Source organism: Salminus brasiliensis, chromosome 14, assembly GCF_030463535.1.
Source record: "Salminus brasiliensis chromosome 14, fSalBra1.hap2, whole genome shotgun sequence".
NCBI classification, from domain to species: Eukaryota; Metazoa; Chordata; class Actinopteri; order Characiformes; family Bryconidae; genus Salminus; species Salminus brasiliensis.
The window spans coordinates 31,566,545-31,827,365 of record NC_132891.1 but is presented as its reverse complement, the minus strand read 5'-3'; the positions used below and the strand labels follow the sequence as shown (position 1 = coordinate 31,827,365).

Sequence of the window (260,821 nt, the reverse complement as noted above, 5' to 3'; positions counted from 1 at the left end):
GTGATACTGAGTCTTGTAGGAGCCTCAAGTAATGCAAAAAAAGAAAAAGATTTAAGGGTATTGGTAGATTCATTTCTGTGTATCTGGTCCAACAGGGCCAACAGCATCGTTGCGTCAAGTATCTTGTGTGAATCTTTGTAGAAAGCCGTAAACGTATTACTGTACCGGCCCAAAGATTGAACCTTGAGGCACCCCCCAAGTTACTGGTAGCAGCTCTGATTTAGTATGTCCCATTGCTGCACACTAGTAGCATAATCTACAGCTAGTAGATTATGCTCAAAACCAGTAGGTTGTAGTTTTCCTAATGATTCTAAAGTTTCAACCAAGCTTGACAGTTTCAGGATTTGAGGAATCCTGCTTGATACATTTGTGTAATGTGTTCTAGGATGATTGGGTCCCATTGATCCTCCCCTTTACTTTTCCTAGAGTAAATGGTTGATGCTTTTTGAGAATATAAAAGGGTGAATCCCATAAATAGTCCAAAACCCAAATAATATCTGGTCTTTATGATGAATTCAGCTCATGAATGGGTTAAAGTGGCAGCAACAGAAGGGCTACAATCCCTAAAATATACCTACAATGCAATGTAGGTATATGATACATTAGGTGCTTCTGATAATGGTGATTCCTCATGAACTGACAACTACAAGTAAGAGAAAGTATATAAAAATAACAAGCATTCTGTCTACTTTACAGAACATCTCTTAGTCTTCTGATGCCTTTACACAAGCAGACACCAGATGGTGCCCTTGGTATGGGTCTTATTTTTGCTGTCGCTGGACTCGTACACTGACATTTGGTTAGGGCTGTGGTTCTCAAAGTGCCCAAGTTTTTAGGGCCCTTTTTCAGCTGCCAGCACACATGGACATGGCACAAATGTGAGTCGTCTGGGTGGCCCTGAGGGCTGATCTGAGAACCTCTGGGCTGGATAGTATTACTCTTTTACCATCATAAGTTTAATGGCATGTTTCTATTCAGAAGTTTGCATAAGGCCTCTTACTTTAGAATGTGGAAGCAGGTTTCTGGTGGAGGGACATTGTTTGGATCACATCTCATTGTCATTGCCTCAAGCTTAACCTATGTCAAATCTCCTGTGTAATCAAATGGTTATGGGATTTAAAGAGGTTTAGTTCAAGTCCATAGGCTAAATGTTCCATTAGTAAATGCAAACAGACAAATGGGACGTAATCCTCTGGCGGCCAGGCCAGACCAGGATGTAAGATTTGAGTGAATGAAAACAATGGCGTTGACAAAACCACACATGAAATGTAATTATCTCAATAGACGTTTGGAGTGGAGATCATAGGGTCACAGGATGAAAGAGGCATTGTGTGCTATGGCCTTTAACTTTGCAGCGTGGTCACTGATTCACCGCACCCCAGTGACATTCCACACATCCTGTGTGGATGCAGTTGGCATTCAGTCTGGAAAATGATTCAGAGAGTGTCCTTTTCTTAATCCGGCCTGTTCAACAAGACAATTTATTTTTGCTAGGACAATCTGACTTAAAAAAAAAAGTAAATATACTGGTATTAGTTATTAGCAGTGAAGCGCTATTGCTTAAATACTACTGATTAGAGATTAAATAAAAGGTACAGATTACCTTGAAACCCCTTTTTGTTTTATATCACAAATGTAAAAATAATAATAGCATGTGGATTAATGTAGTTTTACCACACTTATGGTGTATGCAAAGTGAAGTAGCTACATGAAAAGTAGTTGTACATACCACAAAAACATACCGTGCGATGTGTAGTATCTTTAGTGTTGTACGCTAACAGTATTCAACTATACATGCAATGCTTTGTATAAATACGGTTGCCAGGCTGAAGTAGTTTTAATAAATCGTAAACACCAGCTACTGTAAACTGTGTTCTACTACTGCAAAAGCAACAAAATCACCACATTTGTGTGCACTGTTTTGAAGGGTTACTCATTTTGTCATGTGAGTTCAGTGCACAGTAGTATGCATTTGGAAGATTTCTAGCAATGACTGTCAAAAATCCAAATTTTTGCAAAATCTGTGGTCTGTAGTAGACTTACTTTTATGTGATGTAATTTCAGTGCACTATAGTGCAGGAGTGTTAGCTTGTTTGTTGCATGAATGTTGAAATATTTATCTTGAATGAGCTCGTTTTTCAAAGCATACACAGGTATTTTTTTTTTTTTTTTGGGAATTTTAGTTTGGGTGATGGCAATTTTGGAAAGCACATTTCATTTTGATACAGGAAAATACATTTTTGCCTCAGTTTACCTGTTAACTTATTACTGTACTGGCCCAAAGATTGAACCTTGAGGGACCCCCTCAGCTCTGATTTAGTATGTCCCATTGCTGCATACTGGTGTCTATCAGATATGTGCTTTTTAATCCTGCTAGTGGATTATGGTCAAAACTAATATGCAGTAGTCTTGCTAACCACTTTAAAGTTTTAGGGCAAGCCTGGCAATTTCAAAATTGGAGGAATCCTGCCTAACACATTTGTGTAATGTGTTGTCGAATGATTTAATTCTAATTGATCTAATTTAAAATCTAATTGATTATTTTTGCAGGAGTTCATGGTATTGAGGGCTATTTTGGAAAACCTCTGGGCTATATTACCATAGCTTCATTGAATGCAATTGAAAAACCAAAACTAACCCTTTTAGAACCTAAAATAAATCACAGCAATATTTGGACATAATGCAAAGGTTGCCATACCTTGTCAGATCAAATCAAGGCAATGTACAAGTCAGAATCTCTTGCATTTTTTCACATCACTTCATGAGAAACATGCATAATTAACATAGGATTTTAGCCTTAAGTGCATATATGAAGGCTGATGCACATGATATCTGACATGACAAGCTGCATGGATGCTATGCATGTGCATTAATATGTGATGTGTTGAAACACAGAGGGATACAGCATGCTTTGACATTGCACTTTGGCCTTGGGGCAAATTCACCTACTTTATTCAGCAATTCAACCATGTTATCCTAACTGTAATATGAGTGGATGTTCACGTTTGTGGCCAAGTAAGGCAAATCCATGCTTTTCACAGCAGACATAGCAGAACTGAAGCAAACCAGTGCATTATGATTTGTTTCCTGTTTGATTTCCTGTCAACTGTTCAATGAGTGTAAGTCAAATGCTGGGTGTAAATTGTTCATTTTATATGGTGACCTTAAGGAATCAGGGTGTGACCTATAGCAGCAGATGGTGTCTCCTCCCTCACCACCTGCCAGAGTGTGATGGAGCTCAGGGGAGATTTCTCAGAGCAACTGAGGTCAAGTGGAGCTCGCTTGGCTTATGGAGATCCAACAAGATGCTGGGATTCCTCCTTAGCGGCCTGTAAAATAGCACAGCTATGACAGCGAGGAGTCTTTCAGCCCTGTTTAATCCGTTAACCAGTCTCGCTTTTCAGATATTAATGTTCAGATTTATTATTCAGTAACTACTAAAATATGTATATGGAGAGTATGGAGTATAGCGAATGACTGAACTTTTGGCCCAAATACTCTTGACCTGGGGTTAAACCTGTTTCCAGAACAAACTTCAGAGGTAAATAGAGGAAATATTGGACATTTTGGGAATATCCCTGCTGTATTACTGCATAGCAATACAGCCTTGTAGGCAGTCAGTCCAGCTCATTGGCAAGTCCTGCCAAGTTTACAGTGACCAATATGGACGAGGCTACTGCTTTAATAAAGGCTGTAGTGTGAAATGCTAAATGCGGAGACATCAGCATTTAGCATGTAAACCAACATGAATATCGCACAGGGCAAGAAAGTAGGTTGTGAAAGAAAGGCCTTACCCTTACAAATATTGGGAATTTACTACCAATCCCTAGAACCCAGTTAGTGCCAGGTTCTTCTGGTTAGTTAAGATTTCTTCACTGTTCCAGAGACATATTTTTGTCACAGTTTTAAAGTGTGTGCAAGTGTGTATGTGTGTGTGTGTGTTGTGGTAAGGAACTGAGACAAGCAGCTGAATAAGCCTGCAGCCTCTCCTGACCTACTTATACCTTAAAAAAAAAAAGCCTCTCAAAGTGCGGCGAACATGCACCTGAAGAGGCAAAGCTTGTTCACGTTCCTTTCTACAAGAATCTATTTTTACCGTCCGACAGATAAAAAGACTTAGGAAATCACGTCCATCAGATTACTACCTCCAGCCGCATGTTGGTTTATTGAGAACCTGCTGGATAATTGACTTATCCAGCCGATCTGTAGCACATCAGCGTATGCAGGCTTGCAGTATACACTCGCCCCACACCTTTTTTTAAGGGAGGATTTAAAGATTCATACACATGCAGAGTAAAATACAATGCAGTTCACTGAGGTGTAAGAGCTGCAGTAAATTGCCGCTCGTTCCGGCTCTATGGATATTGAATCAGCACCCCATGAAATCTGGGCCCATATGATCTCATTTATCTGAAGACAAGCCAAACGTGCACTCATGCTTATTAGCCAGTGAACCAATGAACATAACTGCCCTTGCTTTCTCACTCTGGGTATGATGGCCTGCCCTCTCCCATCATCACTCAGCGCAATGCTAGCCAACCCAGGCTTCTGTTAGCTGATGTAACAAAATTGGCAGTCAGTGTTCTCCTCCAAGCGTGTTGAGATTTGGAAAGATGCAGTGGTTTGGAAAGATGGTGGCAGTGGTTTACGCTCAAAGTAGGGATGTGTATTAGTGAGGACCTGGTGAGGACCTGGCAATACTTGGTGATATATTGCAATACTGCCCAATTTTGCCTGCAACATCACCAGGCAACCCATGGAAAGCGTTGATACCCAGCTCTGAAGCATCGGCTAGAAGACGCCCGTGCCAACCAGCAACATACTGAAGTGATGTGTGGAGAGAGAGAGCTACCAACACGGACAGAGCAAGGCCAGTTGTGCTCTCTCAGGCTCCGGCAGCTGATGGCAAGCAGCATGACCTGGGATTCGCCTTAGTCCGCTGGACAACTATATTGTGATAGACAGATTTTGTCGAAATGGGCATGTGCAAAGACTGCCCCTTGCCTCGACTCAACATCGCTACTGTGGCATTAGCATCGTGGTGGCCACCGGTCTCACTTAGCATCGCTTTATGCCGTTAGCATCATTACCGCAGCATTAACATTGTGTTAACGGTGTTAGCCTCTTTACCGTGCAGGCTGCCGGCCTTGCCCAGCATCGCTACTGCAGCGTTAGTCACAAGCCATGTTCATGGGGTCCTGGACCCTTCACATCTGAACACTAGTACATATGTGGTCTACATCCTAAGTTCACATCCTAGGTCTCATCCCAAAAGTACTGGATGGAGCACCAACCATCATTCTAGAGAGCACAGTTCCACTGCTCCAATAGGTGCCAATAGGTCTGCTCCAAGGTCTTATTCTATTGGCAGTAATTCTCTACAGGGGCTAGACAAGCTGCATGTGTGCCTTTGCAACATCTGTGTCAGCAATGAGTGCAACCTAAAAGTAGCTGAATGCATTCATTAGAATGGGTGTCCACAAACATTTGGACACATATTGCAGCCAACCAGTGCTTAGCTTTCCAGATCTGAATTCATGTCTGACTGTTGTCTGATATGTATCTGATCTAGGATCCAAAGCTGGATTCTTCTCCTTGTTCTCCTGGTCTATTTTCAGAAATGCTTTCTGCCTATCTTTGTAGTCCTTCCAACTGTGCTTCCAACTCTGCCCCAACATACTTCAGAGATTCTTGGCTTTGACGTGCCTCTGACTTCATCTTCTCCTAAGCCTGCAGAAGCCCCGACATTGCTGTTTGGACTTTGAAGGGCTCTTACAGTTTACATGCTGCCTTTTAGAGTCAGTGGGCCTTATGTGACTGCTTATGTGATTAGGTTTGCTCTAATGTGATTAAGAAAAGAATGAAGCCAAGGTCAAAATGTAATGATATGTGGCACACCAGAGGCATTAGCATGCATTAGCAGGCCTGCACTGTGCACTGTTGCAGAGGTCAGTGTTTCGAAGCACATGCTAAGCCAGTTCCTTATTGGGCTATTCTCGTGATCTCGGATGGGACCAAAACAAAGCTACATGAACGCAGGGCAAATTTGTGAGCTCCGAAATGCTTAGCATGTTGTCTGGCCAACCATTTATGTAGGTTAGTTGAGTTCCAAGTAGTACATTTCAACTGGAACGCCCCCAGTTGAAAAGTCAAGTTAAAAATCCAAGATGGCCGCACCACACATCAACTGTAATAAAAGCACTGGTATTATACAGTTTATTTGCATGCTCATTAGTATACTCAGTAGTCCAATCTGTGGATGTGTTTCCTTGGAATGTGCTGTTATCTACTGGTATCGCTAACAATGCTAATCTGGGACATAAAAAAGTGGGACATGTTTTCACACCGGTGAAGAATGGTGAAACCACCCACAAACACTAGTTGTGGTAAACTCCAGGCTCCAATATCCGACTTCCAAGGTGTAAGGAATGCAGCATTAGTTCATACATAACAATTTAATAACAATCATACTTCATAACAATCAAATCAATCATGCCTGTGTAAAAAAATGCTGCTAGCATAGCTCCTAGCTCTATACCAACGGCTGTATATGTGGGCTAAGTCCATCCCTAATAATCAGCCTAATTAAATCAACCTCAAATACAACAGTCATGATCATTATCTCACTCATTGTCTCTGTTTATAATCTAGTCAAGTCAAGTCAGATTTATTTGTATAGTGCTTTTTACAACGGTTGTCGTCACAAAGCAGCTTTACATAATTAGTAATTAATAAAAGACAGAGACAAAAAGAAGAAAGAAGAAATAACGTAAGACACGAAGGATCAAAGACCCCCAGTGAGCAAGCCAACGGTGACAGTGGCAAGGAAAAACTCCCTCAGAGCTGGAGGAAGAAACCTTGGGAGGAACTAAGACTCACAAGGGGGACCCGACCTATCCTCCTCTGGTCAGAACTATTTAAACATTAATGATAAAAACAGATCATTAATAGTGGCAGATAGTTACGAGTCCATTTAGGACTTTAACATGGTCATTAACCAGGTAGCAGTGGTAGGCGGGTGTGCCGCTGGTCTGTTATGGGTGGTGGTGGATGGGGGGTCTGATGGTCGGATTGGTAGGTGGCAGCTGGTCTGACGCAGGTAGAGTGGACCTCAGTGAGCAATCTTCCAGCAGGTCGGGCTGGGTGGCCATTTACTCAGAGAAGGTAAAGAGACAGAGTTAGTTCTGAGAGGATTTTATAGAGAGCAGAGATTATTGAGCAGTATTAGAGTGTGTCTGACGACTCCAGCAGGTCTGACTATAACAGCCTAATTAAAAGGAGAGAGCCAGAAGGTAACACAGACACGGGAGCACCCTGAAAACGCCAGCATCCATCTGCTCCACCGTCAACTAACCTGAGTGATCGCGTGCAAGCAGCGAGACGACAGCTCCAGCATCTCAGTGTACTACAATTCCCTGTGTCCGTGAACCCCTGGACCTGCAACCTTTATCTAAGGGGAAACATTAATTACCAAAAGCTAAACTAAACAGATGAGTTTTCAGCTTAGATTTAAAGACTGAGACTGATCTACTCTTCTGTTAGCTAGCGCTCATAGTCTTATAAAGGCTTGTCATTAGCTCCATGTCTTTTCTATTCTATCTTTCATTTTGCATTGTGAAGCACATTTCAGATAGCAAGCACAGAGAGCACACTTACAGTCTTTACTTGGCTTGTAGGAGAGAGCTGAGCTAAAAGATTCACTAGGCCTGGAAATCTGCATTAACAGAGCTGTTGAATATATCATGGGTACTGTTAGCATGCTCGCTAAGTGCCTCTGGCACATGTAATCTCCATCATCGTGGGCAAATAGAAGCCACTTGAAATCAGGTTCTCCTGGGAAGACAAGGTCACCAGCTTGATAACCACTTTCTGTAAAAAGCAAGTGAATGCCTGCATCTGAATCTGTAAACAGTGACACTTTAATGATGCGTTTCCTTCTTTAAAAAGCTAGTTCCCACAAAATAGACTTCTAATCGCCATGCAGTTGGCAGACAGTCACAGTAACAGGAAACAAAATGCCTTTTTTTGCTCCTCTCTGCTCTTCTCTGCTCCTCTTTGCTCTTCTTTGTTCCTCTCTGCTTTTCTCTGCTCTTCTTTGCTCTTCTCTGCTCCTCTCTGCTTTTCTCTGCTCCTCTCTGCTTTTCTCTGCTCTTCTTTGCTCTTCTTTGCTCTTCTCTGCTCCTCTCTGCTCATCTTTGCTCCTCTCTGCTCTTCTTTGCTCTTCTCTGCTCCTGTCTGCTCTTCTCTGCTCCTCTTTGCTCTTCTCTGCTCTTCTTTGCTCTTCTCTGCTCCTGTCTGCTCTTCTCTGCTCCTCTTTGCTCTTCTCTGCTTCTCTCTGCTCCTCTTTGCTCTTCTCTGCTCCTCTTTGCTCTTCTCTGCTCTGCTCCTCTTTGCTCTTCTCTGCTTCTCTCTGCTCCTCTCTGCTTTTCTCTGCTCCTCTTTGCTCTTCTCTGCTCCTCTTTGCTCTTCTCTGCTCTTCTTTGCTCCTCTCAGCTCCTCTCTTCTCTTCTCACTACAATGTGTTTGGCAGGTAAAGCTGTCCTGATCCTTCAGCCTGATCATGAACATTCCCCTGACGAGACACAGAGTTTACAGCATCAGGCAAACTCCGCGCTGAACTTTTCCCCGGCTGCCGAGGCTGTTTCCTATTAATATTTCACATCCATAAAATGGTTCCCCAAAGCTGGCCAAGGAGACTTGGTAAAACAGTTTTTTGGGGGCGGTTATGTTTAATTCATGTTTTGGAAACATCAGTTTCACCATATAATCCACAGCATCGTCTCCTCGTCTTCACTCTGCACTTATTTGGATATACACTGAATACACTTCCCATTGAAGACTACAGCCATTGGCGGTTAATGGTCTCCCACTACCTCAGATCTTCCTCCAGTCTTTGTAACTCAGTCCTTCTCAATTATGGTGAGACGTTGCGTTGAAAGACTTCCTAAGTGTGTCTCTGTGTTACTTGTGTTGCATGAATCCAGTAATGAACCTGTAATCAATGATCCTCTGAAGATCATTAGTGGCTGTTGGCTTCCTGCTGAGAAGTCAGCATACGAGTGCGGTGGTGTTGGGCGTTTCTGTGTCCGTATAACTGCACTGAGGAGGTCATAAAATGTAGGAGCTAAAAGGCTAACGTTTCTAGCAAAAACTGTTTTTACCTCAGAATATCTGGATAAGAGCGTTCGGGACATGGAAGTCACCAACCGAGAACACTTCACTGAAAAACAAATCAGAAAATCAGCTGTAAAATGGGTCAGACTGAAACTATATTAATAACACTACATTTACAGTACAGTAATCGAACATTTGCATACATACAACCCAGTAGTGACATCTTTTAAGGCTAAATGCAGTGGCTACTTTGGCAGAATATGGAGGCGAGACTAAATAGGCTAAAATGCTAACGCTAAGTTGTCTGGGGGGGAAAAAGAAGCACTGATAGGAGGAGGCCAGGGAAGCGAGCAGGTGCTAGGCTAAAGGCTAACACAGCCAAACACCTACACCAGTCTTTTCAGCTAGCTTGCTTGCTCAACGCTGTGCTGGGATAACACTGGGTGGACAGCAACACTATCCAGTAAATGTACTTGGCTAGGTGCTAGGCTAGGCTAAGCTACGCTATGTAGCTACTGTGATCCATTGTGGTCACATAAACCTACCAGTAAACATAGAGCCCACCATTAACGGAAACATTAGCATGTTTAACAAGGTAAAATTACAAGGTTGTACTATTACTTACTATTAATACGTTGAATAACAACTGAAAATATTACATACATGCTTTCTTCAGTACAAAAATGAAAGATTAGCATTTATTAATTTTATTAATTTTTATTTTATTAATTTAATCAGCTACACAGTGAAGGTTTGCTCATTTTCATGATCGGCAGTAGGTCATACAGCGCCCCAAAATACATCAACAAGTGTGCACCATCTTAATGAAGACCTGGATGTGGTTTGAGTGGGACTAAGAGAAGTGTGTGGGCTTGTATTCATCCTGGCTGATCCACTACAATAAGGGTAAGCTGAACATGTGTAAGTATATATATATATATATATATACACTTAGTTTTTTTACTAAACTATTATTTTAACATTAGCTTAACCATGTGCTAACACACTTCACACTCATGCCAGCCTTTACCTTACGCTATATGCAGTGGTCCAGCAAATTGACTGAGTTTCCCTACATAGTTTGTTAATAATGTAGCTTTAAATAAAGTGGCACCAAAAACATGAAATTGCACTGAGGATAAATAATGAATCACAGAAAGAGCGCGAGAGTAAGAGAGAGAGAGAGAGAGAGCGCGCGACTTCCAGATGAATGCAGAAGAACGTGAACCACTGTGTGGTGGCTTTCTTGTAGCTCGCACCTGCAGACTTAAATAACAGATCATGCTGAGCGTTCAGTGGTACAGGCCTTGGCTTCCTCCAGCAGACCACAGAGTAAGAGAGAGAGAGAGCGCGAGAGAGAGAGAGCGCAAGAGAGAGAGCGCAAGAGAGAGACGAGGAAAACGCTAAGGATCAAAAGTAGGTCATCCTCTCCCAGACTTGCATCACGTCCCTCTGTAAACCAATTTGCCAGTCCATGCTGCAGTGCTGCATGTCTCTGCCATGAGAGGGAGATAAAAAGCCAAATCTGAGCTGATGGGACCCCCACCCTCACCCGCCTCCCCCTTTTCTCATTCTCAACACATGCACACACGCGCTATGAATCTGTGATCTTGTCTTCAGGCCTACATCGATCATTCATGACCTGTTCTAGCAGGAAGTTGCTTCAGTGAGTTACGGAGAGAACAGACATATTTTTATAGAAAATTTATTCGTATAAATTAATCATAAACACAGGGCTGGATCCTCCGGACGGGGCTCAAACAAGCCCTAGAATGGAAAATTGTATTTTCCTTGGCATAGTTTAATAACGAGAGGTCGGGACATAGAAGTAAAACAACCCGTGAACCTCAAACATGAAATCTTTCGTCAAGAAACTTTAAAAGCTGTAAAACGGGCCAATTTCAAAACCCCCAAACTGTTACGTAATTGACTCTAGGCTCATTTTATTCACTCCCCCAAAATTAACATACACCCAGCCCACTAGAGAAATCCCGTACACAGCGCCCACTTCAGGAAAAAATGGTGTTGTTGATACTCCAGACTCTTTTGTTAGATATCGGAAACGTGACACCATGCCAGACTGCGACTTTGCCTGTGCCACTGCCGGCAGAAGGGGAGTGCAAAAGCGGCACAAGCTGAAATGAGACCTGCTAGGCGGGTGCTGGGCTAAAAGCTAATCCAGCCAAACAGGTACAGTCTGTTCAGCTAGCAAACCAACTCTATCAAGAAAGACTTGGGGACAATTGAAAAAATGCAGATGCAAATGATTGCAGTGTCGTTCTTGCGTTGCTAAATAGGCTTGAAGGACCGCACTGGAGCAGGAAAAGGTGGAAAAGAAGGCGGATGACTGGCTAATAAGAAAACCTGACCTTTGACACCACACCTTGCCAATGATGGCAACACAACACAAGTATTTGAGATTCCTCAAAAATGAATTCAGGGCTGTTCTGAGTGTGGAGGAACGTAATTTTACCCAACCATCAACCAAACTACTGATGCACAGATGTGATAAAACTTTTGCACAAAACTCTGCAATGCATATATGTGTCTTTCTCTCTCTCTCGCTCGCTCACTCTTTCTTTCTTTCTCCAAGAGTTCTTTTTCAGTGAAGGCTGCTGACTCATCATCCTCCAGAAACTCTCAATGTGGAGAGAGAAAGGGAGAGATCGAGCGAGAAGCTGCAGCTTTGATCTGGCGGAGAGAGAGGAAGTGAGGGGATGAGAGGTGGGAGCGTGTGAAATCGCAGTGGATTCGAGCTCGGCTAATTTTAGGTCCCAAACACGGTGGAGGAGGTTTATATAAGAGGCTCTGGAGCAGGAGTGAAGAAGAAAGCAGAACCACGTTCCCTCAGCTTTCAGAGGACCACAGCCAGAACCAGCACAGCCTGGGAATCCAACAGCAAGCTCCAAAGTGGTCTTCGCTCACTTCAGCTGATGTAGCTAACGAGCAGTGGGACTATATTATGGAGACTAGGGGTGTAAGATAATATCGATATTTCGAAGTGTCACAATATTATGTTTTGCGATACTGTTTCAAATCATTAAAAAAAAGATTTTTTTTTACCAATTTAGCTGAGCCAATCCACCCACCCACTCACTAGATAGTGTGTTTGTTAGTTTTATCTTGTAAAACGACCCATTTTTATGCTCAGTGGAAACATCTCACAACTAAGAGTCAATTCTTTAAATCCAACGTTGTAAATAAAATTACTAAAAACTGTAAAAATGATTTCTACAGCTTAACCTACACCTTAACCTACACCTTACTCTACACCTAAACCTAATCTTAACCTACACCTTACTCTACACCTAAACCTAATCTTAACCTACACCTTAATCTACGCCTAAACCTAACCTTAACCCAATCTTAACCTACACCTTACTCTACACCTAAACCTAATCTTAACCTACACCTTACTCTACACCTAAACCTAATCTTAACCTGCACCTTAATCTACACCTAAACCTAATCGTAACCCACACCTTACTATACAGCTATACCTAACCTTAACCTACACCTTAATCTACACCTAAACCTAATCATAACCCACACCTTATTATACAGCTATACCTAACCTTAACCTACACCTTAATCCACACCTAAACCTAATCTTAACCTACACCTTTACTTACACCTTAATCCACACCTAAACCTAATCTTAACCTACACCTTTACTTACACCTTAATCTACACCTAAACCTAATCTTAACCTACACCTTTACTTACACCTTAATCTACACCTAAACCTAATCTTAACTTACACCTTTACTTACACCTTAATCTACACCTAAACCTAATCGTAACCCACACCTTACTATACAGCTATACCTAACCTTAACCTACACCTTAATCTACACCTAAACCTAATCTTAACCTACACATTTACTTACACCTTAATCTACACCTGAACCTAATCTTAACCTACACCTTAATTTACACCTTAATCTACACCTAAATCTAATTTTAACCTAACCTTAACCTACATCTTACTCCACAGATAAATCTAACCTTAACCTACACCTTAATCTATGCCTGTGTTCTTAACCGTTATTCTAACCTTACCCACACTGAAATGATGAATCCTTATGATCTTTATGAATGCCTGTGTGATCTATGAACTACTTTCCATGTCTACAGACACTCTTATGGCATGTATTCATAAGATGCATCCCATGTCCGATTGGATTGGACATAGATGACAACCCTTGGCTTGAAAAACATGATAGATGGTGGAAGAACAGCCAATGGGTGCAAAGGGTGTTGCTGCAGGACTATTTCTGAGATCTTTAATCATATACGTCAATATATGTGATTTATATTTAATCTGATTTATGGCACAGCTGTCATTAGGATCTTTTCAGGGGTGATTGCTCGAAGCACTTTAGCCCTGCAATCATATTTGAGCTCCCTCATATCAATCCAGCACCTCCCTGCAGCTATACCTTAAAAGCTTTCACGTTTACACTCTCTTTAATGACACCACGTCAACTGAGCCTCTTTTCACTCAGGGGTTATTGAATCATGACTGAAGTCTGAAGTCTGAACTGGTCCTTTCCTGGTGTACATTCAGTTTAAAGATGTACGCAGAATTATTTATTTATTTGTTTTGATCAATTTTTTCCTTTTTTTTCCTAAATTTGATCCTGACACCTAACCCACACATTCGTAACTGCCCCTAGCACTAGCAATGCTCCCGGCACTAAGAGGGTAGGGACTTAATATGTCTCCTCCATCACTTGCAAAGCCATCCACCCACTCTTTTCAAGCTACCATCGATGGGCCATCGCCGGGCAGCCAACATGCTCGGAGAAAAGTGCCGGGTCTCTAGCTGCTCCGCACTAGCTAACAGATGCCTGTGCCGGCTAAGGTCGCTTTAGACGTAATCAGGGGAGAGAACACGGCCAATTGTGCTCTCTCTGACTCCGGCTACAGATGGCAAAGTGGCATGAGAGAATTTTCTCTGTTTGTGGTTCGGCCTCCTGTCTGCATAAACATAAATTTGGAAGGTTTTCACAGTAGCATTTTTTTCCGGACCCAGGAGTGCTTGCTCTAAGAGGTCGGATCATTTGGTCAAGCTGTTTAGTGCTTAGAAGCAGCCCAGAGAACTGATCTTTGGCCCTCCTGAAATTGGCGGTCTGGGGTTCCCTTCAAGCAGAATCTGGTGCAGCCTGCTAAAGATGTGGAAGCTATGCACTCCCAGTGCTGTGTGTGGATTTGCATGATTGGGTTATTTTGTCACATGACTGCTTCATCTTATCGCCTGCATGGCTAAAAAAAAACCTTCTCCAATGAGAATGACTCCATATATCCATATATACCAAGGTATTGTTCTGTGTGATAATAAGCCCCTCCCACGAACGAGTCCAGAATCCAGAGCCGTCTGCGCTCTCAGATTTACCAAAAAGCTGCGAGAGATGAGCGGACAAGGGCCTAAGTGTTGCCCCTTATTGTCAGGCTGACCCTCCAAGCACGATAGCAGCTAATATGTGCGTCTGTCAAATGATGTAATTGACCAAGCAGTTCGCGCTCTTCTCCAAGTGTCTTCAGCTGTTCAGTAGCTATTTCTGAGGTACTCGATTGCGGTCCCGGTCTCAAGGCTGTAACTGAGTCTTGCCTTGGTCTCAACATCATTTTCTGTAACTCTGTTTTGTCTCACAGTGTACAAAATACCCCCTCGGGGGTCTTGCGTTGAGTGGCTACTCAATCGTTGGCAGGCTGCCAAATTGCTTATTATAGCACACCGAAGCACAATGGCAGCGAAACGTTCGGTTAACAATTTTTAAAGGACATTTGAGCTTTAGAGGCTTGAGTCGTACGATTTAACGCCACAAATTGCCTTATTTGACAGTGTCTCAAGCTAAACATGTACAGTACCGAATGAGCTAATAAAGAAAGAGGTGGCTAATCACAATCATACAATTACTAGTTAGCAAACATTAGCCATGTACCTCAAATTCCTGACTGGTTTGTCCATACTTTAAAACTAGGTCTTACAGAAACTCTGAAGGAAAGGGTTTCCTCCAATCCTAAGTCTTCAGATACACAAATAGCCCTCACATAGCTATTCCAGAGGTATCCTGGACCTAGTTACAGTTGCTAAGGACCAGAGGATGAGGGCCAGCTGGATGAGCTAGCTAATATGCTACAGTGCCACTCTGCTTAGCCGTGATCTGAGTCTAAATTGCATTAATAGACACTATAATGCTTTAATAAGTTGGTTTGGTTGGTGGTCACTCTTTAGGGTTTGCTGGGTTAGTTATCGTCCACATTTCACACTTTGCAGTCTCGGTCTCAGGGTTCGGAGAAATTGGAAATGTTTAGAGACCAGGCAAAGAGCAAAGAGTATTTTTTGTGAGAACACAGCTGTGCAAAGTGAAAAAACACCAGAAGCAGAACCAGAATTAGCTCCATGCCGCGTGGACAAAAATATTGGGACACCTGCTCATTTATAGTTTCTTCCAAAATCAAGGGTATAAAGAAAGCATTTCTATGAGGATTTGATTGCATTCAGAGAGAACGCAGTTCCACTGCTTCATAGCTCAATGTTGGGGAGCTTTATTCTCCTCTACCCCACGTCTGACTTTAGTCGTGGAGCCAATGGGCTATTGTGCATCAGCTTCAGAGAGTCCTATTCTATTGGCACTACTTCTCTACAGGGACTAGACGAACTGTGTCAGCAATGGGTTCGAGTTGAAGCTGAAGGCTTTCATTAGAAGGGCAGTCCATAAACATTTGGACATATCATGTGCGTGCATGCAGACTGGCTAATGAGCTAATGTACACTCTAATGCATATGCAGATTGTGCTTCAGATGTCTTGGAGGAAGCGGGCGCTGGCCTTCAGCCTTCTAGCCTGGTAGCATTGTGCTTGTGATATAACTGAAACCCTATTCCTGTTAACCCAGAACATGCTGCTGCTGACTTCAACATCTAAGCAGTGCAATAACTGACTGGAATGACTACAGAGAGCGACAGTCCATCATGTCAGTCCTCCAGTTGAACAGCGGAAGCTCACTTGCAGTGAGAAAGTAGGTTGCATTCACAACCCCCTAGTGTCTGGAGCTTCCTGCATGAAGAGCCTTCATTCTTCTTGTGACTTCACCCTCTGACCCCCTCACCAACCACACCATGGGAGCAGGCCTGGATGGACCATCTGGATGTATGGGAATGTTCTTGAAGGGCTCGGCTTGAGGTCCCCTGTTATGAATATGCCTTGAAATCCTCCTCCTCCTTCTTTGTTTACACAAGAAGCTCATTGATACAAGTAAAACCTAAAACCTTGAACTGCAAGTTCTAATCCCGAGCCATGCCGCCCTGCCATCAGCGGCCGGAGTCAGAGAGAGCACAATTAGCTGTGCTTTCTGTGGGTGGGTAGCTGGTGTGTCGAACTGTGGACCAGACGCGTTGGCTGCCTGGCAATAGCAGTTGGAAAAGAGGCGGTGGCTGGCTTTGCATGTAGCGGAGGAGACGTGTGTTCAGTCCTTACCCTCCTAGTCTCGAGAGCATTGCTAGTGCTATGGGGGCTATGAAGGGGTGGGTTGTCTCTCACACTCTGTTGGATAGTGGATTACTCAGCATGGTGCTAGCCAGCAAGGACATCAGTTCACTGATGTAACAGTTAATTCTCCTTTTGCTTTAGTGAGACCAACATTACATTTACTACAATACCCACAATGCAATGCAAGTAACTGTATACTTCCTCAATCCTGCATGGTCATTAACCGACAAAGTCACACATATAAAGGTTGGAAGGTTTTATTTATTTATATAAATTTTTTTGCTTAAAGGAATATTATGCAAGACCTGGAATTTTTAGCTACTTGGCGCCCCCTACAGCTTCAGAGTGTATCTCACTTTTATGCCGCTGCAGTTTGTAACTTTTGCACTTGGACAGCTCTACATCTGTCTAAAATTAAATTGAAAATTGTGAAATTGGGATTATCTTTGCATCATCAGTTTATCATTATTTTAGCCACATAAAAGGCTTCTTAAATTAGTAGTGTTCTGCAATATATTGGCCATAGCCCGATGCTAATTTTGCAAGCTTGTGATTTCAATGCCCCTGTTACTAGCTAGCGTTAATAAAGCCTATGCTAACCTAACTGAAGCCTTTCGCTAGTTTAATTAACTTATTAATTAGCTTTCGGGCTCTAATATGTATGTTTGGTAGATTGTAGGCTATAGAGGCTATATTGTAGGCTATATTGTAGATTTGGTAGGCTATAATTGGCCTTAACCAAAACATGTAGCTATGAGCTGTCATTAGCTTGTCTGTTGGGTGGCTGACTGTCTTTTAAAAATGAATGTCTATTACTCCACTCAAAAAACAAATTAACAAATCTGGCTTTTAGAAAGATGCTAAGGCATTATGGGATATGTAGTGTCTACACTGCATTTGTGTGGTGTGTCTTGTAGTTCTGCTCAGCAATCCAGGATAAAATTGACTACCGCCGTGATTTTAGTGAGGCACAGCAACGTTTTACTGGGGCACGTCTCATGGTAATTTGGGTCTAATGATGCCCCTGGTTACGCAGTTCTGGCAAAGGTCTTGTGTAACCCTGTGAGTTCTGGCCCATTCTCCTTAATACAGTCAGTGGAGCATCAGCATGATGAAGCTGCTGTTTTAAGGATTTGGGGTTTTTTTTCTGGCTGAAATTGAAAAAAATTTTATTTCTCAAACTGAGTTGTTAGTCATTAAAGGGTGAGTTTAGTTGAGGCATGAGTCAGTCAATATGCACCCCTCTGTGGCATGACTTCATTAACATGTGGGTTTGGAGGGGATTTTACACAAGAACATGTGTAAAAACACCACAGCAATTAGGTAAGGCCAGCAAGCTGATGACCACTGTGGTGACCTTATAAAAATAAGCACATGGCCCAAAATATCCAGACTTCAGATTATATATATATATATATATATATATATATATATATATATATATATATATATATTAGTATATGCTTATTTTTATTTATATTTTCTTGACTCTGGATTTGGTGGTGGGAGGGGGGGTGGGGCTGGGGCTGGTCTGAAACACTGACTTTAGCACTCCTTTAGCCCACCGAATGGCCGAATGACATCATCGCTAATCACTGCACAGGATCCCTCCGACACAATAGCTTGCTCTGGAAGCCCACAGTAAAACACGCCCTCCCCCGGCCCTTCCATTTCCTGTGAATTAATAATGCCTTCTATTTCAGGCCTCAGCCAGGAAACACAGATCCTCGAAGTAAGCTCATTTTGCCCATGCCATTCAAAGGGACGTGTGAAGTGCCGGGTGTAAGAAACCTACCTTCACACAGCCATCAGCTCGTTGGAGCAGCAACAGTGATTCATGCAGTTGGGTCCAGTAGTATTTGGACAGTCACACAATTGCATTTATTACCCTCCAGTCCCTCTATATTTACAGGCTGGAAAGGCATCTGGAACTCATGGATATCATCAAATGGACTAGGGTTTCTTTCACTGTATGTTTTAGCCATTCTAGGCAGCCATACATGTACATGCCAAAACACTGCCTCCACCATGTTTGACAGATAATCATATTCTTCAGAACTGGTAATCTTGGTTGGAGCGTTGGCTGCCCGGTGATGTTGCATCTGCGGCAGTTCGAAAAGGAAAGGTGGTTGGTTGCGCATGTGTCAGTCCCCACCCTCCCAGTGTCGGGGGGCATTACATGTGATGGGGGAGAGTACTATTGAGGGTAATTGGCAATCTAAAACTGGGGAGGAAAATTGGCTTTAAAAAAAGAAGGTTTCCATCTAACTCCCTTACAGTGTTCTTGAATTGACTAGATGGCCTTTTCTTTAACATGTGACCATCTACTGTCTTCTGGGGTCTTCCAAGCCTTTTCCCAAATTGAATCAATTCAACACTTGAAACCAACACCAGACCCTTTATCTCCTTAATTTGTCATGAAATAATGAGAACTGCTTATGAGTCAATAGTCTGGTTACTCTTGAGCCTTTAAAACATACCATTAGCTGTAATGATAATCCATAAACAGCTAATGCTATGTTTTTGTAACCCCCCCTCTTCACTTCAGTCACAGCTTAGCACTAAGAATTTCAGTGGCCTCTCACAGATTGCGGCCCTGGTGTTAATTTTTTCCCCACAGATTTCATCGGTTATTAGTGGCCGTTGTGCAAAATCCACATTACAGACCAAAACATTCGTACCCTTAATGCTCTGTACAGGCCGAGTTTAGACACACAACTACTTGGTTCACTTGCAACAAGAGCTGGCTTCCTCCAGACAGCTGTCCAGATACGTTGAATTTACCAGTTACAGTTTAAGACAGCCAATTGTCCTTTTGCTTGGCTCCGGTCCCAGGAAAGGCAGATTGAGGCCACTGAGTTTATCATTGGGGTGTATCTCTCATGACAAGATATAGTGGTTGTAGAAGCAGCTGCTGCGTTGGTCCAACCATGTGATTAATATACAGCTGGGATTAAAAGACTCATAAAACTTGATCTAATTAAACAGAGTCCAGATTACAACAAGAATAATCCAAAGGTTCAATGGTAAAAGACGTGTCTTAAGCAGAGACAAGCAGAATACTAGAGCTTACAAACTGGGCTGGGCACTCAGCATGGTTAGCTAACTGTCCCAGCACAGAACCGCTGGGTGGGAGGGCTTAATGGCGTAGGGATCTGCTGGTTGGCTTTCATATTTGCGTCAAATTTGTGTCGCAACATCTTGTCATGAATCAATAATGTAGCAACAAGTACACTGTAGTGCACTGGCCTCGTCCAACAGTGCTACAGTCCTGCAGTACAGTGCTATACATACATAGCGCTATAGCTACATTGTCTTTTATGCCAGGAACACGGTGATCCGTCACAGTCATCCGTTAGCATAATGCTAAACGCATGCTAAACTGTCTCCTTGGCGTGCTTTGAGACCAGTGTGATTTATGCATATAGAGTACACAATGCTAACCAATGAATTACAGCTTCAGGGCGTTAGCTAGCTACATTAGCCGTAAAGTTGTAGTGCTAGGCTAAAGAGTGAAACTGCCGCATAATTATTACGAGACGTCATGCACTTCTAGGTCCTGACTTAGCAACACAGCAAATGGAAAAAAAACCCGTAACTGGTCTAAAGGGTCAGTAATGGCCTTAATAGCCATTGAGCTCTGCAGTGGAAAAGAGGCCCATCCTTTCCCCGCAGCACCGGCATATCAAAGAAGTGAATTCTTCTCATAGTTCTGCAGAACAACCCAATGCAGTACAGCAGAGGGAATTTTACTTTCACCATTGTCCATATGACCAGCAGAAACTCCCTAACAAACATGAAAACCCAACCACAAAGCACGAGGTCACATCAGAGCCGTGAGTAATCCTCAGTCGAAGCCGAAGATTCTTCCTAGGCACTGTTCTTTCTCCTCAACCTGACTCAGTACAGATGTTTGCATCTTTGCTGTGTCCTCATCACAAGACCTCTGACCACACATCCACCAGTGTATCACATTCCTCTGTGAGACGGCCAAAGCTCACATGTTAGTGGCATTGGGACATGTGGTATTACAGTGAATAAGCAGGTTCATTTTGGAAATGCTGGTATTAAACCTAATTAAGACCATCTGAAAGATGTTGTGTAGTCATTTTCACGCAAAACAATCAATGTCCTGCTCACTGAGGACAGGACTAGGAATTATCCACTACACAAACCCAAACACATCCCATACAATGTTACCTAGGAGATACAGATTTGCGCCGCTGACCCAAAACTAAAGAAACGTGAAAACGCCTTTAGGTGCGGTCGTGGGTGGGAAGATCAGTGGGGTGTCAGCGTGATCTGTACAGCCAGCAGAGGGAGCTGGAGGAAAGTAGCACAGCACATTTTGGAGGCTACCTTACATACGAAGTCAGATGTTTGACCTCCTCTACAAATTTCCGTTCCACCTTAAGTCCTAGGCCTCAGACCTCAGCATGAGAAAATGCCTCTTCTAGGTTTAAGGTTCATCAATCAGTAAGCTGGTCAGTAAGCGAGGCGCTAATTGCGAGGCGGTCCAGCAAAAATAGATAAACAACAAAGCTTATGGAGACCTTAGCTGGAATAAATACTGTATGTGATGGTATTGGGCTGTTGTGGGACAATTAGAAGGCTATTCATGTAAGGTTGACTTTCATGGAGCCTAAATGGTTGGACTGCACAGTAGCAGCATCTCCTTAACTTGGATATTCACTCGTCACTCGTTTTCATACAAACCATTACATATAAATGCTCCAATGTGATGTTTTAGCATCTGGAATTCATCTCAGGTTCGTCCTGATGTCTATGCACTGTGTGCTGTATGCGCGCTGTAAATATGGGAAGTATGTGGGATGATCTGTGCACAATTTGCTGCGTCCAAATTTCCCCTCAGAGAACAATAAATTACGCCCATCATCTGTGTGCTGGTTGGACTATTAGGTGGATTTTAAGGGAAGTTCTCAGGAAATGTTTGCCACCAGGAACCGTTACCTATTCGGTTTCAGGTTTTTTGTGTTGTGACCGAGAGGAACTGTAAACCTACTTCTCCAAACAGCAGAGGTTATGTAAGGAGGTTATGCTAGTCTTCACCGTCCTAGTGTTGGAGAGCATTGCTAGTGATGGTTGGAGTTCACATCAACGGGGATGGGGACATTGGTCTAGCACCACTTGGTCAGAAATTATGTAGTTAACTTCCCAAAACTTCCCAAATCTTCTCCAGTTAGCCTAGCATTAAGTAGCGTAGTGGCCTCACATAGGCCCTCCTAAATGTAGGCCATCTGGATATGAGCATCAGCCCAGTGTCAGTCTGGTTAGTGTGTCCCACGTTTAAGCAAGTCTGGAAATTCTGCCTTGGACATAAAAATATCAAAATGAGGAATTAGGACCAAACGTGAGTGTCTGTTGACTTTGTCAGTAGGCGAACTCATCCGGAGCTTGTTTTCGAGGGTGATGGGTTATCTCACAGCCTACTTGTTGGCGATCTGAAGGAACGCTGCCTTTTCTTTGACTTTCTTGTTGTGGAACAAGGGATTCTTTCATGTGAGCAAAGATCGGACTGGGGTGGACCGTTAATCATTGATGTCAATGCTGAGAAAGAGCGTAACTGCATTCTGCAGGCCGTAAACCATCACTGTAGTACGAGGACCTGCTGTGAGGCTCTTTACCACCTCGTCTTCACATTCGAAGAGGACGCTTCAGTTAGAGCGCTAATGGAGCTAAGGGTTTTTTTAAGGTACTGCAGTATCGGACATTAGGTGCTAGCGCCAGAATGTATCTAGCTGCTGATGCTTGGCGAGCTGGCACTAGCTTTGTGGCCAAAGGTAGTCCTCAGCCTGTAGGTACGAGAAAATGCCCTTTTTTAGGCAAACAAGAAGCAGTTCTTGCACATGTATGTTTCAACAAGGTTCGTCAGTCAGTCAGTGAGCTGGACAGTAAGCGAGGCGCTAGATGCTAGGCGGTTTAGCAAAAATAGATAAACAACAAAGCTTATGGAGATCTTAGTTGGAATAAATGCTGTATGTGGTGGTATTGGGCTGTTGTGGGACAATTAGAAGGCCATTCTTGTATGGTTGACTTTCACGGAGCCTAAATGGTTGGACTGTAAAGGTCTGATCATAGTAGCATCTCCTTAACCTGGATATGTAACTAATGTGATCTGGTCTGTCAACAAAGGATTCTTTCATGTGAACAAAGATCAGACTGGGGATCGGACCATTAATCAAGCATAGCTTGTAAGTTAGTTATGCTACATTAAGTAGCATAGAGGCCTCACATAGGCCTTCCTAAATGTAGGCCATCTGGATATGAGCATCAGCCCAGTGTCAGGCTTGTTAGTGTGTCCCACGTTTAAGCAAGTCTCCTACAGTTAGACCTGGCAATAAAGGACTGTTAGGACTGCTGTACAGCATTTCTGCACCCTGTCTTACAATAAGCTCCTTCTTTCCAATTATGTCAGTTAAGTGGTCTTTACAGCAGTGATGTCCATCTTGTTTATGGCGGGTGAGGTGAGGGGGGGGGGGGGGGGTCACCTGGTCACATGACCCTGCAATTGCCTCCAGCGGGCCATTAAAGAAGGCATACTAGACCTTTAAACATCCCCCCCCCTTTTTTTTTTATGATTCCCAGCCTTAGCTGACACTTATATGTACATTGCTGCTCTAATTGGGACTATAAATTATCTGGACCCTCATTCATCAGGCTGCAGTGTGTGAGTGCTGATGGGGTAGCAGCTCCCACGCTAACCCTGTAATTATGTTCATTAGTGGACGAGGAACAAAACATGATGCTCGATCAGCACTGCTGAGACACTCTTGCTGCCTGCTGCTCTGATCTACTGACCTTAAAGCAGAGCTAACTGACAGTGATTTGCAAGAAACAATGATTTTAAAGAAGTGTATACAAACCATCCCTTGCTTTGAATTTTTAAAAACAAGCCAAGGGGTGTGCATGTTGCGTCCTAAGTGATTTAGGGAGCGTCTCAAAATAGCGGACTTTCGACAATATTCAATGCAAAGGGGGAAGACAGGATGCTCTTATGTGTGCAATACATAATGCAACCAGCTCTGGTCACAACAATAGCATCATTCTTCTTCATCTCTGTTACATGAATAATTTCTGTAGATTATCTGTCTAAGAGGAATGTTTATGGATGGAGCCCCATCCTATCCGTCTCTGCAGAACTGTGGCCTGGAAGTAACCCAGTTTGACCCTTCTGGTGTATGTGATTGAATGTAGAGCACTGACCAATTTTTTTTTTTAAACTACATTACCCAACTACAGAATTTGGGCGGAGTAATTCTGCATTCGTCACAATCTTGAGATCATAAACATATAATGTATGAGTTAATATGTTATATGTTTTTGTAAGTCATGCTACATAGTTTCTTTTTCATGATTTATATTTCAGAAGCAGATTAAACTTTCTTAATATTATTTATGCATTAAATAATATCATGACATGTTGGATCATTGGCTTCTGGTGGGATAAAAAAATTAAAAAAAAATAAATATAGTAAATACATATTTTTTATCATTTGCTTTACTGTATAAAAAGAAAATGTAAACTTCGAGAATTTAATAAAACATCAGAATTTAGACAATATTTGGGTTCATAATTTGGTCCCTTAAGCTGGAAAATTAATTTTACATAGTTTATGTCCTCCTTTAATTGTTCAACCAACCTGCATTTTTTTGCACATTCATCTCACTTAATTTTAATAATATTTATAATAATAATAATATTTATTTAATAAGTATTCATATTCTAGTTTTTCAGAAGTTCACCTCCCAGTCTTCATAACCCGCACACGCTTTTTCAGAGGAACGGCTTTTTAGGGACGGTCCCTAACGGTCCTCCTCCACTGGTGAGCAGTTCCCCGCACACCGCCAGCAGCTCCACAGCGTTACGGCGGCTCTCCTCATCTGTGGACGGACTCGTACAGCCAGGGGACACGGGGTTGCTCGTATTCCGTTTATTCGCCATTACTCTGCGATGAAATTTTCGCTTTAAACGGGAGAAGCACATTCGCCCACGATGACGGTGGATTTTGAAGACTGCATCAAAGACTCCCCCCGATTTAGGTGGGTTTTCACGGGTTTCTGTTCACTTCACTGTTGCTGCTGCTGGTGCTGGTGCTGGTGCTGGTGCGTGTGCCCCGTTGGGCATCACTGGTGACTGGTTTATAATGGGAATGGTTTTGGGCGACCCTGGTTAGAAGAATCCATCGTGGATTGGGGCTCACTGCCCCTAGTGTGTGTATGTGTGTGTATGTGTGTGTGTGTGTATGTATGTTCACTACCACAGATGGGTCATATGCTGAGTACCTACCTATTATCTACACCAATCAACATGTCTCTAACATGGCCATCCTGAATGTAAGGCAGCCTGCCAAACAGAGGTCTGGAGGGGTAGACTTACATGAGACCAGTTGATTTGCCTCGGTTTTGCCGGACTGGAGCGAATGAATGGACAGGCCGCTTGGCTGTGCCGCTCCGGGCCAGCCCACTGTCACACCAGCAACCTGTGGTTCCTTCAGCTCCAGCCAAACCCTGGTCCTGATAGACGTGTCCGTCCTCAGAACGGTGGGGTAACTTCTGTAAAACTGCTACAGGGCTCAGAATCGACCTTCTGAACCTAAACACACAGAAAAAAACAGCAGAATGGCTTGTCTGGAAGGACTGAGCCTCCATGGGCTGTCTGTTCTATAAACCATGTGGGTAAATCCACCAGTATCACGACCAGGGACTATAAGGGACAGCTAGCCCGGCCTAGGCCTGCCTGGTGTGCTTGATGTCCTGGCTGGTATGGTGAGATGAGGAGATGGTCAGATGGACATCAGTTTGGTCAAATTTGAAAAGCCTAATAGACGTTTTCGTCCTCATCTCTGTGTGAAATGTGTGTCTGGAAGGACTTTGGGTACATTTAAAGGTCACAGTGTTTTTTACTGTGTCGCTGTTTCTTGGTTAATCTGTACTTTAAACCATCCAGGTCAGTCAGTGTCATGACCAGGGACTATAAGGGACAACTAGCCTAGCATACCTGATGTGCCTGATGTCCTTGCTGGTATGGTGAGATTATGAGATGGTCAGTTGGTCTTCAGTTTGGTGGAATTTTATGGCCTAATAGATGTTTTCATCCTCAGAACATTGAGATTTACTCATTTCCAAACACTTTGTAAAAACGAGTGTTCAGTGTCTTGCTGTTTCTTGGTTAATCTGTCCTTAAACCATCCAGTTCAGTCAGTATCATGACCAGGGACTATAAGGGACCGCTAGCCCAGCCTACCTGGTGTGCCTGGTGATGGTGCCTATGGTGACATGATGAGATGGTCAGTTGGTCCTGTAATGGAAGTTCTGTGCGTGGTTCAGGATGGAGGGATTACCTAATGGCTGGAGCTACAGCTGTGAGAGTATTTATATTTGACCTTCCCTCATTAAATATGCTCAAGAAACCTAAAAATTGAGCATCCAAACACTCACTTTTCTTTGTGAAATGTGTGTCTGGAAGGACTTTGGGTACATTTAAAGGTCACAGTGTTTAGTAGGTCACTGTTTCTTGGTTAATCTGTCCTTTAAACCATCCAGTTCAGTCAGTATCACGACCAGGGACTATAAGGGACAGCTAGCCTATATGTCCTTGCTGGTATGTTGAGATGTTGAGGAGATGGTCAGACATAATTGATTTGTCTGATATGTCTGTTACACTGCTGTAACAGTGTAGCGACAGCCTCCCACCCAAACCTTTGCTACACACATTGTCTGACCTGGGTGGACAGGATGGAGGAACACCCGAGACCACGAGTACTAGCCTAGAGAGCTGACTGTGATATGTCCTTTAGAGCAATGCCATGATTATTTACCTCAGCCATTGCTTTTCTGTCCTCGTGAGTTAGCCGATGAGATGGTTAGGTGGTCGTGTCATGGACCCCTTTTGATGTTAGGAAGAACTTCAGCTCCAGCTTGCCTCACATCTTTGGCTCGAATTACTCGAACGATACAGTATGATGATACGCCGGGCTGTTGCACCCCCCATCCCCATAGTCCTCCCCCATGTTTTTGCTTCCACTGATGAAGAACTCAGTATGGATTTTACCTTGAATGGATCAGTTTCGTTTAGCCCCCTCCCAATCCCACTCTGAATACCTCTGGCTACGTCCCGGATATGGAAGATATATAAGTGTAAACCAAGGGGAAGGTTTTGGCCGCAGTGGTATGCAGAGTTTAGTCTGAGGAATTCCATTCACTGACAGAGCTGGACGCCTCGGAAGTGCGCCGCTGAAGTCGACCTAGGCTTAGATTTATACAATGGCGTGGTTTAGGTCCGCACGGTGTTCCTGTCAGGACATTTATTTCACTCCTGCAGCTGATTCTGGATGAAGGTTGTGAATCTAGTTGATGAATTGGTTTTTGCTGTCTCATAAATCTTTTGAAACAAGATGCCTCGCATACTGGGAGTCCTGTCATGAATGTTAAATCTCACTACACCTACTTCAGCTGTTTTAACAGCGTCATATATATATATATATATATATATATATATATATATAGTCATGGAAAGCAGAGATTTTGTGGGCCTCAACAGGGAGCTAAACCATTAGTGGCATTCATTATCTGCTATGCTAGCCATTACAGTGAGGGAGTTCTTCTTAAGGGAATGGGAATGGCCTCCACTCATGCTTACATGTATATTAAGCTTGTAGTAGTAGCCATGTTCAGCCATGCTCAGCTCCTCTGCTGCGTTCTCTCTTCACTGGCTTCCTGTAGCTGCTGCCAGCATCAGATTCAGAACCCTTGCCGCTGGCCTACAAAGCCTAGAATGGACCAACCAGCCCCTCCGTGCTTGATGGCAATGGTCAAAAGCCGATTTGTACCAAGAGCCCTTCCAGCTTCGAGTACGGCTCGACTTGGCTTGACCCGCCATCCTTTAAGATCCACGAAAGACAAGCATCCAGGCTATCCTGGCACCGAAGTGATGGAACGAATGTCTCCTGGGAGTCGCTCGCTGTCTTCAATAGCAGACTGAAGACCCACCCCTTTCGAGAGTACTTGGGCGAAGTGTAGTGTCGAGTGTTGTGGTCTCTGTACTGGCTTCTGTATTTATTAGCGTCTAAGCTAATGCTGTTGCACCCTTGAGCAAGGTTCTTTACCCCACCTTGCTGGAGTTGGTTGCCCACCGCTCTGGGTGTGTGTGTGTGCTCACTGCCCCTAGTGTGTGTATGTGTGTGTGTGTATGTTCACTACCACAGATGGGTCATATGCTGAGTACCTACCTATCTACACCAATCAGCCATTACTAGTATTGTGTAGGCCCCCCCTGTTAAGGCATGGACTCCACAAGCCCTCTGAAGGTGTCCTGAAGGTGGTATGACCCTATGGAAGGTGGTATGACCCTGTTGCTGGTTCACCCGTTGTCCATTCCTGGAAGCACTCCTGGTAGGTTCCAACCACTGCACTCCACAAGAACACCCCACACGACCTGCCTGATGTTTTGGAGATGTTCCTACCCAGTCATCTAGCCAATAGCCACAATTTGGCTTTTGTTAAAGTGTCTAAGATTTTTACACTTGACCATTTTTCCAACACGTCAACTTCAGGAACTGACTGTTCAGTTATTGCCTAATATGTAAAGCCCACCCCTCATCATTGTACCCCGATTGATCCTCAGGCTCTGCAGTAATTCTGCAGTAAACATGCTGTATAGTGTCGGTTGTTGGCAAACACCCTTAATCGCAGCATTTTTCAAGCTTTAAATGCTCCCATGCTTTTGGCCTAAGTGTCCGTAGCTCAAGTTCTGGAGCGCACAGCCCCACTCCCATGCGAGCGCTCCCCCGACAGCGTCAGGAAGCTGACACAGCGCAGCGCAACAGGAACGAACGAACAGGCTGGGAGGGAACGGTGGGAGTCCCGCGCAAACTGAGCAGAGCTGCACACATGGAGCTGCGGAGGTTAGATAAATAAAGTAGGCATTCCTCTGCACCCACATCCCCTCCTCAACAAGCAGCTCCCATTACTCCCCACACGTGTGTCTGTCTGTGTGTGTGTGTCTGTGTGTGTGAAGGAGATACAGAGTGTGCAGGAGACAGCGAACAGGCTGGCGTGAGAGTGTGTGAGAGCAGGCAGCAGATAGGATCTTTGCACCAAATCAAAGACTTCCAGACTTGCTAGCAGTACCTTAATGGCTGCCATCTGGCTTGGTGTCGTGGGCCTGTACAGTGCTGAGTGAGAGGTATTTACAGAAACCGGCTGATGTTTATGTGTGAAAGGGTAACGCAGAGGTTCTTCGCTGGCCGTCAACCCACCTTTGCCCTTTGGTTCTGTTTGAACTCTGGATGGGGTAAAAGATTTTGAGGTGTCAATACTCCCAATCCTGACGTGTCCTACTGGGAATCCATCCTTACATAAACATCCATCAATGCTGGTTCTATCTTTGGGAGATTGTGAGAGCAATCCATGGTGATGCCACGTCCATCCATGGGCAGGAGTCCAAGAGAGCACAATTGGCCTTGCTCTCTCTGGGTGGATAGGATGGCCCTCCCTCTCCCCTCATTACTCAGCACCGTGCTAGCACCGGTGCGGGCGTCCTATAGCAGGCGCAATAGAATGGGCAGTTAGCGATCTATTATTTTTAGCGATCTCCACCCTGTTATTGTGCCTCAGATTTGCCGCTATCCTTTTACACAGTGCTTTTAAAAAAAACTCCACAAAGCCTGCTTTTATTGGCTGGTTTACCGCCACTGTAACAGCTCACATCTCACAGGCCATGTAACATAGCATAGAATAGCTTAGCTTTGTGTTTAGCACTGTGATTGTGTTATAATTATAAATAATATGCATATGATTATTATTCCTGAGTCTTACCAGAGGATGTTGCTGTCCTCTCTGGGTCCTCTCAGGTGTCCAGTCGGCACAGTGTAAGGTTAGCTGAAGACCTACCCAATCCTCCTCTTTCCTACCCTATCCTACCCAGCTCTACCCTATCCTGCCCAGCCCTACCCTATCTTACCCTATCCTACCCAGCCCTACCCTATCTTATCCAGCCCTACCCTATCTTATCCAGCCCTACCCTATCTTATCCAGCCCTACCCTATCCTATCCAGCCCTACCCTATCTTACTCTATCCTTACCAGCCCTACCCTATCCTACCCTATTTTACCCTATCCTACCCAGCCCTACCCTATCTTATCCAGCCCTACTCTATCTTACAGTATCCTACCCAGCCCTACCCTATCCTACCCAGCCCTATCTATTCTACCTAGCCCTACCCTATCCTAGCCAGCCCTACCCTATCCTATCCAGCCCTACCCTATCTTACCCTATCTTATCCAGCCCTGCCCTATCTTATCCAGCCCTACCCTATCTTATCCAGCCCTACCCTATCTTACCCTATCCTACCCAGCCCTACCCTATCTTATCCAGCCCTACCCTATCCTATCCAGCCCTACCCTATCTTACTCTATCCTACCCAGCCCTACCCTATCCTACCCTATCTTACCCTATCCTACCCAGCCCTACCCTATCCTACCCAGCCCTATCTACTCTACCCAGCCCTACCCTATCCTACCCAGCCCTTTGTTTTCCTCAAACTGCTGTCCTCAAAAAAACTTGTTTTCTGGTGAAGCTTTTTACCCACTGATTAATGGATTACAGCTTTTCTGTGTAAGATCTGGGAAGAAGATCAAATGAGGTCTGTATATAGCCGGATTTGTGTATGTAGCATTGTGTTATTTTAGTCTGGATGGTGAGTCAGTCTGGAGAAAGCCCATAACTGTTTGTGAAGTTTCATAACACTGTTGAAAAGATTCCAGAGCAGACCAGAGGAGCGTCTATAGAGGAGTCTGGTGCAATCGTGGCATCTGTTGTGGAGGTAAAAGCAGTGGAACTGTCCCAGGAGGTAGACGAGCAAAAGTAAAAAAACGACCTATTATGGCTCAACGTGGACCTTTTCTCATTTTATACATTCAGTGTCCACTTCCTTCATGTGTTGGAGCATAGCGAGCATAGCCACAGCATGGGTTCTTTCACACATGTTGACATCCTTTGTACCGTCGTTCCAGCTTAAACGTGGTCGAAAGCATTCTTCATTTCTTCATTAATGCCACTCGGGCCTATTCACTCTCTGCCAGCTCCTGGCAAACTTGAAGGAACCTTTTCATTTGGAGCATGTTGCCAGCTCCCTTGGTTTTGACTGGTCAAGCCATTGACTGGTGGACTGGTCTTTTTTTCACAGTGTCTGGAATTTTTTTTTGGTAAATCAGGTTATGCTGAGAGGGATTTACAAGAAATGGCCTTGGTTGACTGTTCAATTTGTCCAGCGTTAAGGTTCAGTGGATCTATTAGTACTGTATTAGATAGATTTTCCTTTGATTGGTTAAGGAAATTCCATCTGTATAGCATCAATATTGTTCTATAATACTGTCAGTGTGCATACCTCTAGATATCTGGTTTGAGGAAATTTCTGGCTCTTATGTCATTCTTTACAAAGCAAAATTAGCAGTGAATGCACAAAACTTCCTGCAATCAAACCCAAGTTAGCTAGGTTCAGAAACAGTGACAGTATATGCTGTTTCTGTGACAAACTGACACTTTGGCACGTCGTCCACTGCGGGGAAAAGATCTTGCAGCTGATGTTGCATTAGGTTTATACCACAGTGTTGGCTCATTAGTTCATTTGAAGGGGCAGCCTCTGTTAAGTGGACTCCAAACTCCGTTTCTGTTAGCCAAATTCTTTTGTGTGCTGTCAGTTTTTTTTAGGTTTTTGAATGCCTTAGCTTCCTTGCAAACCTCCCCTTGTTTTTCGCAGATGCAGTCAATCAGCCAAGACACGTTTGGTGTCTGATGTTTGCTTCTTTGGTTTATAACTAGGGATGCTAGGCTAATGTTGCTGACAAACACTTAACTGAGACTGTCTCCAATCTAATCTTGGTAAATGTCTAGATCTTCACTTTTGTTGGATTTTTGAGGCAAAAAGGAAGATTTTGACTGTGTTTACAGACATCATTAACCTAGCATCTTCTGTCCTGAACTAAAAGAAGCACTCATCAGTTATCAATCATGTCTGATGGACTGCATTTGGGGTAACTCCTTAAGAATGCACATTCCTTAAAATTTACAGAAACCTATAAGATTGCTTAGAATCCCAGTCCTAAAGCTCTACCCACGCCTCTACTAGTCTATAGTCCTTCCAGAATAAAATAAAAAAACAGTTGTTAAATGTTAGTCTACGTCCAGCAGTATCCTTGTGAGTCTAATAACAAGACTGCATCCCCTCATATTTTCTGTGAGGTCATAATTCCAGCGCTGAAAGATATAGCATGGAGCAGATTGGAGCCACCTGACCAAATATTATTCCTGGTTCCTGTCTAAAGACTGCTGTGTCACCCTCCGGTTCAACCCCCAGTGTGACCTGTGCAATCCATTCCTCTGACTGAAATAGGAAATTACAGTTTAATTACCCTGAGAGGCTGACTTTCACCCGTACGGATCTCATGAGGCACATTTATCTCCTTTCGAATGTAACCAGGCACACATTTTATATAAACATCGTATATAAACAAAAATCAAGTACTGTGTGGTGCTGTCGGTGGGGTATCGTGGGTTCACCATGGCCAGTACTCAAACTATCATATTTATTTGTAGGTCCCACAATGTCATTTTAGGATTGTTGGAGGCTTCATTACTCGGGCTGAACTTGCTAGGACGGCCTGATCTGGCCATGCTGGCGGTTGTTCTAACTGATGAGATGTTCTGAGATCTTTTTGAACCTCTTTGCAGACTCATCTACATCTACAGCCTTTATTCTGAAGTTCTCAGAGAGCTCTTTGGGTCTGGCCATGGTGAACTTCACCACTCACTTCAACTTCAATCAGGAGCAAAACAAACTAATGCTAATCTTACACTAGAAGACTCCCTAAAGACTCTCTATTTAACGATGATTTTGCACTGCAGAGAATCTTACAGGGTCACTACTTGCGAGCCTACCCCATATCTCACCTACCCACCAGAGATGTTCCTCTAGCCACAATGTCCACATCAGAACTTGCATGAGCCATATTTACACACATTTTCTGGACATGATTAAAGTGCACATTCTAGATATTCTTTTAGATATTTCAGAAATTGCTTGGGCCTATGTGTTTTCCACTGGTGCAGATAAGGCGCACTTATCCTCATTGATAAAAGCATTTGAAAGATACATACCCGCCTCCTGAAGGCTGTTTCTGGCCTGTCAGACTGACAGCTCAGGATTTTTCTGAAAACTACTGAGGATTCTTCTTCCATCAGCAGTGGGGGTCTTCCTTGGCCCACCAGTTCCTTTTTTTCCTTCTCATTGATATTCCACACAGGTGATTTTGGTGGTCCCAAGGTTTGACCGAATGCTCTAATGGTTTCCCTATTGTTTTTGGGCCTCAGAATCAGCTCTTGCCCTCATGTTGGCAACAGCAGACTCCACCGAGGTGTTCAACAGCTTAGAAGAAAGCCATTGCCGCTGTGGAACACATCTGTGGCGTCATCGTAAACAGTATCTGACTGGATTGAGCTGTCAGTCTCTCAAACACAATGTACGAAAACACTGTGCCACGTGGCTGTGGTTCTTGCCTAGGCTATTTTCGAAATCATGTGACGATGAGCTTAAATTGTGGCTATATTTGCAGCACCAGTAAGCGCTCAAGCCAACCCTTGCTGACAGCGTACAGTTAGAGAGCCTACTTGTGGTTGAAACCCGAATATGATCCTCCTATAATAAGTCTTATGAGTCCACAGATGTAAAGTCCATCAAGCTAAAAGGGAAACATCTACCACTCCAGAGGCTTTCATGCTGGTCATGGTGTGCCGTCCTTCACACTGAGGCATTCGTGGAAGCCCTCATGACTTTTGGCTCCTGTTTGTTTACAAGAACATTTACATGTACATTTAACCCAGAGCCTTATTTTGTGTGCTGTCCAGTGTCGACCAGAGGAGGATAGGTTCCCCTTTTGAGTCTTGATTCAATCTGAGGAAGAAGTTCGGACCAGGTTATCTGTGAAGCTTCTTTCACGTCCGTATTTGATCATATGGTTATTGTAATCCATGCATTTTTTCCAAGCTCTAAAGGACAGAATAATGAATGACACACAAACTATGCCGCCGTAGGCCGCTCAGCTCAGCTCTGTGAAGAGGCCATTTCACCCGAGGCTGAAGAATCAAAGCTGAGATATGATTTCACTCCTGTGTTTGTCCCAAGACCTGAAGCTGTTTTGTCTGATGTCTGAAACCTGACTCTGTGGACTCTTAAGAGGATGTCCTGCAATGTGCACCAGGCTTTTTGTGCAGGCATGATATCATGATACCCTAGCATTCAACCAGAGCAGCTCAACGTCCACATTTGTAGATCAGTCTCATGTGTCCGGCACACTCTTAAGAATAAAGGGGCTTCAAACGGTGCTTTGAGCGAAACCACAGAAGAACCACTTTTGTTAACGGAAGGTGCTTTACCGAATTCAGTATTCTTCAGACTTACATGGGTATAAACATGGGTCTTCTTGGAGCCAAATGTGGTTCTTCTATGGTTTCTCTCAAAGCACAATAAGTGGTGTTATGAAATAAGTACAGGAATTTTGCCTGAAGCCCCTCCCTTAACCGACGTCCTATAAATTCCGGCTCCTCTTCCGGTTATCAGTGTCTCCATTTTTGTCGTTTTCTTTTGTTTTTTTGCTCCATCATTTGAAGCCTGCAGCTGTACACTGTTTGAAGAATCCTGGATGAATCGACCAATAGAAACGCACTAAAACACTTGCTATTAGCTCTTAGTTTACATTGACAATATTTGCGTTCTGCCATAACCATGTCTTTGCAACCCTCCATCATCTCCCTTTTACCCGCCATGTATCATTCCTCATCCCTGGCTCCACATATCAGAGGGTAGGCTGGCTTCCAACCACCAAGCAGAAGCCACCTGAGCTCCAGCCCAAAAGTCTTCTCCCAAATCTACAAGAACCAATACCGTAATACAGGTATAATATAGATCACCTAATATATATAATGATTCTCTCTAATTCTGAAATCAATGCAGCTGAATTGCCGCCTTCAAACCAGCGCTGCTTACTGCATCCATTCACACGCTTCTACAGCACTGCCGAGACTCCTTCTTCATCGCCTGAATATCAGACATGTTCAGTAAAACTATGTGTGTTATTTGTTTAGTTGGGTTGTGTTTGTCTAATTGTGACTTGGATAATGATCAGACTTTGATCAGATCAGATTTTGTGAGTTATCAATGTAGATATCCAGGTACTTCCAAAGGGTTCACTTACTTTTTCTAGCCTGCTCTTTGGATGTTCACTCAATGTGCTGAATATCAGACATGAACAGTAAAACTATGTGTGTTATTAGTTCAGTTGGGTTGGGTTTGTCTAATTAAATACCGTAATATAGGTAATATAGATCACCTAATATATTGATCCTCTCTAATTCTGAAATCAATGCAGTTGAATTGCCGCCTTCAAACCAGCGCTGCTTACTGCATCCATTCACACGCTTCTACAGCACTGCCGAGACTCCTTCTTCCTCGCCTGTTGCTGTGAGCGCCGTTTGTGATTTACTCTGGATCGTCGCTGGCAGAATGTACTCATTGTTGTGAGGCCTCATGCCTCTGCTGTCATACTGGCTCTTTTCACTGGGCCTGACTGGCTTCAGGCTCTGGGCTCAGTGGAGTAGAGCAGACTCCCCCACACCCCCCACACCCCCCCCCCCCCCCCCCTCTGGAGCAGCTGCCGGATGCGAGAAGGCCTCCGTGCTCATTGACTCATGATCACGATGGTCAGAGATGGGGGACACGGGGGAATTTAAAGGAAGGGCTCCTGTGAACATGAGGCTTTAAAGAGTCTTCAAGGAAGCGGGGCTCTTTCTGCTGACCCGGGGTCATCTGATTGGCAGTCGTGCTGGATTTAGTGCCTTGAGTAGTTTCTGAGCTCTGCGCTGGCTGATTCACGACTGCATCCTACTCAGGCTTCGAACCAGTGATCCTTAGGTCATAGTAGTAGTGTTGGACCGTTGGACCACTCAGAGCCCCTAAACTTATTGCCTTAATTGAAACATCTTTAGCTGGTTAGCTCTTGAAGAAGTCATTAACGCAGAAGTTCACTTACTTCTTCTAGCCTGCTCTTTGGATGTTCACTCAATGTGCTGAATATCAGACATGAACAGTAAAACTATGTGTGTTATGAGTTTAGTTGGGTTGTGTTTGTCTAATTGTGACTTGGATAATAATCAGACTTTGATCAGATCAGATTTTGTGAGTTATCAATGTAGAAATCCAGGTACTTCCAAAGGGCTCACTTACTTTTTCTAGCCTGCTCTTTGGATGTTCACTCAAAGTGTTGAATATCAGACATGAACAGTAAAACTATGTGTGTTATGAGTTTAGTTGGGTTGTGTTTGTCTAATTGTGACTTGGATAATGATCAGACTTTGATCAGACCACATTTTGTGAGTTATCAATGTAGAAATCCAGGTACTTCCAACGGGTTCACTTACTTTTTCTAGCCTGCTCTCTGCATGTTCACTGTATATGCAGATGCAGAGCTGCAGGTTTATAAAATGTAATATGCAACTCAACAGATCACTCCCAGTGCTCTGCATGCAAATGATCGGCAAATAATATCTGATCTAAATGCAGTAGCAGTCAAGGAGGCGTCGCCGGTCACAGCGGATTTGAGGCCTTTTTGGAGATCTTCCTCCAAGATGGCCTGTTGCAGCTGCCGTGGGCTCCAAGCAGTTTTCCCGGCATGTTCTTGTTGCTTCTGCTCTATTTCATACTGACCTCCTTCCATGGCGAATCTGTGTCAGCAGGCCTCTGTCTTCCCCTCCTCGGTTTTCATCAGAGTCACACTCTGCGCTAAGGGGGACAGGAACTGGGCTATCAGTCTCACCAAAACACACTGACTCTTTTCTCTGATGAGTGACTCTGATCCCCTGAAGCAATGCACACTTGTCATGTCTTCTTGCTCTGCAGTTAAGGCGGGTAGTAGACCTAGCATGGTGCTAATAAGGCAAAAGAAATTAGCCTAGGAATCACAGAGGGTCGCTGTTTCTTGTCCTTAGAGATGCCTTGCCCCAGCTTCAGCCTGTCTGTGCTAATTATATTCATCCCATTGTTCCATCGCTGAATAGGACTCTCGGAGCATGACGCTGAAAGAGGAGGGGACGGCCACCTTCTCCTGATCTGGTTAAGGGCGTCACTGAACTGGCCTGCCTCGCAGGACGACCACAGAAGGTGACAACTAACAACAGGGATTAAAGTCAGCAGTTTGAACGCTTCGGATAATCGCAGATTAGCCCACATTCGGGTTTGCTTGCTTGCAGCATCAAGGTGTGCTTGTGACTTCTGGCACTTGAGCAGTAGTGGGCCACGCTTCAGCTCATCTTGAGGCCGTGGAAGTTACAGATGTAGCATTATGCTAATGCTAGCAAAAAGAAGAAGAGTAAGAATCGCTTAGATTTACTGTTAGTTTACCTACCCCCTTTAATTTGGACCATGTAAAGTAGCCGTATAGCACTTTTTCATTTCTTCTGGTAAATTTTAGACGCTCCCTAACCCTAACTGATGCAGTATTGGTTACTGCTAGCTAGAATTTGACCACAAAAAAGGGTAAGTAATGGAATATTAAAGAACAGGGTTGGGAATATCACACAAACGTTACCAAACTATGGTCTCCATAGCCACGAACACTGTATGGACAAAAGTATCGGGACACCTACTCTTTCCAGGTTTCATCTTAAATCAAGGACTCCAAAAAGAGTTGATTCTGCTATTGTTGAAGAAACTGTCTCTACTGTTCAGGGAGGAAGACTTTCTGCTAGATTTTGGAGCAAGCATTGCTGTGAGGATTTGATGGCATTCGGCAACAAGAGCTTTAGTGAGGTCATGATGTTGGATAATCGCCACCCCACTTCATCCTCAATCCCCAACTCATTCTAAAAGCATCGGATGTGGCACCAACTATCGTCAGCTCAATGCTGGGCCTAGACAAGCTATGTATGTGCATTTGCACATCTGTGTCAGCAGTGTAGCATAGCCTCTCCACCCCTGCAGTACGAAGCACTTGTGGCTTCGAGGACATGAGGAACTGTAGCAGTAGCAACGGCCACATTCCGGTCTCCCCAAGCAGAGTCTGTCCTTTTATCTTTAGGAAGACTAGACACTGTTCTTTTGCCAGTTAGGACTCCTAATCTGGCCGGGCTGCCTTCCAGACGATCCGCGGCGGCCTCTGCAGCATCCCTTTGACTCGATTATTGTACTGGTTTGAAAGGACGCGGTCCCAAGAAGCAAGACTGTGCTTCAGAGAGATGGAGCGAGAGAGCAGGCTCCGCTGTATGGCTCGCGATCTGAGGACGACTTTGAATCCCGCTTCTCTTTGATATGAAATTCTGACCATTTCTGAAGGCAGAAGAGCCTCTTTTTTAGTGGATCTAGACCCATATGGCCGAGTTGTTGACTGTTGCCTGCGGTCTGTCAGCCCCTGATCTGATCAGAGCGCTTGAAAAAGGCTCTTCGGCTAGAACTGCTCTTTTGTCCGATCTGGAAAGTGAATCGAGCTGGGAGTCGTGAGCAGTTACACAGCAGGAAGTGATAATGAGTTAAGCAGCAGAACACGACATGGTGTGGGTTATAGCATCATGGCCGGGGGCTTGCTTGCAGGCGTGAGCATGGATTTTGGAGGGATTTGTAGGCAAGGAAGCACCAAACCATTGATTGAAATATATGTTTTTAATACTGGCATATTCTTCCGCCAGAAAATATAGTTCCACTACAGACGCTGTGTTCGGACTCGTTCAGTTGATAACTCATTTATCGTTCACAGGCATAGGTAATAGGGCTGGGCCATATCCAATACAAATACAAGATATTAATAATAATATAATATTATGATATTACGATAGTAGATGTTAAATGTCTCCTTTTTTAAAAATAAATAAATAAATAAATATAAAAGCTGCATTTGAAGACTTTTCAGCTAATATTACATTTTTATTATGGATTAATCTGCTGATTATTTTCTCCATTAATCAATTCATTGATTAAAATTCTGAAAACAGTACGAATATTTAATATTTTTTTCCAACAACTTAATAATTAAGAAAATGTACATGATATGATAACCATCAATGTTCATATCTTGGTAACTAACTGCTGCATAATAACAAACATTGTAACTCTTAGCGAGAGATGCCCGAGTCCTCAAGTAGCCGCCGAGACTTGGGGATGATGTCATCCTGTCCAGCCTTTTGTTGCAGGGCCACCACGTGAAGCCGGGCTGTCCTTCCTGTCTCCGTGCAGCTGAATAGACCGCTTCCATTCACACACAGCTGCACAAAGGGTCCGGTGCAGACCGCCGCATTCTGAGCAGCCTGCTAATTTACCTCTATAGAACGTCCTGCGACACAACAAAGAGCCGCTGGAGGGAAAGCCTGGGCCAACAGTCTTGACAGACCCTGAGAGCTGAGGGCCGACGGGGGTGTGTGAAGGGTTTGTTAAGTAACAGGCGGGGTATCTAACTGCGGCACCATGCCGCTGAGGTCGTTTTCCTCGAGCTGTAAAGATGCTGTCGCTGAGTCACTCAGTGAAAATCCCAACTTAGATTCTTTCATTCTTCATTCACTCTCACGTTGCCGTGACTCACCGGAAGACTAGAGGAACTGGATTCCTGAGAAACATCTGTTCCCAGTTAGATTTTTTTTTTTACCTCCAGAGTCAAAACTGTATATGTCTAAGGTTTTGTTTTTGGGCTCAGTTTGACTAATAAGCTCCCCATCTGATCTCAATTGGAAGGAGCTATTGGGTTTCCCAGGCTGTTCAGGAGGTTCCTACTTCATAAGAAGAAATCATCTGCTTCCACGTTAGGCCCTAACTGTGATTTATTGAACTGACTCCATGAAGACAGTCAGAATTTGATGATATACCAATACCGGGCCTAAGCATTGCCATGTAGTTCTTTGATCAAGGGCCGTAAAACAGAAACGTCAACGTCTGAGATCATCAGATTGATCAAATGTGAGGGCATGATGCTCTGTCACAGTCTAAAGAAAAAGTAAACCCACTCGCTAGTTTGCAGGGTAGCTTGGGTGGCTCCTAATGTGGCTGAGGGTGGGCTACAGGTGGCTAATAATGGGCTGAGAGTGGGCATTTCTGTCCAGATAGTTCATATGTCCACCCGAAGAAAGTTCAGGAAAAAGCTTAAGCATTTTATTGAAATGTGGATGAAGATACAGAATAAATGTTCTGGGTCATTAGCAGTGTGTAACAGTCCCCTTGTTTGCAGGCCGAATTCAGCACATGGTGAATTTTTGGGAGGAGGAACTTGCCTAAAATCCATCCACCCAATCCAACAACCTATAAATGCCATCTGTACCTTGTTCCCTTGTCTACCACAAAGTCTTCGCAACCCTCCACCACCCCGTCACCTCCTATTTACCTCCTTTTAAACTGTCATTCCTGGCTCCACTTATCAGAGATGGAGGGCTGGCCTCCTACCACAAGTAGACATTTCTCTGAGGTCCCGCCACCACCCTTACAGTCTTTTCGCAGGGTCCGAACCAGCAGACTAAAGTTTTCATTAGAATAACCAGGAAGCTAAACCCGGGGGTGCGAGGCTAGGCTAGGCTATACCCAAATCTAACCAAACACTCTCTTTTGCTAGAAAACTGCTGCAAAAAAATGACAATGCTAAAAAGAAAGCTAGACTAGGCTATGCTACATTGCTCCTGTGAGCTGTTGCGGTGCCATAAACCAGCAGAGGTCATCATTATTTTTTTCGACAAGCTCACCGCAAAAGGAAAATCAATGTGTTTTATTCCTAGGCAAAATAACAGGGTTGTAAATAGTGTTGTTAATTTGCATAAGGCAGCAGGTCGATGTATTGAAATGTAGCTACGTATCCAAATGCCCACCTCAGGATGGGATCCTGGTCACAGCACTGCATACTGTAAGTCCTTCGGTGTCTCTTGCCCTTATCCCTTATTTATACGCAAAAGACATTCACCAACATCATGTGGTTTGATTATAGGATAGGTTCTGCATGAGCTGTTCAGCTCTGCTGTAATTTCATCAGCGTCCAGAACAGGAACTCTGCACTGAGGACACCACTGATATCTCTCCACTTCGGCTCATTCATCACCAGCAGCACATGATGGGGAGAATATCCAATTTCGCGATGAGATCCGTGTCCGGGCCTCTTTTGAGCAAGCCACTGGCAAGGAGAAAACTCCCTCAGATCGAGAGGAAGAAACCATGAGAGGAACCAAGACTCAAACGGGGAACCCATCCTCCTCCGGTGTTGCCAACCTTTGCCACTTTTCGGACCCCTCTAGCGACATTTGTTTTTTTTAATGCGACTACCGACAAATCTAACGCCTGTTTTTCTGGGGTTATTGAGACTTTTGGAGACTCTAAGGTGAACACACATGTTCTTTAGTTACTGTCCCGTCGCACAACACTCACAGTGCTCGGCCTCACAGTCAGAGCAGACCCACATCCCTCTACGTCCACACTGCAAAATAAACTGCACGTGCTCAAAGCCACCGCTGACCCCGCCCCCTGTTTACAGAGCGGTATGTAAATAGAAATGCTTCTTTAGAGAGAAACGAAAATAAATCACTGCATTTAACTAACTTACACAGCCTCGGATAAAGGAGGAGGGTTGAGCGTAGAGTAGCAGTTCCACCCCACATAACAGTCCTTTGATCAAATTTTAAATGCTAACATTTACCAACACAGAACAAAATTGATTAATTAAATTATGTAAAGATTATTTATGGAATGTGGATCTAGACAATCAAGAAATTTTGAGAAGATGTATAGAACAACTGCCAGATTGAAAATACCCCCCCAAAAAAACAACAAATGGCAGCTAGTGATACAAGCTGGCCCTAATTTAGCGATCTTTTGGCGAGCCGCCAACCGCACAGCTTGATTTAGGGGGCGTCGGTGTGTCTTTGTTATCGTAACTATGGGAAAAGTTCGCCTTGCACGGCTCGAAACGTACAAAAGGCATGTACGAATTCTCTTAATTGATCAGGGGTGTGTTTTGGGTTTAACGTGTAGTAATAAACCAATCGGCGCGTCACTCGCCATTTCCTTTAAGAGCAAGGTGCGGTCTGACTTTGACGGATTGCTATAGCTATTTCTGTGTTGACAATTCACCGCCAATACAGCAACGAACGTCTGACTGTTGACGTCTGCCTAGGTTGTTTTCAGTTAGTGGAGCTCCTGTGTTTTTTTCGTTGCTGGATACGTAGCAATACGCCAGAAATTGGCCTGAACACACCTCATTTCGTGACCACCTTGCCCATTGGCGTAGTTATATAGGTGTTGGTGGGGTGTAAGCTAGATTTCAGGATCGTGAGGGTTATAGCATGAAGCTAACTACTTTAGCCGTGTAGCACCAACTTCACACACCAAACATGTCTTGCCTGATCAGTTACGTTTGGGCTAAAGGGGAAATTCTGAAAATAGGTGGAGTTTTGGACCATGGTTTTTGGGAAAACATGCTCCCTCCCAATCTAGAGGTCATCTAGTTGTCCAGACCTGGGGCTGTGGCCTCTGGAGAAAGTACACGTCAAGTGAGTCAGCTTGCTGGTAAATGCTCTGGCAAATGTTAGGGTGTTTCTTGGAGACTGGGATTATTACCTAGCCCCCCACCACACCCCTCATTAGTCATCACTTTCAGCTGGGCTACATTATGAGCATGTGGATAGTTCTAAGTAAGGTACGAGTGGGAATTAACAGGACTCAGTGGATTTGATTAGTGGTCCCGCTGGGAGCGCCCATTAAGACTCCCTTGCGTTACCTCATTTTAGGGGGAGCGCCTGAAGAATTTTCCCTAGTCATGATGCAGTGGGGCTTGAAGAAGCTGGTTTGGGGTTGGAAGTGAAATGGCCTGTTACAACCTTTACATGAAACCATGCCATAGAAACTAGAAGCAGTATTGGAGCACCATGTTTTTCCCACCTTATTTTATGATATTTCTTGTTACAATAGAAGGTAAAGGATACAGGGAAATAGACTTCATGGACATATTAGGACACAAAAAAACATCCTTTGTTAAGCACCAGTGTATCATTGCTTTAGCAGTCATGGCCGAACTGGAACTGATTCTCCTGCCTGTAGAATGCAATGGGAAGTTTCCAACATCCAGTTCCCTAAATTCTTCATCACGTGAACCACCCTCGCCCAGGAAGTGGTTGAAGTCCCCATGGACCTGGAGAGAACAAGCCTACGCTAAGATCCTCTGTGTGAATCAAGTGGAAAGGAATCAATTCCCATTGGGTTCCAGGGTCTGGGTCACACAGGAATGTCCCAATATGGGTTTCCTGGGACGATTCCACACTATTGGTATAATATTCAATCAGTAGAACTATTGAACACAGCACATATTGGAGGCTACCTACCCTGGGTACGAGGGACATGTTGGCTTCTTAACCCGAATTTCCGTTCCACCTTAAATGGTGCAGCAGTATCAGACATGCACTAGCACCAGAATGTAGCTGTTGCATCGTTTAAGGTGGAATGTAAAATTAGAATAAGAAACCTAAAAACTGCCCAAAAACTGCCTCAAAACTGCACTTTCCATGCTCAGTTTTCATTGGCTATTGACGAGACTCGTTCAGACTGACTTGTTGACCATTACACTGCTAGATTACGCTTGGCATTGGGTCAAATCTGGTCTGCAATGCAATCGGGAGGCCAAAAATCAGAAAGTCCTTATAGTAAATAGTCAACTGCTGCCGGGCAGTTATTTCCAGGCCTACCAGGCTTTATCTCTGTGAATGGGGAGAGACAAAAATACTGGAAATTGACGATCAGATCTTTCGTATTTCAACCAGTGGCCGGTCTTTTCCCCTCATGCACTACTCGATTCACCCTCCAACCGACGACTCCAACTGGCGAAAAATCTGCTGACTAGAGCCAACCAGTATAGACTCAGCCAGACTAAGAATTTGGCCTAAATTCGGGGTCAAAATCGTGTCGTGTATCCCCATTGCTTACGGATTTTACAGTGTGGAAAGAGTTTAAGGTCCTTTTTTTTAGTTGTCCCTGTTTTTTTTTTTGGCAGGAATTAGTTTTATTAACCTTATGGATCCGATGCAAAACTTAATATTAAATAATAATAATAAACTTCGAAGTAGCAGCTTAAACGGCTCAGAACAACCAAGGTTTCGTTCCGTGTTAATTCTATTCTGGTAAAAGAGTACAAAATTCATTGTAAACTATCTTTAGATTTTTAAAGCACTGTCTGCCTTGCTGTCCACCATGAGGTGGTGGGGAACGGGGAAGTAGAAAGTGGGAACTGGATTTTATTATTACATCCTTGTCTTCAGCCAGAAGTTCCTCCTGCTTCGCCTGGTTTTGTACCGTGACACTGAATCATGCAGTTTTAGCCATTAGCCATGTCTCCGGTGCTGGTTCTGGGACGTATGCTGACTCACAGCTGCAGCTTGTGGAAGCATCTGGTTCTGATTTGGGCCGACCTGCACTCTCTTTCTCTCCCTCTCTTTCTTACTCTCTTTCTCTCTTATTCTCTCTCTGTCTCTGCCAGTCTCCCAGCATGCTCTGGGGCGCTTCTCAGTGATTGGCTCTGGCCTGGCCTGGCCTGGTGCGCAGACAGGAAATGCACGAGGCCAATATCGGCCCACTGAAATATTAACAAGGCCAGTAAGGAGAGGCGCCATGTGCGGATATGTGTACAGATGAGTGTGTGTGTGTGTGTGTGTGTGTGTGTGTTTGGGTATGACTAGCCTTACAATACTACAATAGATGTTCTGAGTAAGCCTGTGTAGAAGTGAATTGTGCCTGCTAACCTTCAGATATTTGGATACATCTGATTGAGTAGGTGTTTTTCCTAATTGTGAAGACCTTCAAGTCTCAAGGCCTAAGCCCAAATATCTGCAATATCCCCAGGAAGTGCCTAAGAAGCTAACAAGTAGTCACCAAATGTGGAAACTTTACAATGGGGCCTACTATCAAAGGTATGCTTTAGGTCATTATCCTGTTGCAGGCCTCGTTCCAGCTTCAGTTTCTTGGCTTTATGTCACATGTGCTTCCAGAATTGCTGATATATTGTAAGATGTTTCCAAAATCCTTCTGGCTTGTCTTGATGTTGCTTTGTGTACTTCAGATGTGAGGAGGTGGAAGATACAGATTTTGTTTCGGTAAGAACCGCTGCACAGTAGAATAGTGCACCACCAGCCTGCCCGTGTGACTTCCACAGTTCCCCTGAACTTCCACTGCTCAAAGACTCCTCAGACTTCTGAAATTGCAAGCTGGCCGTGCTTCAATACCATTATTTCTGTCTTTCCTCTTCTTTAAGGCAGCTACATTTTGAGATCATCTGCCATACCAGCTGCATAGAGGAGCCCATGAAACACCATGATTAACGTTAAAGTCTCAATGGTCTAACGTTGCATTTTAAAGATGCCAGGTCCATTTCCCTTCAACAGCTGTCGGGACGCAAAATTAACCATCAGCGGTGTCATTAAGCTGCAATAACATGCCCACTTTAACATGCATATCTCCTGGCTCTGTGCCTGCTTTCTCCTGCGCTCTGCAGCCGCAGTGTTGTCATTGCCGTGGTCTCAGGAGGCTCTGCGGTTTGCATTGGGGCTCAGTGGGGCGTGAGTGGAGTTGCTTTTGCGTGATAGCGGCCTGTTTGCACACTGCCCGCCTCCGCTGGGACCAGCTAGCCCTGCTGAAGACGGCCATTACCCTCGGCTCATCCATCATCATTCGTTAACCATGCGACCTTCTGTCCTCTGAACGCATTCACATGTGGTCGCATGCCAGCGGAGATGGAAGGACATGGTGTTCATGGACCGATTCTCCTTTTGACTTTGCTTCTTTTGACTGCAGACATGCTAATTAGTCCACGAAGACGTGTTGTCCTTAAACTTCAATGACTTCCCAACAATGTTAGATATGAAGAACCCACTTTAGATTTTTTATTGAACTAGAGGTGCTTCCTGCTGGGGATAGTAGCACACATAGGTAGACCATAAGCCACTGCTTTTTTAATATATTTTATTATGTTAGGATTTTCTTGCCTTTTTGGACGGCATGCAAGCACCAGAGGTCCACCAGAGGGTTTTCTTGGTTTTCTTGGGTTTGACTAATTAATAAGTGCTGTACAGATTAGCAGACAGCTCTGAGGTACATGATGTAATTCAGTCTTCTACTCAGCTCAGAACTATGGCCTTCAAGTGCACTCTTACGGGCTGAAGTACACAACCTGATAAATGGCTACAGGTCTGCGTATTTGAGCTAGAACATAAAAGCTTTAGCTCACGGCCTATAACGGTGCACTGTACGTCAAACAGAGACCGTTTCCTATCCAGAGCTTATCGCGCCCCATGTCCAGGGGGAATTTTACGAGGGACACGTCAGCGAGTTTATCCACATCCTGGCACGGTCGCGCATGATGACGTCAAGAGAGCAAGAGTGAAAACCGGCCATAGGAAACACCTGGGGAAACGAGAGGAGAGATGGACGTGACCTATGGCCTCTTTCTTTCTCTGTTTATTCTCCCATATAACGAACGGTCACATGGCTGTTTATCGCAGAATGCGTCTCCAGTGTGGACAATTGGCGGCGTCCATCCAGAGAACATACTGTTGTCATTGTTGTAACAAAACCTTGCATCTCTGAAATGGTAGGTTCTTCGGAGAAGGCTTAAATAGACTTAAATAGCCACTGTGTTTTTCCTCTAGCAGGTTCTTTAAACATACAAACGTCTGGAGCAATAGCAGCTCAAACCCAGTCGAAGTGCTGAACTACTTTTTATTGTTCCTCACTGCTGTGGATAATCCGATGACGTAGCTCTACTAGAACATGCTCTCGTCTGAAAAGCTAAGGATGTCCTGATCTGATACGGTGGCATGATGCAGGTATGTTTGATTGGATCGGGTATGGGCTATGTTAATTCTTATCCAGTTCCTAGTCTTTGTTTTAACCGTGGTGTTCAGAGCGCTACTGTCCTCAAAACACCATTAAGTGTACATATTGCCCAGCCAGCAGCAGTACGGACGTTCTCAGAAGGTAAATAAAGGAGTTGAGGGTCTGCAGTGTGAAGCTATTTTACCGTAGAACATGAAATTAGACCTCTCACTGAAATGTTCTGTTTAACCAGCGGGAGAACCGCTCGCCTTTCTCTGCTTTTAAACCAGCACTGAAGAACCCATTCAGAACCGTGTGGAGGCTAACGCTAATGCTAATACACGCACATACACTACAGAAACCCAAATCACACACACAGCACATTCACCCACTATAAACCAGCTATTACACACCAGTAGAGCCACAACAACCACAGATACCAGTCCAGAGTGTGTACCACTACACACACAGGAAGTGATCAGACTGCAGTGTTGTAAAGCAGCTGGGAGCTGATTGGTCAGGGAGGAGATCAGACTGGATTATAAGATATTAAACGTCTCGAAAAGTCTCAACTAAACTAAATCAGTCAGTCCAGAAAGTCTGATTATAGAAACTGATACTGAAAATAAAGAGATTTTACTGAACGGATTAGTCAGCAGCTCATCTGATCTCAACTGTGGGGCTGGATTATTTCTATAAGCACAAAGATCAGATCGGATCGTTATTGGCTTTAACTCAGCATTAAGAGACTCAAAAATAATAAGAGGCAAAATAGCCTGATCGGGACATCCCTAGTAAAAACAACGGAACTGAATCTGGCTCTACCCCAAGCCATTGGATCAGGACAGATCGAGACATGCCTGTACCACGGGTCGGACACCACTGTACCGAAGCATCACTGCTTTTGATATCATGACGACAGTTTGCTTAAATCAATAGCAGAACACAAATCAGCCATTTCAACACACGCTCTGTTAGATCTATTGGCTGCCCACATGACTCTCTTAGGATTGTTTCTGTTGTAGCCCACAAAAATGCGTAGAGCCTCTTCTGTTCTTCCAGGCCTGTGCTTCTGGAACTTGAGGGGGTGCTTGTATTGCATTTCCACCAAATACGGAATCGGAACAGCCAAAAATGGGTCCGAATGCGTTGCGTGGGTCTCTCCCCCATTCAGCTCAGTTTTGGGGGGAGTCCCAACTCACTGGCCCTTTGCTGAATCTGTGCCTGCTGACAATAGACCATTGTGTGGGGTCATTCTCAATTCTCACAGCAAGTGTGTGTGTGTGTGTGTGTGTATTTTCTCTCAGCTCATTCCTTCTATCTCCACTGACATTTTTGCACACTTCAGTCATCACGGACCACCCGGTGCTAATGCAGAACTGCTCAGCTAGCCAAGACATTTCTCATGCTGTACACCTCTCAAACAGGACTGCAATCTACTGCTGGAATGGCCAGTAGATCATGACAGAGAGTCCATTGTTCTTGTGTTCTTCGTGTGGTCTTCAGTGGCCTTCCCAGTCACCGGATCTGAATCCAGTGGAGGATCTTGGCGATGTGGTAGAGCAGGAAATTCGTAGGGTGAAAGTGCTCCTGAAATTTTTTTTTGTAGGAATTGCATGACGCATTGATGTCAACATGGACCAGAATCTCTTCAACATCTTGTGGAAAATCCGTACCACGAGGAACCGAAGCTGCTCTATGAGCAAAAAGGGGCCCTACCCCCGAATTAGTATAGTGTTCCTCACCTCAGTAAGTGTATATACAGACTGGATGTGTGAACAGTGTGGATTGGAACTTATTGGAACAATGCTCACTATACAGCAACCTTTCTCATTTCCAAAAGGTGTGGAACAATAGGTTCTCCGTGGTATAGGCTCTTTAAGAGTCTGTCAAAGAACGGTTTGTCATTAACCACTGCATTGTTATGCAGGGAATGCATGCTAACTACCCTCTCTATAGAGCAGCCCGAGACTGAATGCTGTGCTGGCTTTCATGCATTCACTGCAAGCGACCCAAAAGGGTTAATCTTCTCACATCCTTCTCATGATGTCCTTTGTTGAGGAGCGATGCTCTGTTTCTGAAGTGTCTGTTCCACTGTTCCCCTGTGGCCTAATCGCAGATGCTCTCTCGACAGATACTGGGGTGGCAGGGTGCTGGAGATTGTACACCCCCAACTAGTCCTTGAGTAGCCCATCCATAGAACGAAGTCCTTCTTGATCTCTTATCTGTCAGTTGTTGCTTCCAGAAGTGAAGCTTCTACTAGAAGAACGTTCTACTAGAAGACTCAAATGCTACGTCGCCTTTACTTCGACCAATCACTGGCTTCCACCTGTCTTTAAAAGGACACTACCTACACACCTACACCCACTTTGCTGCTTTTAGATGCTGAAGTTTCGGCTCTTACCTCCTTCCTCCCCACCGCCAACCAGTTTGGTCCTGGTCGGTTGCCTACTGGATTGGCTCCGCCCCTGCCTTCCATTGGACTCTTAACTATCTGCCACTATTAATATCACCACTATTAACTAATTATTAACTAACTATTAATAATTAATAAATAGTTCTGATCAGAGGAGGACGGGTCGGGTCTCCCTTGTGGGTCTTGGTTCCTCCCAAGGTTTCTTCCTCCAGCTCTGAGGGAGGTTCTCCTTGCCACTGTTGCCGTTCGCTGCTCACTGGGGGTCTTTAATCCTTCATGTCTTACGTTATTCATTTTTTGTCTTTGTCTTTTACTAATTATTAATTATGTAAAGCTGCTTTGTGACAACAACAGTTGTAAAAAGCACTATACAAATAAATCTGACTTGACTTGACTTGACATGTATGGCAGGATCTGTGAAGGTCCAGATGTTACAAGACCTGAGCCGACCACTGGGCCATCTCTCAGCTTTAATCTCAACCCCTGGAGTCTTCTGGTAGAAATGCAAAGAGTGTTTTTACGTTTTGCTAGATGCTTGCCTTCCATCATGAAGCCTGTCATAATGTCTTAAAGATTAGCTTAGTCATGAAGAGCAATGGAAAGTTTTGAGAGCTCTGTGGTCAAAGCCCAGCGACAATGCCATCTGCTGTTTTTCAGCCTGTCTTATGCTCAGCAAGCATGTCCGTCTGAAAGCGGCCAGGGCTAATGAGGACAGCACGCTGAACTAATTAGGCATCTGCTGGCTGATATCAAGCTACTGGGCTATTGGCTGAAACCAGCGGGCAGATTTTGCATTCTGATAAGAGATGATCTTGCCCAAGCTTCATTCCGTGCCCTTATGAACTAGGCATTGATAACTTCTGCGTCCACTGCCTGCTCAGTCTCTCATCTTTCTCTTAGAAGACCCCCTCACATACATGTAGGGTTGTCTAATTGTACCACTCTATTAATCACAAAGCTTAATTGCCTTATCACTTGCTGACAGCAGAAGGTGACACTGGCCTCCTCTACTGAGTGATACTGGTCCCAGGGGAGTGAAGGCATCCGCCACATCACGGTCTTCACCCAAGTGATTATCTTTCGCTTGCTAACAATGTCCAGGAAGTGGGCCACACTTGATTGACATGTGCTACCCACCCTTCTCAACAAAGCCCGAGCCAGGGGTAAGAGGGGACGGTCTCCCAACCCCCCCCCCCCCCCCCCCCAACCAGTCCCCAACCAAATGTAACAGGATTCTCCCACATGGCCTCTAAAGCCAGGCATGATCAGTTTTCACATGTACCCCCAACACTTGGATTGGCAGGAAGTGTTGACCTTGATTAGCTTATGGCTTATCAGTGCTTAGACAGTTGTGCCACCCACACTGAGTCTTATCCAGCCCCTGTTTTGCTCTGGTTTGTCAGAACAGGGTCAGGGTTTTGTCAGGGTTGATTCTAAACTTCATACTGTAGGTCAGATCTGGTTTGAGGAGATATTTGGATTGGTCCAATGAGAGCTCTAGTAGACATTAGCAATAGTGCTATTCTCAGTGCAGCAGTATTAACTGTAATCTGCAACACCAACAAAAGCCTCTTTGAAGACAAAGGGAGGAACATGGACCAGTGTAATTCCAAACCATGGAAGAAAAACAAAGAAATGGAGGCTTTGCATGTAAGAGCGAGCTTTTGGCTGGAAACGATTCCTGTTAGAAAAAACATGTATATGCCAAACTTCTGAATGAAACCAGAATTGTTGGAGCATCTGCATGAAAGCTGCCTTTCTGTGTCCAGAATATCAGCGAGAATGCTAAGAGAGCAGGTACAGAACAACAGGAATTCTACTAGCACGTCAAGGGGTGGGAATCTACGAATTAGGTGGCATGTGGGAAGTCGGTTTTTGAAGTTGATGCATTAAAAGCTGCATAAATATACAAGAGTAAAAACCTGAGAGACTTTGACATGTTCCTGCAGGGGTTTCCTGGTATGCAGTGGATACTACCTACCAAAAGTAGGTAGTAAAACTACACTTTTGGTAGGTAGTATCCACTGCATACCAGGAATACAGGGGTATACGGGGGTTTTGGCCACTTTTGGTAGGTAGTATCGACTGCATGTTAGATCTGTCAGAATGTGTGTGTGGTAAACATGGCCTTCTGCTCTGTGCATCTCTGAGAGCATTGTATGGTCTTCTTTTGGTTGGGACGAAGCAGGGTGGGAACAGCTGCTCTCTCTACAGGGGTCAGAGGTCAGAAGAATCATACCAGAACCATGTGCTCCACTGGCCACAGCCGAATTCAGTGTGACTAATCAAGTTGTTAGCAGCGCTGTGGGTGCATTTCTTGTGCAACATGTCTTGTTTAAAAGGGACACGCTTCCCAACATGGTGCTTGATGTTAGTGCTGGGCGATCTGACCAGTCAGGTCAGTCAGTATCACGATTAATTGAACTTTTTACTGATCGATTATAGAAGCTGCTCGAGTTGCTCAGCTGGCTTGTTGGAGACTACGCAGGGCGAAGTCAGGTGACTACACATGTGGTAGTATGTTTTTTTTATTGGGTTTTATTATGTTGATTAGAGAGTCTGAATGTCGGTTTCGATTCATTTTGAGATGAATTGATGTGAATATTCAGGCTAGTTAGCTCCATACATCAGGATTCTTCTAAGCTTGTCTAAAAGACACATTTCTGAAGGCGTCTCCTTACAGTATCATTGTACCTGCATTCATTTTAATGATGTGATGTGATGTCTTGCTTTTTAAATCTTTTCGGACGGTACATTCATGTTGCAGCCGAATTCCAGGTCTTCCTTTGCTGTGGAACATTTCTGGAACCTTCCCTAATCTTGTCTAAAACTAAGCAGCAATGGTGAATAGTGCCAAGGCAATGTTCTCTTCCCACTGTTGGGAACGCTTGGAGAACAAGCTCCGAGAGACATCTTTCCCCTGTTTCTGTTCTGTTGCTTTCAAAAATCGCCGGAGCCCTGAGATTGTCCAGGACCTGTGCCTTTTCTATGACCTTCGCAGACTTTCTTTCCCTGCAGCTGCGGATCAGGCCCTTCACGGAGTCGGCCGATTATTCTGTGTTGCCTGTGCCAGAACTTTATCAACTGTAGCAGCGTACCCTGGCCAAGGATGACAGGAAGGAAGTCATTTTCACACTTGCTGCCGCTGCAGAGATTCTGTTCTTTCGAGCTTCCTTTCTTTGTGCCCTGTAACACCAGGAGCCAGTGAGGCCTGTGCAAGGAAAGCTAGAGGACAGGGATGAGGCAGTTGAAACCACTACTTGAAGCCAACAGATCTATAACCCTATCTTCCCTATCTTTACTGTCCCAACCTCCACTCAACTGGAAGGCCGGATTGCTGGCGAATTAGTTGCGTCAAGTGTTTAAGATCACAGGAATCGCAGAAAATCGACAGTATTGCAGATCTGACCATACCTTTGGCCACTGACCATGGTTAGACAGCCCTTCCTGAGTTGCTGTTGGTGTGTTCCAGCAGGGAAAGCACAAAAACCTTGCAAGAGGAGGGTACCCCAGGACCACATTGCCAGATGGAAGCCACTGCCAGAGACCTATCCCTAACCGTAGGTCCAACCACATCTACTGAAAAGAGTAGCTGGAAATGTTTTTGTTTGAAAAGCCTTCACTCAGCTCAGGCCTTATTTTCCATACTCCACTAACGGTCCACGCCTCAGCAGCTGCTTTTGGCCTGGATGTTGGTGAGCTGGGAGAGGGAGCATTCCTCCAGTGACAGGCGTCCTAACCCAGCCGGATGCAGCTCTGGATAATGGACTGCAAACTCTGCAATCTGTGGGAGTTGATTTGTGTAGAATAAGCAGTGCAGTCCAGACCTTGAGTCCAGAGTAGAGAGATATTTCATCATTCCAGGAGATGGACTGTGTGGACTGGAATGTTGTAGAGATAGTCGAGTCATTCCCAGACTGGACTGGAAAGTTTGGGGGTGCTCAAAGGGATCCAAACAGCATGAAGGGGTCTTTTATTATGTGCCTCAGAAAGAATTTCAGATACACATCTTGTTTAGAGTGTATGGAAGGAGCGAGAAGATGGATTTCCTATTAATTTGAGGTCTCCCAGAAGAAGACTCTTCTCATCTTCTGCTGTCCCAAGTTCTCACCAAGCATAGTGGATGCACATGCCCTGCTTAATGCTGTTCAGCGTGCCGGTTCCCCTTCGCACAGCAAGCACCCTTGTTTTCGTTTGAAAGGAACGAGGCTGCCCAACGGAAGCATTCTCAGCTGTCCTAATCTGTCAGTAAGAACAAGGTTCTGCCTTGCTGCCGGACTCTCAGCTGCCCACAACCAATCAATGGAGCAGTTAAGTGATCATTAAAAGCTAAAAACTTCAGGAGCCATTGATTCGAATGTCCATTCTCTAACAGAGGCTTTCTGTTCAAGCTTTCTTTGGCAAGCTGTGGGCAGCTGCGGTGGAAGTCTAGTAATTCATGCCTGGTTTCAGCCACTTATGTAAGAGCTTAGAAGAGGAATTAAGAGATTTATGCTGCCTTCAGGTGCACCATGCCGGGTACATTCGACTAAAATTAGCTTGATCTTTTTCCTCGTTGTAAAAATGTACAAAATAACGACATACCCTTGATCACAGACCATTATTTTGCAAGTGTTTCCATAGCTCGTACATTCAGCCTTTTTCCTAATTCAGTGCTGGCAATTAACCCACTTGTTCGTAGCTCCCACTTGCACTAGCAGTGGTAAGGGTCACTAGCAGGGTAAGGTGGCTTCTCCGAGCCACCGCCTCTTTTCAATGTGGCATTGCCGGGCAGTCGACATGCTCTGGGGAAAAAGCAATGAGGGGTGAGAGCACCATCTACCCAGCTTAAAAGAGCATGGCCAGTCGTGCTCTATTGGACTGGATCTGGGCATGGCTCAGGGTTTTAAATCGCAACCTCCGGGCCTTAATAGCGCATTATAGACCGCCGAGCCACTCGGAGCCCGACTTGTATCTGAGGTAGCCCAAATATTTCAGAACATGACATCCTAACTAACTAATTGGCCAAGTTGCTCTCCCTGCCTGTACCCTTGAATGCACAGAACCCACTGAATGCCCTGTGGCAGAGGCCGAGTGGCTCAAAGCGAATGAGAGGAGAGTGCTAGCCATCAGCAGACGGGCAAAAGTTCACGCTGCTCAGACGAGACATCCGGTCAAGTGACAGCTCCCGATGTCTCGGAGCGACAGCGTGTTGATTTTGGCGGGGTTAACAAGCAGCCAGGCGAGAAAAAATTTATTATGCGCCAACAGAGCGCATTTGGGGGTGGGGGGCGTTATACACCCCCTTCCCTTTACCCTAATTCCTCACTGTGGATGCACTCCACTCTAGACTAGACAGCCGTTTGGTTTCAGAGACGATTCGGAGATTGTGCTTGCTGCTGCCAGAGCTGTGGTGAACTATCCTTGTTTAGCCACTCTCTGGCAGGCCTAAGTGAGCTCAGCTGGCTTTAGCATGCGAACAATTCCCAAATCACAGGCCTGTGGGAATGATGTGTGCGAGGAGAAGGCCACACACACACACTAACACACACAGGTTTCGAATTTTCCAACCAATTCTGCACACTTCCGTGCTGGAATCTGTTTCCACCTGAGAGCTCCTTGGCTGAGAGGTCTCTCTGGAAACGGTGCTGGTGCCCCTGCAGGACTGAATCGATCTAGCGTGTTCATCTGAGATGTGGGGGAGCTGGCCTGGGTTCAGATGCCTCACAGTGAAGCCCAATTGGATCAATCAGACCTTGTTACGATGCCAACAGTGAATTCTAGCCTCTGTTTCTAATCTGTTGCAGAAGTGTTCCCACTAAGTCCTACAAAGTCTCTTCAACTGGTTGTCCATTATTGTCCTGCTCTGATGTTTACGTGGAAGGATTGTCTTGGAAACCTTTAAGATTCTCAGACATCAAATCAGATTGGGATATTTTCTTACATCTACAGCCTAGATTTCTAACAAACCTAGATTGGATTGTTTAACAGAATTTGAGACTGTTCCTCAGCCTGACCAAGAAGATTTAAAGGAAAAGCTTATTTTTGGAAGGTCTAAGGAAGGGAGACTGACTCTGGACAATGGCAGTGTTCTAGATATTGGAATATGACATGCGAGATGAAATACAGTAACCTGGCTGTCTTTCAGCTGAAGGATGTGAGCTCTGCAGGGCTAGCACTGTAACACCGTGGCTTTCTGTGCTCTCACTATGGCTTTAATTGAATGTAGGGCTGTTAAAAATGCTGCATGGTGCGTTTTGGCACACCGAGGAATTGAGGCATGAAATGCCTGTGCGCCTTGTCACGAGGTGCTGGAACCCGTGTCCGTGCCTCCATTACAAACTATGGTTTTGAATTTCTGAACGCGGCACGGTGCGGCCAGTTGAACCTCGCTAACTTAAGTGTATCTCTTAAATGCTGTAGACCCTTCACTGGACAATGGCACCATCAGTCTTTTACACATTTTATTTATTTCTTTAACATATCTTTAATATTTTAACTCTTTACCAGAATTGGATCCCCTCTACAGCTGTACTTGGAAAAGGCCTAAACTGAAATTCCCTACAGATCTTCGTTTTTACACAAGGACATGCTGTTGTATTACGCCCCCTTAGCCTTGTATTTGGATTTGACACTGCGGAAAAGTAATAAATAAATAAATAAATAAATAAATACTTGAGAGACCCAAACTTTTCTCTATTGTCTTAAATTGTTCCCCTGGACTCTATATATTTCTGTATTTTGTAAATAATGTTCGATTTCATGACATTTCTTAAAATTGTAAAGCAGCAGGAGTTTTGCAGTGGAGGGCCACCCTTGTTGCTGAAGACACTGGCTGATTTCCAGCTGAAGGATATGAGCTCTAGAGTTAGCTGAGGCAAATGGGTCTTAGCATTTGTTTGTTAACCAAAAGACTGGCTGCCTTCCTTTATGTATAATTCAAGTCACATGTGATGTTCGTTGGCTTTCCGTGCTCTCGCTATGGCTTTAATTTAATGTAAGACTGGTAAAATGCGGTATGACACATTGTCTTTCAAAATAAAAGCCCTGTGCAGAGTTTTGTAACTGCGATTTCTTGACATTTTATAGAATTGTTTTCTATGGGGCAGATGCGGCAGTAACTGTTCTGCAGTCTACTAGACTAACTGCTTTAGCTGGCTACGTTAGCTAGAACCGAAAGTATTTTTTATTAATTAATTTAATAATGAATTTTAAAAAAAAAGGTGTTTATATTAACATAAACTAATATTCTGGCATATAGTCTACCGAAGATAAGAAATAAGAAATCCCCATCAGTGTCCAGTGCTGCACTGGTTATCTTAGCTGTTGTGTTGAGCCCATTCGCTCATCAGATACAAGACAGAAGATACAAGACCCTGTAGTAGTGGTGTACCCTACAGTGGCCCAAAGATTTGGGTGATGCAAAATGTTGTTTATTTGTGTTAAATATCTTTACGGTTGCCTAATGCCTAGTGTTATAACACTAACAGTTTTTGCAGGCGAGGAGCGATTCTAATGGCATTATCTGGTGGTTGGTGTGGCGCAACAGATAACACCACTACTTGCCACTGAGCTACCACACTATGTGGAAGTCCTTCGACTCTTAGGCAAGACTCCTAACACTACATTGGCCCACCACTGTAATACGAGTAACCTTGTAAGTCGCTCTGGATAAGAGCGTCAGCTAAATGCCGTAAATGTTTGCATACAGTTCAAAGAATGGTGATATTAATAAGTACCGGAACACTGCTCAACACTCAGATAATACCCAGTCATACATTAAATGACCAACAGAAGACTTTAAACTAAGGTAACTGGCAGACGCGTCCTGATGGTGGAACTACTAGGCAATCTGATGTAATTAGATAAGTCTGACAGGTCCTATAGGTCCTTTGAAAATGCAGTAAGGAAGATATCTGCTACTAACCTAATCATTGCGACTGCAGCCAGCGGACTATAGGATCATCATCGGAGCATAAGTGATTAATTATGGCGCTCTGGGAGGTTGTTAGAGCTGAAGTGGGGGCACAGCGTGTCTGGGTGTCTGGGACTGATGTAGCTGCTGGCTCTGCTGTAGCACAGCCCATATAAGTGGACAGTGGTCGCTGTAGTCTTAATGGTGAGTAAAAGAGAAGAGAAGGATGTGAAGAGATCCAGGCCTTCTGTGGGGAAAAGGAAGCTCATACCTCCTCAGCGAGAGGGTGTCGAAAGGCTGGTTTACGGACTGTTAGCTTTGTTCGCCTTGTACATTTCACAGAGCAGCCAACCACAGCAGTCATTTGGGTACAGACCCAATCAGATCATGTTTGCGAGCATACGGGTTTGGGGTTCTTCTGGGCCGAATAAACCAATATGTGTAGTTAGTTCTCTACCAGACACACTAGGGGGCGCTATTGCTTTCAGAAGTACAAAGCTACATTTCTGTGCAATTATATGTTTGCCAATGGATACTGTAGTTAGTACTGTTTGGGACTGTAGTTGGGAATGTAACCGTACCGCAGAGCTCTCTATTTTGTCAAAATAAGATTTCAGGAATTAGGGATGTCCCGATTAGTTTATTTAGGAGAAAATGGTCTCCTAGTCATTGACCAGATTTTCTTCTTTATGGCAAATCTCAATTCCTGCTCTACTTCTGGCCTCGGTTTACTCATTTGGAGATCTGCTACTGACTACTGATGTCATTCAGATATTATAATATACCCCTACTGACTTGATTGACACATTCTCGTGTTCCTCAAGGACGCTCACAGTGGTCGAACCCTAGACAAACAGCTGCTAACCACCTTGTAATTGTGTGCTGCTATTTGGGATGTTTTATGATGCTCCTTTTGAGGAAGCATTTTCCTTTAAGAGGAATGTAAGAACAGCGAGGCAAGTGCAGTCCCTCAGACATACCACCCCAAAATAGCCCAAACCAGGCTAAAAGGAGAGGCTTAGAGAATGCCCATCGTCCACCCCCCTCCTCCCCGCACCACACCACATCAATCATCCACCTACCCACCAAGACCTTTTCTGACAGAGACAAGAACTAAATGCTCAATTAGGTAATCAGTGCTCCAGCAATCGATGACATCATGTCTCAGACAGGATGCAGCTTTGACTCAGTGGGAGAATTGAGCCCAGCGGGAACTGAGCCCAGTACGTCTGCGACCTTGCAATGATTTAATTGTATTAGGATGCTTTAGAGAATATGAAATACATTATAAAATCAAAATAAATCAAATTTAGACTTTTGAAACCAGGATTATGTTTAAAAATGCACTCTCACAGACTCATCAACAGTAGTACAAATGGTACTTTTTAAAAATGAGCACATATTTTATTAAAAAATTTGATTATAACATCTCCAGATGTTTATACAGAACATAACAGGGTGGTAAATAGACCTGTAAAACGGCATCTGAGCATTTTTTTGCATCAAACCACAACTTAAAACTTGGAAAAATAAATTAAAACCTGGAAAATTAAATCAGAGCTGTCCCTCTAGTGGAAGCCGCCAGTAATAGAACAGTTTTTAGCCTGCAGCAGTTCCCGTCCACTCATGTAGAAGTCATGAGTCTTACCAAGCTGCAGGTTTGATCCCCTGGACTGGCAGGAAGTGTGGGAAGTGAAGGAAGGCATGGCCGAACTGCTCAGAATACCTCTAACCTAACAGGCCAGTATCAACAAAAAATGCTGGGTCATATAGAGGGACTAAAACAATGAATCCAATCAGAACATGTAACAAATTAGGCATAAACCGGCCACACCCTTGCGATACTCAATACTTCAAGATCTGTGCTGAATAAAAATGTGGTTTCGTAGTTATTAAACTATTATATATGTAATTATACATGAATAACCTGAATTATATGAAGCATACTGAGAATATAAATTGGCAACGATGCTAAAATGCTTCCTATTGGATGCAGCAGGCCCTTTGAAAACAGGTGTCGGTAGACCCTCGCTCTCAGCTGTGTTCTGTCATTAGTGGACCTTATAGTCAATGGTGTGTGAGAGTGTTTGTCTCATTATGCTTGGCACCCTGTGTGGAAGGGTAGTGCCCGTCTCAGCTGGTACTTCCTGGCAGACGTTTCAGGGGTCAATACCTGGTTCACTCCCTCCGTCTGACATACCACAAACACAAACACACACAATAATAATTGCACAGCCAAAACAGCTATACAAGGCCTGCCAAATTGTGCCCACTCGGCTTGCAGATCAGCTGTTTCTTTGTTCTAACAGTGAGACTTGTAACTGGAACAGGGTCAAAAATGGAGGCATGGGATTTCCTTTGTGCCTCAGAAGCTCCGATAGACTTGTGATGTTGATGATGACAGTGTCTCCCATTGCTGTCCATTTACATCATTTTGCATCATTTTAAAAAGTCATTGTTTACGTTTTGTAAACATTTCCTGATGAATTCACCAAAAGGCCACGATATGAATGAAACCAGGGGTCGACAAATGTCCACAAATGAAAATATAACCATTTTAATTATTGTCAACAAAAAAAAAACAGTTAACCTCTGCATGTCTTTTTTTATGAGTTTTATATGTGATGTTGATAATAGTAAAATGTAGGTCAATTTGAATAGAATTTGCATGTATCTCTCCACCATTTGTTCTGCTTTTCATCTCAAAATGATCATAAAACAGTGTGTCAGGCATCAGGTACTGTATTCATAAACAAAAACACTTAATTTAACCTTTCTGTGAGGTGACCTTTAGGGGTATTAGACTCCTCAGATACCTAATTTCATTCACACCTGTAAAGAGTTATGACTTATTAATTTCTTCTTTAAAAGTTGAAAGCTTTTAAAAATGCTATGTCTAAGCTCTTCACTTAGGATGAGCATCTAAAAGTATTATTATTATTATTATTATTATATATATAATAAATATAATTAAGAGTGGGACATATGGGACAAATCTATTATATCACAATCCTTAAATAGACTGGACAAGATGGATTTTTCGTCTGGGAGAGTGTGTGATCATATTCAGAGTGCCATTCTGATTGATAAGTAATGATACAGTGTGACTGATGTGTGAAACACGCCTCAGTATTTTCCACAACAGCAGTTTGTAACATTGTTAAATGCATCACATTTAATGCATTTAACAGTAATTAGAACAGCGGTGCTGGGAAATCAGGTGATTAACGGAAAACGCTAGAAACAATGGCAGAAGTAGCTTTTTTTGTGTTAACCAGCTGAAGGCAGAGTCACTCCTCTCAAACTGCTTGATGTTAAGTGCCTTGCTCAAGGGCACAGTGGCAGTAGACGTCAGGTTTGATTGAAGCCATTATTAAATGGTTAGGAAAGCAGATGGTTTCTGGGCTGCCACACCCAGAATGGATCCTCCTTCATGGAAAGTTTCCCCCCAGGCCTGACCACGGTGGGCTGTATTCTCAACCTGGGGTCTGAATGTTTAGTGAAAAGAAGAAAGAAGTGAGAGAGACAAAAAGAAAGACAGAGCTCCAGGCGAAGAGCTTCATGCTGCGTTTTGGAGGGCGGCGCTCCTAAATGGCATGACGTATCACTAAAACTATAGAAACATATAGCTTAGCATCCTTTCTGTACCCCTGAGGTACACAGACGGATCTTATATTTGTGTAGGGCTGGTAAAAGAAAAAATCAGACAGCGATAGGTTACAGGTGGCTACACTGACAAGGATGACGAGGAGGCGGGACTAGGGAGGGGACAACAAGTGTGCACTATCAGAAGCATGAGAGAAGGTCAACAAGACAGAAAGCAGAAAAACAAGTGCGGGACAGGGCAGTTTAAGGTGGCTTTGCCCCCAAATTCTGAGGCATCGTTCCAGCCTTTAGTCTCCAGTCTAGTTTCAACAGCCTTTAATAATTTTCATACAGCTAATTTCCCATTTTTACCCGAATTCTTTTCATTTTAGTCTCCGAATCTCCTTTGTCCCCATTTGACTTCACGTCTGATGTATTAGCAGTGTCTTAACACACCACGTCCTTCACTAGCAGTCGTCTACCGCTGGCACAGCGAGACGTGGCTAACATTGCTGGGACGGGAGCGTTCAGACAGCGGGCAAGAGAGAGAGGCTGTGCGGAGCGGTGCCGGGAGGAGAGGGGTCAGCAGCATTACTCCCTCCCCAGCAGTGGTTACCATGGTAACAAGCCGGGGGGCATCATGCGTCCGTCCTGGGAGTGCCATGTGCAATGAACTGGGATGACTGGAGAGAGAGATAGATGGAGAGAGAGTGCCTGCGGGACAGAGAGAGCAGCTGTCCTCTGAGCCAGCGAGAGTTTCTACGCAGGAAGCACATCTGCAAGGCCAGCAGCTTTTGTGCTAACTGTCCACAAAGTAACATGTACACATATACAGTAGTGATATACACACAAGTTCAGTTTGTGCTAATATATTATATATTATATTATATATATTAATATATATTAATATTTCTTAACACCCCCCCCCCCCTCCCCCCCTCGCCTACACTCTGACATTCTGGTCTCCAGCTAGCGTCTGGCACTCGCGCTCATAGACACACAGACATGGAGGTTTGCCACAGGCCGTGGGTGTGGTGGTCTGGCTGCCGATGGTGTGTTGGGGTGGGTTAGCCATACACTGCGGTTAGCCTCCCTTCTCTCTGTTTTGTCTGTGTCAAATTACGGGCAGCCGCCATCCCCGTCACTCATCGCCCTTCTGGTGAAAAATACACACACTCGTGCCTGCACCTCACACACACACACACACACACAGAGAGAGAGAGAGTGCTGCGCTAGCTGGCAGACAGTGTTGTGATGAGTCTCTCAGTGGGTGCGTCTCGGCCATATTTTCAACCTCTCTATGCCAGACTCGGATTTACGCTTGGCTGCTGTCGAAGAGCAGGAGGACAGACGTGAAGCTCAGTGGTCCTGTAGAGACAGTGATCTTGCCATCTTTTCATGTGGACCTCATATTAAAGCGACAGTTGCATGAGAGATATACACCGTTTTCTACTACTACTATGTCCTACTATGTCCGGCCCATGATCGCCATGACTAGCCACAGGGGTAATGTTAGCCTCAAGCTGACATATTATCCACAAGCAGATATGTCAGCTGGGCGTTGACCAGTCATAGGGAAGACCATAACCTGCATCAGTAATGATTATCCCCTCTTATGGGATAAGTAGTAAAATATCCAATTAACACCTTACATTAAAACCTCTCTTCTGTCTTCTGTAGAAATGTGTTTCTAACGTGTTCATGTTTGGTGTTGTTTCAGGGCGAACATTGATGAGGTGGAGACAGAAGTGGTGGAGATTGAAGCTAAGCTAGACAAGGTAAGATGCTGCACAGATTTGGATCCCCATCTCCAGAGTTCAGGACTGTTCTCTGATACTGATGGAGGTCATAAGGTCATGCAGATTCCAGCAGACAAAAAAAACCTTCAGAAAGCTGTTATCCCTCTTAGTTTTCTAATTAGGAAGCATATGAAAGCTTGATTAACCATACGAGGAGGCGCAGGGGGGGAGGCCGGAGTAGTGGTTTGTGGCCTAATATGCCTGTGTGTGTGATTAGAGGCGTCTTAAGGATTAGGAATGGTGAGTGTAACTCCGTTAAACTGATGCAAAGCTGACTTGGTGATTCAGAATGAATTCACACTGATAGAGCTTAACTAACTGAATAGCATGAGACCATTTTTCAATGGCGATATACTTCAAGAATCTTTCACGATATATACAATTTTTTCAGTGGCGATATAATTCAAGAATTTTTTAATATATAAGATATATCACATGTATTTTTCTGACTTCTTAAGTTGCAGTGGACTAATGACAGTACTAATTACTTGTATTCAACATTTCACAAACAGAATTGCACTGCATCCAATTAACCAGCAAGTCATTCTCAGGACTAGGTGCCCCCTAAAAAAAATGTAAGGGTTTTTTGGTATTAAATGGTCAATGGTTAGTGGTAAATACCTTTCTATGCTAGTAAACACAATTGTACAAATTGTGTTTTCCCATCTGATATTCCTCTATGTGACACCATGCCAAATATAAAATATGTTAACCAAGGTTTTAAGTTGGAACTGGGTTGAAACATTGAACTTGACAAGCTTGAAAATGCTTTAATATATATATATATATATATATATATATATATAGAAGAAGGCAATGTTTGAACCACGTGGCCAAAGAGACTAATTAAAATGAAATAGTGTATTTATTTATTTATTTATTTATTTATTTATTTAGATTTATTTTCAAAATAATTTCAGAAAAAATATTATTTTTTACAGGGGGAGAAATTACAGTGATAAAGGGGTAAATAACGGACTGAGGGACAACAGAAAATGCTGTAGTATTTAGAATAATTATTTGTAATTAAAAAAACAGCATATTTTGTGATAGAAAATAATTTTTAATGTTAGTAAACAAAACCACATGTCTTAGTGACATACAAGGCACCGACTCCTGAGAATCCCTCACTAATGATTCTCTCTATGTAATTTAACATGCAGTTTAATCAGTGTTCTAGAAAACCTGACCATATCAGTGGTATACGTGATTGTATTAATCAGAAATACATATTGTGATATACACTGTATGGACAAAAGTATTGGGACACCTGCTCATCACCTGCTCATTTCTTCCGAAATCAAAGGTATTAAGAGTTTATCATGCTTTTGTTAGAGTAACTATATCTACTGTCCAGGGAAGGTATTCTACTTGATTTTAGAGCAGTGCTGTGAGAATTTGATTGCATTCAGTGACAACAGCATTAAAAAACGTCAGGATGTTGGAGGATCACACCAACTCATCCCAAAAGTATTGGATGGAGCACCATCCATCATTCCAGAGAACCCAGTTCCACTGCTGCACATCTTTATACCCTTCTAGCCAATGCTTGGCATTAGGCATGGTGCCCATAGGTTCATATTTATCTGCCCCAGAGAGCCCTGTTCTATTCTCAGTACTTCTCTACAGGGACTAGACAAGCTGTGTGATGCATTTGCACATCTGTGTCAATAATAGGTGCAACTTAAAGTAGCTGAAAGCATTAATTAAAAGGGGTGTCCACAAACATTTGGACATATAAACAGATGATGCCAGTTGCAGCGGAACATGAACGAGGGCTTACTGATTTCTATAGAATACAAATATTGGACGGCTAGCATTAGCAGCATTATCTTCTGAATCGCTGTTGGCCACAACAGGGTGTTAATAATCGGTTAACAGTCCAGAAAGTCTCTATCCGAATAGCTCTACTATAAATGTAATTACTGTAGCGTACATGATCACATGCTCTTTACAGCCACAATCCATTTACCCAGCATTCATCATATTTCCCAGCTTTTTATACCAGCATACGACCCGTGTGCTTAGCAAAGAGTCCATTACAGCTCTGTAAGTGGCTCTGTGATGTCAGAGCGTGGCGTTAGCCTGCAATCAAGAGAGCAGATGCCTTCCTAATGCTTGTGATGTCACTGGCCCATCTGCTCCTAATGACCTTAAGTGACAGCTGTCAATCTGGATTACCCCCCCCCCCTCCACTCCTCCACTCCATTTCCGTAGCCCCTCATGGTCAGGACAGAGCCAGTTATTGAAGGCTTATTGAAGATGCACCTCTTTTCCATTCATACTCTAATTTCTGAATGACAAATTAATTAAGACCATGGTGGTCATGGGAACTCTCAAAGCCTTAGATATTGTTTGATATCCCTGTTCTGAACTGTGCCTTGCCACAATCTGATCAAGGAGATCCACAAATGTTTAATATACAGTGGTTTCTCCATGATAGAGCCAATGTCCAATCATTCAGATGGTTCTTTGAGATGGCATATTTATGTTAAGAACCATTGCATTCATAAAAGATCCCTCAGAGAACCCTTTTTAAGGGCTTATGAATAATTTTGTGCCCCTTTGAATGGAACGTCTTTGCCCAGTCAATGTTGTTTACCGGGTTGTTGTTCTTGTTTTGCACTCTGGGTTCGTTTCCACATGTGGCTTATGTAATTACAGCACTGGGCAATTAGATTAGGCAAAAGAGGACAGCAGTGAGCAGGACTTAGACTACACTCCTCGTCCCGCCCTGTGTTTGCCATCATCATCTTCTGTAACCAAGGCAACAGGACACAGAGAAAGGCTCCTCTAAGTGTGTGGTTTTACATTGCTATTATATCCATAGCAAAGTAGGTTTCTTTCATCAAGCATACAGTACCAGTTAAAGGCTTGGAATAATTGGACAGTACTGACAGTACATTTATTAGTACAGGTTTATTTTTGGTGAATATTTAATGTATATACAGTTATGTGGTAACAAATCTTTCTCTTTTTGATCTTCATTTGTTGTTTGAATGCATTATTATTACTGCTTAAAAATGCCTGAAATTAGAATGAGGTTCTCCACATCAGCTGCAGATGATTAGAACATGGTAAGAGAGGATTTTAGAGGAGCCCGTCTTATTTAAACCTCAGACATTTAGTTTGATTTGCTCTTCATCATTGTGTGCATGGGATCACCATGGTAACATGCAAAGAGCTCTCTGAGGCCTTCAGAATGAAGGGTTGTAGATGCTGATGAACAATCAGAAATCAGCTGTCCCTCTGTCCGCCAAATCATTACTATTACAAGTCAGACAGCTGCCAGGTCAGGCTGTCCTAGCAAGTTCAGCCCAAGGGCTGATCGCCAGATACAGTCCTACAATGCCATTAAGGGACCTATAGGTAGCTCCTGCCACAGCTGATGTCAAAGTACAGCATCTACCATCTCAAAGAGAAAAACTGCACTAGTTAATGCATTCTTTAGACCCCCCCCCAGCCCCCCACCCCCAGCTGCTGGCTGATCAGGCTCAGGGAGGTCTGCCTGGTCCTGCTCTGCCGCTGAATGAACACAGGCGCTTTGCGTCAGGGGTTTTGGACCAAAGTGTGAGAAATAACAAGAGTCGACTTTCCCTGGCTGAGCATTTTCCCTGGGCTCCAGCTCACTGTGCCATGCTGTGACTGAACGTGAATAAAAAAGAGCCGAAAGTGAGAGAGAGTGAGAGAGAAGAAGAAAGGAGGAGTCCAAAAAAGCAAAAACTAAAGAAACAGAGAAGCGAGCTGAATAACTGGGCTGGCTCTGGAGCTCTGGTTTGAGTTAGATCTGGATCAGTGTAGGCCACAAGCTCAGGCTCCGGAGTGTGACAGCTGCCATATGCTTACAGTCTCACACATGCAGGCCACCTGAGAATGCGTCTCAGACACACACACTTACATACACACTTACGTACACACACACACACACACAGGACCCAGGGTGATAATTGAGGGCCTAAAACAAACATGCAACCACATGAGATCCCCTTGTGTAAAGGTTGCGGGTTAGTGGCATGTGGGGAAAGTGGGAAACTGTTACTGTAGCTTTTACATGTGGGAACCTAATTGGCACATTAGTGAAAGGGGGTTATAGTGTAGATGAAACGGCATCTGTCGCATGTATGAGAAAGTGGATGTGCATGTGTAACGATGTGCCAACATGATAGCCTTGCACAAAATATATATATATATGTATCACATATCTAACTAACATCAGCTACAGTTCCTATAACACCTTACTATCATCATCTAGAGTTGTTATAACATCTAACTAACATCTATAACATCAACCATAGGGTTTAAAGCACCTAACATCAGCTACAGTTGTTATACTACTTAACATCAGCTACAGTTGTTATAACATCTAACTAACATCTATAACATCAACCATAGGGTTTAAAGCACCTAACATCAGCTACAGTTGTTATACTACTTAACATCAGCTACAGTTGTTATAACATCTAACTAACATTAGCTACAGTTGTTATAACACCTAACTATCATCAGCTACAGTTTCTATAACACCTATCATCAGCTACAGTTGTTATAACATCTAACTAACATCTATAACATCAACCATAGGTTTTAAAGCACCTAACACCAGCTACAGTTGTTATAACATCTAGCTAACATTAGCTACAGTTGTTATAACATCTAACTAATCCCCAGCTACAGTTGTTATAACACCTTACTAACATCATCTAGAGTTGTTATAACACCTAACTAACATCAACTACAGTTTTTAAAGCACCTAAGACCAGCTACAGTTGTTATACTACTTAACATCAGCTACAGTTGTTATAACATCTAACATTAGCTACAGTTGTTATAACATCTAACTAACATTAGCTACAGTTGTTATAACATCTAACTAACGTCAGCTACAGTTGTTATAACACCTTACTAACATCATCTAGAGTTGTTATAACACCAAACTAACATCAACTACAGTTTTTAAAGCACCTAAGACCAGCTACAGTTGTTATACTACTTAACATCAGCTACAGTTGTTATAACATCTAACATTAGCTACAGTTGTTATAACATATAACTAACATTAGCTACAGTTGTTATAACATCTAACATTAGCTACAGTTGTTATAACATATAACTAACATTAGCTACAGTTGTTATAACATCTAACTAACATCAGCTACAGTTGTTATAACACCTTACTAACATCATCTAGAGTTGTTATAACACCAAACTAACATCAACTACAGTTTTTAAAGCACCTAAGACCAGCTACAGTTGTTATACTACTTAACATCAGCTACAGTTGTTATAACATCTAACTAACATTAGCTACAGTTGTTATAACATCTAACTAACGTCAGCTACAGTTGTTATAACACCTTACTAACATCATCTAGAGTTGTTATAACACCAAACTAACATCATCAGGAGTTAACATCTAGCTAACATCAGCTAAAGTAGGTAACACCCAGCTAACACCAGCACGAATAGGTTGAACATCTGGCCAACTTCAGGAGTTAACATCTGGCTAACATCAGCCTGAGTAGTTATGACATCTAGCTAAGATCAGGTGTTAACGTCTAACTACCCTGCTGAAGTAGCTGAAGGGGAGGCGTTAGCTGGTGTTTGAGGGTCACTGTGGTTGAAAAGCTGGTTATCCAGATGAAAACATCTCACCCTGTGCTGAGAGCCGAGCTGGTTCACCAGCTCTTGACCAGTATTGAGTATGTTGCGTTTGATTTTATTCATGCTTGGTCAGACTGGTAATGCTGGTCAGCCACATACTGGTGGTCTAGCTTGGTCAGGTTTCACATCAGTTAAAAGAGTTAACACCTAGAGTTGACACCCTGAATGAGACATGGCCAATTTGATGGACGCTTTTATGTCCATGTTAAGATGATTTTTGTGCAAAATTTACTGTGTGAATACTAATCTCTCTCTCTCTCTCTCTCTCTCTCTCTCTCTCTCTCTGTCCAGCTGGTGAAGCTATGCAGTGGAATGATCGAGGCGGGGAAGGCGTACGTCAGCGCCAACAAGCTTTTTGTCAATGGCATCCGAGACTTGTCTCAACAGTGCAAGAAGGACGAAATGATATCAGTGAGTGTGTGGTGATGTAGCAGTCAAAAGTTTGGATATATGATCTACAGTCCATCTGGTGAGACTCAACAAGGTTAAAGTTAGGATTAGGACCAGGTTTAAGGATGATGTTTAAGGTTGATGTTTTGGGTTGAAGTTGAGGTTACGGGAGATGGTTATAAGCATCTTTTTTTAAGTACCCCCTCTTCTCCTTTAATGCAGCTGTATACACTCTCAACAACATTCTCTCCAGAAGCTTCACCAGAAGCCTCCTGGGTGCTTGGAGAAAGAACTACTACTGGTTGGGAACACTGCTAGCATCCCTGACTTGAATTAGCCACGCCTGTAGTCAGTGTGAGTCAGGCCTGGGATCCAGCACGCCCTACTCCAACTCAGCGCCAGTACAGGCGGACCGCTTGCTGCCACCTGGGACTGATATTGAGTCTTGTTTGTCTGATGCCAAGGACCTTATTAAAGCCTGCCGCGCTGGTTGCATTTTCCATTGTAAAATCCTAATGTCAGACCTGCTATTACATTTCCATTTCGCCAGATCCTGCTGTGTGTGATGCTGGGACTCTATCACAGCGCCGCATGTTTTCCAGCAGACCCCCTTGAACCACAGTTGTTCATTAATAACAGTAATTGTGTGCTGCCTTCACCAGGCATCTCATTTATATCCATTCATTTCAGACGTGACAGTAACTGGGAATTTCAGTGATGCGTTTGTGATGTTTGTGGTTTAAAGCTACTGTGCTCTGCTCCGCTTTTGACAAATGGACAATATCTAACAGCAGAATGAAGAGGTTTATGAAATTAATAACTGTTTGTCTCTTGGGTTGCAGGAATGCCTGGAAAAGTGTGGAGTGAGTCTGCAGGAAATAGTGAACTACCACATGGTACGTCTCTGTCTGACTGTCTTTCCTTTGTGTTTCCTTTTCACACATTTTTACACCATCAATCTAACCCAGTCTTAATTATGTTAATGAATAACTATTATGAAACGAAGGTGGATGAACTATTTTTCAACATAAATGAGACAAGATCTAAACAAAAATGTACTACAAAGCCCCGGTCACACTGGCTATTGTCCGCAAATGTTGGTGTGTGAAATTCCATGTGTTTCAATTAGATTTGCTGCTATAGCTGAATTTCATGTCTACGACTTCCAGGCAAATAAATGAATCAATTTCACCTGCGAAACTTCACCTACAAAATTGTTTGTGAACATTTTTTTGAACAATAGTTTACTCTAATGCTAAGTTTTGAGTTCATTTTTTAGTCTTAGCAACACAATAAACCTGACCCTACACTACCGCCACCATGCTTCACAGCTGGTATGATGATGAATAGACTAAAAATTCAAATATACATTTAAGCTTAGACTCTTCTAAACACAAGTCAATATGGAGACCATAATACTCTACTCTTCGCCCAAGTACTCTCGGAAGAGGTTGGTCTTCGGTCTGTGTTTGAAGACAGTGAGCGACTCTGCTGTCCGGACACCAAAAATGTGCAAAAGTGCAAAATTTGCAAAGAGAACAGACAGTCTGACTGTCCATCCTTAGCTGAGGATGTAGAGTGGATTAAAAACAAGATTAATGGCTCTGGTTGGACCAGGAAAAGATAAGCAATGGCCAAGCTTAACCCCTGTTATTACACAGGCTAGTGTGTCTGTGTGTATGAGAGGCAGAGGGATATATATATAGAGAGAGAAAGAGAGGTCTGGGTGTGTTAGTAGAGGAAAATGATTATATAGAGATAATTGAGACAATTTATACAGTACACCCCCTGCATGTGTAGCTGAACACAAGAGATCAGGGTTAGAATAATGAAAACATGTCAGATGTGTCCAAACCATCCAAACCGTTGTGTGAAAAAGTGATGGTCCAGTTATGCCCACTTTAGCAGCACTAATTGCAGCCAAGCACTTTCTGTAGTTGTTGATCAGTATCTCAGTATCTCCACAGAGTGGAGAAGCATGTAGATCTTCAAGCCTGAATTGACTGTTTCAGGACCTGCCACAACATTTCAATAGGGTTTTGTTTGGGATGCCATTCCATATTTTTACATTTCTGCTTTGGGTCATCGTCTTGTTGCTTGACCCAACAGTGCTTCAGCTTCAGCGCACAGACCTGACTACTTAGGCTTTAATGCAGATCTGATACACAGTAGATTTGTCTGGGTCCTGATGCAGCAAAGCATCCTTAAACCATCACTCTACCACCACCTTGCTTCAGGTGCATGAGGGTGGTATGAGGTTCTTACTTTGAAAAGCAACATTTAGTTTTTTTTTAGGTACTTCAGGTTTGAATTCTCTCTATATAACATAATGGTCCAGAACTTGAGTGTGCTGTTCTCCCTTCAATATTCCATTCTTGCCCAGTGTTATTCTGAGTCCTGAACACTTACATTATCTCTGGCAGAAGAGGCCTATAGTTCTTACGATGTTGATGCAAATAATGCAAATAATGCAAAGTAAAATAAATAAATAAATAAATAAATAATCTCACATAATTCTGCTTTAATGGACAGAAATAGACATCCAAATTCAGGCCTCATAGTTTGCATGCTAGTACTGTTTTTAGGCTATGCTAGGTACTTTGGTCCATTTTTATGGATAATATTTCATACAGTGTCAGAAACCACATGTCCTACCTATTCTGCACTAGAGACTTAGCTTAACAATGTTTTGCTGTACTGTAAACACACACACACACACACACACACACACACACACACACATATATATATATACAGACATTACACACAAATTGCTATTGTTAATGAAGCTAATTCCTGCTAACCTGATCTTTGTTTCACCCCCTCTGAATCTATTGAGAATATCTAAATATTCTCCATGAATGGAAGGACTCATTATTCCCATCAGGAGCTAAATGAGTATGAAATGTCAGCGCTACGGCTAGACACAAGCACAATACAGCCAGGGTCCTGCTCCAGCTAGCGCTGCTTTGGAAGTGTCTCTGCATGGGCAAGCATCCAGACACATAACGGTCAATTCCGCTGCAGCCGCCGCTCCACTGCCTCGGGCCTTTATGCTATCCTTTTGTCTGTGCATGTGAACACACATGAGAGAAGACACACACACACACACTCTCCGGCTAACAAATGCCGTAAGCATGCTGTGCATGCATAAAATGTCCTAACGAGATCTGCGGTTTTCCTCTCTACCCAAATGTAGTGGATTAGCCAAGATATGTTTGTCTGTTTTGTCTGAATTTAGCTTCTTTAGTTTTGCACTGGGTCTATAAGGCTAATGTTGCTGACAAGTCGCGCTGTGCTAACTATATACATGCCTGAATCAGCACACACTTGCTGAGTCGAGTGAAAGCAACACTATTTTAGCCTGTTATTCTTGTAACTTTGGTGAAGTGGGCAGGATAACGCTTGCGAGAACTGCGTAATGCTGCGTAACGTGAGTCAGATTGGTACCAAACCCTATATTATTACTCTACCACCTCAGTCCACATGCTTCTCTAACTTTCAGTCACACTTCTGTATCTCTCAGCTTGTCCAGAAATGCATGTAAGTGTGTCCTTTTATTGAGGAGTGGTTCCTGTAGGGGAAGCCCAGGAGCAAGAAATACCAATTCTCACATACTTCCGCCTTAATGGACAGAAATAGACAGAAGGACATTCAAATCAAGGCCTCATAGCTTACATGCTAGTAATGTTTTTAAGCTTTGCGAGGTACTTTGGTCCATTTTTATAGATAACAATATTTTATACAGTGTCAGAACCCACTTAAGCAAGTCTATTCGAGACCACCTAACGTCTCGTCAATGTTAATTATCAGCTTTAAGCTAACTTTAGCTTCGTAGCTCCAACACAACACTAAAGAAGCCAGCTTGGGACAACAAACACATCTTGTGATGTTCTTGATGTTCTCGACTGCATTTGGAGAAGGAAATCAGCTAGCATGCTAGTTCAAAACAGTACGTTCAGTGAATGTGAGAAGGCGAGCTGTGACTGCTTTCCGTTAAGGAGGCAACGGTATGATATTTTTACGGCATGATAACCGAATATTTGCTATTTTATATTTTGTAAGAAATAAATAAATAGGACTGTTATTAACAATTTATAAATGAAAGTGAATAAATAAATGAATAAATATGACTGTCATTAACAATTTATTAATGAAAATAAATAAAAAAACAAAATAAATATGACTATCATTAACAATTTATTAATGAAAATAAATAAATAAATGAATAAATATGACTGTCATTAACAATTTATTAATGAAAGTAAGTAAATAGATAAATAAGAAAGCTGCACGTTGTTTCCAACAAATTACTGTTTTGTTAATCTGCTGATTATTTTTTGTGTTTGGTTTTTAAAACTTTTTTCCTAATAGTGGTATTAACCCCTTAAAGCCCTAGGGCCCGTCTTTGGCCAAACTTCTGTTACCAAAGAATAGCCCTACCAGTTTGTACAGACGTCCTTGTAGATACTGAACAATATGCTATGTGTGTAATAAGCCTGCATTAAGGGTTTAGGCCAATGTACATATGTATGATAACCATCTTTTTTCATACCATGGTATACCTAAAACCGGTACGCCGCTGAAACCCTACTTTCCATCCTGTCTTAGACTTTAGCGTCGATGAAAGCAGCACTGAGGAATCCAAGTCGCAGAGGGCCGTTCTTGTTTATCATTAATTATAGATGCGCCCACATTCCCCAGAACGGCCATCATAGCAGAATTTCAGATGCTGTATGCTCCGAAGGCCCATATAAAAGCCTTTTTTGTAGCTTGGTGGAATGGACTGTTTTTCTCCAGGATGGAAAGAATGGAATTAGCAGCATTTTTTCCAGCCTTTTTAGAATTGTTGGAGATAGGACAGCAGGAAGGAAACGAGGAGCGCTGAATAATGGCCCGAAATGAGGAGATGAAGGAGATGAAGGACAGGTCAAACTGAGGGGAAGGTCACTCTGGGTTTTTCCCAGGATTTTATGTCATTAAATATTTCCTGGACAATATTTACCCCAAAATCTCGGAACAGAAAGGCCAGGGCTAATGGCAAGAAGGGTGGATACAACTGTGGTTTTGATGAGCTTTCTACGAGACAGCAGAAAGCTCTCTGTCATGACTTTTGGACGATTTTGCTCCAGGTACACTTGGTGGCTGGCTGGATAGATGCATGGATGGATCTACTGTAAACTGCCATCCTCAAGCCACTCCACTGTTGCTTTTATAGGTCACTGTCATGTTGAAAGGTGAACTGTCGCCTCAGTCCGAGTCTGAGTTTGCTCTAGAGAAGGTTTTCTTCAAGGATGTTCCTGTATTTGGTAGCATTTATCCATCCCTCAATGGTTACCAGTCTCCCCTTGTCCTTGCTGCTGAGAAACACCCCTATGGCATGATGCTGCCACCACCATGTTTCACTGTAGGCCTGGTATTAGCCAGGTGATGTGCAGTGCCTGTTTTTCACCAGATTTATCACTTTCTGTTTTGCCCAAAGAGTTCAAGAGTTCATCTCATCAGACCAGAAGATCTTTTCCATATGTTGCCATGTTGGATGTTGCACATCCTTGAATTGATGTCTAGCATATTTCCAAGCAGGCCTTTTACTCAACTGGGGCTTCCATCTTGACACTCTCCAGAAAATTAATGGAAAGGTTGTCCATCCAACAGGTTCTCCTGTAGCTTCACTACACAGGACTTTTGAAGGCCCTTCTCGCTCATAGGCCCAATTTGGCCAACTGGTCAACCCTAGAAAGGTTCAAGGTTGTGCCGAACACCTTCCCCATCAACATTATTGAGGCCACAGTGGTCGTGAGGACTCTCAAAGCCTTGTCTGTTATTGTATATGCTTGCCCTGATGTGTATCTCGTCACAGTCTGACCACAGGACCAGTTCCTCGGTCTTCATGGCTTCACCTGACCACACAAAGCCCAATTCCCATCTACAGCTTCTAGAGTCCAGAGAAGTCAACCACCACATCCGTAAATTTACTGATCAACTGTTTATGGGCCGAGTGTATATGTGTGACCATATGTGCGACATGGCTAAATGCTCACTTAGCACCCGGCAGCTGATTAAGACCCGGTCTGGCAGGCGGTAGAGTGCACACAGTAAAGTGATGTCTCTCTCTTCCAACTATAGTGTGAAATACACAGCAGGCCATGCTGGCAGAGTGGCCGCATCATGCCGTCTTGTCCCGAGACCCATCCAGTCGGCTATTTAGCTCTATTTAGCTCAAACAGCCAGCCATTGGTATTTTCTTTGGTTGTCTGTCAACTCTTTTAACATCAGCTGGAAACAGAGACTCAAAACCTGACGATACGGAACAGGAACGGGATGTGAATGTAGTTCATTATGTAACTAGAAGTGTAATTAGTTATGCAATCATGTAATTACATTTAAAGTTATGTAAGTAAACTGAATGCAAGCGCAAATTGTTATGTAAGAAATTGTGTCCTTATATTTGAGTAATTATGTAACAAACATGGGATACAAAGAAAGACAACAGTAATACCGCTAGGCTTCAAAGGGCTACACTAATACATTGACCTGTGTGAATATGTGTGTGTGTGTGTGTTGTGTGTTGTGTGTATCCTTCCTTAGTGCTATTGCTGCTAAACCAAGCAGGCCACTCTCGGCCTTGGCTTTATGAGAGGAGCAAAAGCTTGTTGAGGAAATGCAATTCCTCGACCTTGCTTCCCCTAAAGGAACCTGATCTTAGTTTATGGAGTTGTAAACCGTCCCCCTGTGCTGGGCTCAACTACACACGTGGGGGGGGGGTTACATCACAGACAGCCTCTGGCTGTTTCGACAGCCCTTGAAAAACTGATGGAGGTCATATATTTTTCTGTGCTGCGTTGCTCATTCTGATCTAATGACTCAGGAACGTCAGGAACGTTGGGTATTTATTTTTGGAATATGCTGCAGGAATCATGGTTCCTATCCTTTGGAATGCCAGTCATTGTTTATTATAGTCCCTAATAGACTCTCGGCTCAAGATCAAATAACAGTATCCACTTGGATGTGCGAGTGCCTGAGCGGCATAATGAACAAAATACTGTATTTCGTACATCGTACTGACATTGCTGCTTGCTGTAGATTGGCCACCAGGGACTCCCGAGTGGCCCTACTGTCTAAGCGTTGGCCCTATCATCAGAAGTTTGCAAATTCATTCTGCATTTATTCCATAGCCATGCATGGTTGGGAGTCTAGGAGAATTCATGAATTGCTCCCCCCCAACCCCCCTACCCCATCACTCATAATTCTAGCCAGTGTGGGTGTTGGTAATTAGCCAAGCGTGTTCGGCAGTTCACTGATTGGCAGCATAGTGGCAACTCAGCAGACCTGGGTATCGAACCCACAACCTTGTGATCAACAACCCAGTGGTATGATACAAGCATGGCCTTCTGTGTTTTGCTTGTATCTGACCCTATCTGACCACTGCTGGTAATGCTGTAGGTAACCATAGACATACCAAGGGCACCTCTGTGTTTGGTGTATTTGATATAATGTGATATTTGATATAATGAGTGTACAAGGTAGGTGCAAAATGCTAAGCTAGCAGCTCTGCCACTAGCAGTCCTCACTCTCTAGGCCTGATGGTACAGCTGCCTGTGGCACACTTGCACCTGCAGGTGGTAGGAGCTGAGCTATCTCAGTGATGGATCTGTAGCCATTCTCTTGCTCTCTCTATCTATATTTATGTCCTGTCATCTGTCTTTGTCTCCTTTCTGTTATAGCTGTACCTCTCTCTCTCTCTCTCTCTCTCTCTCTCTCTCTCCTTCTTTCTCAGTCCCTCTGCGCCTCTCTCTCTCCCTCCCTCCCTGCCCGACTGACCTATTTTAGCTGCTGCCACTGCAGCATGGCAAGGGAGATCAGCAGAAAGCTCCTTGCTGAGCGTGTGGAGCTGAATTTGAATGAGAGAGCGCGCGAGAGAGAGAGAGAGAGAGAGAGAGAGAGTGAAGGATAGTGATATTGTTGGATTTGCATCCCGATTAGTGCAGCAATGAAAGCAGTGCAGGAGCTCCCTCTGCTGGTGAATGTGCACCTTCACATGTAGAACCTCAGCAACATGATGTAGCAGTGGTCTGTTTAGTCCCTATGTTTCAGGTAGACACATACTAGAGCTTAACACTGACTTAAATGAGCCCTGCTTTAAAGGGTTAACATTTACTACTATACTAATACAGCTGCTACTAATATTACTGTTACCACTATTACTGTTACTGTTATTGTCACTATTGCTACTACTGTTACTACTACTACTACTGTTACTACTGTTACCACAACTACTACTGTTACTACTGTTACCACAACTACTACTGTTACTACTACCACTACTACTGCTACTGTTACCACAACTACTACTGTTACTACTACTATTACTACTACTACTGTTACTGGTATTGTCACTACTACTGTTAATACTACTACTGTTACTGTTCCTACTGTTACCACAACTACTACTGTTCCTACTACCACTACTACTACTACTGTTACTACAACTACTACTACCATTATTACTACTACTACTACTGTTACTACTACTATTACTACTACTACTGTTACTACTACTACTACTACCACCACTACTACTACTGTTACTACTACTACTACTACCACCACTACTACTACTGTTACTACAACTACTACTACCATTATTACTACTACTACTACTGTTACTACTACTATTACTACTACTACTGTTACTACTACTACTACTACCACCACTACTACTACTACTATTACTAGCACTACTACTACTGTTACTACTGTTACCACAACTACTACTGTTACTACCACTACTACTACTGTTACTACTACTACTACCACTACTACTATTACTACTACTACTGTTACTGTTATTGTCACTACTACTGTTACTACTACTACTGTTACTGTTCCTACTGTTACCACAACTACTACTGTTCCTACTACCACTACTACTACTGTTACTACAACTACTACTGTTACTACTACTACTACCATTATTACTACTACTACTATTGTTACTACTACTACTACCATTATTACTACTACTACTACTGTTACTACTACTATTACTACTACTACCGTTACTACTACTACTACCACCACTACTACTACTACTATTACTACCACTACTACTACTGTTACTACTGTTACCACAACTACTACTGTTACTACCACTACTACTACTACTACTACTACTACTGTTACTACTGTTACTACTACTACTACCACTACTACTATTACTACTACTACTGTTACTATTACTATTGCTACTTTTACTACTACTACTGTTACTACTGCTACTACTACTGTTACTGTTATTGTCACTACTACTACTACTACTAATACTGTTAGTACTACTAGTGTTACCACTGTTACCACAACTATTACCACTACTACTATTAGTTACTACTGTTACCACAACTACTGCTGCTACTACTATTACTATTACTACTACTACTATTGTTACTGCTACTCCTCCTACTACTAGTAGTACACAATTCTGTGAGAGTAAGGACAGTACTGCTGCTGCTGCTGATAATGATGAGTACTGTATTTTCTGTGTTTTTCAGATCCTGTTTGACCAGGCTCAGAGATCTGTGAAGCAGCAGTTGCACAACTTTGTTAAAGAGTGAGTACAACTTGATGTTTACCCAGACAGTGGATCTACACCTGCATGTCAGTGACTTTAAAAGAAGCTGAGATGTGTCAGAAGTGCAATCTGATTTATAAATAGCACAAAGAATAAAGCCGAGCTTCTCTTTTTACTGTCAGTATAAACAGCAGTGTAAGGACGGGCGGGCCTATTCATTCCTGCTGGGTCCAGATAAGTAAACGGAGAATTCTGGCCAACATTTCACGGCGCTTGTGATATCTCTATTAATAGAAAATGATAATGGCAGTTTAATCACTGTGTGCCTCGTGTTTTTGTGCTATACAGTTTTCCAATTTACAGCCAAATAATCCGATCTGAGCTGAGCCACAACAGCAAGTTAGAACACCAGAACCCACGAACCTTTAGAATATATATAGAATGTCCTTTAGAATATTACTGAGACTATTACAGTTCCTCCAGACTGTAAATCTGTCCACTGCAGTGCTCCACTCCAAAAGATACAGTTCCTGGTTTCAGACGAGCCCCTGGCTTGTCCAAGTGTTTCCTGACGACACTCCAATGATGTTTTTCATAATGCTTTAAAAACAGTATCAACGGCAGATTCAGGGTGTAGCCATAACATCTCCATCCCTCAGTGAAACCGAGGGGAAAGGAGCCCTGATAAGTGCTCTTGATGGAGCATTTCCACAGCCTATAACAGAGGCCGGTTCAGCCGTGTTGGACTAGCTAGTAGGCTAAACACCACAGTACAGACCATGTTCTAGCTAACTGAGGCTCAAATCACACATGTTTAGAGGATAAAGCCTCATATCTGAGAGTGCAGAGTCAAGGGAACGTCCTTAGGAGTGGTATTCAGGCCTATTTAGTACACTGGCTTATCCAGCTTTGCTTGCTCTGTCTTTCAGTCGGCTCTGTCAGCTCAGCGTCGCTAAACTCGCAACTATGGTGGGCTTGTTTTTTTCTCCCACCTATTTTCAGAGAGTAAGAACTCCAACCAGTAAGACCCCACAGCAGCACCCCCCCCTCCAGTCTGTGGCTAAAAAACTTAATCACAGCCTCCGTGGTCTCTCCTCAGGGACGTGCGCAAGTTCAAAGAGACAAAGAAGCACTTCGATAAGGTGCGTGAGGATCTGGAGATAGCGCAGGTGAAGAATGCTCAGGCCCCCCGGAATAAACCCCATGAGGTGGAGGAGGCCACCAGCACTCTCAACATCACCCGCAAATGCTTCCGCCACCTAGCGCTGGACTACGTGTTGCAGGTAACAGGCTTACCTTATGATTTAAATGAAACAGTGAGTTTCTGAATTAGCAAAACTATAAAACAACCTCAAGCTACATTTAAAAAAAGCTACGTAAGAGTTATTTGGTCAGTTAGCAAAAAGCGATAGATTATTAATCGGCTATTAAAACAGTTGTTTCTTGGAGCCCTGTTGTTGCATAGACGTTATTGAGCACAGTGAACCACCTCAGTATCTGTGGAGCTGAGCACTTGTAACCACTCGTGTCTTTTTGTCCCCTCTAGATCAACGTCCTACAAGCCAAGAAGAAATTTGAGATCTTGGACGCAGTAAGTGCTGCTAAAATTGGTCTTGAATACTCAGTACTTTTTCAATACTGCTAAATTTGAGTCAAATAATTATTAAATATGCATACTTTCAGTACTTTCAGTACTTTTATACTTTATTTAAATAAAAGTTATTAGTTTGAATGAAAAAATGTGAAATGTGACAATATTTCTGTGTTCAATCCAATAACACGGAGTGTCCCAGATCCAGATCAAGGCTAAACCTAGACTAAACCAATTCCCAATGGTCATTTACCCAACACTCCAATTTAGTCCAGGCCTGGCGGTTTAGCATTAATGCTAGCTAGGTAATGCAAGTATTTGGGTAACCCTACTCCATTAACTTTGTGTCTGTAAAAGTCCCTTCTTCCTCCTCTTTCTGCAGATGCTGTCCTTCATGCATGCGCAGTATTCACTCTTTCAGCAGGGTTACCACCTCTTGGATGAAATCGACCCCTATATGAAGAAGCTGGCTGCTGAGGTGACTGACATCTCCATAACAATGGATTTCACTTTAATTGACCAGTAGCATTTCTGACCCCATAGATAATCTAAAGATAATCCTAATCTGGGCACTATAAGATTCCATTACTTGTTAGCGATGTTAGCCTCATAGCTCAAGAAGCAAATGTCTGGGATAATTGCTTTTCTTGTATTCGCAGCTGGATCAGCTGGTGATTGACTCAGCGATGGAGAAGAGAGATATGGAGCACAAACATGCTACGATACAGCAGCGGGTACGCATCACAAATACACAGCCGACTGCTTGTTCATGTCGGGATGATCAAGTCTATTGTCTTATTGTATTGCCTGCGGGATGCAGATGTCAGTCAGGACACACACAGGAAGTGTGACTATGAGGCTTAGGGCAGTATATGGGAATTAGTGGGAAACTGCTATACTTATAGCCTTTTAAGGCCAGCAGTTGAAGTAAAGGGGGGTTAGGATGTGGATACATCATGCTCTCAGCATTGTTCTACATTTGAGGCTATAAGCTGGGCTCTAATGTCTAATAATGAGACTAGCTACACACTAGAGATGACACCTAATTGTCTTATTTAGCACATTTTGGAACATTTTTACACAACATCAAGACATCAAAAATTATATATTTTTATACTTTGAGTATTTTAGCTTTATCTCAAACAGTGGGATACATTCAGAGCCTTCTAGGTCTTCGGAAAAAGCCTAATTAAAAGAATAAACGTCTGTAATTTTTATTATTTTATTATATTTTATTTAATACTATCGCCACATCTAAAAAAATTATAATTTTAAGATCTGAAAACCCATTGGAAAATGATCCAATCCGGACTTTTTGGTAGTATCTAGGCAGAGACAGATCTCCCATTGGTTAGGGCTTCAGGAGCTGCACTGAAAACCTTAGAAATTAGATTAATTAGATATGACAGTAATCAACCAATCACTTTTTAAGTTCTAGTAGGTAATGAATAATAAATAATACTAAACAAAATAATATTAAATAAACGATAGAGCAAGGATGCTAATGCCTGTAGTAGAGCAGTATGTGCCATGTGTGGATGACACTCTTCCATATATAGTGGCCAGCTAATGGAATATGAAAATAAAGATGCCATTATTGGCCGTATGTACCACAAGGATGCCCAAAGTCTTTATAGGCAAGTCTGGTCACTCGGCGGCCATCCTTGCAACGCCACTGGGCAGTTATTTACAGTCATACGAGACCAGGTTTCTATCTCTATGTTGAGCATTAAGAGAACTCCATTCTTATTTCAACCAGTGACCGGTCTCCTCATTTATAACGTCTCTGGTATACCCCAATTTGGGAATCGCTGCTCTAGGCCTTCTAGAAGTCCCAGTGGAATAAAAAGCAGCATTGGCAGCTCAATGGAAAGCAGTATAGCAGCTCTATGCTAGGCCTCTTTCTTTACATAGCCCTAACATACGTTTAGAAAGCCCATAGGGACGTTAGCAGAAGTTAGCATTGTCATTGCTGTTTGACCCTGTTTTGAGATTTATGGCCCAAACTGAAGGTCTAGTGGCCTGTTAAAAGATCCTTAAGGAATTTTTGGATGTTCTTGAGTTTGAAACTGGGGAGAAACCTCTTAAGGCTGCACTTTAAGGCACCTTCAGGGAACCTTTTCTTGTAGGTTTCTTAAAGCATCTCCACAGTGTCAGCCTGAAGAACCTCCACATGTTCCTCAAGAATCTTATACTTTGCACAGTGTACAGTCAAAAAGAAAAGCTCTCTACACTCTCTACAGTGGGAATAAAGGATCTGGTGCTTGTAGACTGTGTGTTTTTCAGGGCAGGTAAATCTAAATGAATCTATGAGGACAGTCATCTGTTTGCGAGCCTGAGGGACTGATGCTTTTAAGTTTATTCTTAGCTTCCCTCATTGTTTCTTGCTTGTTGTTTTTTTTTAATGTCTGACGTGTTTCAGGTTTAGAAAAGCTTTTTTACTCTTTTTTTGTCCTCAAAAGTCCCAGCGGCACTCTTAAAAAGATATAGAGCGTCAGACAGGAAGCGGGTATATTTGGGACAGGCTGAAAATAGACGGCACTGAAGTTTGCTTAACAAAGTTTTAATAGGGCCTTTGATCCTGAGAGCTGTTAAAATAATTCAGTTCCAGTCCTGAATGGTCACTGATGTCTCTCACGACTCCTCCTCTATACGCTGGAGAGCTTTAAATTGAAATACATCTGTGCTTAGTATCAGAGTTGTGGCCTTTAGAAACTGGAATTTAATGGAATATTGATCATATTTACACACGGTACCATGCAAACTAATTGAAAAGCTCCTTTTCTAGGCATTAAGTGCTGATTCGCTCAGTTAAACACTGATATTGGAATAAATCTAAATAGAATTCCTCTAGACGTCGTGGTTTTCCATCCCTGTGCTCATTAAAACATCTCCAGAGTTCTCCTCATGGAGGCTACTATTATTTAGAGTTCTCCTCCTATCAACACCTGCTTTGGTAAATCAGTGCTTAATGATGGTAAATCAGGTGAACTGCTCAGTAGCTAAATGAGTTCATTAGAAGGGGTGTCCACAAGTATTTGGACATGTTGTGTACCAACCAGAATGCTCTTCAGACAGCGTCAGGCATCACTTCACATCATCTAATCTGTGTTTCCCTTCTTTCTTCTCCTCCTATTTCCACTGCATATGGGATGATCTCCGAATGGATTTCACCACCCAGACTCTACTACAGGTCAGTGTTCCTTTTATTCCGGCATTTAAAGAGTGTGAATTTTTTTTACAAAGATAACTAATTACTAATGTTTCATCATACATAGTATTTCGCGTTTGTATACAGAATTTTCTCACTAAATTTGCATTATTATTGTAAGTGGGTTATAAGATGTCAATGACATAGTCATTTATGTCGAGATTCCTGCTTAAATCGGTCATTACTTCTACAGACGTCCAGTGGTAAAATTACATTACTCCACCTCCCCATGTATTACCAATCTCGTCAGAATAGGGGTTTTGCTAGTGCGGACTACGCTCCGAGATAGAACGGGAGGTGGAATATTTATGGATTCCAGGTTGGCTTTCCTGGTCTGGTCTGCATGAGATGCCCCCCCCCCCACCCCTTTGCTGTGGTGAGTGATGGAAGAAAGAGAGGAGACGGGGTGGAGGTGGGTGCAATGTTTGTTCGACACAGAGTTGGACTGAGAAGCGAGGTTATGTAAGGGACTTGAGGGCCTGGAGGAGGAGTTTGGGGCGTGATCCCAAACTGGTAGTGTTAACTAGCCTAGCAGTGTTCGCTAAAGGGTCAGAAACCCCATAAGCAAGCTAGGGTAAAAACTGTCGCTTTAAACGGGTCCTTCTGAGATTGATGTTTCTATATTTCTTATTGTAAACACCTGCTAATGAACTACTCTGTGCTGTTGTCTGCCATCGTGAGAGAACCGACATGAGAAGCGTGTGTGTTACGCATCATTGTTGTGTAACTTTGCATAGAGAAACTTTTGATTTATTGATTTAATCTAGAACTAAGTGTCTGCCTTATGTAATGGACCCCGCTGAGGCTGAGGCTAATGTGCTGCAGTTATGCCGGGGATGTTTCTACCTCTGTCGCTTTATCTCTGGGTATCGCTTCCTCCCGAATGCACTGTAGTATGTAATGGAAAACATCTGAACTCTCCCTCTGCATGTGTGTGAAAGTTTGGTTTGGTTTCCGAGGAAGTGCTTTTGGCTTTGATTGTCTTTTATTGATTGCTAGTCGATTCCCTCTCAGAATAGCAGTTCATTATAGACAGCTGGGGAAGAAGTTTGAGAAAAGTAGCCAAGCATAAATCTGCGAGTGACCAGCCTTTCTTTCTGTATTGGGCGAGCTTAGGTCACTTCTTCTGACCCAGCGTGTAGCGGTCAAGGCTATGGAGATTATTGTCTATTATTTGATCTGGCCCTTAGCTTAAAGTTTGTAATTCTTGGCTAGGTTTACCTGCTTCTAGATGGAGCAGCTATATTTGCTAGTGCCAATATGTACAGGTACAATGGGCTTGATCATGGACAAGATACAATGGCCAAATCAAGGACTTCATTAGTTGCTTCAGGTGTGCTTGAGGAAAAAAACAGATACCTAGACTGGCCTGGGGGGTTATTAAAATATGGCTAAGCTAAGAGAGTTGTCCAGAAGGTTCAGAGAAGAGATCATTGCCTTCATAAACAAGGAAAAGGAGACAAAAAGAGAGCAAAGGGACTAAATATTCCTAGAGATTCAGTTGAAAGCATAGTTCACAAGTTCAGGACTAAAGGAACACTGGCTACAGCTGCCCCCTGATTCCTGAATAGGCACGTGGTCAAAAACCCTTGAGTGACTGCAAAAGACCTGCAGCAAGATTTGGTGGCAGCAGGCACTAAAGTTTCAGTTTGCGCAGTAAAGCACACTGCTAAGCGCTGAAGGTCTCCATGCCTGTACACATCTGCTGACCCAGAAGCACAAGAACTCCAGAGTAATAACTCACTGACGTTTTAAGATTTTCTGTTCTGTGGAGCGATAAAACACAACTGAAACTTTTCAGGCCTGTGGATCTGCGATATTTCTGGATGAGGAAGAATGTAGGATACACTGAAAATAACACCCTGTCTACAGTAAAGCTTAGTGGCTGCTTAGCTCTTTTCTATGGCACTGAAAACCGTCAGCGTATGGAGAGCAAGATGGATTTAGTCCAGTTTCAGAAAAATCTAGGAGAAAAATCATGCCTTCTGTGAGGAAGAAGCTTGTGAGCTGAAACTTGGGCTTCACTGGACATTCCAACTGGACAATGATCCCAAGCATACCTCAAAGCCCTTCGAGGCTGGGTTTCAGAAGAAGTCCTGGAAGATTCTGGAGTGGTCGTCACAGTCGCCTGACTTGAAACACAGAGAGAATCTTTGGTGGGATTTGAAGAAGGTGGTTGCAGCAGCAGCAAACCCAAGAATATTAGTGAACTGGAGGCCACTGTCCATGAGGAATGGCCTAAGATTCCTCAGGAACGCTGCCAGAAGCTGGTATCTGGCTATTTACTTCCTGCAAACAGCTGAAAGTTTGTATATTTTGCTGATAAAACTCATTTGCACTGGGAGTTGAATCATTTTGATTGCATCTGTTCATGCAAAATGTGGATATTGGGAGGTCAAGAGAAAGTCAAACTGTTACACTCGTCTATACTGTTTTAAAAAGGTGCTTCTTTGAGCGATGCCATGGAAGAACCCTTTAATCCCTGCAAAGAAGTGCTGTAAATCGTTACCAATTAAATTAAAAGGTGGCATCACTTGAAGAACCCTAGTAGCAGCTTTATTTCTAAGATTATTTGATTATTTTATATTGTTTAGTGGTCAAATTAGCCCTAAAATCATTTCTCGGTAAGACGTGTCCTTACAGACATTGATGCAGACTACTGCTTCAGCACGGCTCTACAAAGCAAGCGGGCCACGGCAGACTTCGGGCGTTGAAGGCTTTTAAAGCACTGAGCTGCTCAACAGACGGAAGAGCTTCTCTTTTTTATACTGCAGAGCTCTAAGTACACCTAACCTCCCAACTGCTCCGTGGGCGCTGCAGCGAGAGATGGCCACCGAATGGACGGGTTACAGGGGTGATCAAATTCTTATGTGTGCAGCGTAAACAGTGGTTGAGTGCTTCTTCTGCCACAGTAAATCCTGCCTGATGTTATAGCTGGGTTTGTCATGGTTTTCTGCTGCAGTTCACCACAAAAACTAAGGCAGCCTAACTTCCATCCCCAGTCTTCTCTCCAGAGCAGTTTAAAAATTGATAGCTTTCGCAGTTCAAACAGATCCCTGCTTTTTAAAGCTCGCAGCACTAGCAGTGACACAGAGCAGGAGCAGCAGCAGCAGGAGCAGCTGCACCACAAAACACCACCAGCTGCAGGTGAGTTGTAGCTTATTGAGCCAGCTAGCTACCTTCACTGCTTAGGACAGGTTCATTTTCCAGACAATAGATGTGAAAATGTATGATTATGAACTGGGATTCAGTGCTGGACAGAAAGACACTGTATATCCGGGTCTTTCACAGGAGGCAGTGTTTACAGCTAGCTAGTGCTTCCTTCTGTCAATTAGAGAGCATTTACCAAGATGTCAGAAAGCTAATAAGCTTTTAATTAAATTATAAAACCCTCTACTTCTCTGGATATGCGAATAAAGCAAAGTTTTCTTTTGGATTTTATCTGATTTTTGGGGATAAACAGAAGTCATTCAACGTTAAAACTGCCTTTGTCTCCATTACTGACTATTTTATAAGGAGCTAGATTGAGGATCCTTCGGTTAGCTTGCTTTCCGCTTGCTTTCCGCCTGTTTTCAGACATGCCCCGCCTCCTTTGTACTAGGATTGGATGGATTTGTCCTGAGGATCAACTACAACCCAATCATAGCGCACATCGCAGGATAGCAGGACGCTGCTAGCCAATCCCAGCAGAGAGGAGGCGGGATTTGTCTGAATACGGGTGGGAAGGGAAAAAAAGACCAGTACCTGCGACTTTTCAGCACCGGTCAGAGCTCCTCGGTGTGTGGGAACGAGGACCGCATGATCAGCGCTTGTTTATCTCGCTCTGTTTGAGTCAGTTTCTACGGATTCCTCAAATGATTTGGGAATATTTCCGAAGCCTAAAGATGAAGATACTCGGCAGACTGGAGTTGACTGTGGTGGGTTGAATTTTTAGCTGTACTTTAAACTGTACTTTAATTTTTCCGGTCCACCTTAAATGGGACCTTTGGTTGCGTTCTGCGCTCCGGGACTACAGTAGGAAGCGCTGCAGAATTTAAGGTGGAACTGATAATTGAAATAAGAAGCTGGATTTTTTTTTTATTGTGTTTAATTTATTAATGTTATGCACATATACGTGCACATATTATATGCTGTTGATTCAGCTTTTGCACTGCTTTTCTTTTCAACTTTAGCATTTTATTTTAGACCATAGCCATCCCCTTAAAAGGGGATCCTGACAGAAGCTGGATTTACTAGACTTTGCAGTACAGTTCTATAGTGAGTTCATTATTTGACTAGATACTTGCTTTCAGTCATTTAGTATTAAATTAATACTTTAGTATTATTTATTTATTTATTTTGTACCACTTAATCCACCTCTGGGTTTATCTGTGTAGATCAATTATCCATAAAGAGTAAAAAGATGGCTAAAATACAGTATGGAGGGTGGTGGGGGGGCCGGGGGTCTCATGGTTCGATTATTTGATTGTTTGGAGTGTTCACACCTGTCGAGAAAGAACCAGATTAAATGGTTTCGATTGGTCCTCACCAAACAAGCAAGCCCTAGCCGTGCACCTACAAGGTGTCCCAACAAGGCGGGTGTTTCCAGTAAAGTGGCCAGGGTGTGTAGATCAGTTGTCCATAAGAGTGGAGAGATGTGCATGGCTGGTCCATGACGGATTCTGCATCGTCAAGGGTGACACCCTTTTCAGCTGATGCTGACAGATTGACAGTGTTGTCTCAGAGGCTTGGGACTGTTATAACTAGGCTTCAGGAAAGCTGTGGTAACTCAGATAGCTACTCTGTACAAGTGTGGTGAGAGCACATCCAACCTTGAGGCGGATGGGCTACAGCAGCCAAAGATCCACGTCGGCTTCCGCTTCTGTCAGCCAAGGACAGAAGGCTGAGGCTGCAGTGGCTCAGCACAGGCTCACCAACACTGGACAGTTGAAGACTGGCCTGATCTGATGAATCTCAATTTCTGCTGAGGCTCACAGACTGCTTTCCTGAACATGACAGTGAGTTCAGTGTTTTCCTCGGTGGTCTTTCTGGTTGATGGGTATGAATTGAGCAGCATGCTCTTGAAGAATATGCAAGGTCATGCTAACTATGCTTTTCGGCAGCAGAACCTCGACCTCGGCCTGACACAATTCCCTTTTCACGTCCTAATGAGGCGAACAGAGCGGTTTATAAGCTATAGCTACTGGATGCCTGACTGAATTGTCAAGATAGATTTTGTCCTGAAACATTTAAAGCGGTTTAAGGTGGAGGGATACATGCAGGGTGTTGTAAAACAAAATAGTCCCCAAAGAAAATCGATTTTTTCGTAGATTTGCTACTTTTTCACTGTCGATTTTCATTTCTTCAGCATAATGGGCCTCTAGTGGCCCATACTGAGCTGTGTCCCACATGCCAGTCCTGGTCTAAACCCAAACGTACTGCACTAAACATATACATACAGTGAATAGGGCACAGTTTCGGACACACTCTCATTCGGTTGGGTTTCACCTCGCAGTGTACTAAAGCAGGGTTCAGTGGCACCTGTACCTGTTTTAAGGTCTGGGGACCCCCCCCCCCCCCCCCCATGTCGTTATTCGATCAAGAGTAGTTGTTTTGAGTGTTGACTTCGGCAGCAGAACTCGGCCTGACCCATTTTCCTTTTCTTTCCAAGCCTAAATAAAAATGATGAGCAAACTACTTAATGCTTAATGCTCGTTAGCTTGTTAGCACCATCACCATCGCATAGTTTGCATGGCTAAGTGGTTGGCATACCATAGTTGGTAGCGGGGAGATTGGTGGGGGTGGGGGCGTGCTCATGGCTCAATTATTTGATTGTTTGGAGTGTTCACACCTGTCGAGAAAGAACCGGATTAAATGGTTTTGATCGGTCCTCACCAAACAAGCAGGTGTTTCCAATAAAGTGGCCAGGGAGCGTAGTATTCTAACCCTGAGATGATCCGAACTGTTTTCCAGGGAGGTTACCGTACTTGGCTGGAAGCAATTCAGCGTCACATACTGAAGATTATCCACCTCCCACCACTCAGTTGCCCCCTGTAGGGGCCTGCTGAACTTCAGACTCCAGGAGCATTTTGAGTCTGCAGTGAACTGAGCTGAAAGACAGTGATCAGTGTGAGCGCTCGGTGCGAAAACCTAAGGGGCAGCACTGGTCTTCGATTAGACATGCTCACGCACTTACGCAACACTGTGCGTCAGAATGTCTGGTGGGGTTTCTCCAGACTCCGATGAGTCACGGTGCGTTTATGGCGGAGGGGAAGATGCTTGCTGTTTGTCGGTGCATGTGTACAACGGAGACAAAGAGAGAAAATGTTAATTTATGCATGTGCTCCACTTCAGTGTCCTCCTTTACAAGTGGAGCAGTGATGTAACCGCAAAGGAAAGCGCCCATTGGCTCTGAAGGCGAGGGTTTGTGAAGGGTTTGTGCTCTCTCTCTCCTGCTGGCAGGACTTTTCCTATGATGACCCTAAGGTGGAGTTCAACGTGGACGCCCCCAACGGAGTGGTAATGGAGGGTTATCTGTTCAAGAGAGCGAGCAACGCCTTCAAAACATGGAACAGGTCAGTGGAGCTGGACTTGAAGACGGGAATCCATCAATTAAAAAAAACAAATATCTACACAATTAAAATTCTGGGTATTTTGATTCAGTATGTGTCCAAATATATGTGGCCACTTTTCCAGCTACTTTTAAGTTGCACCCATTCTTGAGACAGAAGTATTAAGGTAAAACAAGGTAACGGTGCAAGTATTTGTCACTGTACCAAGTACAGAGAAATGTGCCCTCCTCATTTGACCCATCTGTGACAGTGAGCACACACACACACACACACACACACACCCAGAGCGGTGGGCAGCCAAGGGCCCAACAGTAGGCAGCAAACCCACAACCCTGTCATCAATAGCCCGAAGCTCTAACCTCTGAGCCACCACTGCACCATTGCCAATAGAATAGGGGACTCTAGAGCAGGTCAATTCAGAGATGGACATTCAGGATTCCTAGCAGATCCGACTCATCACTGAACAGTGCTCCATGGCAGAAGCTTTTTGAGGGAGCGCTCAGGTGGAAGAGCAGGACGTGACAGTGATCCAGGTCTACTGCTGCTTAGTTCACTTTGACCGCAACATAATCTGTGTTACTCATGTTTTCTCAGGCGGTGGTTCTCCATTCAGAACAGCCAGCTGGTGTATCAGAAGAAGCTTAAGGTAAGTGTTCGTTAGAGGTGGGTGCTCCGTCCACCCACCTGGAGAAATAGCCTATTTTAGAAGTAATAAAGGCCTGTTTTAGATGTAGGAGGTTTGGAGACCTGAGCGATGTAGGTCAGATGTGTCCTGCGTTTGTTACTTCACATATGTTGTGCACATATATGGCATATATGGCACACCATTTACCTGTAGGATGTGCTGAAAGTGGTCCCACCTTACAACTTACAGGACTTACTAACAGGATCTACTGTAACACCTTGTTGCCAGACACCACAGGATACCTTAAGAGGTTTTGCAGAGTGAGCTCTTTTGGTAGCACCCATAAAAATGGACCAGCAGGATATCGGTTCCTCCAATGTTTAGCAGCAGTTTGAAGGCATCTCTTTATTTTTGGTGAAGAACCTGAAGAAATGACTGGATGCCTCAACAAGGCAATGCTCGATGACACACAACTCATAGAATAATGAAGTTGGTTGAGGAGTGAGGGTGTTCAGGTCATTCACCAGCTCTAAAAAGCAGTGAACTCGTGGGGATGTGTTGGGAAATGTGTGGAGAAGAAGTACACGTAGATGTAGGTAACTTTGGCTCTGAGCCTGTTTACTTATTTGTGTACATGTTTGTGGTGTAGGACTCACTGACTGTGGTGGTGGAGGACCTGAGGCTGTGTTCCGTTAAACCCTGTGAGGACATCGAGAGGAGATTCTGCTTTGAAGTTGTGTCTCCTACCAAGTAAGTCCCAACTCCAGCCTGGCGTCATTCTATGTACAGTCACAGTAGGTCCGGGGGTCCAGCCCCCTGCTACGCGTCTTTCCTTGCCTTTGTGGTGTAGGGAGGTTACATGTACCTGTGTGTTGTGTGGATTCTGCACAAACTGACTCCGGGGCTGGGGGGTTGTGTGTGTCCTGCAGGAGCTGTATGCTGCAGGCTGAGTCTGAGAAGCTCCGGCAGGCCTGGATCCAAGCAGTGCAAGCTAGCATCGCCTCAGCTTACAGAGAGAGCCCAGATAACTACTACATTGAGGTTAGTTCTTTAAACTGTTTCAGCTTTAAAAAACAGAAACCACATAAGTCAGTTTAATGATTGCGTTAAGGTGTCATAGAATGCTGGCACAGATATCTACATAGTAAGTATGTGAGTTTGGTTGAGGTAAAAAAAATAGATATTGATTTACAATCCTATTTACCACCCTGTTATTCTGCCTCATAAAATATGCTGATTTGCCTCATGAATAATTTAATGAGCTCTGCTATGATGGGCTGGCTCACACAGAATCAACATGTCTCATGTCTCAAAGTTAGCCTAGCTATAACCTTTTTTATCACTATTATTTAATTTTATGAAATTTTTGCAAACTTGAGTCTTACTGGAAAGTGCTGCGATTCCTTTTGCTTAGTGAAGGAGACAACAGTGCTTGAGGTTCGTGATATAATAATTCCATGTACCGAACACTAAATTATTCATTATTTATTACGTTTTATTCTAGGCAGTAAACAGTGTATTATTTTTTTATATTAAAAAATATATATTGTTAAATTGAGTAATTTACTGATATTCCCACTTATAAGCTTACATATATAACAAGCGATTTGTCCAACAGTAATTATTTAACTTTGATAAATTACACCTCTGTTCTTCCAGACCCGGCTAGTGCGCCCCCTATAGGTTAGAAATTCAGTTCCGCCTTAATTGATGATGAAATGAGGAGAAAGGATTCTTCCCATTTTTATGTATTAGTGGGCATCAACCTTACGGTTAGTGACGCTTTCACTGGTTGCCACTGTGATGTATGCAGCAAAAAAAGTCTCTGATTGGCTCTGATTGGAGTCCCTTCCTGCTCTTCGCTAAGCCCCTTCTCCACACTCTTGATATTGACCCCCTAATATTGGCATGCAGTTTAAATGATGCTCATTATTGAGTCAGTGGCCTCTTGATGCGCTATACAGCCCACAGCTACCTTAGCTTCATAGCTCCAGTCCTAATAGATCAGTAGCTACCAACTGCCGAAAGGCCCACAGCGACAGATCTCTCACTTCTGAAGCACGTGTCCACTCAATTACAGCGCCTGGACCGGACGGCATCTCCCTCCACCAGCAGTATCGACTCAGCCAGCGAGCCGCGGGAGCGCAGCGGCAGGGCCGAGAGTATCCTGCAGCGGGTTCAGTGTCTGCCGGGGAACGAGCTGTGCTGCGACTGCGGTCAGACCGACCCACGCTGGGCCAGCATCAACCTGGGCATCCTCCTCTGCATCGAGTGCTCCGGCATTCACAGGTACACATCCAAAACAAGCTCAGCAGTTCCTGATTTGCTGTGTATTAGTCCATATTTTGCCAAGCTCAGAGTCTGCTTGTGACCAGTATTAGTATTAGTATTAGTATTGACCAATAGAGTGGTGATTTTGAGATTTTGTCTTAACTTTTAGACTTAACAATAAAGTGATCCATCAGCTCCAAAATAAGGCCGCCAGAGTTTACACTACAGCTGTGGGATGTTGACGGCTGAGTGAGGACAATAGAAGCTCTGTAAACTGACCTGCCCTGTGGCTAGCTACCACAGCAGACACGTCCTGTCCGTCCTGCTCCGCTGCTCTCTAATTGGATCAAGTCTGGTTGGACTCCTCATTAGATCAGAGAGCCAGAGAGAGCCGGACTGACCTTGCCAAATAAGGACGCACTGGAGATACTTCGGGACACACTGCTATCTTTTTTACATGACTTGAATCGATACGAGGTCGAAGTGAGAACTGAAATCGCTGCAGTTTTTAATATGAAATAAGAATATTTTAACCCAAATAAGTAAATAACTTCTTTATGAATCAGTAACAAAGTCAGTAGATCACAATTTATAAGTTTTATTTCAAACATATTGTGGAAATTAATTATAAATCATGTTTGATGAAATATGTTAACATTGTTAGAGTTTCAAGATGTATTGTTCCACCGTCAATCCAGTCCTGATTGGGAAACCCAATTATTTTCAACTTATAAGGAGGGTTTTAAACGGGACTGCTTTTTGAATGAGGCACAATACAGGACAGCCAATCAGAACAGAGGTCATGTAAATTATATGGCTTTTTAATTCGAAGATATAAACAGGTGGGAGCCTATCTCGAGAATCGGAACGTTTCTCTGGTCTATAATATAATATAATATAATACAATATAATGTTAAAATATTATGACCACCCCTGGGATGTCTCAGATTTTTAAAAGATTCTACTTTCTTGCACTGTTTGCATGTTGTGGGCACCAAAAGAAAAGGTTGTCACAACGTAAGCATGTTTGCTGGGTTGCTGCATGTATAACTAAGCAAGCACACCAGTCAGTTGTTGCAGAGTGCGAAACGATCGTCACAGGCAAAGGACTCGAGTTGACTGATGTCCAAAAGGGCGTGATATCAGGGTACCAAATGAAGGGTGGTAGCATCTCGGAAACTGCTAACTTACTGGGAGCCGCCGTAGTGAAGTTGTCTTTTGCCGAGTACCGAAAACGAACTTCCCCCACATTGAGTGCATCCCAGCGATCCTCAGATCCTCTATTCACCTTATAATTAAAATTTGGACACTTCCAGCAGCGTCCTACTTCTAAATGTAGCCACTTCATAGTTCAGCTCTTCAGATTATTCTGTATCAGTTCAGATCAATTTCATTCATTTTCAGTGTCAGAATTTCTTTAGAAAAGCATCTGACTGTAAAACCTGTTATGTAATCATCTCTCTCCCCTGGTGTCAACCACCTCATGAATATTCAGGTCCACTCTGGAGGCCACTCTTCTCACACTGAGGCCCAGCAAACCTTTTTTCCCCCTTTACACAATCTCCCTTTCTCCTCACTCATTCTAACTGGGTTGCCCAGAAACAAGACAGGGTTGTGTGTAGAAGCATAGAAGTCAAGAGTGTGAGCATTCAGTCAGTTGCTCAGAATTCCTGAGTTGGTCGATGAAGCAATCCATGGACTCTTCAACATGGGTGAAATTTCCTGCTAATAGATAAACAGATGCTAGAGAACTTCCTGAATGGGTCCTTGTTCTTCTGCAAGTCTTTATGGATACTGCTGCTTTACCTTCATTATTATTACAGTCTGCAGTGGTGTACTTGTGGTGCATCACCGTCATGTTTAGTTCCTAGACTTAATACATTCAAGCATATTACCAGCAACTGAACGGAAAGCAATGGCAGCTGGCTGTGTCAGGTTCATTTCAGCTTCATTTATTCTTAACTGAAAGGAGTGAGAAGTGGAAGCCTGCATGAATAGTCCACCAGGGAGCAGAAAACATGGATCCAATTTCCTTTTTTTGGATTGTTTATTTATTTTTAATATCAATACTGTGGGGCTCCAATTGGCTCAGCGGTCTAATGCACTTCCACTATGGCCTGAGGGGTCGTGAGTTCAAATCCAGAGCTATGCTGGGATTTGCCATCAGCAGCCGGAGTCTAAGATAGCACAATTGGCCACGCTCTCTCCGGGCAGATAGATGGCGCTCTTAAAGCGAGGTTGGCTGGCACAGGCGTCTGTTAGCTGGTGCGGTGGAGCTGGTAGTTCAGAAAGAGGAGGTGGCTGGGAAATGACATGGGAAATTATCTGAAATCCATGACGTGGAGGCTTGCTTAGATATATGAACAGACATCATTGGCTCCGGACAGTGCATCCTGATTTAGTATAAATTCTAAGTGTATTGTGTGAGATTGTAGTGCCCTCAAACTTTAGTGTCCTAAAACCTAAATAGGGAGCCATTTGGGTCACAGCCGTGTTCTACATTGCTCTTCAAGGGTTCTTTAGGAAAGATTCAAATAAGTAAATGGTTCTGTGCCTGGCTAAATGGTTCTTTAATACAATGTAAATCTTATGTTGATGGTCCACCAAAAGTCTCCCCTGTTATTAAGTCAAAGAATCCCAGTACTACATAGAACCCTTTTTGGTAAGAGTGCAAAAAATGTGCCACCCCTGGTGGTCCAGCAGACTAAGACACTGTCACTGATCAGGATCGTTGGGTCGTATCCCAAACACGCTGCTAGCCATTGGCAGCCGGGGCCTCGAGAGAGCGCAATTGGGTAGGTAGCTGGCCCTATCCCCCCACATAGTGTGGCGCTGGCCGTTACTGGCATCTGCTAGCCGGTGCGTCAGAGTCAGGTATACGTCGCTTCCCTCCAGGCGCGATGGATGCCTGGTTACGTCGCATCGGCGGCACATCGAACAAGAGGTGTGGCTGGCTGCACACGTGCCGGAGGGGGCATGTGTTGATCTCACCCTCACTTGTGTGTTGGGGGTGTTGTGTGTGATTTATGAAAATTAAGAACTAAAAGCTCCTCAGCAGCTACACACTTGCGTTTCTCACTTACAGAAATAAAAAGTCACGTAAATTAGCTAAATTAAAATAGTAGAATATTGCAATAATTAATATTACAAATATATATGTTGTTTAACTAACCTTCTCCATTCTAGTCCTATTTAATGATATTGTCAGATATGAATAGTTTAGCTCCATAAAGTCAGTATCTGTGGGATATTTTCGCTGCTGTGGTGAAAACAGCATGCGGGAACTAGCCTGTGTTGTTGTTTTGTTGTTGGTGGATGAAGAAAAGTGAGAGCTTCTTCCTCTTCCTCGAAATCTGAGAGCTTTAGGTGCCCTTTTAAGAGTGTTTTTCGTTTTTCAGGGGAATGCTTGTCCATTCTATATAATTAGCATCTCAAGGTTTATGTCACTCTGTGCTCCTTTCGAGTGCGTGTAATTGGCCCTTTGCAGCTTAACAAAAGCCGTCATATCTGTCAAGAGCGTGGAGTTTGTTTGCTGAAAGCTACTAATTTAACTGCAGGCCTTTACTTGCTCAGCACTGATGGTGTGTGTATGTGCTCTTCTCCCCATGCAGGAGTTTGGGAGTGCACTGCTCTAAAGTCCGATCTCTCACACTGGACTCGTGGGAACCTGAGCTGCTGAAGGTGTGTACTCAACACAACGCTTTCTTAACACTAACATGAAATATCCCCTTACATCGCATTCTCCAACTGTGCGTTACAAACAGGAGTGAGGGGTAGAAGCCCAGACCTGCTCTTGTGCCAGAACAGAAAACACTACCCAGTTTTCCCAGCTGTTAACATCAGGGTCATAGGTTGATCATATGAGCATCACAAAACTCTGGATGTAAAGACTAACTGTGTGTGTGTTATTTTTCTAAAAAACAAAAGCCAAAACTTAAAAAAAGCTTAAATCTGTATGTATTTTTCTGCAGCATGTAGTGCACGGATAATCCAGCAGGGAGCAGAAGACATGGATCTAATTGCATTTATTTAATTGTTTATTTAATGTGTTATATATTATCAATATTGTTGGGCTCAGAGTGGCTCAGCAGTCTAATGCACTTCCAGTGTGACCTGGAGGTTGTGAGTTGAAATCTAGTGCCATGCTGGGATTTGCCATCAGCGGCCGGACAATTGGCTGCGCCCTCTCCGGGCAGGTAGATGGCGCTCTCTCTCTCTCCCTTCATCGCTCTTAAAGCGGTGTTGGCCAGCACAGGCGTCTATTAGCTGGTGGCGGTCTATTAGCAGTGAGGCAATGGCTGACTTCCCATGTACCACAGGGGACATGTGTTTGGTCCTTACCCTCCTAGTGTTGGGAGCATTGCTAGTACTAGGGAAAGCTATGAACGAGTGGGTTAATTGGCACGACTAAATTGGGAGAAAAAGGGGACAGAATTGATGAATAATTATGAAACTAAATTCAAATAAAAATGTAAATATTATTCTTCAACTGTGCGTAACAAATGATGCGTATAGCAAACATGCCAACTCTGCTGATGGGGGGATTGGAATCCCTCAGAATTCCCCAAAACAGCAAAGTGGCTTCCTAACAGTGGGTGGAAAAAAAGATGGCTTTTGTTATAGTAACCATATAGCAACCATGAATAAACTGCAATATTTCATTTTGATCTGAAATTGATGTAGAAAACCTAGATTTCTATGGACTGTTGTAGCAACCACGAGAGTCAAGCACTTGTCCTCAAATGAAAATGCAAGTTGCAATCATCGAGGACTGAGAACTGTGTGCCATTATGGTGCCAATTGAATTTGCAAGCGTGTACTTACTAACTATCTAACTATCTACCCATTCCTTTTTCTTGTGAATCTAGCTGATGTGTGAGCTGGGAAACAGTGTCATCAACCACATCTATGAGGGCACCTGTGAGGAGCAGGGCGCGAAGAAGCCGGGACCAAACAGCCCAAGGTGAGCAGTAACAGAAAAGAAAGAATTCCCCATGTTAGGAGTAGCTGTATCTGTATGGTAGCCTGGGACATGTAACACTTACAGCAGCCTGCTCTTTAGTTTCATTTCTGATGGGCAATAATTGTATTTTATTAACTGCCCTGTTCCATTAAACTCATTACAGGCAGGAGAAAGAGGCCTGGATCAAAGCCAAGTACGTGGAGAAGAAGTTCCTGAAGAAGATGGCGACGGGCGTGGCGCTAGTGAACGGCGAGAGAAAGTCGGAGCGGCGCTGGAGCGTGAAAAAATGCAGACGGCACAACAGCGCCACCAATGTGCCCAAACACAGGCGGAAATATAGACAGGAGCCCGGAACGGCCTCGTCTGCAACGCTGTCCTCAGGTGATAGGTCTAGTATTATCAGTTGACTATGATATTTACATTTCGCTCTTTACGGTTTACGGTCAGTTTACGGTCAGTTTACGGTCAGTTTACGTTCTGACAGGATATCAATCTGTAGTTTTTTCTGTTTCTGTTTGTAATATGTGGGTTTTCTAGTTTTCTAGGCAGAGAAATCCAGCCCAAACAGCAGATTGTAACTTGCAATCTAGCAATAAGCAGATCCTGCTAAAACAGTAGCAGCTGAGCTGTTTACAGTTAATAAAGTTAATAAACAGTTAATAAACCCGCTAAAAAAGCCCTAGAACCAATAACACGGTGAGCTAAAAGCAAGCGATGTGAGCAAGCGGCAACAACATAGCCAAATGCTCCTGTTACCACAACTCAGCTTTCCAACCACGCCGCGTTCAGTGCTCAAATGCAGTAGCGCCCATCAGCAGCCGGAGCCCCATAGAGCACAATTGGCCTTGCTCTGAGTGGGTAGATGGCTCTCTGTCTCTCTGTCCCAACATCTCTTCAGTCTGCTAGCGTCTGTTAGGCGATGCATCAGAGCTGGGTAATCAAGGCTTTCCTCTGAGTGCACTGGTAGCTGGTTAGTTGGATAGCATGTGTTGGAAGAGGCATATATCAGTCCTCACCCTCCCACATTTGATGGCGTAGAGCACTAACGAGTGGGTTGGCTAATTGGCTAGCTAAAATTGGGGAGGAAAATTGGGTAAAAAATGCAGTCGAACTTGCTTATAGATCAAAGCTATTTCTCATCACGGCTGGAAGTAAAGATTCTTGCTAATCGGTTTTATGTCTTTATGGTGTCGAAATCTAATAATAAGCATCAGGGCTGTGGTATTATGGCAGTAATACACCCATGAATGTGTGGTTGGAGTCTTCTAAGGGTTAAATCGTAATAAAACAATATCCCCTCATCAACAAACATAACACGAATGTTCTATAAAATTCACTGAATAATGAAAAACACAGAGTAAGACCAGCATACGCAGTGTTAGTGCTGCGAAGCACCACTAACTTTCAGCCTGATCAGTGGTTGATCAGTAACGTTATAAGGAAGGTAAAGCACTGTGATGTAACAGAGCATGAATCATCTGCTCCCCTTTGTTTTTCTTCAGCCGCTGCTGCTCTGGAGAGGAAGTTCCGGCGAGACTCGCTCTTCTGTCCGGATGAGCTGGACTCTCTCTTCTCCTATTTTGACACTGGCTCAGGGCCTCGCAGTAAGTGTTACAGTGGGATATGCCTAGATGTGAAGGATTGACAGCTGGCCTGTGTGTAACGTGTCCGTGTTGTGGCGTTTGTGGGTCCAGCAGGTCTCAGCAGCGACAGTGGTTTGGGGGGCAGCACTGACGGCAGCACTGACGTCCTGCTTTTCGGCTCTGTGGTGGACAGCGTCACAGAGGAGGGTGAGTTATGCTGAAAAGATATCTAAATGAATCCTAGTGTTTTTTTAGCCTATCAGGACAGTTGATCTGCTAATCCATCAAGCAACTGAAGCAGCCGTGTGTGTGTGTGTTTGTGCAGAGTGTGAAGTGTCAGAGGACTCGAGTGGTGAGGCAGAACTGGAGCCGGAGGCGTCGGATCCGGAGGACTCCCGCGAGCTTCATCCCGGAGCGCTGCTGTATAAAGCCTGTCAGGCCCGTAACCTGCCAGTCATGGCAGAAGCACTGGCCCACGGGGCTGACGTCAACTCCGTCAATGAAGAGGACGAGGGCAAGAGCCCCCTCGTTCAGGCTGTGATTGGAGTGAGTCAACGAAGCACATTTATTTGATAATTCATCTAGTTTACATAGTTTTCTCCATTAGACCAAATGTAGATGATGAAGCCAAGATCAGTCCAAACTTTCCTTTAACTGAATGTTTGGCAGAAAAAAAATATTTGATTAAGTTATAACAATGTTATAACTGTATATAAGTGTTATGAAACTGAATAACTGTAAAAGTTGAAACGCCAATCTGTTAAGTGGTTCCCACTTCCATGCAGTTGCTAGGCTGTTGCTAGGTGGTCACTAGGGTGAAACTAAGTGGTCACTGTGGTATACCGGGTGGTTCTTATGGGGTTGCTAGGTTGTTACAATAATGTTGCTAGGTGGTTGCTATGGTGTTACTAAGTTGTTGCTAGATTGGTGCTATAGTGTTGCTAGATAGTGGCTATGGTGTTGCTAGTTGGTTCTAAAGAAGTGCTTAGTGGTTGCCAGGGTATTCCTAGGCAATTTGCTGTGGTGTTCCAGGTGGTTGCTATGGTGTTGCTAATTGGTGGCTAAATGGGTGCTATGGAATTGCTAGGTGGTTGCTTTGTAGTTGTCATAGTGTTGGTAGATGGTTACAATGGTGATTCTAGGTACTTGCAATAGTGTTGCTGGGTAGCTGCTATGATCTTGCTAGATGGTATCCCTGATGGTTGCAATGGACTTGCTTAGTGGTTACTATTTTGTTTCCAAGTGGTTGCTATGGTGCCCCACGTGGTTGGTTGGGTGTTGTTGGTAGTGTATTGGTATCATTGTGGCATAAGAAGAGTGGACAAGCTTTTGCACCCCATTCCTTCATTCTCATGTGCAGTATGCTATGGTATCCCAGGTGGCTGCTGTGGTGTTGCTAGTTGCTTGCTATGGTAACCCAACTGTAATAAATGAAGATTACTAATAATAATATTAATACATCTTAGCATATTGTCCTGTTGGGCACTCATATAATAAATATGTCCAATACTGTGGTCATTTTCCGAATCCAGATTTTGACTCTCCATGACCAGACTGTGCTTTGTTGTTTGCTCCAATAAGGGCTCTTTGATAGCCTGCGAATTCCTGCTGCAAAACGGAGCCGACGTCAACCAAAGAGACCAGAGAGGAAGAGGGCCTCTCCACCATGCCACGTATTTAGGACACACGGGGTAGGTAAAAAGCACACACACACACACACACTCACACACAGCTTTCTAGTGCTGTACAAACAGCTGAGTGTGCGTTTGGCCCTGTGTTTTGCAGGCAGGTGTGTTTGTTCTTGAAACGAGGAGCCACTCAGAATGACGGTGATGATGATGGTCAGGATCCTCTCAGCATCGCAGTGCAGGCCGCCAATGCTGACATCGTCACGCTGTGAGTGTTAACCAGAGGCTGTTGCTCTGTGTCTGTCTGTGAGTACAGCAGTCACTGCAGAAGTTACACAAATAGTCATTGTGTGACTTTGGTTGAGGGTAAAAAGGCTCAGATGAGGTTTAGAAGCCTATTTACCACCCTGTTATTTGGCCTCTTTTATTGGCAAGAATATATAAATAATATTAAATAAATAAATATATAATAAATATATAATAAATATATAATATTTAATAATTTGATGGCCTGAATTTTAAAGTTTAAAGGGGAATTCCACTAAACAGTGTCACGCAGAGTGGCTTGAGTGGTCCATTCAAACCCAGTGGACAAAGTCATGCCCCGTCCACAGTATTTATGCCATATCATGATCCTGTTTCCTCGAAAATATATATTATATGGACAAAAGTATTGGGACACATTCAATGATTCACACTGCTTCTTTAGAGTAACTGGTTCTACTGTCCATGGAAGGCTTACGTCTAGATCTTGGAGCAATGCAGTGAGGATTTGATTGCAAGAGCATGAGTGAGGTCAGGATATTGGGTGATCTTCACCTCACCTCATCACCCCCAACTCCCCAACTCATCATTCCAGAGAACACAGTTCCACTGCTCCACAGCTCCATGCCCACGCCTGGCATTAGGCATGGTGCCCATAGGTTCATGTTCCAGACAGTCTGCTCCAGAGAGTCCTATTCTGTTGTCAGTGCTTCTCTACAGAGACTAATACAAGCTTTTTTGAGTATGCCTCAGCAATGCATTCTTTAGAAGGGGTGTCCACAAACATTTGGTCCCAACTATTTCCAGTAATGTATAACAACCTCCTTTCTATTTTTTTTTTTTCTTTCCTTTCTCTCTAGGCTCCGTCTGGCCCGGATGAACGAGGAGATGAGAGAATCCGAGGGTCCGTTTGGTCAACCAGGTCAATACCCCAGCAGCAGTCCCACAGAACAGCAGTACAAGAAATGCATACAAGAGTTCATCTGCCTCAACATAGCTGAGTGCTAGACGCCCCAGTGTAGCATATACTCCCTCTATCTCTGTCCCTCTCTCCTAATCCCCTGCCTCACACACTACATCCAACAGTACAGGGAGCGAATATGCAGGGCGGGAACTTTGCATGAGAATGCTGTTGCATTTGCATGCAGTTTTCCCACCAAGATAACTCAACAAGATGTCATGGTCTGCAGTCCTGTATTGCAGACTGGGTTCTGCAGTAGTAGAGCTGAATCTTTCCAAACATCTTTCGCCAGTTCAGGTGAAAAGGTGCTGCCAATTAATCACAAAGAGTGCCACACATTCCAAAGTGATGTCAAATCAACCAGTCAACACCAATGACATTATCCCTCGAGGTGCTATCAGAGCTGTAAATGGCCGTCTGAGAGCCTTTAATCAGTCAGAGCCACTCTCGAGACGATCTCAGGCCCCAGAGAGTTCGGGTAAAAGTTAGGTGAGATACAGCCAGCTAAAGACTTTCACACAGACCGAATCTCCACTTGGAGACTGGAGATTGGCCGACACTATGGGACCAATTCCTCATTCTGCTGCACTACCCTCACCTTTCAGCTTTATACCTACTACCCTGCCTGATACGAAGAACCCTTCAGGTTCTCTGGCAGAGGGCACTAATAATACGCTCTTTAGAGGAATAGGCTGCCACATCTGTAGCATATGGTCAGGTACCATGGACAGCAATTTTGGAGCCGTTGACTCTAAACACATAGGAGCCATTGGACGGGGGTGAATTGTGTGGTGAATAAAATGTCACATTCATCCGTCATTGATGGGACTGCTTTTCAGATTTTCTCCGGGTTTTTCACAAGCTCTGCCCAATCACCATGGCTACCAATTAAGGAAGGCCTTGCTTTTTTACTGTGTAGCTCCAGCATGATGGATTATGTGGCAGGCTTGAGCCATTTGACAAAAGTATCGCTAATCGCCCTGATATTTTCAACCTTGTGCAGTCATCTATCAAATTCGGCAATTCCACAGTTCATGACCATATTAATCTAAATATCATCGCTGTCCAATGAAAAACATCCCCAGTAGACAGTATCTTGGTCCATTTATCCAGAATTATTGACACAGTGTACAGAGAAGCTACAGGGTTTATTATTATATATGTGTTTTTCATTGGACAGCAGCGATATACCCCAACCCCCCACCCCCTCACCCCGGGCCATTACATCAGCAGTGGCTATGAGGTGTGAATGGACTGTAGCACATTGCCATGATATTAACAGCCTGTTATAAGGCAACAAATGCATTTCACTTCTGCAGGTTTAGAGCTGTATTTCTAAGCTTATATGAACATGCTGAAATGACCTTTGGTCTTTGGTAATCGCCGGTATGATACAGATGTGGCAGGTAGAGAATAGGTTGAAGAACCTCAAGAGTATTCCTTTAACACTTCTTGCTAATGTGTTCTTCTCCTTTTTCAGTTACATTCCTCCTTAATACACTTCGCACCGTGTTACACCCGAGCCAGCAGACCTCCATTCGCTTGTGTTGCGCTCTAGTGGCTTGTTGTAGCTTTTGTACAGTTTGTATGAGTGGGGGAACCAGGGATTGGGCCGGATTGAGGGGATTCAATCAGGGGCGCGAGGTGATAAAACTGTGATGTATTAAATATCGTAGACACTGAAATATACACTAAACATGTCTTTGTTGAGACCCAGTGAGTGTTTAAAGGAAAAGGGCGATTATATAGACCTAAAAAAAAACTATTCTGCACTTTTTTCTTGACTTTTTTTTTTCGTTTTGTTCTCGTTTGTTAGTTTGTTTGTTTCGGACGGTAGCTTGAGCTGAGAAATGCTTTGAACAGTGATTTTATTGAGTACTGCCCAGAGCGATAGTGCAATGATGATTTGAATACAGATGATCTGTATTTTTTTGTATTGTTTTATTGAAAGTGAAGATAGTATTTTTTTAAACTCGTAATGCTTTGTTAGACGTTGCCGTCGCACAAAGCACTAAACCCACACCCTCCAGAAACAACCCGCTAAATGCATTTCAGCATTGCTAAATATCCAAAGGACCCACACAACCAACCCAGACCAGAAGAGTCAGTTTTTAGCTAAATAATAATTCAAAAAAATAAATAATCAAAAACACGCTAAATGAAGCGCTGGTTTTTAGAACTCCTGTATGTAGTGTATGTTTATAGTGTATGTTTTACTTGTATGTTTCAGCTGGTTCTAGGATGTACAAAATGATCAGAATCTGATTTTGTATTATTTGTTTATTTATAATTAAGTCTATAGTGCATGAGGTGTTGTTACCCTTTCGCTTTTGTGTTCCACTGTACCCAAACCTGTGTATATGAATATTCCCTTGATGGTACAGTTCTCCACACATGGGCTCAGAGCTAAAAACCTGAAGGTGTTGGTTAGATGAATGGGGCTATGCTGTGCCTGTGGTCTTTGAAAGGAAACAAATATTTAACGTTTATTAATTATATAGTCATTTATTTAGCTGAAACCGATTATGTAATTTCACTATAAATATGTAGATTTATTTATAGATGAAGGTTTAGGTCAAGAGCTACAACATGAAGCAGGGTAGATGGCATCAAATGTGGCCTGAGGCCTTATAAGCAAGGGCCCATGCTAATGTTGTGTACACTCTATAATTGTCATGGTTACGCAGTCACCTTGCGACTTAACATATACAGCATTTATACGGCATTTAGCTGATGCTCTTATCCAGAGAAACTTACAAGGTTACTCGTATTGCAGAGGTGGGCCAATGCAGTGTTAGGAGTCCTGCCCAAGGACCCAGACGGGGACTCGAACCCCACTGTCCCACATGGCTTGGTAGCCAAGGTCCAGCCAAATCAAAATGACGAAGTATGTGATTATGGAGTGTAATTATGGAACTTTAATTTAGTCAAAAGTTTTTTGTGCTTCTGCATCTCAAGTTTCGTCACCCATATATATATTGGTTGGACCTCAGAAACATTAGCTGCAGCTGAAACTGGTTAAAAACTGTGTAAGACGTTTAGTCTGTGGCTCCTCCCCCTTAATTTGTTTACTGTTTATTCCCACCTGCAGGTTATAAGCCGTATCATTTGACATCCCCAGACTGGCAGGCTTTTTACAATAGAGAGCTAAGCTGGGATCCATTGCTGGGATTTGAACTTACAGTCTCACACTTGCTGGGCAGCAGTTAGACCGTAGGGCCGGCCTGAAAGCTTAGAGCTATAAAAAATTACACTACCTAAAAACACAGCTCTGAGTAAATTTCACAATTTTCACAACAGTTCCTTCAGAGGTCTTGTGGAGTCCAATGCTTGACCAGTCAGAGCTGTTTTGGCGCCACAAGAGGGACCTACTCAATTTTAAACAGGCGGTGTCAATTCCATCAAATCAAAGACCACAGACACATTCATATCTTCTGAGGTTCTAGGGATAAATTATCCTTTTCACAGCCATCGATTCACTAGACTGAGGCTCTAAACGTTCTGCTCATGATCACCACAGGGTACAGAGCGAGGCGTTCGTGTAGATAACTCGAGTGAGGCCAAGTAGACTGTTACAGACTCGCTGCTGGAGGTGGGGTTTCATAGCTGCTCTCGAAGTTGGTTTTTGTGCCTGTCATTGTCTCACTGGCCAGTGATCTTTTGTAGCACTTTTGTAAAGTTATACATGTTATTTTCTATCGGCAAGCGTTTAGGACTCCGCCCACTTTCCGGTGAGGAGACAAAGGCTGGGATTGGCATGAATTTGCTAGTCGGTTTCAAGTCAGCTTTAGGACTTCAAGGACACGCTTAACAATAAAGGTGCCTCAAAGGGTTCTTTAAGGGACACCACAATATCAACTTGGGTCGAATGGCTGGTTCGAATCCCGGTCATGCTGCAGCCAAGGCCCAGAGAGAGCACAATTGGCCTTGCTCTCTCCAGGGTGGCTAGATGGCGCTCTCTGCCAGTCACTGACATCTGCCGGCTGGTGCGGCGCTTCCCTCCAGGCGCATTGATTGCCTGGTAATGTTGCATCGGTGGCAGTTTGAAAATGAAAGGCTGGGGGGGGGTGTTGGTGCGCCCTTACTAGTGTTGGGGGCATTGCATGTGAAGGGGTCGGTGTGAATGGGTAATTGGCTGTCCAAATTTGGAAAGAAAAGTGGTTCTTCCATGGCATCCCTCAAAGAGTCCTTTGAAGCACCTTTATTTTTGAGTGTAGTGTAAAAACGGGGAACGTTTTTAGCCTTCTGCTGTAGATAGCTAATAACTGATGCTAACACTTCTACTGCTTGCTCTCAGCTGTACCGCTGGCACCTGTTCCTGTCCTATTGAGTTTGTGTCTTAACTACAATCTTGTACATTATGTTTAACTATTGTATGAAACCTCGTAACTCTTGAGTATTCTTCTGTGAACTAAACCACTGCTACCAGTTCTGTTCAGCTCTGCTTCCTTCTGTCCTTTTTCTGTTGTCTTCTTAAACACAGAGATTAAAAAAAACAAAAACACAAAGAATAAAGAAAAGATGTGACTGAACTCGTAACTACTTTCTCTGCATTGTCCCTTTTGTTCCTCACTTTCTCCACCTTGTCTTTCTCTTGGACTAAAGCTACTGCATTCAAATAACCAGACTAACAGACTAACACCCTTTGAGAAGTGAACGGCACAACAGATAAGAAAACACATCATTAACTGCTGGTCAAAAAGTAACTGCAAATTTACAGAAGTGTTTACTCTTTTGGCTAGAATCCAAAAGACACCTCCAAGCTTAGATACTTAGATACTACTTAATAAAGAAGTTAGTATGGAGACCACTACACTTCGCCCAAGTACTCTTGGAAGTTCTTTACAATTGGACACACAGAAAAAGTTAGAAAACCCTTTGGAAAGATCTGGGGCTCTATCTTACACCTTAAACAAGGCGCGTCGCGATGCTCACTGCTATCCTACACCCCACCAACAGTCTATTTTCGCGTCTTCCCTCTGCATCGTTGAAATAGGGGCGATGCATTTATCTACGATGGTCTCGCAATGAGGTGTGTTGGGGTAAATTTTTGGCGTATTGCTGTCTCGGCAACGGAAAACACAGGAGCTCCACTGACTGAAAACAACCTAGGCAGACAGTCAACAGTCAGACGTTCGTTGCTGTCTTGGCAGTGAATTGTCAACACAGGCGTGTACAGCCTTGTGCAAGTACACCCCCGCTTATTACTCTCACATGGACACGCTGCAGGCCTAAACCCATAGTGCGTGCCAGTTGGCAGCTATGCAGACTTTTACCTCAACAATAAACAGAATATAAAATTATTATATTATTCTAGAGATGACGAGCTTCAGCACGCCATCCCAGACCGAGCATTGAAATAGCAATCTGCCAAAGTCAGACCACACCCGGCTCTTAAAGGGATTGGCAAGTGACGTGCTGATTGGTTTATTGCACGTTACGCCCAAAACACACCCATGATTAATTAAAAGATTTAAGACATGACTTTTGTGTGTTTCGAGCCACGTAATGTGTACTTTTCCTGTTTTACGATAGCAAAGACATCCCGACACACCCTAAATCAAGCTGTGCGGTGCACGGTTGAAGGCTCGCCTACAGATCGCTAAAGTAGGGCCCCTGGAGTTCTGCATTCAGTACTAATAAAATGTGGTCTGATCATTATCTAACTTATAATTAGAGACAAACTAACAACAATCTAACCAAACTAACTAAACAGTTGTACTGTTCATGTTTTTTATTGAGCACAATGTGTACACATCCAAAGTGCAGGCTAGAAAAAGTAAGTGAACCTCTGTGTTAATGACTTGTCCAGAGCTAAATAGCTAGAGGTGTCTCAGTTAAGCAGCTGAGATTGGAAGTGTGGGGTTCGCAGATGATTGGCTCATTACAACAAAAGCAAACAAAACCTGGTTACTGAGAAATCTGCTCCTCTTAAGAACCAAGTCTCAGTGCAAACAATGCTCAGAAGACCTCAGAAGACGTGTTCAAGAGACACAGGAAGCTGGAAAAAGCTACAAAAGCACTGCTAAAGACCTGGGGGCACATCAATTCAAGGCAAATGGAGAAAGAACTGTTCTGCCCTCAGGATTGCTGCTACTCTCCTTAGGAGTCAAGGCCTGTCAGATCTCTCAAAGAGTGCAACGGGTGATCCTGATAGATGTGAGAAAGAACCCAAGGGGAACCCAAGACCTACAGAAGAATCTAAAGACTGCAAAACCTTTGTGCTATGTTTCCGCTACAAGAAAAAAAGGTAAAGCAAAAGGAAACGTGGAAGAGGAAAGAAAAGCCTGTGTCAGGTTTGCCCAAGACCATCTAGATATTCCACAGTGCTTTAGTGGAAAGTGTTCTTTGGACAGATGAGACAAAGTGGACGTTTTTAGCACAAATGCACAACGCCATTTTTGGACAAAAAAGAACATAAAAAAAACATGACGTACGCCAAAACCATGGGAGAGGGAGCATTATACTTAGGGGCTGCTGTGCTGTTCCTTTAGGCCATCAACGCCTTGCCATTACTGAGGTAACAATAGATTCAAAGCTCCATCAGAACCTTTTACAGTCCATGACCTCATGCTGAAGAGGCATTGGGTAATGCAACAAGACAATGACCCACCCAAAGCGCACAGGTCTCCTTTGCAGCTACAGTAAAATGCTTGGTGGAGGTTCTTGCGGCTGTAGCATCTACAGCGGGGGTGTGCAATTCCTGTCCTGGAGGGCTGGACTCCTGCACAATGTTTTGCTTTTCTTGCTGAAGCACACCTGATTCAACTCATCTGTTAATTGCCAAGTTAAGTATGTCTGTTAGAGCAGTGAAATCAGCAAGCTGTGCTGGACTCTGGCCCCCGTTGCCCACCCCTAGTCTACGGGGTTACTAAATTCAAGGGTTCACTTACTTTTTCTAGCCTGCACTGTGGATGTTTATACAACATGCTCAATACAAGACACAAGCAGTTCAGCGGTTCAACGGAACTAAACTGTTTGTGTGTTATTAGTTTAGTTAGATTGTTTGTCTGTAAATGGGATTTGAAGACCCCTATGTACACCAATGCCAAGACCTCCTTCAAATTGTGAGCCAAGGTGGAGGGGTCATGGTTTGGGACTGCCTTAGGGCCTGAATGCCTTGTGATCACTGAGGAAACAAGGATTTCAAAAGTATATCAAAACATTTTACAGAATGTAAGAGAATGTAAGGGCAGCAGTCCATGATCTCAAGGTGAAAAGAGGTTGGGTTATGCAACAAGACAATGATCCAAAGCACACAAGTAAATCAACTAAAGAATGGTTGGAAAAGAAGAGTGCAATGGCCAAGAATGGTAGAAAAGAGCATCGTCTGTAGGAACAGGAACCAGTCCCATCAGTCGTCCACAATCAGCTAGTGTGAATAACCCTTACTTTCAATAAGTCTTGCTTTGAAACAGTGTTGCCGTCCAGTGCTCAGAGTTATTGCTCAGGTCTGGCTTAAACAGGCTTCGTCGGCTGGCTACTGAAGCCCTGAGAAAAGCACACAGGCCAGAGGAGAGTTCAGCTCCTTGGTTTCCTCCCTGGAGGAAAAGAATGCGAGACACATACTTAGTGAACAGAGACGTCATGGTCATAATAGTTCATGAAGGAAATCTACGACATTACACCACCCGTACAGAATGACCAGCCATAACATTAGCACCACTAACAGGTGACACAAAGAAGTCAGATCTCAAGATAATGTGTCAAAAGCAAGACAAATAGTTTTTTTCTGGTATGCAGTGATCAGTACCTACCTAGTGCTCCAAGAAAGGACTACCAGTGAACCGACAACAGGGTAATAAGCATCTCAGGCTCATTGAAGCGACCCACAGAGGTCCCTCCTAACAACTTGCAGGACTTAAAGGATCTGCTGCCGGAAAGTCTTGGTGCCAGATACCACAGGACACTTTTAGAGGTCTTGAGGACTCCATGCTTTGAATGGTCAGATCTGTTGTGGCGGCACAAGGGGGGCCTACTCAATATTAGGCACTAATATAAAGGTACTAATCTTATGGCGGATTGGTGTACTGTTCAAAACTTTGGAAATAACTTTACAAAGTAGATTTACACACTGAAAAATTATTTTTAAAATTATTAAAATAAAAGAAATACATTTGTAAACTTTTTTTGGGGCTGAAATATTAAAAAGCACATACCCAGTGGGCTTTTAAAAAAAAAAAATAATGTACATGTAATAAGAGATACAAGAGATACATCAATATATAGAGAACAGGAAAATATTTTTACATATTTTAAAGCAACATTATGTAGCATTTCTACTTCAGGATAGCAGCTTCCAAATCATTGCGATGCTCCACTGACCTGTAATAGAGAGATTAGCATCGCTGTCGTTACTACTCCGGACTTGGAACGCTGCCAACTGCAGTATGTAACACTACGGCAGGATAACGCTGCGCTTACATATTTGTGTAAAATCCGGTGATATTTCTCTACCACCTCAGTCCACATGCATCTTCCACTTTCAGTGACGGGTTTCTATCTCTCAGCTTGTCCAGAAAAACATGTTCTTTAGTGGTGGCTTAAAGCGCAAATTACACTTCCTGACTGTAGGGGGAGCCCAGAAGTAGTGAGACGTAGTGTTGCTTTTAATTGTTGGACATTAATACCTTTTAAAGTTTGGGTCACATAACTCTGCATACACTTTAAGAGGTTTGCTTGTGCTTAGTGACACACCACTCGCCCACTGTTGGTAAAGGCAATGCGTAGGCCTTTCCTATACTCTTTATTATTCAAATAAATGAATAAATAAAATAAAAATCCCCCAAATTTCCAATAAGCACCTAGTAGTAGCCAGTGTGCTCTCTGGTAGGCCTGGCCATGGATTGCTGCGGCATCCCCAGGGGTCAAACCATGGTTGCTTAGAGATTGGTAGGATTAATAAATGTAATTATTTATTAAGGGATATTATATTTTATCATATGTTATATTGCTTATGTTTGATAAAAACAGGTCAGACGGTTTTCCACTGCTTCGTGTGGTGCCTAAGAGCACCCTGGAACTTAGAAACTCAGGAAATGTGTTGGTTCACTGCTGGTTCTGGGTAGTAGTATCATCATAAAGTATCAACAATAGAATAGGACTCACTGGAGCAGATAGACATGAACCCATTGGCACCATGCTGCTTAATGCCAGGAGTGGGCTAGAGGGGTATAAAGCCCCCCAGCATTGAGCTGTGGAGCAGTGGAACTGCAGTGTTCTCTGGAGTGATGATTGGTGCTCCATCTAATTCTTTTGGGAGGAGTTGGGGATGATTAGGTGGGGTGGTGATCATCCAACATCCTGTGCTCACTAATGCACTTGTTGCTGAATGCCATCAAATCCTCACAGCAATGCCATCCACAATTTAGCAGAAAGCCTTTTTTCCCTGGACAGTACAGACACAGTTACTCTAACAGAAGCAGAATAAATGCTTTTTAATATGTTTGATTTCGGTAGATGTCCCAATACTTTTGTCCACAATATAGATAGGTTTGGTTCCACCAGCAGCTCACTATTTGATGGTTGTCTTCCAGGCGACACCACTTACCTGGACATCTTCCGCGAGTTTTCCCACATGGCGTCCCACAACCCTGAGAAGCTGAAGCGGAGAAGCATTCACTTCCGTCACTCCTTCAGGTAGCATCACCACCACCACCACCACCACCACCACAGCCCACGCAACCTCTGCTGCCATTTCTGAAGTGACCGGATGACGGACAGCTAACGTGTTCCTCTGTTCCTTTCCTGCAGAGTCTGACCCGATGACCTCTGGTGGACCTGCAACCAAAACATTCAAGAGATTCAACCAATTGCTGTTCAGAATTGCCAGTTCCAGCGTTTGCAGTGCTTTTAGATAGTTAGAATTAAACAGGCTGTCAATTGGAACAGTTCAGATGTCAAATGCTGATGTTGAAGGAGCGTTAGAAGGAGCTATCACCACGTCCTTGGTGGAGACCTGATACACCTACAAGACTTTTGAGCAAATCTTCTCGACTGCCAGTGCACCTGCAGACTGATTATAGATTCTAGAGCTCTGCAGAAGTCCAGCCGAGATGCCGGAGCACACACACACTCGCGCCTGAGATGTAGACCTAAACTGTGCCTTTGTTTTGAATGTTTGTACAGCTTTAACTGCTTTATACGCTGAAGGATCAGCTGGACTCATCCTCCATCGTTTCTATCAATTTTGCCCGTGTAATCTCCTCTATTTTGCATATTCTTGAATATTGTAGCCACTCGCAGAGAATAACCACAGCAGTCAGCAGTGTCTGCAGAATACTATGTACACAACAGCAGCTTAGCTTGTTCTCCATGCAGTTATCATCTGACATACAGCGAATCCCAGTGGATCAGTATTTGGAGTGTTTTGGCTGTAAATCCGTTTTGTCTGAGCTTCCGGTTCAGGCGTGGAATGAGTGGTTGAACGGCTGTGACTATGCTGGCGTAGTCGTACTTTTGCTTTGTGGAAACCAATGTACAGTTCCCACAAGGCACTGCAAACTCAAATGCAGGCCAGATGTTGTATGTGTACAGTACTTTTTTTTTTAGATGCAAAATGCTAATATATCATTGAATGATGGTATTTTGTAACAAATAAATCAAATCAACACTGTTTTAATGTTTTCCTGCTTCACTTTTAAAAATATATATATTTTTAATATACATTTATACATGAACACATTCATCGTAAACATTCATTTACATTTTTTAATAGATATATCGTTGCTGTTTTTCACGTTTCTGGTATCATTTGAATCTGGCAGTTCTTCTTTACGTTGTGTCTCAATTTCAGGACAAACGGACCAATAGAAATGCTCCCAAATGGGCTCAGAGTGGCTCAGCACCCTAGCAGTGCTGCTTTGCCATCAGCGGCCGGAGTCTGAGAGAGCACAGTTGGTCGTGCTCTCTCCGGGTGGGTAGATGGCGCTCTCTCTCCTCATCTCAGTACTCTTAAGTGACGTTGGCAGGGTAGAGCTGAGGTGCCAATTAACACTGTAACCTGCGATGGACTGGTACCCTGTTCAGGGGATATTCCTGCCTTGCGCCGGGCAATCCTGGGAGGGCTTATGTTGGAACACCATCATTATAGAGAACAGTTCCTCCACAGCTCAATGCTGAGGGACTGTATTCTTCTGGAATGGACTAGACAAGCTGTATATGTGCATTTGCACATCTGTGTCAGCAATGGGTGCCACTTAAAGTAGCTGATGGCATCCATTAGAAGGGGTGTCCACAAACATTTCACAGCACAGGCACACCACAGGCAGTGGTGGCTCAGCGGTTAGAGCGTCGGGATATCGATAACAGGGTTGTGGGTTTGATTCCCGGGCTTGGCAAGCTGCCACTGTTGGGCCCTTGAGCAAGGTCCTTTACCCTCTCTGCTCCCCGGGTGCTGGAGTTGGCTGCCCGTGTGTGTGTGTGTGTGTGTACTCACTGCCCCTAGCTCACTAGTGTGAGTGTGTGTGTGTGTGTGTTCGCTACCACAGATGGGTTAAATGCGGAGGACACATTTTGCTGTACAGTGACAAATACGTGCACCTTTACCTTTAAGAATTTACCTTCATTTTTTATTTTTTATTAAACATTTCAAGAACAAAACCTCGTACTATGAACAGTGTTTTGAAAGAAAATAAAAACTATATAAATATAAATATAATATAAATAATATATATACAGCAGTGTATGGCAAATATTTGGAAATTTGGAAACATTTGAGGTTACAAAGCAGAGCTAGCGAGCCGGCTGTATTTTGGAGCGAGCGGCCCTGCGTGACTTTTATTTTGAAGAGGAACTGGCGGTCGCCCCGTGCCGGGCTTTTATTGTCGTTTAGCGTCATCATTTCCTTGTTGTGTGGGGGCCATATTGGAATGGGGCATAGATGACAATTCCTCTTAGCTGAAAGCTACATTTATGTTGCCTTTGTAAATTTCTTTTCGCCGTTTTTCCACTCCGAAGCAGATCTACGCTACAGCAGCACTCGGTTCGGCCCCGGTTCGTTTCTTGATCGGGCGGTAAAGAGGTAGGTAAGCCTGGGTCGCGGCGGCGGCGGCGGCTCGCTGTTGGTTGGGTGGCTCTGCTTTCCTCGGCAGCAGCAAATCCTCCTAAACAGCTCCTAACATTAACCCAGCCAGCCAGCCAGCCAGCCAGCCTCCTCCTCCTCCTCCTCCTCCTCCTGCTGCTGCTCCTCGGTCTGCCGGGTCTCCCTGGTCTCCCCGCCGCGGCTGTTTACTGTCATTTAGCTCGCTAGTGTGTTCACTTCGGTCCTCACCGAGTGTCACACACGTAGGACAGTACTGCAGCTTAGCCTAGCTTAGCCTAGCCTAGCCTAGCCTCGCCTGGCTTCTGACGGGTCAGTGAACAAGCTGGTAGCTAATGCTAATGCTAGCTAGCTAACAAACAACTACTCCAGCTGACGTTCAGGTGATAGTGGGTGATCTGGCCAGCACTAGGCGGGTTAACCTTGTAGTGGGTGGGTTGGTGGGTTGGTGGGTGGGTGGGTTTGGGTTTCCCCTTTCTCAGGTGTCATGTTTCAGGCATGTTGTTATTGTTGTTGTTTTTAATGTAGGCTGAGGGTAGCTGGATGGCTGGATGGCTGGCTGGCTACATCTGCCTGTCTGAATTTCTCAGTAGCTCTGAAGGTTATCTAGCTACCTGCCCTCAAGTCTGTGTAAGAGTTGGGGATGGCACTGATCACAGGTCTGGATGAAGTGTCACAGAAGTGCATTTGAATAAGTCATAAGTCATAAGTCATGTTATAACACTGGTAACACCACTACCCGCCACTGAGCTACCACACCATGTAGGAGACTGGGGTTCGATTCCCGGTCTGGGTGACTATACTGCGCTACACTTCACCCTTTGGGTGAGTCCTTGGGCAAGACTCCGAACACTACGTTGGCCCACCTCTGTACTACGAGTAACCTTGTAAGTCACTCTGGATAAGAGCGTCAGGTAAATGTTATAGAGGTGTGAAAATATATACAGTATTTCATTTGAAAGATGTATAGAAACCGTATCCAGGTAGAAACTCTGCTCCCTCCGTTTTGAGGGGGCGCTTTTGTTCAACTGAGCAATGATTTGATAAATTGACGGAGCAGATTTTAATTTTTTAATCAAGGAATCGTTTTATTATATCATCGAACAGTAAACAGTAGGGATGCACAATGATATGTGGCTCGCCGGTCACTATAGCACCGCCTTGGGGGGGTTTGAATCTCGAGCCATGCCGCTTTGCCATCAGCAGCCGGAGTCTGAGCGAGCACAATCGGACATGCTCTCTCCGTGTGGGTAGGTGGCTCTGTCATTCCTCATCACTATTAAAGATGTCGGCCAGCGCGTCTGTTAGCTGGTGGGGCAGAGCCGGGGAGCCGGCACTTTCTTTACATGTGTTTGAGGGGGGTGTGTCATTTCTTGTGCTAGGGCGAGCTACAACAGGGTGGGTTTGGCAGGGAGGGCGGGGGGGACTTGTGCACTTCTGTACTTTATAAATGTTCATGTATCAGCAGCAAATATCTGATCCTAATTAGAGTGATCTTTAATAGTCACAGGTTTTATAAAAGGAACCCTGTATATCCGTCTTTGACTAGTGGTGACTTTTGATGCTTTTCAGATGAGCAGCAACATAAACAAGAGGGCACCGACAACAGCAACACAAAGACTGAAGCAGGACTACCTGCGCATAAAGAAAGATCCGGTCCCGTACATATGTGCAGAACCTCTCCCCTCAAACATTTTGGAGTGGTAAAGCAATTATTTCCCTTTTTCATGACATCATTCTTATTGCCTGCATCGATGCACAGTGAAGTTTGTGGCGATTTCGACCTGATTCTAGTGATTTTGTGATCGCTTCCTAACAAGGCCTTTAAATTTTGGCAGGCACTATCTCGTCCGTGGTCCTGAGAAAACTCCATATGAAGGTAAATAATTTTTTGGTTTGTTCAGTACAGTTGTTTTTGTAAAATCAGTGCTGTTTCTTTTGCAGATGTTATCTACACCTTGTTTTCAATCTGTCTACAGGGGGTTATTATCATGGCAAGCTCATATTCCCCAGAGAATTTCCTTTCAAACCACCAAGCATATACATGATAACACCCAATGGCAGATTTAAGTGTAATACAAGGTAAGAACATTAAAAAAAACATTAGCTTGTTGCTGTTAATATACAATTGCAAGATAAACTAATAAACTGGTCTGATCATTATCTAAGTCAAAATTATGCACAAATACAATCTAACTAAACTAATAACACACTAACAGTTGTGTACTGTTCATTCCTTTTGTTGAGCAGATTGAGTAAATGTTCACAGTGCAGGATAGAAAAAGTAAGTGAACCTCTGTGTTAATGACTTCCCCAAGAACTCAATAACTAGCTTGCAAAAGGTGTTGCCATAGTCAAACATTCCTCTGTAATGTAACAGTAAATGTTTGGTAGAGGTGAGTGCTATCTAAAGGGGGATCTGCAGATGGTTAAATGCAAGGGATCACTTACTTTTTCTAGCCTGCACTGTGAATGTTTTATGTAATGAATGCATTATTAATAAAAGACATGAACAGTACATGAACTGTGTGTGTTAGTTTAGACTCTGTTTGTCTGTAATTGTGATTGTAACTTAGATAATAATCAAAGCAAAATTTATAAGTAATTAATTAAGAAATTCAGGCACTTCCGTAGGGTTCATTTAATTTAATAAATAATTTAATAAGTCAGTTTAATAAAAGGAATTGTTATTACTCACACAGAGTGTAGTTGTACAGGGTCTAGTTTGCCAAAAGCATCTTAGTGTTAAGATCGTTTTCGCTGCGAGAGAGAGAGTGTTCAGTGTGATGCTCGCTCGACCGTTGAGGAGTTGTCTTTGTGCTAAGGTGCTTTTGAAAAAACCCAGTCGTGTCCTTGATCTTGTTATGGCACACGTTCTTGCTAAAGGATCTTTCTCCTCTTCGGTTCTCAGATTATGCCTCTCCATCACTGACTTCCACCCTGACACCTGGAACCCAGCATGGTCAGTGTCCACCATTCTCACCGGTCTGTTGAGCTTCATGGTAGAAAAAGGCCCAACCCTTGGCAGCATCGAAACCTCAGACTTTACGGTGAGTTTTAAGCTGGCTTACTGATTGTGGTGTTTTTTTTGTTTACATTCACATGCGTGGCATTAGTCTGCCATGCAGAAGGCACTATTGTTAGCCGCTACACCACACCAACCACTTTGCGTCTTGGTTTGCACCACTCTTGAATTTGCTGAATATGATTTCAGTATTTCACATTCTGTAAAATTCTGTGAATGTTTACTTGCGGTTTGTCAGCTCTCCAGTCTGTTTGCAAAAAATCATCTGGTCCAGTGTACAGACTCAGCCCTTGCTCTGTGAATGGGAAACAAAAGTGGCTTGGGTTAGATAAATAATATTTTGAATGATGTCGTCCACAGAAAAGACAGCTGGCTTCGCAGAGTTTGGCCTTCAACATTAAGGACAAAGTGTTCTGTGAGCTGTTTCCAGATGTTGTTGATGTGAGTATTATGCATGGGTCAAACCGGAACTCTGATATTAAAGTGAATTAGTTAAACAGTGTGGTTCCAGCCATACTGCACCTGTAGTTCCAGCCATACCGCCACTGTGTAGTTCCAGCCCTTGTAGTTCCAGCCATACCACCACTGTGTAGTTCCAGCACCTGTAGTTCCAGCCATACCACCACTGTGTAGTTCCAGCCCTTGTAGTTCCAGCCATACCGCCACTGTGTAGTTCCAGCCATACCACCACTGTGTAGTTCCAGCACCTGTAGTTCCAGCCATACCACCACTGTGTAGTTCCAGCCCTTGTAGTTCCAGCCATACCGCCACTGTGTAGTTCCAGCCATACCGCCACTGTGTAGTTCCAGCCCTTGTAGTTCCAGCCATATCGCCACTGTGTAGTTCCAGCCCCTGTAGTTCCAGCCATACCGCCACTGTGTAGTTCCAGCCCTTGTAGTTCCAGCCATACCGCCACTGTGTAGTTCCAGCCCTTGTAGTTCCAGCCATACCGCCACTGTGTAGTTCCAGCCATACCGCCACTGTGTAGTTCCAGCCCTTGTAGTTCCAGCCATATCGCCACTGTGTAGTTCCAGCCCTTGTAGTTCCAGCCATACCGCCACTGTGTGGTTCTAGCCATGCCCGCCACTGTGTGGTTCTAGCCATGCCCGCCACTGTGTGGTTCTAGCCCTTGTAGTTCCAGCCATACCGCCACTGTGTAGTTCCAGCCCTTGTAGTTCCAGCCATATCGCCACTGTGTAGTTCCAGCCCCTGTAGTTCCAGCCATACCGCCACTGTGTAGTTCCAGCCCTTGTAGTTCCAGCCATATCGCCACTGTGTAGTTCCAGCCCTTGTAGTTCCAGCCATACCGCCACTGTGTAGTTCCAGCCATACCGCCACTGTGTAGTTCCAGCCCTTGTAGTTCCAGCCATACCGCCACTGTGTAGTTCCAGCCCTTGTAGTTCCAGCCATACCGCCACTGTGTAGTTTCAGCCCTTGTAGTTCCAGCCATATCGCCACTGTGTAGTTCCAGCCCTTGTAGTTCCAGCCATACCGCCACTGTGTGGTTCTAGCCATGCCCGCCACTGTGTGGTTCTAGCCATGCCCGCCACTGTGTGGTTCTAGCCACTGTAGTTCCAGCCATACTGCCACTATGTAGTTCCAGCCACTGTGTGGTTTCAGCCATGTTACAATTCCAATCCAGCTGCAACCTAACTGTTGACTTATCAAGCTTTTAAAGCAGGGCTAACAGACTGGGTTCCTTCTGCAGAGTTCTGCATTGTCACTTATTAAATACGCCTGATTCCAAGTATTGCCCTTCATTCATGAAAGTATTAGAAGAAGGGAAAAGGCCTAGAAGGAACCCACTCAGCTGAAATTGTCAAGGCAAGATTTGTTCAGTGTCAGAAGTTGGTTTAACACTCTTTCAAAATGTAGAAAAGCTAAAAGCAATAGCAGCAGCTGTCTTAAAGCATGAGACATTTGTCTACTGTTGGAGATAACACTGTGATACAGTGTCACAAATTCATGGAAGGAAGTATATTTGCGTTTGCTCAGCAGCTTGACCCAGTTTCAGGCAAGTGTAGGACTATGTAGGCTACATTCATACTGCAGGTAAATGGGGACTGCGTCTGACATGAGAAGAGGCATTCTCAAGAGGACAGTGCTCCATCTGGTTCAGTCCTCTAACAAACACTGTTGTCTTCTGTCTTTCCCTAAGATTAAAGGAATAGTCAGAGGAAAACATTCAATTCAAATGAACGTAATTCATCACTGAACACAGACGCAGTCAATCAACCAAGATCGGTTTTGGTGTCTAACGTTTGCTTCTTTCCTTAGTTTAGAATGGGAGAGGCTAGGCTAATGTTGCTAAGAAACTGTGGACTGTCACCAATCTCTGTACATACAGTCTGTACATACACGCTCCAAAACATCTCTTAACCCTGTCCCTTAACCCAGACCTTTTTATGTGTGGTGCAGACAAATCCATGTAGTTTAACAGGATGTGACTGAATTAAATTTCCCCACACAAATGAAAACAAATAATATGTTTTAATAAATAATAATAATATATAAAAAAAGAAAATACCGAAACCACTTTTAATCCATGATCACAGTCTGCACATCGAAGCCGTCAAAGCAGGATGCTATGTGGATAATAATGTATTTCCAATTTTAGCTGCAATATTTTAAGAGGGCTGGAACTACACAGTGGCGGTATGGCTGGTTCCAGGATTGGGAACCCCTGCTGTTTATAAGTTTCTGTCACATATTAGCTACGCTAGTCTCCAATACCTGGTTCAGGCAGCAGACATGTCTTGGCTGATTGACCATGATGTGGAAATTGTGCAATTTAGGTGTTTCCCCAGCAGCTTGTCAGAACATCTGCAGTAAGCTGTTCTCCTTTTCTCTTTTGTGACGCAGGAGATCAAGCAGAAGCAGCGAGTGCAGGAGGAACTGAGCTCACGCTCTCAGGCCCTGCCTCTCCCTGATGTGGTGCCAGACGGAGACGCCCCCCACCACGCGCAGAACGGCCACCCAGGCCTGAACGGGCACCTGCCCGCAGGGGCGGCCCAACAGCCCCCTGACCTCCAGCAGGTCAACCGCAACCACGGACTCCTAGGAGGAGCGCTCGCTAACCTGTTTGTCATTGTCGGCTTTGCCGCTTTCGCCTACACAGTCAAATACGTGCTGCGGAGCATTGCACAGGAATGAACGAACAACAACCCCCAAACACCCCCCTACCCCCACCCCCCAGAAACGAGAGGAAAAATCTGCAGATGGAGCAAAGATGGAGACAGAAACAGAGGACTGACTGGACCTGCTCTCGCAACCAAGTCGAGCGAGTTGTCTGTTGTTTTGCCCCAAATAAAATCCAAGCAAAGTTCACGTGGCTAATGAATCGAGTTAATAGCCGAGCAAATGAGATAGAAAGCCAAGTGACCCCTGGTGTACGTCAGTAAGGAGAGTCCCGACAGTCACAGGGAGGAAGGAGGTCCCCACCCAAAGCCAAGGCCCGGGGTATTTAGAAGTACAGAAGTACGGTTTGAGACTTCTGCCTGTATCCGAACCTCTGCTTTGATTGGATTTGGTTGTGTTTGTATTGTGTTGAAGGAATACTCCAGCGTTTTTCAGCCTGGTTTCTATCCGATACGTCTGCAGCATAACGTCGAGTATTCAGACAGTGATTTGGGTGTACTCAGAAAAGACAAACACAAACCCAGTCGACTCAAAGTCTGTTTATAATAAGCCTTTTAACTGTATTTTGAGTCTACAGATTTTTGTCTTTTTACTAAGTGCAGGACAAGGCATCAGAATTATTGCCATCGGCAGCCGGAGTCTGCGAGTGCACGATTGGCCATGCTAGGTAGCTGGGTGCGGTGGAGCTAGGAACCTGCCACTTTCCTCCAAGCCTCATGGCTGCCTGGCAATGCCACATCGGCGGCAGTTTGAAAAGAGAGTGGCTGGCTTCACATGTCCTGGCGGAGACGTGTGTTCAGTCCTTACCCTCATGTCGGGAGCATTGCTAGCGCTAGTCGGAGCTACGAATGGGTGGGTTAATTGGCAGTACCAACACTAAAAATGGTCTATGGGTGCCACAAATACAGCATATAGATGTTAGGTTGAAAGTCACTGGAGTATTTCTTTAAGGAAGCCGGCTTCACTCCCAGCAGGCAGTTGAACAGCGTTACAGTTCTCACACCCTTTGTTCTGCGCATCATCTGTTGTTGGTAAGGTTTCACAAGACGCTCTTGAGAAGTGTAGAGATCATTCCTAAGGTTTTGCTCCAAAATGCATTGTGTTCTTCATTGTCTTGAACAGTTCACCTGCAGTACTTTGCAGTTCATGAGAGTGGATAGACTATAAACATGCTCTACCTTTTATGAACGTGTTCTAGACGCCCCCGTTCCCCTGCACAGAATGGTTAAAAGGAGAGTTCGGCCATTGACACCCCCCCCTCCATTAACTCCGTCATTGAGATGTAAACAACGTAATTCAGGGTGGGTTTTGGTGTGAAATGCTTCATCGTTTTCTCCATTTCTTTGCAGTGGTTGATGATGGGAGCCAGGGGTCTTGATCTCGAAATGCTAGCATAACCATGTTTTTTCTTTTGGTTTGGGCCTCAGGCGGATCGTTTAAAACTAATACAAATAATTTAATACGAGAGCCTCTTTGGTAGGTAGCTTTTGTAGTTGAACTCTAGTTGGCAGTCTGGCTCCTTCTGGTTCACCACTGCTGAGAGCAGTTCTGAATGGTGAGTTTCTTTAGGATGGAGCATTTCACACCAAACTACTCTCAATAAACTCTGTATCGTCCAGCTGGTATGAAATGTGACCTCAGTGATGAATCCAGAGCACATGAAGGTTCTTCTTTACAATATTACACTTTGGGTTCAGTGCATCTCCAAGCTAGTATCAGATTTGGCTTTTAGGAGGATTTTTTTTGTTTGTTTGTTTGTTTGTTTTAAACCCAAGTACAGATGATCTACCAAATCTCATGAGTGCAGAGGTATGATCTACAAATTGGAACAGTCAGTTAGACCACTCAGTTTTACTCTAAAATGTGATTCTCGGTAGCTGGATTCGGAGATCTTTGAGGAATCTCTCTTTCCGTCAGGCTTTTCCTATATGCGCTAATCCCATTAGACCATCCAACACTATGATTTGTTCTGTTGTTTGTGTATTTGTGAGATCTTCAATACTACTTTCACTTTTGCAGCACACAGTACTTCAACAGACACGGAAATGGTTTTTTTTTTCTTTGTTTATTTTGTTTGTTTTTTTTTTGCTTTTTAAGGGTTGTGACTTGTGCAATATTCTTCATCAACAATCGACTTAAAATAAACATTCATTTAATTCTCTTCTTAGACACAAATGGTTTATCATTCATTTGGTTACAGAAAGCACTTTCAAAAATGTCATTCTCTGGACCTGAAAGCTCAGGGGTAGCTTTTTAACCTAACCTAAACAAAGGCAATAGGCGAGGGGTTACTCCAGCTTGATTTGGGGCATCTGTAAAAAAAAAATTGCAGACTAATTTTGATCTATTCTCTTTAATGATGTGACACCTCAAAGTTTGAGATATCGAATGCATGAGGCTAGTTTCTTTTCATTGATTTGTCATGCGAATTACAGTCTGCTCCACTTGGTACTGTGATATAGTGCCCCCTTGAGGTCATTAGACAGTGCAGGTACACTCTTATGTAGGTGAGGTTATTCATACAGCGCAAATTAAAGAATTAAAGGGTCGTCCAGCTCCTGTGTATCAATTACACCAGTAGTATCCAACTGCAGGGCCACAGTACCACACTTCCAGACCCTCCCTCTGTCACACCCGCAGATCAGCTGATCCCTGCAAGTACGCCTATAGTGGTTCATTTTAGAATTACAGTCTCACACTTTCCAGCTGCTTGCAGATTTATAATAATAATAATAATAATAATAAGCTAGCATTTATCAGCTTGCAGGTATACGTCGGCTTTGGCCTGTTTTACTGGTGTTTTGAGCCCAGATATTTAAAAAAAAAAAAAGATAGATGAGGAAGATGCAAAGAACCATTTAGGCAAGCAATGGGTCTTTCAGATAACCATTGCCTTTATTAAAAATGTAGACGGAGCAGGATTAACGTCTAACTGTAAAATTAATAATAATCATAATAAATAAGATTTAATTATATGACAGTACATGCTGCACATACACAACCAGTAGCCCAAAAATAATAATAAAAATAAACAAATTGGAGGTAGGATATCTCTTATGGTAAAAGGAGATCCCAAATCACGCTCTCATAGAGTTTCACTGCTGAAACGGTCATCTGTATAGAACCATGACGCCTCAAAGAACCATTTGAAGGCTTATATGGATCTTTGCCTTTTAAAGGGTTCGTCTCTGATGGAAACCTTGTGTATATGGTAATTTAACTCATTTAACTCAAAAATGCCTCTTTATATCACAATATATTGGAGACTTTATATCACAATATATATATTATACTTTATAACACAATATATAATTATATTTATATTCTTACAAGTTAAAGAACACCCTTTCAGTAGGAGGTAGAACATTATAACTGATTCGTTATGGTCTTACTGAATCATATCGGTATTGGTTGATAATTGCTTAAAAGTTTGGGTTTGACTGATGTATCAAACCTATACCTGATGATGATGATTAACTGAACTCCAGAAGAGCAGACTGTTCAGGTGATGCTAAGCTAGTGAGCTAAAACAGCTGCATTTAACTGAATTCATAACGACAGAAATAAATGTTCCACTTTTTATGTAGTAATTAATCATTAATAACTATGTAACAATTCAGGCAGGTGCCCAGTTTCTACATTTTCTTTGGCAGATATTTATGAACATTACAGAGATGGTAAATGAGCATTAACCCACAGTCCCCATAGCAATGCATCCTAGGCACAACCCGGGTCTGGGAAACTGGCCCGAACCCTTAGACCCAAACCCAAAATAGAGAATTTGTTATTCGCTAAAATAACATTTGTTTATTTATATTTCTAGTTGTGGAGGTTGGGTCAGTTTAAGCATGGTCACCTCAATTTCACTGAAAAACACAGCCAGGCCTGCTCAGGCTTTTGGCCAGCACAGGACAGCATGGTATGTTGTTGTTTAAGGTTGAATGGTTTAGCTGGTCTATAAGCATGGTTACCATACTGGTTGACCGGCTAGATCAAGCTTGTGGACCAGCATGACCAGTGTCACCAAGCATAATCCTTTATTAGTCCCACAGTGGGGGAACTCACAGTACCATGTTTACCACCTTGACCAGCAAGCACCAGCTTAGACCATGAGAAACTAGCTACCAGCAGAAGGTGGTCTTGACTTTTCAGCAGGGCAGTTTTTAAAGAAAAGAATCTGGGATCAGTTTTTAAAGCTGTCACAAAAAAAAAGCAAAAATTTATATTTATATATATATTATTATTATATAAATATTATTTTTAATTCCAGGTCATTTTGGACTGAATTGATGAAATGATTGCTCTGTTTATCATGAATAATCAAATAACGTGAAGTGAAAGTTGATTGTCATTATATGTTACACCCCAATCCAGAAAACTGTCGCATGTTAGGCCAATTCACCACATTTATCCTAAAATAAATAAAATGTGAAACTTTAGAAGCCTGAGACGTGACCCACTAGCTAGTGACTAAATGTTAACGACAAGACGAGACAAGCAAATCATCAGGAATCAGGCCTTTGCCTTTGACCCATCGGTGCAGTAACACACACAGACAGTGACAGTGAACACACATGCCCGGAGTGGTGGGCAGCCATTGCTGCAGGGCCCAACAGTGGCAGCTTGCCGAGCCCGGGTCTCGAACCCACAACCCGGAGCTCCAATACTAAACACTAAACCCTGTAATCAGAAAGCGACGGTGGTGATGCTCAGATTTCACCACACACACACACAGAGACATGAGGCCTGGGGGATTTGTGGAGGGGTCTAAAAACAGGCATTACGGTAATGTGACTTCCAACCTTACAACAGCTTGTGGACAGGTCGTGTTGCTGCTGGCAGCCAGAGGTTACCCGGTTCACTAAGCTAGCTAAGCTCTACATTGGAGGGCGTCTCTAAAATCCAGCCTAAATGGATAATATACGAGCCACTTTTCGCAAAAACACGATGAGGCCGAACGAGGGAACGACTGAAGAAGAACTGACAGGTCGGATGTGAGGAATTCAGCACCAGCAGGTAGCTGGATGTAGCTAGCATAGCTAGCTTAGCTAACTGGCTGGGATGTGTGCTGGGCTAATGAGCTGGTTCACCGGCTGTGTGTTTAGCTAGGATGGTGGAGCTTAAGAGCTTATCTAGCTATTATACTGTAGCTAGTGCTAGCTACGTTAATGGTAGCTAGCTAGTTAACCATTCTAGCTATCTATCTATCTATCTAGTTGTACTGCTGTAGCTAGCGATAGCTCTCCTAGCTAGCTACCATTAACGTTAGATAGTGTCACATGTGTCACATAAAGCTAGATAGTGTCCGTGTGTATAACTAACTAAGTGTATAATGAGGCATAAATAACGTTGTTATTATTAAGCTGTGTGTCTTTTTATGTTTTAGTGTAAGTATGTGATAGCGATAACGTTAACACTGACAGCTAGCTTAGCTTAGCTTAGCTTAGCTTAGCATAGCTTAGCTGCGCTCCGCTGCGCTCTTCGTTGTTGTGCAGGCAGCCGGCTGTCATGGCCCAGGTTAGACAGCAGCTACATACATTAAAATCGATTTGTTAATCTAACCTGGTTGTTGGAAACGTTTATTCTAACATTCCTGGGCTTTTATGGTTAATTTTCTAGCCCGTTATCAGCTGCATTTCGGAGCTAGCTAGCTGTCGTGTTTGCTGCTGTCATACGATGATCGCTTGCTGGTCGTTTTTTGGTCGTTTTCTCCTTCATTATTTTTTATTCACGACGTCCTTATTTTCAACATGAAGAGAAAGAGTAAGTAAGGTTTCCACAGCGGCCTAGCAGAGATGTATCCTGTGCTTTATTGCTATCTGGGGTTGATTCAGTCCTGGTTCGTGAATCATTTGGGACTTGACTCTTCACGTTGCGGCTCTCTCCCTGCTGCTGAGGGACCACCAAAACATTGGGGTTGAAGCCTGATCTCTGTGCTTTCTAAAGGAAATCGGGATGAATTACTAATTAATAGCTTTAATACCATCAGAAAAGTATTAGATGAGTCTAGTATCTGTCACCGGTGCCCTGGTAAACCAGTGGGATCCTTTATATGGGCCTTTATATCAGCTCGTAAGGAAAACAGAGAACATCGTTACGAACCATTAGACACCATTTCTCATGGGTTTCAGCCGATCTGTCACAACCTAAACCAGGCAACACCGTAAACTAGTGATTTTGCAGCCTCTTTTTGGGTTCACATTCTTTGGAGCAGGTGTTTAGGGTCCCTAATGGCTTGGCTCAACTCTGGACAAGGGCCTGAGGAGCATCTAGGGTACTCCCAAGGGCTGGTTTGAGACCCACTATCTTAGGGGACGACTGCTGGGCTATTAGTTTATAGTTTGATCTATAGACTTCTTATTCAGTAACTACTGTTCTATATATAGAGAGAGACGCGGCCTCCAAACTGTATGTATTCACCGAGAACCACAAGATTTAGCTGTGTTCTTGGAGCCTGTGAAGAAAGCAGGCTTCGGGATTATATGGTACTTATTAGACCTTCAGATGTGAGATATAGGGCCTCACTCTAACGCTCACATCCATTAAATTTGGGTCATGATAGTATTGGTTATTGTGATAATAATGTAGACGAATATTGGTAATTATATGCATAAGCAGTTTGCATGTTGGTCTACATGCACCCAGTTGTTTTAAGGGGTTAAATATGTTTAGAGATGACCAGCATTTTACCTCAAGTAGTATTTCAAGATTTTCGTAATAGCAACATTCCCTGGTCCGGTCTCTCTCCTCAGGAATGTCCTCGCAGCTCCAGGCGTTCTCCTCCCCTTCTGTGTCCTCCAGCGGCATCTCCCGCAACAAGAAGCTTAAGCTGGAAAGCCATGCTTGGGATGTGAGCAGTCAGTCGGGCGAGAGCAGCTACTACCTGCAGAGTCCCAGCCAGGCCAATGGGTCCTCTCCCTCAGCCTCAGGGTTCAACTCTGGCTACGGCTCGTCCAGCCTGGTCTTTCCACCTTCCGGAGGCTCCCGGGAACAGACGGTGGTCCGTGCCGCAGACAGCACCGGAAGCGCCCCAGGACCTCTGTCCTCCTCTTCTTCCTCCTCCGCTTCCAGCCGTTGGGGGAAAGACGGCGCCTCAGCCTCGCGGTCTGGCGATGGCTACCATAAGCAGGGCAGCAGCCTGAAGAGGAAGAGCGAGGAAGTGGACAGCAGCGACAGCGTCCAGATTCTAGAAGAGCTCTCGGCCCCGGTGCTGTCCAACAGAGTGGCCGGAGGCGGAGGCGGCACCACCACAGCCCAGTCCATAGCTCACTCTACCTCCACCACCAAGAGCAGCAACTCGCACAGCGAGGGAGACTACCAGCTGGTGCAGCACGAAATCCTCTGCTCCGTGTCCAACAGCTACGAGGTGTTGGAGTTCCTCGGCCGCGGCACTTTCGGCCAGGTGGCCAAGTGCTGGAAGCGCGGGACCAATGAAATAGTGGCCATCAAGATTCTCAAAAATCACCCGTCCTATGCTCGGCAGGGGCAAATCGAGGTACGTGCCTTAGCTTGTTGGTCCCAAAGCTTATTTTTCAGTTATCACTCATATTTTGTAATTACAGTGTAACTACTGAGGCTGGACATTAGTGGATATTAGCCTTATGTCCCTCCTCTCATTAGGTGAGCATCCTGAGTCGCCTGAGCACAGAGAACGCAGACGAGTTCAACTTTGTGCGCTCCTACGAGTGCTTCCAGCACAAGAACCACACGTGCCTGGTGTTCGAGATGCTGGAACAGAACCTCTACGACTTCTTGAAGCACAGCAAGTTCAGCCCGTTGATGCTGAAGTGCATCCGGCCTGTGCTACAGCAGGTGGCCACTGCACTCCTGAAGCTGAAGAGCCTGGGCCTGATCCATGCTGACCTCAAACCCGAGAACATCATGCTGGTGGACCCCATCCGGCAGCCCTACAGAGTCAAAGTCATCGACTTCGGCTCAGCCAGCCACGTCTCCAAGGCTGTGTGCTCTACCTACCTGCAGTCCAGATACTACAGGTGCGTGACGGGGCTTGAATAAGGGGTATAATTTGAGCATGATTCTTTAGGAAATGCAGCACAAACTATATCTCATTGTGGCATTCTCTCTTTGTTTTGGTCCAGAGCTCCTGAGATCATCTTGGGACTGCCGTTCTGCGAGGCTATTGATATGTGGTCTCTGGGTTGTGTCATTGCTGAACTCTTCCTGGGTTGGCCACTGTATCCTGGAGCCTCGGAGTATGATCAGGTCAGCGCAAAACTTATGACGTCAAAGAAGCTCCATAAATATCCTTCTGATTTTAGGTTTGTGTGTTTGTTCTACTGTACTATAATATTAAGAAAGGTTCAGTGAAGCTCTACAGTGACCCACAAGGCTCCTTTTGTGTCTCAGCTTTCTGATAGCCATCAGTAACTGTCTCTCGCCACAGATCCGTTACATCTCCCAGACGCAGGGTCTACCAGCAGAGTATCTCCTGAGCGCTGGTACCAAAACCAGCCGCTTCTTCCACAGAGGCCCTGATGCCAGCTACCCGCTTTGGAGACTCAAGGTCCTTCAGTTTTGAAATACATCAACTAGATTTGGTTGTTTCTGCTTTATAACGTAAATCCTTTTGAAATTAATTACAGATTTTAATGATTTCTCTTTTTTTTTATTATTTAGACACCTGCAGAGCATGAAGCAGAGCTCGGCATCAAGTCTAAAGAGGCTCGGAAATACATATTTAACTGTCTTGATGACATGATGCAGGTAATTTCTGCTTCTTTTTTTTTTGCTCCAGGATCCCACAATTCTCACATAATGGAAATTGTCCTTGTGATATTGTACTTTGTGATATTGAAGCAACTAAATAAGTATCATTAAAAATACTAAATTTCAATACCCAGCCCTGATCACGATCACAATATGCAGCCATAAATGCAGAATAGAGGAATCTACTAGAGCATCATATCCGGCAGTAGTTATTGCGCTGAAGGTAAAAGCAGCATCCTTGTGTCTTTTCCTATACAGGTCAATATGACCAATCTGGAAGGTACGGACATTCTGGCAGAGAAGGCCGACAGGCGGGAGTTTATCGATTTGCTGAAGAAGATGCTCACGCTGGACGCTGACAAAAGGATCACGCCAATGAAGACCCTGAACCACCCGTTTGTGACTATGACCCACCTTCTGCACTTCCCTCACAGCGCACAGTAAGCTGGCCCTGGTTGTTTTTTTTTGGTTTGCTCATCTGAAGCTGCTGTTATGACTTCTTGTTGAAGTAAAGTGAAATAGCCTAAGTGAAGTGAAATAGCCTTTTAGATGTTTTGCAGCTTAAACGGCTAAGAAGCCTAAATTGAGGGGCTCAGAGTGACTCGGCGGTCTAATGCGATACCACTATGGGAGCGAAAGAACACAAATGGCCGTCCTCTCTCCGGGTGGGTAGATGGTGCTCTCCCCCTTCAACTCTCTTAATCGATGATGACTGGCACAGGCATCTGTTAGCTGAAGTGGTGGAGCTGGGGACCCGGCACTTTCTGCCCGGTAATGACGCATCGGCAGCTGTTGGAAAAGAGGGAGTGGCTGGCTTTGCATGAATCGGAGGAGACGTGTTAAGTTCTTATCCTCCTGGTGTGAAGAGTGTTGCTAGTGCTAGGGGGTGTTACGAACGTGTGGGCAAATTGGCAGAACCAAATTGGGAGAAAGAGGAGAAAAATCTGCAGGGATATGTCTTCACTTCAACAGGAACCTCCGCTGTACTGAAGATGAAGATGATTCCTGTCATTTAGGAATTATATGTTGGTCACCTTCACCTTCTAGGTTAGTGTTGTAATTTGGTGTTTCTCTCTCCTTGTGCAGTGTGAAGTCCTGCTTCCAGAACATGGAGATCTGCAAGCGCAGGTGCACAGCATTTGACAATAACAAGAACTTGTTTAGCAGTAACAATGGGCCGAGTGCCGCTACTAACCTCACTGTGACTTTCAGCAGCCAGCTCAGCCAGCACAATCAGGTGGGTTTTATGTTGTATTATGCGTATATATTATGTATATATATAAAAAAAAAAGACCTACATTTTTTCCCTGTGCCATTTCTGATTGTTACTTTCATTTTTGTTTTCAGCAGATGGCACCATCTGGTGGCCAGTCCTTGTCTCTAAGCAGCAATGTTCCTCTGCTCAACTACCAACCGGGGCTGTACCAGCAAGCCACCATCAACATCCCAGGCCTTACCCAGCAGAGCGTGCCCCTGCAGGCCCGTCCCACACAGCTGTGCACCCAGACCGAACCCTTCCAGCAGACCCTCATCGTCTGCCCCCCTACTATACAAGGTCAGACTTTCCTGTGTGCTGTCAGATCCCTCTTAGCTGTCAACGATGATACCCCCTCGCTCTGTTTGGGCATGGGACTTTACACCCCATTTACCCTACATTTATACCGCTTTTTATGCAGCAACAGACCACCTCTCGATTTGGTTTGAATTATCGGATTTGTATCTGGTTTAAATACGACTTGGGTGGATTAACCTTATTCAGATATAATTCTGATACTCAAGACGCATGAAGTGACCAGGTGTAATCGGGGTCAGTGAGGGTTCTGGACTTCCATTATTTAGCCTAGATAATTTCATTCTTTAAATTTTGAGGACCAAGATACAAGTATTGCTGTTCAGCTGCAAAGTTAAAATTCCACGTTGGGTTGGGGAGACCTCAGTTTGATAATCAGTAATCAATAACGCAGTTTAACTGAACATTTGGCTGCTCCCTGGTTCACTTGCTCGAATAATAGACAGTAGCTACATTGCTGATTATAGAATCATTTATCGCATCTTTACTAAAAACCATATGTATTTGAATTGTGAGTATTTCTTGCTTATCCACTGTGCCTTTGTAATAGTGGGACTGACTAGTCTATCTGTACCCTAGCAGGCCTTCAGCCCTCCAGTAAACACTCAAGCTACCCAGTGAGGATGGACAACTCTGTGCCTATGGTTCCTCAGAATCAGTCCACCCAGTCCCTGCACATCCAGCCTGGCATGCTGACACAGGTAGGACCACAGAGACTGTGCACAAGTAGGGAGCTGGACATGAGTGGCACAGCACATATTGGAGGCTACCTACCCTACGTTCCACCTTAAATGGTGCTGCAGTAGCGGACATGCACTAGCGCCAGAGTACAGCTGCTGCATCATTTAAGGTGGAACGTGAAATTAAAATAAAGTAACTTCCTAAAAATCCACCTCAAGAGACTCGAATGACCAGTACAAACTACTGAACTACACTGCTATACACCAACTGGTCTGAAACACAATCGGGAGGCCGCAAATTTTAGTTGGCACCCCTCACACACTACTCACTACTCGATTCTCTCTCCAACTGCCAACTCCGACTGACTCCAACTGCCGACTCGGACAGTTTAATGCACTCGAAACGACTTTTTGTTTATTTCACAACATTTCACAACAAGGATCAGCTGACAACTTTAAACTTACCAGAGTTAGTTTTTTTTATATGACTGCAATGACCTACTATTTGCCCAAATGTTTGTGGACACCTGCTAATCTGCATCTTCCAAAATGAAGGGGGTTGGCCCTTGTTGGCGAACCAATCCATTTCCTGACAATGTCATCAACTTTTAGACATTGTAGTGTACCTAGGGCTGCTAAACATTTTAATCAAGGTCTGTAGTATTAATGAAAATAGGTTTTAGGGTTTGGGGGCACTTTTCAATAAGCAGTGTTTTTAGACCGTCTCTCTGCGTGTGTGTTTCTCACTGTGTGTGCTGTAATCTCCTTCTCTGTTCAGTCAGTCAGAAGACACAGTGATTCACTCACTCCTCCTCTTTCCCATACAGTGTGTTTTAACCCTCCAAACACCTCCCACCCTCCCCACACCCCTCCCCAAAACCCCTCCCCTCGCAGGGCTCCTGCACGCCGCTGATGGTCGCTGCCCTGCACCCTCCCGTGGCGGGAGTGGCCCCACTGTACCCGGTGCCCCTGGCACTGGGCTGCTTATCCGGGAGAGGCGGGCATCTGGAGCAGAGCGGCACAGCCATGCTGGTAAAGCTGCGCCACGGCTACTGCAGAACCCCCCACCGACTCCTCCCTTATCTCGCTCCTCCCCAATCTCTGCTATCACTTCTCCTTCCCAGCTCGCTCCTCCAGGGGTCTGCAGACTCAGAGCATGATGGGACGCATGTGGCTTTACCAGTCTATGCTTCTGCTTGCAGCTTCCAGAGTCTGCTCTCTTTCCCCCTCCCTGACCCTCAACTCCACCCAAGGCTTATTTAAAGTCCCCCAGAGTCCACCAGGGTCCACAGTGTTGCTCTATTCCAGCTCCCTTGACCAAGCTGATGAGCTGTAAAAGGTCTTAAATCATGAGATCAACAGATTTTTCCCTGTCCATGCAGTCCATAGATGGAACTAGCCACTAATTTTGAATAATTAATAACTAACTAATAATTGTGTTTGTAACAGAGTGGGCAAAACAGACCCACTGACTTATTCACATTAATGGGCTCTCCTGGTAAACACAGGCCTCCTGTTTAATTGTAGATTAAGAGAGTTTGGAAAAGGGTTAAGTAAAAGTGATTTTTTTATTTAAATTGATTTGATTTATTGGTTTTATTTATTTAAAACCTTTAACTTTTTTAAAGAAAAAAAAGAATGTACTTTTTAATCATTTACACTTTTTGTTTATTGATTACAATTTAATGTAAATGCTTTTTGTATTTATTTGTTTTGTATGTATTTTTTAAAAGGTTATTTTTAAAATTATGTATCTTCTAATTTTTTTCTATTTGATTATTATTTCTTTATTTTTTAGCAAATTAACAGTTTACATGGTTTTTACATGAGGTAGGGCAATGTAATTAATTAATAGGATGATTTTAATACCGTTTGAATTTGCATTCAAGACTCAAGACTGGGTTTTACCTTCAGTGCAATAACAAGACTCAATTCAGTGCTTAGTGTGTGGACACATTTGAGTTAAAGACAAGATCTAAAATAACCCTGAGAAGCTTTATGAACACTAACCCTGGTCTTTAGCTAGACCTCTGCAACCATGGTTGAGTTTTAACCTACTTCCAGCCAGAAACGTCAACGGACTACAGGTGGAGTGTGACTGTACTAAATGATGGTCTTTTCTTAAGCTCTAACTCCTTCCTTTTTGATCTGCAGGTTGACCGCGAGCTTTAGAGCATGTTTTGCCGTAGCTGGCCATTTCTGTTTGTCCCCTGACTCTCTGGCAGGACTTTGACTGCTCTGTCTGATGCATGCCTCTGACGGGATTCTTGGTGCTCTATTGAAGAGTTCAGCATTTTCTTCTCCTATTCAAAGACCATGTGATCATGTGATCATGTGGCTAGAAAAAGAAACCTCCTCCTTGACAGCGGCTTTCTTCCTCTTTTGTTTTCTCTCACCTAGGAATCGTCTTCTTTTCCAGGCCTGCAGACAGACTCCTGTTATCTTAGCTGGGGTGAAAAATGAGGATTAACAATATATTTACCACCCTGTTACTTTGCTGTGAACACCATGATTTTCCTTTAATGGAAGTAATAAGCTTTGTTTTAATTGGCTCACAGTATAGCATAGCTTTTGTTTTTAGCACTGAAACAAAAGCATATTATTATTTTTCCGAATCTTACCGAATAGCATTGTTGTCCTCTCTGGATCCTCTCGGTGTCCAGTAGGTACAGGGTGCAGTTAGCTAGCTGAAGAGATTATAGTCGATCTGCTAAGGTTAGATTTCCAGCCTAGCAAAGATTCCCACTTGCTCACCTGGCCGTTGCTGGGACACCTGCAGCGTGGCTTCCTCTGGTGGCTATTCTCCAAGTGGTGCTTCACCCCGTTGGCTAGTGTTAGCTTGTAGCCTTTCCATATTCCAAGTAGCTGTTGCATTTTTGCAATGGAGTTTTGGAATTGGCCTGTTTTATAGCCCTGCTTTTTTTAAGGTGCTCTTGCTTTTGATTGAGGACACAATCTTCCCTGTACCAAACTCTCAGTATTCTTCATTCTTGGGCACCTTTAAGAACATCAGTATTTTTCTTAGTGGATTATTCCAGGCTGAGTTAACGAGGGACATCATGGATTTCAAGGAAAAGTCAAGCAACATTCTATAATACCTTGTTTAATCCATGCAATATTTGAAAACTGTTTTTACAGTCTGAATATATTAATAATACAGTTTTTTTCTAAATTGCATAAATTGTTACATGTGACGTGAACTCAGTATTTAAGATGCAATGAGAAGAAAAGTCAACAATTCTACGATATAACTGGGACCCTAACTGCCCCCCCCCCCATCCCTCAATGCTTGATTCTTTTTCATTGAAATACATACATGACATAACCAGGCAGTTACCCCAGGTGCTCCAGCTATAATTTGTGAGTGAAATGTGCTTTTGTTTCCAAGCTAGCGTGAATTACTCTTACTCTTTAACCGACATTCCTCTTCCTGCTGCTCATGGGCGAAGGGAATTTCTTTCCACTGAAGTTGTCAGACCTTTGACAGCTTGTTTGTAGCTCATTCCAGATGAAACCTGTGGTATATGCTGAGAACACATCGCCACAAGGTTCAGCCGACTTGACAGGATCGAGGGCGTTTTTTCCCAACATCTTCCCTTGTTGTGTTGAAGCTGCAGATGTGTGCATGGTTTCATAGGAGCTTGTTGGATATGCTTTCCCTGTTTGACAGCAAGAGAGCAGCCTGACTGACCTGAATGTATTTCTGGGTGTTGCATGTGCTCGTCATGCATCTGTCAATCGACGTGAAGCAGATGTGCTGTGTAGAATAACTGGACGCCATCAGAAAGAAATACTAACTTGCAGCTGAGTGTTAGATGTTGATTAATGTTTCTGTCTGTCTGTCTGTGTGTGTGTGTGTGTGTGTGTGTGTGTGTGTGTGTGTGTGTGTGTGTGTGTGTGTGTGTGTGTGTGTGTAGCAGGGCTGGCCTGCGGGCACACAGCAAATCCTCATCCCGTCTACATGGCAACAGATGCCCGGCATGGCTATCCACGGCACCAGTCAGCCTGTTATCACTGAATCTCCTATGGGTTCCTTGCTTGCAGATGGCTCAAACCAGTCTGGCACCAACTGGAGGTCAGTAGCTCTCAGTTAGTCATGTGGAGGTCAGTAGGTCATGCAGCAGTGGTGGGACTGTTGATGTTTAACGTTCAGTGCTGTTGCTGTGCTTCACCAGGGGGCGCCATGGCAGTCAGTGTGACGTCACACAACAGGATCCTGCACAAGGTTGCCACGTGACAACCCAGCCTCTTAACATGGGGACAGCCAGCAGCCGAGCACAGCAGAGCGGGGTCAAGAGGCTAAAAGGTCGTCATGCAGAGAACAGAGCCAGGTACTCCTGTTCTGAACTGCTAAAAACTCAGTGCTGTGAAGTAGCTTTCTTATGGAGTGTGTATTGATGAGTGTGTCCTGTCCCAGGCCTGTCTCCTCTGGAGGGCAGAACGGCGGCGATCCTTCTCAGCCCATCGTCATTTCGGATACTCCCAGCCCCGCTGTGAGCATCATCACCATCCCCAGCGATACTGAGGACGAGGACGACACCAAGGTCCCGCCTACCAGGTGACTTGGACCTAACCTCTGCATAACACCATGGGTTGGCTTCCCAGACCTAACTTGGGTCTAAAGGCTGATTTCTGGATTTTCAATGGTGAAGACCCATTGGCATTGGCAGATTTGTCCATTCAGTACCTCTGAAAAGGGGGGAAAGCTCTTGTGGCTGATTGCAGTCAGATTCTTACAGCAATGTTTAAATGTCTAGTGTGTTTCCAGAAGCAAAGAAGCTTGTCTTGTAGCTTCAGTGTAAACTTTGGGACACCCAAAATAAGATTTTTTTTACTAATCCGTCACTTCATGTCTAAACCTATTGGTTCTCCACTGCTGGTCATTGATACTGACCTCGTATTTCTACCTGGTTCTCACAGCTGCAGTGTAAACCAGCGGGCGAATGTGATCAGCTGCGTGACGGTCCACGACTCCCAGGACTCTGACTCGTCTACCTGCAGCCCCCTCAGTCCCAAGCGCCTGCCTAACTTCGTGGAGACCAGCGGCCACCTCTCCAAGTCACTAGCTGTGGTCATGCCCTCAGTAAAGGCCCAGCCATGGGAGGGTGCACCACCAGGTGAGTCCCACCCATCCAAGATTAACCCTATAATCCCCTCAGAGCCTGAACTCTTGCTCAGTCATTTGTTTTTATGTTCGATTTTGTTTCAGAGCAAAGCTCTGCTGCTTCTGGGAAATCGAAGAAGAACTCAGCCTTGCAGTCCACCAAGTCAGGAGTGTCCAGCAGTGAACGGCATCAGAGAGCAGCGTCCACCAAATCTCAGCCTCTCAACCTAAGCCAGGTAGACCGCACACAAGCAGAGTTTCAGGGTAAAGCGAGACTGGCCGATGCTGATTTGTTAATGGATATTTTGGACAGTATCAAGAACTGTAGTGAAATGGCGTTAAATGGGCCACAACCAAAGCTCCACTGTCTAAAGGCATAGTATCAGCAGCAGCTCACAAATTGTCTGCAGGGTTGTATTGCCCTCATTTTATTTTTCTTTTATATTTATATATATATAAAAATTTCAGGGGGGATGAGGGCTAAAAATAAGACCTTATTATACTAGCTTTTAAAACCTAAATGTCATCTTCCCTAAGAGTAGTCAGTGCTGGTCTCTGCTGTGCTATCACAGTGTAGATATGCGTCCAAATAAATCTATGTTAATCAGATGGCAGTTATACTAAGGGCTCAACTTACTGACTTGACCATTTTCCTGCTTCCACGTTCAGTAACACAGAAGCGAAATAGTAGTAGCGCTAAACAGCTTCCGGTCGTAAACAATGGCTGTGGCTACTGCCCTTTTCTAAATACACCCATAATTCAACCAAACGCACCTTCCAGAGTTAGCACTCACATCCAGTTTCACACAATATGTTCAACTCCAGCTGAACCGGAAATGCAGGGCTGAACCGTGGTACAGATTACCCATGATTGTGAGAGAAAATGCTAGCACACGAAGCTCGAAGATCAGCGTTAATTTATTCAACAATCATTCAAACTGTTACAACAAGCTTTGTTTATTGCTTTTGTTATTGCTTTGTTTTTTTTTTCAATCATCCAATCCTTTATAGTATCGCCCCCTATGCTTCCTGTTGTGTAATGCAATCTGTCAGAACAACTGCCTAGATGAACACCTGTTTATGTCTTCCTGCCTCCCTCCGCAGGTCCAGCAGTCTGTGATGTCATCCTCCCATGACCGATCAGCAGGAGGCTCCCTGAGGCGTCAGCCCACCTACCCCCCACCAGGCCCCTCTCACTCCTACAGGCTGCACGAGGCCTCTCTCTTTAGCTCCACCCCCAACCTGTACGCTTACCCAGCCTCCGCCGCGCTGGCCTCCGTCTCGCAGGCTGTGGACCAGCTGCACAACTCCACCGCCTCCTCCTCATCCACCTCCTCTTCCTCCGCCTCCGGCCGTCACACCCGCGCCGCCGGCCCCTACTCCGCCTCCCTGAGCCTGCTGCAGAAGAGCAACGCCATGGGCCTGATGGGTCAGGCGTCCTGCCACTTTCAGCAGCCACCGCAGCAGCAGCTCCCCGGCCAGCCCTACCAGCGGTCGGCGGCTTACCCCCTCGGCCAGAGGAAACTCAACCAGTACCCTTACCTCTGAAGCCGGCCCACTTGGAGAGATTAGGTGAAGAGGGATTTGGACATGGAGATTACACTTGATTATGGAACCTGATTATTGTAGTTTTTTTTAGCCTACTTTTAACAGTAGGTTTTATTTTTAAAGTAGTAATGTTTACTGTAGATCAGTGGTTTCCAACCTTGCTTTGCTCGTGTTAGCGTTTTTCTGCTTTCTCAGCTGAGGAGGGGCTAATTTTATTAGCTGGGCGAGTTTGATCGTGGACCCCAGGTCTGTAGCAGTGCTCTGCAACACGTCTTCAGAGGTCTTCTGAAGGTTGTTTGCATCGAGGCATAGTTTGCACTAAACAATCTTTCTTGAGAAGAACAGATTTGTCAGTAATCAGTCGTTGTGTGCCGGTATTTACTGGGCAAGGAACCCGTGAAACCCACACCTTTTGGAGAAGTCATTAACACAGAGTTTCACTTACTTTTTCTAGCCTGCACTGTGGATGTTTACTTGATGTGCTCTGTAAAAGACATCAACAGTACAACTGTGTGTGCTGTTGGCTGAGAGGATTGTGTTATGACCTAGATAATGATCAGACCATATTTTATCAGTAATCATTGTAAGAAATCAAGGTAATTCCAACTTTTTCTAGTAACTGTATATGTTAAATGTGAATATTTACACAGTACTCCGTACTAATGAGCGAGTGGATTCCTCAGTGGAAGTGGCTGTGTTGGAGGTGAATACAGGACCAAGGTTGGGAACCACTGCATGAAATCCTATTCAGTCTAATTTTATCTTAAGTCCGACGTTGATGTTGTCTAACAACTGGCTGTTTACATTTGTCGTACTCTAAATTTTATGGAAGGTGTGACTGTGTATTAAAAAAAGATACGTATACGTAATAACTTGCTCTTTAGCGCTCGTAGTGGCAGTAGGTGTTCAGAACACAGACGCACACTCTCCCATCAAATGTTCTCAAGCTCTTACCGAACTCCCGTAGGACATTAACTCTTAACTTTGGCTTTATTTAATGAGAAGATTGTGCTTTCTTTGAACTGCCTTTGTCTGCGTACTCGTTGTTTTCTATGGCTTTTATTTCCAAGTGCCCTTGACCTATATTAGCTCTTACGTTTTTAATTGTATATTGTACGTATGTACTTTCATTAACTTAAGTTGCTTTCCAGTGCCAGGCGTAACGTCTAGGTTCGTTAATAGATATTATTATTATTATTATTATTATTATGACTGTGCTGACAGTTGCATGTTGTTTATGTACACTCTTAGGTGCTACATAGTAGAAAACGCTGAGGCTGCGTCAGCAAAAAGATTCAGTAGGAAAGATAAAAACGTACATATATATAAGAAATCCATTCAAAACCATGTTGGAGTGGTGATGTCAGTGAACGCGTCAATGATACAGTAGCCCATTTAGCTAGCACTTCAAAAGAAACGGTTAACATGGATGTTTACGCTCAAATGTGCCTAGCGTGGTGTCGACCACACCGTGTGTGTTTGTGCTGAGTTGGGTTCGTTTTTTCGTTCTGCCTGGGTTGCCAGCTTCTTCGTAAAGCCTCGTAGGAGAACTTCACGGCCTTTATGGAGGCGGTCCAGTGCTCTATGTTAGGGGGTGCGGTTTGTTTCCAGATGAAATCAGACTGGTGCAAATATGGATGTTTCTACTATTCTATCACAATGTGAAAGTGGAGTGTAAAGTAGATCAGATCACAGTAACTCTCCATAAATATACATATTGTATATGCATAATAAAAGTTTTCAGTGTACAGTGACCGGCCTTTGAGTGGTTTCTTGTTTGACAGTATGCAGATTTTCCAGTTTCCCTTTGGAAACGAATAACTACACCTGCCATTAACGTCTGTTTTTGGTGATCGGATCATGTTTGGACCTGTCTGCTTGAAAAGCCGGGCGTAAACACCCTCAAGACTCATTGATAATCGGGTTACGATCGGATCATTCAAACCATGTTGAGAGGTGGTCAGAGACGAATCTCATCCACATACAAGTGAACACAGGATCCCGTCAGACTGTGTGTTTGTGGGTGCTTGCACTCGTGCTTATTTCCTGGTAGATGGGAGCAGTAATACAGTAAAATTAATAATAATAATAATAAGAAGAAGAAGAAGAAGAGTCCATCATGATCAAACCCTTGCAGGAATGTGAGAACCATCTATTGTTCCACTGTGCAGAAGAACCTCCACTGCACCTCTACACTGCTCAGAGTCTGCCGGAGCTGGACAGTTGTGATGAGAAGCCGTTGTTTACGGGAAGTAAAACGGAGATGATGTACACATTGGGGAGCTACTTTTGCTGGAAGGTAAGATCGGATGTCAGATGGATGGTCAGACTGGAGATGCATTTTAGTGACCAGTGTGAGCAGAATCCGGTCAAAGTGGATCCAGATATTATCTGGATACAAAGCGCATGTTAATGTCAGGTGTAAACAGAGGCCAAAGTGTGCTTCTATTAGAAGTCCCTAACATGGATAACGCATTGTGTCGCACTGTAAAATCACAACCTCCTATCTTCAAAAGGGGGATGTGCAGAATCAGTAGTTGTCATAAAAATGTTATATATATATATAACATATATATATTTATATATATTCAATATATATTTAATACCATATATATATATGGTATTAAAGAGAAAGTTTACAGCTTTTTACATTTTTGTAGAGGCTTTTGGTTAGGCAATTGGTTTGATCGTGACCTACAAATAGTGCAGAATGTTATATGTATAATGAAATAAGAGAAAAAAAGTCTTCATGCTACAATATATTTTTTATCTATTATCTATATTAGTATAAAAAAGGAAATCTTTGCTTTAGATTCTTATTGCATTCTTTCACTGTGATTGAATTCCTGCTTTAAAAGCTGAACTGATGCCTAAGTGGGAATTTTGAGATATGAAGTTGTTCAGAGTGGTTTGGTGTGTAAAACAGGGTCATGATCCCTACACCCCAAATGTAAGCCTTTTAACCATCCAAAACCACCACCTTCTACCCAGCTTTCGGTCGGATTTTTTAAGATGCATTTGAGGCATCAGGCACTACATTCATAACCAGTGTGTGTAACAGCTTTCAGAGCTATTAAACTCTTCCGATGTCTGGTTTCATTCAAAACCACCACTGTGATCATGTCTGAGTCGGTTCGGTTCTGTAGAACTACTATAAATAATTGTATTTCTTTATTTTAACCATTTAATTATGATTTTAGGTAAGCAGTGGAATTCCACTTTAATAAGTCTTGATACGACAGTGCCACGTTATCCTGAATTTATCATAAATTATTGCAAATTAAATAACATTTCTGTATTTATAATTTCTAGCTTAATCTACAGGGCCAAAGTGCTGTTGAACTGACCTGAGTACTGTTGCTGGCTAAGAGAGAGGACCTACAGGGGTGCTGCTGCCTGTCCTCCTGTCCCACGGCTCATAAAGCCCCCTGCTTCTTCTCCAGGCTCTGGAAAAAGTCAGTCCAGTGAGAGCTGCCCGCTAAAGCGCACTGGTTCAGGGTTTGAATCCAGTGGCCTCCTGTCTCTGACACACACACACACACACACACACACAAACACACACATCAACTTCAAAATGCTATGTCATGTTGTTGGAAAGGCCCTGAATGAGTGTCAGGGCACAGTGTTGTCATTAAGCTCCCTCTGGTGGAAGGAGGTGCTCCTTGCTGAGAGTGATCGTGTCCAGCCGCCCCTGAGCTTTACCTGACCAAACTCACACCTGAGCTCATATTTAGGTGCTCAGGAAGCCCACGTCCAATTCTTGTTGTCATTGTTATGGTCATACCTTCACTGAAACCTCATAATAAAGTCTGTTTGCGATGCTAATACAGTTTTCACAGAGCTAACTTTAGGGGCTACAACCACTTAGCTAATCATTACTTGCTAACTAGCATTCAGGCTTTAATGCAAACCTGAATAATAAAGCACAATAAAAATGTGATATATATATATATATATATATATAGATATAGATAGATATTTTTGGCACATTCAGCCCCTCTGAAATCAGAGTAAATCACAGAATTCCTGCCTTGCGCTCAGTCATCTTGGGTAGGCCAATGAATGGATACTGGCAGTTGTGTAGATTCGTAGGATAACACTATGAATATGACTGTACTTTAGATTGTGGGTTTGACTAAATCTGAAATTCCCAGGTGGAGCGTGTGGTGTTTTATGAGTACTCCGTGTTACTGTAGTGTTACTGGTTTGCTGACCTGGACCGTCCAAGACCGCCCAAGAGGATGTGATCATGACTGGAAATGAAACCAGTGTTCCAAAAGTGAGCAGAAAGCAGCAGAATTTCATTGACCCCCTGTAATACACTCTCAAGAGCTGTGATGGTATCTTCGAGAGTAAATCTCAGCTTATCAAACATTGGTTTGATTGGTTGTGGGGTTTTTTTACAGTTGCATTGCCTTCATAACCATAACCAGGATTTTTTAATTAATTTTAATTTTAAAGGCAAGTTTGGTTATGGAAATGTACTAATGTGCCCCTTTTCTATTGGATTAGTCAATGTAGTGAACTTGGTTGGTTGGTGTGGTGCAACAGATAAAACCACAAGCTGCCAGTGAGCTACCACACCATGTAGGAGACCAGGGTTCGATTCCCGGTCTGGGTGACTATGCTGCGCTACAGCAATAAGAGTCCTTGGGCAAGACTCCTAACACTACATTGGCCCACCTCTGTAATACGAGTTACCTTGTAAGTCACTCTGGATAAGAGCGTCTGCTAAATGCCATAAATGTAAATGTAATGTAAATGTAGTGAACCTTAAGAACCATGCTGTACCTTTCAGGGATACTTTCCCATTGTATGTAAAGCAAACCTGGGCCTGATCGGTAGCTTTTTTTTTGTTGTTTTGGTTTTTGGAAAGTGTACTGATCAGTTTCTCACTCCACGCATCTCACAGAAGACCTGATGAATAGTAGTGTTTATTAAAACGAGCACCATTCTGAATAAAACAGATTCATCATGTCCACGTGTCGAGGAGGCATAAAACTTTACCCTCATGCAAAGTTCACTGTAAAATGTACAGGTATCTTTATTGCGGAGAAGATCAGATTCCTTTAAATATTAATGTATGTAACTCTCTGTATAACCCATTTGCTTTTTTTCATTCTTATTGCACCCTACCCTTCGTTATATTTGTGTTATTTTTCTCGTTAAATGTGTTCGTCAGTAAACCGGAAAGAATTCTTTTGTTCCCTGGTTGTTGTGCCTTTGTTAACTGTTTGGTTTCCGTTGTTTTTTTTGTGTGTGTGTTTTTGTTGTTCCGTAAACATCACCACCACGACGGTCCTCTTTGTTTGTTTGTTTTTCGTTTGCTTAAAGTCGTCGTACGCGGTACAGCAGTTCGTTAAACCACACTCCGTTAGAAAAAGAAACGTAGTAAAAACCATACTGGTAGAAAACAACACCGGAGAGGGAACCAAATAAAAAGTTGTGTGCTAGATCGCAGTTCTCTTTCGTCTGTTCGTAGGAGCCATTTCGGCCAGGTCCGGTCTTCAAAGCTTGGTTCTAAGTCTCTGGTACCTGGTCTCCCCAGATCTCCCCTCCTCGGCCATGACAGACAGGGTCACGACCTTTCCGCTGTAAAAAGGCTTTGGAAAGCGGGAATCTTAGGAAGTCTTCCGCTCTGCTTTGCTCTTTCTGGGAGAAGTGGCCGCTGACCCCTTAAGGCGGCCGGTCTCATACAGTGGTGACCCGCATGACCACCTCGCGGTTGGTGGCCGTGCCCAGGCGTCCGTCGCTGGGCCGGATCTGGCTCAGGATGTGCAGTATGGTGTATCCGCAGTGGTGGTTGAGGATAGTCCTGAGCCGCCGCACCCGCTGGCCACTCCCCCTGCTGCTGCCACCGCTGGCCAGGCCATGCGCGTTGCCACGGGAGCCGCGGGCCCCGGCCTTACTGCTGGAGCTAATGGGGTCCCCCAAGTCCTTGGCCTTTTCATAGTTCAATACTTTCCACTGCTGGTTGACGGCCTGCCAGCGCTTGAAGATCCTGTACACCGACGAGCCCTCGTGAATGATAAGGCCTGGGGAAACGTATGTAAATAAATGAAGGTATGGATTAGCATAGATAATGATCAGCGAGGGGACAATACAGGCCACCGTGCAGAATGACTTCATTTTGGATTAAACAGCATTACCCAGACCTATGATACTCTATACAGTAGGCTTAGCATAATCTCCTTATAGCTCGTAATACTTTACACCAGTGAAACGAAGCTGGTTGCTACTGTCAGGCTGCGCAGCACATCGGCTGTAATTCTTTTACACAGTCTTTTAACAGTTCTGTATGTATGTGAGCCCACCACCAACACAACACATACACGTAAACAACACTCAGCAATTACAGAATGTGTGTGAGGTTAACCATAACTATTTCCAAAGGTCTCCTCAAGGAAGGCCAGTATTTCCAGATACCGTCCAACACCTCGTTTATCTCATCGATCCTTAATTAAAGTTAATCAGGTGAGCTGCTGCTGGGACTGAACAAATCATATGTCCTGCTAATCAACATATCAATAGCATAACTGACACAGAGCTGTGTTATTTAGACTGTATTTATGTTTATTTGTATTTATTCTAATGTTATAGTTATAATACAGTGTTTTAACTGCTGTGATAAACTGGTTTGATGATTTTCATAAATGCTGAAGACTGTTGCACAGTATCTGCATTCACAAAATGTACAGCATGTACCCTTTCACTATAATTCAGTGGTTGAGGTGGTTGAAATAAATAACTTTATATATAATTATTTATTATATGATATATATATATTTAAATAATATATTAAAAAAATAAATCAATACAAAATTTAAAAAGTACTATTTGGTGGTAGAAAAAAGGTGTTGCAATACAAAGAGTCTACAAAACAAATATAGCCATTTTATATACTATCCAAAACCACCAGTTTTCTAATCTACATCGTTTACAGGCCATACACCAGTCTATCCTAATTTTCTCCTTTCCTTTCTCTCCTCCATGTGCTGAGGTGCCCCCTGCGGTCTACTTGCTGCTGACGCAAGTCCATTTGTGGTTGGGTGCTGGTGCCTACCCATTGAATCCTGTCCCGCTGGAAAACCCCCAGATTTTTTGCTGCGCCCCTCCTACCCTCCTGTGTTTTTCCCTCCTCATGTATTCATGTATTAAGATGCCCTGTTTCAACTGTTCCATCCCGGTACCGCCAGATCTGGCTCTCCACTACCCTGCTGCCCGCTGTTCTGCTCTGGGGCCTCACATTGATTCATCCTCACCTCACTGCATGACTATTTTTATGACTATTTTCATGTTTGCTTGCATGGATCTTTACCTTTCACTCGTGTTCATCTTTTAAAAATCTATTAAAAATATTCCAATTATAGGATCCGTCTACAGTTCCTTCTGTTGTTGATGTGGCACTTATTATTGTATCATGGTTCCACCATACCGTTTGTTTTATACTGTACCGCCCTTATTATTGTATTGTATTACTGTGCTGGATTGTGTAACTACTACTGGCTGCTAAATTTCCTTCGGGATGAATAAAGTATCTATGTATCTACCAGCACTTCACTTCACCAGCAAAGTATTTGTAGCTAGTTAACGTCTCTGACTCTGAAAAGGTAATCTTAACGTCAGTACAGCTTTTTATTATGGTTAAAATGCATCATATTTTACTTGGGAAAAACATTTATGGTGAAAACGGGTGAAGTTCTGACTCTGAATCCACCATGAATACTAATGTTAGCTATCCAGCTAGCTAGGTAAGTTACCTGAAACATTAACTAGCCACACATTCACCCAGTGACCAATGAAGGTCATGGGCACATTCAACTAACATCAATGTCTTAATATTCCTTTATATTCAATTTTAACTGGATGAACATGTGATTTTTATATTTTCAGCAGCTGTTATTGTTAGAAAAAGTGTGTGGATGTCAGTATTTTGGGACATGACTGTATGACTAAGGTTATTGTTGAACTTTATTAATCCCTAGAATACAAATAGTAATAAGAAGTCAGCCTGTGGGCTATTGAATTCCACCCTGCTTGTTACATTTGGTTCCAACTGATGGTCATATCATGGTTACGGCCTTGCATTTCATTATGCAGAAAAATAATTATAATAATATGCAATTAAATATGTAATACAAAGGGTGTATATATTGTAAATATTGTAAAAATACAGTTAAACAGTGTTAAAATGCAGTAAAAGCATTAACAGTAAAGTGTTATTATTTATATTACTTTATTATTACAAAGTATTAGATAATGTACTCTATAATAATAATATTACTATTATTACTTTAATAATAACATAATATAAAAAGTACTTGCTTTAAATGTTGTAAAAAGTAGAAAATATATAAATAAGAAAGATAATTTCCTATAAAAGTCTTGAAGGACTGGATGCTGCTTCCCAATGAAACAAAATATATAGTCTCTAAACAACGCATTGTGAAATCACTGGCTGATGGTTACAGCCTCTATGCCTTGTATATTTTACAGTAATCAGGAGCAGAGCTGCCGGTACATTTATGACACGTTATTGTAGCTGATTCACAGTCAGCTTCCAGTAATCAGAAAAATGTGGTCTGTTGTTATTTCTACTGTGTGAGTCATGGCCTTTGCTAATTCACCTGAAGCACTTTGTGCTCTAACACTCATGTGTTAATGGACACACAAAGATAACCAGTGGTGCAGTGGTGTCCGTATAGGTGGATATACAGTGCCTTTTAAATTATCCCACAGATACTTTTCTCACTTATGATATCAGGCTTTTGGTATTTTGCTATTTTATGCAGCTGTGATGTCTATAGTGTAGAAACCTGTTCTAAAAGTTGACATTATAAATTTCATAACGCGAGGCTCTCGAGTAGTACAGCTATCTAAGCAATGGCCCAATCAACAAGAGGCTGCTGGTTCGATCCCCCGTGGCTACAGACTGCCTGGCTTATTCACTGTGATTTAGATTCTAGCTAGATATCATACTGTTCAATGCCCTAAAGGTGCACACTGGTTCTACAACTCGTGACTGGACGAGCATGAGGTCAAAATCAAGCACAATAGAAACTCAGACACCAAGCCCATATTTACACTGAGGTGCTGCTTTACCTATGCAGACGATGTCCATGAAACCGTACATGCCGTAGCAGATTTGGAAAAGCAGGTCCTGCCGCTGCCACTTGGCCGACGGGCTGAGAGAAGACCACACCAGCCAGGAGATGCTGGCGATGAGGAAGAGTGAGCCCAGGATGATGGCTGCAATCTGGACCTTCTCGATCACGGTCAGAGAGATGGCCTGCCACTGAAACAGGAGAGATCCAGACAGAGGGGCATGGGGTCACTTGTGCTTTAGTCTTACTGAAACAAGAGCTTTATGATAATTATACACACACATTAAAATTAAATTACATTTGAATTAAATTAAAATTAATCACAAAATCAGGAAAAGTACTCTGCTACAAGTTTAAACCAGAACCTTGACTTTCATGACTGAGTGTGAATGCTACAGCTTACCCCATTAACTATAAGACACTGAGAGGCTAATTAACAATTACTAATGAAGTAACAGGCTCCTAAAAGTATTGTAAGCACAAATAAGTCAATACTGATTAAACCAGACAAGCTTTCCAACCTAAATAATAAATAAAAATGAGAAAATATGTTCAAATTATTATGATTAGAGAAGAGAGCCTTTGTCAATGATTTACTTTTATCCACTAAGTAGATAAAACTGCAGAATGAAGTGGTGTATAATGTAAGGAAAGGACTGTAAAAATAATAACTACTCATATTCCACAGGTATAACATGGTTTGTAATGGGCCATTTCAATCTACATGGCAGGCTATAATAATGCACTGGCAACCAAAATGTTCCTTGCAGCTCATAGTATTAATGCTGGAAGTTGTGTGTGACCTTATGCTCAACAATGAGTCACATTGTTCTAATTGCTGGACTTGTGGGCAGCTACTGGCCTCATTACAATCCGAAGTAAACTGAGCCCTTACTCACTTCCCCTGCTGCCTTTGACTCAGCAAATCCATGATGCATAACTGTTTATGATAATAAGCTTAAAGAAATAATCATGACTGTTTATAATATCTATAATAACATCGACTAAGGTACCTGGAAATAGAAGCATCCTTCAAAAAAGTCCCTTTACTAATTAAATCAGGAGATTGGAAATAAAAGCAGGGCCTTGTTTTCCTGACGTTTCCTGAACCGAGCTGTTTTCTTACCTGCAGTGGGTTTTTGGTGCTGATAGCCAGCACTTGGTATTTGAAGTAGCAGAGCTCGCAGCTCCAGGAGCCCCTCTCGCTGATCCAGCGAATCAGGCAGGGCTGATGGGTGCAGCGCACTGAGCCATCACAGCGGCACGGGCTCAACAGCTCCCCCTGTCGAAGAGACGGTCAAACATAAAAAACATGCACTCGTCCCTGTAAAAACTCTGGAGCAGATAAACATGAACCTATTGTCACCATGCTGCCTAATGCCAGGCGTGATCCATCCAGAACTTTTGGGATGAGTTGGTGAGGTGGTGATCATCAAATATCCTGACCTAACTAATGTTCCTGTCGATGAATGCTCAATGCGACAAATTCTCACAGCACTGCTCCTCCAAAATCTAGTAAAAAGCCTTCCTCAGAGACAGCTACTCCAACAAAAGCCAATACACTCTTTTTAATACCTTTGATTTCAGAAGAAACAATGAATGAGCAGTGTCCCAATACTTTTGTCAATAGTTAATCTGGATAAATCTGCTCTGTGACCTTTAATAAACATGTTTTTTTTGCCTCTTAAGTTGTTTATTAGACCCGTATTTGTACCTGAGCTGGTGTTTATATTGTAGATACTAGAACAATAACCTATATTCGCAAATGTACAAACTGGCATATAGTAAAGGAAGGGTTAACTAATATATATATATATATATATATATATATATATATATATATATATATATATGTTTGGTGTACTAAAAAGTAATACATGTCTATGTCACTCAAAATCTTTATTATATTATATATTATTATATTAACAATGTAGCATATTAACATTGTAGACAGTGTCAGTGTGCATTTGCCCATCTGTGTCAGCAATGATTGCAAGTAACTAAGTAGTCATTAGAAGGGGTGTCTATGTTTGTCACTATTATTTATTATCCGAAAAGATCAAGATATTAAATTAAAAACATTGTTGTCTTCGCCTTGTTTGCAAATTTACACGGCAACATGAACACACAAGGCATGGCACTGATGTCTTTAGCATTGCAACAACCAAGCCGACCAGGCTGTTGTGTCCCAGCAGGTAGAACTATTAACAAAGGATAGACAAAGAAGAGGTGACTGTTATCTTTGTCATGGATGGCGCCGCACCTCCAACAGTTGCTCCAATTGGGCTACGGACATCCGAGCTGTGGGCAAGATCGACCACCTATGGTTAAGCACCTTCGTTAAAGGCCTATATGCCAGAAAGTCTGCATGCATCTTATGCATTTCCAAAATAGAAATTAGCCAACACAGTGTTCACGCTTTTTCTGTAATGAACATGAGGTTATTATATTAGGTTAAACGGTGTAAACCTTAAGTGATGCAATCAAGTCCTCACAGCAATGTTCTAAGTACTAGTGTACAGCTTTCCCAGAAGAGTCGAGACTGCTGGTGCAGCAATGGAGGGACAAACTCCTCAATACCCTTGAATTCAGGAGAAATGCTAGATGTCTAAGCACTTTGGACCATACAGTGGAGCTAAAACTGCTAACCTGGCTAATTCTGGAGGATAAACTACACCGTCCACACAGATTAAGGGTGTAAGGCTGTGGAGGCTTTCAGCGCAGCTTTGAAGTGTAAGATTGTGATTTCCCGCGTTAGCCCGCGGCTAAGCACATCTGTTTCGTTCAGACTCAGCCGAGTGGGAGCCCAGCTAGACACGATTAACAGCAGGACTGCAGGTATGTGAAGCGTCAACCAGTAGGTTCACAACTTCACACCCAGCTGTGCTTGCTGCCGGCACTGAGCGTCTGACGACATCTGTCACGCTGATGTTAGAGGAATACAGTTCAGCAGAATACAAATCTATTCACATCCACCACGAACGTGACCCTCGACCAGTCAACAAGTTTGCTTCCTTAGTCCGCACTGGAGCTGCGAGGCGAATGTGGCTAGCAAGCAATGGAGCTTAATGGAGTCAGATGAACATGATTCATCACTTATGACTCCAGATGCAGTCGATCAGCTTGATATATGACATGTGCTTCTTTAGCTTAGACCGGGAGATGCTAGGCTAATGTTGCTAACATACACCGAACTTCCGTAGTCGGTAGAATGGCATCTAAACCAAGTTGGATGTGCTTTGAGTAGAGTTCTGAGTTCTGAGACGTGTTTTCTGAGTTTATGACTGACCACCTGTCCGGCCTGTTCGACCCTTGGGCCAGCTGCTCGTCCTCCAGCTACTGCTACCTGCCTCGGACCCAGTAGATAGATACCCACCCTCCACTGCCGACTACGCTGAAGTTTACGTGGACTAATTAATTAATTTTCTAATTGCTGCTTTTATTATTACTATTATTATTATTATTATTATTATTCACTTTATTCAGTAACGTATAAGTGATTCTGACCAGAGGAGGATAGTCTCCCTCCTTGTGAATCTTGGTTCTTCCCAAGGTTTGTTCTTTGGCTTTCTTAGATTTCTGTAAAGCTGCATTGCGAGAACATCAGTAGTGGAAAGCTGTAAAAAATAAATTTGGTTTAATTTGATCTGATTATAATCTGATAGAATTAGCGAGGCTAAATTCCTAGATGACCGGCTTTTACGATCGCTTCTCTCCAACGTCTGCTCCCTTGAAAACAAACTGTGGCACCTGTGAGACTCACTGTTCAGTTTCCTGGGGCATTTTTGATTATTTATGGACTTTAGACCCCCTTAAATTGCTTTGGCCACCAGACAGCCCTCAATTAATACAGTCCTAGAGTACAAAAGCAGACTAACGCTGTAGAGGATCGTCTAAAGTACAGTGCACAACAGTTAGCTATCTATCCCGTCGAGATGGTTGTACTTCAGATAAACAACAGCATCATGGTTGTGGCGAGTGTGTATCCTTTCTCTGACTTAAAGCAGCGTCCTACATTCCGCTCCTCTTGGGGACTCCGTGACCTTTCGTTGTAGCTGGGAGGCGAGCCAGAACACGCAGAAGTCCCAGAGTCGACGGAGCAGCTGGACTTACGTAAATAAGGCATTACTCATGCAAGCGTTGGTCGGGAGCGGTAAATCGATGCACGTTCGCAGCGTGGCGGCAGCCGTTGACGCACGGCCGGGAAACAACAGGCTGGCGGCCTTTGGCAGGGGGGCCAAGCGAAGCAAAGTACACACAGGTTAATGAGAGGAGAGGTGGGCAAGCCTAGTCCTCCAGTCTTTGCCCAGACAAGCGATCAATACCGGCCTCTGAAACACCTGCAGAGAGACACAGGATAGCTCAGCCCATTGTTTTGAAGTGGTGCTTTTCTGATTTGGCTGGACATACTTTAATATATACAGGTTTAATATGCAAACAGTTGCGACCACTGCTGTATATAGACCGGCATCATGACCTTATCATCCTTCATGAACCACCAGATAGAAGATTAGATGGATAAAATAAAAGATGGAGGGGGGGAGGGGGGTCAAAACGCAAATTGCTGTTTTTTATTTTTTACCTCTGAGCCAATTCAGAGCTCTCAGCAGGTACCTTTATTGAACACACTGCACTGCTTCTCATTATGAGCGTATGATTTATATATGAACTATATACATGAAAGCTTCTGAGACTTCTCTGCTCTGGTTGCCCAGCCTGCATTTAAATAGGAGTCTGAATCAGTCCATACTGTACTGATACTTTAGATTTACTACTAGTGTTGTTTTATTTTGGAACTTTTTCTTCATTTTCTGGGTCATTTTCGATAGTTTATGGACTTCAGACCCTCAATATGCCATTGGTCACCCAATAGCCACTCCTTTTACTACTAAAATCACCACTGAGTGCAAAAACACAAAAGCAGACTTACATTCCTTTTCCTAAATTTGCATATTTACCCAGAAATAGTGCAGCCTCTTTCCAAATACACAACGCAGCTACAAGTCCTGAAGGTTGTGAGGTGGGGCCTCCATGGATCACATCAATGGAGGCCCCACCTCACAACTTACAGGACTTGTAGCTGCGACAGGGTCAAGGGCACCTAAGGCCCATGGATTACATCAATGGGCCTTAGGTGCCCTTGACCCTGTCGGCTGGGTTCGCCATTCTTTGGTGCACTTCAGGTATATACTGACCACTGCTCTCACCACCTAATTCACTGGTTAGGTGACCTTATCTTGCTTCGACCACTTGGAAAAGAGGACCCACAAAAACTGTCCAATCAGCTAGTGTGCATAAAACCAAGCCAAAATGGGTCAAATCAGTCAGGCAAGTTGATACACAGGGCAATGCCATAGGAGACCCATTCTTGGTTGTGAAGGTTCTTCAGACCTTTAAAAGGTTCCTCACACTCGCAGATCTTATAAACATGGTTCTTAATGGACCCAAAAGTGGTTCTTCTGTGACATCACTCAAAGAATCCTTTGAAGCACCTTTATTTTTAAGAGTGGGACTGCAATTAACCAGGATCCATGTTCTGGGCCATCTCGCAATCACGTGTTTCAGTTAGCCAGTGCATACAAAAGGCCTCCTTGTATGAGTTCACCATGAACCGAGATACCAACCGCTGCCAAAAAGCCTTATTGATTCCACACTTTCACAGCCATGTCATCATAAAACATTCTGCTGACTCCAACACTGAGCGAGCCAGTGGCAGACCTGCACAACAGCATGTGCTCCACATTCTGAGGCTTACGTTTAGAGGCATGTCAACAAAGCATCGACTGGGCTCGATCCAAATGCTGAAACGCTAACGCAAGACAAAATGCATGACATGAAAACATAACGGATATATAAGGCTGAGGAGCTGAAGGGACGGGAAGGAAAATCGATGGCGTCTTTCGAGGGAGTCCGCAAAGCGAAGAAAAGGCCAATGGGTGGAGCGCATATGGTAGGGTGCCATACACAATCTCAGAAGCACAAAAGAGAGAAAGCAATCTGTGGGCATTAATGGCATTGATCTGTTAACTGCACAACACTGTGTTAAACCCACGACACGTGAGGGAATTAGAGGTGTGACAAGAATGCGAAACGCCTAAACCTTGATAATCACCATTGATTTTGGCGCCGAGCTACAGATTTATTTGTGTTCATCTCGGCCTAAACTGATAAAGACAAAACGCTTGGCAGAAAGGAGCCTGTAATGAAATCGTACCAGGACAAAAAAAAAAACAGCCATTAATACTTCATCAAGCTCTTCGGTATGAGGAGGCGTCACAATATGAGCACTCACTTTGAGTGAAAACATCTTAAACATAGCCAATATACCTCTATTTCTGTCCTGACAATTTTTTACATAATATAAAAGCTCCAGACACCCCTAGTCCTCACTCTGTGTGGACGTTTTGTGAGGAAAGGATCCATATGAACGGTCCAAAACTGCTTGGAATAACATCTCTTTGCGTTAACGTACATCCCAGACCCCTCTAATCCCATCATCAGGAGTAATATTTAAGGACTTAGTTTTTGACTTGTTTTAAATAATTATGTCTACAAATTTGTAGCATTTGCATAATATAATGTATTTGTTCCTAGAAAGTTATTTGTTATTTGATAAATAATTGTTTGAATTATTTTCATATTTGAATGGAGATAAGATCACAATAAGTAGGTCACTGCCACTTTTTTTGGGGGGGGGGGGGGGGGCGGGCAATATATAATTCAATATAAAAAATTCAGAGAAATAACACTGCTGTCATTTTAAGACCAAAAATGCCACTGATATATATGATAATATAAAAGATGTACGGATCAGTGCCTTTGGGGCCGTCTTTCAGTACAATCGGTCAATCGTCGACACCGATCGAGGGCGCGTCTGGATGCTGCTTTAACCTTTCCAGGCAAACCTGGTAATGCCTCATTCTGCAGGGCTTCTGTAGCCAACGTTCCTGCATTGTCTCTCAATATGAAATGTATTTTGCTTTTTTGGAATCAACCACATGTACAACACTGTCGAACTCGAGTACCAGCTGAGAGACCCGTGAAGTCCAGAGCAGAACTGCACTGTGGAGCTCGGCGTGGAAAAGGGCTGCTTTTCTAGTGATAAATCTCCATCACTCTGGATGAGATTCCTTCAGCTTTCCGACTATTCCTGCTGAACTTTTGGTCTGAAGACGTTTGGAACACTATGGGCACTCATGCTATTGGTTGGCGTCAATATGCCCACCCCTTGTTGGCGTGGGGCCCTACTTTTTTAGCCATGGGGGGGGGGGGTTTGCAGGTTCAGAATCCCAAGCCATGCCGCTTTGCCATCAGTGGCCGGAGTCTTAAAGAGCACAACTGGCTGTGCTCTCCTTGAATGGGTAGATGGCTCTCTGTTGGCTGGCACAGGCATCCGTTTGCTAGTGTGGTGGGGCTGGGGACCCGGCTGGCTTCACATGCATCTAAGGAGACATGTTAAATACATACCCTCCTAGTGTCGGGGTGGGTTAATGAGCAATAGTATGCACCAGTTTGGGCAACCCTGGTCACTTTTAACTCACTTTAGCTAGATATGATGACCTAGGCTGCCCAAACCTTCACATACCACTGTATATACATATGTATAAAAGACACTATAAGAAAAATCCAGCATATTAACTCTTAATGCCTTTAAGTTACATGTATATACAGTGGTATGCACCAGCTTGGGCATCCCTGGTCATTTTTAACTCACTTTAGCTAGATATGATGACCTAGGCTGCCCAAACCTTCGCATACCACTGTATATACATATATTTAAAAGGCACTATAAGAAAAATCCAGCAGTTTAACTCTAAGGTATAAAGGGAAGCTGGAAAATGGTTGTGGAAATGAATAATGACTGCCGTTGGTACATAAACCCACACAAATGTTATAAGTGGACCTCAGGGGGAAAAGGCCAATGCAAGAAAAATGTAAGATATGAGCCCTTTAAATTGCAACCTCAACACAAGTATTTCGTCTAGTACATTATGCAGCTCTGGCAGGGGACCTTTAAATTCTCCCGTTCCCAAGGGTGACACAGTCTCGTCGGTTAGCCCACGTTTATTTTTTCCACTGTATTTCGACGAACAGTCTGTTGTTTACAAGCGCGCTGATTCATCCTCTCCTGTCCTATTTGCTCTCTGTGTTCTTGCTCTACCTGCGCCGCTTGCTTGTACTTGAGCACACAGGTCAGATTTTGTTTTTCCAAACACTGCGAGTAACCACTGCCAGATACCAGGGGAAACAGCTCTTCTAGCTGTGCAAAATGGCCTACGCCATCCACGCACACCCCAAAGAAATCTTACAAAAGCTGCTGTCACGTTTAAAGAGCGCATTTCCCGTGTTTACGTTCTGTCCCTGAGGTCCGCTTATGACATTTGAGTAGTTTTATGTACCAAAAATACATTCTGACCTCTCCCTTACAATGCCTGGGGGCAGCCATGGCCTAAAAGTTAAAAGAGAAGCAACTTAGGGCCCGACAGGTCGCTGGTTTGATCCCTAGGACTGGCATCCATGGCTGAGGTGCCCTTGAGCAAGGCTCCCTGGGTGCAAAGCTGGTTGCCCACTGCTCCAGGTGTGTGTTCTCACTCCCCTTATCACTGGTATGTGAGCATCCCCTACTATGGATGGGTTAAATGCAGCAGGGGTTAAACTGAAATTCATTGCTATACTTAAACTTACCTAAAACAGGCTGTTTTTGGCACAGCGTCTTTAATACTGGAGTATGTAAATGAGCTCTGGCGGGACTGTATGTATGGCGTTTAAGAACAAAAAAACTGCTTATAACTTTAGTGTGAATGGAGCTGCTCAATGTAGGCTGCCTAAGCATCCATTGATCCATCTTCTTACCCATTTCTTCCGGTCCGGAGCCTACCCTGAATCACTGGGCACAAGGCATGAATACCACAAGGTATCACAGGGTACCTCGTACCCTGTGAGTAATTCAGCACAGCCAATTCGCCTACCTACTTGTCGGAAACCCACGCAGACACCAAACTCCTCAGAGACAGTGACCATTTACGTTACATTTACATTTATGGCATTTAGCAAAACTTACAAAAGTGCTTTGCTATTTACTCAAGAATAACCTCAGCTAGTTAATAGACTAAAAATTCAAAGATACCTCCAAGCTTAGACACTACTAAGTTCAATACCCGGACTCCGCAAGCTACCACTGTTGGGCCCTTGAGCAAGGCCCTTAACCCTCTCTGCTCCCCGGGCCCTGGAGTTGGTTGCTCACCGCTTTGGGTGTGTGTGTGCTCATTGCTGCAAGTTCACTAGTGTGAGACCATAATGCCCTACTCTTCGCCCGAATACTCTCAGAAGAGGTTTGCTATTCGGGCACCCAGGGGAAGTTTGTCCCACCACTTCGGTGCAGGACAGTAAAAGGCCGGGAAGCTTGTCTTCAAGTACCAAATCGAGTGAAGGACCAGGACCAGCTGAGTGAAGATCGCGCCCACAACCCCAGGCCTATGAAGCTGGGCGACACCTGTGGCACCACCATGCCACCTATGAATCCGTGGGATCAATGTATTCGAATTTGTGGGTCGATTTCATTTAGCTTAGCTGTTTGGATGTGAATTTGAACATAAAGTTTGTAATGTAAATTTACGACAACGTGAATTTAAATGGTCGCATATGAATTGGTGTATACTTCAGTAGTAATCCTGATGCAGGTTCAGCCTCCAGTGGAATTCCACAGGATTCTATTGAAATGAAAAATGAAAAATGTTCATTATGAGCATCTCATAAAAGTGAGTGAGTTATGAAAGTGAAGGAGTGTCTACTAAAAATTCTAACGAGTTAAAGAAAGGTTGATAGGACTAAAATATACAATCATAATTACAGCTTTATCTTAGCGACAGTGATGTTTACAGACATTGAGCAACTCTTTAAATGCATGTAGTCGGAAAAGCTAAAGAGCGAACATCTAACTTGCAGCTCCTGTCAAAGCAGTGCTGTAAAAACAGATCTTTTCAGAAAGGCCTTCCCTCCAGCTCTTCTCAGATCTTCTCATCTGTCTCAGTTTATGGCGAAATCTCTCAGACCACGCCTTTAAAGCTCATTTAACCAGAGATGATATCCAATTTAGAGTGAAATATCAAAACGAACCAGTGTTGCGTATCTCCTGCTTATCTTTTATGGACCTCGACAGATCTGACAGTTACGCTAATGAGGACTGATGTTCCATACCACCCCATTCACTGCTTAATCACATTTGTAGATATTATCGACCATAAAGGAAGGACGTGGCTTTGACACCTGCGACTTATCCAGATAACCTGACAGCAGTGCAGCAGTGGTCAAGCAGTGGACCCTTCACAGAAGGCTATATAGGAGATGATTGGGAACATTTGCTCTTGTTTTTCTATGGAATATATGAAATATATATGAAATATATATAATATGTATCTGTCAATATGTTTAATTCATATTTACTTCATAACTAGGATTATTAACGGAACAGTTCAAATAGGCCTAATGCATGACCCATTTCATAAGTAGTCTATCAGCTAAGACATTTAGCATCTGCTGTTTACTTCTTTAGTGTAGAACAGGAGACGCTAGGCTAATGTTGCTAACATATACTGGACTTAGATGTCACCAATCGCATCTCTGTAAATGTACCCCCAGAAAGATCCTTCAAAAAAAGGGTTAGCACATATGGATTAGTGACTTACTAGTCTGAGTAAATGTCTTCGCTAAGCTGAACCTTAAATATCTGAATATGGTCAATAAGGACATGCCGTTTTACGAAATCCGATTTTTAGAAACCTGTTAGCTTAGCTTTTCAATAGAGGTGTGAATGAAACTAATAAAGATTTTACTGAGTTAAAGCTGGTGAGAGCCTAATGTTTGTTAGCGACATTAGCCTAGCATCCCCTGTTCTAAACGTAGTAAAAGCAGATCATATATGCTTACAGCTGGTGACATCCCACATAAATAATGCTAGGTTAGTAAGGCATGGGAACAAGATAATAAAGTTGTGGCCATGACATAGTAAGGTGTGGAAACAAGATAATTAAGTAATGGCCACAACTTAGTAAGGCATGAGAACAAGATCCTGTGTCATGGCCACGACATAATGAGATCAGATCTTGTTCCCACCTCTTACTAAGTCATGGCCACGACATAATGAGATCAGATCTTGTTCCCACCTCTTACTAAGTTGTGGCCACGACATAATGAGATCAGATCTTGTTCCCACCTCTTACTAAGTCATGGCCACGACATAATGAGATCAGATCTTGTTCCCACCTCTTACTAAGTCATGGCCACGACATAATGAGATCAGATCTTGTTCCCACCTCTTACTAAGTCATGGCCACGACATAATGAGATCAGATCTTGTTCCCACCTCTTACTAAGTCATGGCCACGACATAATGAGATCAGATCTTGTTCCCACCTCTTACTAAGTTGTGGCCACGACATAATGAGATCAGATCTTGTTCCCACCTCTTACTAAGTCATGGCCACGACATAATGAGATCAGATTTTGTTCCTATCTCTTACTAAGTCATGGCCACGACATAATGAGATCAGATCTTGTTCCCACCTCTTACTAAGTCATGGCCACGACATAATGAGATCAGATCTTTTTCCCACCTCTTACTAAGTCATGGCCACGACATAATGAGATCAGATCTTGTTCCCACCTCTTACTAAGTCATGGCCACGACATAATGAGATCAGATTTTGTTCCTATCTCTTACTAAGTCATGGCCACGACATAATGAGATCAGATCTTGTTCCCACCTCTTACTAAGTCATGGCCACGACATAATGAGATCAGATCTTTTTCCCACCTCTTACTAAGTCATGGCCACGACATAATGAGATCAGATCTTGTTCCCACCTCTTACTAAGTCATGGCCAAGACACTGTACTGACCCCTGCAAACCAGAAAAACCACAAGATCTAATCTAACGCCCTAAAATTCCTTCTCTACCTTGTTCACGTGTCTATGACAAGTCTTCGCAATCCTCCTATTCTTCCCGTCACCTCCTATTTAACTCTGTCATCTAGCATTTCTGGATCTACTTATCAGAGGAAGGGGGTCTGTCTTCCTACCACAAAGCAGAAGCCGCCCAAACTCCAGCTCAAAAGTCCTCAAAGTTCTCCCCACTCTCTTACAGTCTTCTCCTTAACTATCATAAGCTTAAGGCATGGTCCCATGGACTAAGGATATGATCTATTAAGGTAAAAACAGTTATGAGCAAAAATGCTTCTTATTGAGAGGTTTATGAGAGATCCCCTGCTCCTCAGCAGCAGCATCCAAGAACATATACACCACAGACCAAAATCTGATGTACATTGTTAAAAGTATAAGATCCTTGAGGGACTTTTGGAGGTTCTTCAATCTGAAACTGTGGAGGAACCTCATAAAGTGGAAAAGGTTTTAAAAGAAAAGGGTTCCTTGAAGGTTCCTCAAAGCACCTTAAGGTCCTCAAGTGAAAAGGTTTGATGGAACACCCAAAAACAACAAGTAACCTCATTAAACTGTCAACGGACAAAAGTATTGGGACACCTGCTTGTTCTTGGTGGGATTTTTTTCTGAAATCAAGGCTATTCAAAATTAGTTTATCCTGCTTTTGTTGGAGAAACTGTCTCTACTATCTAGAGAGGAAGGCTTACTACTAGATTTTGGAGGAGCATTGCTGTGAGGATTTGATTGCACAAGAGTGTTAGTAAGCTCAGTATGTTCACCACCCCACCTCATCATCCCCCAACTCCCTAACTCTTTGTATTAGAAGCATCAACCATCAACCATCATTCCAGAGAATACAGTTCCACTGCTCCACAGCTCAATGCTGGGGGGGGGATTTATACCCCTCTGGCCTAAGCCTGCATTCGGCATGGAGCTGATATGTTTATGTTCATCTGCTCCAGAGAGTCCTATTCTATCTCTTGACAAGCTTTGTGTCTGTGTGTGCATTTGCATATCTGTCAGCAACGGGCGCCACTTAAAGTAGCTAAATACATTCATTAGAAGGGGTGTCCACAAACATTTGGACATGTACAGTAGCATTATTTCAATAATACAGAATGTACAGCATGTAGACTCATGTGGGTTCACTGGTGGTTTTGTATAGTAATAAACCAATCAGGTCCCATCAGATGTCTACTAATGACTTCTGATTACTGGCCCCAAAATACATCGTTTGAGGGCCACAAGTAGCCTCTGTAGTTCTACCCTTCTGTGGGCCTTAGCTCCTCTTAGACCTAATCGACCCCACCTGATCCAGCTAATTACTGCCTTGATTAGCTGAAGGAGGTTAGATTTGGGTTGTAGGAAAGCAGATCTCCAGGAGAAGGACTGGGGACCACCGTTTTCCAGACCGATTAAAGGGCCACGGTAGTCTCTGCAGGTCTACACTGTAGGGCCAAAACAATTAGCAGCCTCCACTCTGTCTGAGAAGGCTTTGCACCAGATGCTGTGAGGGCTCTGAATGTTAGATGATCTCTAAACATCTCTCCAACTCATCTCAGAAGAACATCAGTGGAACATCTCAGTTCCACTGCTCCACAGCCCAGCAGTGCGGATTCATACCCTTCTGGCTGATGCCGGGGTATCATTGGGTATGATGACCCTATGCTGCTCCACAGTGTCCCATTCTATTGGTCCTGCTTTTGAGATGATGGGGATTATGCGAGCCCTGTGTGTGCACAGGAGAGTTCCACCACTTTCTCTACATTTCTGTAGGCCTACAATAACATGGTTGGGATGTAAACATGTGGTGTGGTGGTCTAAGAGGACTGGTGTGGGTTCACTGCTGGATTTGGATGGTATATAAAATCTGTGTTGTGAGCATGGCGACCTCTGGTTCCCATCACCAGCACTGTGAAGAACTCAGTTGTTAAGTTTGAGCCATTTAAGCCCAAACCTTTCTGAACCCCAAACCTTTCTGAACCACTTTACAGCTCAAGCTCTGAATTATGCAGAATTTTCGAAAGTCGGTGGACTTCCCCTTTAAAGTGGCCTAGTCGTAAACAACAAAGGTATACTGGCCTGGCTGTCAGTCTTTGTGTAAGGCAGGGCACACACACACACACACACACACACACACACACACACACACACAGACACACACACACACTCACTCACTCTCTCTCTCTGAATCAGCAGCAACCCCCACCCCAGTGCCCATGTACCTGCTCGGGTCCCTGGAAGCAGATCCTGCACTGGGGCGTGCGCGCTCCGCTGGCCGTGCTGCTGCTGAGGGACACGGTGTCCGGCCCCGCGGGCAGCCGCGCCTCTTTCTCCTCGAAGGCGAGGCTCCGGGGCCGCGGCTCGCTGCCGTAGTACTCCTCCGCGTCGTCGTGGTGGTGGTCCCGCGCGGCGCAGCGGATGAAGGCGGGACACCCGCAGCCCCCCCCGACCACACCCACGCCGACGCCCCCCCTCATGGGTTGCGCGCGCGCCTCGGCCTGGCGCGAACCGGATCGCATGAACAGGAGCACCTTAAGTTCATCGAAGAACATGCGGAGCCGGTTCTTAAACATGGTTCTCTACATGTGAGGGGGGCGGGGGGCGGAGGCGAAAGAAGGAAGGAAGGGTCGGCGGAAACGAGAAGATTGATTATTATTAATAATTATTATTATTAATTATTATTATTATTAATTATTAATATTATAAGCCTAATAGTGTTGTTATTGTTATTATAATTATCAGTCTGTCTGTTGTTGCTGTTTGTGTCACTGATGATTATTATTAGCCTGTAGTAAAACGGTAGACCTGTTGTTATTGTTATTGTTGTACTTCCGTAGCTAGAATAGTTTTTAACGCTGTTTTACTATTAATAACACTGTTATTATTAATAATAATTAAAGTACACCGTTGTTATGCTGTAATAAATATGAATATTAATGACCCTGACGTTTTGTTTTCGTCTCGTGAGCCTGTTATTAGCAGTAGGCTGTTGCTAGCGTCATCATTTTATTTATATCCTTTTAATATATTAATAATGTCGTTGTGGGCGCTGTTTATTATTAACGTAGGCTGTTTGTTGTTAATATTATTATAATTATTATTGTTATTATTAATATTATTAGGTGTTATAGGTGGGGTTGCTAAGTTAGCCGTGCTAGCCTACTGTACCTGTAACAGTAATCTGCCACGGTTGCGTAAATTTATTAATTATTAATTATTTATTATTAATTTCGACTCTATTCGCCGTATTTTTGCTGTATCTGTCTGACGGTATGTGTGTGTGAGCGCGCGCGCGCCCCTGTGTGTGTGTGTGTGTGTATGTGTGCGCGCGCGTACGTGCGTGTGCGTTAGTGCGGACGAGCGGATTCTCTCCCCCGTAGATTCGCAGCCCCTCTCGCTGAAAGCCCCCCCTTGTACCCGGATAGTCCAGAGCGAGGCCGGCCGAGTGCTTGTAGCTACAGCCTCTCTGCAAAAGCGTCAGCGCGTGCCTTTCTTATGTAGCCTGTAAAGGGAGTGTGTGTGTGTGTGTGTGCGCGCGTGCGTGTGTGCAGGGGGGAGGGGGTTCAAAAGCACCCCCAGTTCTCCACAAGCTCGAGCGCAGGACGCCTCAGAGTAGTAGCAGCAACAACAGCAGCAGCAGCAGCAGCAGCAGCATCCCTCGAGCACCGCGGCCGGAGCTCAAACCCAGCCTCGCGCGCTCCTCTCGCATTGTTCTGCAGCGATGGCATCGCAGTCTTTTCTCGCTCGCGCTCTCTCTCTCTCTCTCTCGCACTCTCTCTCTCTCTCTCCCTCTATTATATCCTTATCTCTCTCTCTCTTCTTCTCCTCCCTCCTCCACCTCTGCCGGGCTCCCGCGCGCGCAGGCCCGTCCGATAGCCGCCGAGCTCAGCGCGCGCCCAGCTGGCATTGCACACACATAGGGCTAAGGGCTAGTGCACGAAGCTCACGAGCACCCAAAGCAGCGTCCCAGCATCCCCCTCTCCATGTCGCCGACGTCCATTGGCGTCCCCGCGCGCTGCTCCTCGCGACGTTCAAAGAAAGATGGAGCCCGTAGACAATCAACATCAAAGAAAAAAAAAAAAACCTGCACGTCGCGCGCCCGATCTGACGGCTGAGCGTCCAAAGGTGGTCCTCCTCCTCCTCCTCTTCTTCCTCCTCCTCCTCCTCCTCCTCCTCTTTCTCTTTCTCCCCCCTCCTCCGCCCCGGTAGCGACCCCTGCTAATAACACCGCTAATAATATCACGGTCCGGGCCGCTCGTGCCGTCGGTGCTCCCCCTTTCTCTCGCGCTCCTCCGTCGAAATGGACGTCTTGCCGAACTAGGCGGCGCGAGCCCCCGCTGGACGAGGCGCGTTCAACAGCCGGGGATGTTTATCCCTTCACGCGCGTCTTTTTTTCGTTCAACCCCCCACCCCTGCCCCCCGTGTGCGTCCTCCTCTTCTATTCTCACGAGAGGGGAAATTCCGTCGTTTTCCCCGTTTTTCCGTTTTCTCCGGTGTTTTTTCCTGACAGGCGCCGCTGTCCACGATGCTGATCTCTCACGGTGACGTGGTGACGCGGTGACCACGTGCAGCTCCAAAAGGCACCGCGGGAAATACGACCGACCGGCTGCGTCCCAAACCGAGCCCAATGCACTATGCATTCCAAGTTCACATCAGCACAGCTCTCCTGCCTGCTTAGCGTACATCTGTGGCGTATGGTGTTACAGGCAGTGGTGCCTATGCCGACCGGGACACCTAAAATCCAGCGGTCCCTCAAAGATGCAGTGACATGCAAAAGTTTGGCCACCCTTGGTCACCCAAATTTCCGAAAGGCAGCTTTTACACCGTTCCTCCTTTAGCAAAACAACCCCAGTGCCACTGGCTGCAACACAAGCTTAAAGCATTGCCAGTGACGCACTGTGCTGAACAGTTGGAAAGGTGATCTTCACATGAATTCCTGCACCCTGTTTTTCCTACTTTAAAGCTCTACTTTCTATTATTTTGTGTGATCAGCTTGTTTAGATGTTCATCTGGAAACATCTGATGCTGAAGTTTGGGGTGATGCAGGTCAATAATCATTAAGCACCACCACTCCAGAGTCAGCTCAATCTTCCTGAAGGTCTTTTGGAGTCAAACTGGGGTTTTGATTTGTTTGTCTAGCAAATCCTATAGCGGTCTTCACAGGGGTCTGCACAGGACCACGAGGCAGTTTGACCCAGACCGGTGAGAAAAGACCGGTGCTTGAAAGCTTGGTGGGATGAACCCCTCGTTTAACAAATGAGACACAAATATTACACATGGTCATTTATTTATGGAGGAAATGACCCAATACTACATATCTGTGAGTGATAAAAGTAGGTAAATTAGGCTAGGCGATACTGAACATTTTAATACCATATTTAAAGAATTTTTTTACGATATACGATACTTATCACAATATTTCAACACATAGACAAAATGCACCCACAGTGTTCAATTTGTTAGCATAGTGTATCACGACAACAAAATATATCACAATACAATAAAATATTGTTATATTGCCCATACAGCTCTAATGTAACCCCCCCTTGGACGAATTTTAGCCGAATTTCTCCATACAAAACAGCTTCAACACTGTTATGTTGGTGGGTTTCCTCCCATGAACTGCTCGCTTCAGGTCCTTTACAACATTTCTATTGGATTAAGGTCAGGACTTTGACTTTACCATTCCAAAACATGAACTTTATTCCTTAACCAACTTTGGGAGAACGACTTGCTTAGGGTCATTGTCATGCTGCATGACCCAACATTCTCTTGAGATCCAGCTCTCAATACAGAAAATTCTTAAGGTTTCACAAGCTTTCAAGCACCGCTGTATACAATACCTGTAACCACATAAACTCCACCTTCTTGTTGTGATGTCTTTCAGACCGTTAACTGCCCAACGGAGGAAACGGCTACCTAAAAATGCAGTGACCGGAGTCACGATGCTGCCTAAATTGACTGGACTGTATTTAGCCCCTGTTCACACTTGGTCACTTCATGTGACAAGTATCTGGATTGTATCCTGATAAGATTTTACACTGGGCAGTCAAATGCGTCTCCAGTTAGTCAGACTGAAATCCGGTCGCTGTCTGGGACGGATTATGCAAATTGGCTTGTTGCTATTTTTAAGAGTAGGGGGGTGTCCCAATTGCATACTAATCACTAATACTAACTAGTTTTTGAGTGTGAGTCAAAGAGTAAGTGTCAAAGTTGAGTATACTTAAATATCCAACATACATACTCAGAACCGGTCGCTTTTGAGCGTAGTTACGAAGGACACTATTATCCCATAATGCAATGCAAAACACAAAGGGAGGAGCTACTCACATCTGGAACAGTTTTTAGAAAAAAGGGAGGATAGCGATTCAAGTGCAGTGGCGATAGTGGCTGGAGAACTTTCAGTGCCGTATGTTGGCATAGCAACGCTTCATCACTTCCTTTTAGTACAAAACGTATTATTATGATAATATTTTTAAATGATAAACTCACGCTATTAAAATCAGTACATAGAATACATACCTTATAGTATTAGTGTGTGGTATGCAATTGGGACACAGCCTATGTCTTTTCAATGCTGGCCTAAACTGGTGCTTGCTGGTCTGGCAGTGATGTGGTGCTGCTTTAGCTGTTCAGTCAACATGATAATGGTTTGGAATCTATCTAAAAAAAGTACCCTCTTAAGTAGTCCACTTAGTAGGGACCTATTTAGGGTGACTTAAATGCAATAAGCAGTTTTGACCCCACGTTCAGGGTCCCCAAGTGATTTTGTATATGAGAGTGTGTGTGTCTCACGTAGGCTACATCATGACGAGGACACTAAAGACGTGGTGCTGGTGTCAATGTAATCAACAGTCCATTTGTAGAGAGATGCTGACCGTTGACCGGCCACGCTGAGGAACTCCCGTCATTTCAGGCCCTCAACGCAACCCTAAACATCGAGCCGTATTGATGTCCACACTCGCTAATTGCATACATTAGCTTTTAAGCATGGTATGAGGGCAGCTCTCGCAAACATGAACAGGACGGACACGTAGGGGCGTTTTTTTTGGCATACCGAGCTATTTTGTGGCGTACTGAGCTTAAAAATGAGCTGCTAACAGCAGTTAGCATTATAAGGCTATAATAATGCTACCAGTTGCAGCCATATTGATAGGACAGTGACACACATTGGAGCATGTGGCCACCATTGTTTTCCTCCATCACATTGTGGATTGTCAGCTCAGAACATATTTTTAGGTAAAGGTGCACATATTTGACACTGTACAGTGAACACTGTACAGCGAAATGTGTCCTCCGCATTTAACCCATCTGGTAGTGAACACACACTCACACACATGTGTTAGGGGCAGTGAGTACACACACACCCAGAGCGGTGGGCAGCCAACTCCAGCGCCCGGGGAGCAGAGAGGGTAAAGGGCCTTGCTCAAGGGCCCAACAGTGGCAGCTTGCCGAGCCCGGGAATCGAACCCACAACCCTGTTATCGATATCCCGGCACTCTAACCGCTGAGCCACCACTGCCCCCACAGTATGGGCACTGATCTGGGAACAGTGCTGGCTGTGGAATTATTCATGCTAATGGCTAGACTAGCCTCAGCAGAGTTTGTTGGCCTTAGCTGTGTCTGAAACTCTGCCCTATTCACTATTTAGTGCACTACTAAGGGGTTCTGCCATTTTGTAGTGGTGTCTGGAAACGGATTGTAAAAATCCCACAATGCACTGGAATATATATATATATATATGCATCTAGGGGATAGGGAATAACACACAGTTTTGGACACAACTCTTGTGAATCAGTAAAAACCAGATCCAACCATTAATGTTAATGTTTTTTTAGTTGTTGTTCTCATAATTAACCCCCTGAATCATATTAGCAGACTTATTGAAGTGCTATTTCAGGCTGAGCTTCAGTTCAGAGCAAAAATAAAATGGAGTATGAGAACAGTATTTCATTCTTGTTGTGTAAATAGTCAGTATGTGACTTTTTCTGGGTTTGAAAATGGTTAGATATCATTTCACAAGCTTGTTTACCACCCTGTTATACTGCCTCTGAACTAAATATGTTAGTATGTTAATATTAAATATGGAATTTTCCATAGTCTGACTGGATAGTGCTGCTGTCCTCTCATTGTGTCCCCTCAGCGTGATGTGCTGTTAGCAAGCTTAAGAGACTGCAGCCGGTTAGTTTTTAGCCAAGAGGACCATATGTGGTCCAATCGCAGCTATTCATACTAAATGAGTTGTCCCTGCCTCTGGCCTGTGTCTGGACAAGCAGAACCAGGCTCAGCTGCCCTGCCTCCCCATCCCCATATCACTGCCCCACTATTGGGGGAACAGCAACTTATCAGTTAGCATAATTGCAGAAGCTCAGAGGAAATGTATTATTATTATTATTAATAATAATAATAATAATAATAACAATAATAATAATCATTTAAAACCTTTAAATTACTATTTTTTACAAAAATATAATATTATATATAATATAAAATATGGGCTTTAGGCATCAAATAGTGAATTCCACTGTATGCGCAATGTTAGATTTTCAGGTTTGGCCTGGCCTGGGGTGGAGGGGCCCAGTGTAAAACCTTTTTGTGGGACCCCAAATCCTTGTCAGCGCCCCTGCATGTTGGATAGTTCCACCTTTCGCTTTCAGATGACCAGTCCACTCTGCCGTCATTTGAGCAGACGACATGCAGCCGGTCAGTCTCATTACGTATGCTGTTATTGACCCGTTTGTTTCGGGGCGCTGGCGAGACGGATTACTCTGCTGTTTGTTCGGCCTGCTCTGCACGCTGAATCTCAATCGACTCCAACGCTGTCCCGTCCGTCCCCGTCCCGGGTGGGCTACAGCTCCGTCAGCAGGTATGGTACAGTCACTGCAGACAGCCAGTCAACAAGAAGCAAGGCCCACTGCCCTGAAGATAACTGCCCTGCGAGTTTATGATGCTCTTCGCATTCATGGACTTTGCACAGCTCCAAAGTTGAGTCCTGGAGCATTTTCTGCTTCTCACCATGCCAATGAGGCCTGTTCTCCAGGGTGGTCGGCTCATCGTTCTGAGAACAGCAGCAGAATCGGCGGATTGATTTGATCAGATGTTCTTCTCTTATGTCTGTTTACTTTTGTCAATGAAATCAGCTTCTTGGTCAGCTTCACATCCTGTCAGACCCACGGTGCTGAGTGGTCAACCAGGTCTTGCCCGGTGGTTAGGAGTAGGGATGGCCTGATAAGGGTTGGGCAATATCCACTGTTATCCCACCCTTAGCTGGTTAGCATTAGCTTTGTTAGCAGGACAACAGTCTGCTGACCACAGAACTAATTCAAACCCCTCTTATAAACACTCAGACGATAAAGACCCCAACGGTCCAGCGACTTTCTGTCCGAAAGAACAGAAAGCTGAGTGTGCAGTCGTTTCCCTGATGGATTTGGGTCTGCAGACACAAGCTCAACTTTCAGGCCTCCGAGTTCGCTCAGAGGCTTCACAGCTCGTCAGCTATATCTGGGTGCGGACAGGTGGCCGGCGCTGTCGGTGTGGCGTTCTGCCGCTAGACCAAGGCACTCCACTCAGCATATGACCACGCATGGCTGGGTAGAGTCTGGCAGAAATCCCAAACCTGAGCCCAAACGCATGCTCAGTAAACTGCAAAGGGCATTTGGTGGAAAATTCCACGAGACCTAGATTCATCACCAGGCGCTCGCTTTCTTACCCAAGCGTACCGAATTCCACAGTGGGCCGTGATAGACACGTGCCAGGTAATGGCGACCTCTCATTTATTGGTCAATGGTTCATTTTCCAGCATCTTGACCAGTACCTTTTTACAGAAGAGCATGGGGAGGCTTTGAAAATGCTGCTTCTCTCCTACAGTTCTACAGTCCTCTGATACACTGATTTACATTCAGCAAATTGATTCCCTATACTAGCCTATACACAGATAAGCCAAAACATTATGACTAGGAAAGAAATGAGGGATTTTGGGCCCCATGAAAAGTTGATGTTGACTGGGTGCCACAAATTTATCAACCACCACAATTTGTGGCTCAGATTCTTTCCCTCTGCCATGTTCACTTGCTGCCTAATGTGTAGATCCCACCCCTAGACAGATAACCCATGTTACGCACTTCACCGGTTTAATGGTTTTAATGTTATGGCTGGTTGGTGTAAGCCACCACAGTGCCAAAATATTTGATCCTGTTCTGGGATTCTCTGGGAAGAGCTTTCTCAGCGCTTCCCCTTGTACCAGCCAATCAGGCTGGTCAGTGTCGGGGTGTAGGGTGGGTCTAAATACCCACCCTACTATTTGGCATCAGGCCAGTGTTTCAGACTGACACGGTGTCATTTCATTGTTGTCCTCAATACACATATCCCATATGTGCAGCAGTGAGATTAGTGAGCGTGAGAGGGTGTCCAAACTTTTGATTGCTGGTGCATGTGCAGATGATGCAGAAAACGCCACAAGAGGGCAGTGCATGGGAGCGGATGTGCAATCCTGCAGCCCAACCAACCAACAAACAAACATCCACACAGGTGACCCCATTCAGCTGTTTGACCGCAACCCAGAAATACAGCAGCAGGCAAAAGTTTGGGTAACCCTGGAGAAAATCTCTGTAACTGTAGATAGTTGAAGATCCTGCTTTTCAGGCCTGATTTTTAATATGTATGTCAAGAAGCTGAAACATTTTAGTATTTAAAGAATTAAAAAAAAAAATTAAAATAGATTTTTTGGATTCGTTACAGTTTCAAAAAATAAATAAATAATAATAATAATAATAATGATTATAACTAAAAAAAACAAAAAGGGCAAAATAGCCCAAAGCAGGGCGTCATTATACCCAACTTACTGGATCTACCCCAAGTAAAATGTCGCTGTGCCCCACTAAAACTATGCGGGTAGCGTAGCAATCCTACCAGCGGTTCTTTCTAGCAGCTACCTGAAAAAGGTTTGCCCAGTCCATCTGTAACAGAACAGTATGTACATTTATTCCTAAGTGGATTTACATAGTAAACTATATATGGAGTAAGGAGGTGTGTGAGGTGTCTGCATTGCAATATCAGCATTTTTAGAAAGCTCAGTTTCCCCACCATTTACCCACCACTGAAAAGGATTTCCCCATTGAAGAGTGTTTTAAAAAGCTTTGTTTTCAGTGATCGAAAAACTGTATTTTCGTGCAGACAGGAGTCCAAAAAGCAGACAAAATAATAATAATAATAATAATAATAATAATAATTTAGAGTGTTAAGCAGATGCTTAGAGGAGCCCCTGGGTGGATTGTGGGACATGGTTTCATGGTTTGAGCATCATTACCTGATCTTTCCTAACGACTACTGAACAACCCAGAGCCTCAAGTTTTCTGAGAGCACAGATCTCTCGCAGTGCCCAAAGCTTTTGCCGCGTTGGGTTTACACCGTTGGGTTTACATGGGAACAGCTGTAAGTGTTGAAAATCAGGCACAGAGCAGCTCCACATGTTTCGCTCCAAGATGTTTTAATTGGAAAAACAAAATCAGTTTCAAAAATACAAGGAAAGTCCAGGAGAAGGTTGAAGGGGGGTGGGGGGGGGTGTGCATACAGAGTTCCAAGAATGAGGACATGGCTTGCCGAAAATAACTAGCATTTCCACTAAATAACTAGTAAGTGGCCACATCAACATTTCAAACAGAGAGGAAAGACTAGCTTGTTCAGAACCTAGCCACAGTACCGTTCCGAGAGTGACAATTCAGTGCATCTTTCTTTCACTGTATGTGAAGTGAGCTTTTAAAAACTAGACTTCGACACAAATGCAGCCACCACACAGGCTCCAACGAGTGATCGTGTTGATCAACGGCTGGAAGAGCAGCTGGATTAAAGCAGGGGGTTTCAGGAGGTAATAACGTGTCAATAAAATTAATTTCCTTACTAAATACAGGCAGGATAGGTTAGATTAGAAACTCATTATTCGCTAGAACACAATACATACAAATAACTTATTTTTCTTACGGGAAGAAAGAGATATAACGCACAAATGAATGGCAACAATACTTGCAGCATAAGAGGAGAAAATGGTGCAAAAAAAAAAAAGTAATAAAAAAAAAAAATTGTGATAAAACTAATTTGGCAAACACAAAAAAAAGAAGACACTGAAGTTCCTCCAGCATTTGAGGAACCCCTCATCCAGTTCCTTGAAATGCAATTCTACCCTTTACGTACAAACTGCATTGGGGAAATTTGGCAAACACTGAAACTGAGCAATTCTTAGAAGCTTAACTTATGAAGATAATGCACAGAGCGCTTGGTTTTTACAAAAGAGGCAAAAATAAGGGGATGAGAACCTGGTAAGTAAACAAACAGATGGCACCAAAAAAAGTTACGGCACATAGAAGCCTGGAAGTCACAAACTTATTAAATCCCGTCAATAAAACAAAAAACAAATGAGTAATACCGATAAAACACAAAAAAGGGTTTGTGTGAAAGAAAGGAATAGTTTGGTGAAAAACATCGGCTTAACATGACTGATCACTTACCGCAGCTGCAGACAAATCAGCAAAGCCATGTTTGGGCATGCATGCACGAAGGCCAGATCGGTGGCGGTCTAACTCATGTACCTAACTTATGTACCAAACATGTCTTGGCTGATCGACTGCATCTGTGTAAAAGGTCAATCCTGTGCATTGGATATTTGGCCAAACTACTCCTTTAAAGTTCCAGTGCAGACCCATCCCGGGTCAGAAGCTAGCTTCATCTGGCTTAAGCGAAGCTCTACCAGGGAAGGTGTGGAAAAGGTGAGAAGTGTGTAAGCAAACTAGCCCTGTCCGTCACCGAAAACGAGTGTTGTGATGTACAACCAACGAATGAGGGCTGCAGTCCGCTGGTGGATGGAAATCGTTCCGTCCACGTGGCTCAGTTACACAAGGTTCTTAAATATACACTAAAAACCTCTAAACGTCTAAACTAACCCCCCCTCCCACCCCACATAGAAAACAACCTCGCCAAGACACGTCTCAAAAGCGCAGTAATGTTCTTCGCACTTTTGCTGAAACCGAGAACAGGACTAACGTGGCAGAAAGCCAAATCAGCGTAGTGATTTACAGAGCAACGGTAAAGCTAATGGGAGCACGTAGGGACTAAGGAACTGCAGGGTAAAGAGCCACTTCTACATGAAAACCACAAGACAGCTGTAGACCTTTGTAGCCCGCTGTAGGTTATGGCTACAAGCATGCAGATATCGACGCCCTTACATCACTGATTCTCAAGGTTGCATACAGTCCAGGACGCGATTCTCAAATCAAGGACGGGGCGGTACCGTGAAGGCCGAACTGATAACACCACAAACATCAACGTCATCCTATCATACATGAGACGTCCAGCTTCTGCTTTTCAGGACATGACCCCTGCGCGCACTTTAAGAGAGGGGGTAGGGGGGGGATGGGAGACTAAAAATATTGCCCGGATTATACAGTGGAAATAGACTTGCTTTTCTTTTTAAAATAGTGTTCCAACTCTCCAGCACCTTCAAAAAAAAACCCTTCAAACCGTAAAAATCTGCGAGATGGTGTATTGAGTCCAGCATGCCGATGTGCACGTTCTCGGTGTTGGTCTGTGTCGGGTTTGAAGTCCATGCTTAATGCCTCGAGTGCTTCTAGGTATGTTCCGTTCTACGTGTGTAAAGGGAATTGGAATCGCTTGTCTACGCTACTGCATTGTGGGATTGGGAGGAGGACAGGAGACTATAAGAAAGCGCTGGGGTTCGCCCGGGGGTCCTTCTGGTTCCTGTAGCGCATGGCCAGCCAAACCCCTAAAATCTGAGAGAGAGAAAACAGAACAACACTTAAACATTCTTCAAAATAGGACGGGACTGTTATTGGTTGTAATGACGTATTGCAGTGCAAAGCCCAATGACGATCATTCCCTTTCAATACCTAGAACCGATTATCAAAGGGTACGTGTGGACATCCAGTAGTAGTGTCCCCAGGTATACGGAGACCTATTTTTTTAGCCCATTTCACCAGTTCAAATATAGCAGTTGTTTCCCCACCCCTTTATATATATATATATATATATATATATATATATATATATATATAAAAAATTGGACAGATAAATATTTAATTGGACAGCAGCTTCAATCCACCATGACATGACCCCTGACATGGACAGAACCTCTGAAAGTGCCCTGTGGTATTTCGCACCAAGACATTAGCAGCAGTCATGCTTCTAAGTTTTAAGGTGAAACAGACAAGGAACAGACCACAGATGCTTGACTGGAATGCCGATTGGGGAATTTGGAGTCCAGTGTGATTGTTCAAGACCCTAAATGGGCACTAATGGACCACGGCCAGCTGGTACTTTTAACCAGGAGGACTTCACAAGCCTTTCTGTTATGTGAATGCTTAAACCTAGTCGCCTGGCCTTGTGAAAGTCGCTGGGGTCTTCATGCCAATTCATTTCTTTTACATCCAACACAGCGGCTACAAGCACCGACTGTCCACTAACGTTTTGACTCATTGCTGTATATTTATGTGGCTGAGGAAACATCCTGACATTCAACACAATCCAGGGTGCAACTTTGCACCAAAGAAGGGTTCAAATCTGTGGGAAACCCTGCGATTACCATCTTTTTAAAAAGTCAAAGGAGTAGTACATTGCTGTGAACTGGTGATCATTTCATATTTGTTCAAATTCAGGTGAACCAAACTAATAAACGTGCTTTAGTAAAGATTAAGAGTATAACTACTATCCGTATAACACCTCTTCTAGAATTATTTAGTGCACATTGGTCCTTTTTAAAATCCATTTAAACAAAACCAAAAACCGGATCATTTTTTCACCGTGCCACCCCGACAAACAAGCACGGTTGCTTCACCTCATTTAACAAGTCAAGTATTAGGACCCTAAGTCCCAAAATGTGAAGCTTTAGAACAAATGTTCTATTTATCAGCCCTTCAGCTGCTTTCCTGAGTAGCACAGAAACATCACATGAACGCCTCAAATTGAATTCAGCCTGACCGAGCGCTGCTGCTGGAATCCAGCCTCTGCAAAGCGACTCCGCAAGTACGTCTAGTTCACGGCTCCTGTGGCTATTTTTCCAGACAACATATAACCTGCATCTTCCCGCTAACACTCAACAGTGAGAAGTATAGCGTCGACTGGTCTCAGATCAGGGCCAAATGGCGATCGTTTAATGCCTTTTGTTACCGATGCATCCTTGACTGTATCCATCTAATAAAGTGCATAGGTAAGCAAACTGAAGGGAAGATGGGTTAAGAGTGGCTCATTTTTAGACATTTTATAGACTTTGGGTTTCACAGACATGTCTGTTAGGGTTGCCTAGGTGCCAGCGTTTACAACTGCCTCCAACTGCATCCACTGAACTAACGAACTGGGCGGATTGTCAAGCATTAATCTTGACATTATACTGCAGTGGCAGAGTCGAACCACTAGAGGTCAGAAATGACGGTTTTATCCGACAGAATGAGTTTAGTGAACACTTTCATTTGTACTTAGCTGAACAATTATCCATATAGTTCACTCAATCTGGCAAAATGGGAATTTCAGTGCTCGGTCAAACATTTACAGACGAATGAAGGGCATGTAATTATTACTATCATATTCAGAAGAAGCAGAAGTACAAGTTATTCAGAATCGAGTCTAGTACTTCATACAGAGGAGCATGCACTGTGCAAATATCCTGCGAGTTCAAGGAGTTCATAAAGAACCCACTCGTCCCACTCGTTTAGTTGTTGTAGTGAGACACCCCGTCAACCCAAAGCAATTTCACTGACTGAGTCAGACTACGCAAGCGGACTATGCACAGTGCTTCATCCCATCCCTGACACAAGAACTGACAACCAAATTTGATCTAGACCGTGGCTCTACAAGATAACAGCACAGTTGTACGCGATCATATCAGAATATTATAAACTACCCCCGGTTTGGAATGAACTCAGCCCATTAGATCAGCTCCACTTCCCATTTACTAGCACTGTAGTTCCAGTAGACTGTTTCTCTGCAGACTCTGTTAGCCTTCTTTCACCGTTTCCTTTAAACGGTCAGGACTGGCCACCATAGAGCAGGTAGTATTTGGGTGGTGGGTCATTCTCAGCACTGCAGTGACTGACTGCCTGACATGATGGTGGTGTGTTAGTACCGTGAGTTGCGCGGGACTGACACCAACCAAAAATATCCAGCCAACAGTGTACTGTGAGCACTGATGAAGGACTAAAGGGAGACCAACACAAACTGTGCAGCGGAAGAGAAGCTAGATAGGAGTTTCTAATAGGGGGTGGGGGGGGGGGGGGTGCAGTGAGTGGACGGCGTTTAAAAACACCAGCAGTGTTGCAGTGTCTAATCCACTGGACACACCACCCAAATACTACCAGCTCTGTAGTGGGCCTGTGAGGTCCTGACCATTGAAGAAACAGGGTGAAAGTAGGCTAATGAAGTATGCAGACGGAATTCCTTCCAAACCGGGGTGGTCTTAATATTCAGACATGACTGTGTATAAATAAAAGCCCTGGACTGACCTCAGTGAAGCTGAAGAAGAGGCCAACTCCACCCAGGATCCTTAGGGCCTCGGAAGCATGCTCAAGCATTTTTGCTCCACAGGTGATGCAAGATGATTTACAAGGCTGTGGTGGGAGAGGAAAACACAGTCAGCACTTTACATTTACAGAATGCTTGTAAACAGATTTTATCCTGGTGTTTGGGACCATTTCTATTGGTTCAGCCATTATTAAATGCATATATCTGCACTCAATACCCCATAATGAGAAGGTGAAAACTTAAATGTGGACACTGGCAAATTTATTAAAAAGTAAAAACTAAAATTTTGCATGTACAAGTATTCAGACCCTTTGCTTTGTCACTTGAAATTTTGCTCTAGGGGCCTCCCATTTCTCTTGATCATCTTTGAGATCTCCCACATCAGAGCAAAAAAAAACAAGCCATGAGGAGGAAAGAACTGCCTCTAGACCTCAGAGACAGGATTTGCGTGGAGGCGCAGATCTGGAGAAGGCTTAAAAAAATCCTGCTCCACAACCAGGACTGTTCCTAGAGCTGGCTGCCCCACCAAACTAACTGGGCTGGGTAGAAGGGTGACCCAAGAATCCAACGATCTCTGGCTGAGCTCCAAAAATCCTGTGTGCAGATGGGAGAAACTTTCAGAAGGTCACTGAACAAAGCAGCACTTCACCAATCTGGGCTTTACAGCAGAGTGGCCAGACAGAAGCCTCTCCTTATTAAGAGACACATGGAAGCCCACCTGGAGTTTGCAAAAAAAAAAAAAAAGCACCGGACGGACGGTGAGAAACAAGATTCTCTGGTGTGATGAAATCAAAATTGTAATTCTAAAAAAACAAACAAACAAACAAACAAACAAACAAAAAAACCCCAACAACAGCTAATCACCTGCCCAATGTCGTCCCTACAGTAAAGCATGGTGGTGGCAGCACCATGCCGTAGGGGCTTTTTTTAGCAGCTGAAACAGGGAGACTGGTCAGGTTGAGAAAAAACAGACTGGAGCAAAGTATAGAGATTTTCTAAACGTAGACCCGATCCAGAGCTCTCAGGGCCTCAGGGACAACTCTGCGAATGTCCAGACTTGAACCCAATCGAACATCTATGGAGAGACCTGACAATAGCTGTCCACCAACAGTCCCCATCCACCCTGACAGAGCTTGTCTGTGGAGTAGAATAATTCAGCTGTGCAAACATTGTGGCATCCCACCCAATAAGACTGGAGGCTACAATCGCTGCTAAACATGCTTCAGCTAAGTACGGAGTAAAGGGTCTGAATACCTGAATGCACTGTATATGCACCCTAGCTCACAGAGGCCACAGAACAACCCGGCCCAGAAAAGGAGCGCTGGGTGTTCTCAAAGTTACTGTCGCCAGTAGTGCATCACAAGTGCTTCACAAAATCTACCCTACCAGTGGTGACTTTTTTTGTGGTGCGTTCTAGCTTGATCTTACAACATTACACAGCGCCACATCCATTTCAAACGGGCCCTGAGTGGTGTTGAAAAGGCCGCAGCACTGCAGCTTGTCCTCCAAGCCTCTCCTAGTCTCATTGCCCATCACTAACCACGTGGAGTTCAGCAGTGCCTTCTGCAACACACCATCAAGAGCACAATGAACAACTTGTAGTGATACAGACAAACGCAGAAGAGAGAAAAGGTGTTATTTTGATATGCAAAGTTTTATTTGCATAAAAATTGTACAGTAAAACATGGGGCGGGCACAGAGTTATGAAGACCACCTACCTGCTGGCCTTGGTTCATGGCCAGGCAAGAACAGGACACACCAAACTGGAAGAGGAACACTACAAACAGAATGACCATGTACTGGGAGAGAGAGATGCTGAGTCAAGGCAAATGAGTGACTCATAGCTTGAGCTGCTTATTACTTAACTGTTGACTCTGTAGACTGAACTGAAAGACACACACACACACACAGGGCATTCATTGTGGATGTTCTACAGTGCATGTTAATAAAATACACACACAAAACCCCATCTCTCTCAACACCTTGTGCTGGGTCACTGCGGCAGGCATGTGCTGAAAGGTGTAAGAACTCATAGGTTGTGTAGAAAGCAAGGGAAGCTGATTTAGTCAATTAGGCTCCCGATACACTTTTCATCTCCCCGACCGCACTGTGCGTTCAGATAAGGCTCTGGCTTCGCGTGACTGAAATCAGCTGCCGGGGGCAGCGTTAAAAACAGAAAAGCTGATGTGGGCAGAATTCTCTAAACAGACTTCTAAACAGATAAAGGATACAAAGAAAAGCATGACTTGGTGGTGATGGACGGCTCCAATGAGGCCCACGATGGCGATAAGCAGCAGGAAGAAGCCCACAGCAATCACGCCTCCGATGATGTGGATGCTTGATACGATCCCAAAGCCCTTTCCCCACGCGGCCACGCCAATCAGCAGCAGTCCCACCAACTGAGGGAAGAAAGACAAGAAGCCAGTCAAAGCACTGAACTTTGCAATACTGTATTCTGTATTCAGCCCTATATAAAAATAAAGTTATGGCCACATTAGTAAATCAACTTAGCAGGCGTTCCCAAAGAGGCCGATATGTGATTTATTTAGGGCGAGACATTACAGGTGACGTAAAGGTACTAGTGATGTCCCAATCCAGATTTCTTTGCCCCTCGATCCGATTCTAGTACCTTAATGCTGAGCATCGGCCAACACCAATCTGATATGATCTTTGTGTCTACAGATAACACGGTCACGCGGTTTAGGTAAGATGTGATGGAAATTAATACTTACTATGGTAGTGAAATGACTTAAAATGCCTACAGTGATCCACCCACGCCTGAACCAAAAAGCGAAGGCGTTGTTTAGCGATGCTGGGGGCTCATAGTATAACCTTTTATAACAAGCTAACCTTTTAACCTTTAGTTAAAGAAATGCAATTTGTCTCTTTTCCGGGGCTAAATGTTCTCATATAATCTCATATTTATGCCTATTTGGGGCCAATTGCCTTGGCCTTCACATCAACACGGAACTAGATTCGCCACAGCTGTCAGGACGAACACAAAGCGAGATTGAAAGGTTTGTAGTAAACATTAAATTTGTGCTCATAGATCACAGACCAGTGCTATTACGCAAGAAGCGTACTGTAACAACAAGTAACCTGATCACTGATATCATGCTAAGAACCCCGATGATTATGCTGATTATCAGCACTGTAGGGCTTGTTGTGGCTAGTAGGTTGCAGCGGTATACCATTGTTGGGTATACCATGGTCTGGAAATGGATGATTATCATACTGTATAGACTTGCTTAATACCAGTATTGGGAGGGGGGGAGGGGGGGGGGGGGGGGTACTGAACATAGAATCCCACCAATTAATTAAATAAAATTACACACACACACACACACACATCAACCAATTAATAAATAAATTAATCAATTAATTTATTAGTTAATAAAAAAACACACAGCGTCTCTAAATAAAAGTCTCAGACTTAATTAGAACAGGAATCTAGCACCGCGGTGGAGTGCTGTCAACTCGCTAATTAAGAGGTAGCATCACACTGCTCACACCTGCTCTCAGGACTGAGTCAGGTGGAAAGAACCAACACCTATAATTGAGAAAAGCACCTCTACTGCTAACCTGCATCGTATAGTATGAAAACAGAAAGCCAAGCCAAGGTCTAGGTCAGATTGAGCCAAGGCTGCAGATGAATTCATAGCTGCATCAGACTGCAAAAGACGTTTCTACGTTGGGACACAATATCTGTTGAAGACTGAAGATGAGAAGGAGAGAACAAAGTACAGGCAGATAAAACCGGATACTAATAAATACTAGTTTTAGAGTGTTTTTAGGCCAGTGGTTCCCAAACTCAGCCCTGAGGAACTTCACTGAAGTCGAGGTTAAATCAAAGTGAAATCCCTGATTCTCTGGCTGGCTGAGTCTGAGCTGGTTAGATCTAATCTGCAGATTTTTCACTCTTCCCAAATTTAGCCTTGTCTCTCCACCGCTGCGTTCTCTCTTCACTGGCTTCCTGTAGCTGCTGCCTGCATCAGATTCAAAACCCTGACTCTGGCCTACAAAGCCTAGAATGAACCAGCCCCTCTTGGTGGCAGTGGTCAAAAGCCGATCTGCACCAAGCGCCCTTCCAGCTTCAAGTACGGCTCGGCTCGACCCACCATCCCTCAAAACCCTCGGAAGACGAGAGTCCAGGCTTTTTCTGTCCTGCACCGAAGTGGTGGAACGAACTTCCCCTGGGTGTCCGAACGCTCGCTGCCTTCAAACGCAGACTGAAGACCCACCTTTATTGAGAGTACTTGGGCGAATAGCAGAGTGGTCTCCTCACTGACTAGTGTTTAGTAGAGTCTAAACTAGGCTAAGATGTCTTTGAATTTTTAGTCTATTTAAACTAGCTGAGGTTTTTCTTGGGTAAATAGCAAAGCACTTTTGTAAGTCGCTCTGGATAAGAGCGTCTGCTAAATGCTGTAAATGTAAATGTAATGTAAATTCGTCAGGTGGAGTCGACAGTTGGAGAAGGACTGTTGTGTTGTGTTGAGGGACGCAGACTCAGTATAGTACTACATATACTGGTCATCATCTCAGTTTGGACAGGTCCCAATTTAATTATCCAATGAAAATGGAGCACAAAAACAGCTGATTTTGGTTGTTATGCGATTTCTTATTTTAATTTTACGCTCCACCTTAAATTACGCAGCAGCTACACTCCAACACCGGCACATGACCGATACTGCAGCACCATTCAAGGACAACCAGAAACTCGCAAGAAGCCAACATCTGCATTTTCACATTCCTTAAGTTTTGGGTCAGCTGTGGTGCGAATTAGTTCTGTGCAGTTCCTGCACAAAGGTATTGGATGGAGCTCCAAACCTCCAAGGAATACAAGCGCAATTCTCCACAGGCAAGTGCTGCAGGGCTTTATATCCATGTAGGTAGTGGTGAATATTGGGCATGGTGACCAATAAAGCCCATGTGCTGCCACTCCAGAGCACCCCATTCTATCAGCCGATGCATTGCCAATCTTCGGAGACTCTACAAGCTCTATGCGCAACTTAACTCCAGCGTCTGCAATGGGTACACATTAAAAGAGCAGACTTCATTGAACAAAAAGGGCGTCTGGATACTTTTGGACATACGGATGCTTCCAGATGGGTGTACTGCAGACCGGCTGACCTTCGATTTTGGACCAGGATGGCAAAAGGAGAAGGAGCTTCAGTCACAAAGAAAGCACAGAGGTTACATCCCAAATTACACACTGCTCCCTATGTAGTGTACAAAGCAAGTCATGCAATTCCAGACTGTTTAGATCTGTAATCTAATCGGTGACATAAGTAGTTCACTAGATAGGGAATAAAGAAGGTTTGAGATTCAGCCAAAAATCTGTGTTGTGACGTAAGTTTTTCGGCAGGCGTGTGGAGACGTGTGGACGGGGCCTAATAAATAGAGGCCTTTGAGTCAGTGGTTGCCAAACTCTTGTAGTCCTATAACTAAACGTAGCCATGCTGAAACTACAATCTTAGCAAAACGGGTTCTACACAGTACTGATAGGGGGTTCTCTGACTCTATAGCAATAGTGGAACCCCTTTTAGTATTATACAGAACCACTGAAGGACCACATACAGGAGGCTTTCCTTGTACATGAAGGAGCAAACACATTCAGATGGTTCTCAATAGCCCTTGAAGAACCCATTTCGAGGCTGGGCAGTGTGGTTGAAAGCATCCATTCATGTGATGCTCTTGGACTGAAACGCAGAAGAGCAGCTGTTCCTCAGGTGACTGAGAACATCACAGCTGGATGAGATCACAGCCCATAGAGGCGAACGACCATCTGATGGGACCCTCGTCTCCAGAGCTGTGGAAGAGTGAGTCAGCGGTCACCAACCCACCACAAGTGGGCGAGTGCATGTGACGGGCGTGCAGCAAGACAATGCTACAGGCCTTAATCAGGTACCTGATGGTCTCTTCCAGGATGACCAGAGTGACGAGGGGTCTCTAAACGGGCTGATTAGGACTAACTAATGACTAATGGACCTCCACCCACACCTAAGAGATTTTGCACCAGACAGGCATTAGACAGAGCTCTCCACCACCAGAACTCCATCTGAGGGAGTATGATCAGTCATTCCTGTGAACCTGGTCCTGGAGGACCATCTCTCCTACACATGTGTAATGGTGTCCTGCTCGGACACACTTCACCACCTCCACCTCCACCTCCAGCAAGCCAGGGCAGGCTGGTCTGTAAATCAGCCAGCAGATCAGCACCAGCTGGAGGAAGAGGGACGATGCTCCATCCGTCCGGTGGCAGTTCAACCCCTTCTCAGGACACTTCCGGTCCCGTTTATCCTGAAATGTGCAGAATTAGCTAGCTACGTGGACCCTGTGTTAAAGCACACACGTTTAGGCACTTGTTGGTCGGTACCTAGCTACAGCGAGCTTGTGGCTAAGCTAATAGTTAGCTAGCTAGCTAAACGCGAAACGCTTACGCAACTGTAACCAATAGCTAGATAGCTAGATAGCTAGCTTGACGTGGCTAGTGCTAGCTAGCAGCACAGGGCAACCTAGCTAGATAGCTAGTTAGTTAGCCAGCCAGCTAGATAGCTAGCTAACGTACTGAAACGTAGCTAGCAGCTGAAGTCTAGTCCTTCCATGGTTCTCCTTCTTCCGACTAGCTAGAACAAAGCTTCCCAAAGACGCTAGCTAGCTACCTAGTTAGCATTAGCTAGCTAGCTAGCTACATGTCAGGGGGCTGGGAGGGTGGCAGCAGGACAAAGCCCCTCCAACAGCTACTTTATTTAGCTTATCCACCAGCCTTAGTCCTCCTACATCTCTCTTTATTTAAGCACAGTAATCTGCTGTCGTTTTTAGAAGGAGGCAGAGTCCAATAAGCACAGAAACGAGCGTCAAACGAGCGCTAGCTAGGCCAACGCGTGCCAGTCAGCCTAACCAGCTAGCTAGTGCTAACCAGCTAGCTACTCAGACCGCCATGACTCACCATGTAAACAACGTTGAGGGAACAGAGGGCATTCTTTGAGCAAGTGAATCCTCCACACACCATGTTGAACCCTGAGGCATTTATCAGCGGGGCGAATCTGTTGAGCCTGGCCTCTTCTCCTCCTCCTCCTGTTGTTGTTGTCCACTCGACTGCTGCAGGTTCAGCTCTCGCCCGCTTTACCAACGACCATACGACCAGCGAAGCCACAGATCATCTCCTGCAGCAGGAGGAGCTATTCGGCCGACACTCGTAGCGCCGATCGATCTCTAGTGCGAGTACAGTGAAGACAAGCCGTAGTAGACTTATTAGGAAGATGAACGAGAGTGTAAAGTCATGGCAGAGCCAGTTTATAAAGAAATCGGCCTCTTTTTGTTGATGCTATAATACAAATAAGAATATGAACCAGTAGAGGGCGCCCACGAGAGAGACTCAATTGAATGGGAGTGAATGGGGCTAAATGTTAATAAATGTTGCGAAAATAGTTTCCTACTGTTATACGCAGGGGGTTTCGATCATTTTGGAAAGTAAATGAACGTACAACGCAGGAAAAGCATTAAAAACACAGTTTTAGATTTCCGTCTTTTTACTGTAAACGGGTTCAAGGCAGAAGGATGCTAGCATTCTGGCTCAAGGGTGCTAATCATCGGCTGTTGGCGCTCCCTGATGTCATGAATGTAAGAAGGGTTTTTTTATGACAGAAATTAATATAATAATAATATATTAGGATGTTATGTGTTGAGAAAAGTGCAGCTGTTTATGAATAATTACATTAAAAATTATTACAGTTCGCAGAAAAGCATAATTTCAAGCCATTCATAGAAGCGCCCTCTAGTGTCTGAGATGGGTATTCCTTTTTGCTCCTGTGATGTTAATCAGTTTTGTTAATCCATCGAGCATGATGGACCCGGTCCTGTGGTGCATATGGGCTCCATGAAAAGATATTACACTGAGCCCCACAGACTAAGGCGCTGTCACTATGACCAGGTGATCGCTGGTTCGAACCCCAGTCAGGCTGCAAGCCATCGGCAGCTGGGGCGAGAGCGCACATTTGGCCTTGCTCTCTCCAGGGTGGGTAGATGGCGCTCTGTCCCCATATCGCTCCAGTGCGGTGGCGTCTGCTGGCCGATGCATCGAAGCCGGGTATTTGGGCACATTTCCGGGCACATTGTTTGCGGCCAGTTTGAAAAACAGGCGTTTGCTGGCTGCACACGTGTCGGAAGGGGTGTGTGTTGGTCTTCGCCCTCACTACTGTCAGAAAATGGGTAAAAATACTGAATTAATTAATTCTTAGGGCACCTGTCAGTCACAGGCCCTAACTTACTCCACAATGGACCAGTATGTCTAATCTGCAGATTATGAGCAGTTCTGTGTTTTCCGTTGCTACATGAGAAATACAGGTGGCTGCTCATCCGTTGGCTGAGCGTGGATTTTGTCTGAGAGAGTATGTGATGGCATTCTGAGGTCCATTTAGATCAGTAATTGAAAATGTTGAAGAGACCTTAGGCTATTAATGGAAAATGGTAGAAATAATGGGGAATTTAGCTAGGTTTTTTAAATGTTGGGCCTAATTTGTTAAACAAATGCTACAAAAATAAAATCCAATGTAGATGATTTTACATTTAGCCGAATCAGTTGATCATAGTTAATCAGCCAAGGCTTATGTAGCTAAATAGACTTTCATTACTGGTTGCTTGTAAGCTGCACTAGCTTTGTGACTACAGAGTAAAACCGATTAGCTATATTAGCTAAATATATTGGTTAATTAAGTATGTTTGGGGTAAAGGGGAAATTGTAATTGTCCTTGACTTTTACTGGGACAATTCTGGTCCTCAGGTTGACAAACACCAAAGGTGACCAAAAGCCTAGAATTAAAGACCAGCAGCCAAGAGCTCTTTTATACCTTCACTAAAGAAAACAATTAAACAGGCGGAGGAAAGCCCTATGTCCCAAAATATTTGGTGCCTAGATGACTGTAATTTAGCTAATGCTAAAATGTATTCAAAGACAAATCAAACTGAAATCTGAGAAGGTGCGTGGGAACCACAGTGGGTAAGTCCCAAACATTACAGAGGGTACTCTACAGCCATATGAGGCTGGGTTACAGTTCTCTACTTCATAGCTACCACGTGACATTAGGTAGAGTGGGTCAGAAAGTGGATGATCTAGACAACCTAAGAGCATCTTTGGTGAAGAACAGCAGCACATGATGTCCAACTCAAGCAGCAGCTCTCAGCTCTGTGTCTGTAATAGTGAATATATTCAGACTATGTGTCTGTAATAGTGAATATATTCAGAGTCTGCGTCTGTAATAGTGAATATATTCAGAGTCTGTGTCTGTAATAGTGAATACATTCAGACTATGTGTTTTAACAGTGAATACATTCAGACTCTGTGTTTTAACAGTGAATACATTCAGACTCTGTGTTTTAACAGTGAATATATGCAGACTCTGTGTTTTAATAGTGAATACATTCAGACTCTGTGTTTTAATAGTGAATACATTCAGACTGTGTCTGTAATAGTGAATACATTCAGACTCTGTCTGTAAAAGTGAAAGCATTCAGACTGTGTTTTAACAGTGAATACATTCAGACTCTGTGTTTTAACAGTGAATACATTCAGACTCTGTGTTTTAACAGTGAATATATGCAGACTCTGTGTTTTAATAGTGAATACATTCAGACTCTGTGTTTTAATAGTGAATACATTCAGACTCTGTCTGTAAAAGTGAAAGCATTCAGACTGTGTGTTTTAATAGTGAATATATTTAGACTCTGTCTGTAATAGTGATTATATTCAGACTCTGTGTTTTAACAGTGAATACATTCAGACTCTGTGTTTTCATAGTGAATATATTCAAACTCTGTTTTAATAGTGAATATATTCAGACTCTGTGTTTTAATAGTAAATATATTCAGACTCTGTGTTTTGATGGTAAATACATTCAGACTCTGTAATAGTGAATACATTCGAACTCTATTTTTAATAGTGAATATATTCAGACTTTATTTTAAATAGTGAATATATTCAGACTCTGATTTAATAGTGAATACATCCAAACTCTATTTTTAATAGTGAATATATTCAGACTCTGTAACAGTGAACACATTCAGACTCTATTTTTAATAGTGGATATATTCAGACTGTGTTTTAGTGGTGAATACATTCAGACTCTATTTTTAATAGTGAATATATTCAGACTCTGTGTTTTAGTAGTGAATACATTCAGACTCTATTTTTAATAGTGAATATATTCAGACTCTGTGTTTTAGTAGTGAATACATTCAGACTCTATTTTTAATAGTGAATACATTCAGACTGTTTTAGTAGTGAATACATTCAGACTCTATTTTTAATAGTGAATATATTCAGACTCTGTGTTTTAGTAGTGAAAACATTCAGACTCTATTTTTAATAGTGGATATATTCAGACTGTGTTTTAGTGGTGAATACATTCAGACTCTATTTTTAATAGTGAATATATTCAGACTCTGTGTTTTAGTAGTGAATACATTCAGACTCTATTTTTAATAGTGGATATATTCAGACTGTGTTTTAGTAGTGAATACATTCAGACTCTATTTTTAATAGTGAATACATTCAGACTGTGTTTTAGTAGTGAATACATTCAGACTCTATTTTTAATAGTGAATATATTCAGACTCTGTGTTTTAGTAGTGAATACATTCAGACTCTATTTTTAATAGTGAATATATTCAGACTCTGTGTTTTAGTAGTGAATACATTCAGGCTCTATTTTTAATAGTGACTATACTGAGACTCTGTGTAATAGTGAATACATTCAGACTAATGTCCTGTGTGTTTTGTATTTACATCTGTGTTCAGGTTTCTTTTTGTAAACCAATTTGTATACCAAGTTTCATTCAGCATAGCGAGATGGAATAATGCAATTAAGTATTATCGTATGGAGTGTAATGTGTAATGTGTAATGTTACCTGTTATTGCTGTTTTTGCATTTTTACTTAATTGGATGTTTAATAAAACCTGTAATATTATTTCTGTACACAGTCTGTAACTCTCTAGTTGATCATACCCACGTCTGTGTTTGGCGTCTGAAAGAAATGAATAAACAAACTTGCTTGTCTCGACCCAGTGTTTTGAATAAACCGTCCTCGTGGCTTTTTTTCTTTCAGTTAGGCTGAATTCACCACAAAGTCCTGTTTGTGACAGAACAGCCTATGAGGTGGCGACAATTTTTGAAATCAGGAAGTGAACTCAGATGCAAAGAGAGGAAATTCTTGCAAGTTCAATTACTTCTCAGCTTCTCCTCTCCGCCTGTTCTTCAGGTTCCAATGCCTGCTTGCGGCTGCACGTGAAAAAAGCATGGCAAGGCAGGCTGGGGGTGCCAATGGGCTGCTGGGATAACTTTATCCGTCCTAGGCTGACTCACCTGAGTGGATAACATGAATAACTCAATTAAAGTGGCGCATTCCAGTGCAATCAGATCTGAGGTGAAGCGACATGACAGCCTGCAGAACACTCTGAAGAAAGTGCTGAAACAGCTGGAGAGGGTCGAGGACCCGCAGCTTAGGACCGGCCTTAAGGTTTACATCCACAGTATCCAAGGTGAGTCCAGCTGGTCTTTTATGATGTCCACATGATGGATCTTCAGTTGGACACAAAAAGATTGTTTAGATTTTTGTTGCGTTTGTGGGTCTCTTTGAAGAATGAGTTTATCCCAAGCTTATTTCTCAAACCTAAACACCACAGGTCAACAGGAACCATCAGAACCTCAATCGACCTTATTGAGAAGGTTGTATTTGTGGACTTGTAGAATCTGGGTCAGATGAGCTGTCATTGCGAACCTGTCTCCTTCTCTTTGCGGAAACGGTTCATCGAAGGAGGTTATAGGTGTAGATGTATCCATCCTTGTTCCTCTTCAGTTCTCTGCACTCTTAAGAATATTAATGCTACAAAAGGTTCTTCGAGTGGTGCCACAGAAGAAGAACCACTTCTGTTACCATAAGGAAACCATGGGATCTCATTGAACAATAGCTTACAAAGAATTTCTAACGATCCGTTCTTCAGAAAAGTCCAAGCAGAAAGTCTACGTCAGATTCATGATGTGTTTTTAAAGTGCAGAATTGTTATAGTGATGGATCGCATTGTTCTCGAAAGCTGGACAAATCCCAAATAAGAGAACATTGGTGAAGCTCAGAGCTGTTTAAATGGGTTTATTTCTTCTTAGGAATGGTTGGAGAAAAAGTCCCAATGTTTGTAATAGAAATGTGTGAGTGTGCAGAACCTGGAAATTTGAAAAGAACCTTAAACTGAACCTCAAATGAATTTTATTTAAACCTTTAAATGATTCTTCAACAGTTTGTTGAGCATATGATTCTCAAAGATTTGACCCCAATCACTGTGGATCAAACTGCGGTTGCCTGATTCCACTGTACTTTGACTGTTTTGAGATTTTGAGGCCCTTCCAGATTAAAAACTAACATTTAAAGCTTGTAATGTTACAATGAATTGATATTCCATGTTTTATTTGAAGCTTAAAACTCACTTTATTGTGTATCTATCTATCTTGTATGTTGCAGTTTTACAGCAACTCTTTCAGTAAAGAGACAAACAAGTGACTTTCCTCAAAAATTTGATCCCAATCACTGTGAATCAAACTGTGGTTGCTTGATTTTGCTGTTCCTTTGTCATTGTGTTGGTAGTTAATCTAATCTATTTGGTCTTCAGTCCAGTTCCTGAGGTCCTAACCAATGGGAATGCTTGTTTGGCTGCATCTGCCTAGAGACCACAGGGCAAATTATCCAGACTGGGCAATTTTCATTTGGCTTTTCAAGAAATTAAGTTTTTAAACCTTTAAACGGTTCTTCGCAGACAGACCCTGCTTACGAAAGTTTATTATTTAGGAGTGTAGACTCTAGATTTTGGGCCCTCAAAGACTGAAACCTTCAGCGTGTGGCATCCAAAGATTACAATGTAAAATAGATTAAAATTTGGACCTCTTGTATTTGATATGAGATGTTCGTTGAGTTGAGAGTATACAGGCATGTTGTCACGCTGTGAAAGTGTACATTACACACACTTCTACACACGTCTTCTTCTGGAGCAACTATACAACAGTGAGGTCATTTCAAACTTCAGCCTGCACAGTTGAGTACTGGATGATCCTCTGAGGGAAGAAAATATGGTTGATGTCATATCAATATCTTGCAACTGGGACTAGTATCTTCAGTTTATTTTTTTATTAATTACTTTTTGTTATTTTTATTTTAAGTGTATTTTAAATTTTGTATTATTTTTAAAAGACTAAAAGAAAGTAGAGAGAGCTTCACAATACTTTTTATTAAAATACATTAATACTGAAGAGAAAAAGCCCTGGTAGATACAAGTCCAAGTCTTTTGGGCTACATTATACTCTTTTTGTAAAGAAACAAGCACTTGTTCTAGGTTCTTTAAGTACTGATCCATAAGCTCAGGAAAATTCATTAAGATGTAACTAATAATGACAAAAAATAAAACCCTTATATCGCCAGCCCCTAAAAGCAGTAGTGAACCATGACTATTATGACTAGGTCTTCGATTCAGACTGTAAATGTCATTCTTTGGTCAAAAATTGAGGACAAAACAGAAAACACCTCCTCTATAACATCCATTTTTGCTAGTTCTCTCTATGAGATGTTAGCGCTAATCTAACAGCACTGTACTTGGACCATACTGTGTTCTAGATGATCTCTTATATTTTACAGCTTGTAAAATATAATCCATATGTTTTATTTGAAGCTTAAAACACACTTTATCCTGCATGTCACAGTTTTACAGCGACTCTTTCAGTAAATAGTCAAACCTGATTAGTTGGCCTGATTCTGTTTGGCCTTCAGTCCAGCTCCTGAGGTCCTAACTAAAGGGGGATGCTTGTATGGGTGTTTCAATTTCTTGAAAAGTCAAAGTATCTGCCTAGAGCCCTGTGGTACTTTGACTTTTCAAGAAATTGATCATTTTGCCAACTACAACTTACATATGAAAGTAGTACTGTAATACGTGAGGATTCTATGAAACCAAAGCTAAAATGATAAGTTTCAAGGTTTTCTTTGAAGGCTTGGAAATCATCTGATTGTCAACCTCTGCCTATCAGAAAGGGTTCAAAACTACTCCCAACATTGTTACTGTCCAAACTGACAAAGAAAATGCAAAGGTGGTCTGATCTAATTAATGTAAGTTAATGCAGTAACTAGAAGTACAACATGAAATAGCCTCACACTGTAAATAACGTTTTTTTCAGAGGATATCGGCAATATGGACATTCACGGCCAATATGAAAAAAGCTACCATTTAGAAGTTCTAAGGTTTTGTGAGGACCTCATACTCTAAAATGAAATTAGATTTCATTATATTCATATTATCTACATAATTTAGCCCAAGACTTGCTGTAACTTGGGTCTGGGAGGGCCCACATGTACCTCCACTCCACTCTTAAAAAGGAAAGTGCCATAGAAGAACCACTTTGGTTCCATGAAGAACCTTGTTTGTGAAAGAGATGTGTGAAGAACCTTTTAAAGATCTAAAGATGTCTTAATTTAATGTAAAGGTTCTTTGCCAACTTAACCAACACATCTCTATTGCAAACATTGGTTCTTTACGGAACCAAAAGTGGTTCTTCTATGGCATTGCTCAATACACAGTGGTAAACCCGGACATGAATCATAGGTCTTCTCTGTAGTGGGGTTTATGTGTGCTGTCAAACCTGTTTTGGTGCAAACATCTCGCTGTCTGTGTCAAGACGCTTAACGCTAAAGAATAGGCATCTGCCCAGCACTGACGTCTGAACCAATCTCCTGTTTTACGTAGCGTATAACAGTTACCGCAGTCACGTCACTTCCTAAGTGGAGAGCAGGCTGTATCTCCTAGCAATGTATCCTTATTGCACTAAGCTTCGTGAAACTTCGGCCCCACAGTCTAAACACTTAATCGGGAGACTGTATGTGTTAAGTTAAAGGCTCAGGTTGCGAGATTATTATCATTCTTCATCTGTTGTCACGGCAGCGGGTTTTCGTACGGGCCCACTTCCTGTCTGCCGCTCTCTTACTGCCCCAAAAGCCACTTCCTCTCCATCTCAGACGCCACCAGTCACGGCAGTGTTACACTCTATATTTAAAAAGGAACACTAATTTTGGTCCCATTCTTATACAGTTAGCAGCTAATAGTAGCCACTGGCAGGTACGTATGACGTATGTGTTCACATCCAGGCTCACATCTTATAGGCTTTCACCAGATAAAAAGAGACCCTCATAATAATGGGGCATGGTCATTTCCATTTCAATTCCATGCTACCAGATGTCCACGCAGAGAAGCTGATGGGGTCGTGGGGTCAGAGGTTCTGGCGACGACGGTTAATTCGCCTTTTATTTAGTCTTTCAGCTTCGCTCTCCTTAATTCACTTCCTCCCCAGAGCACTTCCTCTCCTGCATGTAATTATGGCTGATCACGCTGACGACAACGGAATAGGGCCAAGACAACGTCTTCTCTAAAACTCACAGTGGTTTCTCTGAGGCAGAGAGTGGTTTCACGATTGCTGACTGATGATATACTCTTAAAAATAAAGGGGCCTACAATAGTTCCTTGAGGGATGCCATAGAAGAGTCATGAAGAAACCATGTTTGTAATTGGGATGTGTAATAGAGTGTAAGGAAGGTTCACTCCAAGAACCATTTGAAACACCTTTATTTTTGAGAGTGTATCTTGAAATATGAACCTTCAATGCTTCAAGTTTGCATTTATGTGTTATTCAAGATCTTATGTTTGCATTTATGTCCATGTTAAGTCCATGTAGCAGCATCCACATTCCCCCACTTAAAGCAACATTATGTAATATTTTTACCTTCAAATAGCAGCTTTAAATAACTGATACATGTATCGTTCATTTGTAAACGTTTACAGTGGTACTACATGAAACTGCTTATTAAAAAAACGGAGGAAAAAAATGGTTCTTTTAATAATTAAGTGAATGGTCGTAGACTGGCTCCCACACAGTCTAAAAAGAGAATATGAATTGAAGAAAGAAAAAAAGTGAAAGAAATGCCATGGATCTCCTGTGCCCAACGTGTTGCCATTTGAGAATAGATATGACAGATCAAAACAGAGCTTGCTGAAGGGAGCAAAGAGACGGGAGGAGTGATGAGAAGATGTGAGATTTTGTTTTGGGGAGGCGGTGGTTTAGCTAAAAGCAGTGCAGAGAGAGACCAGAAAAGAAGCTCTTACGTTTGATGGAAACAGAGAGAGAGAGAGACATCAGAAGCTGAAGCGACAGCTTCGCCATTCAGTTCCAGTTCCGGGTGAGTCTAAATAAGAGCTATCGAAAAAGAAAGGGAACAAAAGAAGATAGCAGGACCAAGAACACCCCCACCCCCAGAGGTGCGAGCAGTAAAAGCACGGCCTAGCAGTGCATCCTGCCGTGTGCCCTCTACATTTACATTTACATTTATGGCATTTAGCAGACGCTCTTATCCAGAGCGACTTACAATGTTACCTGTATTACAGAGGTGGGTCAGTGTAGTGTTAGGAGTCTTGCCCAAGGACTCTGTTGCGCCACACCAACCCTCTTCAGATGGGGTCCCAAACTGGCGGTGTTGTTACTGCTAACGGCTATGTAAAGTGCGTATACGGTTAGCCTTAGCAAGTTTCAGCTGTCAGGAGTTGCTGAATGACGTTTATATGGCGTTAAAAGATTCACTGCCAAATTGAAGATGGCTGCAAGTAGATTTGAGTGGATTTGCGGTAGAAACACTGCAGTTAGACGCTGTTTTGCCATGTTTGCCCATATCTTCATTGATGGGGAACTCTCGGGGCCATCCTTCACACCTTCAGAGAACACCTCATGGTTGGTGCATAATAGAAAAAAAAAAGACTAGCTTAATTCCATTCTTAACTCTCCCATTGGCCAGGACTTCATGAGCAGAACTGAAGACCTAGAGAGTCAGATAAACCCCCAGCATAATTAAAAAAGTGACAGTGGGACCAATCACGTTCTGATTCACCAAATCTTTGAGCAAGAAGTGTCACTCTGGGCCTTCGGGAAGCCCTACATGTCACCGGCTGTGACCAAGAGCGGTCGCTGAACCTTGCGCTTGCAGTTACACTGCTACAGGCTTCAAATGACCATGGTTAACTATGGTTAAAACCCATATAGCCAATAAACCAATAGAGCCCATAACCCATAAAGCATAAAGCGTTTTCCTCAATGTTTCAGTTTGTCTTGAGTCTTGTAAAAATAGAAAAAGTGGTGTGTGTGTGAGAGATGCTTCCTGTCCCCGAGTGGAAAGGTTGATTTGAAAGCCGTGACCCCGTTTTGGAAGTCTTGCCATTGAAGTACAATGAGACGCGTCATGCCGCTGAGCACAGAACTCCAATTCAGACCCACTGCTGGTCCTATTCTAAGAGACACTTGCCCTCTTGAGCACTGAATATTGATTTCCGACTGCGATGTGGCCGGACATTAACATTTTAACACACTTCCCTCCACGAGTGAAGGGTTTGTGTGCGACAAACTGACCGAAAAGCATGAACGCAGACTTCCAGCTGTATTAGTCCAGCTAGCACACAAGCATGCACTGACTGAAGCAGAGGGTTAGGTACAGAGCTGGCCATGAAGAGTCAGAGACTAGACTAGAGAGCCAGTGCAGGGAGGTGGGGCTTATGCTCCACCTTACCTTAGTAACAAGCTGCCTCAACGCCTAGGGGGAAAAAAATGTGTGTGTGTGTGTGAGGGGGGGGGGGGGGGGGGTGTGTGATCAGCAGCCCTGGCAGCTCTTTTACCACGCTAACTGATCAAAAATAAGCAAGATGGCCTGTTTGCGTTATGCAGTTATGCAGACATCTCCTCGTCTCCATGGGTGTAGCAGCCTTGATTAGCTACGCTAACTTAGACGCCCTCATTTGTTGATTAGGTATCCCTGCGACTCCTCCTCTTCTCTCCACAAGCGTTTTATTGGCTCCCGATCCTTTGAGCATGCGCCCGCCTCTTCCCACAAACACATCACTGCCTCTCCGTGTTCCAGTGAGAGAAAGAGGGGAGAGAGAGGATGTGGAAGAGGAGTGGGAGGGGAGGGTGGTCGAGGGAGGGAGAAAGGGAATGAGAGGGTGGGAGGCAGTGGGGAGGGGGGGCTAGCTGTGGAAAGCAGAGGCTGCGAGCTGTCTGGCTGGTGACAAGGGCAGAGAGAGAGAGAGAGGAGGGAGATGAAGAGTAACGAGGTCCTCCAGCTCAGGCTTGCTCAGTGTGGGCACTACAAAAAGGCACCGAGCCGAAGGGTTTGAAGGATTCCTCTGCTGCTCAAGGGCAGGCAAGTGATCCGAGACTCGCTAGGCTTGACATGAACTTTCTCAGCCGCAAGGATGCATGTTCGCTTCATGCTCTGGGGGGCTTGATGCTGGAGTCTGCCTGGCTGACATCCTCATGGTGAAAACCTCAGATCACTGGAGGCGTGATGGATGGACTCTCTGTGGGGAACCTGTGATCCTCTCTGCGGACTTACCCTAAGCTCTTCTGGCTGATCCATGTGTCAGGTAGACTTCTTGCCTGTGTTCCTTTCACTCTCTCCTGACTGTCTGTCAATGTCTTTTCAACACTCTGGCGCATGGTTGCGACTCACATGCCTCGGTTTTGAAGACAACAGCGGGACGTCATTTTCCACCCCATCGCAGTTAAATGCTATTCACTCTTCTTTTGCTACTGCTTTCATCTTGTACAGACACATCTGCCTGCTGGAAGGTTAGGAAGGCTTCAGGTAATGAGATTCGAGTAAGAATCTGCATGCTCAAACCTTGCGACTGGATTATGAGGCATGATCCTTGAGGACGAATGAATTATCAGAGGTTTAGAGACATGTGGGAGACTAACGGTGAAATTGGTGGACACAAAGAACACTGGTAGCAATCTGGTCCACTCCAGGGAGAAGAAGCCACGTCTCAAGAACAGTCGTCTGTCCTCTGCTGATGCTCTTCAGAATCCCTGTATTTTCTGTCCGTCGGTTGCGGTTCTAACAGAGGACAGATTAATCTATGTCTGTGTCTGTCTGCTTGCCAAACTTGGATCTCATGGAGCGAACTGGCATATCACATCAAAAAACCACCTACCTCATCTCGCTAACTCTGGTCAAGGTTGAGACCACTGAGGAGCATGGGGTGGAAAAGGCCAGGCAAAGTGTGGAGGGCGAGACGAGTCAAGCTGGAGGAAAACAGGGACCCCCGAAGGCAGGCTCGAGCAATGGGGTTGAGCATTCGCAGAAACAAGAAGAGGTCACCGAGCTAGGAGCTGAGGCCAGTAAAGATGTCCGGCTCCAAGCAGAACAGGAAATACTTCCAAGCCCCAGAGACCATAAAGCACTTTTTACAGATGGTGCTCTGCCGGGTGACAGGCAGAAATCAATAACCTCATCTGCAACAGAAAACGGTGGGGCAAGAGAAGCCACAGGAGCCGCTAAAACATCTACAGCCAAGGAAGTAGCAGAACTAACCCAACCCCCAACCACGGGCAACGTCCCAGGACGTGTTAGCAAGCGGCCTATGTCCCTCCTAAAGGCGCACAGCGGTGCTCTCAGCAGCCGTGAATTGAGAGAGGCCAGGGACAGCATGCACGCCTCCTCTAAGAGCCTGGACCGTAAGGACAGCAGGTCAGCAATCCAGTCCCCCGCAAGCCCTGCTCCAGGTTCCTTTAGAGCATCCTGGGCTGTTTGTGAGGCCAGGCCTAGTCAGGAGGACCTGAAGGGAGACACTGGGACTAAAGCGTCCACTGAGGGAGTGATAGCTATGCGCAGCCAGAGCCCAAGAGCAGAAAGAATGAAGGCAGGGTCCACGTCTCTTCCGGCCCCTGTAACCATGGTCTCCAAGCCCCAGCGCAAGGGGAAAAGTCGTACCTTGGACAACAGTGACCTGAACTGCCTGTCCGAGGACCTCCTAAAAGGAAAGGGTGGCCAGGTTACGTCGGACATGAGGGCAGGTCAGGCACAGGGGGCTTCAACGCGCGACCGCAAAATGCTTCGATTCATTAGCGGCATTTTCAACAAGAGCACACAAGTCCCAGCCGGTGCTGGCGCGGTTCCCCAAACCCCCGGCTTGTCACAGAGGGAATCCAGCGAGGACGAAGGTAAGAAAGCACGTCCGTTCCCTGTCCCATAGCTGCAAGTGCAGGCCTGACCCCTTTTAGACCAGGTGATCACAAGAAAGAAGGCACAGTGCAGGAGGGAAGCAAACTTCGAAGGATACTGGGTCCACTGCGGAGAGGACCCTACAAGTGCCAGTTCCCTTGAGCTCTTCCCATGTCATAATTTAGGAATTTCAAATGGTATTTGCAGTAAAACCTCGAGCCAGGGAAATAATTTAAAGACTTCTTTAAGTTAAAGACATCTGTTCTATGATATCGCCCCCTCCCAACCCTCCCTGTTTCTCATCCGGAACATTTGGAATAGGGAACGGATTTGATAATGCCTACGCCAAAGGCTGTGCAATTACAGCCAATGTCCTAATCCCATCTTTGATGTTCCACCCACTGCCTGTTTTTATCCCAATCATTTCCCTCCGTGGCAGCTTCCATTCTTTTTAATGCTGCGATCTCCGATTCTGAACCATGTCGAAACCAGGCGTTTGATTCTCCCAGACTTATCGAGCGCTCCCTTTGTTAACAACAGCCTTTTTTTTTGGGGGGGGGGGGGGGGGGGGGGGAATGAAAAGCAACTCCAATTTGTATCTCGTAGCCTGAGGTGCAAATTTAGACACGAAGGAGGCCTGAGATCCTTTGGCAGACCATCAGTGAGAAACGGGATTTACGCTTAGCAGATGCATTTAGACTACGCTCCTATTGAGCATTCCTTGCAGTGCTTTTGAGAAGAGCGCATTGAGTGGGTCAGGACTAGCAACACCAACTTTTCCAAAAACTCTAGATGTTCATTTCTTTCACGGTTCTCAGAATTAGAAGATCGAACCTTGCAAGACCTTCTCAACCTGCAAGAATGTCACACACGTGAAGGTGCTCTACAGCTGGTTTGTCGATGAGGGCCTGATTGTGTCTGGATGTCTGTGCATGTGTGGATGTGTGTGTGGTCCATCAACTGGGAGTGCTAGCTGGTGTGTGTGTGTGTGTGTGTGCAAACCGACGCATGCGCGCAGGAAAATATTTACGTATGTGTTCACTGGGCGAGCTGACGGAGCGGCTGGAGGTGGGGTTGTCATGGCAACAGGCAGGCGGACCGAGCTGCCTTGTTGTACGGCTGCGTGATGCCAGGGAGAGAGTCCCCAGCACGATGAATGAGAGTGCAGGGGTATATGTATGGAGGGGTGGGGGAGTCGGGGTGGGTGGATTGGGGAGTGGAGGGGAGTGGGGGGGGGGGGGGGTATAGCGGCGTCTATTGAAAAGCATCCAGGCAGGCTTTAGAATGTGACACATAGAGCATCCTTTTTTCGGCCCAGGCTGCTCCGGATACGCTTGCTGTAAATGAAAGCTCGGGGGTCTGCATAAGGATCTTACTGTCTGGTGGTCCCCGTCTCATAAAGCCCTCACACAAGTGTGCCGGGCGATTGGGCAGAGGACTCTGTCTTTATGTGAATGCCTGCATTTCACACAGGAAGTTGGACTGGAAGTTGACAGTGGCGAGTTCAGAAACCCTCTCTTTATCTCGACCACAAGCTCCTGCTTGTGTGTGTGTGTGTGTGTGTGTGTGTGAAAGCACCCACGGCGATTCACACCGACCTGCTGGCCTGCTGCGCAGGTCACAATGGCGGTGTGTGACAAAGCAGTGGCCGCAAGGCCAGTGTCTCGGCTGCCCCCTCCACCCCGTCACACGTCCGCATCGAGCCACAGTTGGTCAGTCACGGCCGAGGAGGCAAAGCAATTGCAGGCAGGACAATGTGCTACTCCATCAGTCACTGGTGACAGCACAACAGCTGGTGTTGAGCCACTCCTTGCTGACAAGAGAGAGAGAGAGAGAGAGAGAGAGGGACGGGAAGCATGTATCTGTGGCTCCAGATCCAGTTTCTAATCTCACCCAATCAAAGCCGTCCATTTGATTTTTTACATTTACTTCAGTTCAACTCTGCAGCATAAACGTTCTATTAAACCAGAATCCTTACATACAGTCCACTCCCCAGTCCATATCCTCGCTGTCCTGCAAAAACCATGCATTTCCAAAATAGCAGCGTTACAGGAAAAGGAAAAAAAACCTTCCTAACTTAATTTTGGAGCATTTCTATTGGTCCATTCATCATGAAATTCTGGCCCAGTGTTAAGAACAACTGTCCGCTTTACATTACATCAAAATCTGAAAAATGACAAAAATGACCTTTCAGTGGTTGAGGTTTGCACACTACATGACCTGGGGTCTTTCACCAGGAGGACCCCGCCACGAGACACGAGTCTGCTCTCCAAAAACACTCTGAGAACTGATGCAGTCCCATGCGCCAGTGTCTTTTCTTTTTCCCGACTCTGTCGTGGTACAGCCACACATCAAATGGGCACCGGTGCTCCTGCCAAAGTTCATCCAAATGGACTCCCATTTATTGGGCCCAGACAGGCCGAGGAGCTGTTCTTGTAGCCATGCTTGTTGATGTTGTGTAACTCCACCCTCTGCTTTCTCCTCTCACAAGTCGCGGAGAGGTCCAGCTATGAGATATTTATAGGACAAACCTCAAGCTAATTTCTCCTTACTTTTTAAAACGAAAGTATGCGGTCGATAAAGTTTCCCACTACGTAAGAGTTCATATGTAAGGAAACCCAGTGATGTCACTAAAGCCAACTCATTTACATATACCACCCTGAGATTATAAGAGGAGCTTCTGGTTTTTGAATGAGGCACATTAAAGGACACATGTTATTTAATTACATCACCTAATCACTTAATAATAAAATAAAATAAATTAAAAAAAGGGCAGGGTATGTGAAAAGTGACCCACTACATACAGTCTATATATGAAAGCTCAGCTGATGTCACAAATTCCAGCTCATTTACATATTTCTATTTCCTATTCAGTCCACAGCGGCTTAGCCCCTCCCATTGACACTGTGGTTATATGGAGTGTATTTTGACCTAGAGCCTTTTTGTTGGATACAGGGCAGCCAATCACAACAGAGGTTGTTTACATAGGTCTGTTTTAAAGGCGCAGTCCCAACAAATAGTTATTTAGTTCTGGAAGGTAAAGAGCGGTTGGAAAATGGTCAGGTGATGGTCATTTTTGGTCAAGATGTGGTGGAGGGGGGGTTCTAAGTTCCATTTAAAGTGCAAGGTGTCCACTGCAGTGTTTGAGGGCCACAACTCTGAAGTGGTGTTTACAGAAAGTTTGCAGACACTGGCGTCCATCACAGCTGCCATGTAAAACGTAGACGTGTTTAAGAGTTTCACATTTTAGGAGAGCAAACCAGTCGAACAGAGAATCAAACATTTAGGCATTCTTGATGTTCTGGGAGTGACGGCATGGAGGAATTAGGGAAAGCAGTGTATTCTTATAGAGAGTAATCATGTGAATGCCATTAGTCTGGACATTTGCTCTTTATTTGGACAATGTTGAGAGATGGAGGCAATCTAACTAAACACATGCAACTTAAGAAATAATGTGAATTGTGTAATTAATAAAAATACTACTCCCCACATGTATTACTACTTAAAATGTATAAAATTAGAATCAGCTGCAGGTGATCAGAACATGGTTAGAGAGGATTCTGGAGGAGTCTGTCTTATTTAAACCTCAGACATTTAGTCTGATTTGCTCTGGATTTAGTTGAAGATCACCATGGCCAGACACAAAGAGCTCTCTGAGGCCTTCAGAAAGAAGGCAGTAGATGTAGATGCGTCTGGGAAGTGGGTTTAAAAAGATCTCAGAACATCTCAAAAAAGAAATCAGACCTCAAGACGAGTAGCGAAGCCTCCAACAATCCTGAAATGTCATCACAGGATCTGCAGATAGCTTTGGCCACAGTTGGCCAGTGTCAAAGTGCAGCATCTACCGTCAGAGAGAAGAGAAAAACTGAACAGGAGGTGTGCAAGGAGGAAACGCTTGCTGTCAAAGAAAAGCACAAGTGTCCAAAGCACACTGTTCCAGACGTCAAGCTGGTGAACTTTAGTCTTGCTCTGATGATTTCAGTGTGTGTGTGTGTGTGTGTGTGTGTTTGACAGTATTTAAGGGTTTGAGGAATGACATGAGCTTCTCTACAGCAAAAGTGAAAGCAACAGACACAAAATCTCACCTTCAATCTCTGACACGTGTCTGAAACTAGTCGTTTTGGTCAACGGACACCAGTTGAGGTTTCTGGGCTCAGTATGCTGTGCTGTTGTGCTGTAGTTCCAATACAGCCAGACATCCTGCCATCTCTAGCTGAGAAACAAGGGGCGTCTTGTTGCTGTGTGCTCTCATCCAATCTTCTGTATTCTAGTTCTCCATGTGTTTCAATAAAGCAGAAGTTTGACCCTCTGTGAACTCTCTCTCATTCTCTTTAAAGCATCGTGTGCCAACAGCCAAGAATGGACCCTGAATCGCTCTATTCCAGAGCTCAGATTGGTAAGACCACTCTGTTATCATTGTCCACAACATTGTCTTCTGGTTGTTCCTCATGTGCTGAGAGGATAGACACTGTAAAAACAAACACAAAAACGAGTAGTTCCTTAAAAACCCTCTAGGTTTGAAATGTTACCCAATTCACTTAGAGGGGCCTACACCGAGATCTTTGGAAGTTCCTCTTAAAGTGCTTTAAGGAAACCTTTAAAAAAACATCTTCTTCTTAAAAAAGCACCATAAGAGGTTCCTCCAGAGGTGCAAATTGAGGAATCTCCAAACGTTCCGCAAATATCTCGTCTTTTTAACAGTGTCTAAGAACTTCCTTAGTACAAAATCTGTTTCCTCAAAGAACTCCTTTGAATTCAGGTTCCTACCTGATCTTAGAGCTGCTAGATTTGGATCCAACTATTAGGAACGTCTTGAATTTATCTCACTGAACTAAACTTTAGTCCTTTGCCAGGGCTTCTGTTGAAGGGTTCTTAAAGCACCTTAAGACGTTCCTCTACAGTTTCAAATTGAAGACCCTCCAAAAGTTCCTCAAGGTTTTTTTAACGGTGTATAGTTTGGCAACAAATGTATCTCCAAAGCCGTATCTTTACATGAGAACAAGAAACACTCTCAGCTCTGAATGTAGTCTACAGGGGAATTCCACCAGAATTGAATGCTTAAGATCTGAGCAACGTCATTCGTAGTGGTTTGATAGGAAATGCTTCTTTCTAGAGAAATTCACAGAGTCAGAAATGTTCACAGGAACCAGACACAAGAGATGAATGACCTTCCGAAGCCTCAGAGGTTGTAGGCACCAGGTCACATTATTTATTTAAAAATCATTTCACTCAGCAATAATGATTGCAGTAAAACCTCCAGATCCCATTAGAACAGATGCAGGTAGACATAAATCCAGTAAACAGGAACAAGAGTTTCTCATTCTGATGAAAGTAGTGAGATCTTGTCAGTGAGCTAGTCTGAAGAACAGAGCTTGGTTCCAGGTTTCTCCTGAATGGCTATTTTTCGTAGTTTAAAATAGTAACTATAAAAACATGCTGAGCTCAGAGGATTTTAATCATCATAGCATTGGGTATAGGGTATATTGCCAACATCTCGGCCCATGTAAAGTAATCTGAGTCTGTAAGTTTCTTTAGAGTGATCAATTAAACCTCGATGACTTGACTGATGTTAGTCTCTGAATTATGCAGAATTATTAAAAAATTGGTGAGATGGAAAATTCAGGTCCAGAAAGTAGAATTGCCCCAGGGTTTTGTTCCAACTGCCTGAGCAGCTCTGTCCACAACACATATATAGCCATTTTATTGCCTATCCAAAAACCAACAGGCAACCAATAGTCTTCTGAGTGTTGACTTTTAGGTCCAAAAATTAAAAATCCATTCCAGGATTTTGTTCCAACTGTCTGGGCAGCTATGCTGCAGCTCAGCTGAGCTTCAGGAATTTGGTCCACAGATCCAAAGTTAGTTGGAAAATTCAGGTCCAGAAAGTTAAAATCCACCCCAGGAGTTTGTTCCAACTGCATGGGCAGCTCTGCTGCAGGTCAACTTTGGACCTGTGGTCCATCCATCCTGAATTTCTCACAGAATGGGAAGGGAAGTTTGCATTTTTAAAGTCATAAACCAAAATAAAAAATGAGATACAAGTTTTTGCTTCCACAGGAATTGCACATACATCTAGCCTAATCTGTAAGACCATGATTAAGCAATTATCTGTTGAGCAACACAGAGTTTTTTTGCTCAATGCCTGTGAAACGACTATCTGAAGATGAGGCTAACACTGCAGCAGTGCCGTCAACATAGGACATCGGATATGTTCTGAGGGTTATTAATGTCCGTCTCTGGGTTCACACAGGGGGTGCTGGGGAGCATACGGAGTGGAAAATCTGCCCTGGTAAACAGATTCATCACAGGAAGCTACCTGCCCGGGGAGTCACACGAGGGTGAGAACTTTGGTCTCTTTCTACACCTCTTCCTGATCTGATCTTCTGCCCTTGTGAAGACGTGATAGACGCTAGCAACCATTTTAGGCCCCGCGAAAGATAATACACTGGGCCCATAACGTCTGCCAAAACACTCAACTAATGCATTTTTAGGGCCCCTGTCAAACACAGGCCTCATATGAGCTCCAGCCCAAGTTCTTAAAGTTATCTTCTTGAATTGCAAGCATATACAACAAAGTGTTTGTACCCTATCTCCTTCTCTGTACCTCAGACCTGTCTCTGAACCCTATCTCCGATCATCAGACTGGGGTGACCTGGCCTTGTAGCTCAAGGTAGAAGCTGCCCCGAGTTCCCGTCCCCAAGTCCTCCTACAGTCATACAGAGCCTGCTTACACCTGGCATATATATTTTTTTACCTTCTCTGAGTAAATGGTCACCCTGCCCGACCTGCTGGAAGATTGCCTGCTAAGGTCCCCTCTACCTGCGTCAGACCAGCTGCCACCTACCAGTCCGACCAGCAGGCCCCCCACCCACCACCACCCATACCAGACCAGCGGCTCACCCGCCTACCACTGCTACCTGTTTAAAGACCATGTTAAAGTCCTAAATGGACTCGTAACTATCTGCCACTATTAACTATCTACACCATGATTATTATATTATGATTATGATCAGAGCAGTTCAACAGTATAGATGGTTTGGTAGCTTTTATCAATAATTAATAAATAGTTCTGATCAGAGAAGGATGGGTCGGGTCCCCCTTGTGAGTCTTGGTTCCTCCCAAGGTTTCTTCCTCCAGCTCTGAGGGAGGTTCTCCTTGCCACTGTCGCTGTTGGCTTTTTTTTCACTGGTGGTCTTTAATCCTTCATGTCTTTTGTTATTTCTTTTTGTCTCTGTCTTTTACTAATTACTTATTATGTGAAGCTGCTTTGTGACGACAACAGTTGTAAAAAGCACTGTACAAATAATTTTGACATTAACGTACGTTTAGGATCTCACGTTAAGATCACTCAGACCAGACCACATTCAGAGGTGGTCGGAGATGTATCTCATCCACATTTAACATGAGTGTAAATGGAGTGTGTTGTCTGTGATCGGATTCCAAGCGGTCTGTCCATGGCAGGAGAAATTTGATGAGTGGGTTACAGGAAGTGAAACGGAAATGGTGTACGGTGGGCCTTTATCGTGGTGATGTGAAATCGGATTTGGTCGCACTGGGGACGCATTTTAATGGGAAATGTAATCAGAATCCGGTCAAAGCACATTAAGATACTATCCAGAATCAAAACGCATGGCAGGTATAAACAGGCTCAAAGTCTATTCAAAGCCAATGGTTTATATGTGAAACCAAACCCAAATCTCACTGCTTTCCCTCCTTCCTCTGCTTCTATTAGGTGGACGATATAAGAAGGAGGTGCTGGTCGATGGACAGAGTCACTTGCTACTGATTAGGGAGGAAACGGAGCCTCCTAGTCCACAGGTTTGCCAGTATTATATTTCTATTCTGTGTTTGAGGGAAGACCTAAACGCAATACACACTAAATGTAGAAACCAACCCAACCCAATCCAATCCAATTGGACTCTGAACCATGTTCTCATCCCTTTTCCATTCTCCTCATCAAATCCGGGATTGCAGTTCAGCAGCTGGGTCGATGCCGTCATCATGGTGTTCAGCCTGGAAAATGAAGCCAGTTTTCAAGAAGTGTACAAGTGTTTCAGTGAACTGAGCGCCCACCGCAACACTGCGGACATCGGCCTTGTAGTAGTGGGCACACAAGGTATGTGGCCGCCTGTGGTCATACACAACCGGTTATATCATGGTAATAGTCCTAACCTGGGACCAGACCTTTTCAAATTCCGGTCAAGAAGGAACTGGTAAATTAGTATATCCTAGAATCAGCTCTTCCAGTCAATGTGCCGGCTGCTTTCTCCACAGACAAGATCAGCAGCACTAATGTCCGCGTGATTGAGGATAAGAGAGTGCAGCAGCTTTGTGCCGACATGCGACGCTGCACCTACTACGAGACCTGCGCCACCTACGGACTGAACGTGGACCGAGTCTTCGCCGAGGGTGAGGCGCCATTTCTTCACTGGTGGAGTGAGATACCCAGTGGTGGACAGTAATGAAGTAGATGTACTTTGGGTCATGTGTAGAGGGAGGAAACTGGACAGTCTGTGGTTTTAATTCAACACTAACCAGTCAAAGCACACCGTTCTCTGAACCCCGCCCCTAACTGCAGATTTACCAGTCATAGCTTAGTTTGAGAACGTTCTCTCTCCTCTCCTCTTATTGGTCAGACCTGTCTGGGACAGGTTCTAGACTAGTGTTACATTTAAAGCATCCACCCAAACGTCCATACGTCTGCTCTTACCATTTTGTGGATGGGAAACCAACTCCAGAACACCCTTACCTTACTCTTATCCTTATGAAGCTCTGGTAAAGCAGACAGATCAGGTGCTTGTAAGACTCTTAGCTAGGTTAGCTCATAGGCTAACGTCTTACCTGATAGCCTCACAAACAGCTGGCATGTCCAATTTCACCTGAGATTCATAACCGAGTGTCACCTCCACAAAATGGTAAGAGGAGATGTATGGATGTTTGGGTGGATGTGTGAAATTCTGCACCTTCAACCATAGATACAGGCGTTCTCTGAGTGGCTCAGCAGACTAAAACGTTAAAACTATGGTCCAAGGATCGTGAGTTTTAATCCCAGGTCTTGTTGCTTTTTGCCATCAGCAGCCTGAGCCTGAGAGAGCACAATTATCCATGCTCTCTCTGGGTGAGTAGATGGCACACTCTCCCCTTATCACTCCTACTATGATACTGGCCAGCACATGCATCTGTTGGCTGATTTATCAGAGCTGGAGAGCCAGCGCTTACCTTCCAGCACATTGGCTTGTCCTCACTCTCCTAGAGTTGGGAGCATTGGGGTGGTTAATTGGGGAGACCTAGGTAATTTTTACTACTGATACTTGGGTACATTTAAAACAGGTACTTTTGGTAATTAGGTCATTAGAAATATAAATAGAGAACTTCAACTTTTAGTAATGAATTCCCAAGGCTGCTCTACTCTCTTGTACATTGTCCACTACTGGAAACACTGGGAGCAGGTCCAAGGCCTATGGAATGGCCAAACAATTAACCTCCACTGAACGATTCGACTCAAACTGGACTATTAGCCAGTTCAGCAAATTAAGTTCAGCTAAGTTGTCTGAAGTGAAATTGTACTGATCTGCTTAACTCACAGTGTGTTCATGCTAATATTGTGTTGTTAACTTGCTAATCGAACTGTTCACCCCTCAGTATCCCAAAAGATAGTAGCAGCTAAGAAGCAAGCTGCTCTTCTGGCGTCCTGTAAGTCTCTGCCAAACTCCCCCAGCCACTCCGGAGCTTCAACACCAGTGTCTGCTCCATTCCCGGGACAGGTACTACATTCCAGCAGTTTATCTACCTTATTTTTATGGTAGCCCTGGTCATCGTACAGAGTGTATGGTGACTGCGGATTGTGTCAAACTTATTAAAGAAAAGGGACGGAAGTGAGGGAAAACATTTCACTTTTTTATGAGATAGAAAGTGTTTGTTCTGTTTCTATTCAAGAAATGATTCTTTAAGGAGATGGGAGTCGTGCAAAGGGGAGTTGAGGGGGTAGGAGTCGTTCAGTGGGGCTTTGAGGAGGTGGGAGTTGTGCAATAAGGCTTTGAGGAGATGGGAGTCATGTAAAGGGGAGGTGAAGGGATGGGAGTCATGTAATGGGGCTTTGAGGGGGTGGGAGTCGCTCAATGGAGCTTTGAGGGGGTGGGAGTCGTTCGGTGGGCTTTGAGGAGGTGGGATTCATGCAATAAGGCTTTAAGGAGATGGGAATCGTGTAAAGAGAAGTTGAAGGGATGGGAGTCATGTAATGGGGCTTTGAGATGGTGGGAGTCGTTCAGTAGGGCTTTGAGGAGATGGGAGTCATGTAAAGGGGAGTTGAAGGGATGGGAGTCATGTAATGGGGCTTTGAGATGGTGGGAGTCGTTCAGTAGGGCTTTGAGGAGATGGGAGTCATGTAAAGGGGAGTTGAAGGGATGGGAGTCATGTAATGGGGCTTGGAGGAGATGGGAGTCATGCAAAAAGGCTTTGAGGAGATGAGAATTGTGTAAAGAGGAGTTGAAGGGATGGGAGTCATGTAATGGGTAATGGGGCTTTGAGAAGGTGGGAGTCGTTCAGTGGGACTTTGAAGAGATGGGAGTCGTGTAACTGGGCGTTGATGAGATGGGGTGGAGTAATAGGGTATTAAGGTGATAGGGGTGTAGTAATGGCATGTTGAGAAAATGGGGATGGAATAATTTGGTGCTGAAGAAATAGGGCTTATGTGATGGGGTGTTGCGGTAAAGGGAGTTGTGTAATGGGGCTTTGAGAAGGTGGGGGTTGTGTAATGGGGTGCTGAAGAGATGGGAGTCATAAAAGGAGAAATACTAGATATATTGACTAGATTTAAAGTAATGTCACTCGCCAAGATATCATTTTAGGCTGTGTGAGATAATATCATTGCACATGAAGTCACAAGAAGAGTGTCAAACAGTTGAACCATCGAAAAAGTCACTGAGGAACACTAGAGGAACATTTTTTTCTAAAGACTTTGGGCCTAAACTGAAGGTTGCTATGTTGCTATTGTGAGAAAACCTCCTAAAGCCTGAAGCCACCCTTTTTTTTAGACAAGTGTTGTTGCCTTCCTCCAGTTTCTGGCTTAATTAGCACTAATTCCAGTCGTGAGCGTCGGACCTGGTTGACACCAAGCTGTCAAAAACGCAGATTTCTAAAGGAAATTGGAGGTTTTCTCAAAACGCCAGCGATTTGAACGAGTGCCATGTTCTTGGTGTTTGTCTGTTCTTCCCCCTCCATTCTGTTCCATTTAACATCCCTCTATCCTGCCCTGTGTCTCTCTCTCTCTCCCCCCCTCCTCTCTCTCTCTCCCTCTCTCTCTCAGGCCAGTAATGGGGGTCAGAGTAGTGATTACTCCTCCTCTTTGCCCTCCACCCCTGTGATAAGTCACAGAGAGATACGGGGAGGGGCAGGGGGAGAGGGGGGCTCGCAGCGAAACGTCCCCCGCCGACGGACCTCCTTGTTCACGGTTAGTTCTCCAGCCTAGCATAGAGACTTTTGGGGAGAGAGAACCAATCACATTCTGAGACCTGTGTGAGCGCTGAATGATAGCAGTAATGCTATTATTTCAGAGGCTGAGTAAGTCAGCATGCCAAAGAACCTCTCTGTCATCTGTCTCTCACCTCATCCCATGTTCCCTCTCTGCCCTCCTCTTTCCGTCTCCATCTGACATGGATGCCGTTTCAGAACCGCCGGGGGAGCGACACAGAGAGGAGGACTCCAGACAGCAGAGCTGATGGGGGAAGCAACAGACCAGTCATTAGACAGGTAATGGGGTCTCCACTGAGGTTCTTCAGGGTTTCTTTGGTAAAGGCAATGGTTCTGTATAGAACCTTCACCTGGTTAAAGCCAGGTACCTTATACTTGTGTAAAATCCTGCAATATCACTCTACCACCTCAGTCCACATTTCTTCACTTCACTTCACTTTCCTTCAGCTGGTCAACATATGCACATGTATGGCTGTCCTGCAAGTGATAAGGGGAGTCCTAGCGAGTGGGTGGGTTTATTGGCCCAGCTAAATTGGGTAAAAAAAAGACACAAAATGTCTATAAACAAATGGTACACAAATGTCTTTAAGCATTGTTTGTTAGCTACATTAACATCACGCTTGGCATAGACCCTTCAAGACCTCCGCCTGATCCAAATGAGGTAGTGAAATGTGTGTTTCTCTTCCCGTTCAGGGCACTTTATGGAAACGCAGTGAGCGCTCTTTGAACAAGGAGTGGAAGAAGAAGCTTGTCACGCTGTCCAACAACGGCATGCTGATGTACCATTCAAACATCAACGTGAGCCACACTTCTTCTGTTAGGCAGATGGATGTGCTGTCAGGGGGCAGCTACACAGTTTGTGTTGTTTTCGCTGTAGTCCAGCACAATTTTAATTAACATTAATATTTTAAGGGTATTTTCATCTACTATAACTTGCCATTTCCAGCCCTATTTATACAGTTTCTGCTCCCACAAGTCCAATTTTCACCCACCCTTTAGTTTAAAATCCAAGATGGCCGCACCGCACACCGCACATCAACAGTAGTAAAAGCAGAAGTATTCTACAGTTATGAACACGTCTGTCGTACACTGCTGTACTGTCCAACGTCTATCTGTGGACATGTTTCCATGATGTTTGGATGCGCCGCAAAATACTGCATAATGTGTTGCTGTCAACTGGTAACAATGCTCACTTGGGACAGTGCTAACTATGCAAACCTGCTTAGTTAAAAAGTGGGACAATTTTTTTTAGATTCACCATAAAACACCAGTAAAGGACTGTCAAACCAGTTGTGGTAAACTCTGAACTCTTTAGTGTTTTTTGGAAATAGTGTACAGTTACTGGAATTGTTTAACTGGAGCACGGTAAACTCAGGTGTGGCGTCATTCCCAGCTCCGATATCCCATTTCCGAGGTAATTGGAACACAGCATTAGTCCTGATCTTAATCCAAGAGTTTTAAATGGCGAATAGCCTTCTTAGCTTTCCTCAAGCAACTGTCCAGTTTCTTAAAATGCATTGTTCGTTTTGCCTTCAAATCGAGATGGCTGTGTGAGATTTACCTCAATTATGAGTCCAGTGTGCTATAAAACAGGGCCAGAACAACAGCAACTGAGTTACTGTCTAATTACTTGACTGGGCTGCGACAGTGTTTTGATATCGCTGGAAATAGCACTTCTCTTCAGACAAAAAGCCAGAAGCCAAAAGGCCAGAAATTTGTAAAAGTCTTTAAACGCCTGTATTATGCGCTTCAACGAGTGTGTATGCCTGGTTGCAGGACTACAAGCAGAACAACCATGGGAAGGAGATGGACGTTTTGCATGTGACTGTCAAAGTCCCAGGAAAGCGTCTGCACCGGGCAGCACCTCAACCTGGCCCTGCCCCTGGGGTCAACGGCCTCGCGAAAGACAAAACAGGCTTCGAAGGAGGAACCCCATGTGAGAAATGCAGGACACTCCTTTCCCTAAATCTCACCACAAACTCTTTACTGTTAGCCTGATTTTTGTCTGATTTCCTTTTTTCCTGGGTGCATACAGCGAATCTTCTGACTGTAGATGAGGGGGTTAGCACCGGAACATTGCCTCAAGATGAACAACGAGTCAAACGCTGCCCATCGTCTGTGTCTAATAAGGCTATAAGCATGGGTATGTAAATGCTGGAAGCACAGCTCCAGCCCTTAGTCCTCTAATTAATTTTTTTGTTTGGCTAAAAATCTAATTTACCCAATTTATATCCAAAATGTAGTCAAACTGAAGTCAATAAGCCAGGTTAGGAAGCCTCTGGTGTCCTAAGTTAGTTTTATTAGTTGTTTAATGGAAACATGAGGCTAATGTAGCTAACAAGTAATGGAAGCTAATATCCACCAGGTTAGCATTGACAGAATGCCTCATGCATTGTATTTAATCTCAGCTAGACTTGCTTGTGTGGTTTGTGACACAGCGTAGTATCATTTTATCTACAGCTGCAATGGAAATAAATTCAACCCCATTGCAAATGAGGTTTATTACCAAATTTATAAACCAGGATGTGGCAGAACGAGGAAGCTAACACTGGCTGCCAAAAACTCTCAAAAAGTTGGTGGCAGCAGACACTGATGTTTCAGTTTGCACAGTAAGGTGCACGCTAATCGCTGAAGGTCTCCATGACTGTACACCTCTACTGACCCAAAAGCACAAGAACAGTCGGCTCCAATCTGCTCAGAACCAGATAAATCAACCACATCCCAATCCGTTTTGGGATTCTGTTCTGTGGAGCGATGAAACATAACTGGAACTTTTCGGGCCTGTGGTTATGGGTATGTCTGGAGGAGGAAGAATGAAGGCTACACTGAAAAGAACACCCTGCGAAACCTGACGGTGGCTTGACGATGCTCTGGGGCTGCTTTGCTTCCTCTGGCACTGGAAACCTGCAGCGTGTAGAAGGGCAAAATGGATTCAATCAAGTATCAGGAAAACCTTAGAGAAAAGTCACACCTTCTGTGAGAAGGCTGAAGAGCTGAAACCTGGGGCGTATTGGGCCCTCCAACAGGACAATGACCCCCTCATACCTCAAGGCTGGGTTTCAGGAGAAGTCCTGGAAGATTCTAAAGTGGTCGTCACAGTCGCCTGACTTGAACCCCATAGAAAATCTTCGGTGGGATTTGAAGAAGGCAGTTGCAGCAGCAAACCCGCAGGTCATAACAGCAAGGGGGTGCTCTACTGTGGACTAAAGACGCTTGTCATGAAGAGGGTTAAAAATTCAGAGACTGCAGTCATCATTAAAAGAAGCTACATTAGCCTCGTAGCTTCAGTCCAGAATAATAGCTATGGACTTGAGATGCCGAACGTCACATGTGCCAACTACATTTGAGATTTTCAGTAGAAATGTCATTTAATTGCTTATGAAATAATGAAAAACCATATAGCCTTTCCTGTGTCAGGGAAAATCAGGTGTGACGATACTGCAAAGTCCAAAAGTTCTGACAAAGGTTTCTTCTACCTCCAACTCGAACAGACTCAAGCATTGAGGGGACTGTGGGCTCTCCTATCGGCACCCCATCCTCCCCCATGACTGACAGGAAGAAGACCAAGAGGAAGAAGAGTATGAACGTTAAAGGAGACGTGGCAGCCAGCCAGGCTGATGGTAAGCAACCACCTGAACCATACCAAGAACTTAAGAATATTTGGTAATTGGAAGACTAGATCTGGGTTGTGACGCAACATTTTAACTTTTCAAACATTTTAAATTATCAATTGGGACAAAACTATAGACAAATATCAGTGACAAAGCCTGTGCTTACTCAGCGACTAAACATTCATCCAAAATTAAGACCAGAAACATACTTCTGGTCTTTGATGGTTAAGCTTGTCATTCAGGGAAAAACCTGAAACCCTCAATAAATACCCAGTGCTGGTAAACCAGCTGGTTAAAAGCTGGCAAAGCAGCTTAGCTTTTGATCTGCATAGCATATGATTTCCATTTGAGTATGATGGACTAGCTGGTCATCAAGCTGGTCAAACTGGTTGATTAGTTTGGTCATGCAGGTCAGTCAGTCGTCAGCCAGGAGCCTCTAGTCCATCAAACTCCAAAGAAAACTAGTCAAGAGCTAAGCAGCTTAACCAGCTTGTTTACCAGCTTAGGGCATGTATGTTTTCCCCTCAATGACCAGCTTTTAACCACCTTGACCGACCATGACCACCTAGACCAGCTTTGACAATCTGAAAGCAGAACCATCAAACTCAAATGAAAAAATACTCTATATCCCGGGTCATGCTGCTTGCCATCAGCAGCCAGAGTCCAGGAGAGCACAATTAACCTTGCTCTCTTAAGGGGTGGGTCGATAGCACTCCATGCCCACATCAGTGTCGGTCAGCACGCGGCGTCTATTAGCTAATGTATCTGAGCTGGGGAGCCACACTTTCCTCAGAGTACGCAGGCTACCTAGCGATACTGCATCAGGGCTAGGGTTGTGTGTGAGTTTGTGAGTTGCCATCAGCAGCCAGAGTCAGAGAGAGCACAACTGGCCGTGCTTTCTGATGATAGATGGTAATCACTTCCCTCATCACTCTTCAGCGATGTTGGCCAACTAAAGCGTCTGTTAGCTGTTGAGGTGGAGCTGGGGACCTGGGGGCATTGCTAGTGCTAGGGGAGTTATGAACGGGGGGGTTAATTGGTAGTACCAAATTAGGAGTTCTATCATACCAAGCCTGACGAAGTTTCCTCTGGTTTCTCCCTCTGTTCTTCTGCCCTCTGTCTATGGTGCTCATGCAGATTTACCACAATGCAACTGCGTTCTCTGAAATCTCTGTTTCACCTTTGCACTGGAATCACTGTTGCTTCTCTCCTTGTCTCCTTTTCTCTCCTCCTGCTTTCCGTCTCCGTCCTCTGCTGTCCTGGGCTAATTTCTCGCTCTGCAAGCCAAGCGCAAAATGTGGAAATTGAAAAGCTTTGGTAGCTTGAGAAACATTAACAGAACAGGTAATAAGGAGTGACGTGGATGGAATTGTACAGTTGAGCTCCAGTGTGCCTGCCTGTAGCTCTGCTGTGAGTGTGTATTTGTATGTGTGTGTCGTTGTTCATTTCTCAGCCTTGATGCCACATCATTAGATTACAGCAAATGGATTTGTGTGACCATTCCCCCCCCCCCATTCTCTCTCTCTCATATGTCATGATAATGAGAATTTGATGTATTAGTCTGAAGGCTTCAATGGATGTCCTCCATTGATTACTTCCTCTCTGGTAAATAAATATACGATAAATGTTGGTCGGTCTTTGCAGAGGAGGAGAGCGTAGACTTCATCATCATATCGAGCACAGGGCAGAGCTGGCACTTCGAAGCCCAAAGTCAGGAGGACAGGGACGGTTGGGTGCAGGCCATCGAGAGCCAGATCCTGGCTTCTCTGCAACTGTGTGAAAGCAGAAATAAGGTGGGTTTCCTAGTAGCTGCCCACCAATGGCAACAGCTGGTGATATCTGCTTGAATGTTACACACATTCTGATCAAACTATAAGACAACAAAAATAGGAGTACACAGAGTACACATTTCAAACATTACTATAAGAAAGGAATGATGCATCAGTCGCTTTACTTGGATGGTCCTTTGTAGATGTCTCGTAGAGTCCCCTGCTGCATTCTCTCTTCACTGGCGTCGTAGCTGTAGCTGCTGCCCACATCAGATTCAAAACCCTGATGTTGGCCTACAAAGTCAAGACTGGACCAGCCCCTCCGGAACTTGGGCAATGGTCAAAAGCAGATCACTACCAAGAGCCCTTTGAGCTTCAGGGTACGGCTCAGCTTGACCTGCCATCCTTTAGGATCCATGGAAGACAAGCATCCAGGCTTTTTTCTGTCCTGGAACCGAAGAAGTGAAACCAATTTCCCCATGGTGTCCGAACGGCAGAGTCGCCTGCTGTCTTCAAACGCAGACAGAAGTCCCATTTCCTTCAAAAGTACTTGTAAAAGTAAAGTGTAGTGTAGGGTCGAGTATCATGGTCTCCATGCTGACTTTTATATTTAGTAGTATCTAAGCTTAGAGGTATCTATTAGAGCCTAGCCAATACAAACTAGCTTAGGGTATTTTCTAAAAACAGTAAATCTCTGGATAAGAGTGTCTGCTAAATGCCTTCAATGTAAATGAAAATACCATAACGGTGTGTATATGTGTATGTGTGTTTGTCAGCCTCGAAGGTGCAGCCAGAGTGAAGCTGTGGCACTACAGGCCATTCGCAATGCCAAAGGCAATGACCTGTGTGTGGACTGTGAAGCCCCAAGTAAGTGCTTACTTAACCGACACAATCATATTCATATGCCATCAAGGATATTTACGGAACTGTGAAGAGTACATTAGAAATGGCCCTGGCTTTCTCCTCTAAACAGATCCCACTTGGGCAAGTCTTAACTTGGGAGCGCTCATTTGCATCGAGTGCTCAGGAATTCATCGGAACCTTGGGACACACCTGTCCCGAGTGCGGTCCCTGGATCTGGACGAATGGCCCAGTGAGGTTACCAAGGTACTGATGGCTATAGGCAACTACATGGCCAACAGCGTCTGGGAGAGTCGTACACAAGGGCGGCAGAAGCCAACACCTGAAGCAACAAGGTGAGAGAAATCTCTTTGAGTTGTTACCTTTGAGTGTCCTGGTCAAATTCGGCCTTAGGTTGTCTTGGTAGAGAACAAGAGGTCGGTAACAAGAAAAAAAGGGTTGGTAGGCCTGATTTACCAGTAGTTCCCAGTCTTGGAATATCCCTGGCTTGCATAATGAGGTGTTTCCCCTGCTCAGAAACACCCTTGATATAACTAATCCGCTGGAAAATACTAAAAAGCGCAGGACAGGGGTGCTTCAGGATCAGGAATGGGAACCAGTGGTGTTCATGTGTATATGGACACATTTGTGTAGATGTTACACGACAGATGTCTGACATTTTTCAGCAGAATCAACAATAAATATAAAGACAAATACAGACAATTAGCACAAATCCCTTTTCTCAATACCTACCTTCTGGTGGAATTTCCATTCATTTAGGGATTTGATCCTATACTTGCTCTCGGTAGGGCAGTTTTGAAAGCATTCTGTCAGATGTAAAAGGCTGTATCCCTAACAGAGCTAAACTCCAAGGAGAGTTACGATGATCCGTTGCTGGTATTCAAGCCATACATGATGTACTGTATGATGGTCTGTCAACAAAATGTGAGCATATACCCAAGAACGTCCTAAAGACAGAGTAAATCAGTGTAAATCTGTGAACTCAGACAAATGGAAGTGGGGTTTCTGCAGTAACTAACTTACCAACCATTGCCTGTTTTGTTTGTGTTTGACTCAGAGAGCAGAGAGAGTCATGGATCCGGGCTAAATATGAGCAGAAGCTGTTTGTGGCGCCCTTGCCGACTCAGGGTGAGAGCCCAGGGGAAGTGACGTCGGCTCAGCTGCTCAGTGCGGTCACGGAGAGAGACCTTCCCCGGCTCCTGATGCTGCTGGCCCACAGTGCCAAGGAGCAGCTCAATGCCCCGCTGGCCGGCTCTCCTCTGCAGCCTCAAAGCCCCTTACACGCTGCCTGTCAACTGGGAGATGTGGTCATGACTCAGCTTCTTGTCTGGGTAAGGCATACTTCATTAAAATACATGACAATATGTATCAATCAGTCAATTAATTCAATAATTAATCAATTTCAGGTTAGAGTAGTTTAGAGGTGACTCTCAGGCACCCAACAGTGGCAGCTTAGCAGACCTGGGTATTGAACCTACAACCTTGTGATCAACAACCCAGAGCTCTAACCACTCACCAGTGGCCTTTCTAGACTATTTAATGACTTTAGAAGGGTACAGATGAAAGAAGCTGTCTCGGACTGAAGGCTGTGCCATTGTGGATGTTCTTCCCAGTCCTCGTTCATTTACATTCAGTGGTTAATAGCAATTTTTTTTAAAAAGTCTATTGTGTGTTCCTCTCTGCAGTACGGCAGTGACGTGAAAGCAAAGAATCCCCAAGGCCAAACAGCTCTAACACTGGCGCGGCAAGCTGGAAGCCAAGAGTGCATCGAGATCCTTCTCCAACATGGCTGCCCCAGTGACACTTCACCAACCACACCCACACCCGTTCTCTCTCGCAAAAGTAGCATCACGAGTCTGGGACGTGTCAACTCCAGGAGAAGGGTCTCGTAACGTGGAAAACCTGATGGACAGATAACCTTTCTTCCTTTCTGACAAAAAACTGCTCCATTTTTATTTCATTTTGTTACAAAGCTGTGTGCGTCTCCGTGGATATTCTTCTCTGTCCTCATTTATAAACGTCCCATCGGAGTCCTCCGAAAAAAAGGCAAAAAACTTACCTTGTCAGTGTACGAAATAAAATTAGGAAGACAGCTTCAGAAGAATGGAAAAGGCTTTTTTTCGAATACAGATACTGTTTTCAGTCAAAAGCAATATTATACATGCTAATCACACTGTAGTATATCTATTACAATGGACAAATGTAGCCTATAGAGTTTCTCAAAGCAATCTGAGGACATGTAATCACCATTACTGTGTGACTGTCATAAAAACTGTTCCTTATAATAAGCAACTTGACTGAAGGCAAATGATCATGTTTATATGGGTAAAAGGAATAGTATTTGTCATTGTGCAGCATTTCTATATACTAGAATTAATAAACTTCGATCTTTAAAATTTTTGGCAACCCCTTGCTGTTTTTTCTTTACGGTTAGGAGGACAAATCTAAGCTCAGTTTTTGTTTTAATACCTGGCTAAGGATTTAGGGCAAAGAAATTAAGTAAACCCTTTGGAATTACTCTGATTTCGGCACCTAATTACTAATAAAACGATTGTTAAGTCACAATTATAGACAAACACCATCTAACTAAACTCCAAAGTGCAGGCTAGAAAAAGTAAGTGATCTGTGTTAATGACTTTTACAAGACCTACCTGGCAAAAGATGCTTCAGTTAAGGAGATTATATTGGAAGTGTGGGTCACAATTATAGACAAACACCATCTAACTAAACTCCAAAGTGCAGGCTAGAAAAAGTAAGTGATCTGTGTTAATGACTTTTACAAGACCTACCTGGCAAAAGATGCTTCGGTTAAGAAGATTATATTGGAAGTGTGGGTTTCACAGGTGCTTTGTCTAATAAATAAAGGCACATTAACCATGGCTACTGGCAAATTTTTTTATGTGACTCTCAGGAAATATTAATTAGTGTGAACCATGTCTTAATGCATACAGCTTTCAGAAGACCTCAGAAGGTGTGTTACAGAGACAGATGTCGGTAGGATATGGATCAGACCACATTTTCTTGGTAAATAATGCAGAATTTGATGTAATTCCAACAGGGTCACTTTTGTTTCTCCTCTGAACGTTGCTAAAATGAGCTCAGGCTGAGGTATGGACTCTACAAGACCTCTGAAGACCACCAGGATGTTAGCAGATGATCCTTCAAGTCCTGTTAGTTTTCCTGGTTGTTGTCCCAGCACATGCCACAGATGCTTGATCAGATTAAGATCTGGGAAATTTGGAGGCCAGGGCAACACCTTGAACTCATTTCACTGCTGAAAGAGACCACTGCCATCTGGAATACCACTGTCATTAAGGGATGTCCACATGAATCCAAAGGTACCTCATGCTCCCTCAAAAGTCCTCTTCTGATGATGTAGCTTGAAGGTGGGAAGTGCTTTGGGATGGATTTTGGGGGGTTACAAGGTTCTCCAGCTATCATATCTGTATTCATTAGCGTCTAGAAATCAGATGATTCCTTTATCGCAGTGGAAAGGGTTCCTTATGGTTGTAAGGCACGATTCTGTTAGCTGCTTCCCCCAAGCTTTGGGAAATACACTGGTGCATTGTGGGAAATGTAGTTCTTGTAGTGAATTTGTGTGGCGTGTCCTGTAGTTCTGCTCAGCAATCCAGGATGAACTTGACTGCCATGATTTTAGTGGGTAACAGCAACATTTGTTGTTTTCACCATCTCGTAATGCATGCTGGGAACTGTAGTGCTAAAACCGCTACAAAAAAGGCTCCAAAATTCTACAAGGATTCTGTCAAATCTATGAGGCTTAGGAATGCAGCTCTTTGCTACAGACATATGAAAAGCTAGTACTGCCAATTAACCCACCCATCCATAGCTCTCCCTAGCACTAGCAATGCTCCTGGCACTAGAAGGGTAAGGACTTAACACATGTCTCCTGTGACACAGATGAAGCCGGCCACCACTTCTTTTCGAACTGCCACCCATGTGTCATCGCCGGACAGCTGATACACCTGGAGGAAAGCGCCGGGTCCCCGGCTCCACTGCACCAGCTAACAGACGCCTGTGCCAGCCAACAACAGGGAACTCTTTCGAACTCCGGCCAATAATGGCAAAGCGGCAAAGTTTGGGATTCGAACTTGCGACCCCTGGGCCATCGTGGTTTTAGACTGGAATGCCACAATAAGTAAAACTACATATTGACCTAATGCTGCGTTCACATGCTAGTCTGAAGCTCCTACTACTTACTTGTGAAGTCAGAATTATGAACATATGAATATGAACAAATTGTAGTGCTCTGTTGTTGGAGCAAAATAAAAAAATGGTGGCTAACGCAGCATTAGAGTTAGTAGTCAATTTGTTACGGATAGAACGATAAATAGCATTGACCTATATCAAGTTAAATGCATATAGATTACAGATTGAAATGATGTCCATAAACAACTATTAACAGCACCTGCACTGTTAAAAAAATAAGAATTATGTACCATCCAATCTGATTCTCTCTTCTCTGCCATGTTAAAAGGTTGAAGGTCACCCTCAACGTTTCTAAGTTCAGCCTACATAGTCAAGAACGGACCAGCCCCTCCATAATTGATGGCAATGGTCAAAAGCCGGTCTGCACCAAGAGCCCTTCGAGCTTCAAGTACGGCTCGGCTCGACCCGCCATCCTTTAAGATCCACGGAAGACAAACGTCCAGCTTTTTTCTGTCCTGGCACCGAAGTGGTGGAACGAACTTCCTCTGGGTGTCCGAACGGCAGAGTGTGTCTCCATACTGGCTTTTGTATTTAGTAGCGTCTAAACTTAGAGGGATCTTTTGGACTCTGAGTTAAGAGTGAAGCACTTTTGCCTCCAGTGGCTCTGGAGAAGAGCATCTGCTAAAGGCCTTAAATGTAAATGTAACTCAGGAACTCGGGTATCAAAATGATCTCCGAATTTCCCACTAGAAATTACGACCTCAGGGCGTGTTTATGTGCACCTTCCAAGTCGGTAACTCATATTTACCATCATTCGGAGAAAGCATGTGACCGCAGCATGAGTGTGTCTGAGTATGAAACAAGGTTTGCAGTGAACTTTTGACCTAGGCCTACTTGGACCTTGTTGGTCTATTTCAGTGCTCATCGAAATCTGAAAACGGCCGACCACCGGGATGCGAAACCTAAGGAAAGGCAAGATTACCAAAATTAACCTTAACAGTTATAACAGTCATAGATAGGATTAGTTTAAAGGCGATAAACTTAGCTCGGCTTACCTATATCAGCTTGGCCACCCTCGGTCAACATATTATTGCCTGTGTAGATAGACATAGACATAGACATAGACTTCAGAGAGGATGTAAGTGGTAATATGACCAACTGAGACTGGACCACTTTGTGTCAACAAGGCTACACTACACTGTATGTAATCTGAAGGCCCTACATCATGTCCTACATCTGTGTGCTGTAGTGTTGTTGAAGATGACAGTGGTGGTACTGTTTATTACTCCCCACACAGCTGCTGCAGCTGCTGCAGCTGCTGTGAGTGACCTTACCCAACCCTTTCCAACTGTCTGCTTACTTCTGCTTACTTCTGCTTTTCTCGCTGTGCTCTCCTGCCTACCCTCTCCTGGCCGGGCTGGCTAGTGGATGGTGTTTGGGTGTCTAGCTGGATCCAGAGGGATGCACTTTGAGGTTAAGTTAGCTGACTTCATGAGGCATCTCTCCAGCGCTCTCCGCTCCCAGCCGGCTGCTCATTCCAGCTTCGATAAGAGGTGCTTTGGCTCATTACACGTTAGCCATTAGCCTCTGGTTCGGGGAGGGGGGCGCGATATTTAAGAAAGCTGGAGAAGAGACGCGTCCACCGCCGCTGTGTGGGTAAATAGAAAAGCCTATATATTTACACCTGCCTGGTTAGTTAGCCACCAGGTCTATGGGAACTGACTAGCAGCGATAGCCAAGATAGTTAGTTAGCTAGCTAGCTAGCTAAAATAGCATTAGCTGCGCTAGCGCACTCAACGGACCGCGTTAGCTTGTTGGCTAACGGTAGAAAAACATATGGGCATTCGGTTTAATTAGCTAGATAGTTGTGTCATGGCTAAATGAGGTGTAAATATGTTCGTTGTGTTTTCTAATGGGCTTTAAAATGCACTACACGCTACAGTGAACCCCTCTCCTTTGTTTGCTAGCTAACGCTAGCTAGCTAGCGAGCTCATAGGCTGAATGGCTGGGACGCTGCTGGTTAGCTAGGTAGCTAACGCTAGCTCGGTTAGCTAGCTAGCTAGCTACGTTAATGTGGGATGTGTAGATATATGTAGATACATGTAGATAGATAGATAGCTAACTACCTTTTCAGAAAGTAGGGGGCAATTGTGGTACGAATTTGTCCACCTCCTAAATTGTGGCTTGGGTTATAGCTAGCTAGCTTGTAGCTACTTTTATGCACTTAGCTAGCTAGCTAGCTAGCTAACTAGCTACCGTTACTGCAGCCCCCTTTCCCATTCATGGTGTTAGCTATAGCTAGCTAACCAGTGCTAGCTAACTAATATTTAATGTAGGGCATTATTATGCTGGATATAGCTAGCTAGCTAATTTAGAGGAGCTCATTCATGGCTTATTTCTTGAACACAAGCCACTGTTTGAGAACTAGGCACTAATGGCCGGCTAGCTAAATGAATAAATAGCTGGCCTAGGTATGGTAGCTAGCTAGCTAACTTGAGATGGGTCTGGGTTTACAGGTCACAAGTCGTGGAGTTGCGAAGTTCATGAAGTTATCTGATGTTGTAGGCAGGTTTACTGGCTGACTAAGCCTAAGCATAGACTAAGTAGGTTTTGTTCTTAATAGTGCAGATAAACTGATCCTGGAGTTGATCCTGGGGGGTGATGCCAGTATCCAGTGTTGGCACCGGAGCAGTATGTATCTGGTGGGGTGGTTGATCTTTTGACCGCCCGTCAAAAAGAGTCACCATTTCAGCACGTTAAGGTCAAAATCACGATAAATGAAGTCATGCTACCAACCAAAGCCACAATGTAAAGAAAATAACTTTTTTTGTTTATGTTGTGTTTCAGTTATTCTGAGCTGCAGTGCCAGCCATGCGGATCAGGCTGCAGGGCTCGGGCCACGCAGCCCTCCTCCTCTCCGAGCTCAACCGCTGTCGCCTCTCCCGGCTCCTCTGCGATGTGGTCCTGCAGGTCGGGGGTCGTTCCTTTCCAGCCCACCGTGCAGTTCTTGCCTGCGCTGGCACCCATTTTAACAGCCTGTTCTCCAGGAGCACCTACAGCCAGGGTGGGGTTCCTACCACCTTTTCATTGGACTTCATCTCCGCGGGCAATTTCGAGAAAGTCTTGACTTTCATTTATACGGGCGAGATCCTCACCGACTTGATCGATGTCGGGGTGCTGTACGAGCTGGCCGAAAGGCTAGGCGTGAGGGAGTTGGTGCGTGCTTGCCATGCTACTTTTCCCGACATGAAGAGTTCGGATGGAGATGGAGAAGCAGACATGGCTCCTGCCACCACCATGGCCTCCGCCTCTGTTTGCTCTTCCTCGGCGGCTTCCTGCTCCTCTCTGTCGTCTCCTGCCGCGCCGACTCCGGTCGCTCCTTCCCCGCTCCCTCAGAGCAGGGGGCCCAGGATGAATCGTGCTCACGTGGCCCCGCTATTGCTCTCTCACTCCCCTAAAGCGGAGGATGGCTATCAGTTGCATTTGGGTTACAGTCAACTGGTCGAGAGCAAGCAGAGTTCGTTGGACAGCCATCGTTCTCAAGCTTCCGAAATTCTTCCGGGTTTGACTCTGCAGCTTAAAACGGAGCAAGAGGAGGAGAAAGTGGACGAGGCCGACAACTCGGAAGATCAAGCAGTCGTCAGTGAGAGCAGACCGGTGCTAACGGAGGTATGCTCCATTCCTGATTCCTCAGCACAGGCTGTAGGGGAGACCTGCGCCCCTTCATCCTCTTCTGGAGATCCTCTGGAAAACCTGCAGCTAAGAGTGGTCGAGGGTGGTGTTGGACTTGGGGCAGTCAAAGAGGCCACTTTGTTTGGGGAGGAGGACGACACGGAAAAAAGGAGCCTGCAGGAAGGGCCGACTGAGGATGGAGATCAGTGGAGGGCGCTGGCAGGCGACATAATCGAACTGAGTGACGACGAAGAGAATTATATAGAGGAAGAGGAAGACGAAGAGGAACTGATGTGCATAGAGAATGGCGGAAATGGCGCATCTTCCAGTCTGGGCCAGCTACCGCTGCTGTCACAGCCCTGTAAAGCCTGTGGAGTTTTGCTGCCTGCGGACAACAGTGTCCTCCGCTCTCATGCGGAGACACATCTTTCCGAGACGGGGAGCTGCCGAGTGTGTGGCGCTTCCTTTCCTGACCATGCGGCCAGCGTCACCCATGCCCTCACACACGTGGGCATCATGCTGTTCTCCTGCGACATTTGTGAGCTCCAGTTCTGCACCGAGGCTAAACTGATCCGCCACAGACGCCAGTCAGCAGCCCGCTGTGTTCCCCAGCAGCCCAACCAGCTGAACAGCGCCTCTCAGGGGCCTGGAGGGGAACTGCAGTGTGCTGTGTGTGCAAAATCCATTCCAAAAGACTTCAAGGTCTGTGTTTTTACTTATTTGTTGTTGATTTGTTATTGTGTGGCCTGTAAAACGGGTATATTTCTGCTACCTTTAAAATATCAAATGTTAATTTCCATGTCCAAAACTGGCCCTTTCCACCGGCTACCCTATTTCAGAGCTGTGGGAACCACAGGACACTGTATGGTGTACAGTACAGGGTTAAAACCCCCAGAAGCAAGATTATTTAGATTACTTGTGTAGTTTGCAGCAAGATAGCATCATGATCCTAGGATGCTTCACTTTTTTGGATGGATTTTGATGATTTGCTGATTGTTAACGGCTTTTCCTTTTAGGCTGTCCGGGACCACGTACAGAGCCATGTGTGTTTGCGAACCCTGCGATGCGGCGTGTGCCAGTCGCCACAGCCGTCTCGGTGTACCCTTTTGTGGCACACCCTAACGCACCTACTCCTCATCCACTCCTGTCCACAGTGTGCGTGTCCCTTCCTGGAGCGCCCTCTGCTAGACAAACACTTGGCCATGCACGCTGAAGAAGGAGGACCGTCCAAAGAGGATGAAGGCAGTCAGGAGGGTGGTACGGAAGTCCAGGGGGAATTCCAGTGCTTCTTGTGTCCACAGACCTTCCGCTCGGACACGGCCTTCCATTACCACCTCAGCATGCACCCGAGCGAGACGCACAGTGGCCAGGCATGGCCAGCCAAGCGCAAGGCAGACCACCCACTGGAGTTTTCTTCTTCCTCGTCCTCTCCTCTGGAGGCAGGTGGTATGGGCAAACTTAGCAGTCTGGGATTTAACCTGGGTATGGGCGTTGGCCTTCCAGAGAAAGTGATTCAGGGGGGCATGCCGTTCCCCGCTGGACTCTTGCAGAACGGAAGCCCTGCAGGCGCCACCGCTGCAGGCGCGGTTCTGAAGCAGAAATGGTACCGCTGCCGGTACTGCGGCAAGCGCTTTGCGCACTCGGGCGAATTCACCTACCACCTGCGCATTCACACGGGAGAGAAGCCCTACCAGTGCAAGGTGTGCCTGCGCTTCTTCCGCGGCCGTTCCACCATGATCTGCCACCTGAAGACGCACGCCGGAGCCCTCATGTACCGCTGCACCGTCTGCGGCCTCTACTTCTCCACACTCAAGATGGTCTCCTCGCACATGGAGCTCCACAAGGACCACTTGCCTCCGGACTTTAACATAGAGGAGACGTTCATGTACAACGACCACTCCAAAGAGCCTCTCCCCAACCTGGACTCCTGAAGTTCTACTCGTGCGTTTCTACTGTGCCTCAATGATATTTAGGGACGCACCGAAATTTGGCCCAACAAAAAAATTCTGCAGAGAATGGCCCAAAATCAACTTTTGTTTTTTTGGAAGGAAACTGAAAATGGTGTCATGTCTGTGTAAAACGAACGAGCTGCAACGATTCAAAATTTTTTAAATTGTCTACACGTTGTTTAACATTTCGTAATGCTCATAAAAACAGTCATTCCAGTAACACTACAGTCGTTTCGTTGCACATAGAACAAAAAACCTAAAGAACTTTGGGCCTTTTAGTATTGTACGATTTTACAGCCACAAAATGGACAAACAAAAGACAAAAGTGCCCCAAAAAACACACTACAGATCATTTTACGCGAGTCTTACGAGTTACGCGGTGGTACGGACAAAAAGCCACATTTAAAAACCAGTGTGGGCTCAGTGTGTGTTTCGTTTTGGTTTGGCCAAGAGTTCGGTGTATCACTAATAATACTGTTGCTCATTATCAGTCACTGTAACGTCTGTAGATTTTAGGATGTTATTAAATATTTAATGTGCTCGGGAAAGGATTAGGCGTTTTGCTGCCACGCACAATTATGAAACTGAAGTCTTCTTCAGCATGTGGTCATTACGAGATGTTTGGTCATATTGCGAGGAAATATCTTATAAGATGTCCTAAAAATGACACGCGCTGTAATTTACACAGAGCATCTTGTAATTAGGAGAAAATACCTCATTATTATGAGGTCCTAAAGATGACAGGCTATTATTTAGGCAGAGGCTTTCTGTTTCTAATGTTCTTCTAAAATTACTTTTAAAATATCATCTGTGTTGATTCATGCAGTCAACTGGGCCACTGATTCAAATCAAAAAGATGATCCAGCCCTGAGATCTTTAATTAAAATTCAGTAGAGTCAAGTCTAGATCTAGAAGCTCATGGTGTAACTTGCTTTATGATTCAGGGCCATATCCTGTGTATTGAAGTAGCTTGATTATAGCTGTATCAGCATTTTCTGCAGCCAACAACTGCATGTTAATCCATATATTTCAACAGTAGTATACAGTGTTTTCACACAGAACTGGATGAAATATAAATAACAAATACAACAACCAACTGCCGCCACCGGCTTGCTCAAAAGAGGCTCTGACCCTGGTCTCTGTAAAGCTGCTTTGTGACAAAGCGTCATAAAAATGCGCCATATGGATACATTTTAATAGAATGCTTTTTAAAAACCTTCATCTTAAAGTAAAGTGCTTAATAACTCGTCTCGTAGCACCTTTAATATCACGGGATGAGACATAATGGTCTAGAGCTGACAGTGGGAAGAGTTTTCACTTTCCTTTGAGTCTCGTCTCTACCCTGTACGGGTTTTCACTCACTTGACTTGCGCTCATCATAATGTACAGATATGATTGGCCGAGTCGAGTCACGTGTGATATATTTACAACATATGCGATTGGAGTTTCCGGGCCCACTAAACCTTTACCATAAAGACTAGAAAAACCACACCAGTTAAAATAAACACTCCCTTTAAATTAAGCCGTTCTCAATAGTTCATCACTTTTAGTAGTTTACCGGTCCAAGTCTGGCTAGGACAGTGTCTGGGCCCGGACCCGGTCCTCGGTCCACCAATTAGTGATCTCTGACCCTGACACATTTCATAAAAAACGAATTATTTATGTAGTTTTATAATAGTAGTTATAATAATGGTTATAAATAATGGTTGTGTCTGAAACAGGAGGAAGCTAGCTGACTTGCCTAATGCCTTGCTGCCCACGCACATCAGAAGGCAGTGTAGTCATGAGGGTCTCTGCAACCTAATCCCGAAACCAACAGTATTTCCTGCCCTTGCCAAGGTAGCGACAGCTCACAGCTAGATATGAGTTATCAGCTGTGTTGTCATCAGCTGTTAGCATTTCCCCCCCAATAAAATAAAAGGCTGCATTACTGAGCTTCAGTACAGACATGACTGGATGTCTTCCCTGCCTCAGAATCCTGTCTGAGTAGGCAGCATTTCTTACATTTGAGATGCAGCCAATATCTCATAATAAGGAGGTGCGTTCTTGTAATTACGAGATGTTCTGTCAAAACAGAGAAAGTCATTTCCTGTACCCAGTTTGCCTTTTTTACCACGTCACTTCATAACAAGGTATTTTCCTGTAATTACAATATAATCTGTCACAACTACGACCTGAAAAAAAGGTTAAAGAAATGCGTTCTCATTATAACAAGATGTTCTAGGTCATGATTATGACCCTTGCTGTTTTTTAGGACATATTATGTCACGATAATAAGATGTTTATGTCATAATTATGACTCGATATCTCGTAATGACGTCATGCTGCAGAAGAGCTGGCAGCCGAACAGCCCTGTATTTTCAAAAGAATCTGGATTTCAGTTTTCCAGTCGGTACTGTTCTTGTGTTGCCACGCGGTGGCAGCATTTAGTTATTCTCACACGGCTGAGGACGGACTCGCGGCTGTCCTCGCAGATGTTGAGCTGAGTGTTAGATTAGAATTACCTCTTGATGTTCTTCCTTCAAGTCATCTTGTAAACAGTATAAGCTAAAGGATATATGACTAGTCCAGAGTATTTACATTGACATATCTCACGGCTGTGGCTGTGATGGCGGTGGTGTTAGTGGACGTTGTGGAAGCATCGTTGAACTTCTTCCGTTGGCGCAATCTGGCATGTTGTGTATGAAATTACCATGAAGTGCTCCAAAGGGCCAATTCCGTGCAAGGTTGGGTTGAGGTATAATGGTGGGAAGTTTTAGAAGGGAAGAGCCAAGGTTGAGAAGAATGTTCTAATATATCTGTCAAAGCTTGGATGTACAGTTCGAGCTTCCTCCAAGGAGGGGGGTGGTGAGGAGTGCAGGTAGAACAGATGACAGCTTTATTCATTCCTCTGTGACTTTTTTTTTATTAGCTTCTCACAGCAGTGTTCTCCTTTGCGGGAAAACGTGTGTGAAGAGCTCTGTAAAGAAGCTACCATGATGTTGGAGCAATTAGCTGGTGGAGCGAAGTTGTGAGAGAAAAGGTGTGGACCCTTTGGAATCGTCTGGATTTCAGCATTAATGCAGTCAGAAATGTAATCCGGTCTTAATAGTTAATAGTAGAACAGTGATGGTCTGATTAAACACACAAAGCACAATGGTTTACAGTAACAGTAACGCTGTACTCTATCAAACAGAAAGTTTTAGAAAGTCATGTCAAGGTTGTTTACGGAAAAAGTATGCGAACTTATATTTATATATTGATGATATTGGCCGTAGACGCTCTGATACTCAGTTTATTAATCTCACTGTGATTTCCATGCTTTATGTGACATTTGTACGGCTGTTTTTTCGCTGACTGACTGGCCGACGAACCTTGTTGAAATGTGCATGTGCAAGAACTGCCTCGCTGACGGCATACAATGACATTTGCCACAAAGCTAGCAAGTATCTGTGCTGCCGAGAGGAGATGTAATCTTAGGTAAGCTGAGGTTGCGTCTCCTTGATTGAATTATTATTGTAAAGGGAAGTGATGTTGTGATGGCAGTCGACTCAACATCGCCACTCCAGCATTAGCAGTGTGCTGGACGCCGGCCTCACCAAGCATCGCTATCGTGGTGTTGGCTCTCCCGGCATCACTCCATGCGGTAATCATCACTTGGGCCTTGGGCCTCTGACCTCGCTCCGCATTGCTAGAACAGCAGCAGTATCGCTACCTCTGCGTCTGCTGGCTTCACCCAGCCTTGGCCAGCATCGCTACTGCTGCATTAGCATCTCCACCATGCCGGCCTCGCAAAGCATTGCTGCCGCAGCGCTAGTCACAAGCCATGTTCATGAGGTCCTGGGTAAAAGGCTCTGAGGGCAAAGCCTCAGTCCTTTACCAAGGCATGGTCACATGAACTGCTACATGAAATGCCACAGAAGCTTTTTCACATTAAAGAGCAAATATTTGGCTCCCAAACTCCCCATTGTTGACTGATGACTGTGTGCAGCCAATAGCAGTCCGGCAAAACTAGGCTTGCCTGTTTTTCTTGGTTGTCTTTGCGTTTTCACAGCCTGCAAAGCTGGCCTTTTTGATACTCCAGCTGCGTCCGAAATGGAAGGCAACTGCCTCGATGCCTTGCTGCCTATGCTGTCTAATGTCTAAAGTTAGTACCTTTTAGAAGGCAGCATTGTGATGAAGGCGTTTGAGACGCAATACCTCATGAAGTTGCCAGGATATCGACAGCAGGTGGCGTAATTAAAATCCCAGAACATAAACACATCTTGGCTAATTGACTGTCTTTGTTGGTGGGGGAAAATTGTGTAAATACGATTTGGTAGATTTTGCTCGAGCATTTGTTTTTGGTTGAGAACCCAGCTAATCACAATTGTGCTAGTCACACATACACCTTGTCTAACCTTCTCGTTGTCTTTTCACATACTTTCTCCATGCGACAAACCTGGATGGTTGTTTTTAATTAAGATACGGCACTGTAAAGAGTGAATTAACCTCTGGACTGTTATGATGTAGATGAGGATCGTAGGGTATTCCACAAAAATCAGGGCTTCTCAGTTTAGTCCGACAGCTTAAACCCAAAGCCAAGCCTGTCCACTAAGAGAAGAGCTGAGGAACATTCCTATTGGAAATTTCTGAGGTTCAGGTTCAAGTTGTCCGGCTAATTTAGAAATCCTGTTTTGTGGAATACGCACCAGGTCGTTCCATATGACTCCTTCATGCAGAAATCTCGATGATTCCAAAAGGGTCGTAAACTATAAAGCAGCAATAAGTAGCATTTTTTAAAAATAATTTTAATTCAGAGATTGTGATGTGGGGCCGGGGGGATACATTTTACAGTGGTCTGGGTCAACCGTACCGTAGGCCACACAGACTGGTAATGTAACTTGCATATTCTTTCTTACAAACAGACCTTAAAAATGATACCTATTGCTCTTTTAAACAGTGGTTGCCACAACAGAGCAGGCATTATTTCCACAACGTGTGGTATTTTTGTAATGTGAAAAAAAAAACCTGCCTTACGAGACTAGATCTGTAAGTATTTATTTATTGTATTTATAGATTTTTAAGTTGATACATTATATTTTGTATTGAGTGTTTGTTTTCATCATGAATGGACGTGTATTGCTTTGTTCACGACTGTATTTGTTTCGTATGTATTCTGAATAAAAACTATGATCACGAGAAAATGAGTGTCGCAGTGAACTATGTTGCTGCTGTTGCCTCGTAGAACCACCCCTTGTCCGATTGGCATCTCTATCATAGCAAGTAATTTTCCTAGGGCCACACAAAGATAAGCTTCCGGGACAAAGAAAATGAGTCACCTTGTGTGTTTAAGGTTGTAGTAACTTCAGGCTCCTGCTGCTGGCGCTGCAGGAGGATGATCAGGATATAAATACCTGTGGGGTGTGTGAAAAGCTCAGACATTGAGAAGAGTATGCGCAGTGCAGTGAGGGTCTTGTTGGATGTGTGGAAAATGGGTCACAAAGCAGATGTTAATGATTTGCCAAAAGGAGTGATTGCATTTGGGTGTGCCAAAGACCACAGTGTGAAGGAAGTAGCTGAATTTGCAGGTGTATGGAAGAGTGCGGTCGTACGGGTCTACCAGCAGTGGCAGGAAATTCTCTAGAATTTTGACCGGAAGACAAAAGACACTGGGAATGCCCTCTGGAAAGGGTGTCAGTGTATTACCATTACATCACACATCCATACAATCACACCTAGAGGCAATTTAGCATGACCAGGTTCACCCACCATGTTTGTTTTCGGGAGGTAGAAGGAAACCCAGGTGGAGACACCACCTGAACACACAAACTCCTTTCAGACACTCTTCTTCCTGGTCAGGGTTGCAGTTGGTCTGGAGCCTGGACCCTAAAAATGCTTGCAAACGTTGGTATCAGCATCTTCAGATATATACCTAAAAAATATTGAATGTCGGCCTTGGCCCACAATTGCCATATAGGGCCATATAGGTACATTCGGAATCCCCCCCCCCCCCCCAATAAACTGGGCAGCTGAGGCACACGTCTCACAAGTACATTTTTTAATGCATGTTTAGAACAACACATCAGTTACAGTATGTACACAATCATTTGGGACATCTGCTATTAGGTAAACCTGCCAATTAGGGTTTGTCCAGTCTGTGGTGCTACCGAAGATCTTCTGAAGGTAGTATATAGCCACTGGGCAGTAGCAATAGTAAAGCTATTGTAGCTATTTTGTCTCCAGTGTACAGATCATACTTGTAAATGCTGGGCTAATAGTTTCCTTCTAAGTGTGGCATGTTCCTAGATGTTAGCATAGCTTCCTGTGGGATTCTGATCCAGGGAGTTTTCTTCCTTCCTCTCTCAAAACCACTATCACAGATTCCTAAAGCTGGATTTGTTTACATGAACGTTCAGCTCCGGTGGGCCTTTTGACTCCAGTGTTTACAAGCAATAAAAACAAACCATTTAGTGTCTTTAAATGTTCTTTGTTACTGGTTGCTGGGGAAAGTAACCTTGACCCCTTCTTTTGTATTTAGAAAAACCTGTAGAAATGTATAAAAGAAAAAAAAAACAGAAAGAGAGGGCCGGAGGCTCCGAGCGTCCAGTGGTGTTTTTACTGAGATATTTCATAAGATGAGAATATTTATCTATTCACTGCATGTCAGAGGAAGCTCAGAAATGTTGAATCCCTTGCTTCTACCAGGAGATTCCATGTTGATCTACTGGGAATGTCCTCCTTTAGGATCCAATCTCTGAGTGACTGGTGCTGGCGTTGCTTAGCTTTCGCTCCTTCCCTGGCACTGCGTTCCCTGTGCCGTTGGCTGGGGCATCGCCCGTGGTGCCGGCTGGCAGCAGCGGAGAGATGCGGGAAACGATGCTGTTGACGAGGTTGGCGCGGAAGCTCTTGCTCAGGAAGTTGTAGAGGATGGGGTTGGCAATGCAATGGAAGAGCGACAGGCACTGCACCACACTGAAGGAGTAGTACAGCACCTCCACAGCGTTGCAGGACATCAGGTGCGGGTTGAGGTCGTCCACCATCAGCAGGAACATCACTGCGTGGTATGGCAGCCAACAAGCCAGGAACACCAGCGAGTAAACGTGGACCAGCCACAGCTCCCGGCGGCCCTGAACGTCCGGGGACGCCCTGGCGGCCCTAGCGATCAGGATGTTGCAGGTGATGATGATAGATGCTGGGCCAAGGAACTGGAAAATCAGGCAGAGGAAGGCCACGGACACAAACCATTCCGTGTAATGCTGCTCGGGCACCATGTAGCAACCGGGCTCGTCCCACTCCAGCAGGTCCACATGCACGTTCTCCAGTAGCGCCAGCACCACGGACAGCAGCCACAGCCCGCCGCAGAGCAGCCAGCGCCTGTGCTTGGGCTGCAGCGGGAACAGGGGCGACGCGTTGGGCCTTGCCAAGGACAGGTACCTTTCCAGGGTCATGAAAGCCAGGAAGAAGGAGCTGCTGTAGAAGTTGATAACGTAGATGAGGTGGGTCACCTTGCACAGGAAACGGCCCCAGAGCCACACCTTGTCCAAGGTCACTTCCAGCATGAAGAAGGGCATGGTGAGCACGACCATCAGGTCGGACAGGCTGATGTTGATGACGCAGAAGAGCACGCCGCTGGCTGAACGGCGCCGCCGCCAGTTCACCCAGACCACCAGGCTGTTCTCGGCCAGGCCCACCATGAACAGGAACAAGTAGAGGAGGAAGAGGGCGATGCGGCGCGCATCCCTGTCCAGGTCGAAGGTGCACTCATAGAACCACAGTGGGTTGTGAGGGTAATCAGCCGTCGTGTTGATGTCATGCGACATGGTCTGGAAAGAAACATGAAAGGGTTAACATGGGTCGAGTTACTGCACAACTTTTGAGGAACCTGCTGAGTGGCAAGAAAAGGGGACGAAAGAAGGAATTTCTTGAACGTCTTGTGTTTTGAAAACCATAACGAAGTGAAAAGCTAGCGAGTGGACTGTTCCTTCAAGGCCATAATCAGGGTTCCCACTCTTTTCCATTTCTCAGGACTTTTCCAGAACAGTTTCCATGAACTGTACATGACATCTGTGACTCATGAAAAAGGCCTAAAATGCCTCAAGATCAAAGTTAAGGTCAACAATGCCACCCATTACGACCCTTAACTGACTGTTCCTCCACCAGTCAGGAACGCTCTACAGAAATCTGGCCTGCTAGCTTGACGCTACAGCGTAGCAACCCTCTACAGGTCTCAATGCTTTCTCAAACTGGATATTAGTGGCTAAAAAAATGCAATACATTAATACATCATACATTTCCAGGTTTTCCAAGTTTTCCAACATGTTTTAGAACCCTGATAATTCCTGCTTTTACAAGCAGTCCTGAATGTTGTGCTTTTTACACCAGAAAGACCTTCAGCCACCACAAGTAGTTCAATCTGTGGTGTTAATGTGATCCCAAAGGGATCGGACAACCATCCCACCATAATCAGAATCGCGTACGGCAAATCAGTCGCTCCGAAATCCCTCCTTACGGTGTATTGCTGACCGCTGCATTCTCCTGAGGCTTTTGGGACGTGTATGTACAGCAGGTCACCAGAGGAACTTCTAGATTTGCTGAGATCTGCTCGATTCTTGCTTGCATTTCCTCGTCTGGTGAAGGTGATTCAATACACAGGGCTTTTTGTCCCTTCATGACTTCTACCAGAATTCACTACCTCCAATCATCTACCATCTGAAGTGGAGCATCTTCCACCAATTTGCCTTAAAAGAGTCCTCTGCAGCCTCGAGAATGAGAAATAGAAGAAAGGTTCGGAAGGCCTACCTTGCCTGTGTAGAGTGAGCCAATGAAAGGAGCTGGTGAGCGAGGGTAGACCCCTCAGATGGAGCAGTGTCCTGGAGGAACGGCGGCTTATCAGTGCGCTCGTGCTGTGCTGGTTGGAGATGTGTGGAGCTTCAGCTTTGCCCTGGCTGGAATGGGGCATTAAGCCCTCCTCTCTCGCCCTCTGTTTCTCTTTCTCTCTCTCTCTCGAAACCCACCCAGTCCCCCCCCCCCTCCCCAGTCCCTGTAGTGGACCTGCTGATAGGATGTACACCCAGGACAGGAAGGGGGCATGCTCAGCAGGAAAGACTCCCAGGAAATGTCTCTAGCGTTGAGAGTAACGACCCAGGTAAGATCTTGTGAGCATGTGATGAGAAGATAATACAGGACATTCGGATTCTCTGAAGGTTTGAGTCTATTTTTGCTGTGTAGTTTATTAAGAGTAAGCGAATGGGACAGTACAGTATGTCCTCTTTTTAATTGTAGCTGTATTATAATATTTTGGGGAATTTTAGATGGGAATGTGTGCGAGGACAGATGAATTTTAACCAAAGTTAAATGTTAGCTTCTGCCGCTGGTGCCTGATTTTTACCTCTCAGTATTCCCAGAACTCGTGAACTCCATGCAGGAACCCAGTTCTACTGCTTACTGACTTACAGTCAGTGCCAGTTTTCCATCAAGACTTTGGAACCCAATGGTTTCCCAAATCCCCCTGTTCAAACCCCTGTTTACATTTTCTAAGTAAAACTAAGTGAACAAATCCTCTACAGAAAACTTCAAGACGACTTAAAGCAGCTCTATGAAAAACGGGCATTTCTTGGCATTTCCTGAGCCCTCTCTACAGTCAGGAAGTGTAATTCGTGCTCTGAGGCACCACTAAAGGACACGTTTTTCTGGGCGAGCTGAGAGATACAGAACCGTCACTGAAGGTAAAGAAGCTGAGGGACTGAGGTGGTAGAGGAACTTCACCGGATTTGACAGAAATATGACAAATATTGGTTACACACCATTCATTACTCAGTAGCTCTCGCGGGCGTTGACCTGCTCACTTTACCATAGTGCAGCATTCCACAGTGCAGCATGCTGAGCCTGGAGTAGCAGCGACATCAATGCTATTCTCAATACTACAGGTCAGTGGAGCATCACATGATTTTAAAGCTGTCACTTTGAGGTTAAAATGTTACATACTGCTCCTTTAAATGACATTATTTTAGAGCATTATTTATATTTATTTGCTGCAAATGTGGTTTTTTTGGGAATATGTTCAAATAAGTCAGCAAATAAACGGTAATTTTGCCATCAATTATGCAGACGTATGAACAGAACTAAGGTTTCCCATACTTTTTATAAAACAGACTTGCACTAATAGTGCACACTGTTGAAAGTATAAATTCCTTGAGGAATTTTCTTCAATTTGAAACAGTGGTGTGTGTTTTGAGGAACCTTTTTTAAGAAGAAAAATGTTCCTTGTAGGTTCCTCAAAGCACCTTAAGAGGTTCCCCCAGTTTCCCATTAAAAAAAACTCAAAAGCGCCTTAATGAACCTATACTTTTAACAGTGAGGATTTCTTTCTACAGCTTATATAAGCTTATCAAAAGATCGAACATAATTCTGACCCGATAACACTGGCTTTCTACAAGCTAAATTTCAGCTACAGACAGATACCAGAATGTACTTTGGGGTCCACTGGGCTCCACCACTGTGGAATCTTTTATGTCTCTTCCAAAACCCTAGGAAAAACATATAGCTAGACAATGGAGGGAAATGCCAGTGTCGTAGAGGAGCATTCACTGAGAGGCACGGGCAAAGGGGAGGTAGGAAGCCTGCCGTACATCAAAACCTCAGTGAGGAAGATGGCCCTTAACCCAGCGCTGCCTCCCCCCTGCCCTTCTCCTTTCAGCACCTCCCTTAAAACCTGCTGCTCATCGCTGCCTGGACAAACGATACATGGTAAAGGGTCACAAAAAAATGCTGGCTAACGTCATTCTTTAACATTCCGCTGCTGCTGATGAGCCTGCTACACCGTTGTGATCCCTCGGGTGATTTGTGCTCATGGACGTATAGATAAGATCAAATCAGTCAAGTTTTAGACGTTTGGGGAATTTCCAAAGAGATTCAGTGCATGTGCAAACATGCGCTACTGTTCATACGCTTGCATATGTATTTATAATATATAAAAATGAATCTGGTCACACCAAGTACAGAAGCAAAACGTCAAAATAGACAAAAACAGCTTCAGCCTGTTAACAGATGGTTTGACATTCACATGCAGGATTTGAAGGCATTTCTTGGAACCTGTTCTTCCATCTCTCAGTGCAATACTGCCAATGCCACTGGCAGCAACACAACCCAGAAGTATGACAGATCCACTCCATGCTTCACAGTTGGTAAGGTGTTCTTTTCATACACTTCCTTTATTTCTTTTTCCTCCAAATGTACTTTACTGATCATGGTAAATAACTTCCTCAGACCACTTTCCAAAACTCATCTCACTTCTCTACATGTTCTCCTCCACAAAAATGGTCTTTTTTGCAAGCAGTGCTGCACAGTGGAGCCTTCCAATCTCACCATGATCTCCATAGTTCCCATTGACTGTATTTTTGTGTAGAAACCGCAAGCTGAAAAAGCTGGGCTATCTTCTTATAGCCTTCTCATAGCCGTGCCCTGCTTTGTGGGAATTTAATTACCTTTTCTTTCAGATCTTTACTTTTTTTAGTTGTTTAGTGGAGCCAGTGGTTGGTGCTAGGGCTGTTTGGTGACTTATAAGTCTAAGAAAGACTCAAGATTGACCGGTTTTGTCAAAATATTGAGCAATATTTAATCATTTTAACTCAGGAAAAAAGTAAATATTCATCTAAAGTATATATATTCTATATGTATGTTAATGTCTTTTTGCTAATTTTATTAAAAAGGAAAAACTAAAATTTCACATGGACAGAAGTATTCAGACACTAAGCTATGACATTTGAAATTTAGCCCTGGGGATCTGCCGTTTCTCTCGATTAAATTGGACACAACTAGGAAAGACACGCCCGCCTATAGAAGGTCTCATAGCTGCATATCAGAGCTAAAACCAGGCCATGAGGAGGAAAGAATTGTGCAGAGATAGAAGAATGGCAGAAAATTCCCAAATCCAGGTGCGCAAACCTTGTGGAATCATACCCAGGAAGGTAAGACTGGAGGATGGAATCGCTGCCAAAGGTGCTTCCATTAGGTACTGGGATGTAGTGTCTGAATACTTATGTCAATGCAATATTTCAGCTTTTAACAAATTTGCAAAAATACAGTTTCCACTTTTTCGGAGCTCAGAATGGTGGAAAAGACTTGAATGCTTTGATTTTAAGCACAAGGCCACAACATAACGTGATCGAAGTGAAAGAGTCTTCTGACTGCTGTTGTCGGGAGCCATGCGTCCTCAGTGCTGTGTGTGTGTGTGTGTGTGTGTGTGTGTGTGTGTAAGGTGGAGTATGATTTGTGTTGGCTGAGATTCCCTGCTTCAGATTAATGTGAAGGGGTTGCGGGACGCTCTGTTCCAGCCTCTCCTAAAACAGAGCCATGGTATGGTCAGCATTTTATTCGATTAGTAGGGTCCCACTCTCTTCCCTCCCCTCTTTCCTGTCTTGTTTTCCCCCATTGTTAAGAGCAGTCACATCTTTTTTCTTTCTTTTTTTTTTTTTTGGTCTGAGCAACAGGAAACGGTCCGTCAGCAGATTCAGGGCTTCTGGAAGAGGCAAAGCGGATCCTGTCCCTGACCCCCACCACATGCTGGGCTAGACTTATCTGAGGCCCTGGCTAATAAATTCTAACTCTCAAACCTGTGGCAGGCTTTATGGACGATATAACAATACTTAAACTTCATGATACAGTACAAATTGCAGCTTTAGCAAAAATGATATGATATGGTTTGACCCACAAACTTTGTTTTTACTTTACTAGACAAATTTGAAATGTCCATGCTGTTAAAAACTAAATATCTCACTTTTTGAAATGAGGTAAATTTGACATTTTCCCAAATACAGGGGACATGTAAGGAAAGTCATCTATGATCTGGGCCTTTTCTGTGGCCACAGCAAAAGTTTAATATACTGCTTCAAAATAGCTACGGCATAAATCACAGTTTGCAGATCAAAACTAAGCTCCCAGATGAAAATAAATAAATAAATAAATAAAAATGATAATTTATGATAACATATTAAGGGGGTACTAACTGTAGGCTCCTGCAGGTGGTGTTGCACCAGGATAATTGCGCTGTAAATATAGCGGGATTTGCGATGGGATTCACAGATTGAAAAGAGCAGAGTGTCTTGTTGGATGTGTGGAAAATGGCTCACAAAGCATGTGATTGATTGATTGCCTAAAAGGAGTAACTGCATTTGGGCGTGGGAGGTAGCTGAATATGCAGGTGTATGGAAGAGTACGGGTCTACCAGTGGCAGAAATCCCAGCCTACAGAACATTCTGGCCAGAATTGTGGCTGAAAGACAATACTGACAGACAGGCACTGCCGTGGTGTTTCATGGCTTATGAATGAAAATCGCTTCACTTCCAGGCAAGAACTGCTTCTAGAAGTCAGTGCAGGTTCTTCACCACCAATTTCTAAAAGAACACGCTGGAGGAAACTGCAGACCATTAACATATGGAGCAGAGTGACATACAAGAGGCCTTTAGCTCACTTCTGCGCGAGAATGAGGAGAATTTCCTGTAGGCTGGGATTTCTGCCACTGCTGGTAGACCCGTATGACCGTATGCTTCCATACATTTACAGATTCAGCTACTTCCCTCACACTGTGGTCTTTGGCCACGCCCACATGCACCCACCCTTTTCTGCCAATCATTACCATCTGCTTTCTGACCCATTTTCCACACATTCATCAAGACACTCACTGCTCTGCACATACTCTTCTCAATGTCTGAGTCCTGTCACACACCTCGCAGGTATTTATATCCTGATCATCCTCCTGCAGCATCAGAAGTCCTCAACAGGAGCCAGAAGTTACTACCTAAAATCCACGAGGTGATTACACTCACACTTTAAGAATATTCCTTCATTTTGTGTCTGTCACTGTATTGTGAAATGCTTGGTTTTAAATATTAAAGCGGATCAATGGTCACAACATATTGATTTTTTTTTGTTTTGGATCATGACCCCAGTCCTAAAAGCAACTGTGTGAACTGAGTCAGTGAAATAATAACTCAAACTCGAGCCACATTTCTGAAAATCTTTGAAAAATATATTTGGTCCAAACACTGATTTGCAGTATAAATAAAATGCAACAATAAGGCATGAGAACCTAAATCGAGCTAAACAGCCTCTATTGCCTAAGCTACTAAATGTTCTCTTCTCAACTTTAAAGCTAAATTGCATAAAATGGCTAGAAAACATCTCGGACTCTGTAGTCTAGGCATTTGTACGAATATTCAACATTCAAAATATTGCTTCATTTTTTTTTTCCTTTCCCACCCACCCCTTCAAGACACCTTAAGGTTGGCAGCCGGTCCAAATGTTAATTATGGTCCTAGTGCAGCTTAGAGAGAGCAAAGCCGCTAAAAGCAGTGCACTACAGAGCACGGCCGAACTCTACACGTTTGATCTGTTCACACTGAAGATGGCAAGCTAAGGCAGTTTCCCTCCTCCACTCTGAAGGAGAGGAAGAGAGGGAGGGGAAAAAAAAAAGAAAGAAAAAAAAAAAGCTCACACGGGAGGTTTAGTGTGTAGTGTGTGGAACTGCTACAGGTTCGTCAGGCTCATCTCAAAGAGCAGATTACGTAGTGTCCCCTTTTTTGTGTGTTTACCCTCAATGAGAGATAATATACGATAATCACAAGATGATTTCAGTCTCATCTTAGCCTAGTCACCAATAAATATGCACATATTTACTTAACATTGATCATACAGTTTAAGCCCATCTTAAAAATGTCTTGCCTATCTAGTGTGCTTATGGAATCATGTCGTCGTCTTTTTGTAAAACATATATACAAAACCATCGGAGAGATCCTCAAGTTCAGGAACGTGGAGCGATACGGCAGGGCACGGCACACCGCTGGCTGCTACGCAAAAATGTTGGAGATGAACTCTCGGAATCGTTTGGCGTATTGTTCTGGATGAACGGTGGATATTTCTGCACCAGCCTGAAAAAAAGGAAGATGATAAATGAATTGGATTGTGGCCAATTCCACAGTAGGCTGAATAATAAGGGGGGGGGGTGTTGCTATCAAACAAATAAGTAGGAGAGGAGAGAATAAATAAATAAATAAATAAATACATTTAAAAAAAATTAAGACAAAGCTTTGTCCCCTTTCAAAAAACAGCCGTCCCCTTTTCCATTCCTCTTCGGATTAATGTGATGTACCCTGATCTGACTGTGGTATACTGGAACTGACACACACCAGTGGACATTCAAGAGTGTCTGGCAGCATTATATGCTATAGGTTCTCATCTGGCCACTTACACTGTCAACAAACGTTAAGAATGAGGCTTAAAGCTGCTGCCCACTGTCCCATCCTGTACAAAGTGTTTACAGTACTGTGCAGAACCTTCAGGCGCCTAAGCTCATTATACAAAACCATTCATCTCAGCAGTAAGAGAGTTTTACTGTAGAAGCTCCAGATCCCATTAGAATAGATGCAGTTGTACATGAATCCAGTAAAAAGGAGCATGAGCTTCTCATTTTAAAGAATGTAGTGTAGATCTAGTTGAAAGCTTGGTTCCAGGTTTCTCCTGGACCCCCCCCCATTAGCCTGCACAGTGTGGATGTGTTCAATTCCATCAGCAGCTCACCTGATTTACCAAACCAGGTGTTGGAGGAGAACTCTAAATAATACTAGACACCCATGAGGAGAACTCTGGGGATGCTTTAATGAACAAAGTGATGGAAAACCACGAATATTATTAGTATTGATTCTAATAATATATTAATAAGCACTGTCCAGATAAGCAGCTTTATATAATTCTTACTTTCAAAGGTGCCTAAAACTTTTACTGCCTTTACTTAGTACTGCGTTTATTCAAATTGTATGAATACATCGGGATGGCGATGCTGAAACTGCATATTGTGCAGCAGTACAAAGGCACTGTAACATCTGATGTGGCTTTTTATGGTCTCGCTCTGGGTTTAATTTAACACAGTGATTGTGTGCTGCAGGCTTCATACTCTGGTTCCATATGAACATACAGGTCATCTGATCACATTCAAATAAGAAGGAAATCTAAAGAGGCATTCTGTCCCTGAATTAAAACATTTAAACTAACATCTCCCTGAAAACATCATATAGTTTGCAGGAAATTTGTGATCACCTGGCCTAATTCACCAATGCGTTCCTAAGATTCTTCTAAATTTGTTTACTTCAGAAAGGTCCAAACAAAAAGGAAATCGACTGCAAATTCATGATATGTTTTTAACACATCATTATAATGAGGAATCCCACTGTCCAACAGAACCGTACATAAGAAAAAGACTGGTGAATGTTAGAATCTTTGTGAAAAGTGGGTTTTAGGATGAAATCTCTGCTCAAGAACGTTTGGTGAATAAGGCCCATTGTTTGCTAATGATAAAGGGTCACAGATTACAGCTTCTTGCCTTATAACTCACCCCATGCTTAACCGTTTTTGCAGCATGTGCAGCTTTCTTCTTGGTATCGTACTGCGTCAACACGTCTATAAGGCCCATGAAGTACACCTCCCTCTGCGGCGCTCCTGGAAACCAAAGGGACGTGACACGTTTACTGTACAACTATTTCCGCCAATTACAGCCCTGGGGTTCAACACATCAGCGTTTTCTCTATTTCCTCCTTTTATTGGCCCAGGCTAGACCATCTCTCTCTCTCATTTTTTTATTTTGCAGAATAGTGAAGTGACTCATTCTCGACAGTAGCGTGACACCAAACTTCCTGAACCATGAATCAACTTCCTCTCACCTCTCCAACAAAACTAACCTGGTGCACTTTTGACGGCGTACACGTCCACGTATGGGTCGAACTCCCCGGGGCCCAGCGGTTTGAAAGAGTTCATGTAGCCAGCGATGCCTTCGGGTGACGTGCCAAAGGAGCCCACCTGCGGATTGAGGCCGTTCTCCCCCTCTCCTTCGTCCTCGCAGCTCGGCTCCTCTGCCTCCTCTTCCTCACGCTCGGCCCGTGCCACGTCATGGATCCCTAACAGCAGGCTGTAGTCCATTATCTTCAGCTTCACTAGGAACTATAAAGGTCAGGGTATTGCAGAAAACAGCAAGATCTTATACAGTGTGCCTGCAGGACATCCTCAGGTTAAATGTAACAAAAAAACACAACAACTTCAAATCTAAATAAATAAATAAAAAAATCACTTGTTGGTTATTTAGGAAAACATGTAGGGTGAATATTTGTACTTTTCTTATTTCCCATGACATATCTACCAGAGGCAGATTATAGCTATCCAATTTCACATATTAATATCATGACAACATGTTAGATCATTGACTTCCTGTCTTTTTCCCCCCCATATCATACATATAGTGATCGTGATATAGTGATAGTAACATCCCCCTACTGATGATTTTGGCCAACTAGCAGCAGTTTACCCTCATTGAGACAGAGCTAAAGCATTTATAGATAAAATGCTTTCCACCACACCTCCACATCTCTGTTAAGCTTCTCCATGGTCTTTTCCTTCTGCTCCTCCGTCACATACACCTTTTGCATGTTGTTCCTGAAATCCACATCCTTGAAGGTGGGCAACTCTTTAACCTGCCATTACCAAAGGGACAAGATTAGAGCAGAAACGTGAGGTGAGGTATTTTGATAAATACTGCTCTCCATGGGGGAAAGAAAGAAAAAAAATTAATACCTTCTCCTTATCACTGGCCTCACGTGATACCAAAGAACCCTGCATAAAAAAAAAAAATTAAAAAAAAGGTATAAAAGGTAAAAACTAAGTATTTAAAAAAAAATGACAGAAATCAGTATCATTAGCCTGGTAGCACGGAGTGCCCTCCTGTGGCCTAGTATGATTTGTACAATTGCTGAATGCAGCAGCAGCAGTAGTAAAGCAGCAGTATTATAGCAGGACAATCCGGAGTATGAATTGGGCCAAAGAGCAAGCTATTGCCAAATGAAATGATGCTAAATATCTGGGGCCACATTTACAAAAGCTTTCCTAAAACACTTTTGTGAATCTGTCCCCTGATTCATGGAAAAACAATAGCTCTGGGGTGTGTTTACAGGTTTTCATCCCAGCAGATCAGGAGCATGTGATCGAATGTTTAAAGACCTAATGATTAGACAGGCCCCTCAGGTGAGAACCCGCTTGTCTGGAGTGAAAGCCTGTAGCCACACCGGCTCGCTGCAGACAAGGCTGCACGTCTCTGTAAAACACCTCACCTTAAGGTCGTATTTCCTGTGGACGACCAACCGGTGGCTGAACATGTTCCTCATGACAATGAGGTAGTTGGGCTCGTTCTCCACGGTGACGCGGTACATGCCCAGAAACTGGGGGAGAAGTGTGCTGCCATGACACTTCACTATGTGCTGCAACACAAGAAAGTCGCGGTCAGTAGCTGTGAGTGACGAACAATGCAAAATTGCAAAACATGCCCCTCCAGTGACCCTCCGAGAAGTTGCACAGGAGTAATATCTTACACAGGCAAAAGTATGTGGACATCTGACCTTCACACCTATATTTTAATACCAGGAAAGTGCATTTCTGAAGAAACCACAGTAATGTACCAGGTAGTTGCTAAGCTGTTTCTACATGGTGACTAGGGTAAGTGGTTGCTATGGTATTTCAGGTGGCTGCTACAGTGTTGATATGTGGTTGTTATATAGTGTCCCAAGTACCTGCTATAGTGCTGTAGGTGGTAGTTATATGCTTTGCATCTTGCGGGGTGCCACTGTTAAATCCACTGTGGTGGTTGCTAAGGTGCTGTGAGGTGACTGCTAAGTTGTAATGATCACACATCAATTTTGTGTCTTAATGCAGTCGTTTGGGCTCCGAGTGGCTCAGTGGTCTAAAGTGTTGCCACTATGGCCCAGGGGTTTCGGGTTCGAATCCTGAGCCATGCCGCTTTGCCATCAGTGGCCGAAATCAGAGAGAGCACACTTGGCATGTTGACCAGCACAGGGGTCTGTTAGCTGGTATGGCAGAGCTGGGGATCCCACGCTTTTCTCAGAGAGTGCCGGCTACACATTAAGGGCCAGTGGGTCGCTTTGCATGTATCGGAGGAGTCCTCTAGGCCCTGCTGGTCAGCTCGCATTGGGATTCCAGACTGCTGTTTCTGTGTGAAAATGAGCTAGTGGCGATACACAATTTCAGGCCTGGAGGGCAAACTGTGCTGAATTACGGCCCTCAGTTCTCCACGGTCATCGATCATCCTTTTGCGATCCTTTTGTCATTTCGGGTGATTGGTTATCAGGTGACACCCAACACACTTTACCTCTTATTTTTCAGGTTTAGTAGAGAAGAAAAATCTGCTGCCATCCAGCCCTCGGTTCCCCACCCCTGGTATAGACCATGCATAGCCCTCTGTTTGATTAATACAGCACCTATAATACTGATAAGTCCGCTTATGCCTCGGAAATGACTGTGATGGGTAAAGACTGGAACAGAGCAGCAGCTTCCGCTTTTAAAAACAAGCCTATGGTGACTGTTCATCATTAACTATTAGTAAATAATGTGGTAATAACTTGTGGTTTACACGCAATATAACTAAATGTTCTGGCAGCATTATCTGGAATTCTCAGCGGTCACAGCCACCTCTGGGATTAATAAATTACAAAGTGCACGGTTTCCTCACAGCATGTCTCGAGCCGTCCATGGCGTAATGATGAGCAGTTAGTCTTCAACACACAGCACTATGTAACCTACTGCAATACATGTATGTAAGCCTGGATCCATTCTGACAACTCGGCCCATTATAGAGGTGAAGTGCTGAACAGAGCACATTCATAAATCTCAAACTGCCTGCAGACCAGCAGGTTAAAAAACTAAAAAAAAGGAAAAGAAAGAAACACTGATGCAGCTCACAAGTCCAAACATCTGTTTGTGACGCAGCAAACATGCTGGACTCCTGACAAATTCCTGGGTGTGTGAAATCGAGCCCTCGGGACCTGTGTAGAATCTGGACGTCCTCCAACAGCTAGAGCCCAGCAGCAGTTCTGACAAACCTCTGATCATTCGGATCGCTGCATTCGAATCTGACAAAAGCCCACTCACACATAGCTTAGATGCCCATAAACAAACGCCTGACTCAACGCTACTGCCACACAATAAAGCAGAGCTGTTACGGTTTGATATTGTCACAGTTAGTCAAAAGAAATACCACGGAATGACAGTAAAGGCTCATTTACGTTCAATGTTAAATACGGATATGGACAGTGACAGAGCCTTCTGTCCGTACTCTCCTTTCACTTTGTCCATATTTGTTCTATGAAAGCTTAATGATGTGGACGGAACTGAGCAGTACCACTGGAAATCGTGAAGTGTAGCCAATAGTTCGAGCGAAACACGATCGCTGCCATACGGACACGACAAAAGAAACTCTGGCAGAAACAGTGGAATCCATCCATCCATTCGCACCACTGCCTCTTTCATCCGTTTCGTAGTAAGTACATCACGACCTCCTCCCAAGTCGCCATGTTTGTTTCTGTCAGACACTTTTGACTCTGAACTGCCCTCTAGTGGATGTTTTGCTTGACATCCATGCCAACGTAAAGGACACATAGAAGTATATGGGCAGTAGCAGTTACAACATTCGACGCGGACATTTCGGTCTTTTTTATACGTAAAGGGAGTATAAACAAGCCTTAATAAGCAGGTGCACACTGGTGGCAACACTGGAGCAGCACCGCAGCTCCGAGCTAAGCAGCTAACTTTGTGTGCGTAAAAGTAGAATATTCAAAAACAGTTAAGTTAAGAGAATCAGATGCATGCAAAATTGTTGCGTGGTTAGTTTAAGGGTAAATACAGAAGAAGGGTTCGCAACCAATATCAACTGAGAATCAGTGGTTTAAAGGAGCATTATGCGAAAGGCAGTTCTTTTGGCTGTTGGGCTCCCCCTACAGTTACGCTGAGTAATTCGATTAACATTGACTGCCAATGTGTTGTTGAGTGCTGTTCTGGCGCATAGTGGCACATAGTGGCAATGACAGAGACGCTATGCTCCCTGTTAAAGTCAGTGGAGCATCAACATGCTAGATTAAGGTACAATTGCTGCATGATGTTGCTTTAAGGAACAGTAACCGTCAACATGGCAGTAACCAATCTAACAGTGATACTGTACCACCATAAAAAAAAAAAAAAAAAAAAAAAAAAACATATACAGTGAGGCAACCCAATGAGATAACTGTGTTAGTCCATCTGCTAAGACACTGTGAGGCACTTCAGCAAACAGAACAGTTTAAGCCACCTTATTTAAAACACTGACTGTAAATAAGAAGTGGCAACAGCCAACCGTACCGAATAAAGGCATTTGCCTATGACAGGGAAACGATGGGGAATATGAAAATGGCCTGGCTTACAAAAGGTAATACACACAACATGCACTGTTGCCCTATTTTCCCTTATTGGAGGCCAGAAGAGGGGGATAAAAATAGATGAAGGGTGAATTCTTCAGGCACAGGCGATTTACAAGACACAAGTGCCCTCAATTAGGATGAGATCAGTGCACAGGAATTTGAAACATTTGGATGTTGGATGTCAACACATTGGATTTAAAATAAATAGAAACGGGTCTTTTAAAGTGGCTGTAAAATGTATTTTGAAGCATCCAGCTGAAGCTGAAATGGTTGTGACCTTAAAAAAAAAAGTTAGAATAGTGTAGAACAGGCTCAAATAATATTACATTTAACATCACCCAGTATTACGCTCTTGATTCCCCCATGTTAAAGTTCTGGAGGTAGAAGCGGTTAAGAGGTACCTGGTGATATTCAGACAGGATGTTGTGCATGTCGGCTACGTCCTCGCTAGAGATCAGTTTGACCACTAGAGTGCGGTCATATGAAGTGAAGAGACCCTCGCTCTGTCCTTCCCCCTTTGCAGGCTGACTGCGGGTCAAGGAGGCCTGGGAAAGAGAGAATACACACGCAAATGTGGCACTCGAAATAATAATGCTGCAACAATCCGTACTGATTTAACATTAAGCCAAAAACAAAACTAAGGAGGTTTTCACACAATTGTCCGAAATAGAGTAACTCGTTTGGGGGAGGGACTCATCGTCACTGGTTTGCTTAGATCAAATGCGCACTTTCACGCATTGTTGCTTTTCCTATTTTTATTGAAAGCAAACACTCGAGCGGGGGAGAACAGCACTTTCTGGAGCCATACTAGTAAAAGATACTCCATGAATCGCCATGGAGGGCGATAAGACAAAGCAGTCATGTGACAAAACAAACCAAGAGGAGGACCAGAGCTTGAAAACAGCTTTCCCACAAATGAACCAAACTTCTGGGTCTGGGGAAAAAAACACTAGTGTGAAAACACTAACAGTGGTTCCCTGTCTTGCATATTTTTATATTTCACTAAAATAAAACGTGTTGGATAGATGGTACTTCAGAACCAGGCTTGCCCCCCTCCCCTGTGGTTTATAATATACATTTGCTGCAAGTGGTCATTCTGACAGACTGTAGTGCACCACAGGAAGCGTAGGGGGCAATATAACTTTAATAACAATAGTATTTACATGGATATTTAGCACTATTCCATGCACATGAATTGTGCTTGAGTGATACTGCTACACTGATATTGCAGCTGTGCAAAACATACAATCTACATAGATGATCCCACACTAAACCAAAACGACAGTAGAACTGAGTACATTTGCACGCATTTCCCCATCACGCCTTTCTAATTACATTTTATAACCAATACACAGACAGTACTATTAAATCCAGGGTGGGGCTGTGTGGCCAAAAATGTTTATCACAGTATTTTTATTAATTCTGACAAATTTACTGTATATCTCAGGATTCCCCCCCATGACTGGGACTTTCTATAGGTTAACAGCTTGTTTCAAGTACACTGAATTGAAAAAATATAAATGTATTAATGTTTAATCATGTATAATATAATTGTATAATTATAATAATTGTATGATGAAGGCCTTAAGGGGACTTGCTTGACCCCAAAAAATGACAATATGTAAAGGAATCAGTCTGCATGAAATTCCTACCTCCGAAGGTCAACGATGCCATACTTACTAAATTACACACATTTATCATCAACTGACTACATATCAAATATTATACCACTGTTTGTGGACAGTGTGGCGGAGCACCGCTCCCTGCGCTATCTCTCAGAGCCGCTGGTTAACTCCCCCTCCTCTAATCTCATAATCGCGAGTTAGCCGACAGTGCCGGTGGGTTTATTTTAAAATCAGGCGGACGCGAAAGCAGCTCTGCGGCCCTTGTGCTGTGACTGCGTGTGTGCTCTCTGGTGCTAGCCTGCTCTCGGTAGCAACACATCAGTGCTAGGCGTTCAGGCTGACACGTGTAAGAGTGACACATATAAATTACGCCGCACTAAACATTAGAAACACGGATCAGAGGCACATTTCAAGTGTGTACCGTAATGCTTACTTTTGAGGTGATGTTAAACACAGAATAGCACAACAATTTAACAGCAGGCAGAGGAACATTTCTGAAACCCAAATATAAAAATGGAGAGGGAAACCAGTAAGTGATGATCAGTACAATCAATCAGTTGGGCTGGGGCTGTTTTGGTTTGGGTGGTGCTATTCAGTGCCCAGTCATATTTACTACATATGCTTAATTAATGCTTAATACTAAATCTTACGTTATTTCTTAGTTTATTTCATTTAAAAACTCTCACCAGCAAATCTACACAAATGGAAGAAATAATGATAAACACAAGCTACCGGCCAATCCGGTTGTGCATTTCTAAGAGAAAAGAAAAAGACAAAGAAATATGCATTAAATACCTGGTAGTCCAGATCCTCAATGCCAAATCGCTCTCGAAGGTTCCTGAAGACTTGAGGGCAGTATTCTTTAAACTTAAAATGTCCGGGGAGATTCTCTCTGCAAGAAGAAAGTCTAGTCATGTTGTGATTCCCATAATTACAGTCTCTTCGGCCAAGCTCCCTCAATCTTTTCTGACAAACAGACACCACAGGAATGCCTCACTCCCCTGTCTCTATATATTTCTTCCTTTCTATCTCGGTCTGCCTGCCTGTTCCTTTCCAGGCACTTCTGGAAGTCCCAGCTCTGGCCGTTACATTATCCAACATGTATGTGAGTGTGACGGTGTTTACGATTAGCTCATCACGACCAACATTCAAACCAAAAACCTCAGCTCTTTCATAGACGGACCTAAATTGACCAGGCCGACCAGTGCGAGGTCTGAATTACTAACATGGACTCGTGTGCTGCCAAGATGAGTAAATGTCATGGGCTGTGTGAGGAGATTACTTGTTGAAGAGATGGTTGTTGACTTTGATTTTGATGTTGGCCTTAAAGTCATCAGGGAGAAGCATAACTGGAACTGGGACCTGGTTTAGATCGTTTATCTGAAGAAGAGAAAAACACATATGCCATGTCATGCTTTAAATATTCAAATGCATGGTAGCGGTAAAGGCCTTTTATGGAAAACAGCATTGGGCTTGCTGTGTCTAGAGTTTCGAGCTTCGAGGCCATTAAATGTCATGAGAAAACCTCTTATAAAATATATTATATATTTATATATAAATGATCTATAGCTTTACCTGCACCTGTATCACTCCACCATCTAAGGACTGGTCCAGTCCTTCCTGAACTGGTTTTGGTTTATTAGAGCAAGACAACTGAGACTATGCAGTACAAGTGGGAAAAAAAAGGACTGGAGGAGCCAACATCCTTCATCAGCTAGCTAGCTAGTTAGTTAGCTAGCTAGCTAACACCTCTGCAGCCTGTTTTTGAGCAAGTGTATGCTTAATATGTGGGTTAGATGTTCATAAAATGACCAAATAAAGACTTGAAGATGATATTGAATAATTATCTGTAACAGAATTGATCACACGACCCTTTTATTAGCGTGATTAAGCTTGAATCTGAAGCTGACTTTCCGTTCCACCTTAAATACCGCAGCCAGCCCAGGCGCCCGGCCGCAACTGCTGCACCATTTAAGGTGGAACGGAATCCAGTCTATCAAGAAGCAACTTCCCAGCAAAATATCCCTCTGAACTGTTAATTAACTAGTCGAAGCCTCATGGAAGTACATTATTATGCTAATATCTCGCCCAATATTAATAAATAAGCAACACACACAAATGTCAACAAACGTAAATGCACGCTGCCCCCGCTCAGAGCGTGTCCCGCTGTGGCTGAATGTAGCTCGTTAGCTGCAGCGGTGGTGTACTGATGGCTCTCGGCTGGCTTTATGAAGCTTGCTAGCTAAGTAAGCGAGTAAATACCGCACGTAAACTGTATTTCTGCATCCTACAGGGACCACAAAATGACCCAGGCTCCCTCCTCTCCCTCCTGACCGAGGACGTAACGTCGAAACGAGGCCGTAGCATAAGCGGTTAGCCTGCAGAAATGGGAGTTGTCTCGTGAAGTTTACCGAAGCGGCGACAGAAAGAAATGCCAACCTACCGAATGATTCACACCCCACATAAAGACGCTGAGCACCGGGTCGTTCGCCCGGAAGACTTTCACCTTCTGCTGAACAAAATGCTTCTTTTTGGTCTTGGTTTTGGGGGCCAGCATGACCATAGGGCCGCTGTTGCTGTGAGAGGCCATCATGCGGCTCGCCCGCCTAGCTGGCTGTGAGAACGCTGGAGCTCGCGGCTTCGCTCTGCTCCTGCTGCGTTTCCTGCTCCTGCTAGCCGGAGGAACCGACTCGGGAACGATTCGTTCGTTCTATTGAACCGGTTCTTTTCAGTAAATACAACCTGAAAACTAATGTAGTATTTACGGACAGTAATTTAATGAGTAATTAATTAAATCAGTTAAGCGTACTCAATCAAAAAGAAGCATAACTGGACACGAGGGTCGGTTTAGGTTATTTAAATAATCTAGCTAACCCATATTATAGCAGTATTGAACTGAATCTGTGTATTAGAGCAAGAAACGTGCTTAAACTAATCAGATGGTTCTTGTTTTAGCTCATAAAACACATTTTAGCTCAAAAATAACACATATTTGTATCTTACTTCGTGTGTTTGTGAATGATCGGGCTATATTAAGGGTGGGGAACTGATGACAAATTTGACTTTACTAATAACTGTCTCGTTCGTCTAGTGTAAAATTAGTTTACTTGTTTGAATGCTACTCGATTCACTGAAATGCACCGTTTAACTGAATCGGTTCGTTAAACTGACTCCAACTCCGGCTCCTCAGCTGTCAGTCAAAGGTTGGGTGCGCGAAAAATAAACACACCAACTGCCCCTTTCCCTCCAGCCTTTGTGTTCACACAGAACCTCACGGACTGGACGTTTTAAGCACACTAAGGGTCCAAGAAACCGCTCCGCTCATTTCCACAGAAGAGCGTTTTTCTGACAGCTGGGTGAACTGGCGCCATTTGCTCACCTGGGCCGTCCTGATGGACATGTGCGTTAACCAATGAGAAGAAGCGTACCGAAATCACGTGACGTGCGGGACACGGAAGCTGTAGTTCCACGCTGTAGTTCAGCGACAGGACGGGCCTTTGGCCTAGCACGCACAGATCAGCCACCATAACATTACAATTATTGACAGCTGAAGTGACTAACATTAGGTGGACTATATTAGGCAGTGTGTGAACAGTCAGTTCCTGAAGTTGATGCCTTGGAGGCAGGAAAAATGGGCAAGCACAAGAATCTGAACTACTTGGATAAGAGCCAATTTTTTTTAAATGTCTAGACGATTGGGTCAGAGCATCTCCAAAAACATCAGGCAGGCCGTGTGGGGTGTTTTTACGGTGTGCAGTGGTCAGTATGTACCAAAAGTGCTCCAAAAAAAAGGACAGCTGGTGAACCGGTGAATTAAGGCTCATTGACCTGAACCATGAAGGCCCCACCTCTGCTAACGTCTTGGTTCCAGATACCGCAGGACGTCCTCAGAGGAAGTGTAAACTGTAAAAATGACTTTTCCTACTAAATGTTGGCTAGTTATTGATTTTATACAGTTAAAATGGGCAGAAATGCCTCGAAGCAATGTCTGAATCAGTTTCAGGACATCTACAGTCGATAGGCCTCTTAAATTTCGTTTATTTTAGTGCAGCGTTCAAAAGAAGACACAGCAGGCTGTCATTTATAAGGTAATATAGCTTATATGTCTTGTCTTTTTTTCTTCCATATTAATTCATTTATTTATTTATTTACTTTAGAGTTCTTGCACCTCCCTTGCAAGGACCTGCAACCACTGGCACACACACACACACACACACACACTCACATACACACAGATACAAGGAAATGAGTGTGAAGTGGGTGTCGTCACACAGTTTTTGTGCACTTTCAGCATTTTCCTTATGCATTGGGTGGTGAGGACATAGCTCAGACTTTGAAATGAAAATCCTGAAATGTTGCATTACAACAGAATTAGAAACGTACGGCATCAAGCTTTACCGTAGTACATTCCGAACTGCAAACATGATGAAATGAAAGAATAAGGATTTTAAAGGAATAATTTGTCGATAAACCAAATAAACACCATTTATCGCAGATCAAGATGCAGTCAATCTGTCCAGACATGCGTGATGTCTGATATGTGCTTGTTTAGTGTAGAACGGGAGAAACACTGGACTTGGGCTGTCACCAATCTTAGCTCTGTTAGCTCTTAGCTGTTCGTATTTGTTCGTATTGAGCTTTTTGCTCAATTTTAGTATGTATTTACAATGACGAGATTGGTGACAGTCTAAGTCCAGTGTCCAGTGTCAGTCTAAGTCATGTACCAAGCGTGTCCTGGCTAATCGACTGCATTCGGGGTAAGGGATAAATCATGTCCATTGGGTGTTTCACCAAACTTTCCCTTTAAACATATAGAGCAGCACAGTCGATCTGGAGGGTGTGTTTTAAACGTGTGTTTCTTTTCATGAATGTGCCTTTGAAGTTTGGTGTTCACTGTGTTGTTGTTGTTTTTTTTTTTATGAGTGTCCCGATAATGAAAAAATGCTGACAATATAAAAATACATGGCATCGTAGTTCATTAAATAAACCTGCAATTTATATATAAAATATAATATTGAAGTATATAAAAATATGCCTAACAACTTCTCAGAAAGAGTAACAGCCATCAGCTCTCAAGAACCATGTTATCTATCTAGCACACACACATACACATACAAACACACACACACACACACACACAAACAAAATGCATCTATGTACAAACAATCCACTATGTATTAGCGGTTAGTGTGTCACTTTGACACAAAAGAAAGGGCTGAATGCTTTCACAAATCATGTGCACGCAGGATAGTGTGTCGATGTCTTGGTTACTACATTGGCAACAGTTCAGAAGTGCGCGAGTCTTCGAGGAAACAGAGTAATACTCCAGAATAAATTAGACGGAAAGTTATATTTCATACGTAATAGTTTAAGTCAGTGTATCTTTGGAGAGAGGGAGAGGGGATGGTGGTGGTGGTGGTGTTGGTGGTGGTGTTGGTGGTGGCGGGGGGGGAAGGGGGTTAAAGCAAAATGGCATGGCAGCCCCACCTGATTTAACAGTATTAAAAGATACAAGACACAGGCAGTGATGGCTATGGCAAAGAAAGGTACTCTACTGTTGGGGGCCTGGGGTGGACTTAGCTCTTAGGGACTTGGCAGCCTACCACAGCTTAAACGTTGGCTCTGTGCTTACGCTGTCCATGCCTGATCCACAGGATTGCGGCAACTTTATGGCAGTGGACACAAGGACCTTCGGTTTGGACTGGTCAGGAGTGGTTGGATGTGGGCGTCTGTTTCCCGTGTGGCTTGACTTTATCCCTTGGCGTCTCCTGGCCAGGCAGTGTCCAGCGCAAGCTAAAATCATCAACCCCTCTCCCTGCATTCCTCCTCCTCTCCCTCTTTTTCCTCCTGGCTCAGAGCTGTGGGGCCGCTCGCCACCCGTCACTCGCCGTCGCAGGGTAGGGCGCCGTCCTCGCCGGCACGGGCCGGCACGGCGACCCCGAGCTCATCCACGCACCAGCAGTGGCCGCGCTGCATGCCCTTGGAGGAGCGACACTGCGGAACATGGGGGAGACGGGGTCAGACTATAAACAAGCATGGCTGCCTGCCTTTTTTTAATTAAAAGGTTTAATAGGAATATATTTACAACATGTGAAGTTTCAAAAGCCACGGTTCACTCCCCAGTCGGCACAGTGTGCATATGGAAACAGATGGATCTCACAGAAACCCTCAGATTTCTATATATTTAACCAGTTCAGCCTGCATCAGCCAACCTCGCCCACTCACACCGATGTTATAAGGAGTGTTTCTGCCCAGGCTTAATGAGGCCCAACACAGGGCAGCCAATCAGAACAGTGCTTATTTACAAATATTAGTTAGTAAAAGGGTAATAGTAACTAAAAACAGTCAGAAATGTTCATTTTGATCATTTCTGTTACAAAACTTCACACAACTGTTGGACCCTGGGTAAATTATGGAATCATAAATTACATTTTTAGAAGGTAGTGTAGCGTAATAAAACATTTATTAATGACTTTATGACCAGACTATCCTGAAATAACCAGCCTGACTATTTTTTTTTTTTTAATTATGAGTATTTTAAATTATTAAATTATGTACATTTACATTTACATTTACATTTATGGCATTTAGCAGATGCTCTTATCCAGAGCGACTTACAAAGTGCTTTGCTATTTACCCAAGAAAAGCCTTAGCTAGTTATAATATAATTATAATAATTATAATAATAATTCAAAGATACCTCTAAGTTTAGACATTATTCTGTAATTATTAGACATTATTATGTAATTCATTGTTTTTAAGCATGAACGAATCTAAAAAAAATACTGTTAATCGGCCACGTTGATTTTTCTAGAGGATGATAAGTTTATCGCAGAGTTTTATTGATTGGTAAACACTATATGGTAAATGTGGTAAACACTAGCCGGTAGCTAATCAACACCGGCGTCTTGTAAATTTAGCCAGTATGACTAGCTACAGTGATAATGATAAAATGTGGGAGTTTTTTTTTTGTTGGTGTATTGAAGTTAACTTTAATAAACTGTTATTAATGTTTTACATGTTTTTTTACCTCAGAAAAGTAAGCGAAATGTTAGGAGCTAGCATGCTAACAAGTAAGTATGTAGCCAGCTAGCTAAGTAACTATCCAGCTTACGCAATAAATATTAGTTTCCTTTTTTTATCAGTAGAAAAGCACACAGTTACAAAATGGGAATGTTTATGATTCCACAGTTAGTCTTTATGTCTGGTTTCTTACTGTTGTATCTAAATGGCTTTGTGGTGCTCGTTCTTGGAGGACATATTTAATAAGTTCCTTGTGGAAACAACCAAAATGGTCCCTTAAACCATCTGTGGAAAGAGAGACACAGGACGTTCTGCTATGGCATCTCCCTGAATAACCTATTTTTGGTCCGACTCTTGTGATAGTTCAATTAGCTAAAGTTTATAATCGCAGAGAAAGGTTAAAACTTGTGAGTTGTTTTTTTTTGGTGTACTAAAGTGAACTTTACAAAACTTTACAGTGTATTTATAATGTTTATTTACCTCAAAAAAAGGCAAATAAACCAAACGTTAGGAGCCAACATGCTAACAATACGTACCTAGCTAGCGAGCTAACGCTATAAATATTAGTTCACAGATGAAATTAGGGTTTACGATTCTCGAGTTAGCCTTTAGGTTTTGTTTCATGGCAAAGATATTGAACTTATAACTTGTGGAAACAACCAAAAGTCCCTTAAACCGTCAGAAGTGCAATGGCATGAAGAACCTATTTTGGTCCTATTTTACATGTTCATTCACCTCAGGAGCTAACATGCTAACAATAAGTAACTAGCTATCGAGCTAATGCTATATACATATTACATTTATATAGCATTACAAGACAAAAACACACAGATGAAACCGAGGCTTGATATAGAGTTTAAATAACTTTGTGCTGCTCGTTCTTGAAGGACGTATATAAAGAGTTCTTTGTGGAATCAACCCAAATGGCCCCTTAAAGAGCCCATCTGTGGGCTCTATTATTGACCTATTTTACAGCGTGATTGCCTAACGTGATAGTTTAACCAGACATGCGGATTTACACTCTTTTCCGTTATGCCTTATGAAGGAGTCCGCCAAGATGTTTGGTGTCTGAATTTTGTTGCTTTAGTTTTACTCAGAAGCTACGAGGCTAATGTAGACCGCAGCTAAGAAGTGACAAACATTTCCAGCCACCAGGTTGGCATTTTTGTCCATTTTCTGGCGTGCCAGCTAAACCATGTGGGAAATACACCACAGCAACATCGTTCGCTTCTGAATCACGGCACAAAAACTATTGTGCGAATTCTCCGAACCAGACCAAGTTTCCAAATATTGAACAGTCATTAAACAGTCCGTTCCAAATGCTTTCCAATCTTTAGAGAAATATGAAATCATAACACATTAATTACACTACATAAATTATGTAATCCACCAAAATAGCAAAACCATCAGTTCAGAATGTGTGAACTAAACACACGCCAAAAACGCAGTGATTTTACCGCAGTGTTTTAAAGTAACTGGACGATGAATTATAAGGACTGGATTATAAAATCTTTAATACGATAAAATCTGATCTAAAACATGATATAAATAGTTACTAACAAGTCATTTCACCTCAGTATGAAGTGGCATGCATCCTACCAACATTGTGTGGCTGTATTTTTTAACCGTTTAAAAAGGCAAACGCTTTTTAATGAACTGGGATCAGATTAGATCAGATCAGATCAGATTTGGGGCAAAAAGAAATCTGGATTGAGGTGTCCTTGGTAATGATACCTGCAGTTGGTCTGTGTTCTTCCAGTGTTGACAATAATTCATCAATAATTAATCACAATACCGATGAATATCTTTGCATTGCCCACCCCTGCATGCAGGACTTTGTATAGGGGGGCACTGCAGAACCAGGGTCAGGACCCACTCAGTGTGTAATGCTCTGAATGACTGTCTCTACCTGCTTTTTTCTGTAGAACCCACGAGTGTCACAGTTGGGGATGTAGATATCACGGTCAGACTGGAAGACGGTGAGCTCGAGACCCCGCAGCACGGCATTGAGCAGCTTCCGGCACGGCGCCTGGGGAGGAAATGAAAGCGCAGAGGGAGAGATGGTAAATATGAAGCGAAGAGACAACCTCTTGCATACCTCTCTGATCAAGAATGTGATAAGATATGCTTGGGCATCATTGTATTGAGGTTAGGTGCACACCGTAATACTCTGCCTCTGTGTACTGATAGCACTGAGCTTTTTTTTTTAACCCCTCCTCCCCCCCTTGTGTTTAAATGGTTTCAGGATGAAACAGCTGTTCCTGCGTTGCTGATAGCAGTCGGAAAGGGATGTGGCCGACCATGACATGCTTCGGACAAGAGTCTGTGATGATTCATGGAAAATCGAAGGGATTACAGTCATCAGCAGAGCACTTAGGTATTCAGATCCCACTCACTCAGCACCAGTATTGTAACGGATTGGTAGGCGAGTATCATGGGCAGCTTGAAATCTGAGGGCAAGATCTGCTGTAGAAATGAAATGACAAGACTAACCTTATCGATCTCACTGCTGGGCGAAGGATTGGGACCTGGAAATCGAAAAAAAGCATGTGAATGCATTTCCTAAACACGTCCCATATAAGAGAGTTCACCCTTTATAGGACCCCCGATGCGTCTTCCTCCTGAGAGGGTGAAAATGAACCCGTTCTCACTTTCTCTGCAGTAGCTCGTAATGAACAGTAGATGGAGACACCAGCTATATGAATCAGCACTGTCAGAATGTGAGTGACACACACACACACACATATGACTGCTTACACACACACACACACACACACACACACTTCCACAATTATTTCATCGTTTTGGTTCAGTTCTGTGTCACATTGAGACATTCGAGCACTTCTGCAGCCACACTGACAATGAGTGAATACACACATATAGGTCAGTCTGACTGTAGACACTTGAGATACGTACACCACGCACCAAGAAACGCACACTCACACACACACATACACACACATACACACATGAGCAATGACAGCAAGTGATCTGTTAGCCATCAGCTCAATCGCACCACCCAAAAGCCTCAAGTCGCAGAAATGCTTTCGTACCGCAGAGGAATTTATTGCCATTGCATGCAAACCAGCAGCTATTCCCGGCGTTTTTATGCTCCTGCCCTTCCTCCACTAACATTTCTGTCATCCTACCAGCGCGCTGGACAAGCCGAGCGCTTGCCAATGCACCCCCGGAACCCGAAACACATGCTGCTGCTATTTGCTGGAGCGCTTAAAGTGGATTACGCCTGTCATTTTCCTGCTGCATGCCGCCCGGTGCAATGGTAGGGAAGAGGCAAGGGAAGAGGCTGCTCTGGACGAGCAAAGCTCTGGAGGAATACGGCCAGCACTCGTGCGGTCAGGGCAGGGCAGGGCGAGGCGAGGCTACAAACCCTGGACCCTTTGAGGGAAAGCTTAGAAAGTAGCCAGGGGTGTAAATCTCTGAGCTCACAAGGATCCGATTCCTGTACGGTTCTCTGGGAAGCGATCCGATTCAGTTCCATTTGAATACCCTGGAACTCTGGTTCTTTTTTTTTTTGCTCATTTCTGAAAGACTTACATGCTCCCTTTTCCAGAAGTGGATTATAGACTGTAAAAGTAATACATCATGCTTTTTGGGGGGACCTTGTACCTTTGCCAAGAACCTTTGTTTAGTATCTGATCAATTCCAACATTCCAAAATCCATCCATCATGATCCGTCAGTTCTTTTTTACCCCTCTAAAAAAGTCACACAGTAACATTAGTTATAAATGTCATCTATAAACCCCTGGTCCATGGCCCCTGTCTATTTCTTGGCCCCCTTCCCCCTGAATCGATCAGGGCTATTCCCTTCCTAAACTTGCAAAAGGGTGAGAGAGATGTCCCCGAAGTCTTTTTACCTGTGGGATGTGGTTTCTCCGTGGGACTCGTCTTGCTTTGTTTGGCGCAGGAGCCCCTGCCCTGCAGCAGAGCCTGGAGTGGGCTGTGCTCCCTCGGAGGAGGCATGCAGCGCAGGCCCTTGGCGCAGCTCAGGGTGTACACCCCACACGGCTCCCCCAGAGCCAGGGCTGCCGTGCTGGACAGCCCCACGTGGTCCCGAGAGGCCCGTCCTGCGGCCAGCGGGTCCTTGCAGGACGGACAGAGCTTGTGGGGGCCCAAGCGGCTGGCTGCCGTCCAGGATCCGCAGTGAGCCACCAGCAACAGGACGACGGCGGTCAAGTTGGAGAGGAATGGCATCTTCTTGCGCTCTGGCCTCAGGAGGTTCTCCATGCTCGTACGCTCGTACGGACGTGGCTGATGCTATTTCTGAATGTCTGTGTTGCTCTTTTTCTCTCTCTCTGTCTCTCTCTCTCTCTTGCTCTCTCCCCCCGACCTCTCTCTGTTTTCTTTACACGTTCCTCAGCTTCAGCCCGGTGCTCAGCCCTGTTCAGTCGCGCGGCAGCCAGAGGGATATGTTCCGAGAGTGAGGGAGGCTTTTAAAGATCAGAAAGGCGGTGATAGAGAGCGAGAGAGAGGGAGAGAGAGCCCAGTTATGACACCTTCAGGGGCTGGGACTGAGAGAGAGAGAGAGAGAGAGAGAGAGAGAGAGAGAGAGAGAGAGCGCACAAGGAAAGGAGGGAGGCAGAGAGAAAGAGAGAGAGAGAGAGATTATTTTTCCTTTCAGAAATGATCAAGCTCCAGCTCCAGCTTTTTTTTCCACCTATTACTGTATCTGGAAGCACTCCTTTGCCCTCCAATACTTCCTGAGCATACGTCAAGCCGTCTATACATTCTTTGCATCATATATGAAAATGTCAGACCGTTCTGGCCATGTTTGCCATGGTAACACCTTGATCCAGGTTTCTCTCGTGGCTCCACGCTGACCGCAGTCTTTTTGCTCTTTAAGAGTTCAGATAACCTTAAGGAAATTAAAAAAAGGTCATCTGCTACAGTCCAGTCTTTAGAAGAGCAAACGCACAAGCATCAAAAGTCATCAGACTTGTCTGGATTACAAACGACATTTACACTGATTGTTCTAGACAGCTTCATTCCTAACCAATATGCTGTTACAGTCAGAATTCATTATCCACTATGATCCGGGGGAGCGAGTTCGAATCCCAAGCCGTGCTGCTTAGCACAATTGGCCATGCTCTCTCCGGGTGGGTAGATGGCGCTCTCTCCCCTCATCACTCTTAAGCTATGTTGGCCAGCACAGGTGTCTGTTTGCTGGTGCGGTCCAGTTCTTTCCTCCAAGCGTGTCGGCTGTCTGGAAATGCCGCATTGGCGTCAGTTTGAAAAAAGGCAGTGACTGGCTTTGCATGTATTGGAAGGGACGTGTGAGGTTTTTACTGCTAATGCTAGGGGGAGCTATAAACAGGTGGGTTATTTGGCAGAACCAAAATGGGAGAAAAAATGGTGAGCGAATGGTAAGCGAAACTTAGCTCTTAGCTTTTAGTCGGTTAGGGTACGTTTCTACCAGCTTTACTCACTTATTGGGAGGGATTTTCACTCATTCCTCCTGACAGATTTACTCCAGGTTGTTCAGGTTGGTTGGACGCCGCTTGTCCTCAGCTTTCAAATAGTACACTCCAGTCTCAGCCACTGAGCTCTGTAGCTCTTTCAAAGTGATCGTTGGCCTCTCTATGACTAAATGGCTTAACTCAACGTACAACTCAAATTCAACTTATAGCTGGTCAGTTAACAATGCAGAGGACAGCCAACAGTTCAGTTAACCAGAAATCTTTATGTCATTGAACCTTCAGAGCTGCACCGTTTATGTAATGGTAACAAAAGCTTCAGACTTGGCCAAGACTTCAGCCAGCCTACAGTGCTCCTATATGGTGAGTGGAGCTGGATATAAAGGGTCAAGTCCACTCCAAACCAGTCATAATATTCTAATATATCTGTGTATATGTCAACAGCAGGATGTTTATATTGTGACTAGCAGCCACTGACATGGGCAAACTCTTGTAAAGACTCTAGCTGCCGTCCGTACTAATACTTATGGACTCTATGGAATACTTAATATTCCTTACATCATTCAAAATAACTCACATTTCAAGGTTTTTATATACAAAATTCTCAGAAACATAATACAGATGCCACGTTATTAACTACTTTTCAAATGGTGAGCCTTTCCCACTATGCTTACAATGATTGATTTGACCAGAAATTAAATAATAAAGGGTGGGGGGTCTCTGACTTTTGCGCAGTGCTATATATACATATTGTAGTGGGTATGTTTCCATATACAGCGTATCTATAGCTATAGCATAATATTCAGATAATCAGGGTCGGGTAGTAATGAAATAAATGTCACTGGGTTATGTAATCAGGAAACCAAAAACACAGTAACAGTAAAAGTAAGTCATGTGATTACAGGTACTGTTCATAAAAATGGGATGATTACATTACAGCTTTACAAGGATCACTCCTCTTACAATAGCTGCGTTCCAAAGCCGACGTAGGGCAGGTCCTCGGTGGGACTGTCCAATGAAGACTCCTTCTTAGTAGCCTTTTGGTCACACAGATGGCAGTCTGAACGAGGCTGCATAATGACGTCAGCAGAAAGGTCCTGCCTCTTGCAGTTGCGGTGCGAAACTTGGAGCCCGTTGCCTGGACAGGTTTCCTGTTCAGGAACATTACTGGGTGCTCACGCAGCCAGGGGGCATGAAAACATAGCCGGGCATTAGATCGTAGCATTGGTGCACTGCTGTAATCAATGTGGATTTCACATTGTGTGTAAATTCTTGTTGACTCAGTAAGAAAATATAGTGTGTACGACTTTTCTACGATTTTCTCTGCGGTTGGTGCAGTTTACTACACAACAGCTCCTTGTCATTATTGCTCTCTAGCCTGAGCCTGGTGCTGTTTTTTCCCTTTGCATTGTATGAGCACAGAGAACTATTTCTCTTGCCCCCCAAACAAAAAGAGCCAATCAGTGTGCTGGTTAAGCCGCAAGCAGAGTGTATATATATATATATATATATATATATATATATATATATATATATATAGTGTGTATATGTGTATATATGTATATGTATGAATGTATTTAGATGCTTTAAGTTGCACCCATTGCTGACACAGATGTGCAAATGCACACACACAGAGCTTGTCTAGTCCCCATAGAGAAGTACTGCCAATAGAAAAAGACTCGCAGGAGCAGATGAACATGAACCTCCTGACACCATGGCTGCCTAATGCCAGTGAGCATAGCACTGAGCTGTGGAGCAGTGGAACTGTGTGGTCTGTAACAATGGATGGTGCTCTATTCAATTCTTTAGAGATGAGTTGTGGGGATGAGGTGGGGTGATGATCATTCAACATCCTGACCTCACTAACACTCTTGTCGCTGAATGCAATCAAATCCTCATACATACCCTTGATACGTGTTTCCGTGTGTGAGGGATTGCAGGCAGCCAAGAAGACTTTTGTCACCTGGAAGTTTAGGCTGGAGCAGGAAGGCATGGTCTGGATAATTGTGGGCAGTGTTTTCCGTGGAACGAGCACAAGGCAGTCCATTCCAGCAGCTAATAATGTAATCCATCTACCCGCTCAACCATTTCAGTCTGTTCTCCAGGGGGAGACTTTGTGACGTGCGCCTGCGTTTCCTTTAGCCTAAATACCACTAGGCCTGGACCTCGCATGAGATGTGCTGTGCTGTCGTCTATCACAATCAGCAGAACCCAGTAAAGTTGTCATTTTATGACCCGTGCTATTTATATCACGCAGACGGCGGACTGCTACTTTGAAACGAACGCGTCCGGATTTGGAAACAGGTGGTTCTGTTTGAACGCATGTTATTCTTGTCTTCAAGAAGCCAAACTAAGGCCGTGAGACAGGGGTCTTTTGAATCTGCTGTGTTTATGATGGTGATGCTTTCAGTTCTCGAGCAGCCAAGAGGGTCCTGTAAGGACAAACTTTTGTTTATTTGATTTTTGGCACGAAGGAGAGGGTTTTTCCCCCCGATATCAAAGATAAGCTGGTATGAGCAGAAGCAAACAGGATTTAGATGTTTATCTGACTGTATTGACATGTGTGGTCTCTCACAAAGACCTGTCTTGGCCCCAGCCTAGCTGTAGCGCTGTTAAAATGAAACCTAAGCAGGGCTGTTGCTTTCAGTTGAACAGCTGATGCAGAAAACTTGAACTCTCTCTTGGAAAGCCAACCAGGCTTGTGCTCTCTCTCTTACTTTCTCTCTGTCTTCTCTCTGCTCTAAAGTCCCCCGGCTGGCGGCCTTATTAGAGGTGATCAGTCTTGACAAAGGGACCAACGATCACCTGTCGTCTTGCGTTCCCGTTTAAGGTCTAGAACAGTGCAGCCCAGCCCTGTGCTCACTCTCCACATGTACGGTGCACAGGAGAATGTTCCAAGAGGCACGCCAGGCCAGTGGACGCTAAGGGGGCGGGGGGGTGTTCTCGCTTTCCAAACTTGCACTAGTAGGACTTTGTGATTCTTCCCCATCTCTGTTGTAACAGTCACTAAATCACCTAGAAAATCAATACAGTCCCAATGAATGCAATACAAGTTTCAATTGAATAAAAACTTTGGATCTATAGTCCATTTCTGAT

At 43.9% G+C, this 260,821-nt stretch overlaps 10 protein-coding genes across 27 annotated transcripts; 5 read left to right on the top strand and 5 right to left on the bottom strand.

Annotated features, from left to right (window-relative positions):
* The first annotated feature begins 24,475 nt into the window (after positions 1–24,475).
* acap3a (ArfGAP with coiled-coil, ankyrin repeat and PH domains 3a) lies at positions 24,476–111,096 on the top strand. Its single transcript, XM_072696708.1, has 25 exons — positions 24,476–24,672; positions 62,108–62,165; positions 68,139–68,258; positions 69,080–69,133; positions 77,786–77,844; positions 78,905–79,088; positions 79,352–79,396; positions 79,779–79,874; positions 80,056–80,130; positions 82,578–82,589; positions 89,049–89,161; positions 89,753–89,804; positions 90,433–90,533; positions 90,713–90,824; positions 91,864–92,072; positions 95,666–95,735; positions 96,923–97,017; positions 97,181–97,398; positions 98,520–98,623; positions 98,708–98,807; positions 98,926–99,146; positions 100,182–100,291; positions 100,386–100,496; positions 101,353–101,414; positions 110,990–111,096. The coding sequence occupies exons 1-25, from the start codon at positions 24,626–24,628 to the stop codon at positions 111,094–111,096; spliced, it is 2,535 nt and encodes an 844-aa protein (XP_072552809.1). The 5' UTR covers positions 24,476–24,625.
* Positions 111,097–113,304: 2,208 nt separating this feature from the next.
* On the top strand, positions 113,305–121,825 carry ube2j2 (ubiquitin-conjugating enzyme E2, J2 (UBC6 homolog, yeast)). 2 transcript variants are annotated; one of them, XM_072697475.1, is made up of 7 exons: positions 113,305–113,475; positions 115,066–115,196; positions 115,332–115,372; positions 115,473–115,575; positions 116,405–116,543; positions 116,879–116,959; positions 119,381–121,825. In XM_072697475.1, exons 2-7 carry the CDS (start codon positions 115,066–115,068, stop codon positions 119,669–119,671), a joined length of 786 nt encoding a protein of 261 aa, XP_072553576.1. In that variant the 5' UTR covers positions 113,305–113,475; the 3' UTR covers positions 119,672–121,825. The 2 variants fall into 2 exon arrangements, with proteins under 2 accessions (XP_072553576.1, XP_072553577.1); XM_072697476.1 differs by lacking the exon at positions 113,305–113,475 and adding an exon at positions 113,894–114,743.
* A 2,573-nt stretch (positions 121,826–124,398) lies between these two features.
* hipk1a (homeodomain interacting protein kinase 1a) lies at positions 124,399–139,039 on the top strand. 9 transcript variants are annotated; one of them, XM_072656366.1, is made up of 18 exons: positions 124,400–124,672; positions 126,409–127,151; positions 127,277–127,650; positions 127,756–127,879; positions 128,061–128,180; positions 128,294–128,380; positions 128,642–128,823; positions 129,470–129,511; positions 129,599–129,620; positions 129,734–129,938; positions 130,533–130,654; positions 131,528–131,665; positions 134,551–134,708; positions 134,809–134,964; positions 135,051–135,191; positions 135,554–135,750; positions 135,843–135,973; positions 136,842–139,039. In XM_072656366.1, the coding sequence occupies exons 2-18, from the start codon at positions 126,411–126,413 to the stop codon at positions 137,283–137,285; spliced, it is 3,384 nt and encodes a 1,127-aa protein (XP_072512467.1). In that variant the 5' UTR covers positions 124,400–124,672; positions 126,409–126,410; the 3' UTR covers positions 137,286–139,039. The 9 variants fall into 9 exon arrangements, with proteins under 9 accessions (XP_072512465.1, XP_072512467.1, XP_072512466.1 ...); XM_072656365.1 differs by having other exon boundaries at positions 129,731–129,938; XM_072656364.1 differs by having other exon boundaries at positions 124,399–124,672; positions 129,470–129,620; positions 129,731–129,938; positions 136,851–139,039.
* Positions 139,040–142,201: 3,162 nt separating this feature from the next.
* Positions 142,202–162,469, bottom strand: marchf9 (membrane-associated ring finger (C3HC4) 9). The gene is made up of 4 exons (XM_072656370.1): positions 160,549–162,469; positions 147,516–147,671; positions 146,388–146,580; positions 142,202–143,320 (listed from the first exon to the last, which is right to left on the bottom strand). The coding sequence occupies exons 1-4, from the start codon at positions 160,897–160,899 to the stop codon at positions 142,977–142,979; spliced, it is 1,044 nt and encodes a 347-aa protein (XP_072512471.1). The 5' UTR covers positions 160,900–162,469; the 3' UTR covers positions 142,202–142,976.
* A 7,325-nt stretch (positions 162,470–169,794) lies between these two features.
* tspan31 (tetraspanin 31) lies at positions 169,795–181,995 on the bottom strand. Its single transcript, XM_072697018.1, has 6 exons — positions 181,794–181,995; positions 177,076–177,243; positions 176,563–176,643; positions 176,273–176,407; positions 174,826–174,930; positions 169,795–172,104 (listed from the first exon to the last, which is right to left on the bottom strand). Exons 1-6 carry the CDS (start codon positions 181,854–181,856, stop codon positions 172,030–172,032), a joined length of 627 nt encoding a protein of 208 aa, XP_072553119.1. The 5' UTR covers positions 181,857–181,995; the 3' UTR covers positions 169,795–172,029.
* Positions 181,996–186,073: 4,078 nt separating this feature from the next.
* On the top strand, positions 186,074–215,014 carry agap2 (ArfGAP with GTPase domain, ankyrin repeat and PH domain 2). 5 transcript variants are annotated; one of them, XM_072656528.1, is made up of 19 exons: positions 186,074–186,380; positions 199,246–199,304; positions 201,159–201,246; positions 202,641–202,726; positions 202,883–203,024; positions 203,183–203,317; positions 204,551–204,672; positions 206,214–206,357; positions 206,576–206,656; positions 207,071–207,175; positions 208,154–208,313; positions 208,413–208,520; positions 209,869–209,997; positions 211,273–211,332; positions 211,633–211,781; positions 212,534–212,624; positions 212,731–212,953; positions 213,676–213,949; positions 214,304–215,014. In XM_072656528.1, the coding sequence occupies exons 1-19, from the start codon at positions 186,218–186,220 to the stop codon at positions 214,508–214,510; spliced, it is 2,526 nt and encodes an 841-aa protein (XP_072512629.1). In that variant the 5' UTR covers positions 186,074–186,217; the 3' UTR covers positions 214,511–215,014. The 5 variants fall into 5 exon arrangements, with proteins under 5 accessions (XP_072512629.1, XP_072512630.1, XP_072512626.1 ...); XM_072656525.1 differs by lacking the exon at positions 186,074–186,380 and adding an exon at positions 192,937–194,907; XM_072656529.1 differs by lacking the exon at positions 211,273–211,332.
* Positions 215,015–218,068: 3,054 nt separating this feature from the next.
* Positions 218,069–227,562, top strand: zbtb39 (zinc finger and BTB domain containing 39). Of its 4 annotated transcripts, none has more exons than XM_072656534.1 (3): positions 218,069–218,105; positions 219,633–221,159; positions 221,474–227,562. In XM_072656534.1, exons 2-3 carry the CDS (start codon positions 219,657–219,659, stop codon positions 222,386–222,388), a joined length of 2,418 nt encoding a protein of 805 aa, XP_072512635.1. In that variant the 5' UTR covers positions 218,069–218,105; positions 219,633–219,656; the 3' UTR covers positions 222,389–227,562. The 4 variants fall into 4 exon arrangements, with proteins under 4 accessions (XP_072512635.1, XP_072512634.1, XP_072512633.1 ...); XM_072656533.1 differs by lacking the exon at positions 218,069–218,105 and adding an exon at positions 218,190–218,338; XM_072656532.1 differs by lacking the exon at positions 218,069–218,105 and adding an exon at positions 218,190–218,437.
* An 846-nt stretch (positions 227,563–228,408) lies between these two features.
* Positions 228,409–231,297, bottom strand: gpr182 (G protein-coupled receptor 182). The gene is made up of 2 exons (XM_072697026.1): positions 231,167–231,297; positions 228,409–230,190 (listed from the first exon to the last, which is right to left on the bottom strand). Exon 2 carries the CDS (start codon positions 230,185–230,187, stop codon positions 229,108–229,110), a length of 1,080 nt encoding a protein of 359 aa, XP_072553127.1. The 5' UTR covers positions 230,188–230,190; positions 231,167–231,297; the 3' UTR covers positions 228,409–229,107.
* Positions 231,298–236,371: 5,074 nt separating this feature from the next.
* pip4k2ca (phosphatidylinositol-5-phosphate 4-kinase, type II, gamma a) lies at positions 236,372–247,927 on the bottom strand. 2 transcript variants are annotated; one of them, XM_072696435.1, is made up of 10 exons: positions 247,714–247,927; positions 246,553–246,650; positions 246,066–246,162; positions 244,047–244,190; positions 240,514–240,660; positions 239,981–240,019; positions 239,767–239,880; positions 239,095–239,353; positions 238,752–238,855; positions 236,372–237,291 (listed from the first exon to the last, which is right to left on the bottom strand). In XM_072696435.1, exons 1-10 carry the CDS (start codon positions 247,861–247,863, stop codon positions 237,211–237,213), a joined length of 1,233 nt encoding a protein of 410 aa, XP_072552536.1. In that variant the 5' UTR covers positions 247,864–247,927; the 3' UTR covers positions 236,372–237,210. The 2 variants fall into 2 exon arrangements, with proteins under 2 accessions (XP_072552536.1, XP_072552537.1); XM_072696436.1 differs by lacking the exon at positions 247,714–247,927 and adding an exon at positions 246,846–247,660.
* Positions 247,928–250,601: 2,674 nt separating this feature from the next.
* Positions 250,602–259,189, bottom strand: igfbp6b (insulin-like growth factor binding protein 6b). The gene is made up of 5 exons (XM_072696172.1): positions 258,689–259,189; positions 256,169–256,822; positions 254,787–254,821; positions 254,203–254,322; positions 250,602–251,264 (listed from the first exon to the last, which is right to left on the bottom strand). The coding sequence occupies exons 2-5, from the start codon at positions 256,536–256,538 to the stop codon at positions 251,151–251,153; spliced, it is 639 nt and encodes a 212-aa protein (XP_072552273.1). The 5' UTR covers positions 256,539–256,822; positions 258,689–259,189; the 3' UTR covers positions 250,602–251,150.
* Between the last annotated feature and the right edge of the window lie 1,632 nt (positions 259,190–260,821).

Coding starts and splice junctions, on each gene's coding strand:
- acap3a (XM_072696708.1), top strand. CDS start 24,626: ATGACGGTGGATTTTGAAGACTGCATCAAAGACTCCCCCCGATTTAG. Junction 69,134..77,785: donor AAATAGTGAACTACCACATG/GTACGTCTCTGT, acceptor TGTGTTTTTCAG/ATCCTGTTTGACCAGGCTCA. Junction 92,073..95,665: donor GAGTGCTCCGGCATTCACAG/GTACACATCCAA, acceptor CTCCCCATGCAG/GAGTTTGGGAGTGCACTGCT.
- ube2j2 (XM_072697475.1), top strand. CDS start 115,066: ATGAGCAGCAACATAAACAAGAGGGCACCGACAACAGCAACACAAAGA. Junction 115,373..115,472: donor TGAGAAAACTCCATATGAAG/GTAAATAATTTT, acceptor ATCTGTCTACAG/GGGGTTATTATCATGGCAAG. Junction 115,576..116,404: donor AGATTTAAGTGTAATACAAG/GTAAGAACATTA, acceptor TTCGGTTCTCAG/ATTATGCCTCTCCATCACTG.
- hipk1a (XM_072656361.1), top strand. CDS start 126,411: ATGTCCTCGCAGCTCCAGGCGTTCTCCTCCCCTTCTGTGTCCTCCAGC. Junction 127,651..127,755: donor CTGCAGTCCAGATACTACAG/GTGCGTGACGGG, acceptor GTTTTGGTCCAG/AGCTCCTGAGATCATCTTGG. Junction 128,824..129,469: donor CACTTCCCTCACAGCGCACA/GTAAGCTGGCCC, acceptor CTCCTTGTGCAG/TGTGAAGTCCTGCTTCCAGA.
- marchf9 (XM_072656370.1), bottom strand. CDS start 160,899: ATGTTTAAGAACCGGCTCCGCATGTTCTTCGATGAACTTAAGGTGCTC. Junction 146,581..147,515: donor GCACCAAAAACCCACTGCAG/GTAAGAAAACAG, acceptor CTCCTGTTTCAG/TGGCAGGCCATCTCTCTGAC. Junction 143,321..146,387: donor CATGGACATCGTCTGCATAG/GTAAAGCAGCAC, acceptor ACGTTTCCCCAG/GCCTTATCATTCACGAGGGC.
- tspan31 (XM_072697018.1), bottom strand. CDS start 181,856: ATGGTGTGTGGAGGATTCACTTGCTCAAAGAATGCCCTCTGTTCCCTC. Junction 176,408..176,562: donor CCATGAACCAAGGCCAGCAG/GTAGGTGGTCTT, acceptor GGTGTGTTGCAG/AAGGCACTGCTGAACTCCAC. Junction 172,105..174,825: donor TCTTCTTCAGCTTCACTGAG/GTCAGTCCAGGG, acceptor TCTCTCTCTCAG/ATTTTAGGGGTTTGGCTGGC.
- agap2 (XM_072656525.1), top strand. CDS start 193,824: ATGTCTGTGTCTGTCTGCTTGCCAAACTTGGATCTCATGGAGCGAACT. Junction 203,318..204,550: donor GGACCGAGTCTTCGCCGAGG/GTGAGGCGCCAT, acceptor TTCACCCCTCAG/TATCCCAAAAGATAGTAGCA. Junction 204,673..206,213: donor CTGCTCCATTCCCGGGACAG/GTACTACATTCC, acceptor TCTCTCTCTCAG/GCCAGTAATGGGGGTCAGAG.
- zbtb39 (XM_072656534.1), top strand. CDS start 219,657: ATGCGGATCAGGCTGCAGGGCTCGGGCCACGCAGCCCTCCTCCTCTCC. Junction 221,160..221,473: donor CCATTCCAAAAGACTTCAAG/GTCTGTGTTTTT, acceptor TTTTCCTTTTAG/GCTGTCCGGGACCACGTACA.
- gpr182 (XM_072697026.1), bottom strand. CDS start 230,187: ATGTCGCATGACATCAACACGACGGCTGATTACCCTCACAACCCACTG.
- pip4k2ca (XM_072696435.1), bottom strand. CDS start 247,863: ATGATGGCCTCTCACAGCAACAGCGGCCCTATGGTCATGCTGGCCCCC. Junction 239,354..239,766: donor AGCTTAACAGAGATGTGGAG/GTGTGGTGGAAA, acceptor TGACCTTTATAG/TTCCTAGTGAAGCTGAAGAT. Junction 238,856..239,094: donor CGCCGTCAAAAGTGCACCAG/GTTAGTTTTGTT, acceptor TTTGGTTTCCAG/GAGCGCCGCAGAGGGAGGTG.
- igfbp6b (XM_072696172.1), bottom strand. CDS start 256,538: ATGGAGAACCTCCTGAGGCCAGAGCGCAAGAAGATGCCATTCCTCTCC. Junction 254,323..254,786: donor CCAGCAGTGAGATCGATAAG/GTTAGTCTTGTC, acceptor TTTCCTCCCCAG/GCGCCGTGCCGGAAGCTGCT. Junction 251,265..254,202: donor GGTTCTACAGAAAAAAGCAG/GTAGAGACAGTC, acceptor CATGTTCCGCAG/TGTCGCTCCTCCAAGGGCAT.